This window comes from Sorex araneus, chromosome 1 (assembly GCF_027595985.1).
Source record: "Sorex araneus isolate mSorAra2 chromosome 1, mSorAra2.pri, whole genome shotgun sequence".
Lineage (NCBI taxonomy): Eukaryota > Metazoa > Chordata > Mammalia > Eulipotyphla > Soricidae > Sorex > Sorex araneus.
This window is the reverse complement of record NC_073302.1, coordinates 334,045,644-334,334,001: the sequence shown is the minus strand read 5'-3', so window position 1 is coordinate 334,334,001 and position 288,358 is coordinate 334,045,644. Positions and strand designations below refer to the sequence as shown.

The 288,358-nt window shown below is 40.6% G+C and overlaps 3 protein-coding genes across 13 annotated transcripts; 2 read left to right on the top strand and 1 right to left on the bottom strand.

The window, feature by feature from the left end:
- The first annotated feature begins 10,878 nt into the window (after positions 1-10,878).
- Positions 10,879-36,209, top strand: VDAC3 (voltage dependent anion channel 3). 2 transcript variants are annotated; one of them, XM_055143180.1, is made up of 9 exons: positions 10,879-11,130; positions 12,842-12,910; positions 13,681-13,730; positions 18,024-18,176; positions 18,903-18,955; positions 20,744-20,971; positions 23,488-23,638; positions 35,100-35,157; positions 35,678-36,209. In XM_055143180.1, exons 2-9 carry the CDS (start codon positions 12,844-12,846, stop codon positions 35,767-35,769), a joined length of 852 nt encoding a protein of 283 aa, XP_054999155.1. In that variant the 5' UTR covers positions 10,879-11,130; positions 12,842-12,843; the 3' UTR covers positions 35,770-36,209. The 2 variants fall into 2 exon arrangements, with proteins under 2 accessions (XP_054999155.1, XP_004606893.2); XM_004606836.2 differs by lacking the exons at positions 10,879-11,130; positions 12,842-12,910; positions 13,681-13,730 and adding an exon at positions 15,136-15,153.
- A 10,187-nt stretch (positions 36,210-46,396) lies between these two features.
- SLC20A2 (solute carrier family 20 member 2) lies at positions 46,397-159,536 on the bottom strand. 6 transcript variants are annotated; one of them, XM_055138218.1, is made up of 13 exons: positions 159,397-159,536; positions 155,228-155,597; positions 153,561-153,663; positions 102,584-103,136; positions 98,306-98,446; positions 95,763-95,848; positions 93,560-93,656; positions 85,640-85,756; positions 69,868-70,068; positions 68,315-68,894; positions 61,716-61,913; positions 60,472-60,556; positions 46,397-47,850 (listed from the first exon to the last, which is right to left on the bottom strand). In XM_055138218.1, exons 4-13 carry the CDS (start codon positions 102,870-102,872, stop codon positions 47,686-47,688), a joined length of 1,959 nt encoding a protein of 652 aa, XP_054994193.1. In that variant the 5' UTR covers positions 102,873-103,136; positions 153,561-153,663; positions 155,228-155,597; positions 159,397-159,536; the 3' UTR covers positions 46,397-47,685. The 6 variants fall into 6 exon arrangements, with proteins under 6 accessions (XP_054994193.1, XP_054994454.1, XP_054994329.1 ...); XM_055138479.1 differs by lacking the exon at positions 155,228-155,597 and having other exon boundaries at positions 159,397-159,532; XM_055138354.1 differs by lacking the exon at positions 159,397-159,536 and having other exon boundaries at positions 155,228-155,616.
- SMIM19 (small integral membrane protein 19) lies at positions 159,410-180,962 on the top strand. Of its 5 annotated transcripts, none has more exons than XM_055138922.1 (4): positions 159,410-159,542; positions 162,062-162,199; positions 166,600-166,724; positions 180,826-180,962. In XM_055138922.1, exons 2-4 carry the CDS (start codon positions 162,066-162,068, stop codon positions 180,831-180,833), a joined length of 267 nt encoding a protein of 88 aa, XP_054994897.1. In that variant the 5' UTR covers positions 159,410-159,542; positions 162,062-162,065; the 3' UTR covers positions 180,834-180,962. The 5 variants fall into 5 exon arrangements, with proteins under 5 accessions (XP_054994897.1, XP_054994688.1, XP_054994613.1 ...); XM_055138713.1 differs by lacking the exon at positions 180,826-180,962 and adding an exon at positions 177,174-180,817; XM_055138638.1 differs by lacking the exon at positions 180,826-180,962 and adding an exon at positions 177,117-180,817.
- The last annotated feature ends 107,396 nt before the right edge of the window (positions 180,963-288,358 follow it).

Sequence of the window (288,358 nt, the reverse complement as noted above, 5' to 3'; positions counted from 1 at the left end):
TGGCAGGGCTTGGAAAACTATATGGGGTGCTGGGATTGAACCCAGGTCTGCTCTTCCCTCCGTACTATCTCTCAGACCCCACCAAAAAGCAATTTTCCCAAGATCACCTGGCTAGTGGAGTGTACCTCTTTTTTAATCATAAAAAATTATTTTTATAAAGTTGTTCACAATACATATATATATATTTGCTTTTGGGATCACACCCGGCGATGCACAGGGGTTACTCCTGGCTCATGCACTCAGGAAATACTCCTGGTGGGCCTTGGGGGACCATATGGGATGCTGGGAATTGAACCTGGGCCGACCGCGTGCAAGGCAAACGTCCTACCCGCTGTGCTATCACTCCAGCCCCCACAATATTTGATTACATTTAATATTTGCATATTGATCCCACCATCATTACGCCTTCCCACCACCATATTTTCATCCCAAACCCCAAGCCCTGCCCCCAAAGCAGAACCAAAATAATTTATTTTGGATTGCTTGTTATGAATAATCCACTAAAAATGAGACCAAAAGATTTTTTAGAGGAAAGTGTGTGAAGATGGTTGTATTTCAAGCAGGAGTCTTTGAACCCTTCTATAAGAGCTTAGTAACATATTGTTAAAGGTTGAGTCTTGTATGCTTATATCTATCACTTGTCACTTGTCACTTGTCATCAAGTTGTACATCGATTTGCTCGAGCGGGCTCCAGTAACATCTCCATTGGTCCCTGTCGAGTGCTAGTGTAGCCCACTGGCGTCTGCTCACTCCAGGAACACAAAGAGCATCAAACCATTCGTTCAGGGTCTTGATGAAGAAATCTGACCATCTTGTAGGTGGGCAGCCAGGTGTTCTTTTCCCCCCTAGGATTGGTTGCCTTCCCAATCAAAGGTGGTGCGCTACTCTTGGTATAATGGTGGTGTAAAGTATGAGATGTTGGACGACCGCAAATGCGGCCGTGCAGTCCAGGAATAGATTCACTCCTGGGTGAGGATGGCTGGAGCGTGTGGAGAGAGGCGGTGAGCCTGGCAGCAGTTGGTTCTGGAGGTTTTCGGCTGCCGAGGCTGGCTCTGTTGGGGCGGGGAGGGGTCTCACCCTCCCCGTGGGGTGCATCTTAATAGAGGTTTTTTTGTTCCAAAGTTTATTATTTCGTTTTACTACGCCAGTGGGCTCACTAATTTAAATTTAGTCCTAAGCGTACCAGGTTTCTTGAAACATATGATCTACTTATCAAGAAAGTAGTAAGGGACACAGTCTATTGCTATTTTCAGATTATATACAACAATAGAGGTAAGTGTTCTTTCTTTAATTATCGCACATGTAAATATGATAATTGTACTCTATCAAGTGGTTAAGATGAAATAATTTTCAGACTGTGTCAACCTGGCAGTATGTGAGGTGCGCCATGAAAACCACTTGTAAATATTTGCTGTTCTTTGACATTCCATTTAAGGTTCTGATAATGAAGCCCCCTGATCCAGTGCACAGGATTAATAATGTGTTCGCAATCCTGTCTTGAACTTGGCCTGTCTCCGGAGACGGAGGCAGGGTTGCTTCAGCTTTGGTCCTTGTGCAGAACAGGGCTTGCCCTTTCCCTTGTTTCCTTGCGCCCCCATGTGGTCAATGGTAAAGTTGTCACTCAGAGTTCCCATGTAAGTTCCAGAAGCATATGCTAATTTTTGCTGAAAATTAACCAGGAACAGTCTCTGTGGTGTGAGGTGGTATCTCATAGTTGTTTTGATCTGCATCTCCCTGATGATTAGTGATGAAGAGCATTTTTTCATGTGCCTTTTAGCCATTCGTATTTCTTCCTTGGGCTGGAGTGATAGCACAGCGGTAGGGCGTTCGCCTTTCACGGGGCTGACCGTGTTCGATTCCTCTGCCCCTCTCGGAGAGCCTGGCAAGCTACTGAGAGTATTGCGCCTGCACGGCAGAGCCTGGCAAGCTATCCATGGCGTATTGGATATGCCAAAAACAGTAACAATAAGTCTCACAATGAGAGACATTACTGGTGCCCGCTCGAGCAAATTGATGTGCAACGGGATGACAGTGGCAGTGATTTCTTCCTTGAGAAAGTTTCTGTTCATTTCTTTGCCCCATTTTCTGATGGGGTTGGATGTTTTCTTTTTGTAGAGGTCAACCAATGCCTTGTATACCCTTGATATCAACCCCTTATCGGATCGGTATTGGGTGAATATCCTCTCCCATTCTGTAGATTGCCTTTGTATTCTGGTCACTGTATCTTTTGCAGTGCAGAAGCTTCTTAGTTTAATATAGTCCCACTTGTTTATTTCTGTTTCAACTTGATTGCTTAGTTCCGTGTCATCTTTGAAGATACCTTTGGCTTCAATATCATGGAGGGTATTTCCGACCTTGTCTTCAATGTACCTTATGGATTGTGGTCTGATATTGAGGTCTTTAATCCATTTTGAGCTGACTTTTGTTCATGGTGTTAGGTCAAGGTCTAAGCCCATTTTTTTGCATGTGGTTGTCCAGTTATGCCAGCCACCATTTGTTGAAGAGGCTTTCCTTGCTCCACTTCACATTTCTTACTCCCTTATCAAAGATCAGATGATCATATATTTGTGGTTGCATGTAGGGATATTCCACCCTGTTCCATTGATCAGCGGCTCTGCCTTTGTTCCAGTACCATGCTGTTTTAATTGTTACCGCTTTGTAGTAAAGTTTGAAGTTGGGGAGGGTGATGCCTCCCATCGTCTTTTTCCCAAGAATTGCTTTAGCTATTCGTGGGCGTTTATTGTTCCATATGAATTTCAGGAGTGTTTGATCAATTTCTTTGAAGAATGTCATGGGTATCCTTATAGGGATCGCATTGAATCTGTATAGTGCTTTGGGGAGTGTTGCCATTTTGACAATGTTAACTCTTCCTATCCATGAGCACAAAATGCGTTTCCATTTCCTCGTGTCCTCTTCTATTTCGTTGAGTAGCATTTTGTAGTTTTCCTTGTATAGATCCTTTACTTCCTTAGTAAGGCTGATTCCTAGGTACTTGATCTTCTGGGGCACAATTGTGAATGGGATTTTTTTTTTATTGTCACTTTCCTCTGACTCGCTATTTGTGTATAGGAAGGCCATGGATTTTTGGGTATTGATTTTATTGCCTGCAACTTTGCTGTACAAGTCTATTGTTTCTAGGAGTTTCTTAGTGGAGGTTTTAGGGTTCTCTAGGTATAGAATCATGTCATCTGCAAATAGTGAGAGCTTGATTTCTTCCTTTCCTATCTGAATACCATTAATGTCTTTTTCTTGCCTAATTGCTATTGCAAGTACTTCCAGCACTATGTTGAACAGAAGTGGTGAGAGTGGGCATCCTTGTCTTGTCCCTGATCTTAGAGGGAAGGCCCTTAGTGTTTCTCTATTGAGGATAATGCTTGCCATGTGTTTGTGGTAGATGGCTTCGACTATCTTGAAGAAAGTTCCTTCTAAGCCTATTTTGGTGAGAGTTTTCATCATAAATGTGTGTTGGATCTTGTCAAATGCTTTCTCTGCATCTATTGAAATGATCATATGGTTTTTATTTTTACTTTTGTTGATATGATGGATTATGTTGATTGATTTCGAATGTTAAACCATCCTTGCATCCCCTGGATGAATCCTACTTGATCATGATGTATGATTTTTTTTATGAGTTGTTGGATTCTATTTGCTGGTATTTTGTTGATAATAATCTTCGCATCCATGTTCATCAGGGATATTGGCCTGTAGTTTTCTTTGTTAGTGGTATCTTTGTTTGCTTTTGGTATTAAGGAGATATGAGCTTCATGGAAACTGTTTGGTAGAGTCCCCGTTTCTTCAATTTCCTTGAATAACTTGAAGAGAACTGGCAACAGGTCCTCTTTAAATATTTGGAAGAATTCGCTAGTGAATCCATCCAGGCCTGGGCTTTTGTTTTTGGAAAAATATTTGATAACAGTTTCAATTTCTTTGATATTAATGGGTCTATTCAGGTATTCCAAATCTTCTTGATTCAGTCTTGGGAGATTGTAGGAATCAAGGAATTTGTCCATTTCTTTTAGGTTCTCTTGTTTCATGGCACAGAGATTTTCAAAGTAGTCTCTGATGATCTTTTCACATCCAAAAGAACAAAAGCAACCACTGTTGGCATGGATGTGGGGGAGAAAGGAACCCTCCTACACTGCTGTTTGGAATGCCGACTGGTTCAGCCCTTTTGGAAAACAATATGGTCGCTTCTCAAAAAAATTAGAAATTGATCTCCCATCTGACCCAGCAATACCACTTTTGGGAGTATATCCCAGAGAGGCAAAAAAGTATAGTCAAAATGACATCTGCACCTGTATGTTTATCGCAGCACTGTTTACAATAGCCAGAATCTGGAAAAAACTCGAATGCCCGAGAACAGATGACTGGTTAAAGAAACTTTGGTACATCGACACAATGGAATACTATGCAACTGTCAGAAAGGATGAAGTCATGAACTTTGCATATAAGTGGATCAACATGGAAAGTATCATGCTAAGTAAAATGAATCAGAAAGAAAGAGACAGACACAGAAAAATCGCACTCATTTGCAGAATATAAAATAGAATACTAGCAATAAGTACCAGGAGGCTTGCTCCATGGCTTGGAAGCTGACCTCACATGCTGGGGGAGAGGGCAGCTCAGACAGAAAAGGGAACACAAACAAAAGTGCAGTGGAGGATCCACTCAGGATAGGAGAGGCAGGTTGAAGGCAGACTATAGATTGAACAGGATAGCTACCCAGTATCTCCATTCAAACCATAACACCCAAAAGGAGAGAGATAACACTAAGGAATTCCCTGTCACAGGGGCGGGGTGGGGGGACAGCGGGGGGGGGGAGGTGGGGCGGATATCATGGGGGGGGGAGGGAGGGACCCTGGGTCCATCAATGGAGGAGAATGGGCACTGGTTTAAGGATGGGTACTTGAGTATTGTATGACTGTAACACAGGCATGAAACTCTGTAACTGCACTCTCACAGTGACTCATTAATAAAAAAAATTAAAATTAAAAAAGAGAAAATTTAAAAACTAAAATAAAATATGCTGCAAATTTTCTTCACTTCCCCTTCTTTCACCTCCCACCATTCCAAGGCCTTAGAACCCTAAGTGCTGACTGTGACTTCAATTCAACTCAGACAGAGGGAAATAAAACAAGGACATTTCTACCTAGTGTATTTGAAACACTCTCTAAACAGACTGCTTTGAGTCATCAGTGATTCTTTGTCCTGTTTCTAGGAAAAAGAATGATTGGTCTGAACTCATAGTTGCCCTTTTCAAGGACTCAGGTTTAAAGGTTATGAGTAGCTATTTAAACTCAATTATTTCTAGTTCACCTCTCACTTTCTGTTCCAGTTCTCTATGTGCAATGCAATGTGTTCATAGTCCATATTCATATTCCAGTAAAAGTCATATTAAATACTCTTAAGATTTAAAAAAAAAAGAAAGAAAGTTACCCAGGAACAGCACTTCCCTTCTCATAAATCTAGGTACTTCCCCACCATTTTAAAAGTGTTTTTACCTTTTAGAATTATAACAAAGTTTCCATATTTTAGAAATTTTGGAAAAGCACAGGAAAGTGTGAATATAAAAACCCCATATGCTCTGATCCAGCATAGGTATTGTGAAATTTTGTTAAAAGTTCCAAATTTTTCTCTGCTAATCATGCCTAAAGTATTTTAAAATTATTTTATAATTTTAATCACTAGCTCTAGAACTAGAGGTTACTAGACATACATCTAGTTATCCATGGAAACTTTTCTTCTCAATCCCCCTCTGCCTCTATTGAAGACATATACTGATGTTTAAGACTATCGTTTTGGGGGCCAGAGCGATAGCACAGTGGGGAGGGCATTTGCCTTGCACGTGGCCGACCCGGGTTTGATGCACAGCATCCCATATGGTCCCCGAGCACCGGAATTACAGGAGTAATTCCTGAGTGCAGAAGCAGGAGTAACCTCTGAGCGTCGCTGTGAATAACCCCAAAAGCAAAAGCAAAAACAAAAACAAAACCCCTCAAACCCAACCCTCCAAAGCTCCACTGTCATTCTTGGTGGGGGCGGGGTACAGTATGTAAGACACTTGCCTTGCACATGGCCAACCTGCATTTGAACCCAGGCACCCCATATGACCTCCGAACCTGCCAGGAGTGGGGAAAAAAAAAAGACTACCATTCTTTTGCTGCTGCTTTTTGTTAGTTTGTTTTGGGGCCATACACACTGGTGCTCAGGGATTACTTCTGGCTTTATTATCAGGGATCATTCTTGGCAGGCCTCAGGGACCATATGGGATGGTACTGGAATTTGAACTTGGCTTGGGCAAGGCAAGGAACATATTCACTGTACTCTCTCCAGCATCCGCTTGCTTAAGGTAAAGTTATTGCCCTTCTTTCATTATGGCTTACTTCTGCTTCATCTTTTTTGTGTGGTGTCAAAGATTGAACCCAGGACCCCACACATGTAAGACAAATGCTATATCATCAAGCTATATCTCTAGTCCTCACTTTTTTCCTTTTTCCTTTTTGGTTTTTGAGCCTACCTGGTTGTGCTCAGGTGTTACCCCTGGCTTTGTAGGTCAGGGATCACTCCTGGTGGGCTCTGGGAACCATATGGGATGCATTTCAGGTCTCTGTCTTTCTCTCTGTCTCTCACCTGCAGTCCCGCAGTTTTTATTGAGTGCACCTCCCAGGTCACCAAATATTATCTGACCATACATATGTGCCATAACTCAGCATATGGGTGTATTATGTATATATTTTTTAATGAATTCCTGAAGAGTTGGCCATCTAGGCTTTTTTGTTGTTGCTGCTGCTATTTTAGTACTTGAAGATAAATCTTTGCACAAATCTATGATGATATGAGTCCTCAAACAAGAAATTTTTGAGTAGGAAAGGCTTCACCATTCAGTCTTTCTTCACAGGCAGCTGGTCGACCCTTTTTAAATTTAATTTTTTGACAATAATAGATTGATTTAATATTCAAACATCAATGCCATCACTATTACACCTCTCCACCACCATATTTAGAATATTTCCATCTTGAACCCCAAACTCCACCCCTGAAGCAGGGCCAAAGTAATTTATTTTGTATTGCTTATTGTGAAAAACTTGCTAAAAATAATCCAAAAAAGGTTTCTAGAGGAAAGTGTGTGAAGACTGTTGTATTTAACCCAGGATCCATTAAGCCCTTCTATAACATGTTGTTAAAGGTTAAGCCATGTGTGCTTATATATACACCTATATATCTATATTCATCTATCTATATATTTGTCTATATATATTTCCCCCTATGCTTGGTTGCCTTCTACTTCAAGCCCCATCAAATCTGATGTTTTACTCTTGGTATATCAGTGGTATAAAGTATGGGACGTCGTGGCCCCGCACTCCAGGAATTCTTAGGTTTAAAATACGGTTATACAGCAGATTCACTTATGGGTAAGGCCTGTTCAAACCTGTGGAGAGCAGCTGTGAGCATAGTAGCAATTGAGTACTGGAGATTTTTGACTGCCGGGCTCCGTTGGGGTGAGGAGGGGAACTTATCCACCTCCCCCCTTGCCAGTTGCCCCAGATGAGACAGCCTGATAGGGGGTCTGGAGGCATCTCTAGATGTATTGTTCTGTGTGGTTTTCTTCTGAGCGATTTATTTCTGAGTCTCTGGATCATGATTGTTAATAAGATTACATGGCACCAGAGGCAGTCTGTGGGCGTGACTGCCAGGCTGCTGGAAACACAGGGAGATGGGGGGAGGTCACCTGTTCCTGACTTCGTTGAGCCTGAATCTGCTCTTTTTCACCATAGTCATTCTGAGACATCATTACCTCAAATCTCCAGGCAGTTTTGTGCTTTCTTCTGTAGGTACTTGTGCCCACCCCCTGTAGACATAGCTTGTTTCCTCTTCTTCAGAGCAGCATTCAGCTACCTGAATAGGGAATCCTCTTCCATCATCAGAATTTTGAATTATTTGAAAATGAATAAAAGCCAGGGAAATAAATAATACCTCTGGTTTTAGAATTTTATATTTTTATTACATTTAGATGATATGGTTACAAAGATGTTTAAGTTCATAGTATTGATGAATAAAGTTACTGCATCCATCACCACCAAAGTACCCAAGACCTGCCTATGTCACCTCTGATCACTGGATTGCCAGTGGGCATTCTGTTCTTAGTTGCTTTTTCATTTCCAAAACTATCTTACCCTGAGACTTTCTCCCATAAAAGATAATATAGGGAGTGGACTTATAGTACAGGGGTTAAGGCCCTTCCTTGCATGCAGTCAACCCCAGCTTCATCCCTGGCACCACATCTGGTCCCTTAGCCCTGCCAGGAATGATTCCTCAGCATACAGCCAGGAGTAAGATCTGAGCATAGCCAGCTGTGGCCCAATACCAACCCCATTCTCCAAATAAAAAGGAAACAAGAAAGGGAATGTAGGCAGGTCAGATCAACAGGTTATCTTGTCTAGAGCAGGTGACCTTACAAGGTGACACCCTTTAGTGAATTCTGTACTTATAAGGGTACTTATATTGGAGGTATATCCTCAGACCTCAGCTGTGAGCATGGTATATGTATGTACATAGCAAAGTTCCACAAATGAAGAACGCTCAGTTCCTTTACCTATTATAATATTCTAATTCTAGATTTTATGGAAAAGAATGCTTGTTATTAGGACTTGGACTGAAAAAGTCCTTGCAACATTTTCTTAGAGTTTACATGCAAGTTGAGAATTAAGTGGAATTAAATGAAAATTGGCTGTACTTTCAAGGTGATCAAATCTGGAACCTTGATAAGGACATAAAGCTAACTTAGCTAAGATCCAGATTAACTTCCTTGCTGCTTCAGCTATTTTCCAGGACAATTCTGTCTTAACCTTCTGGCTTCAGTTGCTGGGAGAAAGTATGAAATGGGCGTAGTACGGTACTGCAGTGAAAGTACAGTGGGAAGGGCATTTTCCTTTTACTCAGCCGACCCAGGTTTGATTGCTAGCACCCTATACTGTTCTCCAAGACTGCCAGGAGTGACCCTGTGTGAAGGAACATGAGTAAGTCCTGAGCACCGCCAGGAATGGCACAAATGTCCCTCCCTGCGCCTCCCTTTCCCCCCACCCCCCAAAGAAAAAAGAAATGGTAGTGGTGGTTTCAAATCCTTTCACAACAAAGATTTTGGATAGCAGAAGCCAAAGGAAAATGTCTTTCCAGACTTTCAAAGTGCTCTTAGGATCAGAGATATTGTTAAGGAGCTTGCCTTGCATTAATACTGACCCTGTTTCAATTCCAGCATCAATTCAGTACCAACACTTAATGGTCCCTAAGCACTTGTCAGGAGCAACTGCTGAGCACTGCTGGGTGTGGCCTTACCAAGGGGAGTGGGGAAAAGAAATCAAAAGTGCTCTTCCTATCCTTCTAATGACACTTGACAATGGCTAGGTCTGTGACAAAGTACAGGCTGAAGTTCTAATAGTTATGGTTATGAGAATAGATTTTATACTAAGGGCATATTAAATTTTGCTTCTAATTAACGAACATTTACTAAACCACTGCAACCCTCTGCAGTAGAGTTTATTTTGTCTCAGATATATAAACTGAGGACTAGATAGGTTAGCTTGCTTGCCTAAGAGCAGAATTGGCAAGTCTGAGATATAGATTTAGTTTCTGTTGATTTTAAAGTTCATTTTTATTTAGCCTGCTAAGTATACTGTTTATGATTTACCACATTCTGCTTCATTGGCAGGTATCTGTCCAAGTCTTACATTATGAGTCTTTTGGGAACATTTATTTTACTTATCTCTTATTAGCCTGAAATGCTTTACAAAGAGCAGCCAAACGTTTGCCTATTGATTCAAACAACCTAGCATTGTGGATGAAACATCAGTGTGTGTGTCTGTGTTGGGGGGATGGGGAGTCGGGGAGGCGCACGCTGCGGTGATACTTTTCGATTTATTTTGAACAATTTCAAACTACACTCAGATTTTCTCAACAGTCTCAATATTATTTCTTAAAAGCTTTTTTTGATCTTTGTCTTCTTTAATCTGGTCCAGTTCAATGCTCTCTCTCGCTTTCTCTCTCAATGCAGGAGTACTGCTGCTTATTCAGCCACTGATAAAGGAACTGAAGCAGAATGCTATTGTCTCTTCATCTTTTATATTTCCTTTTTTATATTTTTAGATGTCTAAAAGGAAATTTTATTTATTTTATGGCTTTCATCCGGCGATGCTCAGAAATTACTCTTGGCGGTGCTAGGGGCTGCTGGGGAATGCTGGGAAACGCTGGGAATCAAACCGGGTCGGCTACCTGCAGGGCAAACGCCCTACCTGCTGTGCTATCTCCAGCCCAGATAGTTTCACTTTTAAAGAGACTGGGTGGTTGGCTTGCAGAATGTCTCTGGGTCAGACCGGCTGGATTGTTTTCCTCATAAACAAACTGCACACTTGTGCCAGAATTCTACTATGTCTTCTCTGGGACACCCTGGGGTCCGCCACTTGTGCCACCCCGGTACAGATCACTGGACTAAAGGGGATTTCTGCGACGCGAAGCCATTCTTTCCTCGGTGTCACTCATCTGTGAGGTGGCACTCTGAAACCCTAAGAAAGCCTCAGCTGCCCGGGGTCACTAATAATGTTCACCTACAGCGATGCTCGCTGGGCCCCAGTGACGTGTCTGCGTCGTCAGCTGGTAGTTCTCGCTGGAGAAGCGCTTTCCGCGTCCGTCTGCCTGAGCGCGCGGCCACGCGTGACGCGCTCGGACCTGGGCCGCCTCCTCGCGTCCCGTGACGGAACTCTGCGGAAACCGGAGCCTCTGACGTCAGCGGAAGCGCCCGACCGTCTCCGTCGCTCCGCCCCTGGCAACCGTAATAGTAACCTCGGGCATTCTCGCGAGAGCCGGCCCCGGCGGGACAAAGGTGCGGTGGCCGCGGCCTTTCGGCGTCCGCCGCCCGGGCCCGCCGCGCACGCGCGCACGCCCGCCAGGCAGTTGGGGGCGTCGGCTCGCCTCAGCTGTTCGCCTCGGCGGCGCGACCCCGGCGCGACCCGACGGCGCAGACGCGGGCGGGGGCGCGCAGGCGCCGCGGGGGCACTCAGGCCGCGCAGGCGCGGACGGCGTTCGTGGGAAGACCTTCAGCGTTGCCCCGGCGGTGCGGAGACGGGCCCTCCGGCTGAGGTGAGCGGTCGGCGCCGCCGAGGCCGGGCGGCGCCGGGGGCGGGCGGGGCGGCCGCGGCGGGGCGACGGGGCCGCGGCGCCTCCCGAGCTCCTCCTTCCTACCGTGATGCCGGCCCGGCGGCGCCCGCCAACGCCCGCTGCAGCCGCGGGTGCATGTCCTCGCCGGTGCACGGCCGCCGTGCACGGCCCGCCGCAGCCCGGCGGCTCGGGGAGGGGGCGGCGTGCGCGGCGCTGAGGGCCCGGGGCGCTCCGGAGCCGACACGCCTCGGCGCGGCGCCGCTGCCGCCCCTCCCGCCCGCCACACCTGCCAGGTCGCAGGAGCTGCCAGGAGCCGTTATGGCATGAAGAGGGCGCCCCGCTGGAGGTGGCGATGCCCGGGAGAGTCGGGAACCAGCATCACTCATTTAGCTCCAGAGCATGTTTTTAAAAATTGACATTGGTTTAAGGGTCGTACATTTACCCCGTCTCTTCAGCACGTGTCCTTATCCTCGAGCCTGACTACGTAAGGGCTGTCGAACTTGAAAAGTTTTGTGTCGAGAATGAATTTTAGATGAATTCACTTAAAAATGCTTTATAAATCTTAGGTTCAGGTCTGACGAGATAGGCAGAATCTTAGCAGATCAGGCGAAGACTTAGGCGAAATAGAAAGATTCATTAGTTTATTTTCAGGCAAAGCAATTTTCAGAGGTAGTTTTCTGGGATTTTCTGGTGTAATGATTCAGTTAAGGAAGCTGCTTAAGGTTCTACAGTTTGTTAAGTTTGACTTTTAAGCAAAATCTTTTCCTGTATACAAAGAGGCAAAGGAATGTTTAGCAGTGTTGCTAGAACTTCTAAGAATTTTGATGTGAGGGTCATACTAGCAGTAGGAAAGTTGAATAAATACTAAATAGGCAGGATGAAAATGAGATACCTTTATTTGAGTGCTCTAGAACTTGAGAGTGTTACAAAAAATGGGTATGTTTTGGTAATTTTTGGTAAACTGATCACTGAGTAAGAACTTTGAGTGGGCATATCCTGGGTAAATTCCTTTCACTCTCTAAGTGAGAAATTTTACAGTGGCAGATGTTAGCCCTGAAGAATTTTTTTCATCCTTCAAATGTATAAAATTTTATACTTCAAAGTATAAAATATGCCTTTATTAACATCAGCTCTGAGCTACACTAGATTTCTAGAAGAACAAAAGGAAGAACAAAAGCAAATATGGGGGCTGAAGAGATAGTGCAGGGGTTAGGTTGTTTGCTTTGTACACACTGACAATCCCCAGAACCACATATGATCTGAGCACCACTCGGAATGATTCCCAAGAACCGCCCTGTGGGTTCAGTCCAACCTTCCCCTGCCATAAAGCAATCTAAGGGAAACTGTGCTAGAAGTATCTTTTTGCTCCATGTGGCATTTTTTGTATATAATAGCCCAAGAAAAGTTGCTGTAGTATAAATTTTACATGTATTTCTTATGCAGAATAGTCTAGCAAAGCATGGCCTTCAGGCTCTGAGAAAAAAAAATCTGTTCTTTGAAATGTAATAAGGATGATCTTTGTGAAACTCATGAGAAAGTTTTTTCTTTTAAGGAGCAGAATATCTCAACTTAGCATTAAGAGTGTTAGCATTAATGATGTTAGGAAGAGAAAACTCTCACAGGACTAAACAGTAGGTCTGTGGAGGTATAAATACTAAATGATTATTCCTTTGTGCCTGTTTTTCTTTATAAGATATGTGTAGCACACCGACTTACTGTGACCTAGGGAAGGCTGCCAAGGATGTCTTCAACAAAGGATATGGTAAATATACTATTGTAAATTTCAGATTTTGGTAAAGGTATTCAATATAAGTATTGAAGGATACCTATATTAACATACAGGATATTAGACTTTTTCTTTAGAGTCCCCTTTTTAAATACATCATAAACATGAGCACCTTTGTTATTTTATGTAAGACCCAATAATGTAAATCTGATATTTATGTCTCTTCTGGGTAGTCCTGGGGACAGTTAAGGTGGGAGATTTAGTTTCTCCTCTTCCAAATATTATAACTTGTTTTCATATGCATGTGAAAACATAACTTTTTGATAAATAGGTATTTATCTTCCATTTTTAAAACTTAGTCTTTAAATTTTTCATTTTTTTGTGCTAAATTTTTATTAAGTAGTGACATTGATTGTATGTTTTAAGCTTGTTCAGTCTTATAAGAAATACTATGTAATCGTTTTTAGTAATTTCGGTCCTTGAAAGAGTACATATTCCTTTTATTTGTTCTTTAACTCATAAAAGTCTATTTCTTTTGAGAGGCAGACAACTTATAGGTATTATTTTGTTATAATTCAGTTTCTTATGAAACTCACCTACTGAGAATACTGTGTACTTTTTAATATAGAAGATACTGTGAACTACTTTTCATAATTTATTATTTTTTTTGGTGTGTCCCAGGCATTAGGTCTCATACGCAAGGTTTATTAGCCACATCCCTGACCCTGATTTTCATAATTTTTAAGTTGCAAAACGAGCATGTGTCACATTTTGAAAATTAACTGTATTTTTGTGTCTGTGTCTAGGCTTTGGTATGGTCAAAATCGATCTGAAAACCAAGTCTTGTAGTGGAGTGGTGAGTACCTAACATTTTTAATATGTGTAGTATCATTTAAAATTGCTTAAAAGTTGTTTAGTTCTGTGAAATGACATACTTAGGACACTATTTATTTTTTTTAACCACTTTATTGTGCTCTCAGTTTTCAGTGAGCATCCTCACTCAGCCATTTAAGCCTGAGACTGTAAGGTTGAATTTGGGGGAGGAGACACCCTTTGTCATGATGAGAGTATTTATAGTTTGATAGAAGTGATGAGTATTTATACTCCTACGGAAGCAATAGAAAATAATGAACATACATGCACTCATATATTCTTATTTATTCGATATGAGAGTATATGTGTTTATTTGTAATATATGTATGTGTATATTTGTATGTTTTTTAAACTCATGTCATTTAATACTTCTTGATTTGTAGACATAAACAACTTGTATCAAGTTTTACTGCCTTTTTACAGAAATAGTCATTGTCTATGATTAATTGAAACAAATGTAGAAGTAAGGTGTTGAAGATTAGTTTTGATGTTCATAAATAAATTCTACTGGAATAATATAGTAAAAGGACATATTCTCAGTGTTATTAACTGAAGATTTTATTTGGTGAATATCAGTGTTCATTCAGTGAATCTCAGAGTAACTTTACATTTATATCATTTTCTGATTTTTTTGTTGTTGTTTGGTACTATATATAAGCCACCACAAATTTCATTTCTGGATATAATTTGATTAGAAGACTGGGAGGCATATAGAGGTTTTTTTTTAATTTTCTTTTCCTGTTTTTGCTTTGGAATCACACCTGGTGATGCTCAGGGTTTACTCTTAGCTCTTCACTGAGGAATTACTCCTGGAGGTGCTCAGGGGACCATATATGGGATGCTGGGAATCAAATTGGGGTCGACTGTATGCAAGGCAAATGTGCTACCTCTGAGCTATCACTGTGGCCCCTGGAATTCTTTTTTTGTTTTTTGGGTCTCACAAATAGTGGTCAGAAACTTGGGGGTCACTTCAAGAGGTTCTCTGCTCAGTTATATGGGCTGGACAGTTCAATACTGGGATCTGGCAATGTAGTGCTACCCAGCACACCAGGTTACATTCAGCAGTGGTTGGGATGGCAATTAGTGCTGGGGATCAGATCCAGACCTTCTTCGTACCAGGCATGTGCTTTGCCCCTTTCAGCTATCTCCCTGATACGTGAAATTCTTCAGATACTTTCATACTTGATAAAATCCTGGTTGGTCATCCTTTTCCTAGGATTTCTAGAGGCTGATATGTATGGAACTGCCTTACTGGAATTGACATATGGCTCTTTTAAAATGGAAAAGTTACACTCATTTTGAATTGGGTATCACAATTTTCTTAGTTTAGGATTGTTGCAAAAATCGTCAACTAAAATTGTATCTCCCTTTCTTGCTGCTGTGGTGTGGGAATATTCATTCAGATGGTAAGAAAGAACTGCTTGCTTGTGTGCTTGTTCTTGTGGCTGCATTTGTGTTTGGTATTGTGTAAATCGTCTTGTGCTCTGAGTTTCTTAGAATGAATCTTACATTTGTCATTAATAGCATTTTATTAATAGCATTTTATTGTTAATAGCATTTTATTGTTTTGTTGCTAACTAGTCTTTAATGTAAGCGATAGAAATAATATGCATGTTATAAATGCACTTTGTACTAGTTTGATCTAATTATGAAATTAGACAAAAGCTAATTGTGAGTCTTGCTAGAATTAAACTATGAAAACTTTTTAGGATTTGTACTATGGTATTTTACACTTTGACAAAACTTTAAAGAAAGAAGTGATAATATCAAAGAAGAAATGTAGACTAAAGCTTCTAAGTTTATTTAAATTTGTTATTTATTTTGTTATCCCAGGGATCAAACCCAGGACACATGAAAGACATGTGCTCTATCAGTGAGCCATATCCGTAGTTAGAAACACTTTGGGTCATCCTCATTGCAGTGCTTAAGGGTAATATTCCCAGCTCTACTTGACCCCCCAGGACAGAAGGGCCATTATGTGAGCCTAGCAGTGTGGTGCGGGGGCCCACTATGTAACACCTAGCAGTACTCAGGGAAGGGGCCTTCCAGGCTTCACATAGCCTTGGTGGGAGGTGGGTGACCTCTGTGTATGTGAGGCATGTGCCCTTAGGGGACACATATAGTACTCAGGGGACAATATGTGACTTCCATCACTAATCCTGTCTCCCAGGTACTCCATGTACTCTTTAACCTTAATTTTGTACATTGAGTTTTATTTTTAGCATACTTTCAAATTTATGGAAAATAAATGTAAAAAAAAATGGAACTCTGGTAGTTGGAGCTACTAAATTAAAATGATAGTTAAACTTGATAATTTTGTGCACTATACAGAAAGACTAGCTTTATTACTCTTTACTAATATCTTGCCCAGAATGTACAGCATGATACTCTGTTGGAAACTCTGTGTGGTGTTGATAAACAGATCATAGTTTCCCAGTTGTTTCATCAGCCTGTAGAGTTTGGATGCAAGGTATTTGCTAACGGGTGGATTCATATTGCAGGCAGTGAAACAACTGGTCAAGGTTGGAGGCATTTTATTACTGTTGGCGGTCTTTCAGAAATGTTCTTTAAAAACAGAGCCAATCAGAATGTGGGTCCCCGTCCCCCCCCCTGACAGTTTGTAGACTGTCAGTGGCAGGTGGTAGCTATTTGTGTTCCCTTAGAAGGAGATCTACTTCTAATTGCTCCTGTCATATGACTGGAAGGACACCTAACTAGGGAGGAGGATATAGTTCAAGGCAGAGTAATTATTTGATTGAAAGCACTTTGAACTTTCTTATGCTGAATGGTTTTTGTTTTTGTTTTGGGGCCACACCTGACTCTGTTTAGGGCTTAGTTCTGACTGCTTTCAAGGGGTCATTCCTGATGGTGCTCAAGGGACCATAGATAGTGCCAGGAATCAAACCTGGGTCAGCTGTGTGTGGTACTGCTCTATCCCATCATTCATGTGGTCCATATGTTGGAAGTTTTATGGACAAAAGCAATACATTTTTGTAACAGTATGAATGTACTTATTGTCCTGAATTTTACACTTGTGAAAGGTAAATTTTAGGGGGTTGGAGCAATAGTATAGCAGGTAGGGCATTTGCCTTGCATGTGGTTGACTTGGTTTGGTCCCCAGCATCCTATATGGTCCCCTGAGCCTGCCAGGAGTAATTCCTGAATGCAGGAATTCCTGAGTAACCCCTGAGTATGGCTGGTTGTAGCCCCAAAACCAGGTAACGAAAGGTGAATTTTATGGTAAGTACATTTTACCACAATAAAAAAATTTCATTTTAACTGCATTTAAAATTCAGACTCCACTTAAAGGGAGTGTTTCTTGTGTTTTGAGATACCTTAAAAACTATTTTAAAAATAATAGTTTGAATGATCTCAGAGAGAATTGATTCTTTTTCAGGTTTTCTGTTAAGATCTTTCAGATTCAAAAATTTTGCTTTCAGTAAAGACATTTTTTATCAGAGGTAGTTCTTTTTTAAGGAAAATAATTTAGGTGAATTTTCTGGGGGGAACTGGGCTTGGAATGTTGCCTGCAGATAGGTAATGAGATTTTGGGACATAAAATCTTAGAAATTTCCTAACCATGAAGTAGCCCTAATGCATGAGTTATACATCCCTTTGAGATGCAAATCCTGAGCTTTTTGGAAATGGAAAAACCAAGGCCACCCCAGGAGAGTCGATATCGATATCGTCAGACACCCTCAGAAAAGAAGCTACTGGAGGGTATATATCCTGATAAGAATAGGAAAGGGTTCGTCTAGAGTACTGTACTAATACCCAGATTAATAACTATGTATGCAGAGAACTCCAGGCCAAGACAGTGTGGAGAAATTGCAGGCCTTTCTATAACCTTCCAGAAACCATTTTCTACTCCGGAGAAACTTTTGTTGACTCTTAAACACAAATTTCCCTCTTTCTTCTCGCATTTCTCTTAAGTACATTTCTTTCAATAAGACCATTTTATTTTACAAAAACATAAAAACTAAAGAGAATTAAAAGCACCCGTTTAGTAAAAGAATATATGGAACATGATAAAATGAGAGGTGAAGTAATGGAAAGATCTAAAATAGATAAAAATACTTAGAGATCACGAAGAAAGAATAAAAGTAGAGAATAAGTGACACAAAGTTTTTTGGAAGGGAACACACCCGCTGATGCTGGGATTCCAGGGCTTGCTCTCGGCCCCTTGAACTCTCTCTCTGGCCTTGTGCATTACTTTCTGAAATGAATATTTTCTATTTGATGAACTGATTTTCAAGTATTTTTTCCTGTTTATTAGGAATTTTCTACTTCTGGTCATGCCTACACTGATACAGGGAAAGCGACGGGCAACCTAGAGACCAAATACAAGGTCTGTAACTATGGACTTACCTTTGTCCAAAAATGGAACACAGACAATACACTTGGAACGGAAATCTCTTGGGAGAATAAGGTAAGAAAAAGCATATTTGGGTTAGATTTATTTTGTAGATAAATGATGAATAAATCCTAAACATAATCTGAATGAGATTTTATAACCTTTGTAGTAGTGATACTTTTTCTTTGCATGGAGCTTTTTGGGTATTTTTACATTCATAAAAAGTTACATCTCTGTGAGTATGCAAGTATCACCTTTCATTTTCATTCATCTGATTTTCTACTTATACTGAACTGAGTAGTAGAACAAATGGCATATTGTGGTTTAATTTAATTTCATTTTTTCATTGTTAAAAAATTGAGTCAGGAGAAAAATATTTCTGAAACTCCATGTTTCCAAAGAGAACTCTTTAGGATTTGTCAAGTGCCTGAGGTATGTCTGTAACATTATTTTACACACATAGTTGAATAAATTACTTAATGTTAATTTGTTAGATGTCAGTCAGGTTATGATAATTTCCAGAAAGCACCAAGATTGTATTGTGTTGGCTGTTGTTTCTGTATTATAATTTATGTATTGGCAATAATAGAATTTCATATGCACATTGTAATGAGTTTTTTGATAAGAAAATCATGATGAAGTCTAGAGGGTAAGTGGATGAGAGGTAAGGGGATTAGGAAAAAATGAAGAGATAATTTGTTAAATAACTTGACTTTTGTCCCTGATGACTTAAACTTGAGAATTTGTTTCTTGAGTCAAAAAAGGATTGAGAATTGCTCATTGTCATTTTTTATTTTTCAGTTGGCTGACGGGTTGAAGCTGACTCTTGATACCATATTTGTACCGAACACAGGGTAATTATCCATGTATCGTTTTCTGAAATGTTTTTGTAAGCCTGAAGGGAGAAAGGGATTTAGAATAGGGAGTTTGTGTTGAAAGGTTTAAATGCAGGAAAACTGTAGCAGTTGTTTGGGGCGGGGGGGGGGGGGGGCGGGGGGGGTGGGCAGAAAGACGGGGGAGGAGGAGAGAGGGAGGGGCATGGTGGTGGTAAAGAGGAAAACACTTAATGAGGTAGGGTCATATTTTATTTGAAAATTAAGCAAATATGCAAAAACTTAAAAATCTAGTTGAAAGAGGCAAATAAGTAGAAAAATTCAGGGCCTAGAAAAGTCCAGTAGGACTTATATTTTTAAGCTATTAAAGTTCCTGGATGAGATTTTTTTGTTGTTGTTGAAAAGTCTTTTTAAGTTCTTAAGAGTATAATTTACATTCTAGAGCACTAGAAGAATAATTCTGCTGTTGAGTTGCCTTTGTAACCCTGTAACTTCTTGTCTCAATTTCTTCTTTAAGAAAATGAAGACTTTGTTTCCTATTGACATGCTCAAAAGTACTAGAAAAAGAAAGTAGGTTTTTTTTTGTTTTTTTTTTTTTTATTGAAGCAACAGGTGTCCTTCCTACTACACACTATCTTCAAGACACTTTTTTTTTTTGAGATTTTGGGTCATACATGGTGATGCTTGGGGCTGGAGTGATAGCACAGCCGTTGGGCGTTCGCCTTTCACTTGGCTGACTCGAGTTCGATTCCTCCGCCCTTCTCGGAGAGCCCGGCAAGCTACCGAGAGTATCAAGCCCGCTCGGCAGAGCCTGGCAAGCTATCCGTGTGTATTGCATATGCCAAAAACAGTAATAATAAGTCTATCAATGAGAGACATTACTGGTGCCCACTCGAAAAAATCGATGAGCAGTGGGATGACAGTGACAGTGACAGTGACATGGTGATGCTTAGGGGTTACTCCTGGCTCTGCACACTTCTGGTGGTGCTTTGGGGACTAAAAGAGATGGAATCCGGGTTGGCCACATGTATGGCAGATACCCTTTCTGTATTGTCTCTCTGGCCCCAAGAAATATTTTTGTTAGAAACCTGATGGAATAAGCAGGAGTTTTAGGAACTGATACTATCTTCTTCTTCTGTCTTGACCTTCAAAAAAGCTCTCTTTCCCATCCATCTAACATTGTGTGAAGAGTAAAGATACTGACCTTGGGGTGAGGGAATAGCTCAGAGGACCCCCTGGGAGGGAGGCCCGGTCTGCCGAGCAGCCCGGTCTCCTGAGCAGCCCGGGGCAGTACTCTTGAGCAGCGCCCCAGGAGAAGCCCCAGCGCACCACCAGGCATGCCCCTAAGACATGGAAAATAAATATGCTTACTGAATTGCTGACCCTTTTAAAAGTATGAATCTCTGCATCCATTATAGGTTATTAAGAATTTACCTTTTGTGACAATTGGATGTTTGGAAACATTCAATGAAATTTTGCCTCTTGATGTCTGTATTTATACATATTTAGATGATTGATTTGGTACTGAAATACCTTATTTTTTTTATGCTTTTATTCATGCCTTCATCAAGCACCATATAATTTGAGCTTTCAGTGAGAAATACAATTAAGATAAAGTGAGGTAAAAATAACATATATTTCAGATCTTAACAAATTTCTATTATTGAGCTTAATCATTTGACACATTTTTACTGTAGACATGCCTTCGTCGAAGCAGTATTTATTGGGAGTGAGTGGGGATCTTACTCTAAGATTTCCTGGACAGTAGAAGAAAGTCATGTGCATTGTGTTGTTTTGTTTGTTTTACAGAAAGAAGAGCGGGAAATTGAAGGCCTCCTATAGGCGGGAATGTTTCAGTCTTGGCAGTAGTGTTGACATAGATTTTTCTGGACCAACCATCTATGGCTGGGCTGTGTTGGCCTTTGAAGGTTGGCTTGCTGGTTATCAGATGAGTTTTGATACAGCAAAATCCAAACTGTGTCAGAATAATTTTGCTCTGGGTTACAAGGCTGCAGACTTCCAGCTGCATACTCATGTGTGAGTGTTTTTAATTCATTTCTTTACCTAGTGCCAGTGCAGTTGACCTCAAAGATGGTAGCCCTTAGCATGTTGAGAAGTCTAAAAGTGATGAGTGGCATTTAAATTGCCTTAATGAACACCCATCCTTTCTCCACAGTTTCCAAAGAAGTCAAAATATTGCCAGAGGTTAGACCAGAAGAATTTTGCTGGTATGCCCCCTCTAGGTCCGTACTACAGACTCAGGAGGCTCAAATATCACAGAAAAAGCTCTGTGACAGAGGGGCATGGAGCATGGGTCACCTCCTGACCATGTTGGAGTTTTTCCATACTCCCTGTTGGAGATAATCCTGCTTATTGTGGTGCCCTCCTTTTCTTGGCAGTATTTGGGGGAAAAACCTCTCTGGATAATTAAGAACTGGTAGATGGAGTTAACCAGGGTTCTTCTCATTCCTAGTCTGAGCATCCTGGTATATCCTGTTGTTCAGAGCCCAGCTACCTGTCCCACATTCAGATATAGTAGAAGTCATCAAAACAAATCCTGGATTCATTTATTTATTTGAGGGATTTGGGGTATGCATCAAAAAGTGTACTCTGGCAGCACCAGATGAAAATCTCTAAAACAATTTACCAGTCTTGGCTATGGATGGCTGGAATGATAGCACAGCAGGTAGGGCATCAGGTAGGGCATTTGCCTTGCACGCTGTCGACCCCGGTTCAATTCCTCTGTCCCTCTCAGAGAGCCTGGCAAGCTACTGAGAGTATCCCGCCTGCATGACAGAGCCTGGCAAGCTACCCATTATGTATTCGATATGCCAAAAAACAATGACAAGTCTCACAATGGAGACGTTACTGGTGCCCGCTCAAGCAAATCGATGAACAACAGGACGGCAGTGCATTGTATTGCACTGCAGTGCAGTGCAGTGCAGTGAGGGATTTTGGGCAACCCCTCATTGTGCACAGGCACTATTCCTGACTGTGTTCACACTAACCCCTGTACTATCTCTCTGGTCCCAGCTTTAGGTTTTTAAATTGTATTTTATCTCTTAACCTGTTGGCACTGCTGCTATGTGAGAAAGAAAAAGCCAAGGACAAACTCTTGTTAAGTATTGCAGATTGCTTTCTGCTAGACATTCTAATTAATTTAGGATAATGAAATTTAAGCCATCACAGAAAGAAGCAGTATTTCTATATGAAATAGAAATATGAAATAGATAAAATAGTGCCAACGGGAAGACCATGAAAAATCAGGGACTGGGGCCAGAGAGAGCATAGCAGGCAAGGCAGTTGCTGTGTATGCAGTCAACCTGGGTTCCATCCCTGCCACCAATATGATTCCTGAGCACTGGCAGGAGTGATCCTGGAGCACAGATAATAGGAGTAAGCCCTGAGCACAGCTGGGTATACCCCTCTATCTTCCCCCCCCAAAAAAAAATCAGTGACTAGGCCAGACAGTACAGTGGGTAAGACGCTTGTGTTACATACAGCTGACTTGAATTTGGCCCCAGCTTCACCTATGATCTCCCAAACCATACCAGGAGTCATCTCTGAGCCAGGAGTAAGCCCTGAGCATAGCTGGTATGGCCCCAGAATCCCCTGATAAAAGAAAAGAACAAAAAAATCAGGGACTGACTTTGGGATGTTTTGAAGGAGTTTAAGTACTTCCCTGGAACCATAGGTGTTGTAGTATAGAGCATCCTAATTCTAGGATTGTTTCAAATAAATCCAGAATTGACTTTATGCCTGTTCCTGTACTGTAAATTTTGTTTGCGTTTGCAAAAATTTTGACCTTTAAAATTTCTAAATTTTTTGAACACCTCAGTGAGAATTACAGGTAAATTTTACTTCACCTATCTCTGTTTTTTACATAAATGAATCTTACCTAAGAAAGTTTCATCTGTGGTAACTGAATTAAGTAATTAAGTTTTGTTTGTTTAGGGTTTTTTTGTTGTTGTTCTGTTTTGTTTGGGGGCCACATGCGGTGATGCTCAGGGATTACTTTTGGCTCTGTGCTCAGGTGTCATCATTACTCCTGGCAGTGCTTGGGATGAAACCTAAATTGGCAGGTGGTGTTCAAAGCGAGCACTGTACCCATTGTACCTTGGCAGGTGGTGTGCAAGGTGAGCACCCTACCCATTGTATTATCTCCCAAGCTCTGATGTTTGTTTTGTTTTGTGGCCACACCTAGTAGTGCTCAGGGCTTAGTAGTCCTGGCTCTGCACTGAGGGATCATTCCTTGAGGGGGTTGGGGGACCATTTGTGGTGCTAGAGATTGAACTTGGGTCGGTTGTGTGCAAGATAAATGCTCTGTCCACTGTACTGTCTCCAGCCCTGAACTAAGTTTTAACTGTGTTTTAAATTAGGTAGTTTTAAATGGTCTAACTGGGTTTAATTCCTTATTTAGTAGTCATATGCAAAATTTTCAGTCAGAATCTATAATTTCACAGATCCTTATTTATTTATTATTTATTTCCATATCATAGCAGTGGTGCAAAGCTGTGATATTTATGACTTTTTTTTTAATACCACGAAAACAGGAACGATGGCACTGAATTTGGAGGATCTATCTACCAGAAGGTTACTGACAAGGTTGAAACATCAATAAACCTTGCTTGGACAGCTGGCAGTAACAACACCCGTTTTGGCATCGCTGCTAAATACAGGCTGGATTGTAGAACTTCTCTATCTGTAAGAATGTGCTAACCAGATTGGATCTTCTTTTAGGGGTTACATCTGAATTGTCCTCGGACACTGATACGTTTTTGGTTTGCATGTTCCTTTTTAACTTGAATGAGCATCAGGTACTTGAAGTCAGGATGGATTCATTTAACCTTTTGTGTGTGGGTTTTTGGGTTTTTTTTTTGCACTGTGGTTTAAAGTACTGTTACTGATACACTTTCATCCATAACATTTTACCCACTGTCAGTTCAGTACCTCCTCCTCCTTGTTGAATTCTTCCCTCCACCATAGATGTTGCTCCTCCCTGTCCTAGGCCCTTCAAGTGGCATGTGTGCTGCTGAGTACTAGTTCTTGTGTTCTTTGTTTCCATTGCCTTTAGGTATTCGTTATCCCACCATGGTGTTTCTTTATATCATGCATATGAGAGAGATGGCTATCAGTTTCTCTCCTTGGACTAACTTCACTCAGCATGATACTCTCCAGGACCCTCCATATAGCAACAAATTGCATGACTTTACTTTTTTCAGCCAGAAAAGTAATATTCTCAGAAATGTACTATTTCTTTTTTTTTTTTTTTTTTTTTTTTGCTTTTTGGGTCTCATCTGGCAATGCATAGGCGTTCCTCCTGGCTCTGCACTCTGGAATTACTCCTGATGGTGCTCAGGGGGACCATATGTGATGCTGGGAATTGAACCTGGGTTGGCCGTGTGCAACCCTACCCACTGTGCTATTGTTCCAGTCCCAAGAAATGTACTAGTTTTTTACGTAATATTCCATTGTGTATATGTACCATAGTTTCTTTACCCAGTCATCTATTCTTGGATTGTTTATAGAGATTTTGATGTTGTGGCTAGCAAGGAGCACAGGAGTGCAAATGTCTTTTCTCCATTTTGTTTTTGGGCTATTGGGTTATATTCCAAGAAGTGGAGTTGTTAGGTCAAATGGAGGCTCAATTCCTAGATTTTTTTTTTAAGAATGTTCATATCGTTTTTCAGAAAGGCTGGACCAGTTGACACTCCCACCAGCAGTGAATAAGAGTACTTTTCTTCCTACATCTGCACCAAATCTGGTCGTTCTTTCTGATGTGTGCCAGTCTCTGTGGTTTCGATCTCGTTGTTTTGATTTGGCATTTACCTGTTTAGTTTTACAGAGCATTAGTTTTTTCATGTGCCCGTTGGTCGTTTGTATTTTGAGGAAGTTTCTTTTCATTCTTTCTCCCCATTTTTGATGGAATTAGATTTTTTTCTTGTAAAGTTCTACCAGTGCCTTATATATCTTTGATATTAACTCTTTATCAGATGAATGTTGGGCAGATAATTTCTCTCATTCCATGGGTTTCTTTTGTATCTTGGTCATTTCAACTGAGGTGCTTAGAAGCTCCTTAATGTCCCATATGTTTATCTTTGCTTCTAGTTGCTTAGTGTTTCATCCTTGAAGATGCCTTTAGCTTTACTCTCATGGAGAGTTCCGTCTACATTATCCGCTGTGTATGTTATGGACTGAGATCTGAGATCAAGGTCTTTAATTTGATTTGACTTTTGTGTTTGGCATTATAAGTCTGAGTTCAGGTTTTTTTGGTGTGTACCTGACAAATTTTTCCAGCACCACTTGTTGAAGAGGCTTTCCTTGCTTCACTTCATATATTTTTGCTCCTTGATTAACTGACCATATACCTGAGCATCTGTACCAGTACCATGCTGTTTTTGTTACTACCACTTGGTAGTAGTTTGAAGTTGGGAAAGTGATACCTCCCATTTTATTTTTCTCAAGGATTGCTTTAGCTATTTGGGGTTGGTGGGGTTACTGTTGCATATAAATTTCAGGAGTGTTTGATATATTTCTTTGAAAGATGTCATGGGTTTCCTAGGGACTGCATTAAATCTGTATAATGCTTTGAGGAGTATTGTCATTTTAATTATATTAGTCCTCCCAATCCATGAACAGGGGATGTGTTTCTATTTCCTCCTGTCTTCACTACCTGTGTTTGATAGTTTTCTTTGTATAGATCTTTCACCTCTTTAATTATCCTGATTCCAAGGTTCTTGATTTTTTTTTCTGACGCACTATTATGAAAGGGATATTTTTTTAAATACCTTTCTTTTCTCATTTTTATATAGGAAACCAGTGGACTTTTGCTTATTAATTTTGTAGCCTGCCACTTTATTATTCTAATCTAAAAACAATAGATTTTGTTTTTAGATTCATATAGCTTTCTCAGTCTTTGAGAAAAAGAAGATGGGAGGTATCACTTTCTCCAACTTTAAACTGTACTATAAAGCGGTAGTAATTAAAACAGCATGGTGCTGGAATAAAGACAGACCCTCAGATCAATGGAATGGAGTTGTATATCCTGAGACAAACTCTCGGGTATCTGATCAGTTAATAAAGGAGCAAATAATATGAAGTCGATCAAGAAGTGCCTCTTCAACAAGAGGTGCTGGGAAAACTGGTCAGGTATATGCAAATATATATATATATATTTATTTATTGTTTATATATATTTATTTATTGTTTTTAGATTTGCATAGTTTTTTTGGTAGTTATTAGAATTTTCTAAGTAGAGTATCTGTCATCTGTAAATAGAGTTTATCTTCTTCCTTTCTTATCTGGATACCCTTGATAACTTTTTCCTCTGACTGCTATGCAAGTACTTCCAGTACTATATTGAATAGAGTGGTAAGAGTGGGCAACTTTGTCTTGTGCCTGACCTTGGAGGAAGGATTTTAGATTTTCCCTAATGAGAGTAATATTTACTGTGGCCTTGTGGTAAATGGATTTGACAATGTTGAGGAAAGATGCTTCAGTTCCCATTTCATTGAGGGTTTGTATCATGAATGTATGCTGGATCTTGTCAAATTCTTTCTCTGTATCTATTGATTAGATCATTTGACTTTCTTTTACTGCTATATTATATTATGTTGATAGACTTACTAACCATCCTTGCATCCCTGGATGAATCCCACTTGGTCATGGTGTATGATCATTTTGATAAGTTGATGAATTCTGTTTACTAGTATTTTGTTGAGGATCTTTTCATCTGTATTCATCAGGAATATTGGCCTGTAATTTTCTCTCTCTTTCTCTTTCTCTCTTTCTCTCTCTTTTGTGATGTCTCTCTGCTTTTGGTATCATGGTAATGTTTGCTTCATAGAAAGCTTGGGTGTGTTACTGTTTCTTTTTTTTTTTTTTGGGAAGAGCCTGAAGAAGTTTGGTAGTAGGTCTTCTTCAAAGGTTTCAGAGAATTCACTTGTGGATCCATTTGGGCCTGGGCTTTTGTTTTTGGGAATACTTTGAATTGCCATTTCTTTTTTTTTTCTAATATTTTAAAATAATTTTTTTTGGTGGTCTACATTTATTTATTTTTAATTAGTGAATCACCGTGAGGGTACAGTTACAGATTTATACATTTTTGTGCTCATGTTTCCCTCAAAGTTCGAGAACCCATCCCTTCACCAGTGCCCATTCTCCACCACCAGTAAACCCAGCATCCCTCCCCCCTCCCTAATCCCATCTCCCCCCACTCCACCCTGCCATTGTGGCAGGGTATTCCCTTTTGTTCTCTCTAATTAGGTGTCCTGGTTTGCAATAAAGGTGTTGAGTGGCCATTGTGTTCAGTCTCTAGTCTACACCCTTCCCCTGCATGGCCTCCTGACCATATTTTACTTGGTGTTCCTTTCTCTTAGTTGCCCTCTCCCCAGAATGTGAGGCCAGCCTCCAAGCCATGGAGTCAACCTACTGGTACTTATTTCTACTTTTCTTGGGTGTTAGTCTCCTACTCTGTTATTTGAATTACCATTTCAATTTTCTTAATAATGATAGATTTGTTCGTGTATTCCCAGTCATTTTGCTTCAGCCTTGGGAGGCTATTGGAGCCCAATAATTTATTCATTTCTTCTAGGTTCTCTCATTTCATGGCGTAGATTTTCAAAGTAATCTCTGATAGTCCTTTGAATTTCTGTGGTGTCTGCTGTGATATTCCCCCTTTCATTTCTGATTTTGTTTGCGGATTTTGTATTCACTTTTTTAGTGTGTCTTGCTAGTAGTTTATCGATCTTGTTTATTTTTTCAAAGAACCTTTGTTTTCATTGATCTTTTGGATTGCTTTTTTTATATCTTAGTTCATTAATTTCTGTTCTAAGTTTTATTATTTCCTTCCTCCTGCCTGCTTTGAGTTGGTCATTTTTCATTTTCTTAAGTTGTGCAGTCAAGTTATTTATGTAGACCCCTTTCTTTCTTCCTGATGAGTGCTTGCATAGCTATGAACTTTCCTCGTAACACTGTTTCTGCTGAATGCCACAAGTTCTGGTAGATCATGTCCTAATTTTCATTTGTTTCCAGGGATCCCTCAATTTCCTCTTTGGTTTCCTCTCTGATCTATTAGTTGTTCAGTAATGAACTATTTAATTTCCAAGTGTTTGAGTTGTTACTCCATTTCTGTTTGTGATTAACTTCTACCTTCAGCGTGTCATATTATGAGAAGATAGTTGATATGGTTTCTATCCTCTTGACTTTGTGGAGGTATATTTTGTGTCTCAGCATGTGATCTATCTTGGAAAATGTTCCATATGCATTGGAGAAGAATGTATTTTGCTTTTTGAGGATAAAAAGCCATATATATAATAGTAACAATGATGGGTCTCATTCCCCTGACCCTAAAAGAGCCTCCAATGTGGCATTGTTGGGGAGGACGAGTAAAGAGATGCTTCTAAAATCTCAGGGCTAGGACGAATGAAAACATTAGAGACCGCTCGAGAAATTCGAAGATCAATGGGATGATGATGATAATGATGATGATATACAGTAAACCCCTTTCTTTCATCCCTTCCTTTGAAGTATTTCCTTACTGAGCTTGAATCTAGTTAATCTATTTATCAAGAGGTGACTGCGATGTTGAAATCTCCAGCTACTATTGTGTTGCTATCAGTGTCTTTATTCAAACCTATTAGTTGTTTCACGTATTTTGCTGGTCCCTCGTTAGGTATGTGTACATTTAGGAGTGTGAGTTTTTCTAATGTATATATCCTTTGGCCAGACTGGAATGATAGCACAGCGGGGAGGGTGTTTGCCTTGTATGCTGCCAACCTGGGTTTGATTCCTTTGTTCCTCTCGGAGAGCCCGCAAGCTACTGAGAGTATCCCGCCTGGACAGCAGAGCCTGGCAAGCTACCTGTGGCGTATTTGATATGCCAAAAACAGTAATAAGTCTCACAATGGAGAAGTTACTGGTGTCCGCTTGAGCAAAATCGTTGAACAATGGGACGACAGTGCTACGTACCCTTTGATCATTAAAAAATGGCCTTCTCTGTCTCTTACAACCTTTTTCAGTGAGGGTTTTTAAATTATATCCCAGCATTATCTTTAGTCTGGAGGGTTTTGTTGGTAAATCTGCTATAAATCTTAAAGATGCTCCATTGTATATAATTTTCTTATTTAATCTTGATGTTTTCAGTATCCTATCTCTATCAGTGGATTTTTGTTATTCTGAATAAGATGTATTTTGAAGTAATTTTATTTGGATCTCTTTCACTTTAGTCTTCTTGGATGTGGATGCATGCACTCTCCAGCTCTGGGAATTTCACAGCACTGATGACTTTGACTGCTGCTTCTTCATCAGGGTTGCCTTCCTGGTCCTCTGGGACCCCAATGATTCTTATGATGTTCCTCTTGAATTCATCCCAAAGTTCTCTTGTCAGCTGTTCATTTATTTTGAGGCTTTTTTTCATCTTCTGCTATTGTCTGGAGGGTTTCTGCACCTCATCATGGAGCTCAGTGACTCTGTCCTCAGTAGCTGTTATTCTGCTGTGAGGCCATCATTGTCATTTGTTTGTAGTTTTCTCATTTCTGCTGTCATATCCTCTTGTGTTATCCTCCTGTATTTTATTGGCGGTCCCATCCATTGTTTCTTTGAACTCTTTAAGCATTCTCAACATTTCCTCTCTAAAGTCTTTATCAGTTGATTATATAGCTTATTATTACTGGTTGAGTTGCCAGGGCTACCATATTCCGTCAGTATGCCTGGTGGGGTTCTGTGCTGCTTTCCCATTGTGACCTTTGCAGTTGGAGGAGTTTCTTGTGTCTTTTTGTGCAGCTAGATGATTAGAATTAGAATGTCTGTGTATGATTACGGTGAGATATGAAAATGTGAAGACGTGTGGGCGTTATGTGACTGAGCTCTTTGTTGAGCCTCCTAATTTGGGGGCCAAAATGGCAATACTGAGGAACAGACAGTGCCCTGAAGACACACTGCTTCCGTTTCATGGGACTGGCCTGGTCCTCATATCTTTTGTAGTGCAGAAACTTAAGTTGATGTCGATATATTTTCTTTATTTTTGCTTATTTTACTTGGCCAATAGCATTGAATTATGGAAGATTCCTATAGTTTCGGTGTCATTGAATGCTCTACCTATGATTTCCTCAATATAATTTATGGATTCAGGTCTGATGTTCAATCTGTTTTGTTTTGTTTTGGGATTATTTGGGGGGACCATATGAGATGCCAAACCTTAAACCCTGATAGGCTATGTGCAAGGCCTTACATGATATATTGTCGCTGCTCTGACCCCTTTCAATCTGTTTTTTTTTTTTGTTTGTTTTTGGGTCACACCTGGCGATGCACAGGGGTTACTCCTGGCTCTTCACTCAGGAATTACTCCTGGCGGTGCTCAGGGGACCATATGGGATGCTGGGATTAGAACCCGGGTCGGCCGCGTGCAAGGCAAACGCCCTACCCGCTGTGCTATCGCTCCAGCCCCCCTTTCAATCTGTTTTGATTTGACTTTTGTGCATGGTGTTGGAAAGGTGTCTGCATTCATTGTTTTGCATGTGACCCACCCATTATCCCAGCACCATTTGCTGGACAGGCTTTCTTTGCTCTACTTCATTCTCTTTGCTTCATTCTTGACGATTAACTGTTCCTACATCTGAGGATCTGTCTCTGGCCTCTTAATTCTGTCCATTGGTCTAAGAGTCTGTCCTTATTCCACTACTACCATATTTTGATTATACCACAGTTTTGAAGTTAGGGAAAGAGAAGCTTCCCATCATTTCCCCTCTAGGATTGCTTTGGCTATTGGAGGTGGGGAGGGTGGTGTTTATCACTCCATATTAATTTTAGCAATGTTTGAACTATATCTTTAAAAAGTTATGTTTATTTTTAAAGGGACTGTATTGAATATGTATAATGCTTTGGGCAAGATTGTCATTTTGACACTTGATCATTCCTGTCTGTGAATACGAGATGTATTTCCATTTCCTAGTTTCCTCTCATTTCAGTAGTGATATTTTTTTAACTTTCTTTGTATATCTTTTACCTCTTTTGTTAAGATGATTCCCAAGTACTTGATTTTTCAGTAGTGAATGGAATTTTTTTAATTCCTTTTTTCTGTATTATTATTTGTATATAGAAAAGCCATGGATTTCTTCATGTTGATTTTGGAACCTGCCACATTACTGTACAAATCTATTTTTTCTTCGTAGTCTTTAAGGTTGTCTGTGTAATCTCTTTGCGGCTAGGGAAAGCCCTGGTGGCTCTCTCCCTCACCGCCCGTGTTTGGTGGACTCGGGTCACTTCCTCACCTGGGGCGGCCAATGCCTTGGGCAGACAAAGGAGGAAGTGAGGGCCAGGCTGGTGGATGATCAGTTGCCGTTTATTACATTCTCCCCATGCTCCTGTTCCAGTCTCTCTAAGCGCCCCATTCTAGTCTCACACTGCCCCTTGTTTCTGTCTCCTCCTGTCTCTCCCACTCATCTCACCATGCTCCATCTAGCTGCCGCATCTCTCGTCTCTCCATGCGCCTGCTCCTGCATTCTTTCCCTACATTCTTTTCCCTCTGTCCCCCTTGCTAGCCTCTCTGTGCTCCATCTTGTTGCCCTAGTCGAGTCTCTCCTCTCATCCCTCTCTAGCATTGGGGGTAGCCACATACCCCCTCCAGTAGCAAAATAAGAAAGCCCTTCCTTATCGCCAGTCAGGCTCAAGGGTAGAAATACCACCTAGGGGTGTTTCTTCTCTTCTTGGTCCAATAACTTAACATCTTAATTAATATCTTAATTCTACTTCTTAATATTAGTTGTTTTGTATAGACACAGTAAAAGATACATTGAGCTTGTACGGTGACTCTCCTGGGGACATCTCATCACAGACTCAGACTACAGTGCTCAGACCAGATTAATCCTAGTTATTACTTTTTGGATCATGACAGAATTTGTCCATGATCAAGCTCTTATAGTTAAGCATTAGGGCACTTTGGCCAGACCCCTTTCAATGTCAGGGTAGCTCACAGCTTGCCCTGGGTCTGTCCCTCATCAGGACCCTACTTTTGGAGTGCTAGGAAGTAAGGGCAACTGAGGCTTAAGTCGAGAGAACAGATGTCCAGGATATAATATTATCTGGAATCAATTAACTCCCAAGTTACAAAAGTGTAGCATTAACTGTCTTGGCGGACAAGACAGTTATGTCCATACAAAAAGGATATTGCTCTGAATTAACTATGCAAAGGACTTAAGGAGAAGAGAAAAGCAATATTTACAAGTTAACGGAGCACAAAGAGGTTATAAATAAACACAGGAATGGGAGCACTGTGATGGGAGTAACCCAGTAAACTTAAGCTCCCTGCGGCAAGGCAGAAAGGACAAACCAATGTTATCCTACAGTTCTCTAGAAATACTATCATGTCATCTGTAAATAGTGAGAGTTTAACTTCTTTTATGATCTAGATGCTCTTAATATCTCTTTCTTATATAAGTGCTTTGGCAAGGGCTGACAGTACTCTATTGAATTGTAGTAGTGAGAGTGGGCAGCCTTGTCTTGTGCCTGATCTTAGAGGCAAAGCTTTTAGTTTGTCAACATTGAGTACAGTGTTTGCTGTGGTCTTGTGGTAAATGGCTTTAACTATATTAAAAGTTTCTTTAACTCCCATTTTATTGAGAGTTTTATCATGAATGGAGGTTGAATCTTGTTGCTTTCTCTACATCTATTGATATGACCATATTTTTTATTTCTCTTTGTATTAATACATTGTATTATATTGATTGACTTGTGTATATGAAACCATTCTTGCATCTCCAGGTCATGGTATATGACCTTTTTTTTAAAAAATTTATTCTTTAATTAGTGAATAACCATGAGGGTACAGATACAGATTCACACATTTTCGAGCTTGTTTTTCCCTCATACAATGTGGTATATGACCTTTTGATGTATTGTTGGATTCTGTTTGTTAATAATTTGTTGAACATCTTTGCATCTATATCAGAGATAGGTATAAAGGTTTTTTGTATTTTTCCCCCCCTCTGTGTTGTCTCTGTCTGCTTTTTGTATCAGTTTGCTTTATAGAAACTGTTTGGGCAGATTCCTATTTCTTCAACTTCCTGAAAGAGCCTGGAAAGGATTGGAAGTACATCTCTTTTAAAGTTCTCTTTTGGAGAACTCTAGTAGCAAACCCATCTGGACATAGGCTTCTGTTTGAGGAAAGATTTTTTGACTAGCATTTCAATTTCCTTGGTAGTAATTAGCCTGCTCAGGCATGCTGTTTGTTCTTGGCTCAACCTTGAGAAGTTAAAGAATTCATCGATTTCTTTATGCCATTTTGTGGCATAAAGATTTTAGAAGTAGTCCCTGATGACCCTTTGAATTTTTATGGTATTTGTTGTGACATCTCCCTTTTCATTTCTAATTTAGTTTACTAGGATTCTTTCTCCCTCCCTCCCTTTCTTCTTGCTAATGGTTTGTTGGTCTTATTTTTTCACATAACCAGTTCTTGGGTTTGTTGATCTTTTGAACTATGTTGGTTTTCATTTCATTGTTTTTCTTCCTTCTGCTTGGCTTTGGGTTCCTTTTGTTAGTCCTTTTCTAAGTGTTTAAGCTGCCTTGTTGCTATTTATGTAGGAAGACATCTTCCTTCCTAATGAATGCTTTGCTTTTTATCTATACACTGGTTTTGCTGTGCTTCATGTGTTCAGGTAGTTTGTGCCTTTGTTCTCATTTTTTCCAGGAATCTTTTTTTTTTCCTTTTTGGGTCACAAGTAACCCCTGAAGATACACAGGGGTTACTCCTAGCTCTGCACTCAGGAATTACTCCTGGAGGTGCTCAGGGGGACCATATGGGATGCTGGGATTCGAACCTGGGTGGGCCGTGTGCAAGGCAAACGCCCTGCCCGCTGTGCTATTGCTCCAGCCCCTCCAGGAATTTTTTAATTTCTACTCTGATTTCCTCTTTGACCTATGACTCTTATATAATTTACTCCCAATTTGTTCCAGGAATTGCAACCGGGTGTCACACAGCATGGGCTTTACCATTTATGCACATGCCTGGCCTTTTTCAAAACTTATTTTTTGCAGGGGTGGGCACATCTGGTTATACTCAGGGCTAACTTCTGTCTCTGTACGCTCAGGGGAGATCAGATGCTCTTTGTGGTTGGGACTTAGAGCTAAATGTGTTGCTGGGTATAAACTTAGGCCAGCTACATTTCAGGCAGTTGTCTTAGCTGTCTCAAGAGCCTATCCAAAAACTTCCTTATATGTAAATTCATGGGATTTGATTGCTTCTTCTGTTGCCATTAGTAGTTATTATTAATAAAATTAATAGTTATTGAGCTCTTAAGTTTCAGGTGTGTTTTGCATTGTATTGTCCTCAGGCTCATTTAAAGATGAGGGAAGTGTGACTTAAAAAGGTCAGGTAATTTGCCTATCGTCGGAACATAAGTGGCTGTTTCAGTACTTGAACCCAGATCTGTCTGTTGTCAGGGTTTATGCTCTAACCATTATCAAAGGTTTTAAAGTGACACTTAGTTTACAGAGTTCCATTCTATAATGGAATGTAAGCTTACATTCTTTTTTTCTTTCTTCAGACAGTGACTTCGTTATTTTATTTTTTCTCCTTTTTTTTTATCGAATCACTGTGAGGTACAGTTACAGAGTTGTTCATGATTTGGTTTGTCATATCAAGTTCCAACACCCATTCCTTCACCAACGTACATTTCCCACTACCAGTGCCCCCAGGTTCCCTCCTGCCACCATCCCCCACCCTCCACCTGCTTCTATGGTGGATCTCTGATCTCCCTTCTCCGGCTCTCTCTCCCTCCCTCCCTCTTCTTAGGAATTGTGGTTTGCAGTACAGCTATGGAAAGGTTATCATTATATCATTCACCTCCTCTCAGCACTTATATCATGTCCAGAGCAATCATTTCATTTCCAGCTCATTGTCATATTGATCTCTTTCCTATCCTGATTGCACTCCCCCCTCCCTCCACATGTGGCAATAAGCTTACATTTTTAAGGTCTCTAACATTCCTACCAATCCTATTGACTTCTTAAAATACTTCTTTTTATTAATTTTTTGTTTCAGTGATTTTAAAGTACATTAGGAACTTTACCTTTGGAAACCTGATGTGTGGAGGTTGTGGTTGTATTTTTGAGCTTAAGTATTACCAAATTCATTGTTTTCTAACTGATTTTTTAAATTTCCTTATCTTAGGCTAAAGTAAATAATGCTAGTCTGATTGGACTGGGTTATACTCAGACCCTTCGACCAGGTAAGTAAAGAAATTAACAATGGGGATGGGGTAGAAGGTGATAAGGAATAATAAAAATAACCTACAGAACAACTGATTATTATCAGTTGGTTCAAACCATTTGTAACATTTGGTTGTTCAGATAAAGTGAAATAAGCCAAGTACTTAAGGTATATTTCTAGGGCCAGAGAGACAGTACTATGGGAGTTAAGGTGCTTGCCTTGACAGTGTTCAGTGTTAGTTATGGCCCCTTCAACACCATCAGGTATGGGCCTCCCCCCAGATATTTCTAACTGTAACTTGGTCATTCTGGCTTGTGAGATTGACCACTTAAAATTCTTAAGCTGGGACACCAGATAAAGTGATGTCATATTTATGGTTTGGTCATTGTAGATGAGATGATTATCTAGAGATAATAATCCTGTTTAGTAAGAACTGTGTGTTTCTGAGACTTGTTAATGGGCTGTTTCCATGCCCATTGTTTCTAGAAAATGCAGATCTGATTGTAATACTTGTTACTGTGGTGTTTTCTTTTTCCTAGGAGTCAAACTGACCTTATCAGCTTTAGTTGATGGAAAGAACTTCAATGCAGGTGGTCACAAGGTTGGGCTGGGATTTGAACTAGAAGCTTAATGTGATTTTGAGTGAAGCATCAGATTTTCCCCTGGAGGTGAAGAGAAATGAACCCACTATGTTTTGGCCTTAAAATTCTGTGAAATTTCAAAAGTGTGAACTTTTTATTCTTCCAAAGAATTGTAATCCTCCCCACACTGAAGTCTATAGAGATCGCAGGTCCATTCTAAGGGAGGTGCTTGAAGGCATGCCTGGGAGTTGACATGTTTTGTGCCACATTTCAATTCAGTTCTGCAGTGTTATCTTAACCGTTTTTCCTCAGCAACAATGTAGTGTCATGTTACACGGGAATGACCTGATCCTCCAGTTTGTGCATCACGTCCTGCATGTCCCACATCACTTTTTCATGACCTTTTAATATATTGGTCTCTGTGCTATAGTGAAATCTTTGGTTTTGCATCACAGTAAAATAAAATAAACCCATTACATTTGAAACATAATTGATTATTGACTCTCTACTTGTGGTTCTCTTAAATTTGTGTGGTTTATTTGGTTTGAAAAACTATCTCCATGGGAGGGTTTGTGTTTGAAATGGCATGTCTGTCTGAAAAATCTGTGCTGTTTTCCCTTCCACATTTATTTTGTTTGCTCTTGTTGCTCTTCAGCAGTTAGATCAAGGAGAGAAGAAACTGAGTTTTTGTTCTTTTGGGCAAAAGCACATCTGCTGAAGTTCTTTTAATTGCAGAGTGATTTAGTAGGGTCATATTGATAGTTACATAAAGCTGCTGAGAAAGAGGGTCTTGGTGGGTGAAATGACAGCCAAAGAAAAGACTATGATTTGTTGGAAATCCTGTTGGGAAGGGACTGGTAGTAGCTCACTGCTTCTGAGGTTCCTCCTAGGCCTCAGGAAAATATTTCTGATTAGTAGGGGCCAGGGATGTGGTTTTCTAGGAGAGCACTTTCCTTGCAGTTGTCAGATCCTGGTTTCCATCTCTAGCACCCACAGAAATAACACTCTTAAAAAAGATTATCAAAGAATGGCAATAACAGCTTAGAAAGGGAGTTGAGTGTAATATATTAGGGATAATTGGTAAATTATCCTTTTGAAAATCTAAAAAACCCAACTGAAGGGCTGGAGAGATAGCTCAAATAACTGAGCCTGTAATGCATGCAGGATGTCCTGGTTTTATCCCTGGCACTGAGCAACCCCTAAAAACAAAGCCAGAGTAGCTCCTGAGCACCCCAGATTATGGCTTTCCCCTCCAAAAACTGCAGGTTGTAGTAAATTGGATCAGCTGAGACATAAATAAAAGAGAAGTTTTCAATTCCCCTAGTCCCTTTTATTTTTTTCTACCAACAGTGGGGATACAGATTTTTCCAAGGTACTTTTCATTCTCTTGAGAATACATATTCATTTGTATACTTGCAGTATTGAAACGCACATCTTATTTCATAGCATATTTTAAATGTAACCTATCCTCTTTCTGTTCACATTTTTCATTTGGGGCCACACTCTGCACCATGCTTTGGGCCCCAGGATGCCCACACAGTGCATGTGCGCCAGCCTTTGTACTGTTTTCCTGCCTCATAGATAGGTCATGCTTTTACTAAATTAAAACTGCGATATAAATGTGATAACTGGAGCTATTTCCCTTATTTTATTGCTTTCAGTTTTTTTGTTGTTGTTGTTCCACAGCGCTGCCTTGATTATCTTTGTTCTTTTATATTTATCCACATCTGTGACTACTTACATAGCAGTACTTCTTAGTAGAACTTTGGGATGATGAAAGGAACTGTGTCTATATTGTCATGTATTGTAGCTACAAAAGGCATGAGTACCTGATAAGTAGAACTCATTTCAATTCTTTCATTATAGTTCCAGGCTTGCTCTTCAAGTCTTTGTTGCCCCTTTAATAAGTATTTATCTCACTCACTTTCTTTCTGCTCTTATCTTCTAAATAAGTTTTAATAAAAACAAAAACAAAAAACAATCGTTCCATTTAAATAGCCACATGTAATTAGTAGCTATAATTGTATAGTGGGTTTTTGTTGGATAGGTCTTTGATAAGTATCAAAAATTGCCCTCAGAAATTTTGTACTCATTATTATTTCTAATTGGCTGTTGACGTTCATTTCCCATATCTACAATAATGTTATCAAACTTCAAAATTTTTACCAGTTTTAGTGGTAGAAATCTTGTTTTTATTTGCTTTTCCCTAAGTGCAAATAAGGTAGAACTGTTTTCACATTTACTGCTCATTTTTCTGTTTTGCCTGTTCAGATTTCATTCACAGATTTTAAATGAGTCATAAACAACATAGAATATTGTTGCTCTTTGAAAATTTCCAGTGCCAAGTATTTCCCACTACCACCATGGATTATCTTTAGTATAACCCAAGTTCTATGACTTAATGATAAAAAATTATGGTACCAATCACATGGTATAATTTAAGTTTTTCATTTTTATGGGTTGAAGGGTCATTAGTAGGAAAGGAAAAGGAGTGAGGTAAAGAATAAATGAGTTCTGGGGGGCTGGAGCAATAGCACAGCAGGTAGGGCGTTTGCCTTGCACGTGGCCAACCTGGGTTCGATTCCCAGCATCCCATATGGTCCCCTGAGCACCGCCAAGAGTAATACCTGAGTGCAAAGCCAGGAGGTAACCCCTGTGCATTGCTGGGTGTGACCCAAAAAGAAAAAAAAAACAAGAATAAGTAAGTTCTAACTAGTTAGCAAAATCGTTGTATAAGCAGCTGGGCCAAGGGGATGGGTTGCTCAGGTGGGGTGTCCATGCGGCACATGGAAGCTGCAGACGGAATGGAGTAGGTGGTGTGGGTTAGAAGGTAACTGCTATGTGTTCGAGGTCACTGGGGGATAATTCTGCTGTGTTAAAGATATGGGACAGACTTGAAACAGCGGGACTTCATATCTCCCCATTCTCAGCAATGGAAAACTAATTATCAAATGCTTCCTTGGTAGTAGGGCTGTCTTTCCTGGGGGAAAACTCCAACAATAGTGAGTTTTGTGTTGAAATATGGAATGTAATCAAGGTAAAGAGAAAATGAAGTGAAATTTATCAATTACGCAGGTGGGGATGGGGGGTGGGGGGCGGGGGTTGGGAGGTATACTGGGATTTTTGGGGGTGGAATATGGGCACTGGTGAAGGGATGGGTGTTTGAGTATTGTAAAACTGAGACATTAAGCCTGAGAACTTTGTAACTTTCCACAATTGTGATTCAATAAAATAAATAAATTAAATAATAATAATAATAATCGCAAAAAAAAAGATATGGGACAGAAATAATGGTGGAAGGCATTAGGAGGAATAAGTAAACGGATGGATTATGCCCTTTTACCTTGATGAGGTTGATTATATTTATGACCTGAATTAGTTCTAAGATTGCTATAGGTTTGAGTTTTTTCCTTTTATTTTCATGATCGTTTTCAAGAACCATATCTTGTGTACTAATATAGTAACCCAGCTATGAATATGGATAGTGAAATTCAGCCTTGCTTAGTACTGAGTCTTGGTGGGCTAGACTGTATTCCAGGTACCCTGCTTATAGTGGGTACCATTAGGTTGCAGCAGAAGAGAACAAATGTCTTGAACTTGTGTGCTAGGGTCACCCTATATAATGTAACCTGTTACATCCTCACAACAGATACAGACATCTTAAGGATCCAGTGGATCCTGCAAAAACCCATGAGGATCAGCGCATTGCAGTTTCTTACCAATAGCTACCTCTTTGAATTGCAGTAAAGACCTCTTTTCAACCCTTGTAGCTTTTTTCTCTCATCTGTTCCAGTCCTTATTCCTTCTGTCCCCTGTGTGCCTTACAACTCCTTGGGTTACTTATTTAATTTATAAAGTGGATTCATTCAAGACACTGCTATTGGGGTTTCAGTCTTTTGAATTTTGCTTTAGAGATAATTTTTTAGTATTACATTTTATAAATTTAGCATTTTAAACTTAGCCTATGAGCTTTGTTGTTGGGGCAGAAATTTAATGGTCTAATATGTATGTATTAAAAATCAATTCTTTTTTCTGTGTGGGAGGGATTGGTCTATATGTGGCTATGCTTGGGAGTTACTCCTTGTGGTGCTTCAAGGGACCACCAGCTGTTGCGGATTGAGCCTGGGCTGGCTGTGTACAATGTGAAGTTCCCTACCCTCTGCTATCTGCCCCCTCAATGGATTCAGTGGTCCTTCTCCTAGGAATTTGCCCTCAGAAAATCATCAGAGATGTAAATATTTATGTATAAGTTTCTCTCATAGCAATGTTCTTTCATCATAGTAAAAAATTGATTATTTTGTGGGTTGAATATTCAACAGTGTACATAGTTAAATATAAAAATATTTTATGTATACTCATTAAGTGGAATATTATTCAGTCATTATAGTCATGTTGAGGTGAGGATTGTTTAGAATTTGGCCTAAAAAGCAAAGGTTAAAAAATGAGATATGTACCAGGAGGATTGCTCCACGGCTTGGTAGCCAGCCTCACATGCTGTGGGAAAAGGCAGCTCAGATAGAGAAGGGACCACCAAGCAAAGGGTGCTTGGAGGGCCCGCTCAGGATGGGAGATGCGGGCTGAAAGTGGACTATAGACCATACATGATGGCCACTCAATACCTGTATTGCAAACCACAACACCCAAAAAGAGAGAGCAAAAGGGAATGCTCTGCCAAAGAGGTGGGGTGGGGTGGGGGGAATACTGGGATCATTGGTGGTGGAGAATTGGCACTAGTGGGGGATGGGTATTCGATCATCGTATGACTGAAATGTAAGCACAAAAGTTTGTAAACCTGTAACTGTACCTCACAGTGATTCACTTAAACATTTTTTAAAAATTAAAAAAAAAAAAAGGGTGAGGCCAAAGTAATACAGGGAAGGCAGCTGACCTCAGTCTGATCCCCAGTACCACATAGTCTTTTGAGATTCACCGGGAAAAGATGGGGCCAGGGAGAGGGTTCAGAGGGCTCAAGTAGGGTCTTGAGTCAAGGCCTGAGCTCATCCCAAGCATAATGTGACCTCTTGTGTGGTGGGATGTAGCCCTGGTGGTCCCAGCATCTCAGAGCCTGAGCGCTATTGTGCCCACTCGACAGAGGGCTTTATTGCCAGAAGTGGTCCGCAAGTTCATAAGCACCCCTAAGGGTGCTTTCTTTCTAAAAAGAAGACAAGTGAAAGACTAAGAATATTGTATGAAAATATAGGTGACAGTGTTCTAAAATAACTATTTCAGAAAGATGGAATTGCTTATATTTTACTATACTCTGATTTTCAAAACGGAAAAGTTTTTGTTGTTTTGGGCCACATCCAGTCAAAAAAAGCCTATTCCTAACTCTGCACTCAGGATTTGCCCCTGGCAGTGCTGGGTCATAGGGCACTGGGCCAGCTGGGTGAAAGACAAATCTCTACATGCTGGCTGTACTATCACTCTGGCCCCCTAAAGTGAATTTCTTAGCTGTGTAATTAGGGGAATTTTTTTTTTACAGTTACAAAGCTTTTTGTGTTTGAGCCTCTGTCATACAATGATCAAACACCTATCCCTTCACCAGTGCACATTCTCCAACACCAAAACCCCTATTAAACGCCCCCCCCCCATCCCATCCCTACCCCTACCTGTGTGGCAGATAATTTCCACATTACTTTGATTATATTCAATATTTTGACACCAGTTCTATCACTATTATTTGGAATTTTCTCCTGATGCTCAGACCTGCCAAAAAGGCAACATTAGACAATTTGCTTTCTATTGCTGGTTATTTATGAACAGCATATTTTAAAATTTTGAAATTCTAAAATTTTGATAATTAGGTCTGGAGAGATTTCTGCCAAGAGCCACTCTGTTCTGGTATTTGTTTGTGTGTCCCTGGGGTCATGTCCATTATGAGCTTAGTAAGTAGCGGGGGATGGGAGACAGGGGGCAGGTGTGTTCATGGGCGGCATCTAAGGGCCCCATCGGGGCAGGGGAGGAGAAGGACTGGGAAATTTATATTTGAAAAAGGTAGAGGGCTTCTTGAAGAGTATCACAAGCCACAGCTCTCAATGGATGATTGTGGCTTAGTGGATGATATCCACCCTTTTTTGAGGGCAACTATAGCCCAAAAGTATTAGTCCATACAAAGAATGCTGATTGCTACCTGCCACCCTTAAGAAAGCAACCCAAATAGAAAGACTGATTAAGGTATTGGTGTTGCTTGCGGTAAGAACTAATAGTTATGAGAGTCTAAAGTTCACATACAGTATTTTAAAATCAGTTCTCCAAAAACCGGAAGGACAACACAGTTGCTAGTCAACCACAGTTATACTGTGTATTTCACTGCTCAAGGGAGGGAAGCACAGTCATTATTCCAAAGTTAGACTTAGTTACTAAATGTCTTTCTTTGGAAGTTTACTGCCAAATTGCCAACACAAATTCAGGTTCTAGGACCTTGGACAGATGAACCAAGATAGACCAGAAACTGCTTCTGGATCACCTTGTAATATCATCTACATCTGCTTGAGGACTACTTTTTTTTTTTTTTTTTGCACATGAAAATGACCCTTTTGATTGATGATAGATAGCCTTATGGTGTGTGCTGACACACAGTTTCTGCTGTTCACTTTTTCCTTTTAGAAACAGTCCCATTCTGCCTTCCATCAAAAGCGGACACAGAGGTTCTATCCTCTATCTTCTTTAGTTTGTGGAAAACCTTTTGCTTTTTGGTTTTGGGTCATACCCACAGTGGGTTTTGGTAGTGCTGGTTACTCTGGGCAATGCTTAGGGGGACCAGACTGCCTCTGTACACAAAGTGTGCAAACAGCTCTCTCCGGTCCCTGAGGAGCTTTTTCAATCCTCAGATGGTTGTGTCTTAGGGTGGTGCTTCTTCTTGGGTTTTAACAGATTGTAAATTAGGAGAAGGGGTCTGTGGCTAGAGACCAAAGCAGAGTGGTTGGAGCCTTGGCTCAGGTGAGAATGAGGCACTATTGGGCCACGCTGCCTTCCTTATGCTCAGGCTGAGTAAGGTGGAGGAAAAAGAAGTTCTTATGCACATTAGTCTTCCTTCCCGAGAGGAACCCTGAGCATCTGATTCCCACATGCCCCAATCCGTTCTTCTAAACTGATCAGCTGCACACCTTCCACCTGGCAGAAAGTAAGCGTGGTGGGAGAGTTCAGTCACACGGAAGGAGATACTGAAAATTTTTTCTCCTTAACAGCGTTTATGTTGGTAGACACACTCAGTCTCGCCGTCCAGAGACTGGCTTGCCCTGAGATGCTGGTGTGAGTGGAGCATATGGTTCTCATGTTTCAGTGCTCTGGATCTCTGAACACCATTTCCCCACCTTCCTGCATAGCTTCCTAAAACCACTCTCTTTACTACAAGACTGAGATCTTTCTAACTGAAAAAAAAATCATTATTTCCCAACTGAATAAATGCTTTTACTGTCTGCTTTGCACTTGGGCATCTCAGCCAAGTGTCTCTTCCAAGAAAACTTTTCTGATTTCCAGAACTCTCAGACCATTCCAAGGACTTACCACTAGGAGGCAGCCTCACCCCAGCTCAGTCAGCTGAGATTCTGCCTGCCTGTGACCTGTGAATGTTTAGCCTGTCATGTTTTCCTTCTGCCCTCATTGATCACTTGGCATATGCTCAGTATTCATTAGATGTTTGTGAATGAATGAAAATGAGCCAGCAGGCAGGTGGGCCTGGATTGACTTCCAAAACAGTTTTCCCAGGTAGCTTGTCAACTGCATTTAAATCGAGTTAGGAAAATGAGCATAGTTGTGATTAAACTAGGCCTCACTGGGTGCCGCTGTTGTAGCAGCCAGCAGAGGGTGGCCACTGGGCGTGAGCCCGGCCTTCTGCTGCGGTTCCTGCCTTCTGGCTCTGGGGGCAGGCTGCCAGGGCCCTTCCTGTTGACCCTCTCCTCTTCCATTCAGTTTGGAATTTCTAAGTTCAGGTTTAACCTCTCAGATTGGGGTAAAAGGAAATTCTCCCTCTTGCTGTTCTAAATTCCTGTGCTGGGTTTAAAGTAGGTTTCATTTCACTCTAGACAGTGAACAATCGATCACCCTTATCGAGTTTAAATTTCCTTCAACTCAGATATGGTTTCTATGTCTCTATATAAACAGGCAAAGGAAATCTATCACCCTTTCTCCATCAGCATTCTTGTCTAAGTTTTAAAAATCTGTCTGTGGTGCTGGGATTTGAATGCAGGGACTCACACATGCCAAGCAAGAGCTCTACTGTGAGATGTCCCTGGCACACTCCCAAGTTCATCTATTTGTTCATTTCCGTGGTCTTCCTCCCAGGCCTCAGGCACAGTCTCCTCCTCCTGGAGACCTGAATGGAGACAGTCTGGAAGCACAGGAGCCTAGTTACCATTTGATGCCGGAACTTTCTCTCATTCTGGGCCTTTTTTTCCCCAGTGCCTGGGGAACTCCAGGTGTTTTTAAACCGTGTTTCAAAAAGGATGGTAATGGAGTGATAGGTTATAACAGACTATTTTCTTTTACAGAATAGGTTTCAAGATTATATTTTCAATAACAAAAGATGAAATGCATACAGTATTTAAGAGGGTAACTTTTAGCCCCCAAACAGCTCTACATTTCCTCTTAATGAGAACATCGCATCACTGACCTACTTTCCTGCACAAGTAAGCAGAGAAGCATTCTGAAGTTTTAGGTTGTAGCTGAAGCTCTATTTTTGTCTTTTTCAGCAACTTGTTTTATTTTCCAAGTCTTATTTATCTACCAAGGGAGGACAACACAATAGTGGTGTCCTATTTGGGAGCTAATTCAAGAGCCAAAGATGGTTCCTGTCCTTCCACTGTCTCCTGGGATTATATGCAGCCCTCATGTTCTCTCTCCTGTGCTGAAGACCGGTGCTCCTGCACACGCCGACTACAGGCCATGGGTAATCGGTGCTCCTGTGGTGAGCAGTCTCACTGGAGGACTCAGTAAGCATTGCGTGAGCTCCTGAAGCCCTTTCCTGCCTTGGTGACTGACTACACTAATTTGCTGTCTTACAGTTCACTATTTTCTGAATGATGGATGGGTTTAAGTATTTTTCTGATGCCTATTCCAGGGGGAAGGGAAGACCTTATTTTAGTTTTTGGTTTTGTGGCCACACCTGGCAGTGTTCAGGGCTGACTCTTGGTTCTGTGCTTGGAGATCATTCTTGGTGGGGCTCAGGGGACCATATGCAGTGCTGGGGGGCCTAATCTGGATCAACCAGGTGCAAGACAAGTACCTTAACGCCCAGTAAAATTTCTCCAGCCCCAGAACTTTATTTTTTGCATTTTAACTCCTTTAAAAAAATCTTTTTGAACTGATGCAGTGGTTTACAGTACTTTTAATAATGTTTTTTCATGCACATAATTCAAACCCACACCAGTGAACCCATCTCCCTCCCCCAAGGACCCCAACACCTCTCTCAAACCCTCCGCTCCCCACTCAGTTGTGGGATCAGTTCTGTTCTGTTGCCTTTGGTCCTTGGTTACTACCTTGCTGTGTATCTTTAAGTCCCATCTACAAGAGATCTTTCTGTATCTGCTCAGGATTTATTTTAAAAGTGACCTTGCTAAAAATGAATGTTTATTTATTCAAAAGTCCTTTCCCTCTGGAAAGGCAGAAAGGGAAGTAAAACATGGTATCCAGAGCTGGAACTCCTTATTCCAGCTATGTCCCCTGCAGTCTTGCCCCCCCTTTTTTTCTTTCTTTTTGGGTCACACCCAGCAATGCACAGGGGTTATTCCTGGCTCTGAACTCAGGAATTACCCCTGGCAGTGCTCAGGGGACCATATGGGATACTGGGAATCGAACTTGGTTTAGCCGCGTGCAAGGCAAACGCCCTACCCTCTGTGCTATCGCTCCAGCCCCAGACTTGCCCCTTTGAGAGGAGGCCAGAGGTAGGCATAGAGTGGGCCCAAGGGCTCTCTTGGCTCAGTTCTCTTTACAGAACTAGAGTGGCCTGGTGACATTCAGAGACTCCATGTAGGTGTGACCTTTGTCTGAGTGGACCTGGACCCCTGCCTGGCTGCTGGGCTCTGCCAGAGTTGAGGTGGCAGCTCTTTTCCCAGATGCAGCTTCAAGCTGGCACTGTGTTGTATTGTTATTTTTCTTTAGGAAGATACTGAATTTCTTCTTGAATCAAGAGTAGTGAGATGAAAAGCCCCAAGTGTCATTTTTGAAGCCATCAGTGGGGCCCTGGGCCCCAGTTCGACACCCAGCATTGTCTGTGGCCTTCAGACACACACACACACAACCTAAAGAGGGAAAATCTCTATGTGGAAATGGGCCTCTGAGGAGGTGATTTTCTACTTCATCAGTTTTCCCTGACTCTTGAGAGAAATGAACTCGGGACCCTGTTTCAGGGCAAAGATGCATTCTCCAAAAGTTTCAAGTAGGGTGCTGTTTATTTTGGCTGCTTAAGCCAAGTAATATAGGAAGTGCACTTCCCCCTAGCACCCAGCCCTGAGCCCATGAAGACTGCCCCAACTGCTTCCAGACAGATGAAGTGGAATTGGGTGGGCACAGAGGCTAGCAAAAACCTCTTTTACAAAAACCTAACCCAGGAAAACTCTTTTAGCCCACACTAAAGCACAAGGCTGACAGGCTTCTGACTCCTGCCTGTGCCCATGTTTTCTGCACAAACCACTAAATATAGTAAATGTGGATAAAAAGGTATTTGAGAAACAGAAGCAATCAAGTGATACAGCCTTTATTTTTATGGAAACTCCAAGAGAAAAATATTAGATATTTAGAAAAAGACTTCCGAGGCAGACTTTTGAGGGGCATTTTTATTATAAATTTAATATGGTTGATTAATGAAAAATCACAATGCAGTACCAAGAAAATGTTTGTCAATATAAAAATTTTAGCAGCATTTCCATAGTTTCAGACTCTACCATTAGTCAGACTCCCCGCCCCCCCTTGTATTCTCCCCAGTGGGGCTGCAGCAGGCTATCAGCTTAGGGAAGGCCTCTGAGAAACTCAAGTCCAGTGTGTAGCCTAAGATTCAGACCCCACCCCAAATTCCCCAACCATCGAAGCACTTGCTTTGTCATGGGTTCCATTCTTCAGGCTGCAGGGAACCTGAAGGGTAGAAGTTTAAACTGGGCTGGATATGTAGTGCTTGATCCTGTTGTTTACATACTGACGGGCCCTGTGGGGTGGGCCAGTACCTGGCAGGTGGCAGCCGTGGTGGGCCCCGAGCGGGACGTGCACACGCTCTTCGGTTCTGCAGACGGAGCGTGGAGGGTTTGCCCCTCCAGGGTAAGGGTGTGAGTGATGAGTAGGGGAGACATACAAATGTAAATATAATACTGGCGAATTACCCCCCTGCTTCTTTGGTACTTTCCAAATTTCTCTAATCAAGAAAGTATAAGGGAAGCACAGCATTAAAAAAATTACAGTTTTAAATATTTACAGAAGTAATTATGATATATTACATAATAATCAATACACAGTATATGAACACATTCCTCAGTGAAAGCACTTGTGAACTCCTGTTCCAGTATTACTCAATAGCACACTGATGTTCATACACCTTAAGTCTGTATCATCCATCCTCTCATAGTGTATTAAATGGGAAAAATAGCATTTTCCAATCGGCAATTTCCTTTTAAAAGGTTCTTAAAAAAATTTCCATTAAAATCACTATGTACAAGGATTTGATGAATATCCTAGGTAGTTATCTCCACTCCTATTCTGAATATGAAATAAAGCTACCTACTCTATGTATACAGTATATATTTAGTTTATATGTAACTGCACCACGTTATATCACCACAACATCAGTTAAAAGCACAAGATTATATACAGAATTTAAGTTAGCTCTGAAGGATGGATGACTTTGCAGTCTAGGTGAGCAGTGTGGTATGGAGCCATCTGGAAGGGATATGGAGGTGGCGGGAGACGGCCCATGCATGCAGGAGGCGCCTCCCAGCAAACTGCCTCAGACAACCCCTTCTTGGTACTTGGGAGGAGCCGACTCACACGTAAGGAAGGATCCCGTACATGAGAAGTGCCATGATGGCAGCACTGAATACCCCAGCCACAGGGACAGTCACGAACCAGGCCACAAAGATGTTCCGAAAGAGGCGCCAGTCCACGGCCTTCCGAGAGCGGATCCAGCCCACAGCCACCACAGAGCCCACCTGTTGGAGTGGAAACAAAGGCCTGTAGATTTACCAAATCTGCATCTGCCTGCTCTTTCAGCATAAATTACATTCAAATTTGCATTCTTTTGCCTAAATTCACTAACTTTACAAAGTTTAGATTTTAGACTCTGTGTCTGTAGACAGTTTGGACTCACTTTTTCACTTACTTTCTGCCCTCTAGGTCGAACTTAAACCAATGGAATGTATCTGTTTTCCATGACCCTGACTTGAGACAGCCCCAAAGTAGGATGCTGCGTGCTGAGACATGGACCAACCTTAGTTACACACAAATCTCCACAGGGTCTCCCAAGGTCCCCTTTCCTGAGAGTGTGGGAGCCGGAGGGGACCTTTGCAAATCCCAATCCACTCCACTCACCACCAAGGCTGGACTCTGGCGGGCTGAGGGTAGGGGAGGCAGGCAGAGACCTAGAGCGCAGGGCGTGTATTTCATGCTGATTTTCTCCTCTGAAGATGCCCTGCAGTTTTTGCTCTTTAGCTTTAGTTCAAACAAAATAAATACTATCAGACTGAAATGGTCCACCATGCTTCACAAAGCGACAGTTCAGAGATACTTAAAAATCAGATTATTGATGCTGCTTTAAGTAATACTCTACCCACAATTCATTTTATGGTCTGTTGATATTTTTAAAAGGGAACAAGACCACTTTACATATCCTAAAAGTAGAAATAGTCAAGTCCAAGATCCATAATGTTTCCGGCTCGTCAGGGTTCGGTAGAAGCTCAGAGAGCCACAGGGGGCCTGGCCACCGTCAGCATCCTAGAATTCCCTATTCAGGCTTTGGCTCTACTGACCCTCAACTGCTTCGAGTCAACAGTGGCTAGTGAAGTTCAAATAGGAAAGCTGAGTTCAGCAAGGGCTGGCCATGGGAAAACGCAATGTCATTCATGGAATAACTGTCCTGGGGCACCAGAAGCAGCAGCAGATGAGGAGGCCGTTAACGTGACGTTCACACCCCAGGCAGTGATTAACAAGCATCTCCGTAAGTTACAGACAAGCAGCTAATAACCTGGGTAAGGAATCATCCAAATGATGATTGTACATTCTCTGCCTATAACCAATACCTGCCAGTAGATTAAGATTTTTTGATTGCAGAAGGAGAGTGAGTGCGAAGCCCCAGCAGTATGGCCGGGTCCATGACCTGGGCCCCTGGGGTTCAGGTGCGTTATGGAGGGCTGCCCCTGCAAAAGCACTTTCAGCTGCGTTATATTACACCAGGGCCAGGTGCTCAAGGTTCAATTGCACGCAAGGCCGCCTCCTTCATTTAAGGAAAAAAAGAAAGCACAAAAGTAACATAAAAGATGTTTATGTCATAGAAGAGGTTGACAACTACGTGGAATTCCGCAAATATCAGCTTTCTGTACAAACACTTGCATGTGGCCAACCTGACTGGACCCTTGGCACTGTGCCCACCCCCTAAGCACCCCGGGGAGAAGCTAGTGGTGGTGGCCCCAGGCACTGCTGGGTTTGCGCAAGTCCTTCCCCAGAAGCCCATTACAACACCTTCCTCTCTGGCTTTGTTTGGGCCGCGGAGGGCACCTGGCTCTGTGCTCGGGAGCCCTCTCACTGGTGCTGGACCAGCTGCAGTGCTGGGGCCCGAACCATTGTCCCAGCTGTGGTGCAGCTAAGCAAGTGTCTTAACCTTTTTATTAAAGTCTCAGTCTGATGTTGTTTCCTCTCTGCTTTTACTTGAGCAGTATTGGAGGGGAAATGCCAGGTTCCACACATTGTAGACTACCACTGAGCTACACCAACAGCCCTATAACTTCTTTTCTTAAAAAAAAATTAAAAATCAGTATTATAAATACTTCCTCATAATGCTTATAATAATGCTCACCATAATGCTTCCCCATGAAGCTCACAGTCCTTATGATCACCATGTAGGATGCTACTCATCCTCCTTTAGGTAGATGTACCTTAATTCTACCATTTCCAATTTCCTCCTACTTTTTTCCTATCAGAAATGGTTCTGTGATTAATGATTTATTGATATTGTTTATATTTAGGCTAAAAAACACAATTTTCTCTCAAATGGAGGGTTAAAAGGGACATTTACAAAATGTCTTGAGAGGTAAAGAGAGTACAGGTGTAAGGCACTTTGTCTTTATGCAGTCGACCGTAGTTCCATCCCTGGCACTAGGTATCATCCCGTGAGCACTGCCAGGAATCACTCTTGTGTACAGAACCAGGAAAAGCCCATGAGTACCACTGGTTTTGCCCTAAGCCCCCCTCCCCACAAATTGTGAAATAATTTGAAGCTTACAGAAAAGTTACAAGAACCCTCAATATGCAAATTTGCCAATTTTTAACGCTGTCACAATGAATGAAGCAATATTTTTTTTTCTTTTTGGGTCACACCCAGTGATGCTCAGGAGTTACTCCTGGCTCTACGCTCAGGAATTGCTCCTGGCAGTGCTCGGGGGGCCATATGGGATGCTGGGAATCAAACCCGCGTCTACCGTGTGCAAGACAAACACCCTACCCGTTGTACTATCGCTCCAGCCCTTGAAGCAACATTTTAAATACCATTAAAATACCCTTGTCCTCCCTCAAACTTTCTATCCTGCTAAAGACATGAATTGCCATGGCTGAAAATGGTGATTACTAATTCCAGAATTCTACTGACGAGCCCCTCCCTCTCAATTTATTTTGCCATTTTAATATATTCTACCAAATATTTCTATAAAACGTTGTGAGCTGAAGTGATAGCAGAGGGTAGGATCCTTGCCTTGCGTGCATCCAAGCCGGGTTCCATCCCAGACACCTCACAGTCAGGAGTAAGCCCTTAGCACAGCTGGCATGGTCCCAAAGCAAAACTAAAGTTGAGAATTTATAAGTCATCTATAATTTGTAAATTTCAGTATGCCACAACAACTCTGTAGATTGTTCTTTTTTGCTAACTACCTAAAACATCACTGTTGCTTTAATATACATTTTTAATGACTAAAGTTGAAATTTCTATATTTATCTTTTAAAGTTTTATTCCTTTAAATAGTTACAAAATAAAAAAGGATCTTTTCCTGTATTTTCCCCACTTATACATTAGAACATAACTATGTCTCTTTTGTGATCTTTACTGCATAATAGAAAAATCTCTGATATGCAATATAAATATTTTCTCACTATAATATCTGTTTCACTTTCAGATTTCTCATTTTATATAGTAAGCTATGCTTTTTTCTGTGATTTATCCTATTCTTTAATAGTCATAATATTTATTTGAAATTAAAAATTCTATTTAAAATAAATTTAAAATTGAATGGGACCAGATAGTATCTATAGAACAATGCACACAGTCAACTCAGGGTTGATCTCTGGTACCACATATGACCAGATGTCCCCCAGCACCATCAGAAGTGACCCCTGAGCACAGAGCCAGGAGTAAGCCCTTAGCTCCATTGGGTGTGTCCCCAAAACAACAGAAAAAAAGTTACCAGTAAAGTTGTTCCAAATCAAGGGATAGTGAACATGGGCAGTTTACCAAAACATTCCCACACTTCTGAAAACAGAACTGTGGATGACTCCACTCTGCTTTCTCATCAAAGCGTTCACTTCTCAGGTGTCCCTATTAATAGTGCTCTCCTTGCTATGGTAGGATTTAAGCCACACTGATTAAGGCTCACAGGGGAAAAAGCAATTAAAAAGTTTCTGAGGGGCTGGGGCGATAGCACAGTGGGTAGGGCGTTTGCCTTGCACACGGCCGATCTGGGTTTGATTCTAGCATTCCATATGGTCCCCTGAGCACCGCCAGGAGTAATTTCTGAGTTCAGAGCCAGGAGTTACCCCTGAGTATCGCCAGGTCTGACCCAAAAAGAAAAAAAAAAGTTTCTGAGACATACACTTTTGTTTTTATATTTTAAGACTTCTTTCTATTTTTTTTCTTTGTAATTTTTTTTTTTTTTTAACTTTGGTTACACTCAGTGGTGCTCAGGGGCTACTCACAGCTCTGTGGTTCTATTTCCTTTGTTCTTTTTTCTTTCTTGGGTTTTGGTCACATCGGTGGTGCTCAGGAATTACTAGCAGCTCAGTGCTTAGCTGAGTTCCAGGTCATTCCAGAGGTGCTCTGGGACCGATTGGTTCCATGGACTGAACCTGGGCTTCCTACATGTAAAGCACATGCTCCAGCCCACTGAACTTAAAGCCTTATGGAAAGCAAAAGTTATAAGCCAAGGAGACTGTCATGTCTGCCTTCTGAAGTAAAACATGATAATATTTTTTCTAATTATTCTTCTCCAAAAGCTCATTTTAAACAAATTTCCATCTTCTCTCAGCCAAGGAGCCAACTTCTATTCATCTATGAAGGTGGATCTAAGCAAGAAACTTAACAGATACATTACTTGGAAAAAATCAAATTCTGGGAATGAATTTACTTATAACAGATGGGATTCAGCTATGATCTTATGTGGGTGTCAACATTTCTTGGATATTTTCATATTGAAAGCTTCACTGACATAGGACTCCATTTGTTTTCTTCTGTGTGCTTTTGGCTACACCCATCTGTGCTTAGAGTACCCTACTCACCGTACTCTCTCTGGCTCCAGATTTTATCCTTAATATTTGAAGATTAAAATAAATATACATACATAATTGTAAACTATGTATATATTTCTTTATGTGCATATTTATAAAGAGGTGTGCTACTAAGGAATTTATGTCCAGTTTTACAAGATCTTAGTGAATAAACATGTATGTGTCATTGCCCTAAAATAGCTATACATATCCTAAGATAGGTTTTATTTAGAATTAATTAGAATTAATCTAGCTCTCTGACATTTAAAGCAAGTTTTCTTAATAGGGGGATCCTGATGGAGGATGTCATCTATAAAACTGACTTGAGGCAGACCTCAACTTCAACTCTAGTCTGGTTTTCCAGTGTCACTGGATAAAGCCCAGAACTGGACACTGAAAGCCCAAGGACAGAACCCTGGCTTTCCAGAAAGTGAAGCAGCTGGGGAGAGCAAGTGACTGCCATCAAAGTGAGAAGAGGCCACCATCACTCTGCAAGAGTCTCTTGTAACACATCTGTCCTGCATGCAACATCCCAAGTGGTGAACATGATGATATGAGTATGTGGGGCAGCATCAAGAATGGGACCCCGAGGGGGCCAGAGAGACACCACAGTTTGCCTTGCACCAGCCAATCTGATTTGATCCCAGTTCCTGATAGGGCCCCTGAGCATTCCTGGGGTAACTCCTGAGCAAAGAGCCAGAGTAATCCCTGAGCACCTCTGGATGGAGTGACCTCCCACCCCCCAGCCCAGCTGTCAGCTCAGTCCCAGTCCCAGGGTGGCCAATGGGGCCGTCAGTGCTAACAGATACCTGCCTGGCTTAGCACCCATGGTGGCCGAGTCCCTGTGGCTCAGTCTAGCAGGTGAGGTGCCAGGAGCACAAGGTCTGGTGCCAGAAGACACCTGCCCAGCCTAGCACCAGGTGTGGGTTAACAGAGCACTAGAAACGATGAGAAGACAAAGGAACTCAGCTGTGCCAACAGAGCAGAGCATAAGCCAGGGAGATCCCCAGTGACATCAGTAATCTACATGAAGACATTAAGACAACAACCAACCACATCAATATTCTCAAAAATAACAACTCAATTGAGTATCAAACTTGAAAAGAGCCTGATAGCAAAAATGAAGGAACTTATTAGAAGTGATAGTGAATATGGTAGCAAGTAGAAAGGATGAAGCTGAAAATTTAATCTGAACTCGAAGATTCGGTACAGCATGGGAAATAAGCAGTAGAAAAAGCAATAGAAAACAAAATGAGAAAAAAATGAAGAGAATAAAAGGGATATTATTGACTACGCCAACAGGAATCTTAGAATCATACAAATTCATGAAGGAGAAGAAAGAGGGATGGGAAGGAAGTGTTCATTGGAGAATAGGTAGGAATTCCCCAATCAGAAGAGGGAGTTGGGTGCACTGATCCAGCAGGTCCCAAGAGTGCTTATCAAAGTGAAGCCAAACAGAACCACACCAAAGCGCACTGTAACCAAAATGACAAGAACCAAAGACAGAGACAGACTCCTTAAAGCAACCAGAGAGAAGCAAAAAATCACATAGAAGGGGAAGAACACAAGATTTACAGCAGATTTCACTAATGAAACTTTACAAGCCTGAAGAGAATGAACACATATATATACAAAATATTGAATAAAAAGAACCCCTCTACCCAGCCATTAAAAAAAGAGGAAAAGTTCTAACATTTGGAAACTGAACAAAATTAAAGCACAACTGGATCAAAGAAGAAATTTAAAAAATTAAAAGATTCCTTGAGAATAATAGTGGGCAGGGCACTTGCCTTGCACATGCGAGACCCAGGTCTATTCCTGTCCGTTGGGTCAGGAATATGGTCCCCAGTGTCCTGCCAGGAGTAGCCCTGAGCACTGCCATATGTGGCCCTCAAGTCAGAAAACAAACAAAAATTGAAATGTTTCTTTGAAATGAATGGGAATGAAAACACGAACCCAGCAAAAGCAGAACTAAGGAGGTAGTTCACAGCATCACAGGTTTACATCAGAAAAAAAGAAAAAACTCAAACCAATGATCTAAATTCACAGTATAAGAAACTAGAAATATAACAGTACATGAATCTCAAAGTAAGTTGAAGAAAGGAAATAACAAGAACTACAGAATAACAAGCAGAAATGAGGTTACTATGAAGAACTATGCCACTAAGCTGGAGACCGTAAAAGAAATAAATGAATTCCTAGAATCATAGTCTCTCCAGATTGAATCAAGAGGAAATAGAAAGCCTGAACAGATCTGCTGGATATTAACCCTAAGTGTTTTAGGCTTCTTCAGTGAATTTCTCCTTTTCCTCCTCCCAGAGAAGCTTACTGTGCCCTTGCTAGCATCCCTAATTTAGGTAAATTTTATCTTTAACCTTTCCCTTGTATTTTACCTCGTCCATGTCCCTGCGGGATCTCCCTTTTAGGGTGTTAGGAACTACAGCAACTGAAGCCTGTCAAGTAATTATGACAGATGCCCAGTAGATATATTTCAGAGACAATCAACTCCTGAATATTAGGAGCATAGCATTAATGGTCTTTCTGTGTTTAACCAAAGAACATTGCTCTATAGTAAAATATAAAAAGGCTATGGGGGGGCTGGAGCAATAGCACAGTGGGTAGGGCGTTTGCCTTGCACGCGGCCGACCCGGGTTCGATTCCCAGCATCTCATATGGTCCCCTGAGCACTGCCAGGGGTGATTCCTGAGTGCAGAGCCAGTAGTAACCTCTGTGCATTGCCGGGTGTGACCCAAAAAGAAAAAAAAAAGGCTATAGGGAAATAGAAAAGCAGATACAAATACACAGCACTTCAAATACAAAGCACTACAAATACAAAGTTAAGAATTACCAGAAAGATTTGGCTTTTAAGTAATCAAGAATGACTTGGGGAGCTGTGACAATGAGAGGTAAAGTACAAGGGAAAGGTTAAAGATAAAATTTACCTAAATTAGGGATGCTAGCAAGGGCATGATAAGCTTCTCTGGGAGAGGAAAAGGGGCAATTCACTGATGAAGCCTAAAACACTTGTGATGTGGTTTTCACTTTCTACTGGGAACCATAAAGTTTAGCTTCTGACTGGCAACTAATAAACTCAACATGAAATTGCAACTGAATTTTTTTTTCTCAAGAACAAAAGGTTCTTGGGACCAGAGAGTACAGTGGGTAGGGCATTTTCCTAGCATGTGGCCGACCTGTGTTCAATCCCTGGCTTCCCATTTAGTCCCCTGAGTATCACCAGGAGTGATTCCTGAATTCAGAGCCAGGAGTAATCCCTGAGCATTGCTAGGTGTGATCCCTGAATTGATTCACTGTCACTGTCATCCCATTGCTCATTGATTTGCTTGAGCGGGCACCAGTAATGTCGCCATTGTGAGACTTGTTACTGTTTTTGGCACACTGAATGCACCACGGGTAGCTTGCCAGGCTCTGCTATGCGGGCGAGATAGTCTCGATAGCTTGCCAGGCTCTGAGAGGGGCGGAGGAAATCAAACCTGGGTCAGCTATGTGCAAGGCGAATGCCCTACCTCTGTGCTATTGCTCCAGCCCTTAAATATTTTTTTTTTAAAAAAAGAACAAAAAGTGCTGATCCAGATGAGTTCACTAGCTAGTTCTACCAAAATTTCAAAGAAGACTTAGTGCCTATATTCACAAGCTCTTTCAAAATATTGAAGAAACATGATTTCTTCCTAACAGCTTCTACAAAGCTAACATTATCTTAATAGCAAAGCAGACAGAGCTATTGCTAGAAAGAAAACTATGCTGATGTCCCTGATGAGTATCAATGCAAAGATCGTCAGTAAAATCTTAGAGAACTGAATCTAACAATATGTCAAAAGAATCACACCCCATGATCAAGTAGGTTTCATTCCAGGAACACATCGGTGGGCCAATGTATGCACATCAGTCAATATAATATGCCGTATCAATATAAGCTAAGATAAAGATCATATCAATTGATGTGGAGAGGACTTTTCACAATATTCAATGTCCTTTTATGATAAAAAAAACCTAAAAAAAGTAGGTACAGAAGGAACAAACCTCAAGATATTAACAGACATCTACAATAAGCCCACAGCCAATAGAAGAACTGAAAGCCTTCCCCAGCTATTAGCCACGGCAAGGATGTCCACTTTCTTTCCTTTTCTGATGGCTGTTGGGTCACACCCACTATGCTCGAGGCTTAATCTTGGCTCTGTGTTCAAGGATCACTCCTGGTGGTTCTCAGGGAACCATATGTGATATAGGGATTGAACTGGGTTGGCTGCAAGCAAGGCAAGTGCCTGCTTGTTATACTATCTCTCCTGCCCCATATTCAATATAGTTTTGGAAGTTCTTACCACAGAAATCAGGCAAGAAAATAAATCAAAGTGATCAAATTCAAAAAAGGAGTTAAACTATCCCTATTTGCAAATGACATGGTAACATACAACCTAAAAACTCCACCAAAAAAATCTTAAGGACAATAACTTATGACAGAAAGGTAGTTATAAAATAAACATGTAAAAATTGGTGGCATTTATGTATGAAAATAATGAACTAGAAGCAAAATAAAAATATAATCTCATTTAAAATAGTGTTCCAAAACATCAAATAGCTAGGAATCAAGTTTATAAAGGATGAGAGAGATTTATATAGCAAAAACTATGTCACTACTGAAATAAACAACAGAGAACACCAAGAAATGGGAAAAAAAATTCTATGCTCATAGATGGGAAGGATTAACATTGCTAAAATAACCATGATACCTAAATCATTATACAGGATCAATACAAGCCCCATTAAAATTCCAATGACATTCTTCAAGGACTTAGAACAAATCTACTAAATTTGTATGAAATCATAAAACTTCCAGAATAGCCAAATCAATTCTAAGAAAAAGAAAGATGGGAGATGTTGCAATTCCAGACTTTAATTTGTACTGTAAACTTATAATTACTAATCAAAACTGGGTGGTACTGAAATGAAGACAGAGGGGCTGGAGTGACAGTATAAGTGGGCAAAGTCTGGCCTTGCATACAGCTGACCTGGGTCCAATCACAGTCCCTGACATGGTCCCCTGAGCACCACCAGGAGTGATCCCTGAGCACAGGGCCAGGAGTAAGCCTTGAGCCACTGGGTATGGTCTCAAAACAAAACAAAACAAAACAAAACAAAACAAAAAACAGACTCTCAGGCCAATAGAAGAGGGAAGAGGGAATTGATAGCCCTCAGATTTATGGAAAGTTAATCTATGGCAAAGGAGCTGTGTACATGAAATGGAACAAGGAAATTTCTTCAACAAATGGTATTGGGAAAACTGTACTTGTAGAAAGCTGGAACTGGAACCACAAGCTCACACTACTACCAATGTTTATTCAAAGAGAATTAAAGACTCTCAGATTAGACCAGGATCCATAAAATATACTGAGGGAAACAGGCAGAACACTCCAGAAAATGGACCTCACAAATCTCTTCAATGATTTAACTCCAGAGGTAAAGATACAAACAAGGAAATGAGCGAGATCAAATTAAAATGGTTTCACATAGTCAAGAAGCTCATTGAGCTAAAGCAGGGAGGGAAGACAGGGGTATTGCTAACTGTTTCTTCAGGTATTGCTATCCTTCCCAAGGCGCACTCTGTACAGTCTGACATGCCAGGGAGGCCAAACTCTCACCAGAACATCCTTGAGGGGGTGGGGATTACTGACTGCTGACTAGGCCAGATGACATTAATAGAACAAGAATCTACTGAATATAGATTTAGCAATATGTATTGTGGGTATGGAATTCTTACCCACACCCACCTGCAGGTCAATGTGCAAAGAAGTGAGGGTGAAGGAATGGGAGACACTTTTCACTACATATAGTTCTGTGGTGGTTCAAAGACAGGCATGTGCTTCTTTTATAATTTTTAAATAACTGGAATTAAAAATGTAACATTGAGGGATCTGAGAGATAATACAGCATTGTGCACATGGCTAATGCCGGCTTGATCCCTGGCACCCCATATGGTCCCCAGCCCAGCAGGGAGTGATCCCTGAGCACAATCGGGTGTGGCCCAAAAGCAAAACCAAAAACAGAGAGACAACACTGGGTGAATGATGAATGAGGCTCTGCTGACTTTCACCTTTTCTTTCTCTGCACCCATAGGGTGTAGTGTAGACAGAGGGAAGGGGGGCCTTCCTGCAGACTGGCTATTCCCTCTCTGAGATCTGGGGCAAGCCATTTAGCCTTTCCATGTGTGAGATCCTGGACTGGTAAAACCGGGGGACAAGAGTACTCACTTCCTAATGTTTGTGGGAGGATTAAATGAGTTCTTATTCACAGCATTCTTAGAAGGGTGACAGCCAACATATCTGAGTTGTGGTTGGTTGGTCACCCCATTATGATCTTTATGGCTAAGATGGGAAGGAACCTTGTCTGAAGTGAAGGTCTGAATTCCCTTTTTTTTCCTTTTTGGGTCACACCTGGCGATGCACAGGGGTTACTCCTGGCTCTGCACTCAGGAATTACCCCTGGCCGTGCTCAGGGGACCATATGGGATGCTGGAATTTGAACCCGGGTCGGCCGTGTGCAAGGCAAACACCCTACCCACTGTGCTCTCTCTCCAGCCCCTGAATTCCCTTCTATCATATGTTTCATGTATGGCCTCAGGAAAATGACCTAACAGTAAGCCTCAGCCTTATTATCTGTAAACTGGGAATGATGATACCAATTTCACATGATTGCTATAAGGATTCAATGCAAATTAAAAAGCACCAAGCAGGGCCTGAGCAATAGTACAGCGTGTAGGGGTGTAGGGCATTTGCCTTGGACTTGGCCAACCCAGATTCAATCCTCAGCATCCCATATGGTCTCCAGAGCCCTGCCAGCAGTAATTCCTGAGAGCAGAGCCAGAAGTAACTCCTGAGCATCTCTGGCATGGCCAAAAAGAAAATAAATAGGACCAAGCACAGTAGCACAGTTTTCTGGCACTTTGTAGATACTTTTTTTTTTCAAGACAAGACCCAATTGTGCAGAGGGTTGGTTCTTGTCTTGAAAAAACACTGACTCTGCACCCCATAGGACAATATGGGGTATTTGAAAATAAACCTGGGTCTCCGCATGCAAGGCAAGCACCCTACCTGCTGTACTATTTCTCTAGCCCCAGTATACATATGCAATGATTTCCACAATACAAATTTGTGAGAATCACGATGACTTTTGTGACTTAACCAAATGAACGAATAACCTGGACGTGACATCAGTTCTGCTGAAGTCAGTACGGCATGTTCAAGACACTCCCTATTTTTTTTTTGCCTTATGGGTCACACCCAGTGATGCTCAGGGATCACTCCTGGCTCTGCACTCAGGAATTGCCCCTGGTGGTGCTCAGGGGACCATATGGGATGCTAGGAGTCGAACCCGGGTCGGCCGTGTGCAAGGCAAACACCCTATCCGCTGTGCTACCGCTCCAGCCCCAAGACACTGCCTATGAAGCTTTCTGAACTCTCTGGATACTGGGCAGACATGGCTCCATCCAGGGTGGCTTCTAGTAACCTCCTGAAACTCATATCCTGTTTCTCTTTCCTTCCTTCTTAATGTCTTCATCAACAAAACCTTCCACCTCAGTCAAGGAACACCCCCTCACACAACCCAAGGAAGTACTTGTAATCAATATTAGGAGTTACTTCCCATTGGAACTTAAGGCAATACACAGTTATTCTGCCCACTGCTGTAGAGGAGAAAAATGGAAGGACCGTGTCCTACAATTCCAATGAGCTGATTTCTGCTTATTTCTACTCATGCTGTCAACTCCTAGGCTCCTGCAGTGAGCTGGAACTGAGTGCAAGCCCCCTCTGAGCCTCTGAACATGGCCATGGAACACAGGACTTCAACGCAAACAATGCAAAGTGTGAAGCACACCGAGAGGGAGAGAAGGCTCTTGCACGGAAGCGGCAGGAGAGCTGTGCCGGAGCGGGTCTCAGGACTGCACAGGAAAGGCTGGGAGGCACAGTGTGAGAAAAGCAAAGGCCTACAGGCAGAGTGCTGCCAGCTTTGCTCAGATTCCCTTGGCGCCTGTGAGCTGACCCCAGCAGCCTGATGAAAGGCGGCGCTGGCGGGGGGCCTACCTTGCAGTGGGTGGTGCTGACGGGAAGTCCGATGTTGGAGGCCATCACCACAGTGAAAGCTGAAGCCAGTTCAATGGTGAAGCCGCTGCAGGAGGGAGCAGGAGACACATCACAGGAGCTCTTTGTACTGGTCTCACTGACAGCCCAGGGGGCCAAACGCTCACTAGAACATTCTTGGGGGGATTGCTGATTGCTGACTGAGCCAGATGACATTAACAGAACAAGACTACTGCATAATAGCAACAGTTCACACTAAGGCGGCATTCTACTATTTACAGCCCTAAATAGCCTTGTTTTTCGGATATGTTTTCAAAAACCACTCTCAGTAGTAACTGGGTCAGAAATCCCTGCTGTGTAAAGAATGGTAAATTAGTTATTTTTAAAGCAGCATAGGAAAACTATACTCTCACTTTAAAAAATGCGCATTTATTACACAAAGGGATTCCCCCTTGTCAGATTACTAATTTTTCTTCAAATTAGTTTTATAAAACAATCTTCCACCAAAATGAATTTAAAAGGCGGAAATGTTTCTTATAACAGGCAGTTTTAATTGTATTCTGAAAGTTCTATTGTAATTTTGTTATTTAATGTCATGGATCTAGTGAATCTACGCAGGAGGACCAAGTAGAAAACCAAGTGGAGGAAACTTCTAGACCTCACCAAGGGCCATAGCCTTCACCTGGCTGAGCTAGAGGTGGGATGGCAGAGAACTGGGCCAGGTGAGGGCACCTGTCCGGTGGCCCCTGGGCTGGACAAACCCTGGCAGGGAGGACTGGGCTCAGGGGTCCTTCTCTTTCTCCCTCTGCTCAGTTTCTTACTTCTAATCTCCCCATCGCTCTCATTTTCTCTCCTTCCTCAGTGCCACTGAGGGAGGGTAATGCAGGGTGAGCATAGGGAGGAGGCCTGGCCAGCCCTCAGCCCCTCTCCTCACTGGAACCCAGCTGCAGGTGTGGGTAGGAGGGCAGCGGCTGGAGCAAACTGCCAGCTTGCCTGCTCTGCACTGCTGTGAGCCTGGGGGACAAGCCTGTCCATCCATCTTGCACTTATTTTTTTTTTTTTTAGATTTCCCCTTACGTACTATATAAGCATTGTGGTTTACCAAGTTGTTCATGATGATTTGTTCCAGACCTCTAATATTCCAACACCAATCCCACCACATTATACCTTCCTTCCACCACTGTCTCCAATTTCCCAGCCACCCCAGAGCAGGCCCGCAGTACTTTTCTTGCCTTCTTTCGGCTTACCTTGATGGAGTGATGGGAGTGAGGTCCTTCCCCATGGTCTGGATGACCCTTCTGCCCCAGACCCAGAGACCTGTACAGATCCCAACTCCTCCATAGAAGAGCAGCCAGACGGGAGTGACGGCCTCCTGTAGCACGGCGCCAGGCTGTGATCCATGATCATAGATTAGCCACAGAGCTACCAGGGGACCGATGGCATTGCTGGGAGGGGAAAGAAAGATTGGCGGGTCAAACATGCATGGACAGCTTCCAACTTGGATGGTTTCAACTTTACAATGATGCAACAGCAACAGGCATATAGCAGAAAGTGTATTTTGGCTTTCAAAAAGCCTTTCCCGGCTGTGATGTTCAGTGGATTAAGCCAATCCAGTGTATTTTCAAGATAGGAATATTTCAATTTACAATGGGTTTAGTGTGGGGTAACTCCCCTCTAATCAAAGAAGGTCTATGAACTTTTACACTATATGCCTAGGCATTATTTAATTACTGGGATACCATACTATTTAATGATTGGAATACATTACCAAATATGTAATATTAGAAATATAAATTTTAGAATCAATTTGTTGCAAACTACAAAATAGTTGACTGCCATTATCGCTCAAATTGCATTGAATCTATAGATAAAAATGGGATGAATTGACATTTTAACCTTACTGAGTCAGTGTATCCCCAAACATGGAAAAATTGTTTATCTAATAGTTCTTTATTTAATAGTTCTTTGATTTAACTATAGTTTTGTAGTTTCCGACATATATAGCTTGGGTGTGGGGGGAAGGGCACTTTTAGAGGTGCTGGGGAACCCTGTGGTACCAGGAAGCAAACTGGGATTGGCAGCATGCAAACAAGTGCTTTAATCCCTGAACATCTTTCTGGCTCCTGTATTAGATTTTGAAATTCAATTATACCTGTTCATTACAGGTTCTGTAGGAAAACATTTGCTTTATTTTTTTTTTTAACTTGTATCCTGCAACTATGCTATAATCATTTCTTAATTCTCGGAACTTTCCCCCAATCTTTTGTTTTTATCACTAGCAAGCTAAGTTTGGTTTCTTTTTCCCTCTTCTCTCCTAATATGCATACCTTTTAGTGATGTGGAGATGAGGAAATTATGCATATCAAAACCGTAAGAGTCAGCACTAGTGTAAGCATCTGACCAAATGTATAATAAGTAAATTAAAAAAAAAAGGTTGCTTAGGTGGCAGGGTTGGGAGAGGGAGGACACTGACCCTGGGATGGTTTGGGGAGGGAACACTCAATGAGTGCCTGACACTATTATAAACAACTTCAGAGAGCACAGTGAATAAGTCATCAAATATTCTCTTTTTCATCTTGTGGCATTAGTTAGAACTTCCAGTACAGTGTTGAAGAGAAATGGTGAAATGGGCCACCCTTGCTTTGATCCTCAACCTAAGAGGGGAAATTTTATTTTCTTATCATTAATATCATTTAGTGTTAGGAAAAGATTCTTTATAGTTATTCAAGAAGAGGAAATTCCCCTTCATGTTTAATTATTTTTTTTTAAAGGGAGAGGTTTTGATCTGGACTACACTGGGGGCTACTGAGGGCTACTTCCTGAAGGTGGAAATTTTTTTTTTTAAATAATGAATCTAGGTTGGATTTTTTTTTTGCAATCGATTAATATGATTTTGTGGTTTTTCAGCCTGCTTTAATTTTTTTAATTGAAAAATTTAAATAAGGTAACACTGGTCTATAAGAGGGTAAATGTCTGTACTTTTTAGGGCTACACTATCACACCAGGCAGTGCTACAGTGCCAACACTTCTTCACTGCCCACAGACCTTTCAGAACACTCCTTACTTTCTCCCTTATGGTGTCACTTCTGCAGTCAGAGTCCAGGTGTTAGCTCTCATTAGACACTGTTTCTTTGAAAGACATGGTTGAAGACTCCCTGGGTCTCTGTCTTTGTCCCTGTGTCCCCAGCACTTCCCTTCTACTTGTCACAGTGGCAGTGTCTGAATACTTGACTTAGCTATAGTGCTCCCCGGGATCACACACTTTCAGACGTGGTCCTGACACTCACTTGGCTGTGACAGGACACAGGGGTCACAGGCAGAACTAGTACTGCGATGATCACATTGGTTATACTGGGTGGTGGCACTGTGCAAGGAACAGGATTCTTGGGGTCACCCCTGCAAGGCAGCACTGCTCCAAGCTACCCCTGCACCCACTGACTCACGCTGTCATCTGACACCCAGGATCCCTCTTGCTTCCATTCATTTGGAGCAAAAGGCGAGACAGCATCTGCAATAGCCCAGGCCTGGCTGTGCCTCTGGGCCACCCGTTCACCTGCTGCTGTTCTCTAGGTGTTTCCAGGACTTGGCTGTTATAAATAGCACCACAGTAAGATAGTAAAATACTATCTTTTCAAATTAGTGTTTTCGTATTCTTGGGATACCTAGGGGTAGAACTGCTGGATCATATGGTAGTTCTAATATTTTTCATAAAGGATATTTTAATTAAATACAAGGGGTGTATATGGAGTTCCACAGAAGGAAAGGGGTGGGTGGAGAGAAGCACAAGTCTCTGGGATCTGTTTTTTATTTGGGGGAATCTTCATACTGTTTTCTCAGGCCATTCTCAGATATGAGGTTGCTTAGAAGCCTTGTTTATTTTGATTTCCCCGATAATCAGCAATGATGTGCATTTTTTAAAATGTGCCTGTTGGCCAGCAGATATTTCTTGCAGGTACTTTCTCCTCACCCCCTTTCTGATGAGGCTGGTTTTGTTGTTTTGTGAACATCTATATATTTTAGCTATCAGCTCTGTGGCAGATGGATGGTGCTTGACTACCTCTTTCCATTCAGTAGAATACATTTTCTTAAACTTTCCTTTTTAATGCTAGTCCAAGAGTTCACAATGTGGAATTATAATACAAGTCCACTCTCAAATTACAAGTGCCACTTCACAGGTAGTGTGGATACTTTAAAATTTAACAACAATCCCAATTTCTGCAACCACTATCTTCTGTATCACTGCAGTCACACACACACACACACACATATACACTCTCATGGAATTTAATTCCATTGTGGTCTGAGAACAGGCATTGTACCACTATTTTACACATGCATATACATTTTTAGTATGCATGTAAACACATAATTGAATATTTTGAGTGTTATGTTACAACAATAAAGAATGGTTTGGATGTGGCTCAGTGATAGAGCATTTGTTTTGCATAAGTGAAACATTAGATTTTATTTCTGGCACTGAATTTTATACCGTCACTTAGTCCTTCTTTGATACTTTTTAAAAATCTATGTAGAAATGAATGTCTGTCCTACCTACATTATTTTCATTCTTTGTAAAGAACTTCTTTAAATCTTTCTTGGTAGGCAGGTTTATTGGCAACAAATTTCCTTTATTTTGCTTGTTTCAAAATTGAAAGGGTCTTGTTTCTCTACTTTTGAAGGATAATTTCACAGGTAAAAAGTTTATGTTGGTAAATTTTGCCTCAAGGTTTTAAATATTGCACTACAGTACCCTTTGGATTGCATGGCCTCTAGGATGTTGAATATAATTTTAAATTTGTTTTTCTATAGGTAAAGTGATTCCCCCACCCCTGTCTTCAGGACTTTTCTTTAGATTTGATTTTTGGCAGTTAAAAAGTACTATGCTTCACATCCAAAAGAACAAAAGCAACCGCTGTTGGAGAGGATGTGGGGAGAAAGGAACCCTTCTACACTGCTGGTGGGAATGCCGACTGGTTCAGCCCTTCTGGAAAACAATATGGACGACTCTCAAAAAATTAGAGGTTGAGCTCCCATTTGACCCAGCAATACCACTGCTGGGAATATATCCCAGAGAGGCAAAAAAGTATAATCGAAACAACATCTGCACATGTATGTTCATCGCAGCACTATTTACAATAGCCAGAATCTGGAAAAAACCCGAATGCCCTAGAACGGATGACTGGTTGAGGAAACTTTGGTACATCTATACAATGGAATACTATGCAGCTGTCAGAAAAAAGGAGGTCATGAATTTTGTATTTAAGTGGATGGGCATGAAAAGTTTCATGCTGAGTGAAATGAGTCAGAAAGAGAGAGACAGACATAGAAAGATTGCACTCATCTATGGTATATAGAATAACAGAGTGGGAGACTAACACTCAAGAACTGTAGAAATAAGTACCAGGAGGTTGACTCCATGGCTTTGAGGCTGGCCTCACGTTCCGGGGAAAGGTCAACTCAGAGAAGCGATCACCAACTACATTGTAGTCGAAGGCCATGTGGGGGAAGGGAGTTGCGGGCTGAATGAGGGCTAGAGACTGAGCACAGTGGCCACTCAACACCTTTATTGCAAACCACAACAGCTAATTAGAGAGAGAGAACAGAAGGGAATGCCCTGCCACAGTGGCAGGGCGGGGTGGGGGGAGATGGGATCGGGGAGGGTGGGAGGGATGCTGGGTTTACTGGTGGTGGAGAATGGGCACTGGTGAAGGGATGGGTTCCCGAACTTTGTATGAGGGAAGCATAAGCACAAAAGTGTATAAATCTGTAAATGTGCCCTCATGGTGATTCACGAATTAAAAATAAATAAATTAAAAAAAAGTACTATGCTTACATCCACATTATTTTATGTATGTGTACATGTGTGTGTATTTTATGTGTGTGTGTGTGTGTGTGTGTGTGTGTGTGTGTGTGTGAGGGGAGCAGGAAGTTCTCATACTTGGTATTCCCTAACTCCCTGGATCTGTGGTTAGTAGTCTAATGTTAATCTAGGAACATTCTGTCATTGTTTCAAACATTTCATTTGTTTTCCTTCCTTTATCTCATGTTATTTCCATTATGTGTATGTTATACCTTTTATGATTATGCCACTGTCTTTGAATAGTTTATTATACAGGTTTCCAAGCTGAGTTTTCTTTGTGTTTTCAAGGATTCTATCAAAATATCCTATGGCCTGGCGCGTCTAGTTCACCAGTGAGACAATCAAAGGTATTCTCATTTCTGTTACAATGTTTGCTTATGGTTCTTCCTTAAGATTTCTATCTCTTTGCTTACATTAGTCATCTGTTCTTAAAAACTCTCTATGTTATCCGTTAGGGATAGAAATGAGGAATAAATGGTATATATTTCTTCAATATTCACTATGAAGATATGGTAGAGTTTCAAGAGGTAAAAACTCACAATTCTGTGACACTATCACTAGGTCCTTTAGTCTCGACACTCCTGCTGGCTTCACACAGAGCTTCTGGCACTTGCTAAGGTGGTTAAGTATCTACCTGGCATTGGTTCCCATGGCAGTTTCCACTCCAGAGTAACTTCCTCCTTATCTCTGTGAATCTGTCTCTCTAGTCCTGAGGATGGTAGTGTGACCTGTGTCTTCCTCCCTTACATATCTAAGAGCCATCGACTGGGTCTCTAACGTACTGTTTTTGACCTGCTGAGATGGAATGGGTGCAGAAACACACAGGTTTTCATGGCTCTGTGGCTGGCTGGTCCCCTCCTGCCCACTCTAACCTCTAGACACTGTGCGTGGGTGCAGAGGTACAAAGCGCTGGTCCCCAGGTTACTTTTCTCTAGCTGTGTCATCCTGAGCAAGAAAAGCTTCACTTCTGGCTTCATTTCCCTGTCTTTGAAGGGAGTCCCAATGAGCTCCAAGGGCCGATTGGAGGAAGATTAGAATAACATCTGGGTCAGAAGTGAGGCCTGGTACAAACTTACTAGGCCTTTGTCGACAAGTCCTCTCATCACTGTCACATTATCATTGTTTTTAGAACCTTGTTTTTATCAGACCATGTCCCTGCTCCAAAGCTTCAAAACCAACAAACTACAAACTTCAAGAACCTAAACTTGCAAGTACCTGCTATAAACTTGGCTCACTAGTCCCTGCCTGGACTCTTACTCTGGTCTTGAAATGCTGTTCTGAATGGTTTGCTCCTTTTTCCATGAACATGTTTTTCTTAGCTCTCTAACTAGAATTTAGAAGAGAGACTCAGCTAATAATATTTGCCAATAGTATATAAAGTGAAAAGTTCAATAGTAGGCTTCAATAATAGACTTCAAACAAGAATTCTTAATAAGTAAGTGGGCTAGGGGCATGGTGCTCGACGTTTCGAAAAAGGACTGAACAGGACCAGACCAGAAACAAGGACTCATGCAGGTCCTACTGAGCAGCGCTAAGATGCTCAGGCTCTCATCTAGTGGGCAGGTTTCCCTTCATGTAGACAGACAATGCCTGGAAACTCAGCCATCGGGCAGACAGTCTAGGTACCTGGTGGTACCAAATGCCACAACAACACATTGTCTGGTCTTGGACAGAAACAAGAGGCCTGAAGGTAAAGAAAGGTAACAGCAGTAACTGAAGATCTCTCCACACGAGAAGTCTTATGGACTAGCCCATCTCTCGGCTCAGGCCTTGCCCTCTTCTGGAGATGCTCTCTGGGGCTCTCGCCCAGCCAGCGGGCACTATACAGACCTTTCACATTGGTCACTGACTGCCACACTGCACACCATTCTGCTACTCCCGCCTGCACCTGTTAGCCCTGCCACCCCTATGGGCAGGGCTCTCTGAGCTCCACATAGCACAGGGCTAGGCACACACTGTGCTAGCTGAAGCAATGAACCCGCTTACCTCACATCATTGCCTCCATGAGCGAAGGACCCGAAACAGGCTGTCAGGACTTGTAGGAAATGGAACAGGAGGTGGACCTCGGCAGTGTCTTTCTCCTCCTTCTCCTCCTCCGGGGGGTCCTCCCGTGGCTGCTCAGGGTCTGAGGGCTCAGAGGCCAGCTTCATCTCCACTCCCCCCTCTTCGGCCTCGATCTCAGCCTCAGCCACAGCGTTGCAGTAGCTGGAGTAGCTGTCATAGCGGAGTCTCTTCTTGGAGTAGGAGACAGTGTCGGCCACTAGCTTCTCGCTGTCCTCGGCTGCAGCGTCGGGGCCCCTGCAGGCGCCATGCACCGGGAGCCCGCAGATGGCGGCCGTGTAGCATGTGTAGCTATTGTTGCGCCGCAGCAGCCGGGCGCTGCTCTCAGGAACGGGCTCGGGGCCCCGGTCCGTGTGGATCCTGTGCAGCAGGTCCTTGTAGAGCCCCGAGTCTTTGTGCACGGTGTGATACACGTGCCCGTCACTCCGAGTGTGGCTGTCGAAGCCGAACGTGCCATTGGAGATGGGCGACTTGATGGAGCCATGGGTCATGGAAAGTGCCCTTCCTGGAACGGTCAAAAGGAGCCTTATGCCCAGCTCAGACTGCCAGGGACCCAGCCCCTGCCTACGGCCATCTCTGGAGGTGAGCGTGGGGCCACCAGCTGCCCCCACATGCTCTATGGTCTAAATGGCCTCTAAAGACCATGTGGTACAGCTACTGTTTTAAAAAAGGGAAATGTGCACACAAACGAAAGGGTAAACCAATAATGTGGCCTTCTGAACATATGCTGCGTAAGCTCTCTTTAGGAGTAACTTTCGGAGACTCCTAAAGCACTTTCTACACATCATTCCTTATAGGAATAGGACAGTGACATGAGAGAGAGGTGTAACTGAGTTCCCAGTGTTCCCAGTGAGGCAGACAATCAAAATGCTCCTTAGAAAGGCTGATCATGCTTGTCAGGTCACAGATGCAATATTAATTTGCTTTTGTTGGCCAATTTCTAGACCATGCCTTAGAAAGAGGCTGCCAGGGTATCCCCTTGCAGGGAGAGGAAGTCAGGAAGGTGCCTGAGCACCTGGGCAAAGGCTGATGCTTCCCACACTGCAAACAGTGTGCACAAACTGTGTCCATTTGTACACCACAGACACTGCAACATGCTCTGCGTGTTTCCTGAAGTCTCTGAAGTTCTATAATAGGGCGACTCCTCAGTTACAATTATAGCTTTTACTTTACATGCAGCTGGCATTCTTTGGAGAAACCCACCCCCAGTAGCCAGCTAGCTGCAATATGACATGCAGCACATGGGGACAGCTCGTGCACCCGGCACCAATCACTCAGACTATGATGACAAGCATCAGAGAAAAGCCGCAGAGCAAGAGTAAGCCGTGAGACAATCTAAATTATCTGCTGGGCCTTTTGGTGTCCATATTTTCTTGAATTAAAAGATGAAGGGGGCCACTCTGCATGCACTGAAATCAAGTCCCTGCCCCCAGGCCTGGATGGGCATCCCCTTTCTGTTCAGAGACCCTTGGACTCACCATAGGAGGCCCGAGGGTGGTTTCCTGAAGTGACTTCTGAGGTCCCCGAGGCCTCCCCAGCTGCCCCTGTGAGGGGGACGGAGCTGTCATCGCTCCCCTTGGCACCTGGTAGCTCCTTAAACACGGGGGACTCGACTTCCTGAACTTTATTGAGGCTTTCATCAGAGGCTCTTGATAATGCACCTTCTTTTTGTAATTTACCTAGAGAAAACACAGAAATTACTGAAATTTTGCATAAATGTATATAAACGTGAACATTTTTTATGCACAAGTTCTTATATTACAAGCAAAATAAATTAGAGCTAGGACAAGCATATAAAGTGCAAAGTTCAATGAATGGTTTGAAAAACTCAAGCAGAATTTTCAGGTATTGACGAAAAAAGATTGGTTCTTAAGCCTGAGATCTCATCCAAAATCAACAAAAAAGAGGGTTAAATCTGATCCCCAAGATCTCCTCCTGGGCTGTAGCACTATAGCAGTGTTGTTCCCTTGTTCATCGATTTGCTGGAGCAGGCACCAGTAACATCTCCAGTGTGAGACTTGTTGTTACTGTTTTTGGCATATCGAATACACCACAGGTAGCTTGCCAGGCTCTGCTGTGTGGGCAGGATACTCTTGGTAGCTTGCTGGGCTCTCTGAGAGGGATGGAGGAATCGAACCCAGGTCGGCCACGTACAAGGCAAACGCCCTGCCTGCTGTGCTATTGCTCCAGTCCCCTCCTGGGCTAGTGTTTTTTAAATCTACAGCTATACAACCTATTTACATTTTTTTAAATTAAAAAACACCTAATTATAAAATCATATTAATGTGGATTATAACAGCATTATTGGTTATGGATTATAATAGTGTTATTACGATAACATAGATTATAATAGTTATGCTTATAACCATTATAAACATAACAATCATTTTTTATCATAAAAAAAGTTACGTTTTTTGTGTTCAAGCACATAGACATTTCCAAAGGCTCCACCTTGTCCCTTTCTAGTTGAACTCATCCCTAAACCTCCATCCTCCTCCTCTGTTGCCACCTTTGTAACCTCAGTTCTGTTGTCACAGTCCAAAGGCTCGTTTTTATTGAACACTATTTTCTTTCTTTCTTTCTTTCTTTCTTTCTTTCTTTCTTTCTTTCTTTCTTTCTTTCTTTCTTTCTTTCTTTCTTTCTTTCTTTCTTTCTTTCTTTCTTTCTTTCTTTCTTTCTTTCTTTCTTTCTTTCTTTCTTGTCACACCTGGCGATGCACAGGGGTTACTCCTGGCTCATGCACTCAGAAATTACTCCTGGCGGTGCTCAGGGGACCATATGGGATGCTGGGAATCAAACCCGGGTCGGCTGCGTGCAAGGCAAATGCCCCACCCGCTGTGCTATCACTCCAGCCCACTATTCATTTTCTTGCTGTGCTTCTTTATTTGAGTGATATCATTACTTATTTGTCCTTTTCTTTGACCTGTTTCATTAACTTGACAAGTCATAACAAAAGACAAGACTTCATCTCTTTTAACAATAGAGTGGTATATGTATCACTGTATATGTACAACAAAAACTTTTTAAAAAGCTACTGTGATTCATAATAGTATTAATACTAATGTTTCAGAAATACAGTGTTATTCTATCACACCACCAGCAGCTGCATCCGTCCATCATTCACTCTAGGGAAAGGTTTCTCAGCCTTTTCCTAATCACAGCCCCCTTCAGACTCTGTGTCCTTCCAGTGGTCCCCTTGTTCTATCACTCTTCTGCTTGGGAATTTCCAAATGGCCCTTGGTTGAGAAACATGGCTCATCCCAGCTGGCCCCTACTCAGCAAACTAAGTTCTAATGGCATATTCTCAGGTATTTATCACAATTTCTTTACCCGCTCATCTATTTCTGGGAGCGTGTGTTGTTTCCAGATGCTGCAATGAACATAAGTGTGCATTAATTTTTTTAAATTAACATCTTTGTGTTAGGATAGATGTTAAGGTGTGGAATCTTTAGTTTAGAGGGAGTTCTATTTTTAATTGAGACCTCTCTATACTGTTTTCTACAGAGGCAGATGGGACTGTACCAGATGACAGTCCCATCAACAGTGAAAGGGTTCCTTTTTCACAGCCTCCCAATGTGCATAGTCTTTGGTGCAGGCCATTCTCACTGGTGTGAAGTGATATTGCATAGTCTTTTTGACTTGCAATTCCCTAGTAGCCAGTAATGATGAAAACTTTTTCACAAGTCTGTTGTCCATCTGTACGAGTTCTTTAGATGAGTCTTTTCAGTACTCTCTCCATCTTTCTGATGGGTTCGTTCTTTTGTTTTTGTTTTGTTGGGTTTGCGAATGTTTTCCATATCTTGAATAGCATCCCTTTATCAGATATCCGGTAATATTTTCTCCCATTCTGTAGGGTGTTCTTTAATTTTAGCTGCAATTGTTTCAAAGTGCAGAAATGTTCTATTTTGATGCAGTCTCATTAATTTTGCTTTCGTTTTCTTTGTCAATGTAATCAAGTCATTAAGACACCTTTGAAGTCAGTGTCATGGAGAGCTCTGCCTATACTTTGCTTAATTATTTTAAGGATTTGGGTCTAATACCAAGATATTTAATTCATCTTAAATGAAGTTTTGGGTATGCCGTTTGTTTACTAGTTTTTTAATCACCATTTGTTAAAAAGACTTTTCCCTCACTCAATGCCTCTAGTTCCTTTGCCATAAGTTACCTGTCTTATACACAGTAGGTTTACTTCTGGGCTCTCAATTCTGTTCCATTGAGCAGAGAGTTTGATTTTACCACATGTTTTGACTACTACAGCTTAATAATATAAGTTAAGGACAAGAATTCAATGCTTCTCTTTCTTAGAATTGCCTTGGCTAGTTGGATAGTTTTATAGTTCTGTGCAAATTTTAATATTAGTTGTTGTATGTCTTTGACAAATACCAATGGAACTTTGATAGGGATTACATTGGGACTACTTAATGTTTTGTTAATGTTTAGTGTTCACTTTTAAGAATGTTAATTCTTGCAGCCATAAACACAAAATATTTTTTCATTTCCTTATGTCCTCTTTTATTTCTTAAAATACTTTGTTTCTATTTCTTTCAGTGTATCTTTTTTAACCTTCTTTTGTTACTTCAATTCTTATGGATCTGAAGTTTCTTGGACATAAATGTAAATGGGATTTAAAATTCCTTTCTATTTTAGTTTGCTGTTTGCAGAAATATGTGGGTGTTGCTTTGATTTCATAGTCTGCCACTTTTCTGCATTTGTTTATTGTGAATCTAAACTTTTTTGCTGGTGATGCTCTAGGCTTTCTTTTTTTTTTTCCTTTGGCTTTAAAAAATTTTTTTTTCTTATTAGTGAATCACTGTGAGGTACAGTTACAGACTTACAAACTTCTGTGCTTACATTTCAGTCATACAACGGTCAAGTATCCAACCCTCCACCAGTGCCCATATTCCACCACCAATGGTCCCAACATCCCTCCCACCATTCCCACCCCACCTCTGTGGCAGGGCATTCCCTTTTACTCTCTCTCTCCTTTTGGGTGTTGTGGTTTGCCATAGAGGTATTTAATGGCCATCATGTTCAGTCTATAGTCTGCTTTCAGGGTGCGTTTCCCATCCCGAGCGAATCCTCTTAGCACCATTTACTTGGTGATCCCTTCTCTAACTGAACTGCCTTTTCCCTCAGTATGTGAGGCCAGCTTCTAAGCTGTGGAGTAATCCTCCCAGTACTTATCTTTAATAATTTTGTGTGTTAGTCTCCCACCTGTTACTTTATATTCCACAAATGAGTGCAATTTTTCTGTCGGTCTCTCTCTTTCTGACTCTTTTCGCTTAACATGATACTTTCCATGTTGATCCATCTATATGTGAATTTCATGACTTCATCTTTTCTAACAGCTGCATAGTATTCCATTGTGTAGATGTACCAGAGTTTCTTTAGCCAGTCATCTATTCTCGGGCACTCGGATTTTTTCCAGATTCTGGCTATTGTAAACAGTGCTGCACTGAACATACAGGTGCAGATGTCATTTCTACTATATATATTTGCATCTCCAGGATATATTCCCAGAATAGGTATTGCTGGGAATACCTATGGGTATTCAAATGGGCGCTCAATTTCTAATCTTTTGAGAATCGTCCATATTGTTTTCCAAAATGGCTGAATCAGTCGGCATTCCCACCAGCAGTGAAGGAAAGTCCCTTCCTCCCCACATCCACGCCAACACCGGTTGCTTTTGTTCTTTTGAATGTGGGCCAGTCTCTGTGGTGTGAGGTGATATCTCATTGTTGTTTTGATCTGCATCTCCCTGATGATTAGTGATGAAGAGCATTTTTCTCATGTGCCTTTTGGCTATTCAGATTTCTTCTTTGAGAAAGTTTCTATTCATTTCATCACCCCATTTTTTGATGGGGTTCTGTTTTCTTTTTGTAGAGTTCAACCAGTGACTAGGTTTTCTTTTTATGTGTATGTCATGTAATCTGCAAACAATTAGAGTTCAATTTATTTTCCAATTTGAATCCCTCTAGGTCCCTTTTCTTGCCTAACTACTACACCTAAAGACTTTCAACTCAGTAGGATGTTGAATAATTTTGATGAGAGTGTATGTCTTTGCCTTGTATGCGCAAGAGGAAGGGCCTTCAGTTTTCACCACTGAAGATGTGGGATTTTGTATATGGTTTTTACTATACTGAGGTAAGCTCCCTCTATCCCCACTCTGCTGTTTTTTTAAAAATCATAAATGGGTATGGAATATTGTCAAGAACATTTTCTGATGGGGTTGGAGAGATAGTACAACGGGAAGGGCTCATGCTTCGCATGTGGATGACCCAGGTTCAATCCTTGGCACCCTTGAGCCCAGCCAAGTATGATCCCTGAGTTCAGAGCCAGGAGTAAACCCTGAGAACTGCTGCGTGTGGCCCAAACCCAAAAAAAGATGCACACACAAAAAAGCCAGAACTTTTCTATTCATTTAGTTGTAAGTTGTTAGTATATGCGCTGCTGAAGTGAGCACAACTGTAAGCTTTTAATTTTTTCCTTTTAATTGACAAGATGTATTACATTAATTGATTTGTATGAATTGAACCATTCATGCATCCCTTGGTTGAATCCCACTTGATCATGGTGTATGATCCTCTTAATGTACTGCTGGATATGGCAAAGGTTTTGTTAAGGATCTCTCTATGTTCATCAAGGATACTAATCTGTAATTTTCTGTTTTAGAAATGTTTTTGTCTGCTTTTGCTATTGGGGTAATATTGATCTCACAGAAATGGTTAGAAAAGAATTCACATTTCTTGGATTTTTCTACAAGGGGAAGAAGGACTTCTTCTGTTACCAGAAGGACTGGTAACAGATTCTAGTTGAAGATTTGAGAGAACTCACTAGTAAACTCATTTGGATTCAAGCTTTTATACTGGAGTTCTTTGACTGCTATTTTAATTTTCCTACTAGTCATTTCCCTTTTCAGGTTTTTAAATTTTCTCCTAATTCAGTCTCAGGAGGTGACATGATTCTGAAAATTAATCTATTTCTTCTAGATTCTCCATCTTAATGGCATAAAGTTATTCAAAGTAACAGCTTATATAATTATCTTATTTTATTTTCTGCAATGCCAGGGACTTAACCCAGGGTTTTTCACATGCAAGACATGTGCTCTGTGCTGAATTATATCATTGGCTTCTTTTTTTTTAATTAAAAAATTTAAAAAATTTTTAAAATTTAATTCTTAAATTTTGGAGTCACACCTGGTGATGCTCAGGACTTATTCCAGGGTCTGCAATCAAGAATCATGCCTGGTAGTGCTTGGAGGACCCTATGGGATGCTGGAGATTGAACCCAGGTTGGTGCACATACAAGGCAAACAAACGCCCGACCACTATAGTACCCCTCCAGCCCATCCTTTGTATTGTTTTTGGGACACACCCCATAGTGCTCAGAGCTTATTCCTGGGTGGTGCAGTTTATTCCTCACTCCACATTCAGGAATCACTCCTGGGGATCAGGAGAGACTATATGCAGTGCCTGGGATCTAACTTGGGTCAGCCATGTGCAAGGCAAATGTCCTACCTGCAGCTCTGGCCCCTCTTTTCTATTTTTGAAGTATGTTGCATATTGTCTCCTTTCATTTCTGTTCTAATTTATCAGTTTTATCTTTTGTTATTTGTGAGTCTACCTAAGGGTAGACTCTGTCAATTCTGTTTACTCTTTTGAAAAATTAGTTCTTGTTTCCATTGGTCTTCTCTACTGAATTCTTAAATTTGGTATTATTTTCTCCAAATTTCTGTATCATTTATTTCCATCTTAATTTTAATTACTTCCTTCATTCCATATCTTGGGTTTTATCTATTGTCCTTTTTCTCGTTTCTTCAGCAGCTTAAGATGGTAATTTATTTGAGCTTTGTCTGATTCTTGATATAATTTGTGTTGGTATAAACTTCCTTCTAGTACTGCTTTCTCTGTGTCACACAAACTCTGATAACTTTGGTTTTTGTTCTTGTTTTCATGACAGATTTTCTGTTTGATTTCCTCTTTGAACCAGTGGTTATTTAGTATGATTTTACTCTCCAAGTGTTTGGATTTTCCTGAGGTTTAAATCTATTTTAGTGATTAATATCTACCTTACTAGCATTGTGTTCTGAATAGAAACTTGATATGATTTCTATTGTCATGATTTTACGGGCACTTATTTTGCTTCCCAGTATGTTTTCTCTCCTACAGAATGTTCTATGTCAAGTGGAGAAGACTGTGTGACTGGCTTTTGTGGGGTAGAGGAGAGTCCTGTTGGTGTCTATTGGTACCAGCAATTTCAATTCCTTTGTAGGATTGCTGTTTCCTTTCTGATTTTCTGCTAGCCTGATTCAATGATGAGAATGGTATACTAAAGTGTCTTAGTAGTATTGTGTTGCCATTGATGAATCTCCTCATATCTGTTAATAGTTGCTTTAAGAACTTTGATGCCTCTTCATTTGCTTCATATATATTGATAAAACATAAGTACTCTTGGTATAATGGTTCCTTGTATATAATGTTCACCCCTCTTATTACCTTTTTTTAGTTTGAACTCTATTTGGATTGATACAAGTATGACCATCCCAGCCCTCAAGTTTACCATTCAACTAAGGACTTTGGGTATTATTTAAAGTTTGCTTTTGTTTCTTACTTAAATTTTCCCTTCTTTTCTCTGGATGCACTTTGATACTGATCACTTTGATAGTGATGAACTTCCATTTGCCTCTTCTTACTTCTTCAAAGCATTTTTCTTGTAGTCTCCTTTATTAGTTTCAATACCCCCCATTTATGTTTATGCATCTTACTGGATATAAGTAGAATTTCTTTGCTTCTTATAGATGAACATTAATTTGCTGACTTAGAAGGCATGAATGTTTTTGTTGTTACTTTCTGAAAATGTTTTTATTATTCCTTCAAATAAAAGTGAAAATCTGGACAGTTAGAGGATTCTTGGTTAGAGGTTCTTTTCATTCAAGACTTTGGTTATATCATATGATTTCTTCCTGGCCTATAGTATTTAATTTGGGGAATTTAATGTGAGTTTTATAGACGTTTTATTATATGTGAATATTTGCTTTCCTCTTGTTGCCTTTTGGGGTATATCTCTTCATTTGGTTCTTACCATTTTAATTACACTGTGTCTTGGAATTCTTCTGTTTGGGTTTACTCTGGGACTTTTTAGGCTTCCAGGATCAGGGTGTAAATCTCCCTTTTTTAATTTGGGGAATTCTTGAATATTATTTCTTTCACCAGAATTCTTCCTCTTTCTCTTCCTTATGGATCCCCTAAGATGTGAATGTCATTCCTGTGCTATAAATGCATTGGTTTTCTTCACTTAGAAAAATTATTTTTCTCTTTTGTTTTGATAAATTCCTCTACCTTGTTTGCGGATTCAATTTTCAGTTTCTTCCATTCAGCTGCTGAGTCTTGCTCTTTTTCATCTGTTACTATACTTCTTAGTTCATTCAACTTCACACTTTTTCATTCTTTCTTTCAGAATTTCTCTGCACTTACTGATGGTCTCTTCCACCTATTTCTTCATTTTGTTGGACACTGAGAGGATTGTTGCTTGGAAGTCTTTCTTGGGGACTTTAGAAAGTTCTGACGTATTAAAAAACTTTTGTCTCCATCCAGAAGTCAGTGAACCCCTTCAGTTCTTCATCCTGGTATTACGTGAGGATCAGGAGTGGTAATCTGAGTAAGCACAGCTGGCCTGAGTGATGATGAGAAGATCATGTGCACGTGATCTAGTCCATATCCGTGGTCCAGTTATTGTGTGGGCTTGCTGTCCAGTGGGATTTGTGGTCACCTGCTACAATGGTAGGTTTAGTAGGACTGGGTTCAGATCCAGAGTTGCTGGTGTCTGGCAGTGAATATGAAGTCAAAGCCTGGCCATCCTGAGCAGAGACAAGGAGTCAGGGACATGTGCTTTGGGAGGTGTTAGGCCATAAAGGCTCATGTGCCTGAGCACGGGAGGGCCTTGGTGGGAGCTGGGTCTCTATATCCCCAGAGTCTGGCCGTCTCTCCCTCCTTGAGAGGTGATCCGCATGTGATGTGACTAGGTTTACTAGACAACTGGTGCCGTCCTCACTGTACTTGCCCTTTGGATTTGAATGTTCATGCCTTTATAGCTAACAATGCAAGAAGTCCTGGAGTGCCTGCTAGCAGCCAACAGTGGACTGGACAGGGCTAAGTCTGTTGACTCAACAAAGCAATTAGCATTTAGGGAGCTGACTCTGCATCTGGCCTGTGATGGGTGAGGGGGCGGGGGTGGGGGGTGTTCACCACAGAAATGGCAGGGCCAAACATATCACCAGTGGCAATGAAAATGTCTGCCACTAGATCCAACTCAAGCTTCCAGTTCTCGGTCACTCGCTTCCCATTCAGTGCATGTGAAACAGCCTGTGTGTGAGAAGCATGGGTGCCCACATGCCACCTCCCTGTGTGCCAGAGCCGCAGAGGCTTGCAGTCACCAGTCACAGTCTGTTCCTGCATCTTTGGGTTCCACACAGCCTAGCTTCTTGGTGCTCACATCCAATCTAGTATTTTCTGAAACTAACCTCAGAGTCACCAAAATGCTTATTATCTCTTTATAAACACTATATAAAAACATCTTTATAAACACTGTATTTTGTTTTTTTCTGTTCAATAAATTATTGGTTTCAGATTTCTTTCTTCTTTTTTTTTCTTTTGCTTTTTGGGTCACACCCAGTAATGTTCAGGGGTTACTCCTGGCTCTGCACTCAGGAATTACTCCTGGTGGTGCTTGGGGGACCATATGGGATGCTGGGAATCGAACCCAGATCAGCCGCATGCAAGCCAAATGCCTTTCTTGCTGTACTATCCCTCCAGCCCCAGGTTTCAGATTTCTTTGGATCACCAAGTCTCGGGAAACAAGCCATTTCCTACAAGAGGGAGAGATACTGGGGGCTGGAGCGTAGCACGTAGCACATAGCACACTAACCTTGTGTGCTGGTCCTGGGTTTGACCCCTGCACCCACATCCCATATGGTCCCTGAGAACTACTAGGAATGATCCCTGAGTGTAGAGACAGGAGTAGCCCATGAGCATTGATGGGTGCTGCCCCCTAAAACAATAAAATAAAATAAAGCTCATAGTATTCTTTTTGCTTTGCTTTTGTTTTTAGGCCACACCTGTTTCTGTTCAGGGCTTACTCCTGGCTTTGCACTCAGCAGTCACTCATGGTAGGGTTTGGAGACCATTTGCGGAGCGATGAATTGAACTTAGGACCACACTCTGCAAGGAGAGCTACCTACTGTACTATATTTTTGACCCAAAGTTCATAGCATTCTTTTCAATTGAGTATGATAGGTGATGCTGCATAGTTAATGATTTTGTTGCTTGCAAATTTTTCTGAGGAATGTTCTAAGCTCTTACCTACAGAAATGAAATAAAAACATCCCACTCTGCAGTGAATAACCCTGGCTGGTGGGCACCACGTGCTGGAGAATGCTCTGGACCTCAGACCGAGCCAAAAACACCGGGGTGCCCCAGATGGAGAAGGTGCAGTCTCCCCGGAAGGCACACCCTCAACCTACCCCTGGTGGAACCGGCCCTGCTTCCCGCCCAAACAGGACCCCGAGCAGCCACCCATGAACAGCTCCTCCGCTCCTGAACAGCCATGATCCCAGAGGGACACAAACCAATCTTGGAACACAGCGGCTGCTGGCAGAAATACCTCTGGACTTAATTACTAAAATACCAAAATTCCAAAACCACGCAAAACTACGCTCTTCATTATCAGCAACAGAAAACAAAATGATATAAAGATGCTTTTTAGGCAGGTCTGATTTTTTGGGGGAAACTCCAAATAATAATAGTGGGTTTCTTTTGAAAATTGAATGTAATCAAAGTAAGGAGAGAGTAAAGTGAAAAATCATCTGCCACACAGGCAGGGTGGGTGGTGGGATTGGGGGGTATAGTGGGGTTCTTGGTGGTGGAACATGGTGAAGGGATGGGTGTTTGATCATTGTATGACTGAAACTTAAACCTGAAAGCTTTGTGACTGTTCTCACGGGATTCAATAAAAATAATAGTAATCATAAATAAAATAAAATAAATTTTAAAAAATCCTTATATATTTTGATTGATATATGCATATATAATCTCAATCATCTCTAGATATCTCTCTATATATGCCTAGACAATAAGATATACAGACATAGGGGGCTGGAGCAATAGCACAGCGGGTAGGGCATTTGCCTTGCACGCGGCCGACCCGGGTTCGATTCCCAGCACCCCATATGGTCCCCTGAGCACCGCCAGGGGTAATTCCTGAGTGCAGAGCCAGGAGTAACCCCTGTGCATCGCCGGGTGTGACCCAAAAAGAAAAAAAAGATATACAGACATATTTTTAAAACAAAATTTCTGTTACATAGTATCACTGTATCACTGTCATCTCGTTGCTCATCGATTTGCTTGAGTGGACACCAGTAACATGTCCATTGTGAGACTTCATAGTGTAAGAATCAATAATTACATACACACCTCTGATTTCAAGTTGTTTATAGACAAGATGTGCTAAGACAGTATTTATAAAAATAGTAATTAGAACAAAAATTAATACAGGGATTTGAGAGATAGAACAGCAGGTAGGGCACTTGCCTTGCATATGGCTGACTTGGGTTTGATCTTCAGGACCCCATATGGTACCCTGAGCCCCACCAGGAGTGATCCCTGGGCAAAGAACCAAGAGTAATTCCTGAGCACTACCATGCCCCCAACCCCCCAAATTGTTACTATTCAGACAAGACACATATTATTTTCTATGTTTTAATAATGAGTAAACAGAAGCATAAGAGATTAAGCAATTTGCCTAAGGTTACATGTTGGTAAAGGGACAAGTTGTTTAATTCTGTGATTCCTCACCTAAATTACTAGTCTGTACTTTAAGTAACAGAACAAAACTATATGTTGAAATTTTAGAACACACGGCACTGACAAAAACATCTCTTGAAAAGCCAGAATATGCAGTAGGAGTAGTTTCTGCTATGATATTATGGTATAAGGCTGGAAAGCAAAGTTTTCATGGTTCATCTTGACATTAAGATACAGTTATCAGGAAAAGCCTTGTAAAATCAAGACATTTAAGTACAGTTCACAGCTGCATGGGATTAAGTCAGACAAGCAGCAGGTTTGAAGGAGGCTTGTCAGAGATGTGTTCTTTGAAAAGAATGGTAGTGTGGGCACAGCTGTTGTAAGCCTGAGAATCACTGAGAATCCCTCTCACGCACAATTATGTGGGCTTAAAATTACTCATGGATAATATGAACTTAAATTATATACATTTAAAACTAATTAACTAATGTGGATTTTTTTATTGCTTTATTTATTTATTTATTTACTTACTTATTTATTTATTACTTTTTGGGCCATACCCGGCAGTGCTCAAGGTTTACTCTTCACACTATACTCAGGAATTACTCCTGGTGGTGCCCAGGGGAACATATGGGATACTGGGGATCAAGCCTGGGTCAGCCGCTGTACTACTGCTCCAGCCCCAATGTGGGTTTTTCTAAAGTGGGATTTTTATGATAATGAACAAATCGATATGACATGAATTTACAAAAAATGTGCATACTTTAAAGTTTTAAATTTTATAAAAGTAAACAGAATCTGTTCTTTCACAGTCTTTATTCTCACGTATGTCTATAATGACAGCGCAATCAGAACACAGAAGGGTCCCCGCACCTCTCAGTGCTCCTGAGAGTTAGCTCTGCCCTCTGTCTCTGTAGTCTGCCTCCTAAGATGCCATAAATGGAACCACAAGATGAGTCATTTTGACCATGGCTTCTTTTATTCAGCATACTGTAAATAAACACTAATTCCTTTTATTTTATTTTTCCTCCTCCCCATGTTTTGGCTGCTGCTACTGTGTTTGAGGGTCACACAGCTGGTCATGGTGCACACCAGGGTTTGTGCTAACTAATGGCGGGTGATGCCAGGAATCAAACTCATGGTCCCAGGCCTGCGAGCAATTGCTCTGTCACCAGCCACATACTGTCAACGTTCCTTTGTTTGCAAATATATGTTCAGTTGTTCTGGCACCATTTGTTGTAAGGAGTATTGTTTCTCCACAAACTACAATAGCGGTCTGATGAAAATCAATTTGTCATATTTGTATGGACTTACTTTTGGACTCCATTCTGTTCTATTATTTACCTAGTTGTCGATCTCGTCACAATCTACAATATTATAAAGGTTTACAGGAAGTCTTAAACTCCAGTGTAGGATATCATTGGGTTGTCCTTTCCCCCTTGCCACAAGGAGCTTAGGTTTATCAGGTCACTCCCATCGCAGTGCTCCTGAGTCACTCCCATTCCTTTGTTTATCTGTAAACTTCTCTCCATGCTTTCTTCCCCAACTGGTCTATCACCTTTTCCCTCTAATCAGATTCTGTTAACTTGTAAGGTTAGATTCCTCAGAAATCTATGATTTTATATGTATGAATGAAATATTGTCTTTCTCCTCTCTTTATGTCTTTTGAATAGTTTAGTTTAAAGCAATGTCCTTTGGGGGCTGGAGTAATAGCACAGCGGGTAGGGCATTTGCCTTGCATGCAGCCGACCTGGGTTCGATTCCCAGCATCCCATATGGTCCCCCGGCACCGCCAGGAGTAATTCCTGAGTATAGAGCCAGGAGTAACCCCTGTGCATTGCTGGGTGTGACCCGAAAAGAAAAAAAAAAGCAATGTCCTTTTTGTATGGACAAAGGAAAACATTTAATATTATGCTTTATATCTTGGGATTTAATTGACTGAATATTATTCACTTCCGGGCATCTGCTTTCTCGACTTAAGCCTCAGTTGCCCTTAGTTCCTAGCACCCCAAAAGCAGGGTCCCGACAAGGGACTGAAGGGACCCAAGGCAAGCTGTGAGCTACCCTGGCATCGATATGGACCAGGCCAAAGTGCCACAGTTCTTAACTATAAGTTAAGAGCTTGATCATGGACAAATGCTGTCAAGATCCAAAAGCAACGACAAGACTAGGACCCTGCTAGAAATAGGAAAGACTAAACTGGCCTGAGCACTGTAGTCTGAGATTGAGATGACCCTGGGAGAGCAATTCTATAAGCTTAATGTATCTCTCATTATGTCCATACAAAATGATTAATATTATGAATGCTTATATGTGAGTTGGACAATGAGAAGAGAAACACACCCATGGGATTCTGCCCTTGGGTGGGTTATCATGCTGAAAGAGAACCTGTCCTAGAAGAAGCATCCCCTGAGGGAAAGAACTTTACCCCTATTGATTGTGACCACACTTGTGTGTAAGCCCCAACCCCTCATGCTGGGGGATTTAACTAGGCTGTAAGAGTGGGCTGGGGGTGTGCCAGATCCCAAGAAGCCAGATCGAGATCCAGATCCAGATCAAGAAGGAGAATGAAGTAGCATGGGGGAGGAAGAAGCAGGAGGAGAATCAGAGGAGAATGGAGATGGGAATGGAATAAACTGCAATTGAGACCAACCAGCCTGGCTCCTGTTCCTTCCTTCACCTCCCTGCCCATTGTCATCGGCCTCCCCGGGGTGGGGGAAGTGGCATGAGACTACCGAATGCAGGCGGCAGAGTGACAGAGTGCCGCTGCCCTGTGCCCCTTTTTTGTGATTACACACTCCAGCAATAGAAATCCCCCAGTTTTATTCCTTTTCAATATTGTTCTGGCTATCCTAGTTCCTATGAATTTCCACAGAGACTTAGAAGCAGCTTAACTAAGTCTACAAAACTTTTCTGCTGAGATCTTAATTTAGTTTGTTAAAGCTATAGATTAACTCGAGAAATGACAGCTTAGTTTAATTGAATATTCCAATTCACGAGCATGGTAATTTTCCTCATTTTTATCTTCCTTAAAATAAGGCTTCTGAATATCACCTATGTCTGTATAAAACATGGTAGGATAGAGTTGGAGGTCAGAAGTAAATACTTCTAAAATAAAAAAAGTAAATTATTTTTCTTTGGAGAGTTCTCTAATAGCTCATGGCCTCAAGGTTTGAAATTCAATTATGTTGCCAGTGATCAGAAAATAGACCTAGCAACTTTTTCAGTCATATTCACTTTCTTCAGTTTATACACAATAAAAAATACATTTATTTTGAAATTTTTGTTTATTTACTTAGTTTTGGGGCTACATCTGGAAATACTCAGGGTCTACCCTTAGCTCTGTGCTTGGTGATCACTCCTGGCTATGCTCAGGGGACCATGCCTTGCTGGGCATTGAACTTGGGCCTCCTGCATGCATAACATGCCCTTGGTCCTTTAAGTTATCTCTCAAGACCCAAAGCCAATACATTTTAAATGTGCATGTAGATGACCCGTGACAAAATACCAGTTAGCCACTCCCCAAACAATCACAACAGAATATACTTCCACATCCGTCCATATACTTATTAGCCACTCTCCAGTCATGACAGCATACACTTCTATGTGCCCTATATACCCTTCAGCCATTTCCCAGTTACAACAGAATACACTCCCACTTCCCTGAGAAACCCCCTCAGTCTCTTGCTGCTCTCCCCTGTCTAGGCAAGCACTGATCTCTCCCACTCCAGACTGTCTTTGCCTGCAACCATACAGCATGCCATCCTTTGCACCTGCTTTCTTTTGTTCGGCATTTTGATGACTATGCTATGCTTATGCTTCTACACATAGTATAATTTACTTTTTGCTAAGTAGTTTTCCATTGTGTGAATATGACACAACTTGATTATTCACTCATCTGTTAATGAGCAGTTGACAGTAGGTTTGAGCTATTAAGAATAAATAATTTACAAATATATTCACAGATATATTTCCACTTCCCTTGGATAAGTACCTCAGAGTGGAATTAGTCTGCCATACAGTAAATGTACACTTACCTTTATTGAGAAACTACCATACTAATTTCTAAAGTGGTTGTATTGTGTTACATTTTACCATGGATCTGTGAGAATTCCAATTACCCCACTTTTTAAAAGTCAACATTTGGAATTGCAACTCCTTTAATTTTTAGCCACTCTTTCAGGTGTGAAGTGCTACCTGTATTTCCCCAAAGACCAATATTTTTCCAGTGGAATTGCATAATTAACTTCTAGTTATCTCACTGTTCTGCACATCACAACTTATCAAGAAAAAGCTGAATCAGAAAAGTAGTAAAATACTAAGACAAGAACTAGGTTCATATCTCAGTGTGTACTTGCATTTATCGCCATCCCATTAGCAGTAACAATAATTCTGAGTCTCAAAACCCACACAAGTATGTTAGTGATTCAGAAGGAAAAATGCCCATCCTTACCTGTTATTTTCCTTCGCATCCATGGACACACGAAGAGCCACACAAAAATGGCAAACAGTAGCGCTACTCCAAAGGAGATGAGAGCTATAGCCCACACGGGAAGCACCAGGCCCAGCACTGAGAACAAAGATGGCAGCAGCGTTAGCCTCAGTCTACTTAGAGTGACATACTTCCTGTTCTCCAAACCTGAAACTCATCAATGGGATTTTATATTTAATAAAACTGTTAACCCCCAAATGTACTATTCATACTGGGAGAGAAATCTGTGTGTTTTAGATATACTGTACCTTGTGGATATGTGGTGGAAATGATGAGGAAGGTAATTATTAAACTTTTACCAGTTTGGCATAGATAACATACAAAATTGGAAAGACAAGCATTTACATGTAATTCTCATACCTAAACTCTTGAGAGCTCCTGGTGGCTGGGAAAGGAGTTCTCTACCCTGTATGGGGCAGTCAGTCCATTTCCTTAGGGAATGGAAGGCTGGTCCTAGTCCAGCTAAATGCTGCCTTTTTTGGTTCATCAGTAGCTGCATCCCTGCGTTCAATGGACATAACACTGACCTCATACATATACCATTTGTAAAAATAGCTGAGAAATTAATTATTTTTAAAGGACATTGCTCTCCAAACTGAATCCTTTTTGGAAGTGTCAACTCACGGAATTATGACCCAGAAACCTTTTCATTAAAATCTTCTATGCACATAAAGTAATGATCACATTAGTCAACAAGGGTACCCATGTAGCCTGATGTTTGCTTACCATAGTACAGTGTCTAGAATGCATGACTGAGTTTTGTGCATCTTTAGTGAAAATGGTAGGCATTTCACACTCATTCGCATGTGTAAAACTTAAATACACAGGCTTGCACAGGTACACAAGATATATGTATAAAAATTTTTATCATAATATTCTATGTAATAGTAAGAATTTGCATGATAACATATATGCATTGTTTTGGAAATGATCTAGTTTATGTTTAAAACAGATGGGAGCCAGAGAGACAGTACAGTGGTTAAGGCACTTGCCTTGCATGTCAGTGACCCAGGTTTACTCCCTTGCACTCCATATGTCCCCATTCCCATAAGTCTTGCCAGTAATGATTCGGCGTACAGAACCAGGAGTAAGCCCAGAGTACTGCCAGTGTGGTCCCAAAACAAAAATAAAGAAAGAAGAGAATAGGGGCCAGAGAGAGAATACAACAGGGTGCTTGCCTTGCACGTGGCTGATCTGAATTTGATCCCCTGCACCTCATGTGGTCTCCTGAGCTGGGAGTGATCCCTGAGCAAGCTAGGGGGCATCCCTGAGCACATCTGGGTGCGCCCCTGTGCCCAATAAAAATTTTAAAAAATCCACACTTAAGGGCCTATCTTTTGGGGGTGAGGGGGTTGGGACACTGCCAAATGGTGCTGTCAGGTAGTCAGGGACTCCTCTCAGTGATTCTTGGCCCACTGGGCCTACAGTTCAGTAGTTGGGTCCCAGGCTACAGAGCTGCTTAGGGGGGCCATGAGGCCAAGAGACCATGTGGTGCTAAGGCTCAAACAGGGGTCAGCCACTGCAAGGCATACTGTAACTCTTGTACCATCTTTCTGTCTACCCCCTAACTTCATATCTTTTTAATTTTTTTTTTGGTCACACCTGGTGATGCTCAGGGGTTACTCCTGGTTCTGCACTCAGGACTTATTCCTGGGGGTGCTCAGGGGACCACATGGGATACAGGGAGTCGAACTAGGCTCAGCTGCGCGCAAGGCAAATGCCCTAGCCACTGTACTGTTGTTGATCCAGCCCCTAGATTCATACCTTAAGCACAAAATTTAGAATGTTCTACAAAGACACAATAGCTACTTCTGTGGAAAGATGAGAAATTGGAGGGGGCTTTCACTTCTTATTACATACACTTTTATACTTACCTTATTACTACTTTTTGGCACTACTACCAATATTACTGTTTTATACTTAAATGTGCTGCCCTCAGTGCCCACCACCAGAGAGACAAGATCACTCCACATATTCTAAAGTCTGTTCCCTCTACTTTTATTTTTAAAATACATAATAAGCATGTCACTTTCATAAGTAATTAAGAGTTTTAAAATTGTTAAAGAAGTGAACTTTTAAAACCTTCATTCTTTGGGGTTGGGGTGATAGTACAGTGGGTAGGGTGCTGCCTTCGCACTTTTCCTGGCACCCCAGATAGTCCTGAGCCAGCCAGGAGTCAGCCCTGAGCAGAGCTGGGTGTGGCCCCAAATGAAACAATACCCCCCAATAAAAAACCCAAAACAACTCCCACAGCCCCAAACCCCATCTTTATTCTTGGTCTTCAAATATATATTTCATGTAAGGTCACTTAGGGGCTAGAATGTTCCCTGCACTGTGCTCCAACACTCCTGATCACATGAGAAAGCTGTGAACTTGGGCAGCGCAGGGCTGGGCAGAAGGTGGGTGAGGGAGCTGGCAGGTATGCAGGCAGCCAGACTGCTGCTTTCTCTGCCAGTGCAAGCTTGGAGCTGCTTGTGAAACGGACCAGGCTGACCTTGGTGGGCAGTGGCCATGAGCCCTGGCTCCCTGACTTCTGTATTAGATCTGTGTCAGTCCCTAATATGTGTGATAAACCATTCCAAAGTGGTTTCTTGCCAAACGGACTGGAAACTGTTACTTATCAACATCAAACTGAGCAACTAATATGGGCACAAGTCACTGCTAGTGCCTGAAAGCATTTGGGATTTGAAGAGGTTTCCTCTGTGGTTCCTGGGGCAGCTGATAAAACTGCTGATGGGGCTATTTCTAGCTTCACTGTGTGAACCTGATCTAAGAGAGGTTTCTGGATCCTGCTAGTAGACAATTTGGGAAGAGTGCGCGCGTGCGCGTGCCTGTGTGTGTGTGTGTGTGTGTGTGTGTGTGTGTGTGTGTAAATGAAAGAACACTTTTGCTCTCACATCCGATTTTCTTTCATTCATGCTAGACAAAGCCCACAAGAAAGGCTGAGTAAGGTGGCTTTATGGTCACCAAATCCACACTCCCCACGTGGGATTCCAGAGGGCATTAGGACCTTATTAGAAAGGGAGGAATAAGGTTGGTGACAAAACTTTGGGTCCTTTACTCAGACAATGAGCCACTGTATCACATTCCCTTTACAATTTTACCACCACAATGGTCTTTGCAATTGCTGGGCCTGAGAATCTGAAGTTACAGTCTGAACTCCTCACCAGTAAAACTCTCTGGGCGGAAGGCGCGCCGGGAACACCTCCCCTCCCAGGACCACCTACAGGCTACGTCACTAAAGAGAGTCCTACCTCCTGGTAGAGGGGTCTTAGAGGGTGGCTCTCACCGCGTGGCTGCTGCCGCTGCCGCCATTTTCGCTCAGAAAAATGGGGTGGACATGGCTTCTCGGCTGGCCTCACGTTCCGGGGAAAGGGCAACTCAGAGAAGTGATCACCAACTACATTGTAGTTGAAGGCCATGTGGGGGAAGGGAATTGCGGGCTGAATGAGGGCTAGAGACTGAGCACAGCGGCCACTCAACACCTTTATTGCAAACCACAAGAGCTAATTAGAGAGAGAGAACAGAAGGGAATGCCCTGCCACAGTGGCAGGGTGGGGTGGGGGGGAGATGGGATTGGGGAGGGTGGGAGGGACGCCGGGTTTACGGGTGGTGGAGAATGGGCACTGGTGAAGGGATGGGTTCCCGAACTTTGTATGAGGGAAGTATAAGCACAAAAGTGTATAAATCTGTAACTGTACCCTCACGGTGATTCTCTATTTAAAAATAAATAAATTATTAAAAAAAAAATCCTAGATATATATGGTTAGTTAGTTGAAACTTAAATAATTCCTAAAAAGATTTAGGAAGTATTTTATTTTAATTTATTATAAAATAATATATAATTTTTTAAGGAATTAGTAACTAGTGTGATATAGAAACTTTGAAATCATTCACAAGATTATAAGCAGAAACTGAAAGAAGATCCCAAATTAATTCAATAAAAAGACTGTTTTGTTTGGAAAAAAAAAAAAAGAAAAATGGGGTGGAGAGGGAAAAAAATCCCTCCCCGGGCTGCACGAGGTTGTAGTTCAGTTCACAGTCAAAATGCATGGCTGCAAGAATCTGCTCTGGTGCCAAAATGGGTTAGGAGACTTCAGGAACGGCTGTGACACTTTATACCACACACTCTACCCATACTCCAAGAGTACCGAACCACATTTGATGGGGCTTAAAGTAGGAGGTAACCAACCTTAGAGTGAAATATTATATTATTTCAGTTTTGCTTTGGGGCAGGGTTGGGATTCAGGATGGAAACACCTGAAATACGGTGGTGGGAAGGTGTAATGGTTGGTGGTGGGATTGGTGTTTGAATATTAAATGTAATCAAATTTTGTGAACTACTTTATAAAATAAAAAAAAATTAAAAAAAAAGAAAGCCAAGAAATAGGCTTTCTTTTTTTACATTTAATAATCTGGGATTGGTGTTTGAATATTAAATGTAATCAAATTTTGTGAACTACTTTATAAAATAAAAAAATTACAAAAAAAAGCTGAGATATAGGGAGGTAGTTATTGACAATGCTGAAGAAAGATAAAAGAATGGAATGGGGATAGAATTTGATCCTATAAAATTATTCTAGAAATTTGTAATCTAAAACACAAGATTTTACTCTTAAAGCCTGTGTGCAAGAAATGCATACGGACAGTTATTAATAGTATACTTCTCTAACTTGTACAAATATTTAAAGTAAAGTTTCATCAATAATTTCATACAAAACCTTCAAATATAGAAGCACTGGAATCAATGTAAATTCAAGGACAAAGATTGTTTCTTCTGAAAATTTAAGGCTGACTTGCGACAGAGTTTTCAATAAAAATACTTTGCATTTAGTTCTTTTTCTATGAAAATGTCAAATTGTTTTCAGGAGCTACCGCATAGCAGGGCAGTAAAGCAGGGTGCGGTTCATTGTTCTGTGGACAGGCAAAGTAGGACACGGCTTGAATTGCTCCACTTTCCTTGGCCAAAAGAGGCTGCCAGGACCGAAGGCCGGGGGCTCAGCTCCCAGCCCTCCAGCCCAGTTCTCAGTGGCTTTGCATCTCAAGCTTGAAAACTTTTTGTTTAAAAAAAAAAAAAAGAACTTCTGGCTTATAGCAAAGCCAAGTGATGATTATATTCCGAAAGTAATTTTTGCTTCTTGCAAATTGTGTTTAGGACAAATATACAAAGCAACAACAAAAGAACCCCCTTTGGCCCCCAAACCCTTTCTACTACAGTTCAGTGTATGCCAGACCTGGTATTCCAGGCTGCACAGCACTTCATGTTTTGGGAGAAGTGTGGGGGTGAACACAGTATGGACCTCTTTATCTTGGCTTGGACTTTCTTTTCTATCATAAAAGTTGTCTGTGACTGGACTCTCTGCTGAGGCATAAAAACTGAGGGATGCTTGGTTTGGGAATATGAGTGGAGCGTTTCCACCCTCTAGCTCCATTCCTCGTTCTATGGTGTGTTATGCTTTGCCCATAAACTGAAGTACCATCACAAGTACTCAAGCCTTTAAGATCAATGTTCTGAACGCTGTAGAGGTGCCAAAATTGACTCAGAGGAGTCAGAGAGATAGAGCAGTAAGTAGGCGCTAGCCTTGCACACAGCCAAAATAGGTTCGATTCCCAGCACAACAGATGTTCCAGAGCACCACCAGAGCACCATCTGAGTACAGAGCAAGCAGCAAGCCCTGAACGAACTGGATATCACCCAAAAACCAAGACGCGGAATAAAACAATAACCAAAATAGATGCATATACAATGTTAAAAATCATGCAAAGATAGTTTTTCATTTCCAGTACTGAAATACACATCATATAATTAAATGTGTCTAATAAAATCTGAGAAAAACTGCCTTAGGGAAAATTAATAGTAATTTCCCACATTTGGGAAGCAGGTATTTTGCAACTGTAATATGACACGTCACTTAGTAGAAAAGCCATCTTTTAAACAGAAAGGGATTTTTTTTTTTGTTTTTGTCAGATAGAGCCAAAAACTCAATCTTATTTCAGAGGAGGCATTCACAAGAACGAAGGCACACAGCTAACATATCTGCTGATTCCAGCTGCCTCACAGGAAAGGGCATATAGATTCAGACTCTGGCTGCTGGTGGTTTTCACAGGAGGTATCAAGAGGAATCCTTTTCCCCAAAAATACACAAAGCAACATTTAATTAGAATGTTTCCTATTTATTCACCAACACTAAAATGTGTACAAATAGGAAGACTGTCATATTTCTCTCCACCCATTCAAAATGTAAAGACCTTCATTCTCTTAGAAAAGAACAAAAGCTGGCAGAGATATCTTTGGACACTGCACCAGGCTGAGTCTCATCCGGGGCATTCCAGAGGAAGGCAGGTGGGCCCTCCACCCACCCGAACAGAGCCCTGGCAGCTGAGAACCGCCAGAACCCAATCGCTGCCATGCTCAATGTCAGACTCCAAAAGCTCAGATGAGCCTCATCCATGAATGAATCTGCTGAAAAACTCAGGTATGCAGTTTTCGTGACTGAAATCTCCAGGCTCTCATGGAGTCGGGGAAGAGCTACTTCCTCTCAGCTTCTTGTTCTTCCGGGAGCCTGGTGGTCATATCCACTAACTGCCTCTGGCGCCATATAAGCTCATATAAGCTCTACACTATTGATTGTACCAGGAGTAGCACACCACATTGGATGGGGTGTAAAGTAGAAGGTAATCGATCTCAATCAAAAAATATATATATTAGCACACAATTCTCAACTTGTAACTACATGTTAGTAATCTCTTCTACAAGGGCTTAATGGCTCCAGGGTGAGATACAACAATCTTCTCAAACTATCTTCTTCTTCTTCTTTTTTTTTTTTTGCTTTGTGGGTCACACCTGGCGGCACACGGGGTTTACTCCTGGCTCTGCACTCAGGAATTACTCCTGGCAGTGCTCAGGGGACCATGTGGGATGCCGGGAATCGAACCTGGGTTGGACGCATGCAAGGCAAATGCCCTCCCTGCTGTGCTATCACTCCAGCCCCTTCATACACTATCTTCTAATGAAACCTTTTCTGATCATTTTTAGCAGATTATTCAAACATGCAATACAAAATAAATTATTTAGGGCCTGCTATTGGGGCAGGCTTGTGTGGTGGTTGGGAAAATTCAAAATAATGGTGGTGGGAAAGTGTAATGGTGTTGGAGACTGGTTTAGAATATTGAATGTAATAAATTATTGTGAACAACTTTATAAAAATAAAATTAAATTTAAGAAAAAGAAAATAAGAAAAGCCATTAAAAGGAGAAATTCTCTGGCTGCAGCAATAGTACAGTGGGTAGGGCATTTTTATTAAATGAGGTTTGATCTCTGGCATCCCATATGGTTCCCTGAGCTCTTCAAGGCACATTGAATGCAGAGCCAGGACTAAGATCTGAGCACTGCTTGGTGTGTGATCCCAAGCCCTCCTCCCCCACCCCTAAAAGGGGAGACATTCTGTAAGGAAATCACCATTGGCTTCAGTATCTGCAGGAAATGAAGGTTGGCTTCTATCAGTGGGCTAACTAGTTTAACACCCAGTTGAGAGCCGAGGATTACACCACAGGCCATGTCAGAACTGCACCGCCACCCCCAATCCCAGGCTCCCAGATTCTGCGGGTTTAATTCTGCCAAGGCCACATAGCTCTGCAAAGGGCAGCACCAGGACTTTAATTACCTTTCTTCTCTTTTTTAAACGTGGATGTCTGGACCTGGACATCTGTAGCCTTTATGCCCCACTTATCTCTTGGATATTTAAAACAAAGGAATGCATTCACTTGTCTTTTTACTCCTCTGTGAGGAATACTTCTTACTGCTAACTAGCACTAAATAAATCAAATTAATTGGACAGGATACACCTTGTCTGCTTGATTTAAGCTTCCTGGAATGCTTACCTGGTGCTCCTGTGTACATGATGGAAAAGACATTTATTGCTATTGTAGCAGCGTAGAACACTGGAAGTGCCCGGAGGCCATTGGGAACAGGATCCTCCTACAGGAGTGGGACAAAGCAGAAGGTCAGAGTCAAGGGACATCTGCAGCTGACACAGACCAAAAAAACACCTTTCCAAAGCCAGGCATGGCCAAAATGGCCTCGGTGTCCTGTTGTGCTGTCTGCATCTGATCTGCAGAGGCAGGACCGGCTTGGCTGGACTCCCACACAGACGCTAACTCAAAGAGCTGCTGTTGTGCCCTGAAGACACGTCAAAGCACGAGAGTCACATGAACTGATGTCAGACTTAGAAACAGAGAAGAACTGTTAGGTCAGGGCAGCTCCTGGGGGCCCGAGCCCAGCCTGGAGTATGCTTTAAAACCTGTAGGTTTACTTTACTAGCAAAGGCCAGGTTGGCACTAAAAATCTACTTTCAGAAAGTATTTAAGACTAAACTCTCAGAGAATTCCTCAGAGTACCAAATGACTGAAATGCCAATTATGCATGGGATCTGATACTCTGCAGCAATGCATTTTAGCCCTATTAAAATAGTAGAGAGATATATCTCCAATATGCCATGATTTTTAGAACCTTTTCATATGGTTTAGTACTGAACCTACAATTAAAAGTTAAAAGAAAAAGAGCACTGTGAAGTCCTTGTCTTATAAAAATATTTAGTTACAGAAATTTTAGACCTTTTGCAACAAACCGAATACTTTTAGGAGTGTGCACATGCATTCTGCTGAATAACACCAGAGTATTGGAAATTAAGAGTTTTAAGCAGATAGCAAAGAATTCTGAAGTGAAAATATGAGCTGGGAACTCCTCAATGCAGCTCTGGCATACAAACGTTGCTAAAACAATAAGAAAACAGGACTATTTCCTAATCCCCATGCAAGACAGGGAAAATCAAGCTGAAAGAGGGCCCACGGAAGCAAGGATCAGCAAAGACCATTTCAGAGAGTTTCTTATCATCATGCAGGCATGTCTGGGAACCAAGTGTAAGAGTGGCACAAACTACTATGAAGAGATTCGAGCTGACAGCAGGGAAGCAGGAGGCCGGGGCAGAGCAGGGGACATGATTCCCGTAAGGCTGTCAGGACATAGGAAGAGAGGCATGGGCACGGAAGAGATGCCAGCTGGGACACGGGCATGCACCAAGAAAGTTTGTACAAGGGACTTGGTCCCATGTCGAGAAAGCACAGAGGTGTGGAAATATATAGAGTATATTGGGTGGGAGAGAAGAGGCTTCCTAGTAAGTGCCACGTGGAGCAGGAGCAGGAGCTTACCAAGCCGGCTCAGGTTACCACACAGGCAAGAGAGGGTAAGCTATCGAAGACACAAACATTACTAGTATGGCTGGGCCTGGGAGCAGTGGAACACTAAGTAGTAAGACATGACGCTGGTGATTTTGCACTAGACTAAGAGAAAGTCCTTCGAGAAATGACTAGCACTGCTGCTGTCATTTCATGCTTGTGATCGCCACGCCCCTGCAGTGCTTGGTGCCACTCTGCCTACCCGCAAGTGCCAGTCGGCCGTGCTCTCACTCTAGCCCTACTGCTGTACTCTAAAGTCAGATTTGACTTAAGGAGGAAAAGATAGTCTCAATATGCAAAGTATAAACTACAGCACAATGAGTCGTGTCATGTCTGATGGCTTATACAATACTACAACAACATCCTCCTGAAGGCCAAATAAAAATTACAATCGTTTATTCCCCCTAGAATACTGGTTTCAGTAAGTTTTCATTTTAATTTGCTTGCTTTTTCCATTAAAAAAAAACAGAAAATATCTGGGTAAGGAAAGTCTCCTGCTACTTTTAGTGATAGTCAATCAATATTTTAATACCTTCTCATTCTACTCTGCTTGACATTCAGAAAATAATTACCACTGGTTTTTGAGGTTTGAGGGAAAATCTAAGGACTGCTGACTAATGGATGCCAGAGGGTGGTAAGACACACCAGTGACAATGCTGACTTCAGGGAAGCCTGGGCCTGGCACCTTGGCTCTCAGACTATTTCTATAATCAAGTCTGGTCCTGACTCTGAGCTGCTTGGCCTTAACAATATAAAACTGCCATTATTCTGCTCACTTATCTCACTATAAATTTCAATAAAATAGAATGAAAATTAGTTCTGAAACTTAATTTTTTAAAGGTTCACTTACCTTTTTTAAAATGAAAATTCTGATCAGTACAAACAGCACGCCAGACATGAAACCAGACAATAGCGGAGATATAAACCAAGACGCAACTGAGTAATTAAAAAAAATGAAATGAACGTTAAATCCCAGATTATTAAGTCATGTTTATATAATATAACACTTAAATATAATACAACAGTATAAACATTCTGAAATTACTTACCTGAGTGCCGAGTCTAGCAAGTTCCCCTACACGTCAGACCGGGCCTTCTCCAGACAAACAGAGGCATGGCCCTAGCACTCTCCCTGCACAGCCAGCCTTGCACCCCTTGCCCTGCTCCAGCACAGGTCCTGAACACAGATTCCTGCATCCCATGGAACCCCTCTGTCTGCTAGCCGCAATTCCTGGTGTCTGAGCAGTGTGCACTACAGGAAAGGTAGGGAACTTTCTGGTGTTCGGTTTGTTTGTTCACTAGTTTTTTGTACTAAGACAGTCCTCAGACTTTTGTCTTGGTACCTTTTTTTTTTTTTGCTTTTTGGGTCACACCTGGCGATACACAGGGGTCACTCCTGGCTCTACACTCAGGAATTACCCCTGGCAGTACTCAGGGGACCATATGGGATGCTGGGAATTGAACCCGGGTCGGCCGCATGCAAGGCAAATGCCCTACCTACCACTCTAGCCCCATTATCTTGGTACTTTTAAAATATTCTTTAGTAAATTTATTAGGTTGTGTGTATGTGTATTTGTGTGTGTGTGCGTGTTATTTTTTAGTAAATTTATTAGGTTGTGTGTATGTGTGTGTGTGTGCGTGTTATTTTTTAGTAAATTTATTAGGTTGTGTGTATGTGTGTGTGTGTGCGTGTTATTCTTTAGTAAATTTATTAGGTTGTGTGTATGTGTATGTGGGCTCTGTGTGTGTGTGTGTGTGTGTGTGTGTGTGTGTGTGTGTGTGTCCCAAAAAGTACTCTAGCTGCACTAGCCTGGCTATGAGGGTCAATGCTTAGACTTGGTGGTATGTAGACCAGGACATACTGTGCAGTGCTTGCTGAGCCATGCAGTGCCAGGAATGAAACTCAGGGACTTCCACACACTAGGTATGTGCTCTGGCCTTTGCATTATCTTTCTGACCTCTTCACCCACAAAGGGCCAAGCTCTGGTATGGCCATTCAGAAGCTCGCTGTTGCAGGGGCTGAGGTTCCATGCTGTGCCAGGCATCAAATTCAGGACCTCCCACATACTACCACTTCTATCTACCAGACTACCTCTCTGGCCCCTCACCTCAACACTTTTTTTTTTTTTAATCATCTAGTACAGCAGTTCCAAACTCCAGCTACACAATGAAACCATCTTCTGCAGTTTTCAAAACCAGCTATGGTCTGGTGTCAATCCTAGAATTCTGATACCAAAGGTTAAGACTGGAGTTCTAGAGTTGAGACTGATTGTTCTAAAAGCTGGATACCAAAGGCAAATCTCCTGGTCATCTGTGTTCCTGCTTTGGGGGTCAGAGAGCGCAATTATGCAGAGCTCTGAGGTTGCTGGGCTTCGGAAGTCAGGCAAATCCCCACCATGAGGACTCACCCAGGCCCTGGGGGGAGGGGGCCTCTTCCACATTCGGTGGGCTGGTTCTTAAGAGGTAGATGGGTTTTATTTTAACAAAAAGCAGCACCAGGCAGTAGGCTGTAAGACCTTTCCAGAGCCTGGTGGCAGGCATAAGATGCCAACAGGGCCAGGTGCTTCCTCTCAGGAGAGTCAGTCCTGACAAATGACTCACCTGAAGGCTTCTAAGAACTGTGAACTCAACAGCTAGAAACTGAAGGGATTCTCCTCTGGACCTCACTTTCCTCTGATATACCAACCAACTTCAATCAGAGGACTTCTCTTCTGCTTGGGGACAGCAGATAGCTGTTCATATTAAAAGTTGGATGACAGGGGCCAGAGCAACAGTATAGCTAGTTGGACTCTAGGCTTGCACAAAGCCGACCTGGATTTGATTTCTGCCATCTCATATGGTTCCCTGAGCACCACCAACACTAATTCTTGAGCATCGAAAGGGACGGGCCAAAACCCAAGAAGATAAAAGTTGAATTACAACACAACATTTGAAAAGGTACCTGGAGTTAAAACAACTCTCTAAGACATAGTAGTGCATGATCTTCATTAACAGATTTTTAAGGGACAATATTCACTGTATCACTGTCATCCCATTGCTCATTGATTTGCTGGAGTGGGCACCAGTAACGTCTCCATTGTGAGACTTGTTGTTACTGTTTTTGGCATATCAAATATGCCATGGGTAGCTTGCCAGGCTCTGCAGTGTGGGCAAGATAGTCTCGGTAGCTTGCCGGGCTCTCCGAGAGGGGCAGAGGAATCGAACCCGGGTCAGCCGCATGCAAGGCGAATGCCCTACCCACTGCGCTATCACTCCAGCCCAAGGAAGAATATAATTCATATAAATCTTTAAAACTTTGATATATTAAGGAAGGATACTGTCATAGTTTTAAATACAATTTTCCTTAGAAATGCAAGTTTTCCCCTTTTATAGGTAAAAGAAAAGAGCAATTACCAATCTTGACAAGTTCCATCCACTGCACACCTTTGGTGCCAATGGCAACAAGTGAGAATCCAATGGTGGAACCGACGATGCAGTGAGTTCCTGAGATTGGAAGTCTCAGGAAGGATGCAATCAGCTGCCAAACAGCTGAGCCTAAAGGTTAAAAGATGGAGAAAGAAAGAAAAAGTCATATACAGAATATCTTAAGTACCCACCATAGGAAGAAATCTAAATTACTGATCTCCGTAACAATACTGACCTGTGTATACTATTACCAAACACTAAAGTCCTGATAAAAATCAGTCAGTTTTTTTTTACTCAACTGAACATTCTTCAATACTGAAGGAGTAACAATAATTTGTTTAAAGAAAAGTATTAAAGGGTTTTAGAGAATGCCCGTTTTTCACTGGCCTTTGTCACACTTAGGTAAGTGTGCTGATGATAAAGTTGTTTTTGGGTGAAGTGTAGCCTAGACCAAGCACGATATTAAAGAATGATAAAGCCAAAGAAACAAGAAAGGCTCCACATTAGAAAAGATCCTCTCACTATGTCTCCAAGACCCAGAATGAGGGGATCAAGACACTGGCCATGTCCCGTCAGTCTGTAAGAGAGAGTGACACCGTGTTATGTTCTGATTTCAGTCTTTATTGTGAGAAGTGAGTCTTAACACTAGGTTGGACATCAGTTCTTAGATTGGTTGGAAGCTTTGCTCTCTCAAGCCTTCTACTTTGTTGAACCCCTTAGCTTTGGCCTTGTGTCTTTTTCACTCAATTTCACCATTCTTTTCCAGGCTTAATATTTTTCTAGGCTACAGTTCACTTCAGATATTTTCATAAGCAGATCAAATTTTTCAGTGAGTATTAAAAGCATCAGCTGGGAAAGATCATTTTCAGAAATGGTTGTTGACAAGCTCCTATAGAACTGTAAGGGAACAAAGGGTTTGGCTGAGAAGCAGGCCACATTATTAATCTCAAATGTTAATTCTTGAAATCTGGTTGCCTGGCAGTAGAAAAACTTTTAAAGTAGACCCCTGGCATTTTCCGGAAGACTATCAGAGTTCCAGGGGGTCACTGAAGGCCTCACAGCTCCAGTGTATGAAACCTTGCTGACAGCTGCTCCCTCAGCCCAGCACAAGCTGACCTTTGGGCAGTGACCATGTGTCTATCACTGTGGCATGTGTTGAGAGGAGAAGGGGCCAGTCATGTGCTGCCAAACCAGTGTCAGGCTCCATGGTGGCACCTGGGCTTCCCTAGGGATGATTCCTGAAACCTTCACATCTAAGTCCTGGGCTCCTTGGGGAATAGGTTGTTTTAATAATAAAGTCAGAAGTCAGAGCATGTTTCATGGAGAAGAAAAACAAATGTGACGATGTATATTCTTGTCAAAGTTAAAAAATTGTGTGATGTTTCAAGAATGGTATAAACTCACCCATCTGCATTCAGACCATGAAATTTTCCTTCCTGAAAGCTGCTATCCTTGCTCTGGCTGACTCTAGAGCACAAGTCCTAGAGCAGAAGGGTTTGTCATAAAAGTGGGGAGTCTGTGGAGGGAGGGGAGAAGGGAAGAGAGCAGGCCAGCAGGGAGAGATGAAGGTGTGGCTGCAAGGAGGGGAAAGGAAAAACTTTGCGCCTCACCAGTGAGAGAGGTAAGAGGTCTCAACCTCAGGAATTTCTCCAGGCACATGGGAGTACATTAATATGAAGAAAACTGTAAGGAAAAAAAAGACCTTTCACCTGAGATAATGGCCCCTACAAAGAGAAAAGAAAGTAAGCATGGAATAAGGATATAAGACAAACTGAGGGAAAGTGGGGGGAAAGATGGGTGTCTCTGAGGCAACAGGGTCCTGGGAAGGTGGCACGTGTAAACACAGGCAGGGAACAGGTGTCCAGGCTGGAGGAGTCTGTGCTCTTCCGAGCATGGAAGTTCAAGAAGATGCTTGTTTCAACTACTGAGGACTTTTTTCCATGTGAAAATGCAAATTTTTTAATTCACAGGAGATTTCTGGAACCATTGGTTTTATACTATGAACAATAATACTTCAGGACTGAGCAAGAGTCCCCAAAGATAACTTGTTCAGTAAGTTTAACTGGCACCAACAATCTCTCTACACAACCAACGTGAATGCTACCATATTCTGTCAGAAAGCACAGAGGCCCATGAGCTTGTGGAGAAATTTCAAAAGAAAAAAAGCAAATAGGATAAAAGGATAGGAAAGATGGAAGGGAGAGAAGAAATGAATATTGAGTTTGGAAGAGGAGAATGGGAGAATCCTGGCATCTGAACAGAATCAGCTTGGTTCCAGCCAATAATAATTATCCTAACTTCTTACATTTACAGAGCTCACAGTTGCAAGTAACCCACTTTTTAAAATTTAGGTAACTCTTATAAATACTCAAGAAAACAGGCTTTGAGGTTCATCTAACCACATACTAAAAAGAAGAAAAAAGAAAGAAACCAAAGTAAACAAAATCAAGTTATTCAAGCAAAACTCAAATTGACTTGGTTAACCAAAATTCTAGTTTAGATAAGTATTCTTCCTTCTTTCAGTTAAGAGCCAAAGGCCAGGGGTGAGAAAATTTAAAAACTGGACAAGGTACAATGTATGTGAGAGTTGGCAGTGACCAGCTATCCACTGAAGGGTCCCAGAATTGGCTCACTAACATATCTTTTTGACAAACATTCCTAAAAACTCATCCAGTGAAAAGAGAAATTCTTGTTGAAATTTAATTTAATTAGTATTTTTCTTCATTTCTACCCTACTTCCAACATGTCCTGACCGGAAAAATCTCAACCTCAGCTTAAAAGGGTCAAATCATCTATATCAGTTTATCAAGGGTAAATCTGATAAAGAACTAACTTTCTAAAAGAATTTCACATATGTCTATGATGAGAAATATGTGCCCAATCAGAATAAGTAAATTCATTCCATCTTTAAACACAAGATATTAAGTATCAATTCCTAAGTATATAGTGGTAGTCTATTATGCTTAATTATATTTATTTCATAATATATCATCTACTGAAACTTCCTTTAACAGAAGAAGATGCCATATCTTAAACTTGTCCAATAATCTCTGCATACTGAGTATTTAAGAAACACTAATGACAAAAAATAACTAGGGACCTGTATTCTTGGTATACCAGCATCTTACCTCCTACTGCAGGACTCGTCCTACAAAGGAGATGTCCTGTTGAAAGCAGAAGGTGGTGGAACTCCTCTCTAACCCTCTTCTCCCTAACCAAATACCCGTATAGATCAGCTGTCTGCTGTGACGTCATCTCTCCCTAGAGGCAAGCAGAGAAAGAGTCCTGTCAGCTACACTGAAGGCATTTTTGCCTGCAACTTCCTGTTCAGTTGTAGTAGGGTCAGTAAGTGAAGTCTGCCCCACAGTGCTTCAGCCTAAGGCCCCTTTGGGCAGGAGAGGATTCATGCTGTCCCACCAGTCCATCTGCTTATTAACATAGTTCATGGCCCTTAACACTTCTCTTTCATCTGGACAACTGGAGACTACCAATGAAAGGTCATACTGTAAATAGTTGACACACAAATGATCTGTTGGCTGGAAAACAAAATAAACATTCCAAATGGAGCTCCTAGAGGTAGAATCAGAAACTCAAAACAAAAGCTTACAAAAGATTATAAATAACATAGAGGTCTAGAATTTCTTGAAACATAAGCACTTAAGATTCATTTGGTAACTGCTTTGTCTTAAATGGAGAATACAAAAAGATTTATTAATTAATATGGATTTTTGGCATCTAAATGCTCAAAACACTGCATTCTAAATGATGAAAAATCTACAAAAGTATAAATAAACCCTCCAGGAAATCTCATAAACTTTTCAAATACATTTACCTAGCAGTGTTCTTTCTTCTGTAACTTTCAAATAACTTTGAAATGACAAAGAACTACTCTACTTTTATTTGCTGTATTTTATGAAAAGTCCTCACTTAATCAAAATCTATATTAACAATCAAGTTTCCTAAAAACTTGAGAAAATCAATATTTAAGTTTGCTTTTCTTTGTCTTTTTTTCATGGCCACACCAAGTGGTATTAAGGCTTCTTTCTGAGTGCCTACGTGCTATACTATCTGGCCCAAATGTTTGATTTTCAACACCTACAAAAATTATAATCCAATTAAAAGCACAAGAAAAATCAAAATAGAATCTTAATAAGATCCACAGAAGTGTGAAACACAATTTTTTTATGAGAGGAAATTTCACATTTATGGGTATGGCAAAAGTATAGGAAGTAGGCCAGACATCACATAAAGAACATTGTTACTTACCAACCATTGCACTAACTTCCCCAGCCATTAGTGTTTCTACAGTGTTGTTGTATAGGTTCACATCAATGATACCTTTTCGAATGGTCTCTCCTACTTTGGCTCCCAATAATACAGAGCCAGTGGTTTCAAATATTGAAGCCAAAATGCATGCCTGCCTCAAAGTCACCACACCAGAGCCCACGGCTGTACCGAATGAATTGGCAACATCATTTGCACCCACAGAAAATGCCAAGATAAAAGCTATGATAAAACCTAAAATGACCATCCACAAATATTCATCCATGGCCATTTTGGAAAGTGGGCTCCAGGTACTTGTCTTTTGCAGAAATATTTTAAATAAACAAAGCTTGAGGTTCTAAACGTCGTAAGGCCGAGAGTTCTTGTAAACAGTGCGTTTGCTCTGGGAAGTGCTGGACAATGTTAGAGCCTGAACAAACTGCTAACTGCTGGTTTTCAAACTACTGTCAGTACAGTTCATTTGGTTATGTTCAGTCAGCAGTGAAAGACATTCCATATTTTTCCTCCCACTCTGGGAAAGCTGTGATGTCTTCTCCTGTAACAGAAAGAAACAAAAGGAAATCAATTACCCTAAATAACCTGTAACAGTTTGTTTTTTCAAAAATAAATGTTTTAAGCCTACTAATGAGATTAACTTTGGATTGTGACATAAAACAACTCAAGGAATCTAATAATTGGGCTGACACACTCAATCCCACCCTCTGGCTGACTGCCGGCACCCCGCAACTGAAGCAGCCTGTATACTAAGAGGGAGAGAGTGTCACAGTGTTTGGTTTTCAGCAGTTTGAACAAATATAGGCAGCTGTTATTTCCAGAAAGAATAAAAAAGCCTCAGAAGAGAAAAAGATAAATCAATCAGAAATTCACTTGTACGGTTCTTCAAATACGTGGTCTGCCCAATTTCTGGGAGTACCGATTAACATAAGTGATTGTGTCACACCCTGGGCAATGGTAACTCATCTACCCGTGTTTGGATGCATTAAACAATGATAAATTAGGAGCATATTACACATGTGTCTAAAAGTAAGTTTACAGGTTTGGGAAGAAAGTGACTCATCCAGGGGCAAGAGTGATAGTACAGCAGGTAGGGCATTTGCCTTGCACATGACTGACCTGGGTTCGAACCCGGAGGCTGCCAGGAGTGATCCCTAAGATAAGAGCCAGGAATAAGTCCTGAGCACCACTGGATGTGCCTCCCATGAAACAAAGTAACTCACCTAGAGGGTAACAAAGGTGGGCACGGAGGGCCTGACTGACGGACTGGAGGAGGCTAGATAACAAAAGCAAGCCAGTTCATATCGGATTGGGCCACCTCACTTGTTTACTTACTTCCCCTCTCAGAAGGAAAGCTCATGGTCTCATAAAGACATGGCTTCAGCCCCTCTCCTTTCCTCCAAGGTCCTTGCAATTCCTTGAAAACACCATGTAGGCTCACGTCAGAGCCTTTCTACCTCTGTCTCCATCTGCCAGCAAACATTTCTGGGTCAGCTGCACAGCTCACTCCTCATGCTACCTAAGTCTGGGCGCAAACGTCACCATCAGGACCTTTCATGACCTTTCAAAAATGGAATTGTTCCTCCCCACCCCCAACACACATGCTATGATCCATCACTGTTATCCTTATTTACTTTTCTGCTTATCACACCATTTGTTTTTACATTAATTCACTCATTTACTAGTTTACTCCTCTCATCAGGTTACAGGGACTTTGTGGTTCATAGCTTTATGTCCGGTCTAGACCTCTGCCTTGCATGTGTAAGCCCTAATAAATTTGCTGAATAAATGAAGAAAGAAGCTATTAAGCAAATGAAGGAAAGCCTTGCATATTCTTCCCTCTAGAATGAAGAGGAGATGTCACAAATTAAATATATTCCTAGCGTAAAAATAAGGTATTTTTTTTACCTTTTCAGTACGGTATTTTTTCAAACAATGTTCTGTGATTATAAGTACCCCAAATTCTGTGTCTATCAAAGTACCAAATCTGTACCTAATTTTTTTTTTCTTTTTGGGTCATACCTGGCGATGCACAGGGGTTACTCCTGGCTTTGCACTCAGGAATTACCCCTAGCCGTGCTCAGGGGACCATATGGGTTGCTGGGATTTGAACCCGGGTCGGTCGCGTGCAAGGCAAACGCCCTACCCGCTGTGCTATCTCTCCAGCCCCTGTACCTAATTTTTTAAAATCATTTTGAAATATACAATAGCACCTAGCACAGTGATTCTTTATTTGGGGGTCACATATGCCAGTGCTCAGGGGTTATTCCTAGTGGTGCTCATGGGATCATGTGGTGACCAGGACTGAACCATTTCCAACATGCAGAGCCTCTACTACAGCCCACTCAGCTGTTTCTCCTATGTGACTCAATCAAAAATGACTGAATTGAATAAGTTAGGCTCATATGTTATGTCCTAGGTAATATAATATCAGTCAACACTAAGACTATTTAGCGAGAAAAGAGAACACAAAATTTCAATATTCATTGTGATTCTGGCAATATTAAAAAATCATCAAAAAGCTGGGCAGATAGCCCAAGTGGTAAAGGACAAACTAGCATGGATCCCTTGGCATGCCGCGCCGCAAACCTTCAATGTATAACTCTGGTGACTCTTGAGCACTGCTGGGTGTGCCTTGGGATCTCTGGAGTGCTGCTGGGCATGTTGCCTAATTTAAAAAAATGTTAACTGAAAAGATCAGAAGATAAAACACTAAAATTATAACCGTGCTTGAGTTTGAATGGTAGTATTATAGATGAGTTTTTCATTTCCTTCCCAAAACACATACTAGTATTATAAACTACTTTCAAATTAAAATAACAAGCAATAAATATATATTGAACACCACCTATGTAAATGCTATGGAAACACAACGAAACAGGAAATTGACAGTGTGTGATCTTGTCATTTCCTGAGATGTATAGTCTATGTAACTCTGGAGACTCAGATTTCAAGTGAGACAAATGAAAAGGCTACTTGAAAGGCCAGATCAAACCTTCCACAAAAGCAGTGTTCTTTAAGTATGATGGCACATCAAATTTGTGAAAGAAAACAAAGAATTAAAAAGCATGTATGTGCGCATGAAAGAAGCATGATTGTTTTTATTGAAACTTACTTAGATGTGAGGGGAAAGAAAGTACGTGTTTGGGAGAGAACACAACTCTCCATAATGGAAAAAGCTGGTAAAGAGACCGAGACAAGCAAGCAGGAGGTGTGTTCAAGGGGACATGGGCTTAGAAGTATTGAGGAGCCAGCCTAAGAGTACTCTCAACAATGTGATCTGTCTACACAGTACAAAGGAATCTGGAAGGGATCTTCTCAGGGTAGGCTGCCATCAGGCTAATGAGAACACCCAAAAGGTATTTGAGATTCTCCTCTATGTTGTCCCTAGGAGTCAAGGATGAAGGGTGGCGAGGGGCCAGCACAGGAAGCTTCCGGACCAGTGAGGGAAGGAGGCATGCACCAGGGTCCTAAGAACAGAGCAAGCACGGCAAGTGCTTTCTGAGTACAGGGGAGGCCCGCTGCATTCCCAGGAGGCAGGAGTTCACTCCAGGCACTTTCCTGACCATCCGTGAGGAGGAAGCCTCCATGCAAGTTGGGGGGCACCTCAAAGACAGTAGCCATGGGATCAATAATGGGGTGCCTTGAATGGATTTTAATTTTCAGATAGGACCAGATTTCCCCATTACGAGAGGGGATTCTGGCAGCAGGATAGAAAAGGAGTGGGAAAAAAGAATGAGGGTCTGGAATACAGTCAGTAGGGCACTTGCCTTGCACGCGACCAACCCATGTTTGATTCCCAGCAGCCCATATGGTCCCCTGAGCACCGCAGGAGTAATTCCTGAGTGAAGAGCCAGGAGTAACCCTTGTGCATCGTTGGGTGTGACCCCAAAAAGGAAAAAAAAATAGAAAAAAGAAGGAGTGTAGAGAGTCTACTTTTGAGTCCTGAGGGTGGTTGTGGTACACACCGAGGTGTCCTGGCCAGGAGAGCTGCTAAGCCAAGAGAAGTGACTGAAGGAGGCATTTCAGGGGCTAGTCACTAGGGCTTGGGGAGATATGTACTGGGGAGCCAAGAGCAGAGAGCTGAGGTTAGACAGTTCTCTATTGTCTTGCATTATTTTCAGTTTGCTTCTGATCTTTTCAGGTGGTAGGATGGTTTATATGATAACAGGGAATAGTTGCAGGAGAACAGAAAAGCACCAATGCAGTATGTCCCCTGCTCAGTTTTGCTTGGAGAAGTTTTTCACCTGATCTTTATAGCTTTGGGCCTATTCCAAATCAATACCACTCCCACATATATGATCCAACATAACTTACTTTCACAATCATGTCTATGTTCCTTTTCTACTTCACATTCATTTCCTCAGGTAACTTAAGTGCAATAAGCCTCAGTTAAAGAGAAAAACTTGTCACTTTCTTTGAAACTAAGTGATACTGATCTGGTATTATATCAAGTCTACTTTTAATAAATAACAACTTGATATTCCTCCTTCCCCATTAATTTTCATTTACCACAAGCAAAATAAAACAAAGTACTTGAATAACTACACACTCTATTGTACAGAGCAAGATGCCAGTGCTGTTAAAACCAAACCAGTGGTCTGCAAGATCACAGTACAGAAGGCCAATCTGGTAATTTAGCCAGAATGCAGAAAGCCTCAGTTCCGAGTAGGTGGCATCTGACTATGTTCAACATATCAGAGTGCTGGATGTTTGAAAGTTGTTTTTTTGATGTGGGATCAAACCACTGGGGGAGTGGCACCCTTATTCTAAGTGCTAAATATCTGAAAGAGCCATATTAGGCTCCTGGGCTGAGATGTGGCAAAGGAGTCCATTTGCTTCACATGTGCAAGGCCCTGGGTCCTGTCCTTGACACTACCCAAACCAAAAAATTAGTCCCCTATCTCGTATCAAAATGAAATAACGTGAATGTAAAAATTGAAACAATGAAAAAAATCCTGGCAAATATTTATAATGGAACAGGTAAATTGAGACAAAATATTAAAGGCCATTAATAGAAAAGATCGATACATTGAGTTAATAGAAATCATGTAGCTTGGAAACAGGATTTCCCAAAAGTCTGATAAAAAGCATCAGCAGAAATGCCCATTCTCTTGCAAGTCTTTCTAAGTCTCCTAGAAGGGCCTTTTCAGAACCACCTTGACCCATCGCTGTGTGAGTGCTCCTGTGCACTCTTTGGTGGTGAAGTAAGGTGACTGGATGCCAAGGCAACAAATGTCAAAATCACTGGAAAAGTCTGACCTTAATTATAGTCAATTTAAAACATAAACTTAAAAAGAAAAAAAGTCATGAAGGAGAACTGGAACAAGCTTTGCTTGCTCTCCTTCCTCCTATGTTTCTTGTATGATTGGGATTCAAAGACTGAAGGTCACAAGATATCCTTCAATTTCAAAGCCACCAAACTTTTGGATTTGAGGGAGAGATCAAAGAGTGTTTTGAATTAATTAAGAAGGACAAAGAGGTTTCAGTAGTACGCTTCCTTTTCTTAGTACTTGCAATGACTTTTGAACAAACTTCTAGGCTTTCAGCCTAAGCTGCTACCATGTCTGTTCCCAGACTCTTGCCTGGCTCTCCTCCGCCCGCAGGTGTGCAGGCAGGACTTCTGAGGTAGGTGCCCATGATTCTCTTCCTACACTTTCCTTTCTAAGCCTTTGTTTCAAGTCTACCCAATATTCTTTGATTCCCACTAGAAATCTGAAAGTTTAATAAACAACTGAAAATATTCTCAGAATATTTTAGGCAGCTTTGTATATTGTTTAAACACAGGGGTGTTGTTTAGGACTTTTTTTTTTTTTTTTTTGCTTTTTGGGTCACATCCAGCAATGCACAGGGGTCACTCCTGGCTCATGCACTCAGGAATTACTCCTGGTGGTGCTCAGGGGACCATATGGGATGCTGGGATTTGAACCCGGGTCGGCCGCGTGCAAGGCAAACGCCCTACCCGCTGTGCTCTATCACTCCAGCCCCTGTTCAGGACATTTATGCAGAAAGGGGTGTGGGTGAAAAGTCCCAGCTCTGGAATGTTGCCAGGGTCACACCCAAGATGATCCCTGACCTCCCAGGTACACAGCTGACTTGTTTTGGCCCACCTTGCCCAAAAACACTCCACCTTTCTGCTCAGCCCTTGTCACCCTCTCTTAGTGCTACCCACTGAGCTCCTGATCAGAGGTCAATCTGAGCTTCTGACTCTTCCAGGGTACCTTCAGCTGGAGGCCGATCTATGTCAGCCTCCTTTCTGTGTGTAATTCTGCTTGAGGAGCTGTGCCTAAGATTTCACTAATCTTGGGCTGGAGCGATAGCACAGCGGGTAGGGCGTTTGCCTTGCACGCGGCCGACCCGGGTTCTAATCCCAGCGTCCCATATGGTCCCCTGAGCACTGCCAGGGGTAATTCCTGAGTGAAGAGCCAGGAGTAACCCCTGTGCATCGCCGGGTGTGACCCAAAAACCAAAAAAAAAAAAAAAGATTTCACTAATCAATTTCTCCCCAAAGCAGGTTGAGGGGCCCCGGTATTCTGAAGTGATTTTCCAGTGCCTCCTCTAAGCCACATTCTGTTTCCACCTTCTTTCTTGGAAGCTCGGGTTGAATCTTCAATTCTGAGACTTAGAAATATGAAAAAATTGATCTTCATATCAATGTCCTTTTAATTTTTGATAACATTCATGATGTAGATCTTGTCATAGGGAATCCTTATTAACAATATCATTCATTTTTGTTTGATTGGTTTGATTTGCTTTAAAGGCCATTCCTGGAAGTGCTCAGGGTACTGTGAGATGCCAGAAATGGGACCCAGGACTCCTGATCTTCCTATAGAAATTTTTCATTACTGTATCACTATCATTCTGTTGCTCATCGATTTGCTCAAGCGGGCGCCAGTAATGTCTCCACCGTCCCTGTCGCATTCAGGGGAATGAAGCCCATTATTGTTACTGCTTTTGGTATGTTGAATATGCCATGGGTAGCTTGCCAGGCTCTGCCGTGCGAGATTCTGCATCATTCTCTTCCGGGAGAGCTTTCTTTTATAGTCTCTGGATCTTGGCCATTGAAGAGATTACATGGTGCTGGGGGCAGTTTGTGGGTGTGACTGCCAAGCTACTGGGGATCTGGGTGGAGGAGGCCCAGTCCCAATCTGTGCAGGCTTGGAGATCTCAGCCACGGGTCCAGCAGACCTGGGTTCCTCTGTCAATGAAATTTTTCATCACCAGGAAAAAAATCATTAGTATGGATGGATGTTAAATGTGAACTGGATTTCTGTGGTGATTTCTCTGAACTATCTATGTTGAATGATTATGTTTTACCACAGAAATGAATATATTATCGATGACAGCTACAATCCAATAAAAGAGTAAAAGTATATTCATGAAGATACGATTAAAATTCCTGTTTTCACACTAATGATAAACACTGAAACATTGCCAGAATAGCTCTGAGACTTGCGTTCACTACCTTTAACAATAAGTGCACAGAACAATCTATGGGAACGCAGGAGAAAAGCTGACGAATTCTGACTAGGAAGAAGCAAGGAAGGATGAAGATGAGCAGAGTAGGAAGAGAACATCAGAGGGCAAGGCCAGGCCCAATGTCAGGCCCAGCTGGGCACAGGGACAAAAACAAAAACAAAAAATCATAGGAATAAAGGGAATACAAAGTTGATAGCCTGATAGTAAAGAAGTAAAACCTTCAAGTGAAAAGCTGCAGGTTTAAAATCCAGTGTAGGGCCATGGAGATAACTGAGTACAGCTGGTTCTGGTTTGGGAGTCCTCAACCCCTTCTGGGACTATCACATGGTGAGGCCTGAGCACTGATTGGCTGAGTCTTTCCAGGAGTGGCCTCAAGACACTCTTTGCATTATCTGGGTGCCATTTCCAGTGTACTAGGTACTGCCCAAACTGTGGCCCTCATTTATAATTCTATCAAAAAGGGTATATTTGTCCTCCTACATGGAGAAGATGAAAAAGCACCAATACTCAGAGATCTTAGTCCATTCGAGGCCAGGGAGTATCTGGCTACACAACTCCAGATAAGTCAAATAAATGATTGATCTGAAAATGTGAATAAATGGGACTCAACATGGAATCTGTGCTCAGTGTTGGGAACCAATACATGATGACTGCTATTATTAGAAGACAATGTCCTGAGGCAATGCCAAAGAGCTTGAAGCATAATCTCAGCCTTGCTATTACCTAGAAGTGTTACACTGAACAATTCCGGTGCTAAACATCCATATAACATTGGGGAAGTCAGGTACACCATCTAAACCTCACTTCAACATATGTATAACAGGGGTCAGGGAGATAGTACAGGAGTGAAGGCACATGCCTTGCATACAGTTAAGCCTGATTTGGCCCAGATGTGGTCCTGAGGGTTCCTGAATACCGACAGAGGGGACCAGGTAATTCCCAGCACTGAAGGAGTCCAGGTTGTTTGAGCACTGCTTGGGAGATCAGACCCTCTCTACTGCCCCCACTCCAAAAAAATCTGTACAATGGCAATAGTAACAATGTATGTATTTACATATTTATTTATATATTGCAGAACTACTGTTAAAATAAAATTTACTGCAAACAGAAGTGTCTTTTAAATTGTTTTTAGCCTCCAGCAATTTGAAGGTATTGGTACCACTGGAGCCACAGGAAGAATAACAAACCAAAGTCCCAAATTCTTTCTAGAATGCTCTTTTTCTCTCTGATGCTCCCCACCTCCTCTAGCAGCCAGGCAGAAATCCTCAGTCCACTTTCCTCTAGTTCTGCCAGTCTTCCTTTCAATGCCAACTGTGGCCTTGTCCATGGTTAAAGATCAATATCTATTGTAAGGCACAGGTACTTTTAGGGGTGGAGGGGAGTGAAAAGGTAAGAAAAAAGAAACTCTAAAAGGTTCTATGAGAACACACACACACAGTAGTACACTTTGGAGAACAATGTGAAATTTCTAACAGAGTGAAGCAAAAGTTTACCATCACACCCACAGTTGCTGCAGAATGAATAAACATGTCTACACAGGAACTTTGTTTGAGTAAGGTGGCAGTTACCCTACTGGGTATGTTTCAAAACTCATAAAACTAAATACAATGTAGTGTGTGAGCTTTATTCTATATGTATTATATTCTGAGAGAAATTATTGAAAAACATTAGCATATATGAGGTAATGAATATATTAATTAAAATAGGTGGCAGGAATCCTATCATAACGTATACATAGCACCATGACATATACTGCAAGTATCTTACACTTTCATTTGCCAATTAAACCTCAGTGAAGCTGAAAAGAAAAATCTTGATTATGAATGATAATATTAATTTTCTGCAATTTTCGTTCCCACATTGCTTCCTTCTCACTAATTCTCGAGAGTAAGCTATATAAATTGAAAGAAGAATTATTAAATGAAATAAGAAACATTCTGTCTAAGGACCCAAAACTGGCCAGATCAACCAAATGAGGAAGGGCTTGGAGACAGGTTATCAGACTTTGCATAAAACAATGACCTCAAAATGCAAAGAGCAAATGAAGATCAGTTAAAAGTGATGACTGACTTAGGACTGCAAGTAGAATGCTTCACAGAAAGGGACCAGACATGACCCTCTGGGAGCAGGAGTCCTGTAGCTGGGTCACGTGACTGACCTGTGTTTCCATCATGGCAGAGGCTGACACTCCAATAGAGGAAAGCAAAGAGTGGCCACACTGTGGCCAGAGGTCGAGCTAGAACCACAGAAATAGTCCCCCTGGAAATCACTCTTATGAAGGGCCATAGGTGGAAGATAATCACGACACTTCCTATTCTAAAGGCCAGATGAAATTCACCTTCAAGGAGGGGAGTAGAGTATGAGCCAGCAATTATAAAACTCTCATTGGTTCCACCTGTAAGGACAGGTATAAAGATACATACAGTTCAAAGTAAGTAAGTGTTGATTTTCATATGGGAAATGGAACCTGTGCACCTACCAGGCTGGGTCAGAAGCATGGCCGTCCCAGCAGAACTCTGTCTTGAACAAGAAGCATTCAGGCAGTGGATAGGCATTCTTTAGGCTATTAACCTCAAAGTTCAAAAAGTTAGCCAATATTTTGAGATATGAACAAGTTCTGATGTTTATGGTCAGGAGAAAGAAAATGGTTCTTCTGTCCCTAGAAAAGAGGGTATTACTGTATCACTGTCATCCCGTTCCTCATCGATTTGCTCAAACGGGCACTGGTAACATTTTTGAGATTTGCTGTTACTGTTTTTGGCATATTGAATACACCACGGGTAGCTTGCCAGGCTCTGCCGTGCGGGTGAGATACTCTCGGTAGCTTGCCAGGCTCTCTGAGAGGGGCGGAGGAATCGAACCTGGGTAGGCCATGTACAAGGCAAACACCCTACCTTCTGTGCTATTGCTCCAGCCCAGAAAAGAGGGTGGCTGAGAAAATATCAGTAACTTCTAAATGACTAAAGTAAATGACCATGTAATATAGAGCTGACTGGAGTTCTTCATGACATAACGTAACTAAATGAGTAACAGTGGCATGTACCATATGCCCTCATTATTTACAAATGCCCTACCAGCAAGACATGCAAGGCATGCCAAAATTAAATGCAGCTCTCTCTAGGTCTTCTTTACATTTTATTGGGTATTATTCAATGTTTTCTACCACGAGAAATTACTGCTTTTATCATGGGGAAACCCTTTCTTTCATTCTAGATCAACCTGGAAAGCCCAGGCAGCCTGGAAAATAGGCAGTTCAGCGTGAAGCAAGAGCAACAGGGCTGTCCTGCTCTGGGAGGGGCTGGAATTCTCTGACCCTCTCCTGACTGGGGCAGTCAACAGTCCCGGTGAGTTTATGGAATATAGACAAGCTTATTTTTGTGCTGTCTAAAGTTTCCACTGCAGACAGGGTGGCCGCAGGCCTTCTGTCCTCTCTCCTTCTCCAAGCCCTGTCTTGGGATAGCCACTTGGCCTTCTGCATTTTTGTCATTCTGACATTTAAATTTCTTTCTTTCTGGATCTTAAAACATTTGTGTTAGATGTTTTTCTACACAGCCTCTTGTTCTCTGGAGTAGCAGTCAAATCTATTGAGTAAACATATTTTTCTAAGTATAAAGAAATATAAAGCAAAAATGAGGTGAGATTATTTAATTAGGATAATTTGAATTAAAAGGTTTAGAAGATCCTACATGACTTACAAGAAAAGCCGTTTTTAATTATTTATTAAACAAATTTTTTTTTTGCATTTTAGGTCACACCCAGCAATGCTCGGGGGTTACTCCTGGCTCTGCATTCAGGAATTACTCCTTGGGGTCTTGGGGGACCATAAAGGATGCCGGGGATTGAACCCGGGTCAGCTGCGTGCAAGGCAAACGATTTTAAGAAATTATTGATGCCTCAGAAACTATAAGTACTATTTCCTTGGAGAAGCTGAAGTGGAGTCTGACTTCATTTGGGTTATGGGAAGAAAGTTTGTATTTATTATTTCTTTTTTAGAATTTGTAATTCAGTGATTCCATGAAAAAGTCACTACAGGGAGAAATATATCAGCTACTCTTTATCTAATTTGCAGATGTAGCCAACAGTCTTTCATTGTTACAAAAAGATTACATTCAGGAGAAAAACTGCAAGCGCTCATTGTGATGAACTAAATTAAGCTCCCATCAGAAATGTGGAATTACCTGAGACAGAGACTTTAAAAGCAGATTGTTACCAGCTTGCTGGAAAGTTGGAGGCATAGCCTCTTTCAAAGCAAGGACAAGAACTGCCGAGGTTTCTGCATTTAGTCCCTCTCAGAGACAGAAATGGCCTCCATGCACTTTCCCCTTTCTCTATGCATCACCAAAGGTTACTCCCAGATAGTCTCTGAACTTTATTTCTTATAATCCATGACAAAACAAAACAATTCATTTTCATGGACAAATCACTAACAAATTACTTCTATCAAATGGCAGAGCTAGGAGCACTTGTTCCAATCCTGTGCCCTGAAGTGTTGAACTGTTTGGCTAAGTTCCTGGAGCTATATTAGGGAAATACTTTCCCTTCAGTCACCATCTAAAATGGAACCAAGCATGTAAATAGATATCTTGGTGCTCACATACTTATTTTCTCATTTTGTTCTGATTATAGTGGGAGCTAAATAAAAATATGAATGATACAATAAACAAATTGATTACTATTACATATTCCATTATTAGACATTAATATAAATAGGAGAATTAAGAGCTGGAGATTATTATTATCTTAACTCTTTTCCATGCCTAACTTACAGCCCCATAGCTCTTGCTATCATTCCAGACGTTACTAAGCTAAAGTTTTTAGGCAGCAGTGAAAGCTGGAGAAGAAAAAAGATCATTAAACTGATTTAGTGCAGCTTTTCCTCTTTGCAATGTAGAAAAGCAAATGTGATTCAATTTTATCATTAATGATAATTCAGGAGTAAAAACAGTCTAAGAAAGGCAGTAAGTTCACAAAACTATTCATTCAATTCGCAAGTCAGGTAAAAATTTAGCAAATTTTCATAAATCCCACTGAAATGCAAAATTTTTACTAAGAAACCATAAGCATTTGATTGATAACAACTCCAAAGACTATGGAAAAAGAAGTTAAAAATATATGATGTTTACTGAGAATTATTTCTAAATTCTCAGAGTGCTCCTGACACTTAATTCCATATGCATGACTAGATAACCCTTCTTGGGCAAGTCCATCTACATTTTTTCCTCTCAGAAACTTATCAGGGAGGATACTGTAATGTGAACATGAGGAGCTTTCTCACAATAAACTAGAAACCAACAAGATATAAGCTGTTCTTCAGTAGTCTGAAGTCAATAAAGACAAGAAAAATAAGTGATTATAATTGTATACCATTACCTTTACTTGCACTCACCTATGTGTGCACATATATGAACATTAAACTTACTGTCAAGTGTCACTTCTTCAGTCTAATGAACATTTTCTTTTTTTTGATAAAGCAAGGCTGTTACCCAGGAGTTCTCAGTAGTTAGTTTTTTACTTGGTAATGTGTTTTGTCTCCATTTTTGAAAGCTAGTTTGTAGTATATAGGATCCTTCTAGCACTTTTAATGTGCGTCTTACTGTTTTCTGTATTCCACTGTTTCCCACTTTGAAACACAGTGCCTTTCACACTTGTCTACACATTACCCTGCCCTTCGAAAACCTCACATTTGTTTCTCTTTATTGTGACTTGGAGATTTTTCCTCACCTAAACTGTCAGCAAGCTACTGAGAATATCTCGCCCGCACAGCAGAGCCTGGCAAGCTGGCCGTGGCATATTTGATATGCCCAAAACAGTAACAACAAGTCTCACAATGGAGATGTTACTGGTGCCCGCTCGAGCAAATTGATGAGCAATGGGATGACAGTGACAGTGACTGTTTCCAACTTGAATTTATTTTTGTGGGGAGGGCATACACAGAAGTGCTCAGAAGTTATGCCTTTCTTTGTATTCAGAAATCACTCCTGGTGGGCTGGTGGTGGGGAGACCATATGGGATGCCGGGAATTGAGACCAGGTCAGCCTCATGTAAGGCAAGCACCCTTCCCGCCATACAATCTCTCTGGCCCCTGCCCTCTACTGTTTCTACTAAGTCAGAAGCAAATCTTGTATTTTATGAGTCACTTTCCTTAAACTATTTTCTAGATTTTCTGTCTTTCAAAATTTCGACCATAATGTATCTAGTTGTGGTTCATTTTGTGTTTATTCATTAGGCATTTTACGAATGAAATATTTTTAAAAAATAAATTTTGGGAAACTATCAGCCATCACTTATTTTTCTGCCTCTTTTTCTCTTCTATTTATGGTATTCCACAGTGACATTCAGTGGTATTCTATTTTTTTCCCCAGTTCTGTTCATTTTTTTTTTCATTTAAAAATTGTCTTTGTTTTTTTGATTGCATAGTCATTTGCAATGTCTTCAGGCTCACTAATTCTTTCTGACAACTCAAATTTAATATTGAAGACCTCTGAGGAGTTTTTCATTTTAGTTATTATATCATCAACTTCAGCATTTCCATTCTTTTTGTTTTTAATTGTGATAAAATATAACATGAATTTACCATTTGATTTTATATATATACATATATATATACATATATTTTGGTGTTGGTCCACAACCAGCAGTCTAAGGGTTTGCTCTTAGGTCTGTGCCCAGAAATCTTCCCTTGCGGAACCAGGGGATGTTCGAGGCAAGTTCCTACCCGTTGTATCATCGTCCAGCTGTCACCATTCAGTCACTTTCACTTGCACAGCCCAGTAGCACCAATGTTTGTTCTGTCACACAAACATCACCATCACCCACCTACAGAATACTATTTAATTCATAAAACCAAAATCTGTATTTATTGAATAGTAACTTCCAATTTTCCTTTCCTCAACATTCATCATTTTATGAATTTTACTACTTTAAGTATGTTTCATGAATAAAAGTCACAGTATTTGTCTGTGACAAGCGAATTTAATTTAGCAAATGTCTTCAAAGCTCATTTATATCATCTTTTATAGCACATTTTGTTTACTCAACCATCAATGGGCTGCTTATATCTTTTATCTATCATGAATTTATGTATACAAATAACTCTGAATCCCTGCTTTTGATACCTTTGGGTACATATCCAGAAAGTGGACTTGCCGAGCCAGTTATGTTTTGTTCTTTGAGGAAATATCATACTATCTTGCATAGAAGCTGCGCCATTTACACTTCACCAATAAGGCAGAAGAGTTACAATTTCTCTATATCCTAGTCAACATTGGTATTTTCTATTCTTACTTTTATAGAAGCAATTCTAATGGTGTGAGATTATCAGTTATTATGATTTGACCTGCATTTCCACAATGACTAGTGATAGAATATTTTCGTGTTTTTATCAATCATCTGAAAATCTTCTTCAAAGAAACGTATTTTAAGGCCTTTATCCATTTTAAAGCCAGATCATGTGATTTCTAATGAGCTGTAGTTCTTTACCTATATTTTGGATACCAGCTCCTTAACAAACATGTGATTTGCAGATGTTTTCTTCCATGATGTAGGTTGCTTTTTCACAACATTAAATTCTTTGATGCAAAGAGGTTTTTAATTTTTATGTAATCCAATGTATGTATTTTTATTGCTTTCCTTTTGATATCATATTTGCATGTGGTACTGCATTTTTATTGTCATTTCCTTTTAGAGATAGCATCTATTTGATTAATCACTACCACCATACTTTTCTTGGATGCTTTAAGAACAGGTTTTCTTCAGGTTTTGAATATAATTTATAAGAGCTGTTTCTAACTCTTTATCAGCTAAGCTCAGTGTACAGAGGGAGGCTCCTCGGAAGCAGTCTCCATTGTATGCTTTATTTCTCCCGTGTCACCCTCTCCCCCTTTCCAGTTTCCTCACATACCTCACAGTTATTTGTTGAAAAATAAACATTTTTGAGAATATTATAGTAACTCTGATTACTGACATGGTTACCCCTTAGTGGTTTGTTAAATTTACTTGGTTGTACTGATTCTGAAGTTTTTCTCCTCTAAGGTACAAATGCTTAAAGTACACAGAGGTTTTCCTCCTTTGTATATTTTAGTCAGGCTTACAAAGGATTGGCCAAAAGTTGTGCTTAAGCTCCTGTAGTAAGATTTTCATTCTCTGTCATGAAAATATGTATGGCTTAGAAATCATTTGCGTAGTTCAGAGATAGAAGAAAGATGTGAACACAGGTGGTTTCTCAGAGGAGCAGGAGCTGTTATAAACTCTGCCTCTGTGGGTGGTCATGAAACCCTGTGTATGTGTAAATATCACAAAACTACATATATCACTAGAGAGAGTTAATTTTACTAGACACAATTCTTTTCAGCAACCAGAAATTGCCTACTGCTCTTACACAGGACTCAATTGATCATTTAAGTTTTGAAATTCACTACCTATTATTTAATGGGAAAATAGAAAAGAAGACTTTTCCTATGAAAGATCTGCTCACTGAAGAGAACGCTCAGAATCAATAAAATAAAGATATTATTATTATTATTATTTTGCTTTTTGGGTCACACCCAGCGATGCTCTGGGGTCACTCCTGGCTCTGCACTCAGGAATTACCTCTGACCATGCTCAGAGGACCATATGGGATGCTGGGAATTGAACCCGGGTCAGCCGCGTGCAAGGTAAACACCCTACCCGCTGTGCTATCACTCCAGAACCAACATAAACATTATTTTGATACTGAACAGTATGATAATTTTGAGCCCTTTATATTACTTGATCAAAAGAAATTCCTTCTAAATTAAACTCCAAGTAATTTTTCTTCACGTGTAAGGACTTCTGGGTTTACCTGCTACTAACAAGTCTCCTAGAAGCCTGAAGACATTGTGACATGAAGATCAGAGAGACTCCAAACAAGTTGAAAGAAAAAAGGCAAAACCAGGCAAAAGAGTGACAATATTCTGCTCTACTCACCACCCTGATTCCATGACAATCTAAACCAATCACTATAAAAAATATTTATAATAAAATATGAACTTACTTCAACTACCAACCACTTCAAATGTTGAATATACACATATTTTCTTATTTTGCTTTTAATTGTTGTTAGAGTAAATATGAAACAAATGACCAAAAAGAAAAAAAAAGAAAAAAAGAAAAACAGTTCCAAATCTTTCAATTAAGATTTATTCCTCTTTGATATGCTTTGTGGTGCTTCATACATCAGTGTTCACACTGTGTGTAGTAGTGCAATAGAGCAGAGAAATTACTGAATTATTCCTATCATAACTTCATAGGAGAAAGGGACAAGATGGTAAAGAAAGGAGATGAAAAAAAGAGCCTTGATTTTAGAATAAAAAGATGTTACTAAGAAAAACTGAAAAATCAGGTTTCTTAGTTTCAACTATTCCCAAAAGCATCTTTTTTGAGAAACAAAGGAACTGAAGCAGACAAAGCGAAAATATGTACTCACTGAGACTGGCAAGAAATTAACTTCAGTGTAAATTGAGTTTAATGTACCAATCCTGTTGAAAGTGGATTTTATTCAGTCTTAATCTGAACCTGTTTCCCAAGTAAATACTCACTTTAAGTCAGGCTTAGGAACATACTTCAAAGACAGACCTTTTAAAATAACCATCCCAAGTACTTATCCTCCTGTGTCACCACACAAAGTGGGCAGAAAAGGAGACCTACTGTTCTTGCTCAAGATTTTTGTAAATCAACTGCCACCAATACCAAAACAGTTACCCAAAATAACCTTCTGATTAAGGTCACAAGGACATTCTAGCACCATTTGGCAGTAATCATTGAGGGAGCAATATTCTCTTAAAGTGCTGTCACCTTTAGAAAAAACTAGTGAGACACACTGATACTACAAAGATAAGTGCTCTGGAAATACTCGCCAGCTCACTTGTTCTTTCCATCAGCCCTCCTCACTGTCACTCAAGATATTATTTGAGGTCTCTAACACATAATTCCCTTCATGACCCCAAATTTAAGATCTCTAATGATGGTCTTACAATAAATAAACTTATGTGGATAATAACACAAAAGTTCATGACCTAAAATATACTGATTTTCTCTCCCTTCTTTGTTTTCTAAATCACTATCTAAAAACCTGGTCAATCTGAGGTCAGACTACAGTTGACTGAACATCCAGACCAACAGTAAAAGCAGACCCCTGCTGAATACTGTCCCTATCACAGAATTAGCAAATAACAACTGCTACAAATAAATTTGTGTGGGCCTTTTCCTAAGAAATAAGGTCTCCAGGCTCTGTGTTAAAAACAAAGCCCAAAATTTCCATTGTAAACATATGCCCATGCAAAATTTTAATAAATATAGACAAGTAGCACTGTGGCACTGTCGTCCCATTGTTCATCGATTTGCTCGAGTAGGCACCAGTAACGTCTCCATTGTGAGACTTGTTGTTACTGTTTTTGGCATATCGAATATGCCACGGGTAGCTTGCCAGACTCTGCCGTGCGGGCAGGATACTCTCGGTAGCTTGCCGGGCTATCCAAGAGGACCAGAGGAATTGAACCCGGGTCAGCCTTGTGCAAGGCAAACACCCTACCTGCTGTGCTATTGCTCCAGTCCAGTACCCACAAAATGAAAAAAAAAATTATTTTGTTTTGTTTTGTTTTTGGTAACACCTGGCAATATCCAGGGGTTACTCCTGGCTCTGCACTCAGGAATTACTCCTGGTGGTGCTCAGGGGACTATAAGGGATACTGGGGATTGAACCCAGGTCAGCTATGTGGAAAGCAAGAGATATACCTGCTGTACTATCTCTCCAGCCCCCAAAATGAGTAAGTTTTTTTTTAAGCTCATTATTACACAAGTTACACATGCTTACTTCAGGAAAAAAAAAACTTGGGAAATGAAAAAGAAGGTGGAAAAATATGTTATTAGTCATGTTGCAGACATCAACTGCTTACACCTGGCAAACAACAGTCTGGTTCCAGGCACATGGATGCAGCATGTGGCATCCCTTTTAAGGAAGGAAATAAAGGGCCCTGCGATGGGCTTCAATAGAGCGTGAGGCCTTGGTGCCGGGTCCCCACCCCGGCCCTGGGTGTGGCCCCTGAAAGATGGCTGCCAGCTTCCAGAAGTGGCTTACAGGAACCAAGATGGAGGACAGCTCAGGAATTACGGTGCAAACCGCACAGGTGAGGACACAGGTGTCACCAGTGCCTCTGGGTCCCAGCAGGGAATCATTAGGCCCAGGAGGCTAGAATCCTCAGAAAGGGCCCAACTGGAGGATGGCCTTGGGAGTGGGATCCTTCAGCTGGGTTTTGAAAACTCTTAGCTCTGCTCTGTAGAATCAACTGCACTTTCCATAGATGGTTTTTTTTAATGCATAGTGTTGAAAGTCTGACCACCATAAATTTTTTTTGTATGTGTGTGTTGAGGATTGAACCCAAGGCCTCATCCACACAAGCAAAACATGGGCTCTGCCACCAACCTACAACCCAAGGCCCTAACATAAATTCAACCAGCATCATATTGTTATTTATGGGGATATTAATCAGTAATTCTTATGCACTCTAATAATAAAGGAGTCCCCCTCCTTTCTCTTCATGTTTATTTATTTCTGACTAACCAAAATATAAGAAAATATATTTTATCCAAAACTATAAACTACTCTCATTTTTAATGACATATGTGGCTGAAACATAAGATTGATGTTATAAACACTATTATTTTTGCCAGGGTTAAATGCCAGGAAAGAATTACTATTTTTAATTCTTCTTTATATAGACATGAAGATAGCCTTCTGCTTGAAATTATCAAGAACACAATCAATTAGGAATTTTCACAATTTGATGTATAGCTCTTGAGAGCTTGTGACTTTAAAAAGATAATATTTTATGTCATAAAATACTTTAGTGCGTTAAAAATCAAATCTCTGCCCTCTGGACTGGTGAGACATATTTTTCTTTCTCTCTCTTTCTTTCTTTCTTTCTTTCTTTCTTTCTTTCTTTCTTTCTTTCTTTCTTTCTTTCTTTTCTTTCTTTCTTTCTTTCTCTTTTTTGGGTCACAGGCAGCTATGCTCAGGGTTCCTGGCTCTGTACTCAGGAATTACTACTGGTGGTGCTTGGGGGATCATGTGGGATGCTGGGAATCGAACCCAGGTCGGTCATGTGCAAGGCAAATGCCCTCCCCACTGTGCTGTCACTCCAGCTCCAGAGACATATTTTCTCAGTGTGCAACTACCACATCACTGGGCCTCCTGCACCCTGGAACACACAGATGGCACACTCCTCTCTAACGTGACAGGCTCCTGAGACTATGGCCCTCAGTGCATACACTTGCTACCTTTGTCCCTCCAACTCCCATTACAATTTGAGCCTGACTGCCCTCATTTGTCTTTTCTCACTTCAAGGAATGTTTAATGTCCTGTAAATGTGTAATTAACAACAGCATTCTTCCCATCCCTTTTTTAACTGCTAGACTATCTGCCACAGTGCCTAGATAGGGAGGGTTTTCTCCAGAGATACAGTGTGTCACTCTGGTTCAGCAGCTCAGGCAAGCATGTCCTCAGAGAACCCTTAGGTTCATAAAGATCCTAATTCTTCCTTAGGATCACAAAAAGCCATCATTGTACTATGCTATGCAAAGTATAACAAACAGACACAATCTTAGCAACTCGTGTTTTCAACCCAAGATAAATTCTGTCACACAAAAGTACAAAGGAAACATATAGATAAAGTAAAAAGCATAACTAAATTTACTGATATGTGCAAAATATGTGCAAAAGAGTGAAGCAAGGGGTAGAGGGACTCAGAAGGTACTACCTTGGGAAGGATGAGAATTACCAATTCCTAACACCAAGTGACTAATGACATGGCAGAGGACAGAGCACTGAATAATTAGTCCCTGCTTTGTATCAAGTGCCTGCGATGTGCTGCAAATATAACAATGTCTCTGGTGAAGCTGCTCATATTGGAGTGGAGGGTAGTACACTGGGTAGGTTTCTTGGCTTGCATTTGGTTGACCCAGGTTCAATACCCAGCATCCCATACAGTCCCACAGTCCTGCCAGGAGTTACCCTTGAGGGCAGAACTGGGAGTAAACCCTGAGCACCACGGGTTGTGGCCCAACTAACACCCTCCCCACCAAAAATAAAACCCCAAAGAAATAGGTCCCCATCCCCCACAAAAGCAGAGACCCAACAGTTTTCAAGCACTCCCTGTGCTGTACTCTCTTTGGGGCCTCCCGCTTTGTCCCCTACTTTGGGTGTCAGGTGCAGAGTCTCAGGGCAGGGGTCAGAAAGCATTCACGAGCCACTCCCCACTGCTCCTCCAGTGGATGAGACAAAGTTGGGAAATGGGTAGAGTCACACTTTCCCTGCAATCACCCAGACTTCTGAAAAGGACTTCCTGAAGGGATCAGCTAGTCAGATGTTCACACTAATCAATCTGGCCAGCAGCCTGCAACCTCTAAGGATCATGGGCAAACATGAAAGGGCCCTCATTTTGACCTCTGCCCAAACTTCACTTCAGGTACTTGTGGAAAAGTTACACAAAGGAGGGAATCTCTTTAATAACATGTGGTAATTAATCTAGAGACAATGTGATAACACAGTATGACTATCAAATCTCATCTGATCCTTATTTGAAATGTGCGCTGTCTCCACCATTTAGTTCAGAAAAGTAATTGCAAAATTTTCATGGCTAATTATTAATCTCCCAGTGACAAAAAAGAAAACCAGAGCAAAGTCAGAGCTTAGAAGGGACTTTGAGAGGTCATTTATCTCCTGATTTCAGAGAAAATAGTAAAACACTAGATTTTAGATAACATTAGGAAAAGAAATGTACATTTTTCAGTACCCAAATCCCCCAGTTCATAACACTGCTCAAGTTGATATTGAGTAGATCTATGCTTTAGTATGCACTGGAGCCACGGGGATGAGGATGACTGCTGGGCCCACCAGTTTCTGAAGCAATAGATCATGGACGGCTGCTACTGACGCTGAGACTCAGAGTCTGCACTGACGATGGCTGAAACATAACCCTTATATTCACAATGGAAACAGTTAATAGTTGGTTGTCATTCTTTGATACTGAAACATACATATACTTGAATAACTATTCAGTTCTTTGGTCATTTTCTTCCCTCCAACTAAAATAATAGAACTTCCTTAATGTCTTATTATAGGTATCAGTTTTCAACCCTTTAATTATCTTTTGAGGTTCTCTGCTGAGCCCGCTCCAAAACTTAGTAGGAGAGCCACAAACTAGATATAGAACCTGAGTCAGAGACTGGCTAAAGCGGAGTATAAAGAGAAAAGTGACTCACAGATTCATACAGTATACTCCTCTTTATTCACTGCTAATACCTGAGTTTGCCTTATTAGCTCTTTCTGATTCATTTTCTTCTGTGCTGTCGTTCTTTATGAGTTACAGTAATGCTGTCATAATACCAGTCTTCTGAGAAGCTCAAAGAAGTTCTCTAATTTAACAGTTGACGCAACATCCCAAACCAGCGTAAGGTTAGCTAACTTGTTAAATGGCAAATCTGCTTAAGGAGGAGAGCCAAAGTCTGAAACCCCATTTCAAATTTCTATCATATGAAGAAAGAGTCCCCGTCACGTACAGGCTTTGTATCAAGCACATCTCCTTTCTCTAGCTCTAACAGTTCAGACATGGATGACAGGACTATGAGCTCTTCCTCTGGGAGGGGATTCTGATGGAGAACTAGCAAGGTGGAAGAAGCTCCAGAGCTGGTTTCTCACCCAGCCCCATCTCTTCCCCAAGAGCCCCATGTCTGGCCTAATACTACTTGGCAGCAGCCCAGAGGAACAGAAAGCTAAGCCGAGAGCTACCTACTACCCACCCCACTCCACCCTGTTTTCCTTTCATTCTCCTCTTCCTTTAGCCAGTTGACTTAATGTGCATGTGGGGGCCGGTCTCTGGGTAATTTTAGCATGTGAGTACTTTGAGAGTAGGAACTATGCTTTCTTTGTGCATTGTATGTATTCTGGGGAGTATAAAACCAGCTGAATTCTAACAGCAGGCCAGTATGTCCAAGAGAAATCAGCCTTCCCACAGGCTCAGATCTCTCACTGCTGGGGACTTGTGTGCAAGTTGCGAGGCTGAAGCTTTCCTCTGCTTACTACTCCTGCCACTTTAGATAAAATTGTTCAAACTCAATCTAAAGCAATTATGAAAAGACTTTCTTCTGAAAAGGACCATCCTAAAGATGTGGTCACTGAGCCCCTGCATTCTGGCTCCAAACTGAAAAATGACTCTGTAGATGACTGGCCTGCTAAAAGAAAGACCCAGAGTCTCCTCTGCATCCATAAAACAAGAAAATCACAGCAAAGAAATCTACTGAAACCAAGCGCTGCTTCATCAGAGCCCGTGTCTAGGACTATTTTAAAAGGAAACAAGGACCAGGACTGGCTGGTAGGCTGCCAGTGAAAAGAGCTTAAAGAAGACTAGGGTTCAGATATGCAGAAGTTACCTCAGCCAGAGGTCCTGCATAGTCCCCCAGACCACAGGGCTGCCGGCTGGCCTCAGCATCCCGCCCCACATTTAGATTCTAAGCTGAGCTCATAGTGATTTGTCACAACCAAGGCGAGAACTCACCAAACGGAGCCTCTCCTCACAAGGAAATCATAACCAGTATCTCTTCCTGAGGCTCATAGGACAAGTGAAAAGAATGGCAGGCACAGCAATCAGCAGAAATTCCCATACTGCCACTTGATAACTGAAAGCATCTCCCCTTCACCGCCACATGCTCTCACAGCACATAAAACACCCTGAGAGTTTATAAGCATCTTAGGGACTCCTCCTAAAAAACACACATGCTTCCTAGTAATAAAAACACCTATGGAAACTCCTCATAAATAAAGACAAAAAAGCTTTTTTATTTTTTTCTGGAATAATTATAATTAATTGAATAAACAATATTTATTTGAAAACTATTCTGAAAACTATCTAATATCCATCACCAACACTAGCATACTTTTAAAAACACTACACTAAAATCCTGATGGTTCCTTGTTAACAGTCAAAAGCAAAAATAAGTACATTAATTCCTTTGGATAGAAGTACTAAGAAGCATACAGAACAAAGTCCATTGTACTGCTGAAGAGGACATTAAAGACAGTTCTGTTACAATTAATCTGACCTGCTATTTTCTGCTCAAAACTTTAGGTTTTAAAGATGTTTCTTTCTATAAATACTCCAAGAATTCACTTCTATTTTCCCTTCTTACATTCTTTTCCAACTAAATGCACCACTGAAACATTTCCTTTCATTGTTAACACTTTAGGTCATTTGGATTTTAAATCAGACAATACATAATAATAAAGAAGTCATTAATAAAGCTTTTCAAAAATAGAAAAAGGCATTTCAGGGCATACCTCCCTCCTGCACAAAGATGACAGAGACATGGACGCCTGCCTGGTAAGCAGTTACTATCGTATCTATTAAAACTGCTCCATTAAAAAAATTTTTAGAAGGAATATAATTTACCTGTTAAGTAATAAAGAAATTCCTGCTTGGTCTGTGTTATAAGCAAGCTGTCTGGTATGAAGCCATTACACTTTGAATTAAAATATGCTTCAAATTAAGTGAGGTGATTCAAATTTAATTTAAAATATTCTATGTCACGATCTGTCTCCAAATGTAAGTAGACAATGATTTGCTTAATTTAGAGCAACTGAGATTAGAGTGTCAAGGCCTTTGGCTAACTTACAGGGATGTTTCTTTCAATTACTTTCTTCAACCTTCCTCTTAAATTTGTTTTTAGAGTACTTCTTTTTAGCAATATATAGGATCTATTTTAAGCACAAAATTCTCTTTAAGAAATAAAATCTATTCATTTATGCATTTTACAAAATTACATTTGACACCCCCTTTATTTCTGCAGCATAAACCTGTAGCTCAGAGTAAATAAAACAGGAATCCACATTTTTCCCTAAGAGGTTACCACAGAAATAAAGCTCTGTGATATAATCATTTCTCCATATCCAGTATTTTAACACATAAAATAACTATTTACAGATTACTTTTGATGAGATAAAAATAAGAATCAAACTCTTTCTGCTGGGAAACTTCAATAAGGCAGATTCTTGCAGTAGATCAGATATATTTAATAAAAAAATCTTTTGCCACCAATTCTGAGAATCCACAGATTAAAAGTTACTGTGACAGCAACAATAGGAATATTTAAGGAAAAAAGAACAAAGAGAAATCTTGAAATTTCACCCAGTACTTACAAATACTTTCAAAAGAGATTCTGAACTGCAATTCTTCTTGAGACTGCTCTCCCGATCATAAATACAATCTGCAGTCTAAAATAGTTATCCTATCACACCAGGCCGAGAAGTCACATTTCAGCTAACTTCTACTTGGGTAAACAGTTTTACAACTCATAGAACAAACCCCCGGCTAAAATTAACTGCGCCCGAGCACAGGCAGGAACTCGCTGATTTGCATCATGTGTGCTGGGATTTATTCACTAGGACAACATTGGTGTCCTCTTAATGGGAAATTTGGCCAGGGGGCGTGCTCTGGGGAACAATACATAGCATCACGATTATGCTAATTATTGAATTCGGGCCAATAATACTAACTTCTTTTAAGTTGTTTTCGCAAGTACAGACAAAGAGTAAGCTCTTTTTCACAACAGGCGTTCCCTTGATTTTTAAGCACATTCAAATCCAGACTGAAAAATCTGGCAACAAGGTGGCAGTACTGTATGCTTTTCAGAGGGAAAGCAAAGGAAAAAGGCAGACTCTCAGATGATTTGAACAGGGTATTACAAGTGGGGCTATTGACATAAAACAACATCCAACACAGAGCAGTAGGTCTATCAACATGTACTTTTAAAGAAAAAGGCTCCCTATCTTTCCCCCACCCCCCATAATAAACTAATTCCATTTATTTGCTTTTTTGGCTTCAGTTACACCTCCCAAGGAGCTGCTGTGAGGACACAGGTTCACTAATAAATTACAACTGTGAACAAATATCTCAAATATTTGCATAAGGCATCATCCTGGCAAACAGCATTTTGAAGTACATTCAACTGCCTGGCTAGAACTGCTAAACTGTCCCCTACAGGTGACTGACCTAGAGAGACGGATTAAGCACGGTGGACTCAAGTTAGAGACCCCAAGTATATAGCTACTTTAAAAGAAATTTATAACACGAAACTTCCTTTAATATAACTCCCTTAGCATGTATAACTTATATAAAGACAAACTGCTTAGTATTTATGCAAGACCACTTTTAGATATTTCAATTCTGATGACATACCTGACTTATTATTGAATACTTCCTTTCATAAAAGAGACTGAAGAATATTACAAACATCAATCAAATCTCCAAACACCTCTGGCAGTTGTGATTTCCTGATTTCTTTTTAAAAATGAGTAAACAGAAATTCACTGACTTGTCAAAGGCCTCTCTGAAAAAAACCACAGGCTTCTTAGTTCCTGCCTTGCCTACCTCTGTTCCACGCCCTCCATGTGAACCATGTAGTGATCACCTACACAGCTTTTCAGAGCCATTTGTTTTTTTCCAATTAAAAAATGTCATAATGTCAGTTTAGACTTCAAGAAATTGATTTTACTCAAATTGATTTTACCCAAATCTCAGGTCTGAGCTTCCTGAAGGTTTTTATGACACAGATCCTGGTTCTTATGACATACCCATGTCCTCAGGGAGCACAGTCCACCTGTGCATGGCAAACCAAAGTGGTAAACAGATTGATTTTCACTGGTATGAGCTGGTCACCACTAGCACAATCCCCCCTCCTGTTTGGTTACCCAAATTGTTAGCTGCTGGTTTGGGATTCCACCTCCAATGTCCAAGCAAGCTTTGGCAGATGTAGCATGCACCTGCTCTACCCCAGGGAACTGCAGCTGATGTGCACTCATACCCACCCCACCCCACCCCCAACTCACTAGAGGTAGGCACGCTCAACTTGTGCCTAAAGTAAAGAAGTGACACTTCTTAAAGATGGCTGACTTCTAAGTAACATGAATATTCTCAACGATCCTCAGTAAGTTTATTCTTTTGTTACTTGGTCATACCCGTGGTGCTCAGGGCTTACTCTAAGCCCTGCTCAGGGATCAGTTGGTAGTGCTTGGGGGATGCCGTGTCGAGACAGGGATCAAAACCATGGCTGGCCTTCTGCAAAGCAAGCACTTGACGGCTGTACTATTTCTCGGTTCTACTCTGGAATTCTTAATGCAGAAAGAGAACACTGTGAGGCTATTTTGTACACAATTTTCCTTATCCTATCATAGTAGAATAGAAGAGTTTCTATGTGAAAACATTTCTTTGCTAAATCATAAAAAAGAAGCGAACTGAATGTGTTAATGCTTGAGATTTTGTACTAAAGTTGAATCCTACATCCACAATACTAAAGGCAGAGGATTCTGAGCAGTTTTCTAATTCCTCATATCAAAAATGTTGAAAAGGATTTCACTCTTGATGGCCACACCTACTCCAAAATGCAATAACCCAAGAAACTTTCAAAATAAAACAGTGTATCCTCCAGTTTACATTAGTCATTCTGCCATCTCCCAATTCATCAGTACAATTTAACTGTAATCTTGTTACAGGCAAACCTAAGAGGGGAAAGAACAATTTATATACATTTTAAAAACAAAGTAACTTCTTCTCAACTCTTCTCAAGAGTTTTTGTGGGGTGGGTGTTGGAGGAAGGGTCCCGGCCTCCACCATTTTGGAATGTGATCATCTATGGGCTCTTAAGTCCAAATCTGTGTACTTGGACTAATGTGCATTTGTGTTAATGAATTAACCTTAATATTAAGCAGGTGTGGGGAATGCCTAGAAGATTTAGTACATTTTAGGAATTCTTCAGAGCAACATAAATTTATATTAAGTAAATCAAAATTATGTCTGCTTTTTTGGGTATTTGGTCCATACCAGGAAGTGCTAAGGGGCTACTCCTGGCTTTGTATTTGAGGGACAATGCATGCTGGGGATTGAAGCAGGGTTGGCCACATGCACAGCAAGTACCTTAAATCCAGTACTATGTCTTTGGCTCCAATAAACCATAATTTTTTTTTTTTTTGGTTTTTCTGGGTCACACCTGGCAATGCACAGGGGCCACTCCTGGCTCTGCACTCAGGAATTACCCCTGGCGGTGCTCAGGGGACCATATGGGATGCTGGGAATCGAACCTGGGTCGGCTGCGTGCAAGGCAAACGCCCTACCCGCTGTGCTATCTCTCCAGCCCCAATAAACCATAATTTTTAAGTTGATAATTTTGTATTATCCATGAATGTTGTTTTAAGTATCCAAATGGCTCTTGGCAAAAAAAAAAAAAAAAAAAGGCTCCCCAGCCCTAGCCCTGCACAGCAACTACATCTATACATTCCAACTTTCTATCAGCCACATTAAGAAATTGAAAGTAATCAGGCAAAATTAATTTCAATTTCAATGACAGATTTTATTTAACTCAACAACCCCAAATACTATCATTTTAAATGGATATCAAAGGAAAACTGGAGCAGACTAAAGGAGGAGAAACTGTACGTTAAAAAGGAGAAAGTACTATAAGGGACAAACCAAAATGAAAAAGGAAGAAAAAATTCCTCCCACAGCAAGAAATTCAGTTAGAAAAGCATGTAAGATGCTGGTTCGGGGCACAGCAGGAAGAGCCGGGCCGTGTCCCACAGCCATAGAGGCAAACAAAGTGTGAAGACTGTGAGCTCCAGGGCACAGTTCATGTTTTAAACAATGCTTCTTAAAAAAAATGTAAAAAACATTTTGTCCATATTTGTGTGTGTGTGTGTGGGGGGGGGAGGCACACCCAACTGTGCTCAGGACTGACTCCCGACTCTGCGCTCAGTGGTCACTCCTTGTGCTGCTCCAGAGGGACCATACGCAGTGCCAGCCTCCTGCAAGACAAAAGCACCTTCCTTACCAGTTGCACTGCTGCTAGGACCCAACGATAGTTGTTATTGTGTAACTATTTCTGAAACATCTCAGAATTCTAAATCTTTTCTTTTTTTTTTTTTTTTTTTTGCTCTTTGGGTCACACCCGGCAATGCACAAGGGTTATTCCTGGCTCTGCACTCAGGAATTACCCCTGGCGGTGCTCAGGGGACCTTATGGGATGCTGGGAATCGAACCCGGCTTGGCCGCATGCAAGGCAAACGCCCTACCCGCTATGCTATCACTCCAGCCCCAGAATTCTAAATCTTATTTTGGAAACTTGGGAAAGTCAGGGGAGGTCATTTTTTTTCTAAATTATTTGAAAATTATAACTAGAACCAGCAGTATAGTCTCTGTTTTGTTCAATTATTTGATCCAAATAATATCAATGGTAAGTTTGAAGAGGAATGAAAAGGGGCAAAAAAAAAAAAATTGTATCATTGGGGCTGGAGCGATAGCACAGTGGGTAGAGTGTTTGCCTTGCACGCGGCCGACCCGGGTTCAATTCCCAGCTTCCCATATGGTCCCCTGAGCACCGCTAGGGGTAATTCCTGAGTACAGAGTCAGGAATAACCCCTGTGCATCGCTGAGTGTGACCCAAAAAAAAAAAAGTATCATTCCCAGTGGAGAATAATGTGAAACAGTCAAAGGTTTCATTTTGAAAAGAACCTCATCCATCCTCCAGGGAAGAAAGTCCTCCTGGAAGAGAGCTGTGGAGTTTCAAGGCCTTGGGCTGACAGCACTGCACCCAGCAGCGAGGCCCGAGCACCCTGGTGAGGCGGGGTGAGTTTCCTCTCCAGCACTGCAAGAGGCAAAGCCTACAGGACGAGCCGGAGGTCTGGCATGATGAGCACTTGGGGGCACACTCCTCCGGGCAGTCTCAGCACCAGGGCAACTTGGGATATTTACTAAGAGGGATTAAAGCTCAAAACTGCAATAAATAAATAAATAGCTGGAAGGGGATGCAAATGATTAAACATTTTCGCAAAACCCAAGGTGTGAACTCTGTGAAGATTTCTGTAGTTTTGACAGCCTTCCCAAGTTTTCTTTCCCACCTCTTGTTGCTAGCTAATAGATGAATCAGAACTAGGGTCATAACAGAAATTACCCATTTTGTTTGGGAGTAGTTGGTTCCTGCTTCCCAGGACCAATAATCCACTCTCACTTTTCAAACTGAAGCTGGGCCATGCCAAAAGGACATAGAAAAGAACGAGACAAATACCTTTCACATTCAAAGATTTGAAAAGTGCGGGGTCTTTGGGGCTGTCCTCTCTCGCTGCAGTTTGCCGACCCCCCTGTCCTTTCATCTGAAATGGCCCTGGCTAGCCTGCTGAGGAGCTGACTTGCCCCATGTGATCGAGTGCTGTGCATGGGTGCTGTACTGCTCCAGTCCACAATGCAGGGGCCACCAGGGCCACACTCTGCAGTGCTCAGAAGGTCGTTGGGGCACAGATTCAAACCTGTGAGACTCCTGTCAGAATTACTTTATCTCCTGGCCCCAAGTGAAGTCCTTAAAAATGAATCAGTGACTACCTTATTTTTAGAACTCATAATCCTTACTACCTATCTTCACCATACCAACTAACATGCTTGTCTCTCCAGCTACTAAAATATGTCTTTATATATTAACAAAACTGTAATAGATTCTAAGGATCAAACCTGTTTTCATGCACCCAACATTAGCCTTCACTCAGAATGAAATGTTCTCCTCCACTGTGAAACTGGGGATGTTCTTTCTTTCTCTGGATGTAACAATTCTAAACTTCCTGCTTGAAGGGGCTAGAACTGAAAATGATAGGTGAGACCTGGTTGCCAGAGTCAAGTAACTAATGATGTAACAGGCTAATTAAGAACAATATGGACCTTTATTATGTATTAATATTCACATTAATCTAAGTAAGAAACAAAAGCAATGTAATTTGAGATTTTCAGGGAGAAAAACCATCAGATTTAAAGCCACAGTAATTCAAGGATAGACTGACAAAATCTTACTAGTAACTTACTAGTTACTGTCTAATTTGTCTTAAAATGGTCATATGCTGAAAATACTTTTAAATGTAGTTGTATTACATCGATCTATTAATAAAATATTGAGTTCCTTCTATCTTTAAGATGATCAAACTAAAGATAACATATTATACTTTAAAAATATTGTTGATATTTGACATTCTGCTACACTGAATATCAAGTAGTCTTACACAGTAGCTCCTTAACATCAAAGCACAAGAACATTCAAGAATAATGTCTTCAATCAATGCTTCTGGGATTCTTTTTATCTCATCAATGTTCTAACAAAACACTATCCAATGAAACTATGTTAAAGATCTGCTGTATGCTTATTTGATTAAAAACCTCTCCCATGGATAATGCAAAGGTACTTTTACTCATCATAAATCAAACTTTATTGAAGATCCTCTGTTGGAGGCTAGAATCTGAAGTAACAAGTTGTTTTAACTTGCTACTCATAAATGACAACCTCTGTGTACTTCATTCAATTATAGAACAACTACTAAGAATTACAGTAACACTGAAAACATGGAATCTAAGCCTCGACCACTGAACTTCATAATTTGCCTTTAACAGGTGGCAAGTTTGGGGTGGAGTAATGGGAACACTGGTGGAGGGAACTGATATTGGTGGTGGGACTGATACCAAAATATTGTATGGCTAAAACGATCAATAATTCTGTAAATCACAGTTCTTTAAATAAAAAAGTTATTTTTAAAAACTACCAAGAATCAGGTAATCTAATTAACTTCCCAAATCATTAGTATACTAGCACAAAGTATTTATTTTTGTTAGGTCAATTCACATTACTTCACAACTAACTCTAAGTTAAGAACACCTAGCCCTCTGCTAAGAGTTGGTATAACTTGGCTCAATTGTACAAACAGGCTATCCTCTAGCTCCACTACTTTCTAGCTTTGCAACCTTAGGAAAGTTAGTCCACAGAATTCTCTGCCCGTCTCCAAAATGAGAATAAGAAGCCACTTCTGAAGATAGTTACAAATGAATTCATGTATATAACATATCCCACTCAGAACAGTACTGGGCATGGATTTTTTAGTATATATTTTAGTTATAAAAAGTAGCAATGAAAGAACAATATCTGTGCACCATAGTTAAAACTCTACTTTGGGGTTCTAGGTTTTAGGGCTTTTTCCAGATCATATTTCAGGTGGAAAGGAAATTTGCAAGGTAAAGCTGGCAGCAGAGTAAGAGCTTGAATGGTTGAAGTCACCAGTTTTACTATTAACAATTTCAGCAAGCTCTCATGGTTACTGTCTTTCACCCTTCAAGTTCCCAGCATCTATTTATTTTGTCTGAAGGGTAGACGACCCACACTGTAGTAGAATATAATCCTTTGTACTGATTTATCAAAAAACTTGAGAGATTAATTTACTTTTTCACTTTTTTTTAAACTGTGAGTGGATGTGAACTGCTCTTAAGAATATGCACTGTGAAATGCCTCCTTTCCAGTCAAGCAGTTCAAAATCAAGTTAAAAGATAAAACATTCACAACAGATTCTAATTTCACCTGACTATAAGAATTCAGAGGGTGGCTAATTTCAACAAGAAGGAACGGTTTAGTCTTTCAATGATAAATGTACATGACTGCATTCTTGAGCAGTCACTACTTCATTTAAAACAGATGCTCCAATGACTGTTTTTCTAAGTAGCAGTAATAAGTCACAAACCAAGGATTAACAACTCAGCTCTAACTGTAACAATCCAGTAATTATAATACTCTTAGAAGTCATTCTCAGAAACATCATACTTCTTATTTCACAAAGGTCCTGATTCAATTTTGAGAAGTGTGGACAATATTCCCAGGATGGACTAGAGAGATGAAATAATGGACAGTTAACTACTTTTAAAGTAAGAGTCGATTTCTTGTTTTTCTTCACATTCAAGTCTGTTTCTCCAACAGCCAGGAGAGGGTGCACTTCCCAGTAGCTCTTTGATTCATGGTTTTTTGTTTTTTTTTTTTAAATGAACATTTTTCTTTAAAAACTGATGGAAGAGTTCTTGATAAATTCAGAAGAAGGTCTTTTAAAAAATATTTTAAAAATAACAAAGAATGTAAGTTCAAGGGTGGCATAACAAGTTCTAACTTTTTGATTATGAACAAAAAACTCTTGTCCTTATCACTATAAAGATTATAAATATAAGATTACAAGATAATAAGAAACCAGTTAGAAAAAGGGTATTCTAGTTGCTCATACAGACCGTATCTGAGCAATGTACAACTAAACCACAATATCAGATTAACACTTACTGTTCTTTGTATAAATGTTAAATAACCCATCTTTTTTTTTTTTTTTTTTGGAAGAGTGTGGTGGTGGGCCAGTGTTCAGGGAAAATAATTAAAACAAAAAGCAAATAAGCAACCAAATACATCTCCCAAAAAACATTCAAAGACTCTCTCTGAAGTCATTTAGTAACCTTGATCACAATCATCTTTAACTTGAATTAAACCTGGACACTGAGGAAGCAGGAAGAATACATCATATTTAAGTTACAGTTCTTTAGAATGTGTTGGACAGTTCTGAGGCACACTGTGGGGCGGGAGTAATATTAAAAATAGCTGAGAGGGACTAGGCTGCAGCTAAAACACAAAGGCCAGGGGTGAAATCAAAATTAGAAACATATAATATCTGGAAAAGAGTCCATATAAGGTTATCTGTAAGTCAGTAACTAAGTTAGGAGAACTCACTGGACAAAATAAACATCATCTTAGTAATGGCTGCTTCTCCATGTCTCCCTCAGAAATCTCTAGAGTCTTAGGAGACAGAAGACATGACTTCATGCTATTATGTGCAATAATGTTTCCAGCTGGCCTGGACCGCCTAGTGGGAGATGAGAAATTTTATAATAAAAGTTAAGAAGGCTCTAACAGGCTAAGTTTCTGCAACACAATCCTAACCACATCCAGTACACCGCATCACACTCTCCACGCCCGATGGGCTTTCTGATGATCCCAGCAGGTTGCTGCGTGCTCAATCTCATTTATTTATTCACCAAACTTTCAAGGAGCTTAAGTATAGTGCCACACACCGAAGAAATTATATACATATGGATCCCATTTTCTAGAAGTTCAGTATAATGCAGAAGACTAATGTCCTAATTATTAGAAAACGGTGTAAGGACTCCCTTGAGGAGGCTTGGGGACAGCAACGAGTGAGCAGAGAAAGGTTTAAGCAGAGGGATCTATCAGTAGAGGCAAGAGAACAGGCAGCAAATTCAGACTGCTATTAGGTTACTGTGGTCCTTCTATTCCACATCTAGCAATTATCCTGTATCTGTGAGCATCTCAACTCTGGCTACATTAAAATCTCAAGGAGCTGGAGAAATAGTACAGCAGGTATGCCTTGCACATGGCTGACTTAGATTTAATCCCCGGCATCCCGTATGGTCCTGAGCCTGCCAGGAATGGTTCCTGAGGACAGAGCCAGGAGTAAGCCCTGAGCACAGCTAGGTGGGAACCAAAAACAATAAATGAAATAAAATGTCCTAAGAAGCTTTCAAATTACTATCAATGCCTAGTATATGTATTAAGCAGTTGGTCTAGGCTGGAGCCTGGGATCATGTTTTCAAAAAGCTTACTACACAATTTTCACATGTAGTTGGGGCAAAAACGGAGTCATAAGGTGGTGAAGTAAAAAATTTTTTAAAAAGTTAACTGGACAACACCCCCAGCCAGATGTAGAAATCCAAGGACTTTCCCAGAGAAGGACAGACTCCTCAGAAAAGGAGAAAGTACCAGAAAATGCATGAGATTATGAGACCATCAACAACACAAAGATTTCCTGTGATAACACCCAGATTAACTTTTTTTTTTTGGTTTTTGGGTCACACCCGACGATGCACAGGGGTTACTCCTGGCTCTTCACTCAGGAATTACTCCTGGCGGTGCTCAGGGGACCATATGGGATGCTGGGATTAGAACCCGGGTCGGCCGCGTGCAAGGCAAACGCCCTACCCGCTGTGCTATCGCTCCAGCCCCCAGATTAACTTTTATCTATGCAAACATCCAGAAAAGTTCATCTGAGGCGCTGTATAAAAGATCCTTCTGAAAGCCATTCTTGGCTTCTTCTTCAAGCTGGTGTTCTCCTTGAACACACATCTGGCTTGCTTGTCTGTTTCTAAATGCTCATTTTCACTCAGAAGGCTGTGTTCTCGCTTTACCATGCAATTCTCCCATTCTCTCCCCTCACGTCTTTCTGATAAGCTTCAATAAAAAATTTCTTGCTTCACCAAAGGAAAAAAGCCAACTGGACAGTAAGAGAAGCAGATTAGAGGCATAGAAAATAAGGGAGGAATGTCAGTATATAGGTTGCTAAATACAAGTGAGAGATAAGCTTAATGTGTCCCTGACTTGTATGAAAGTCATGGGTTATACAAATGTATGTATAATATCCTATCTAAATACTTATCATCATCATCATCATCATCATCATCATCAACCCGTTGATTGTTGAATTTCTTGAGCGGTCTCAGTTCGTCCTAGCCCTGGGATTTTAAAAGCCTCTCTTTACTCATCCTTTCCAATTGTGCCACATTGGAGGCTCTTTCAGGGTCAGGGGAATCAGACCCATCATATCATATCATACCCTATATACGTATATACATATATATACTCTATATACATATCATACCCTATCTAAAGGTGGGGCTAAGGAATAAGAAAGACTTCAGAGATACAATCAGTGGCACCAATGACTCTGAGGTGAGGGGAAAGGTGAGGCAGTGAGGATGACACCACCATTTCTAGCCTAAATGGTATGAACAACAACATGGATTATGCATTTACTTATGTGTCAGCAAACATACTAAGTACTTAACAAGTATTTATCTCACTGAATTGTTCCAAATCTATGAGCCAGATCACTTTCATACCTATTTCATAATTGAAGAACTGAGCTTTAGAGACACTGAGGAGCTTGTTCTAGGTCACATGGTGCAATGTGGTAGAGCAGGTATTTAATCCCAGACAGACTGACTCCAAAGCTGGTGCTATTAACTTCTGCCTGTACTACCTTCTGGTTAAACAGGAAGCACTCAAGCAGATGTAGGTTTAGTCTGAGAGGAAGAAGGGATGGCAATACTGAAAGATTTTTATTATGATATGCTCAAGATAAGACACATACATGACAGTATACGTCAAATCAGAAAAAAACAAAGCTTGAGACAAGAGGACTAGTAATATACACCCAAAGTTCTCTCCTTGTGCTGGTGCCCCGAGTGTGCCTTCTCACTGGCCTCCCCTCCTACCCAGGGAGGAGCATATACAGAGGTCAGATTGTCTCAGAGGAGCACCACTCAGAACCCCAATTTCTCCAGGACTATAAACACAAATGCAGGGGCAAGAGTGTATGGAGCTCATGGGACTAGAGCGATAGCACAGTGGGTAGGGCATTTGCCTTGCAGATGGCTGACCTGGGTTTGATTCCCAACATCCCACAGGTCCCCCGAGCCCCACCAGGAGTTATTCCTGAATGTAGAGCCAGGAGTTAACCCCTGTGCATCGCTGGGTGTAACCCAAAAAGCAGAAAAAAAAAAAAAGAGTGTATGGAGCTCAGTGCTAGAGCACAGGCTTTTCCTGTGTGAGATCCTGAATTTGATCCTCAGCAAACTGGGGAAAAAAGGAATACAGGGGGGCAGAGCCACAGGACAGCAGAGAGGGTGTTTGCCTTGCACGTGCCCAACCCAGGCTCGATCCCCAGCATCTCATAGGGTCCCCTGAGCACAAGTAATTCATGAGTGCAGAGCCAGGAATAACCCCCGTGCATCACCAGGTGTGACTCACACGTCACAAAAGAAAAAAAGAGGAATACAAACCATGGTATTCTAAGTATCAGTGGCTCCTCATTTTCTATAAGGCTATAAATATGAGATATAGGGATTATTTTCCTTTTAAAACTTTATATAATTTCTTACAATATTTTTCCATTTCCAAAACCGACTAGATTTTTATATTGTCTTAGAGTATAATATCTTTGTTTCAATGCACTTAATTATGAGAGAGATTTTCATTGCTCAGTATATAAACTTGGGTGCAAATCTATGTTCATGATAAAGCATGACACAAATTTTACTAAATCTGAGTCAGAATAGAACAATTAGTCTAATAGTACATGTGGGTTTCCTGAGGCCACGATGAGGCCAGGAAGTGATGAAACTTCCTTTTTTACTTTCTATAGTTTGAAAAAAATGTGTTTCTTCTTTCTAGAGAAACAAAAATAAAGCACACTCCACAAGTCTACACTAGCTACTTAAGGTTTAACAGCATAAAACCATATGCACTACAATTCAGGTCAAACCCCTATTAAGACTGCAAAGTTCTAGCTCCTCTGAAATATCTGTCCTGACAATCATGTAGTCTTTGAGTCAAAAGCATTCTCTTTTATTAAAATACTTTTAAAGATCCTAAAATATCACCCTAGAATTATTTTCATTTTAGAATTAAAGTACGTGACGGGGGCAGAGAGATAGTACAATGGGAAGGGTGCTTGCCTCACACATGTTCAACTCAGGTTGAATCCCTAGCACCCTATGATTCCTGAGCCCCATCATGAGTGATTCTTGAGTACAGAGCCAGGAGTAAGGCCTGAGTACCAATGGGTAGGACCCAAAGTGCCCCACCCACCAAATAAAAGTGTAGCTAACAGAAAAAATATGAAAATCTAATAAAAAATGCTTTAAAATCCTATTGCACAACTTTTCACTTAACACAGGAATCCCTCCGATAGGCTGTATCCCAGCTACCCAAAGCTATGAAAGGGCTCCACTGACTTCAAAACCCGGGCCCACACCTAAAGAACTTCTCACCAGAGTTTACATCAAGTCAGAATTATTTGCCTTCAAGTTTTCATTTATTTTCTAATATATAATTTTCTAATATATCAGCGGGTAGGGCATTTGACTTGCATGAGGCCAACCCAGGTTCGATTCCTCTGTCCCTCTCAGAGAGCCTGGCAAGCTACCAAGAATATCCCACCCGCACGGCTGAGCCTGGCAAGCTACCCGTGGCATATTCAATATGTCAAAAACAGTGACAACAAGTCTCACAATGGAGATGTTACTGGTGCCCGCTCGAGCAAATCGATGAACAAAGGGACAACAGTGCTACAGTGCTACATATGTGTTTGTGTGTGTGTGTGTGTGCTTATACCAACTGTTACTCTATTGGGCAGCAATTGTCTATTTGAAAATCACATGAAAGCTATAAAATATACATTTACATATAATTTTGCCCTTAATGGTTCATGGACTCTCACAAAGCACATCTCCCTGCCTCTTGATGTAGGTCCTACCATAGGTACCCTGAGGTAGTGTCCTTCTATAGATGTTCTACAACCTTCGAAAAACATTTCCTGTCATCAGAATTCTTTATTATCTATTTCTAAAATAATTGGTTCTCCTATCTAATGCCTTCTAAATACTTGAATGAGCAAATTAATTGAAAGCAATGGACACTAATCATGACTAATAGAGATGAATAAATAACTGTTACAAAACCTGGCTAATACCAAATGATGGATTATGAGGCTTTCTCCTATCTCTATATTCAGGGATCACTCCTGGCAGGCCCAGGGGACCATATGATGTAACAGATAGAAACTGGGTCAGCCATATGCAAGGCAAGTGCTCTACCAGTTCTACTATCACTGTGGGCCCCCTGAAGGGTATTTTAAAAATATCAGTGCCACAGAGATTGTATAGTGTGTATAAGACATTTGCCTTACACATGGCAACTGGAGTTCAATCCCAGGCACCACATGTGATCCCTCAAGTCCCACCAGGAATAATCCCTGAGAGCAGAGCCCAGGGTTAAGTCTGGAGCATCAGTGAGTGTGGCCCTAAAGAAAAAAATTTAAAACATAAATTTTATGTTTTTTATAGTGCTTGGTGAAGGGATTGCTGTAGGAACACTGTATACCTTTGTAATTAGTGGTGATTAAAAAAAAAAGCAATAAAATAAAAAAATACCATGGTCTCAGTCCCACTTCCAGAGATTCTAATTTAGCTGTTACAGGCTTGGGTGCTCACTTCACTTTAAAAGCTAAGTTATATACTACTAGCAAAAAAGTAGTCAGTTTTAAGAACCCATTGCCTTTCACATTTCATCCTTATCTTATCTTTCTTCCAGCTTTTAAAGATCATTTCCTTTATTATTATTTTAGGGTTAGCAGATATATTTGAGAAAGCCCAAAACCAAGCTAATCTGGAGGCTGCAGAGATAGTACAGCAGGTAAAGTGCTTGCCTTGTACACGGCTGGGCCGGGTTCAATCCCTGACACCCCATATGGTTCCCAGAGCACTGCCACGAATAACTTCTGAGGGACGAGCCAGGAGCAACCCCTGAGCATTGCCAGGTGAGATACCCCCACCCCCAAAAAGAAATCTCAACAAATTTCTGTCTGCCATCCATAACTATATTGTTCTTACAATGACTTTTGATGTTCAATGAAGGTACTTAAATCTATGGCTACCAAATTACCAAATCAGGAATCCTCTACAAATCAGTGAATAGCTATAGCTTCACCTTATAATTATTGTTAAACTTGAAACAAAATATCTTGTGACCCCAAATTTTATGCGGAAAACAAAACTGCCAATAACAGTTCCATCAATACTTTGAAATGTCAATTGAACAACAATTAAGACTTCTTGATTAAATGTGCTAATTTTTAAATATTTAAAAAATTCAACATCAACCACACTATAAGAACTGATAAAAAAAAAGCAATTACTTGAAATATCTCCCTCACTGAAATTTAGCATCTGAGAACAGTAAAAAAAATTGTTAATAAAAATAATAGGGTTCATGAGCAAAATTTAGTAAAACATTATAGTATGCAAGAGACAAAGTATATAGTAAGGCAAAAGAGGTTTCTATACCTTAAACTTGATGCAAATGATATAAAACTGTATATTAAACAAAGCACAATGCATGATATTTATAACAGGTGACTTAAGAAATCATTGCCTTCATACATCTACTAGTTAAAAATGTATTTTTAAAAAAACTTATAATGTCCTATTTAAAAAGTTTTATTCCAGGAATTATACTGCTAAAGAAATGAGGCTAGGATCCAGGCGATGGCTCAGAATCACAGCACACTCCCTCGAATGTGCAATGACTAATCCCTGGCGGTGCAACAAAGAAATAAAAAAGCCAGTCCACAGAAAAATACCTGTGCAACAAATGAGTTTATGAGTTTTTATCTGTAACTGCCCAAATTATAAATGATCCAAATGTCCTTCCAGTGCACAAGTGGTTAAACTGGTTCATTCATACCACAAAAACTACTAGCAAAAAAAAAAAAAGTACAAATTACTGATAGATGCAATAACTTAATTAGCTTTCATGGGCATTATGGTAAGCAAAAAAGTCAATCTCTTAAGTGTCACATACCACATGATTCCATTTATATTATAGTCCCCAAATGACAAAGTATAAAACTGGAAAACAGATTAGTTGTTACAGGAGCTGGTGCAGAAGCATAAGGAACTCTGGAATTAATACATCAGTTATATGTCTTGGTTGTGGTATTTACACAAATCTAGATAACAGAGAAATATGATAGTGGTTTTATAATAAAGATACATAAACTATTTTTCTTGTTACTCTAAAGCTATAAACATGTAAAGGAAAAATATTAACAGACGCTTGGAGGGAAAACAGTGGATGGGATATTTATGGAGCACTTTTTTATCAGGAACTAGTTTATCTCAATTAATACAACCAACAATCCAACCAAATTCAAATCCTCACTTTTCAGATGAAACTGAGAGACAGAAAAAAATAAGAAACTCAAGCATGGTCACAGAACTTGACAAATAGTAAATATGTCAAAGTTATGAAAAGGCTATTACAAATTAAAGAGAATTTTAAGAAACAAGTATCATCACTGTATCACGAAGTTTAAAAGAGACTTAATATAGGTATGAGTGAAAGAGAAAAGGTTTATTTTTGGTTTGGGGGCCATACCTAGTGATGATCAGGGCTATTCCTGGCTCTACACTCAGGGATGACTCCTGATTGTGCTTGGGGAACCATATGGAGTGCTGGGGATTGAACCCAGGTTGAACACAAGCAAGGCAAGCGCCCTACTTGCTACACTCTCTCTCCAGTCCAAGAGATAATTCTTTAAGAATCACAGCCTGCCATACTAAATACTGTCATTCAGTATGTTAAAAATCTGCAATACTCATTCACTTACAATCAGTGAATAAACCTGACAAGAACTATATCTAAATTTCTGCTTAGAAAGAACACATAAAAAAAGTATTTTCAAAATGGAAAGAACACATAAAAAAAGTATTTTCAAAATGGAAATATGTGAAAATGGGAATATGTAAATAAAAAATAATACAGAATGCACACAAAATGGGAGAAAAATAAAGCTAACGACAATAAAGCTTTTTCATGACAGAAAAAGAAATGACTTCAATTTCATCAAATGCATGGTAGAAAGTTTAAGTCAGGTTAGATAATTTGTGCCAGCAAAGTATATGTAGATATGTATGTATGTATGTCACTTCTCATGGATTTGTTCGAGTGGGCACCAGTAATGTCTCTCGTTGAGAGACTTATTGTTACTGTTTTGGGCATATCCAATATGCACGGGTAGCTTGCCAGGCTCTGCCGTGCGGGCACCATACTCTCGGTAGCTTGCCAGGCCCTCCGAGAGGGGTGGAGGTATCGAACTCGGGTCGGCTGCCTGAAAGGTGAAAGCCCAACCGCTGTGCTATCGCTCCAGCCCCATGTATGTATGTATATACATATATTTGTTTTTTGGGTCATACCTGGTGATGCACAGGGGTTACGCCTGGCCCTGCACTCAGGAATTACTCTTGGTGGTGCTTAGGGGACCATATGGGATGCTGGGAATCAAACCCTGGTCGGTCTCGTGCAAGGCAAATGCCCTACTTGCTAACTATCGCTCTAGCCCCTCCAGCAAGATATTTATTTGTAATAAATACTGGTTTCAGGTTAGGTTAGAAAAAAAAGGAAACCTTAACATGCCACCTCCATCTTGCAGGACTGCCCTGAAAGGGGTTTGGGGTTTCTTTTTGGTCCACACACAGTCATTACTCTAGGTAACCATGTTAATAACTGGGACTGGACACGGCTCTCCACATGGGAACCACGTGCTCTATCCTTTGATCATCTCCCCATCCCAGATTAACACATATTTTAGCAACATGTCAGAAACAGAGGCAATTCTAGGATAAAATCAAGTAAATGGATATTTAAAAGGAAATTTTAAAATTCTGATTGCAAAGCCTCTAGGGAAGGGCAGTTTTTCTAGAGAAAGGTCTCAATTTTAATTTTAAGGATCTGGTAAAACTACAGGACAAGATAATATATGAAACACTGAGAATATCAATTACTCCTTTAAGTTGGAGACTAAGTTATTGATTTAATGTTTTTTTGATGCAAAGGGAATAACTGTAGTCATTTTTGCTCTTAGGATCATCTGGTATGTAAGCTATTCTCTCAAAATACTTTCTTAAAGAAATGTAATAATGATATCAACATATTGGTTTTCTTTTTTTGCTTTTGGCCATACCCAGCTGTGCTGAGGGCTTACTCCTGGCTCTGAGCTCAGGGATCACATCTATGTGCTGCCAGAAATCAAACCTGGGTGGGTCACAGGCAAGGCAAGAGCCCTACCCTCTGTATTCCAGACCCATGATATCAACGTGCTGTCTTTTTTTCCCAAAGCCTCCTAAGCTCCCAATTCAGGAGATAACCTGAAGTAATTTACCTAGCATTCAAAAATCTCTCAGGAAAATTTGGAATGGAATGATCATTCCACTACAGTCCAGTTCCTATAATCCATGGCTTCAGTTAATATGGTAAAATCTAATTCTAATAGGATTACAGTAATTTGTCCATGGAATTTCTTCACACACAAAGTTAAAATAGACCAAAAACCATATACTTTTAAGAAATGCTATTTTTTTTTCTGCTTATTTTGGGTCACACCTGGCGATGCACAGGGGTTACTCCTGGCTTATGCACTCAGAAATTACTCCTGGCAGTGCTCAGGGGACCATATGGGATGTTGGGAATCGAACCTGGGTCGGTCGAGTGCAAGGCAAACGCCCTACCCGCTGTGCTATCACTCCAGCCCCAGAAATGCTATTTTTTATGATGTTTACTCTGCTGCAAAGAAATATTAAGATCCCCTTCCCTTCTTTTTATTTTTTGGACCACATCCAGCAGTGCTCAGAGCATTATTACGCCTGGCTCTGCTCTCAGGGGCCACTCCTGGTGGGGCTTGGGAGACCATATGGGGTGCTGGGAATTGAATTCAGGTTGGCTGTGTACAAGGCAAGTGCCTTACAGACTGTACTATCTCTCTGACCCCAAGTTATTTCTCTTTTTTGATAAGTACCACAATCTAGAACAATCTGTACGGTGGACAGATGCACCTAAAAAATAATATCTGTCTATAGTCCTGGGGTGGGGAGGATCTTACAGCAAAGGAAGGGATTTATGTTTTCCGAAATCGCAAATTCTAACTAAGGTAAGTAATAAATACCGAACTTTGAAAGTTTTGTCTTTTTTGAATAAGGAACGCTTTTGGGTATGCTCCAGGGCCACCAGGAGTACTACCTGTGGTGTGGGTCAGGGTAACAGCATACGACAGAAAACTGACCTCAGGGCATTGCACATATCAGGCACACGCTCTGTCTACCACTTGAGATTCACCAGCCTAAACACTTGGTCCAACTAACCTTTAATAAGACATGATTTTCAATTGTTAATGGCACTGTGGCTCTTTTTTGAAATAATTTTTCTTCTTGATTATACTGAAACATTTATAATTTTTTTTTTCTTTTTGGGTCACTCCCAGCAATGCACAGGGGTCACTGCTGGCTCTGCACTCAGGAATTACCCCTGGCGGTGATCAGGCGACCATATGGGATGCTGGGAATCAAACCCAGATCGGCCATGTGCAAGGCAAACACCCTACCTGCTGTACTAACACTCCAGCTCCAATAAAATAATTTTATAACTGGGATATTCTTTGAAATAAGATGCTGGGATAAGCAAGTAGCACTGCACTGTAGAAGTTGTCCCATTGTTCATCGATTTGCTTGAGTGGGCACCAGTACTGTCTCCATTGTGAGACTTGTTACTGTTTTTGGCATATTGAATACACCACAGGTAGCTTGCCAGGCTCTGCTGTGCAGGCAGGATACTCTTGGTAGCTTGCCAGGCTCTCCGAGAGGGATGTAGAAATTTTAAATAGGAACTGGGCTACAAATAGATAAAGCTGAGCAACAGAGATATGGCAGTTAATTATATTATTTTGTCTTCATGTTTGAAATTTTCCAACATAAAAAAAGTATTATACCAGTGATTCATTAAAATTAAAAAGAAATTTTTTTTATGTTTAGATAATGCAAAAAAAAAGTGCTACACATTCTTGCACAGGATACAAAATACTGTCACCAAGACAAGAATTTGGGGACTTAAACAGATATTTGAATCCTCAAACGCTTCTGCAACTGCCCGATCTCAGGCAAATCACCTTACCTAATAGTTCACTAGTTTTTTTTTTCTTTTCTTTTTGGGTCACACCCAGCAATGCACAGGGGTTACTCCTGGCTCAGAAATTACTCCTGGCAGTGCTCAGGGGACCATACGGGATGCTGGGAATCAAACCTGGGTCAGCCACAAGCAAGGCAAATGCTCGACCTGCTGTGCTATCACTCCAGCCATCACTACAGTTTCTTATCAAAGATGAAGCATGATTTCTAAGGTCCCTTCCGTTTTTCAAGGTTTTACTCTTGAAGAATGCTGTTTTGTTGTTTCTGAGTGAGTTTAAATTCATCTTGTTATATGCCTAGAGCCTACTTCTTTGATGTGTTCACAATCCTATTTGGGGATATGTAACTTTTTTTAAGTTCTGTTTTATGAGGCAGAAAAGTTAGTAGGCATTACAGTACAAGTTTTAAATGTGGCTTACCTGGTTCTATCCCAGAATTACATGCTTCCCAAGCATTGGCCAGTGTGGCTCTGGGGGCCCCCAGCACACAGGGTCACAGAGTTTTCTGGGAACCACTACCCTCCCAACCTCACCCATTTGTTTCAAATAAAATTCCTGTACAATTTATTACCAGTATACTTTTTTTGTTTCGCTTTTGTTACAGACCCAGTGATGCTCCAGGCTCATTCCCGGCTCTGTTCTCAGGGATCACTTCTGGTGGGGATCAGGGGACCACATAGAGTGGTGGACTTGCCCTCTGTGCTACCTCTCCCATTCTATTTTCTTTCTCTTTTACTAAGGCACAGTGATTATTGGTGAGTATTTGATCAGTAGAGTTATTTTATATGCCAAAATGCCTGTAATTGCAAACAAATTTCTTAGGGAACAGAAGATCATGGAGCATAAGTTAGGAAGCCCTGGTCTTATGTAACTAGTTGTATGCTGAAGGGGCACAAGGTGTGAACTTGAAGATTGCTCTTTTGGATAGCTGGTGTGATCACAGCTCTCATCACATGAAACAAGAAAAAAAGGAGGCAGCTACATGATAAACATACCGTTTTCCTTAGGTAAGATTAAAAAAAAAAAGGCTTGTTCTACAGAAGTCAATAAAGATAGCATTAAGAATCACAGAGCACATAAAATGTAAAATAATAGGCAGTCTTGTTAATATAGCAATTTCTCCTAAAAAAAGTATTCCACCAACATTTTCATAAATATATTTTTTGAGGGCTGCATATCACAGTGACATAAGTGGTTAAATAAAAATGAGGAAGGCTAAAACTACAGTGCACTTCTGGGAATATACCCTGGCGGGTCCAAAAACACACTGCACAAAAGCCATCTGCACTTCTATGTTCATTGCAAGGACTATTCACAACAGCAAGAATCTGAAAGCAACCAGTATCTGAGAACTGATGACTGGATAAAAAAAACTATGGTACATCTATACATTGAAATACAACACAGCCACCAGGAAAAATGAAGTCATGAAATTCATGTATAAATGGATGAACATGAAGAGTATCATGCTGACTGAAATGAGCCAGAGGAAGATGGACAGACATAGATTGCACTCATTTGTGAGATATTATTTTGCCTTCATGTTTGAAGACAAAAATGAGACTGATACCCAAGGACAGTATAAACAAGGGCTGGTAGAAATGGTCCATGATTGCCATGATTGGAAGCTTGCCACAAATGGGGGGGGGGCGGTAGGGGGAAAGCTAGGATAGAGAAGGGACCACTATGCTAAAGATAGTTGGAAATGCTCACTGTGAACAAGAACTGAGTGCTGAAAGTAGAAAGAGGATAAATATGATAACCTCTTAGTACTTGTGTTGCAAACAATAATGCCCAAAGGGGGGAGGGAGAGGGAGAGAGAATAAAAATATTTGCCTTAGAGGTAGGATGGGGGGAGGAGGCGAGAAGAAAACTGGGGACATTGGTGATTGGAAATGTACATGGGTGAAGGGATGGTGATGGACACTGTATGATGAAACCCAATCATGAAAAACTTTGTAACTGTATCCCATTGTGATTCAACTGAAAAGAAAAAGAAAAGAACAAAACTATTGTACAAAACCTCTACCTCTGCCTTCAAAATGCCAAAGCTTCACTTCCAGCTCCACAGGTGGGTTGCTTTCCTTCCTAAGAGCACAAGATGAAAAGGCAAGAAGGGAAGAACAACTACAGCAGAGAAAAAACTGACAGGATATCAAGCTCAACATTAACAGAGTTAACTCAGGCAAATAGCATGCACCCTGGAAATAATATTTACTAAAACAAATAATTATTTAATGAAATAATAATATGCAGTAAATAATATTTTTACCTCTGTGGTCTTCTTCCCCCAAACCTAAAACCTCATGACTCTAGCCATGAGGAAGATATCAGATTGAGGGTATTCTAAAATATCTGTCCAGTACTCCTCAAAAAGGAAGGAAGGAAGGAAGGAAGGAAAGAAGGAAGGAAGGAAGGAAGGAAGGAAGGAAGGAAGGAAGGAAGGAAGGAAGGAAGGAAGGAAGGAAGGAAGGAAGGAAGGAAGGAAGGAAGGAAGGCCTAAGATATAGACCCACCTTTTAGAGACCTATTAAATTAGAAGTCAATCAATCAGACAAAGGCTGGAGAGAGGGAGCAGGGTAAGGCCCTACACTTGGCTGTGGTGCGTTCTGACTCAATCCTGACCCCAGACAGGATCCCTTGAGCAATGCCAGGTGTGATCCCCGAGCACAGAGTGAGGAATAAGCTCTGAGCACCGCAGGATTGGTCTCTAAACAACAAATGAATAAACAAATGAAAATATTAAATCACTGAGCCAAATTTTTCCAAGCTATTAAAAAAATGCTGTTTGTTTCTTTTAAAGGCAGTTAAAACACTTTAAAAATAAATAAAAACAGATATAATTCAGGAACTATACTCATACATACACAGAAACACATACACAAAAATACATATAGAGCACATGTATATGGGATTATAACCATACAGTGAATCTATAACATATTTCATATTAAATGGGATTATATCTAGGATCCCATATGAGATTGTTTTACATATGTATCAATATTACAACCATACAATGATTTTGTAGTATTTCATATAGTAACTTTATAACCTATTTCAATGCTTCTGTAATGATAAATTTTGCCCCAACTCTTCTGAAAGTCACTATGGAGACCTAATACAACGATTATTTTTAGATGGCTCTGGAAATGGAACATCATGCATGGAAAGTAAGGGCTCTACCACTGAGTTCAATCCATAGCTCTAATATTCTCATTATTCCTAAAACTTATGAGTCTGGAGCATATTTCTGTCAAATAAACTTAATTATAGCAAATTTTATATTCTCTGCAGGCAAATTAGATTTTTGGGAAGTTATAAGTCATATTAAGAACATCTGGCATACAGACCAAACTAAATAAAACTTCTGGTTAAAAAAAATAGAAGGCTTACACTTTAAGATCATGAGACTAGCTTTCTTTACAATGATTTTTTAAAAAAAGGGAAAGGGAATTCTGAACATTTTAAATAGGGTATGAGTTTAATATCTTATAGCAAATAAACTATATTTTTATCCCATGATCTGAAAATTTTTTTTGTTTTTGGGCTATGCCCAGCTGTACTCAGGGCTTAACCCCGATCTGTGCTCAGGGATCACTCAGGCAATGTTCAAGAAGCCTTGTATAGTGCTGGAGATTGAACCCAGGTAAGTGCCTTAGAATGTGTACCTTTTCTACAGCCCCTCTACCAATTATTTATCTCTGTAGTTCCAGCACATAGTCCTATACATAACATATATACATCAATTTCTTACAAAGAGCATAACTATGGTTTTGATGTTTGGTTTTATTTTAATCAGCTGCTCATAATGTAGTGGTAGTGAGTCTTTTACAGTATTATTGTCAATCACTCACCATCCTTAACTTTAAGAAACCCAGCAACTGTCATGACAAGGAAGGCTCAAATAGAAAATTCAGTATTTTAACCTTAATTTGTGGAATCATTCTTAACATCTTATTGACATATAATACTGTGTGAATAATACTTATTAACATATAATACTATATCCTGTTTTAAGTTGAATAAAACTGCCTCTGCCTTCATTATGAGACAGCATCCCAAGAGTTGACACACACTTATGAAAAACTAAGATACACAACATGTTGCATCACATAGTACAAAAGAAAATAAAAGAAAAATATCTGGAAATGTAAATCATCAATAGCATCACACTGAATTTTTCCAGGAAGCTACCTTTCCATTCCATGTGTATATGACTACAAAGTCCAAAGAGGCTCATTACGGAGGTCGGATCAATAGCACAGCAGGTAGGGCATTTGCCTTGCATGTGGCTGGCCAGGGTTCTATCCCTGGCATCCCATGTGGTTCCCTGAGCACCACTAGGAGTGATTTCTAGTGAGTGCTCAGTGAGTACAGAGCCAGGAGTAATCCCTGAGCATTGCTGGGTGTGACCCACAAAGATAATCCCTACCCTACCAAAAAAAAAAAAAGGCTCTTGATCATTCAAAATAGATGCATTCCCACACAAGAAGCTAACACAGTTTACTGATAACAGCATTTTGATAATATTAATGTTGACATAGCTTAAGACAATACTTAAGACAAAGTCTCTTAAGAGAAAACATAAAATCAAGCTCCTATTGCGGTAAATATAAGAAGCTAAAGAAAAATGTAAAAATGCAGATGACCTTGTACAACTGTTTAACATATACTAAAATTTTTATTCTTCTGGGTGACTTTTTAATCTAGTAATCATTAAAGCATATGGATCATTTCCATTAATACAAATTGAGTTCCTTTCTAGTATTTCTTTATTTTCTTTACTTTCCACCCATCCACAGCCCTGCTCTGTAGGGCTTTAATTTTTCAAGACAAGGGGGCAAATTCAAACATTATCAAGTTTTAAATTAAGAGTAAAAATGAAAGCACCATCAAGTTTTGACATACAAAAAATAAAAATTTTTAAAAAGCAACAGTAATGAAGAGTTAAAATGAGAGCATCCTCAGGTTTCAGCACCAAAATCCATCAATAAAAAAAAGCTGAGCAGAAAATGTAGGAAGATGTAGAAAAGGTTCAGGGAGCAAATAGCCTATGAATCAAAGCACCAGAAGAAAGCAACATGAGAAGGAAGGTGACACCAGGATGGATTGGTGAACGAGTTATCCAGGCACAGTTCACCATGATAATAAAAGCCCTGATGGAGGGTAAGAGGCAGGTGCCAGTGAAAAAAAACCAAGTGAGGTAGGTAGAGGCCAAGGGTAAAATAGGCAAAAGCAAAAAACAGAATTACCAGAGAGAACAAAAACTAGGAAGAAGGCAGGCCCACAGAGATGCAGGGCCACAGAGAGAACAGAAAGCATTCACAGTGGGAGGCTGAGTCAAAGAAAAGGCAGGAAGTGGCAAAACACAAAAACACTAGACAATTCTGAGATGAGAAAAATGTAAAAATGGGCTCCCTGATAAGCAGAAAAGGCAGACATCTGGGGAGATGTGGGAGCATTAGTACTGCAGGTAGGGTGCTTGGACCCACCCGGTTTGGATCCCCTGCACCTGAACTCCACTGGGAGTGATCCCGAGTGTAGAGCTTGGAGTAAGCCCTGAGCACTGTCAGGTATGGCATTCACCCCTGACCCCCGAGGGGAAAAGAAGAAAATAGGGGGAAAAGGATGAAGTAAACCATACCTAGTGGGGATGAAGACATTAAAAAATAAATTACTTCTGACATTTTACTTTATTCAGTTTTTAAAAAATCTGTTTTTTTAAGATATTAAAAAATAAATTACTTCTGAAATTTTACTTTATTCAATTTAAAAAATCTGTTATTTTGAATATTATGTTGGGTAAAATTTGACTCATAAGAACCAGAGTTTCTCAATTCACAGAGGAGAAAATTATGTATCAACTGACTTAGTCATACATGAAAGAAAGAAAATTTATTTGTCAGTTAATTCTCTTAGCTCATAGTCACAACTAATTTTCATCCTGACAACATGTAGATGATCGGAATGACCAACTGTGTCATTTGTAGAAAAGCTTTCTGTGTGTATCTGTTTCTCTGTGCTCATCAGAATTTGGAGAAATCAAATCCCTGCTTATTACTACTGCCTCTCCCTCAAAAGGAAAGGGTAGTGTCAGATAAGACTTTCATCAGTACTACTACAAAGAAAGTTCATGGAGGCTTAAAAAAAACAAGGATTACAACCATCCATGTTATCGTGGTCTCCTAGATAAATGAAAACAGACCAAAGAGATCATTCATCATTTCCATCTAGAAACAGCAGAGAAAAACAAAACATTGAACAAGAACTTAGTAAAGAAGAGCAACTCTGAAAAAGAATTACTCTATTTTTGATCTCAGAAAAAAATCTAGAGTAGGAGAGCAAACACAAATATCTTTATGAGTTTTTAAAAGGGTTATGTCTGTCTGTATAGACAGCTCACTGACCTAGCATGTGTTTCACCTAGTTAGGATTCCTTCTCCTTTCATTTTATCTTTAGTGCCAAAAAATTATGCAAGAAAAAGCACAGAAATATACAAAGGCTGGGAGCAAAAAAGGGAAGATGAAACCACTGATGTCACGAACATGTGAACAAGCAGCAGCATGTTACTACAAAGAAGCAATCCAGCGACATCACTAATAACCAGCCCAGGAACCAGCCATGCTCGCTTCACCTACTCTCTCTACGATTTCTCTACTTGGACATAATAAAATTCTAGTCATAGATTATCAGCTGTGATAGAAGAAAACAACTCAAATACTATACACACAAGCAGATGGATTAACAGCAAATGTAAGAAACACGTAAAGAAAGATGCTAGAGTCTTGTCACGCATATTTTCAGAACTATCTTCCTCTGCAGCTCGAATATCATAAATACTAGCATTACTTCTTGAAATTTGCCTTTTCTTCTGTTTACTGTTCTTCATAAACATCTTAAAGAGTCACTTGGTCATCAATCCATTCAGAGGCATCTGACACAAGACAATTTATGGTTTGAAATGGTGCTGCTCCACAGGCTTTAGGAGACTTCTTGGAGGAACAAACCTGGTTATTTGGTCTCTTCTGAGCACAAGAAGAAAAGAGGATTTGCTCTCAGACTCAAAGATGGCCTAGAAGTCAGAGTGTGCTATTTCCAAGATAAGATCCCCTGAAAAAAAAAAAAGTGAAAATCAATCAGATTAAAAAAAAAAAAAAGGAAACAAAAACCTCTAATGAAACAGAGCAAGCATTCACAGTATTACATTTTAATTAAGACTGAAATATAGTTTAAATAAATTAAATATTAAAAGTAGCACATGCTTCACAAGACAGACTCTAGCTTTAATCCCTGGCACCAGAAATAAAAGTAATTCAAATTAATATTTAAACATTAGCTTTAATATACTATAGTTTAAAAGGTTAAAAGGCATTACAAAGTATACAACCAAGTATTAAAAATGTGGTAATTCTCAAATTCTCAAAATTAATTTAAAATACCACTTAAAATTACAAGGAAATTATGGGGCTTAATAGTCCAATCTTCATCATTCCTAGAATTTAAAGCATGCACTAAGAAAACACAATTTTCTACATCTAAGTCTTAGAAATGGTATGAACAAGCTCATTCATCTATAAAATGAGCTCCAGAATTGATGATGCGAAAAATTTCTCCCAGTCATAAAATTCTAAAATTTACATATTATCTGGTAGTAAGAGCTAGGTTTCACTAAACCAGCTGTAGGCAAGTTATATGCTTTTGACTTTGTCCTGATTTCCTAATGTATAGCACAGGGCTAATTCTTCTTCCTAATGTATAGCACAGGGCTAATTCTTCTTACGGGAAAGGTAGGCTCTTGAATTACTAGAAGATGGCTTAAAATACAGATACCCAGATCTAAGGAAACCAGTCTTTCAATTAATCTAAGACAACATCTTGCTTTTTTTTATAAAGTAGGGGTCAGTAATGTGGCAAGTGACAGAGCACATGTCTTATATGTCCGAGGCTGAATTTGACTTGACACCACACAGGTGCAGGGTCTCTAACACTGTGGAGTCTGACCCCAGAACAGTAATGATTTATAGTATCTATAATATTATATTAAGCTTTGAGTCATTCTGAAATACATTCCTGAAAGAACCACCATACTAGAGAAATGTGGATACCAAGAAAGAAAGGGAATAAGTGGGGAGGAATGAGCAGATGGACTGGCAATACAATAAAGGCATTTGGGAAGCTGGAGAGATAGAACAGTAAGGCATCTGCCTTGTATGCGACCCACCCTGAGTTTGATCCCTGGCATCCCATGTGGTCACCAATTACCGAGCACCACCACCAGGAGTAACCCCTGAGCATCACCAGGTGCCCCCAATCCCCTCCCCATAAAACCCCCAAAACCCAAAATACAAAAGGGCATTTTTGATCAAGGGTCTTGGACATGTTAGTGCTACAGAGGTAAAGTAACTCACACATTAAAACCATTAAAATGTGCAAGCATGTGACCCAAACTATTACAAGTAAATTAAAAAAAAAAAGAGAGATTTTGCTAAGGAGGCAGGGTTGGGAGAGGAAGAGAATCTCAGGTCACTGGTGGAAGGATGCTGACATTAACGGTGGGCATAATTTTACTGAGTCTACTTATCAAGCGTTCCCCCACCTCGTCGCCCCACCACTCCCAACACAAGTGCCAAGACCTCTGACCCAGGAGAAACAATGAGTAACCAAAAGACTATACCTGCTGCGGGTGTGTCCTCCCCGCTGCTAACCAGGTTTGTGCCAAACGTCAGGCAGGATTCCCGGACAGTGGAGTGGTGATGCATGTATTCCCCTATCTGCGAAGTTACTCTGATTCAGTAATTCTGTGGTTGCCCAAGGCCCCCCAAATAATACTGTCAGCTAACTGGGCCTTTTGTTTTTCTTCAACTTGCTGGAGTTTGTAGGCCCTCATCTAATTCCACACAGCTTCAAGGAGAGTTCATCGGTCCGTGTATGCCAACAAATCAAAGGCACCATCTTACATTTTTCTGTCCACCAAAGAAGTATTACTTGCATTGAAGAAGCCTCTCTATCTCTCAAGACAAGCTGGAAGGATGGTCCGGATTCCACTTAAGGACAGAACAAACAGAGAGCAGTGTAGCAGAAATCTTTAGTGACCCACATTCCGGCAAACTATAACTACAAGGGCTTTTAATCTATAAGTGTTTAGAAAAGAAAAGCAGTAAGATTCAAGTGGCATTCAATAGTATTCTGTTTGGTACTAACATTTTTACAGTGAATTAGTAACTTAAACAGTCATTGTCCCATGTCCTGGTGAATCACTGTCCAAGAATTCAATACTTACAAAAAATATAATCCTCACTCAGCTTTGAAATTCGAAGTTCAGTTTCTTGACCTTTACCTTCTGTCATTTTAAAAAGTGTCCCTGATAGTGAAAAGGCGAATGAAAGGGCTGTGCAAGGAGTCCCAGGTTCGACTCCAAGAACCACATGGATCCCCCAACCAAAACTCTGGGAGTTCCCCCCCAAATCAATAAATAAATAAATATAAACTACTTCTATCTGAAAAATCCATAAATGTTTCTGTAGCTCAGAGTCACTGGAACCTCTTGTGCTACTTTGAGATTTTAAAGATTTGTAAACTAAGAAAATAACACTGTTAAATTTCACTTGTATCCTCCCCTTGTGCCCCCCACCCCTTTTGTGTGGGTCAGCAACTGAATTCAGGACTTCATCCATATAAAGCATACTGTCTACCACACAGCTACACCCAGGCCCCTTCAGCTCTCTCCTGTCTTCCCTAGAGAAACCACACTGAAATGCAGACTGCCTGATTTCATATCCAATCATGCTACTTATAACTTGAAAGGTGATTTGGGACAAATAAATTGTCTTGCTGTGCTTCAGTTTCCTCATTTAAAAATAGGATTACAACTGTACCTACTTCAAAGCATTGTTGTGAAATTAACAGGTCTGGCACTGCACATGTTAGCTATTTTTTATTTACTCTATTCAGCTCCAAATCCTTCAGTTGTTTCATATATATATAATGCAAATCTGAGTCAAATACTGTCTACTTGAGAATGGGACCAATTTTGAATAATTCTGATGCTTCCATTAGATAAGTACCAAAATACTCTGTTTATTATTATAATGGGTGAGCAAAGAAGTTATCACAAGTTGTACTGCATAAATCACATATTCCCTGCCCTCAAGATGCCTATGTTTTGGTTGGGGAAATCAAAACACAGGAAACTCTTTCATAATGATATAATGCTGTAAAAGATTAAATGCCAAAGTGTGCAATGAACAGGTACCATTTAAAGGGCTACAGATTCTGTGGAGAGGATAAGGTGGATGGAACAGTATTGTCCCTAAAGTTAAGTGGAATTGGTACTAGTGGAAAGAGACAAGAGAATTCCAATGTATTTGAGTTCATTCTACAAATATTTACTGAGTACCTCCCATATGCCAGGCTCTGTTCTAGGCTTGGGAGACATCATGATTAATGAAACAAAAAAGACCCCTGTACCCCAGAAGCTTAAAATGTTCTCCATGGGACAGCCAAGTGTTGAAGTAAGAACAAGCAATGCTTGTCTTCTCAGTGAAACAAACGTCACTTAAATGCCTCAGGAAAGGGAGTCAATTGCTAGCATTATATTATGGTCACTTTGGTTTTCCACAATGACAAACACAATAGAAACGACAAGTCACAAAAAATTCAAGAACTTTTCATTTGCTATATTCTAAAAACATTTCACTGCTTACAAAGCACATGAAAATAATATTCTCTGAATTTCCTGACATACATACATGTTAATACAAGAGATTTACAAATATGCATAGGTCATTTTCTTAGAATGCTTTTCATAATAGACTTGTGGAGACCTACACCCTAAAGTTTACCCATTAAGAATATTAGTACTTTGCTTTATACTCATGTGCGACCCCAACCTCCTTCACTTCATCCACTTCCCCATAAAGATGGCTGCCCTTCAGTAATAAGTAACTCCTAGAAAAGTGCTTGAAGATGGGGCAAGAACCATCACCCATTCTTGAGACTACTCCAAAAGCAAACACATACATCCTTTGCTTCTTATATTCTTCCTTAATGACAATTAACCACTTCTCCCCCAAAAGAAGTATCAAAGAAGCCCTCCATAAACTATTGACTGGCAAATAATTCTGTCTTTTTCTATCCAACGATCACACTAGAATCAGAAAACTAACTAGTCCAGTATGCTCCAACCATAAAGCCAAGAGCCAAGCATCTCCCTCATCATCTTCAGTCTATTCAACTTTCAGAGATGCACAGCGTCACTCATCATGAGTCTAATGAAAGCACTAAAGTTAATCTTCAGAATCAAAATAAACTTACTGATTAAGGAAATCAAAAGCAACTTAAAATTCAACTAAAACCTTCTTAATGTACAAAGTACTAAACTCAAAACATGTTTAAAATATTTAAAAGACTGAAAAAAGTAGGCAGACTACCTCCAAAGTGCATACTCTAATGTTCTCAACACTCTTAAGCCCCTGAATGCTAGACTCAGCAACCAAGGAACAGCCAGTCACTGGTTTTTATTTCCTTGGCTTGGTACTGGAAAGTCAGTTTTTCTTTTTCATGTTTGTTAACCTTTGGTTAAGAATGTCACTTAGAAAGCAAATACGGAAAGAGAAGGCCTTTCAGAAGGACCATTAAGGCTTTCCCGACATTTGCTTTTTTCAGTGTTCTGGTATAGGGTGTTCATTGGGTGACATTATGTAATGCGAGTTTGGATACCAGACCTAAGACTTTGGAAACGATAGAATACTCAACTAATGGCAGTTTTACGCACTTTAAAATCCGTATTACAGCTTGAAAGACATTTACTCTCTAAGTCGTTTTATGAGCCAATATCCGTATTTTACAAAAATAGAAACAAGTATTTAACGTACATAATCCACATGGGCCACACTCAAATCAAATTCATGCAATCAAATGTTCTGAGCAACCAATGCTTACGCAAAAGTTATCCGTGAGGATAATGAAAAAAGCGTGTCAACCAATTAGCACCTCGGAAACAACCATCGCTCAAAATGTCCCTTTATTAACGTTAATTCCCTAACTTTCGAGTCAAACTAAATGGTCCAAGAAATACATTGATGTTGAACATAAATATAAAGCCAGTATGTTACTGTGGCAAGAAACGCTCTTGCTCTAGACCAGAAAAATCCACCAGACAGCGGAGTAAACTTGAGAAGGGGCAGTGCCAAATGCCAGCTCTTATCGATTCCGAACACCTCCTGTCGGACCCAGGAGCTACCTGAACGAGCAGTTAGCGGACGCGGAGGGGCGCCTCCAGCACCAGGACGAGGCTGTTTCCCCGCCGGGCTGCCTCAGCCACTGAAATCTCATTCTTTCGCTCAGGTGTTGAAAACCTACACAATTCATTTCCTGTTTCGTACCACAAATATTTCAAGTCCCCACACAATTAAAAAAAAAATACTAAGAAGTCACTGAAATTGACACTACTTGAGCATCCCGGGCTGGCTAGTCTCTGAAATCGCGCACGACCGCGCGGCGGGGGCGTGAGGCGCGCACGGAGGCCGGCGGGGGCGTGAGGCGCGCACGAGAAGGCCGGCGGCGGCGTGAGACACACGAAGGAGGCCGGCGGCGTGAGGCCGGCGGGGGCGTGAGACACCCGGGGGAGGCCGGCGGGGGCGTGAGGCCGCACTGAAGGCCGGCGACGTGAGGCGCGCACGGGGAGGCCGGCGGCAGCTGCGGGGCGCGGGGCAGCGTCCGCGCGGGGGCAGCACCCGCGCCGCCCGGCCGCCCACGCGCGCGCCCAGGTGCCGAGCCCCCGACTGCGTCTCCCGAGCGCGAGCGAAAGCGCGGGGGGCGGGGAGGGGGGGCGGGAGGCCAGACCTGGCGCCTGGTTCCATCCGGAAGCCGCCGCGCCGGCAGGAAGTGACGAAGCAGGGCCCGTCGGGGCCGTGGGGCCGCTTCCCGCGCGCCCGGCCCTGCGTCCGGGGAAGAGCCCCGAACCGAGCCGCCGCCGCCGAGCCCGCAGCGTGAGTGACCCGCGGCCGCGCCGCCCCGCGCCTCGCGCCCCGCCGGGCCGCGTCACCGGCCCCGCCTCGCGCCCCGCCCCGGCCGCGCGGGGGGAGCGCGGGGGCGACGCGGCGGGGGCCGGGGAGGGGGGTGACAGCCCCGCGGGGCCCCGCGCGCCCGGCCGGCCGCCCCCCGCCCTGAGCGCGTCCCACAACGCAGCTGCGCAGTGCCCGGCCCGGAGGGGCTACGGGAGACCGTCGGGGCTGAGTGACCGGCCCCCGCCGGGGATCCCGTGAGGAATCCCAGAGGGGCGGTTCTGACGAGACAAGTGACATTAAAGCACGACGACAACTGACGGCGACGTCAGGGCCAGCTGCGCGGAGCAGGAGACGCCTTTGAGGGTTTAGGGTGCAGCCCCTTGACTCCAGTGAAATGTCATTTTCAGCCCCAAAGTGTGCCGCGCCAACCGAGCCTCCTTATATCCTGGCGACTCACCTCGGGATTCTGAGTTTACCGAGGACCCAATTTTGTGGGTGCACGCATCTCCCCACTGAAATAGCCCAGCGTTGCTTTGCAGGGGAAAAATGCCTGAGGAAAGAGTTTGGCGCTCCAAAGCGCCAAGCTCAAGGGTAGCCACTTTGGTTATATTCCGAAACATGAGCTTGCCTGCAACGAACCGTTCCAGTACCCCTGAGTAGTTTACTTTTAGGAAAGTGATGCTTGGTGTGCAGTACCCGCCAGTGATGGGGAGGTACTGTCGAGCTTAGGCCTCTGTTCTGTACTTTGATTCGAGACAAGATTGTTCCGTATTTCTGCAGTCATACGAAGGCATCCTACTCGTGGTGGTGGACTGAGTAGAAAAGGCCCAAATTCACTGCTTAGTTTTTCACAATTTCCCAGACTAAACTAAGTGCATGTCCCTGGAATAGTAGAACCGTAGTGTCGTTGCTCACCAAGACTGAATAAGTCACATTTAAATTTCACTCTTCTGGATCAGTAATAGAGAATTACTTTTTACATACTTTCTACATACTTTAGTTGCTATCAACTCAACCTAATGCCAGGCACCACAGGTTCCCCCAAAAGTAGGGTGTGGCCCTGGAGGCTTTCAGAGCTCCATAGGCGTGTTGGGCTGAGCAACATCCTGATAACTCACGTTGAACCACAGGCTGCGAATCATGTGTAGAGACTTCCAGGTTCACTCAGCACCATTTGGAGGTCTCCCAAATTCGTATTTTTAACATTTAGGAATTGGGTATGGTTTACTGTTAAAATGGTATTTAGATCTTGCATTTACAAATGTTTATACTTTCAAAGTTCTGTTTTTAGTCTCCTGGCCAATCGTTTACAATTCCAGTCTTTATGGTCATCAGAAACCAATAGATGTCATAGAAATGACTTGCCCTCAGTATATGACAGCAGTATCAGAAAGCATGCCACATGGTTTAGGAGCAGACCCCAGAGAAAGTGTATTTCCACTTTATGCCATGGGAACTAAAAGAAAAGATTGTCCTCCTTAAACATTTGCAAACTTAATGACCCAAAATCTACACGCAGGAATATTTTGGAGGCTTACAGGTCAGTTTATGGTATATTTTGGATGAAAAATTTCTGCAATCCCTTCAATGCTATGTGACATGTAAAAGAAGTTACAAAACAATTGTCTTAGCTTCCCAGTATTCTTTTTATCTTTATAGAAACTAGTATATCACCTATCATTCATCCACTTTTCTACCTTTTTATAGAATTCTAAAACTTCAGTTGTGTTTCTTTTATATTCTACATCATCTTACTTAGAATTGCCATTTATGACCAAGACAGAGAATTTTTAAGGAAACATTAACTTTTCAAATTCTAAAAAATTAAGAGACCATTACTCTTTTACTTGCTGCTTGATGCATTTGTTCTTACCACTCATTTTTCTTGGGAATGTCCAAAGAATGCATTTCCTTGAATAGAAGTCACAGCTGTGTAAATAGCAAAATGTAACTTATCCCATAACTTCTTTCAACCAAATTTGGCCAGCTGGTCAAAACTAGATAAAGCTCTAAACATTTTTTAGTTGCACTGGGAAGCATGTAGATGACTATTGTCATGACTTTTCATCTTTTCTAGCCCGATGTTTATTCTCTTAACATCAAAGTCATTGTTTGGATCTCTGTTTTTAAGAGATTTTCCATTGCTTTCCATCTGGGTGGTAATTATAGTCTCGAAATCAGGCAATGACAATCTTTTTGGTCATATTTTTTCCATTCCAAGTTTTCACCTTTATGGAAAGGAGTCCTAAATGTTTCAAAGATGACAATAAAGAGAAATACATTGCCTGCCTTAGTTACCTAGACAAGTAGTTGACAAGCTAAAAACATCAGATTGTAAGTAGCTTAGGTTTTTGAGGACAGAAATCTAGAATATTATGTAGGTGGTTACAACCATTTAAAATATATCTATTTTAAAATGTAAGAATATTTTTGGCACAGAGCAGACTGGATTTGGTCAGCCCTTATATGCATAAAAAAGAAACCCCTTCTTTCTCTTTTAGCCCCATGCCTGGAAGTTACAGCGTGATGGCAGACGATGGTTCTATGGATTATAGCGTACATGAGGCCTGGAATGAAGCCACCAATGTTTATTTGGTGGTGATCCTTGTTAGCTTTGCTCTCTTCATGTATGCCAAGAGGTAAAGTTTTTGTTGTTATCTCAGAGTTGATAAGAAACTGGGCATTTAAAAGTCTTGTAAAAATTTTTTGTTATATATTGTTACTGAGTTAAATGCACAAAAATGATTTCATTAGCATTTTTGTTCCTGCTATAAAGCCCGATCTACTAGGGTATCCAGTCCTGGGAATTAAGGTTCTAACTTTGAACACTCCTTTGGTTTTGCTTATTTGTTTTGTTTTGAGGCCATACCCAGAGGTGCTAGGGTTGTTCCTGTCAGTGCTAGGGAACATCCAGAGCTGATTTTTAAGTCAGGGACTTATGAGTAGTAAGCTTGCACTCCAGCCCTTTGAACCATTTCACCAGCCTCCATAATGCCATTGATTTAGAAATGAAGATTTAAGTGCAAATATGGACAACTTGACCAGGTGCTGGAAACTCCCATTCTGTTGTTACTAATAGAGCTCAACTTTATCGTCCGTTCTGGAGTCACTGGTGCCCTTGGATGAGCATCATTTTTGATTTACATCCCTGAAATGTAGAAACAGTATTTTCTATAGATGTTCAGCAGTTCTCTCTTTGCAGAGTTAAAGCGTTTTCTTTTATTTCTGTGCATGGCTGTCAAGAGTATTTCTGAAAGAATAATATTGGTGTTACCTGATTATTTATATGTCATTCCCCATTTATATTTCATCCCTTGAGTACACTGACCTTATCCTTTGTGTCCCTGATGTACTAAGATGTGGGGTCAGTCATCAATAAACCTTATTCTCTATGTAGGGAAATGAGCTGTTCTCCATATTATCTGGATCCTTTACCTTAAATAGAGTTTAATATGGGAGAATAAGGGAGGGGAGATTCAGTACTTCAAAGGGATGGAGTATGTACCTTGTATATATTAGCACCTGAGCACATCCAGGTATAGTGCTGGTGGTCCCTGCTGGACTTCAGCAACATTGTGTTTCTGGACTGAGGCACTTAAGGGCTGAATGTCACCGGGAGTGGCTCCTAGCCCCTTGAGCACCACCTTGGAGTTCCCCTACCCTACCCCAAAAAGAATGAGAAGAGGGAGATGCTTTAAAGAGGAAAAACAGTGTTAGTTGGACATAGTTGTTACTCTGCTTATGTCACATACTTTAAGATATCTTCTACCAGGGAAACAAAAAAGTATTAAATAGTTCAAAATACTTAAAAATCCAAAATAATTGATGTTTAGGCTGGGGAATAGTTTCTGGCCCAGATTTGCCCTCATATGTGAGCTCACCCTTCCCACCACAGAACCCCAGAAGCAAGTGAATGTTAGCTGCCTGGACTCTCGCTGGTAGATGAGGGAACAGCGACCTGCTCGATGTCTGTACACATCCATTTATCAACTCTGGTGCACTCATAGCTTTCCTCTCCCAGTAGCCACCTCCTTCGCACTGCACTGTTTGAAAATTAGTAGTACTCAGTTCTTAATCAGAAGTGTAGGATGACATTACTTTGTCCTCTCCCCGCTTGCCACAAGTAGCTTGTCCCGGTTTTCCCCGGAGTTTAGGCTTACCCCAGTAACACCCATCAAGGTGTTCCCGAATCTCTCCCATCCCTTTGTTTAGCTATAATCACTTCTCCATGCTCTCTTCCCCAAAAGAGTTAATCCGCAGCTTTCCCTTAATCTGACTCTTATGGACTCTGCTAATTTGCATCTCTTATTGTGTCCGAAAGGTTGGTGGTTTGTGCCCACCCAGAGACGCCAGCTGTAAAAAATTAAGGCTCGCCGAGGGGCGCACGCACTTGTGGGCTCTCCGGGCAGCTCTGTCTCACTGCCCGCGTTCAGTGCCCTGGAACCGCTGTGTGTGCTGTCGGTCAAGGGCAAGCAACGGAAGGAAGAAGGCCAAACTGGTTGCTCGATCAGTTTATTTTTTTCTTTCTCTCTGCTTCTCTCCCGGCTCTGGATCTCTCTCTGGATCTCTGGATCTCGCCCCCGTGGATCTGGCCCCCCAACCCACTCTTTCAGCCTAGTTAAATCTCCACAGCACAGGGGGTTGGGGCCTACACATAGGTGTGGTCACAATCAATAGGGTAAGGTTTCTTTCCCTTAGGGGATGCTTCTCCTAGGACTTAATTCTCTTTCAGCAGGAGGATCCACCCAAGGGCGGAGTCCCAAGAATGTGTTTCTCTTCTCCTCAGCCAGCAAACATATAAGAATTCATGATATTAATCATTTTGTATGGACACAATAAGAGATGCATTAAAGCTTATGGAATTGCTCTCCTGGGGCCATCTCAATCTCAGACTACAGTGCTCAGGCCAGATCAGTCTTTCCTATCCCTAGCAGGGTCCTAGTCTCATCATTACTTTTGGATCATGACAGCATTTGTCTATGATCAAGCTCTTAACTTATAGTTAAGAATTAGGCACTTTGGCCAGGCCCATCTCGATGCCAGGGTAGCACATAACTCACCGCTTGCCCTGGATCCTTCCCGTGTCCCTCGTTGGGACCCTGCTTTTGGGGTGCTAGGAACTGAGGGCAACTGAGGCTTAAGTGGAGAAAGCAGATGCCCGGGAGGGAATAATATTTGAGGCCAATTAATTCCCAAGTTATAAAAACATAATATTGTCTTCTTGTGTCTATACAAAAGAGACATAGCTTTAAAGTAAATTATTCAAAAGGCAGAAGAAGAGGAGAAAGGCAATATTAACTTATATAATATAAACTCAGTATCCTAGGAAGGTCTGACCTTACAAATTAGCAGAGTCAGATTAAGGGAAAGCCGAGAATTAACTCTTTTGGGGAAGAGAGCATGGAGAAGTGATTATAGCTAAACAAAGGGATGGGAGAGATTCGGGAACACCTTGATGGGTGTTGCTGGGGTAAGCCTAAACTCCGGGGAAAACCGGGACAAGCTACTTGTGGCAAGCGGGGAGAGGACAAAGTAATGTCACCCTACAAGAAGTACATGGTGTTTTGCAGAGAGAGAGAAAAGCAGTACACAGAAGAAGTACATCACTTTGTTAATATTAAGTGGATGTATCTAGCCACTTTCTTATAGAAGTTGATACTCTTTTTTTTCGTTTTTTTCCATAAGGGCCAAAACCCAGTGGTGCTGGGTAACCTGAAGTCTTTGCTGGAGGTGCTCAGTGGCCCTCTTGAACCACACCCAGGAGTTCTTATGGTGCCTAGAATTAAAACCCAGGGATTTGCATGTGCTCTACCACTTGAGGTATCTCGCCAGCCCCTAATAGCTACATACTAGAGGAAATATTCATGGAAGAATACTTGAGCCAAGGAAGCATCTCACAGAACCTGAATAGAAATTTGATTCATTGTCATTTGAGTGCTTTTTTTGTTTGTTTTTGATTTGGGGCCACACCTAGTGGTGCTTAGGGCTTACTCCTAACTCTGTGCTCAGGTATCACTCCTGACAGGCTTGGGGGACCTGTATGGGATGTTGACAATTGTGCCTGGGTTGGCCTCATGCAAGAAAAAACACCCTACCCACTGGAGTACCCACTCTGGCCCCACTTGTTTTTTTAAACTTTTTTATTTAAATAAAATTGCTCACAGTGATTTATTATATTCAATATCCCAACACCAATCCCACCACCATTACACCTTCCCACCACCATTATTTCCTGTTTTCCCAACCACCACCCAAACCTACCCCAATAGCAGGCCCTAAATTATTTGTTGTGTATTGCTAACATGTTGTTACAGGTTAAGCTTTGACTGTTAATATTTTCTTAATTGAGATTGGTTGCCTTCTACTTTACATCTCATCCATTGTGGTGTGCTACTCCTGTTTTATCAGTGATGCAGAGTAGGAGATCTTGCTCCAGGAATTCTAAAATTTTGATGGGGTGATACACATCTGGGGTTGAATTTTTTGTTGTTGTTTTTTGGGTCACACCCAGCGATGCACAGAGGTCACTCCTGGCTTATGCACTCAGGAATTACTCCTGGCAGTGCTCGGGGGACCCTATGGGATGCTGGGAATTGAACCCAGATTGGACATGTGCAAGGCAAACGCCCAACCTGCTGTGCTATTGCTCCAGCCCCTGGGATTGAAGTTCTAACTGTATGGTGTCTTTGGAGTTTGGAAGAATCTGTGCAGCTTTCTGATCTATTTCAGGATTTATTTGTGAGCCTCTAGATCATGATCGTTAATGAACATATATGGCGCCAGTTCATGGATATGACTGCCAGGCTCCCAGAAGAACATGGGTCGGGGGGAGGTCCCCTATCCCCGACTAGTGGGAGCTGGAGATTTCAGTCACAAAATTTGCATACCTGAGTTTTTCAGCAGATTGACTCATGGATGAGATTTATGCAAGACTGTGGAATCTGGCCTTAGGCCCTATTTTTAATGTAGCTTTTTGTTATCTCAGTCATAAAAGTATAGATAGTAATACAAATTTTTTCTGCATTGGTTTTGTTTTTAGGAATAAAAGGAAAATTATGAGGATATTCAGTGTGCCATCTTCAGCAGAAACCTTGTCAGAGCCTAACTTTTATGACACAATGAGCAAAATTCGCTTAAGACAGCAACTGGAGATGTATTCTATTTGTAAGTATATTCTATGTTTAACTGTGTTCATGGGATGAGTAAAATAAGTAGGTCCTCATGAATTGAGTACAGTTAGCAAACTAGCTTATAATAAAAACTTAGTACCCTTTTCAGATGCTCAAAACAGTCTGAACAAAAACATTCAGTTAACGTATCAAAGCTCATTGTATGTGTTCTTTTTGCAACCTGTAGAATACCAGCAATGGTCAAATAATTGTATTTTGTATGTTTTATACAAAGCAAATATTTTAACAATCTCTGTTATAATATCTCCTGCTTTGAACTTACTTTCCTGTAGAATGGCACCAGAGTAGCCAAGGTACAAGAGACCTAGGGACCCCTAGAATAATTCGGGGTGGAAGAAGTTGAGTTGGAGCTACAATAGGTTTGGTTAATGTTTATGGAGTTTGCAGTCACTTCTAATATAATTAAATTACTGTCATTCAAAGCTGTATGTCAAATTTATGGGCATGTCATACCAGTGTATCAATATTACTATTCCCTGCAGTATTAAGTGCTATATGTAGGTAGTGGAGAACAACCAAAGCTTAAAATGTACAGCACCACTATGCATTATATACAGAAGCTATAGCCTTTTGTACTGCCATTTTGAAGAGTGAAGTATGGTTTCAATGGTGTATTAAGAGAAGCAAGAAAGATAATATATTTACTAAGATTCCACTCTTAAAATCAGTTGACCGAACATCCTCCTCCTCACCTTTTTTGAACTTATAGTTTAAATGTTCTGAGTAATTAGGGATGCATGGAGGAAGGCTTAGAAAGAAAAGTACCAGATTAGTAGCATGAATTATCTTAATACAACAATGTTTTAAGGGAAAAAGACTAGGTATTTCCTTAGATTTAAGAGTGTGTGTTTGTGGGGCTGGAGCAATAGCACAGCGGGTAGGGTGTTTGCCTTGCAGGAGGCCGACCCAGGTTCGAATCCCAGCATCCCATATTGTCCCCCGAGCACCACCAGGAGTAATTCCTGAGTGCATGAGCCAGGAGTAACCCCTGTGCATCAACGGGTGTGACCCCCCCCAAAAAAAGTGTGTGTTTGTGTGTTGTGTAAATATTTATAGAAAGAAACTAGAAAGGGTAATCAGGACTGGAGAGATGTAGAGGGGTGTGATGATGGCACATAATGTTGCATGTAGCCAACCCAGATTTGATCCCTAGCATTGCATGGTCTCCTGAGCATTTCTGAGTGCTTCCAGGGAGTGGCCCCAACACTGCAGGGCTTAAGCAGTGTGATCCTGAAGCCTTCCATTGAACCATTGGCTCAACTGACAGAGAATATACATGCATTTATGTTTTAATCTAAGTAGAGACTGTGAAGCGTTCTGCACCAACAACACTTCCTTTTGGAAAAGGAACTATATAAGTACAGCAGTGATAAAGTAGGAGGAAATTAAGCTTTTCTTGATCTCCTCTTTTGTTCCTTTTGGGGTTTGTGGTGGGCTGGAGTGATAGCACAGCGGGTAGGGCGTTCGCCTTGCACGTGGGCAACCTGGGTTCGATTCCTCCGCCCCTCTCGGAGAGCCCAGCAAGCTACTGAGGGTATCTCACCCCCACGGCAGAGCCTGGCAAGCTACCTGTGGTGTATTTGATATGCCGAAAACAGTAACAAGTCTTACAATGGAGACGTAACTGGTGCCCCTCAAGCAAATTGATGAGCAATGGGATGACAGTGACAGTGATACAGTGTGTTTTGTGGCATTGGCTTTGTGGCATTGACATGGTTTACTAGTAAAGTTAACATCGCAGCCATGTTCACAAAGGGTGGAAACTGCCAAAAGGATACACAGAGTGTGGTCGATGAAGCAGTAGAATGTGCTAGCTTTTAAGAGGAAGGGAACTTGACACATAGTACTTCGTGAATGGACCTTAAAGACACTGTGCCTGGGAATCATTCTTATCAGAAACTGAAATAAGCCAGGCATAAAGAACAAATGTTAGAGCATTTTGCTTCTATGAGACTTAACTCAGAGACAGAAAATAGAATAAGGTTGCCAGGCTAGGGGTGGAGAGAATAAGGAGTCATTAATTAGTGGTAAGAGTTCAGTTTGGGATGAGCAAAAGGATTCTGTGGGTAGACGGTGATGATGGTTGTACAAAATGTGAGTATGCTGATCCCAGTTGAAGACGTTCAACCCTTGTTAAGATAACAAATTTTAAGTATTCTACCACTTAAAAATCCCTTATCCGAATAAAGTATTAAAAAAAAAATGCTCTCAGAAGCTCTACATAGAAAATAAGAAGTCATTTTGCATTGAAGTCTAGTCAAAACTGAGAAGTCATCTCCTCAATAACATAGTATACGTAATTTAAACCCAGTATATAGTTTTCCTTTATGGTAAAATGTATAAAATTTGTTAGAATGCTTGTGTTATAATGTGTGTTTGGTTCTTTTGGATTTTTTGTTTTGTGTTTGGGCCACACCCAGAGATGCTCAGGGTTCAGTCCTGGCTCTGCACTCAGGAATTATTCCTCGAAGTGCTCAGGGACCATATGGGATACTCGGGATTAAACTCGGGTAGGTTGCATTAGAGGAAAGTGCCTTACCTGCTGTGCCATCTCTCCAGCCCCAATGTATATTTGTTTTCTTTTGCTGCTGTAACATTGCCATAAAATTAGTGGTCTGAAACAAAACAAATATAACAGTATAACAATATAGTCAAATTTATTTTCTTTTTCTTGGGAGGAAGTGGTGCACACCTAACTTTTATTCACTGGCAAACTCTGCTCAGGAATCACTCCTAGTGGAGCTTGAGCAACCATATATAAGATGCTGGGGATTGAATCGGGTTCAGCTGCATGTAAGGAAAGCACCTTACCTGCTGTACTATCTTTCTGACCCAGTCAAGTTTCTTGTCATGTGAACAAAAACGTCATTACTAACTGATGGTGAAAATGGGAGTAAGAAAAAAAAGAAATTAGGAAATCTTAATTCTTCCTATATTATATTTTAAAGTGTAGAAAATCCTTTTATCCAACAAAATTAAGGCAATTGGATAAAAATAATTTAAAATTGCATTAAACAATGTTAAATAAGAGGATCGTAATGTGTGTTTTCTCTAAAAGAGAGAAGTCCATTTGGTTTTTTTTCCGTTGTTGTTTTTATTGAATCACCATGTGGAAAGTAAAAAAAAAAAAGAAAAGTCCATTTGAAATGAACTTTTTAATTGAGAATCAAGGCTTAAATATGATTCAGTGACGTTAGCTAGTAATTATTTTGCTGTTTTGTTCATTTTATCTCTTTCTTTATTTTCAATAGCAAGAAAGCATGACTATCAGCAACCACAAAACCAAGCTGACAGTGTACAGCTCTCATTGGAATGAACTCTAAAGAAGCAATATAAGTAACTGTTGTAAAACAATCCAGACCAAGTTCCTAATTCTTCCTGCTAAATCATGAACTATATATTTTGTTAGTGTTTTGCTGGTTTGTTTATGGGCCATACCTGGGATGCTCAGAGGTCACTCCTGGCTCTGCACTCAGGAATTACTCCTAGTGTTGCCCAGGGGACCATAAGGGCTGCCAAGTATCAAACTCCAATTGGCCACGTGCAAGGCAAGTGCTCTACCCATTGTACTATTTCTGCAGCCTCTTCAGACTATATTTTTTAAAAAAACTTGAGCATAGAGTCTGTCCATACTTAAGATACAACACAACCAGAGATTTTTATCTAATGAAATCCTTGATTTCTTCAGGATACAATCAACCAGGAATCTTAAACTATATCTTTAGAAGTGAAAATGTATAGCCAGTGATATGAATATTTTTACTAAATTAGAAAATAAAATCTAGTCATTGAAATGCAATCCTTTTATTTATTGTTTGTTTGTGGGCCATACCCAGCAGTGCTTAGGGCTTTCTCCTGGCTCTGTGCTCAGGGGTCACTCTCATGGTGCTTGAGGGACCCTCTGTACTAGGGATCAAAACCGGTTGCCACGTGCAAAGCAAGCATCTTACCTGCTATATTGTCTCCAGCCCTAACTTCCTTCTAGATTATTTTCTGTCAGAAATGTAGTGTGGATGAGGGACTACTTTATAGTCTTCTTACTGGCATCACCACTGTTTAATTGCACTGAGTATTGTAGCTTCTTCAGAACTGTACAGTTGACTGTCTTCTGCTCATGAAGCCATTAACTAATTATAGAAGCTTTTCCTAACTTAGTTTCTTTTTAATCGTCATCCCATAAATTTGGTTTTTGGTTGTTAACTTTTTAACCCCACAGTTCCTTTCCCTTTAGAAGTGTCTTCTTTTGGCTATACACAAGCCATGCTGCTGAAAAAGTGGCTTTTCTATATTAGTGTTAGCAACTGGCTTTTCAGACCAGCAGTATTTAATATGATTGGTTATTTGCAAGTTTTTTTTTTAATTCTTTTATTGATTCACCATGTGGATATTTGCAAGTTTTTAAGGAAAAAAAAAAGAAACTGTGAGAAGCTTCCCTGCAGACCTGTTATATTTTGTATCATTATGTAGTGTACAATAAAATGTTCTAATCAGATTTTTATATTTATTTCAATAAGAGCTGGTTGGAGATATGGCAGGAAGTTGAACTATTTGTTTAACTCATCACAAGTTTGTTTAATTGTAGTCTTAATTTTAAGAATTAGAGCTATATTTTAAGCATTTTTGCCCTTTATAATTGTGAAGACTATAAAGTGAGAGTGGGTAAGTATGGTATTGGGGATCAAATGCAGGATTCACACATGTGGTACATTGCATATACTTTACTGCTGAGTCACATTCCTGGTCCCAGGAATATAAATTTTAAATGGAGAAGTTCAGACAAAAATAATCATTTTTGGAAATTGCTGTTTCACATTAGTTATAATCATTCAAGAGTGTATATCTTATACAAGGGAGTTTATATTGTATACAAGTACATATTGTACAACAGAGATAATTGTGTTTTTTTAAAGGAATTTGAAAGCACTGCTTGTACAGATAGTACAAAACTGAAGCTTTGTAAAGAGTTATAATTAGGGGCTGCAGGTAGCAGAGTGGTAAGAAAATTATTTTAAGTTAAACTTTGCTCTAAGAAGCATAAAGAAGAGAATGTAGTCAGGAGTAGAAGTGCTTTACTTTCTAACATTGATGTAGAAGAATTTGGATAATCACGAAAACTGGCTGTCTCAGTTTATAAAAATAATGTCCATAAATAAAGATAAACCACAATGAGATTGATTTTTTAAAAATTTGCATTTGCTAGAAATGCTCAGAACTAAAAACTGGTGGATTATTCAGTGAGCATCAAACCTTGTCAAGTGAGAGGATGAATTCCTTCTGCTTTTTTTCCTCTAAAGCTGACTGATGGGGCTCACAGGCCTGACAGGAAAAACATCAATCCAGCTTTGAAGTTTGTTCGCTGCTTTCCCATCAGAGCTGGGAATGAGTGGCAGCGTGCAGCCACACTTCAAAGCAATTGCTCGTGTCCTACTTTTACCCACAAATCCACCAAGGAATCAATGGAACCATTTTCTTTGGGAGAAAAGGGAATAACTAATAAACTGGTACCTAACACTTGTGTTCTCCTTTTCCTCCTTTTGCCCTCTCTTTCTAATTCATAAGATACTAAGCAGTACACTGGTCAGCCTCTATAGTTGCACAGCTTGAGTGTGTTAAATTATTGGATGTTAAGCTGACGCCTGCCAGCTGCACTCGGAAGAAGTTAGAAGACACAGATGTTTGCTATTGACCTCACACTGTTTCAGGTGGATTTATTTATATGAGTCATTGAAAAAAATCAAATGCAGTTTATGGTAAAAGAAACGGGTATTGAGTAGAGCAAATAATGCAATAAAAGTAGTTGCAGATGTGTAAGTATAATTTTTAAGATATAAGAAGAGAATATTGTACAAAGCCAAGTAATTGTTAAACAGTTATTTAACTGCTATAATTACTCTTCTGAAGGATCTGGGGTTCCTATTCAAATAACAGTAGAGAAATAGGTACAGAAAACACAATGGGAAAAGGTTATATGGCTTGCCTGCAGCCAGAGTGCGGCACAGGTGAGGACTAAAGTCTGAGCTCCTTGTAGCCTGTTTCCCACTTGAGCTTCTAATGAAGCTAGCACTGACCTTATTTCAAACACCACTGTAAAACAAGAAAACACACCTTTTGTCCCTCTTCAGCGTTTTGTAAGTCCCCCTGGGCTGGATGAGTCTTGAATGAGTTCAAAGGAAAAGAATTAAGCTGAGTGCTAAGGAGTAAACGCTTTAACTCTTTGTAGCTCACTGGGGAATAGCATCTTCCTGCTGCCCTTGCCTGCTCACCCAGAATACATGAGGAACTTTTACCAGAAAGTCTGTACTGATGTATTTGCTACATTTATGCTATTAATAAGGTAAAAAACCCAAACCATTCCAAGTGGGAAGGTGAAAGAGCAGAGGACAGGAGACTCGCAGACCAGGCTGACTAGTATTTCAGTTCCAAATTTGATGCCTAAGGGTGGATCACTTTTTTATTTTGGGTGATTCTAGCTCCAGACTGTTCTTTCCCAATTGTTTCTCTACTGAAATGAAAGCGTGCCTTTGATCCAGGGATTTGGGGGTGGGGAAGGTGGGGAGAGGGGCCTGGGTACCACACTCTCAGTTTATTTCTTGCTCTGAGCTCAGGAATCACCCCTGGTGGGGATCGGTGGGCCATATGTGGTGCTGGGGATCAAACCTGAGTTGTCCGTATTCAAGGCAAGCACTCTACCTGCTTTACTATCTCCCTGGCCTCCATCCCAGGAATTTTTATAAAAAAGCATTTGACAAATTTCAAACTAAACTGCAAATGCTTTTAGCCCCAGAAATCTGGATGCCGTAAAAAAAAAATATAGCAGAAAGTAGAACAAGTTAAAGTATTTCTATTATATTTATGTTTTACAAATATAGGGTAGGTATCTCAATCCCTACATAGCAAGACAAAATTAGCAAAATTAGATTCATTCAAATTGGGAAATTAATTTCTATAATAAATTTATTTTTCTTGGTTTTTGAGCTATACCAGGCAGTACTCAGGGGCTGCTCTGACTTTGCAGTGCCCAAGGGACCATGTGGTGCCGGGAATCAAATCAAGCCCCCTGCATGTGAATTATGTTTTGTGGTCATTGGCACTATCCCCCCGGGCCCCCTGATAAAATTCTTATACTAATAATAGAATTGATCATTCACTTGTAACAGTTTGCATGTTTTCAGAAAGTTTTTACTTTGTTTTGTGTTTTGGATTTGGGTCATAGCCCCTCTGTGCTCAGGGCTTACTCCTGGCTTTGTGTTCAGGGGTCATATGCTATGCGGGATCCAACCCAGGTCAGCAGAGTGTAAGGCAAGCATTTTAATCCACTATACTATCTCCCTGGTCCCTCTTTCATTTTTTCTCTCTCACCCTCCCTCCTTCCCTCCCTCCCTCCCTTCCTTCCTTCCTTCCTTCCTTCCTTCCTTCCTTCCTTCCTTCCTTCCTTCCTTCCTTCCTTCCTTCCTTCCTTCCTCCCTTCCTCTCTTCCTCTCTTCCTCCCTCCCTCCCTCCCCTCCCTCCCTTCCTTCCTTCCTCCCTTCCTCTCTTCCTCCCTCCCTCCCTCCCTCCCTCCTTCCTTTCTTCTTTTCTTTCTTTTCTTTTTAATTGAATCACTGTCAGATAAGAGATCAAAGCTGTTCATGATTGGATTTCAATCATACAGTATTCCAACACCCATTTCTCCACAGTGTACATTTCCCACTACCAGACCACCAGACCAGTGTCCCCGGTTTCCACCCACTATCCCCCATCCTCCTCCCCCTGCCTACCTCTATAGCAGGCGCTTTGCTTCCTCTCTCTCTCTCTCTCTCTCTCTCTCTCTCTCTCTCTCTCTCTCTCTCTCTCTCTCTCTCTCTCTCTCTCTCTCTCTCTCTCTCTCTCTCTCTCTCTCTCTCTCTCTCTCTCTCTCTCTCTCTCTCTCTCTCTCTCTTTCCTCTCTCTCTCTCTCTCCCTCTCACTCTCTCTCTCCCCCCCCTCCTTTTGGGCATTGTGGTTTGCAACATTGATACTGAAAGGTTATCATATCCCTTTATCTCTTTACCTACCTTAAACACTCTGTTCTTGTCCAGCATGATCATTCCCAGGTATTATTGTCATGGCCGTCTCCTATATCTTACCTACACTCATCCCCACTCACAGTTGTGATTAGATCAACCATTGACCAGTCCTCCTAACCCCTGTTTTCCCTGGTCATGGTCTTCATACACACACACACACACACACACACACACACACACACACACACACACACGCACACACACACACACACACTACAAATGAATGGAGTCATTCTATATCTGTCCTCTGGCTCATTTCACTCAGCATGACTCTCTCCATTTATAAGCAAATTTTATGACTTTTGTTTTTTCTAACAACCGTGTATATTCCATCATGTAGATGTGCTGTAGTTTCTTTATCTATTTGTGTCTTTTTGGGCACTCAGGTTGATTCTGGCTATGGTTAATAGTGTTGCAATGAACATAGGAATGTAGATGGTGTTTCTGCTATGTGTTTTTGGGGCCTCAGAGTATATCCCCAGAAGTGGTATTGCTGTGTCAAATGGAAGCTCAATTTTTAGTATTTTGAGAAATGTCCATATTTTCCAAAAAGGCTGAGGTCCCTGTTTCTTAGATTTTTTTTTTAAGTCTTTAGATTATGTTTCTGGTAATGGAAAAGTAGTTGTCAACCAAACTCACAGGGATTATGAATTCAGAACAAAACATTAAGAGTGACTTTTTTTCTTGCTTTTTCCCTTACACTATTATGCATAGGTTTCCTTTTTAAAAATGTATTAAAAAATACTGTGTTCAAAGTTTTGCTTTGAACATAGCCATAAAGCAGACAATCCAGAAGGAAGGTGATGCTTTTACGAAAGGGTCTCAGGGGCAGACAAATTGCTCTTTACAGATTTATCTTTCTGTATTTTCCCCTCAAAGTCCTCCTCCAGTTGAAAGTGGCTGGAACCAAGCACACTGCTGCAGTGCTCTGGGCTCTCGTGGTGCGCCAGAACTCAGGACTTGGTTAGACTCAAATGTTCCCAAGTCAGGTCAGGTTGGCCCATGTTGTACTGGCTCAGAGAGCTGCGACTTTCAGCCACTTTCCTTTTCTCACTGCAACAGGAAGCAACAGTGACTGGCATTCTTGCACTTTTTACTGGCAATCCACTAGACTTGATGAAAATGGTTAAATTCCTATGCTTTTGTTTTTTATTTTTTTTTGTGGGGGGGTTGTGTGTGGGGTGGGAAGGAGGCACCCCTAGCTGTTGATAGGCCTTACTTTTGGTTCTGTTCTCAGTGCTCACTCCTGAAAGGCTTTGGAATCAGATGGGGTGCCAGGGTAAGCCACCTGCATGGCAAGCCTCTTAGGTAGTGTACTCTCTCTTGGGCCCCAGTTTTTTCTTTTTGAGAGGCCTACAACAACCTACTTTCATGCCCCCCCCTTCGAAGAACCTCCCCTATCTCAACCTAACTGAGGTAAGACCTGAGGTACAATACTTCACATCAGTGGGAGGCCTTTCACAATTCTTTATCTCAGTTGCAGATTCAAAAGCAACAGGGCGTTCAGACTGGCCCCTCCTGAGTTTGAGAGCTCATTTTCCTACAATGTGGGCTCTATCGTATTACTCTTCAGAAGCAACAGAAAATGGAGGATAGATATTTCAAAAAATATTTGAGCTATAGTATAGTAATATATTTTGTATTTTCTCTTTTTTTTGTTTCTTGATTTTTTTTTTTTTTTAGGCCATACATGGCAGTGCTCAGGGGTTACTCCTGGCTCTGCACTCAGGAATTACTCCTGGTGGGGGTTTGGGGAACCATATGGGATGCTGCATATAAGGCAGGCACCCTATCTGCTGTACTATTGCTCCAGCCCCATATTTTATATTTAGTGTAATTCTTACCCCTACCCCCCAATTTAAGCAGTTAGATCGCAATTCATCATACCAATGAAAGTGGATGTGTGAAAAAAAATTAAAACAAATTTTAACATTTGGAAGTTAGAACAGAGGTGAGGTGCTTGTCTTGGACGAGGCTGCTTCTTGTGCAATCCAAGTGTCCTAGTTTCTATCAGGAGTGATCCCAGAGCACAGAGCCAGGAGCAAGTCTGGAGCATTGCTGGGTGTGATCCAAAAAAAGTCCCCGGTGTTTTTGTTATACACAAAAAAAGTTTTCAAAGAGCCTTTTCAGTGTAGTTTTGTTATAAGTGTTATTATTGCTTAGATATCTCTTAAACTTATTATACCTAATAGTAAAAACTAGCAAACTCAAAACTATTTGAATTCCAAAGTGAAGGAAGTTGGCCTAAGAATATGAAGGAGTTAACTCAAGAAATAAGACTGTGAAGCAGCCAATTTACAAATTTGCTTGTCGGTTTTCAGATTCTTCTATTTCAGTTTTTGAACCACATTCAGGGCTTACTCCTGATTCTTGCATAGGGATCACTTCTGGTGGGCTCTGGACATCATATGCAGTGCTGGATATTGAACTGGAGTCAGCCAAATGCAAGACAGCCATCTTAAAATGTGGACTATCTCCCTAACCCTGGTTTTCAGATATTCTTGAGTGGACTAAGTCATTTTTTAAAAATAGTAAATGTAGAACGATATGCCATAGAGATGCCTCCAGACCCTTCTCCAGGCTGTCTAATCCAGGGTAACCTAGAAGGGGCTGGGTGAGTTCCCCTTTCCGCCCCAACAGAGCCCAGTGGTTGGAAACCTCTAGAACTCAATCACCTCCATGCTCACAGCCGATCTCCACAGGCTCAGATGAGCTTCACCTATGAGTGAATCTACTGAAAAACCCAGGTATGAAAAACCCAGATTGTGACAAATCTCCAGGCTCAATAGTTAGGAATAGGTGTCCCCCCCCCACTCTCCGTCCTTCTAAGGTAGCCTGGCAGTCATGCCCAGGAACTGCCTCTGGGGCCATCTAAGCTCATTAACGGCCATGATCCAGTGACTTACAAATAAAGCTCTTGGAAGAAAGCAACACGGAACCATAGATATGCCTCCGGACCCCTAAGTCACCCTCCAGTTTTTAAAAAATGTAAATTAACCTCAGCTGTATAACAGAATTTAAAATTTCAGAATTCCTGGAGTGTGTGGTCACATTCACAACTATGTGACATCTCATTCTTTTACAAAGACTTAGTGGTTCCAGGGTGAAATACAATCTTCACATACTTTCCTCTAAAAAAAATTATTTTGGATCATTTTTAATGTGTTATTTATAACAAGACTACAAAAGAAATTATTATTTAGGTCCTGCTTAGGGGCAGGACTTGGGGGTCAGGGTGGAAACATTCAAAATATGGTGGTGGGTAGGTGTAATGGTGGGATTGCTGTTGGAATATTAAATGTAACAATTTACTGTGAAGAACTTTATAAAAATAAAAAATTGAAAAATAAAAATAGCAAATGTGGTGTACCTGTTTTTAAAATTATTTTCTTTGTTGTTCAGCCTTAGCATGACTTTCACAGTGTAACACTTTATTTAATTGCATCACCAGCTCTACTATGCATAGTTCTTAAGAAAAATCTAACGTCATTGCTATTATATCACCAAAAATCTGTCACTAAGATATTGTTCATTGGAAATAACTGAAGAAGTTTTTAATAGTAAGGGTATGGGATGAGGGGCACTGGCCTGCTATTTGCCAACAAATTTTATGCAACTTTTTGAGTTGTCAAGGCTTTTATCAGTAATTCATTTTGGCAAAAAAGTTGCTCCTTTTCTTCCTTGAGCCTTTTGATCATCAAAGTTAACTTTCTCTTTTCATCTAGACCAGTGATTTTTTCCTGCAGAGGATTGAAGATTGAGTTTCAGAACTTCCAGTTTCAAGGATAGATTTTAATTTATCGACAAATTGTAAATGAATAAAAGTGTATGGAAATTTAATTACTCAAAATATGCTAATTTATTTTCATTCTAACTTTACTTAAGGTTCTTGATGTTCTGGACTACTTTTTTAGGTGCCTTCCTTAATGGCCTCTATCCTGTTGCCATGGTGAAATAGCATTAATCACACTTCTTAAGCTAACAATATTTGTAAGCTATACCCTTTTTTTTTGCTTATTTAAGAAAAAGAAAAAGATTCTGGAAAATATAGCCAATTTCAAAGGATTAAATTTCTTTTTAGGAATATTAGTCATTTAAATTGAATATATTTAATTGAATTTTTTAATTGAATATATAAAAAACATGACAATTGTAGATCCTTACAATTCTGTTAGCAGACAGCTTTGACTAAAGCTGATGTTTGCGTTTTCAAGCTGTGTGAAACTACTTGAAACAATTTTGAATGGAGGGAGGTCACCTCATGGTACAAATCATCGTTTTTCTTTTGAACTCTCTTATAACTTGTAATTACTGATCAAACAAAAAGCTTTAGTTCATCTTTCTCCCTTAAAAACTTGACATAAAACTTGAACTTGATTTACTTTGTGTGAAGTCACATTTAATTTACTCAAAAGAGTACTCTAAAGTTCTATACTTTGGGGGACAGCTTTGAAAGCATCAACAAAGAAAATCAATAAGAGTTAGTTAATAGAACATAGAATTAAAAACATTAATTTCAGCATGTTTTTATTACTATTTGTTTGAAATTAGCATACTATTTGCTAGGTCTTATTTGTTCATCTGTTAAATGAGAATAACTTTCTTTTTTCAACCCAGGGATGTTCAAATTTTTAAAAATATAGCCTTCTAGAACCCTTTGGAAGTCAGTGTAATAATCTTCGATGATGCTGTTGTTCAACCTTCTTTCTTCTGTGTAACCAATCTATATACTGAATATTTGGAAAGAGAAAGATTGTTTGAATATTAATGGAGTCCCTAATTCTTGTGAGCATCTAGAGTGGTTCACAGACCAATGGCAGGCTATAGAAATTTCCTGGTTAGCCACCAAAAACTTCCCCCAATCATGTAAAGTTTCCATGATCAAATCAACTGCTTTGTATAGAGGTGAGGTGACACTGCACTTGACCTGTTGTGGTCTGATTATATTAGATGAAGTGCTCAGTCACCCGATGCCTCAAATTGCATCAGATCTCCTATCTACTACACATTGCAAAAATTCTTATTTTATTGCATTTGTTCATATGTTCTAATAAAGTGTTGCAGTATATCAAAAAACAAGTTAATTCTTTTGTAAAAGTTTTTGTAAGAAAAATTCTTACAAAACCGAGACAAAAAAATGTATAAAGCAAAACCTTTTCATCTTTAACAGAGCAAGGGCAGTATTCAGGAAAAAAATAGTGATAGTACCAAAACTCTGCCATCCATGTACTAGCACTTTAAATTCAGAAGAAACAAAGAAAAGAAATATATTAATACTTTAGAATGAGCAATACAAGTCATAAAGAGAAAAGGAAACATAACACATTGCAATAAGGAGTATTTAAAGCTTGGAGTACATAGGCTCTTGATGAGTATTTTTGCTGTAGCTCCTAGCAATTAATTATTATCATGGTCTTTATGTATAGTATGTTCCAAGATTCTGTCAAGAGCCGCTCTGAAACCTTCCAAACTTGTCATTTGCATTCGAGGCATAGAGGTTTTACTAATAAACCGCTGGGCTTTTTTCAAAGATCATATGACCAGATGAAATATCTTAAAAATCAAGAGAAAATGATGACTGGTGACAAATTGTTCCTTTGAGCATACTACATAGCTAAAATGAAAAAAAAATCTGCTAATGGCTAGGAGTTATTAAAGCCTTGCATCTTAGGAGAAATTTTGGGTTCTGAGTCACTAAAACATCAAAATCTGTTTAAATATAGGAAAAAAGAAAGAACACTGGAAGCTATATTACTTTCACACTACCCTTCAGAGAATTATTGATATTTACTAATACTTTAATAATTATTTCCTTGAAAATTAGGGTACTTGTGAAGATAATTCCTTTGTTAAAAGCTTCTTCTTGGAAAATGTGAAATTATGCTCACTTGTTCCTCACGAAAAAGAAGAGCTATTTTTGGTGTTCAAACATAAAATGCAATCATTGTCTTAACTGGATATTCCTTGAAAAAGAATACCTTCTCTGAGTATGTAGCTATTAAATTGCTTATAATTTTTTTTACTCCACAGTTCTGTAAAGACCTTTTCAGCTACATCAGTAATAATAAACAGAAAAAGAATGGATGTTATTAAAGTGCTTCATCTCTCAGAAATAAAACTGCAGCCACATATATCAAATTTTCTAAACTCTAGACAGCAGCATATGTCATACTAGCTAAGAAACGGTAATTTTATAACATTGGATTTAATAAATAAAATACTATCTCCATTGTTTTTTGTTTCTGTCTTAGCTGTCAACTAGTCTGCGAAATATTTCTCATATTTTCTTCTGGATTGCAGGTGTAAAAGGTTGAAGAATGCTGGTCTAGAATATGTAATTTTTAGTTTGCAGTCCCAGAGGAAACATAACTAGCTAATGAGCACTGTAGCATTGTCATCCCATTGCTCATCGATTTGCTTGAGCGGGCACCAGTAATGTCTCCATTGTGAGACTTGTTACTGTTTTTGGCATATCTGACACACCACGGGTAGCTTGCCAGGCTCTCCAAGAGGGACAGACTTAGAAAATACACTAATCAAGTCACCCCAGTCACCCTCTGTGGATACACAGCCAGATGATTACATTCTCTTTGTGTGTGTGTGTGTGTGTGTGTGTGTGTGTGGTGGTGGTGTGGGGGGGTTGTTAGGGGTTACAGTGAGGTGAGCTCTCTAGAATGCTGGATACAGTGGGCTACTCGCTCCTAGGATTTCCGAGGCCTGACAGTTTGGAGTTGAGTGTCTAGTGGGGAACCTTGTGGAGCTGGGACTCAGTGCAGAGCCTCCGAGTGCCGAGCACGCTGCTCCAGCGCTGAGCTATTTCTCCTTCTCTGACTACATTTAAAGATCTTCTGTCCCACTCCTGACTAACTCATAATACTCTCCAGATCCATCTATGTAGCAGCGAATTGCATGATTCCATCTTTATATATAAATATAATTATATATATGTGAATGGAAAGCTAAGCTGCTTGACCATAAAAAAATATACAGTATTATAAATCACAGTGCCCAAAATTAAAATTGAATTTTAAAACTTGGCATTGTCATAATTACTTGAAGGATGATAAAGAAGACTGTGGGTTGTTTTTTTTTAATCATTCAAGTAATGATGATAATACAAAGGAAATATGGGAGAGGCTTAAAGTAAAAAAATCAGATATTATATTGCATATTATATATTACATATATGCAATATATAATCAATATATTGCAGTATATTACTTTACAATCCTCTCCTTGTTTCTAAGATTCGTATTCTCTATATAATATATTCTCTTGAAATCCTCTCCTGGTTTCTAAAATTCTTATTGTAGGCACAATGATTTTCTAAAGTACTGTTCTAACCAATTGTGCAACTGGAACACTTAACAGAATGGTTTTGAGTATTTCTCCCCATTAGAAAATAGTGTAGATGTTATTGCTAGGGGGAAGATTTAGCATGCCAAGCTTATCAGTCTTACTTGAGTTCTTTTGAGATAAAAGTCAAGCAAATAGTAGCAAGTAAATTTTCTTTATAATATCTTAAAAGTATCACTCCCAAGTACTCAACTGTAGAGGATCTTAATTTTTCTCTTGTAGTTATTTGATGTACTGGAGCAATAGCACAGTGGGTAGGGCATTTTGCTTGTAAATGGCCGACCTGGGTTCAATTCCTTCGTCCTACTCGGAGAGCCTGGCAAGCTACTGACAGTATCCCGCTCGCACGGCAGAGCCTGGCAAGCTACCTGTGGCATATTCAATATGCCAAAAACAGAAACAGTAAGTCTCAACACCCAAGAATAGCAGAAATAAGTACCATATTTGCTCCATGGCTTGGGAGCTGGCCTCACATGCTAGGGGAAAGGACAGCTCAGATAGAGAAGGGAACACCAAGTAAAAATGTGCTGGGAGGACCCGCTCGGGATGGGAAAGGCATGCTTAAAGCAGACTATAGATTGAACATGATAGCCACCCAGTACCTCCATTTCTAACCACCATACCTAAAAGGAGAGAAAGAACAAAAGGGAATGCCCTGCCACAGAGGCGGGGTGGGGGGGATGGGGCAGGAGGGGTGGGAGGGATGATGGGATCATCAGGAGAATGGGCACTGGTGGAGGGATGGGTACTCAAGCTGTGTATGACTAAAATACAAGAAGGAGAATATGTAAATCTGTATCTGTACCCCCACGGTGATTCATTAATTTAAAAAAAAATAAAAAGAAAACAGTAACAGTAAGTCTCACAGTGGAGATGTTACTGGTGCCCTCTCGAGCAAATGGATGAACAATGGGACGACAGTGCAACAGTGCAACAGTGCTACAGTTATTTGATTGCCTAATAGTTTATTAACCACAATGTTTCATGCACTTCATATCAGACAAGTCTGTGCATGCTAAAACTGTGAGTTGTTCACAAAAGCTACTTAACATTTTTGGTTGTCATTTTTAAGTTATGACTTTAAATACAAAAGACAGGTCCTTTTACAGGCAAGTTTATATAAATTGTCACACTAAATTAAGAGTTATCTGCTAAAGGAAATTCTTTCATTGACAACCTGTCATAACAGTCTGATAATTAAAAATATATCTCCTTCATAAGTATGGCAGTATAAATTTTTAGTACCTCTTCTTCCATATATCCATCTTGAAAATTATGGAAACTGCTGCTAGCAGGGCTTTCTCCTGATGGCAGGATGAAGTCCAGCTTTCTCTCCAAAGCACTGATCCGGACAACACTGTAAAGCAGAGACAGAAAACCAAGAGACAGCACTTAAAGGAATCTGAATTAGTTCATTTGCTTCATTGATAGTTCTTATTATTGATTTGGTTAAGTAACTCAAAATATCCAACTTAAAAAGAAAGACTCCTTAAGTTAAACAGTTCAAGTACCATTAGTGGTTTCCAGGCCGGGAGATCTGGCAGGTCTATTTGTGACAGCATCAGCTCACAGCTGTCAGTGAGCTGGAGCAGGCACTGGCCTCCACTGTGAGTGCTAAGATAGAGACAATAAACTCCACACAGAGAATTATTTTTAGGATGAAATGAAACTGCCAATGTTATTATTCAGTGTTTGACTAAACAAGCATTCTATAAGAGATGTTACAGTTGTATACTTATTTCGAACCAGTTGCATAATTTATGCTTAAAATAAAGTGAAGCATTATGGGGATGAATCAGAAATGAAAGACATTGTCTGAAGTTGTAGGATAACATTGGTTTGTCCCTCCTCCCTTGCCACAAGGAGTTTAGGTTTAAGTGCTCTGGAGACACTCCCATTCCGTTGTTTATCTGTAAACTCTTCTCTGCATCCTCTGTCCCAACCACTTAATCACCTTTTCCTAATCAGATTCTGTAAGATTAGATTCTTCTAAGGATCCTGAACTTGTAAGTTAGTGCCTTTTGCATAGTTTACCTTAAAGCAATGGCCTTTCTGTATGGACACAACAAGAAGACAATATTATGCTTTGTAACTTGGGATTTAATTGGCTTCTAATATTATTCATTCCCGGGCATCTGCTTTCTTAACTCAGTTGCCCTCAGTTCCTAGCACCCTAAAAGCAGGGTCCCGATGAGGGACAGGACGGATCCAGGGCAAGCGGTGAGTTATATGCTACCTTGGAATTGAGATGAACCTGGCCAAAGTGCCTAATTCTTAACTATAAGTTAAGAACTTGATCATAGACAATGCTGTCATGATCCAAAAGACTAGGACCCTGCTGGGGTTAGGAAGATTAACCTGGCCTGAGGACTGTATAGTGAGATGTCCTCAGGAAGAACCAAACTTTATATCTCTTACTGTGCTCATACAGAATGACATTGCTAGAAATATTAGAAATATTGAAGTAGATTTACTGTAACTGTTTAAGCAGATTACTAGCTCACACCCTGACACACCCTTGTTTGGAATCGCTCCCTTGAGTGGATCTCCTTAGATGAGATTTCCTCAGATGAGATTTTTGTTAATCTCAAGAAATGGTCTTACCCTTCTTTGTTGATTTGTTGATGTTAAACCCACCTTTGTGCCACCGCCCTGTGTAATTTGCTATATAAACTAAGACTGTGGGGCAAAGGGGGCCAGACTCAGGAGAAGCAGAGAGAACGAAATAAACTGATCGAGCAACCAGTTTGGCCTTCTTCCTTCCGCCGCCTGCCCTTGACCGACAGCACACACAGCGGTTCCGGAGCACCGAATGTGGGAGGTGAGACAGAGCCGCTCAGAGAGCCCTGAGTGCACGCGCCCCTCGGCGCGCTTTAGTTTTTTACATGAAGTGAAATATCTGAATCATACAATTAAAAAATTAAGTATCTTGTTAAAAATTGAGGCATAGAGACTGTTCCTCAACCCTGCTCTGCTTGACTCTGCATGGCCTTGGAGAGTGGCTCTCTGTTCCAGCAGGCAGCAGGGCTGAGGAAACACCCGGATTCATTCCTTCATTCCTCAGCCAGAAGCTCCTTCCACACATTATCCCCTTGAGCTCCACCCATCCGGGCACTGTGCGGCCTGGCTCGGAGTCTCAGCAGGTGATGGGACTGAGAAAACACCTGAACCCCTACTGCAGGGGCACAAGAACTGTGAAAACAAAAGATCCAAGCACACCCACTGAGGGAGCCAAGATAGTGGGATCTTCTAGATACCGACACACACCCATCTTCAAAGGGATAAGCTCTGGACACAAGCAGCATCATTGAATCATTAACACCAAATTCATCTAGTCCTCATGAAGCTTAAACATAACAGCCAAAACTATGGGGAAACAACGTAAGAATCCTAAGAAATCAGCAGAAGAGACCAAAACTCAGGTGGATCACTGGGGTCATCAGAGCATTGCAATGTACTTGAAGAAGACTTCAGGACAACAATCATTAGTAAACCATATTTACTAATCTGAAAACAATGTTCTAGCTTGAATCAACAAACTTGAAGAAAGTTTGTTTGAAAAAATAAACTATTTCATCTGAATAGAAGGAATGGAACTTAAAAGTGCAATAGGGTGGAGAAATAGTACAGTGGGTAGGGTGCTTACCCTGCATGTCATCAAACAGGGTTTGATCCTCAGCATCCCATACCAGGAATGATCCCAGGGTGAGAGTCAGGAGTAACCACTGAGCATCACAAGATGTGGCCCTAAAACCAAAAGAAGAAAATAAGTAGGAAGCCTTAGAAGCAATATGGATGAAGCCAAAAATTGAATAGGTGCACTTGAAAATACCATAAATAGGCCTGCCATAGCCACGTCACCAGACCAGGCTGTTTCACTCGGGGTGCCCCAGAGGGGGCGGGTGACAGCCCTCCCTATTCCAAGGGACCCAGCCCCGGCAGCCAAAAACCTCCAGAACCCAACCACCACCATGCTCAAGGCCTCTACCCACACACTCAGGTCACACTTCACACACAAGTGAACCTATTCCTGGACTGCTCCGCTGCATTCGCAGCTGCTCGATGTTAGGACCCACTTAGCCAGAGAACCACCATGACATGCTTTGTGGTCTTCTGAGTGACCTAGGCCTCTTCCAGGGACAAGAAAAGCAGAAAAAACAGATGCTTTTGTCAAAGATTACATATCCCCGGTATAAGATTAGATCTCCAGAATATAACTGTCAGGGAGGTAGGCTGGATGTTTCAGGCCAAAAGAAGAACAACAAAATAGATGTATACTCTGTAGGTAATAGAGATTGCCAAGTAATGCTTACTTGCCAAAATGAAAGTAGAAGAACTTGCTGAACCTAGGGCTGGGGTCCGTGTTGAAGCCCGCTGAGTTAGGTGGACACTTGGACCCCAGCTAGCTGGAACAATAAAATCAGTTGCATTATCGGCTCTGTTCTCTGTCCTTGAGGGGTGGTTGACTCTGCACTCTAACATCGACACATCATAAGACATTCTCTACTCTGTTGCGTGAATATTCGTTCAGTTGGAGGTGCTGAGACAAGGAATGCGAAAGAAATTTATGTCATGGAGGGCTTAGGTTCTCTCAGCCCTGTGACAAAGGTAGAGAGCTCTGAAATCTTTTATTGATCATGGTACCTCTAAAGGGTGCAATACAATGATGTCATCAAAAGAAGTTACAGAAAGAACACTGAGGCAACAAACCATGCATTGTTTCCTTGCATCAGCAGGCCAGTAATTTTGGCCTCCAGAAAGAAGATACAAAACCAGAACTGAAACCTTCCTTCGGCTACAAGCACTTGGATTTACATCCCAAAGACAAGGCTGGGCCTGCACCTGAAATCTACATCCAAAGACAACTGGGCCCTGCACCTGAAATCTACATCCCAAACACTAGGCTGGGCCAGAGCCCAGAATCTACAATGTCAAAGATCAGGTCTGGCTAGCACCTGAAATCTGCATGTCAAAGATCAGCCAGGCTTCTGTGAGAAAAGGAAAACTGCCCCTATCAATATACTGAAATTATTTCTGAAGGCAGTTTGAAGGGGGAAAGTGCTCAGCTTCATCCAAACCAGTCAGAACATGAGAAATCTCGTCCATTTTCATAGGCCCCTATGTTCCTGCCTGTTAGGGCACGGTTCTGGATCTCTGACCACCGACAAGGACCACGCAGGAATGCAATCAGCAAGTGGGTAGTTTATTGAGCTGGCTAGCCAGAGTTGTGCACACGCACACAGCGACACGCAGGACCCAAGTGTGAGGCAAGGCCCCGACCCAGGGTGCAGGGGTTACTTACATAGGCCCATATCAGCCGTTATGGCGAAAGCGCAAAAGCCCGCGCATTCCCTAGCTAATAAGTTCATAATTTGACACGCCTCTCCCTCCAATCCCATTAGGCCCATCTGCTTGTCCAGCCTATAGATTTGTAGGTTACAATTGCATAAGCGCCTGCACGGGTCCAAGGGCTGAGCCCGGGCCCGGGAAGCTATCTGTTTAGATTATACCCTTATATGGTCATAGCTCAGGAGCCCGCACATTACTCTTGTAGCAAGCAGATAGCAGAGGCCTGAGTGGAAAATATGCGGTTTTCATTGTCTTTGGCCCCGCCCAGGGCAGTCCTGCCCTAACACTGCCCGTTGTACAGTATAGTCTACATGGGCTCACCCTGATAGCTCAGTCCAGCCCCAACACTACTCATTCTCCAAGAGTACCACACCGCAGGGGCCTCTCTGCAGCTGCACGAGTGTGAATCCAGACCCAGCTAAACCACTTTCGACATGGGCAGCTCCTTGCAGAATGTCTCCAGCCTGAGAAATAAGCCGTGACCCCATGCCCGCCCAGGAGGGGAAAGGTATTTCTCTCTCTCTCTCTCTCTCTCTCTCTCTCTCTCTCTCTCTCTCTCTCTCTCTCTCTCTCTCTCTCTCTCTCTCTCTCTCTCTCTCTCGCCTCTTCCTTGCCGGGGGGGGGGGTGACCACAGATGGGGTTTACAAGCTTGCAATGATCCAATATCTGGAAGAAATCTCCCTGGACTTAGTTGTTAAAGTACAGAAATCCAAAACCTCATATCTCTTCACAACAGGTCTGACTAGTGGCATACTCCTAACAATTAAGAGTGAGGTTTGTGTTGAAATATTGAATGTAACCATAGTAAATAGAAAGTAAAGTGAAATTTATCAGTTTCATGGCAAGGGGAGTGCGGGGGGGGGGGGAGCGGGATGGGAGGTGTGCTGTTTTTATTTATTTATTTTTTTTGGTGGTGGGATATGGGCACTGGTGAAGGGATGGTTGTTTCAGCATTGTATGACTGAGACTTAAGCCTGAAAGCATTGTAATTTTCCACATGGTGATTCAATAAAATAAAATTCTTAAAAAAAATAAATAGTAGGCAACCATAGAGGGAAATATACACATATACATAAATATATATGCACATATATATATATTTATAGATATATATACAAAAGTTCACAATACTCAACTTTTAACAACATGTTAGTGATATCTGAAAGAAGGTCTTAATGGCCCCTGCCAAAAATAGAACAATCTTCATACTGATTCCTCTATGGATACCTTTTTTTGTAGCATTTTCAGTGTTTTTTTATAACAAACAATCTAGTCACTTGTCACTTGTTATCCCATTGCTCATCAATTTGCTCGAGTGGGCACCAGTAATGTCTCCATTGTGAGACTCGTTGTTACTGTTTTTGGCATATCGAATACACCACGGGTAGCTTGCCAGGCTCTGCCATGCAGGAGAGATACTCTCGGTAGCTTGCCGGGCTCTCTGAGAGGGGTGGAAGAATCGAACCTGGGTCGGCCACATGGAAGGCAAATGCCCTACCCGCTGTGCTATCGCTTAAGAGGAAATAGAAAAAGAGATGGGAACAAAAAAGGGAACATATGGCAAATTCTTGATAATATCAAAAACAATTTCAAAATGATGGGAATCCCAGAAAGAGAAGAAAGAGTAAAAGAGAAGAAAGACTACTGGAAGAGATGATGGAGGGAATTGACTCAACCTGAGAGTGAGAAGGTGGCACAGATATGAGAGGCTCAGAGTATCTGTCAGAGTAAGCCAAATAAAATTATCCCAAGACATTTTGTAATCAAAATGGCAAGAATTAAAGACAGAGACAGACTCTCTAAAGAAACAAAAGACAAAAACAACTTCACATACAAGGATAGCACAGTAGATTAACATCAGATTTCTTTAGCAAAATTCTACAGGCAAGAAAAGAATGGAACAACATATGCAAAGACTTGAATGAAAAGAACTTCCAACAAAGAAACCTCTACAGCAAGATTGGTGCTCAGAATAGAAGGAAGGAGAAAAACATTTTCAAATAAACAGCAGTTGAGGACCTATTTGGAATCAATCCAGCCTTGTCTAGGACAATGAAGGTCACATATAAAATGATAATATTGAATAGAGCAAACAAACATATAAACATGACAGAAAACACTTTGATATAAAAAATTTTCCTAAATGTCAATGAACTGAACTCCTCTTAAAATGATAGAGTAGCAGGATAGATCAGGAAACAAAACTCAAACTTTTGTTGCTTCTAGAAGACACATTTAAACATCCATGATAAACACAGGCTCAGACTCAGTGGTTGGAAGACAATTATACAGGCTAATGGCAGACAAATAAAGCAGAGACAACTGTACTGCTTTATGGGAGAAACCAAACAATGTTAAAACTAAAGAAGAAAAAAGATAAGGAAGGACATTATATAGTGATAAAGGGATCAATAGATCATGAGGACTTAACTGTCATCAATACCTATGCGCCAAATGAAGGGGCAGCAAAATTTATAAAGCAGCTACTAAAAGACCTAAGAAAATACATGAATGGCAGCCCAATAGAGGTGGGCACATTGATCAGGGAAATTTTAATAAAGAAGGAAGATACCTAAATGAGGAACTAGAAGAACTGGGTCTAATAAACATGTTCAGGACTGTTCATCCCCTAAAACATGAATGTGTATTCTTCTCTATGGCATGAGAAGATTTCCTAGGATAGATTGTATGCTGGGACACAGCCCTAATATTCATAAAAATATAAATAATACCAAGCCACACAAAAGTAGAAATCAATGATAAAAAGGATGTGGCAAAAGGACTAAATATCTGGAAATGAAACAACATAGTGCTTGCAATTGAATCAAAGTGGAAATTAATAAAGAAATCAATCAGAAAACATTCTACAAGGACTTAGAATAGTCTGTAATAAAGTTAGCATGGACTCTCAAGAGACACCAAATAAACAAAACCATATTGAAAAACAAGAAACTGGGGGATATCTCATTACCTAACTTGAAACTATAAGACAAAGTGATCAAAACAACATGGTATTGGAATAAGGATAGATTTTGTGACTAATAGGTCAGAATAGAATAACCAAGGACAAATATGGTCAGCTAATATTTGATAAAGGTGATGAGAATATGAAATGGAGTAAAGACAACCTCTTCAACAAATGGTGCTGGCAAAACTGGATAACAACTTGTGAAAAATTAAAACTGAATCCATAACTCACACCTAACCAAAAGTCAATTCAAAGTGAATTAAAGACCTTGAGATCAGACCAGAATCTACAAAATACATTTGAGTAAAACATATACAGATTGGTCCGAGATCTGGACCTCAAAGATGTTTTCAAATAGTGCCACTGACAAAGGTAACAAAATAAAAAATAAACAAAACTACATCAAATTAAAGAAATTTTGCGTGGCAAAAAAACATGGCCTAAAATGAAAAGACAACTAACTGAATGGGAGAAAATATTTGCAGTTAACATATTAGATAAAAGGTTGTTATACAGTACTCAAAAAGTACTCTCAAAAACTCCATCAAAAAAGTGGGACAAAAGTAAACTCAAAGTGGATTAAAGATTTTGAGATTAAAAATCTTAAAAATCCATAAATACATTGAAGAAAACATCCCAGAACTATCCAGGAAATTGACCACAGAGTAATCTTTAAAGAAATGACCACAGTGGCAAAGACAACATAAACAAACAATTGGGATTTTATCAAATTAAAAAAACTCTGCACATTAAAAAAAACCTCAAGGTCCAATAAAAAGTTACCCTACTGAATGAGAGAAAATATTTGCACACTACATCAAACAAAGGGTTGATATTCTATATCTATAAAGCATTCACAAAACTCAGCCACAAAAAATATCCATTAACCCATAAATGGGGCAAAGAGATGAAGCGACACTTCCCCAAAGAAGACATAGGGATGGCCAACATATATATGCAAAGTTCTCATCATAACTCATAACTAGGGAAATGAAAATCAAAACAACAATGAGGAACCGAGAGCCGCGGCACGAGAAGCAGAGCCTCCGCGCCTATTGACTGTGATCCTGAGGTCTCCTAGCCCATTTTGGCACCAGAGCGGATGCTTGAGCCATGCATTTTGACTGTGAACTGAGCTGCAACCTCGTGCAGCCCGGGGAGGGATTTTTTTCCCTCTCCACCCCATTTTTCTGAGCGAAAATGGCGGCAGTGGCAGCAGCCACGCGGTGAGAGCCACCCTGTAAGACCCCTCCACCAGGAGGTAGGACTTTCTTTAGTGACGTAGCCTGTAGGTGGTCCTGGGAGGGGGGGTGTTCCCGGCGCGCCTTCCGCCCAGAGATGAACCGAGAGCCGCGGCACGAGAAGCAGAGCCTCCACGCCTATTGACTGTGATCCTGAGGTCTCCTAGCCCATTTTGGCACCGGAGTGGATTCTTGCAGCCATCCATTTTGACTGTGAACTGAGCTAAAATGTTAGAAACCCAAAACTGCGCGGCCGCTATTGCGGCCGCGCGGACTCAAAGTCTTCACTTTTACCAATGAAGAGAAATTATTAGATGATGCCTATTCAGCAGGCCTGATTGTTGGGGAAAATTTCCAATCAATAATAGTGAGTTCTGTATGGAAATATGAAATGTACTCAATATAAATATAGAATAATGGGAATATCATTAGCTACTTAGATGGGGGGTGGGGTGGGAGGGTGGTGTATTGGGGTTCTTGGTGGTGGAACGGGTGCACTGGTGAAGGGATGGTGGTTTAATCAGTATTTGACTGTGACTTAAACCTGAAAGCTTTGTATTTTTTTTCTTGTTTTCACGGTGGTTCAATAAAATATTTCTTTAAAAAAAAAACAATGAGATATCATCTCATGCCAGTGTGAATGGCACATATCAAAAAGTCTAGAAACAGCCAGTCTTGGCCCGGCTGTGAGAAGAAAGAAATCCTCATCCAATGTTGGTGGGACTATTGTGTTGTTCAGCCAATATGGAAAGCAATATGGAGATTTACCTAAAAAATATGAATAGAACTACCACGCAATCCAGCAATACCACTTCTTGGTTTCTATCCCCAAACTAAAAATCATTAATTCAAAAGGATATATGCATACCCATGTTCATCACCATGCAAAACAACACAAATGCCCAACTACAGATGTATGGGTCAAGAAGTGGGACTTAAAGATACACAGCAAGGTAGCAACAAAGGTCTAAAAGTAGCATGATGAGGAAAACTGATCACACTGAGCTGGGGGTCTTGGGAGGGAAAGGCCTGGGGGTTCTAGAAGTAGGATACACTGATGATGGGAGACTGGTGAGGAGTACACCAGTGATTGGAATCAGATGCATGAGAAACCATCATTAACAGAATTGTAAACCACAGTGTCTCAGTTAAAAAATTTTTTTAATATAATAAAAATTGAGGCATAAGCCAAAACAGTGGCTCGATATAGAGAGCTCGCCATGGTGCAGGACATCCTGGGTTTAATCCTGGCAGAGCAAAACAAAAACCACCGAAGATAAAAAGATATTAGACTTTTTTAGAATTAGAATTAGAATTTTAGTAATTCACACATATAATTATTTTCAGGTGTATAATTATGATTATACATTTTTAATCATATACACAATGATTAAATATTTGTAGAAATTAGAAAACCCTGATGAAGAAGAAACTGTCAAAGACATCATTGCTATGATGTTCCCAGAGCTGAAGAAAATATGTGACCAGATTCAGGAGGCCCGAAGAGTACCAGCTAGAAGAAATCCAAATAAAAATACCCCATCCTGATCAAAATGACCAAAACCTTAGATAGAAACAAAATACTGAAAGCAGCAAGATCAAAGAAATTGCCTACAAAGGAGCATCCTTAAGATTCACAGCCAACTTGTCTGATGAAACCCTCACAGCCCCCAAACTGGTGGGATATAGTGAAAAAACTCAATGAAATAAATGCCTCACCAAAACCACTTTACCCAGCTAGTCTCTCATTCATAACAGAAGGAATAGCACATAGTTTCACAGATAAACTCAGAAACTTCATAAACTCAAAACCATGGTTACAAGAACAACTAAATGAACTACTTTAAGACAAGACAAGTCCCTCAAATACATCAAATTTCAGCAGAAAAATGGGACAAAACCCCATAACAATAATCTTTCTCAACGTCAATGGGTTAAACGCACCAATGAAAAGACACAGAGTGGCAGAATGGATTAAAAAATTGAACCCAACATTCTGTTGCCTAAAAGAAACACATCTCAACAGTCATAGCAAACACAGGCTCAAAGTCAAAGGCTGGAAAACAATCCTACAGGCGAACAATTCCCATGAAAAAGCTGGAGTAGCCATCCTAGTATAAGACCACATTGATTTCAGACTGAAGAAGGTCACAAGAGACAGTGAAGATAATTTCTTATTGATAAAGGGATCTGTACAACAGGAAGAACTAACAATACTAAATATATATGCACTAAATGAGGGACCAGCAAAGTACTTAAAACAACTACTCATAGACTTGAAGAAAGAGATCAATAGCAACACAATACTAGTGGGAAACTTCAACACCGCTTTATTACCTCTTGATAGGTCAACCAGACTCAAGCTTAGCAAGGACATGCTGCATCTGAGGGAAGAAATGAAAAAAGGGATTTAGTAGATATACACAGGATACTTCATCCTCAAAAGGCTGAATATACATTCTTCTGAAGTGTGCATGGAACATTCTCCAAGATAGATCACATGTTGAGCCACAAAACATACCTCCACAAAATTAAGAAGATAGAGATTGTATCAACAATCTTCTCAGGCAACGATGCGCTGAAATTAGAAATAAATCACACACAAACAGAAAACAAAATCTAACACCTGGAAATTAAACAATTCATTATTGGACAATGAGTGGCTTAGAAAGGAAATCAAAGATGAAATCAAAAGATTCCTGGAAGCAAACGACAATAAGGACATGAGTTACCAAAACCTATGGGATACAGCAAAAGCATGTGTTAAAAAGTTCATAGCTCTACAAGCATTCCTTAGGAAGGAGGAGCGAGCCCACATAAGTAACCTAACCTCACAGCTTAAGAGCTTGGAGAATGACCAACAAAAGGAGCCAAATCTGAACAGGAGGAAGGAAATAATAAAACTCAGAGCAGAAATTAACGAGATGGAAACCAAAATAACAATCTGGAAGATCAATGAAACTAAGAGCTGGTTCTTTGAGAAAATAAACAAGATCGATAAACCTCTAGCAAGACTCACAAAAAAAGGGAGAGAGAAAACCCTAATAAACCGAATCAGAAATGAAAAGGGGGACATTACAACAGAAATTACAGAAATACAAAGGATCCTCAGAGATTACTTTGAGAATCTTTATGCCACGAAACACGAAAACCTTGAGGAAATGGATAAATTTCTAGACTCCTAGAGCCTCCCAAGGCTGAACCGAGACGACCTGAATACCTGAACAGACCTATCACCATCAAGGAAATTGAAACAGTAATAAAAAGTCTCCCCAAGCACAAAAGCCCTGGCCCAGATGGATTCACTAGTGAATTCTTCCAAACCTTTAAAGAGGACTTACTCCCAATCCTCTTTAAGCTTTTCCAGGAAATTGAAGTATCAAAAACACTTCCAAACAGTTTCTATGAAGCAAATATCACCCTGATACCAAAAGCAGACAAAAATGCCACAAAGAAAGAAAATTACAGACCGATATCCCTGATGAACACAGATGCAAAGATCCTCAACAAAATATTAGCAAATAGAATCCAACGACTCATCAAAAAGATCACACACAGAGTGCCACACATGTGCGGCCTCTCCGCAGCTGCATGAGAATGATCTCAGAGGCCAACGAAACTACTTTTGGTACCGGCAGCTTCTTGCAGAAATGTCTCCAGACTATGAACTAAGCCTCAGCCCCATGTCTGCCCAGGAAGGGAAAGGTTTTTCCTCTCTCACCTTTTCCTTGCTGGGGGCGGAAGGGCGTGGCGACCGCCAGCTTATAAACCACTAATGAGAGGTACAAGCTTGCAATGATCCAATTTCTGCCACAAATTTCCCTGGACTTAGTAAAATACAAAAATCCAAAACCTGTGGCTGTGATAGCCTCATATCTTTTCAGGTCTGATTCTAGAGGAAAAACTCCAAACAATAATAGTGAGTTTTTTGTTGAAATATTGAATGTAACCAAAGTAAAGAGAAAGTAAAGTGAAATTTATCAGTTACACAGGTGGGGTGGGGGGGCTGGGGGGCTCAGGGGGGGTGGGAGGTATACTGGGGTTTTTTTGGTGGTGGAATATGTGCACTGTGAAGGGATGGCTGTTTGAGCATTGTAAAACTGAGACTTATGCCTGAAAGCTTTGTAATTTTCCACATAGTGACTCAATATAAGTTAAAAAAAAAAAGATCATACACCATGACCAAGTAAGATTCATCCCAGGGATGCAAGGATGGTTTAACATTTGCAAGTCAATCAACATAATTCATCATATCAATAAAAGAAATAATAAAAACCATATGATAATATCAATAGATGCAGATAAAGCATTTGATAAGATTCAGCACCCATTTATGATTAAAACTCTCAGCAGAATGGGCATCGAAGGAACTTTCCTCAATATAGTTAACGCCATCTACCAAAAGCCCAAGGGAAGTATCATTCTCAATGGGGAAAAACTAAAAGCCTTCCCTCTAAGATCTGGCACAAGGCAAGGTTGCCGCTTTCACCACTCCTATTCAATACAGTACTGGAAGTCCTGGCCATAGCAGTTAGACAAGAAAAGATATCCAGGGCATACATATAGGAAAGGAATAGGTCAAGTTATCACTATTTGAAGATGATATAATATTATACTTGGAAAACCCTAAAGACTCTCAGAAAAGCTCCTAGAAACAATAGGTCGATATAATAAAGTGACAGGCTAAAAAAATCAACACCCAAAAGTCCACGGCTTTTTTATATACAAATAATGAAAGAGAAGAAAGAGATATTAAAAAACAATCCCATTCACAATAGTACTTCAGAATATCAAGTACCTTGGAATCAGCTTAACCAAAGAGCTGAAGGACCTATACAGGGAAAGTTACCACTACTTCAAGAAGTAAAAGAGGACACTAGGAAATGGAGACATATCCCCTGCTCATGGATAAGGAGAATTAACATTATCAAAATGGCAATACTGCCCAAAGCACTATACAAATTTAATGCAGTCCCTATCAGGATACCCATGACATTTTTCAAAGAAATAGACAAAGCACTCATGAAATTTATATGGAACAATAACCCCCCACGAAAAGCTAAAGCAATCCTTGGAAAAAAGAAGATGTGTGGCAGCACCTTCCCCAATTTCAAACACTACTACAAAGCAGTAGTAATTAAAACAGTATGGTATTGGGATAAAAACAGACCTGCAGACCAATGGAACAGAGTTGAATATCCTGTCACAGACCCCCAAATAAATGGCCACTTAATCTTTGACAAAGGAGCAAGAAATGCAAAGTGGAACAAGGAAAGCCTCTTCAATAAGTGGTGCTGGGAAAATTGGATAGCTACCTGCAAAAAATGAACTCTGACCTCTGTCTAATGCCAGGTACAAAAGTCAAATCAAAGTGATTTAAGACTTCAACATCAGACATGAATCTATAAGGTTCATAGAAGAAAATGTAGGCAGAACTCTCCATGACATTGAAGCTAAAAGCATCTTTAAGGATGAAACAGCACTGACCATGCAAGTGGAAACAAACATAAACAAATGGACTACATTAAACTAAGAAGCTTCTGCATTTCAAAAGAAACAGTGACCAAAATACAGAAAGAGCCCACAGAATTGGAAAGAATATTTACCCAATACTCATCTGATAAGGATTAATATCCAGGATATACAAGACACTAGTAGAATTGTATAAGAAAAAAACCTCCAAACCTATCAAAAATGGGGAGAAGAAATGAACAGAAGTTTCCTCAAAAAAGAAATACAAATGGCCAAAAGGCACATGAAAAAATGCTCCACATAGCTAGTCATCAGGGAGATTCAAATCAAAACAACAATGAGGTATCATTTCACACCATAGATAGAGACTAGCACACATTTGAAAGAACAAGAGCAACCAGTGCTGGATGTGGGGAAAAAGGGATGTGGAGAAAAAGGAATGCTCCTTCAGTGTTGGTGGGAATGCTGACTGGTCCAGCCTTTCTGGAAAACAATATGGACAGTCCTTCAAAAACTAAAAATTGAGCTTCCATATGACCCTGCAATATCACTTCTGGGAATATATCCCGAGGATGCAAAAAAGCACAGTAGAAATGACATCTGTACCTCTATGTTCATTGCAGCACTGTTCACAATAGCCAAAATATGGAAACAACCTAAGTGCCCTAAAACAGATGACTGGTTAAAGAACCTTTGATACATCTACACAATGGAATACTATGCAGCTGTTAGGAGAGATAAAGTCATGAAATTTGCTTATAAATGGATAGACATGGAGAGTATCGTGCTAAGTAAAATGAGTCAGAAAGAGAGGGACAGACATAGAAGGACTGCACTCATTTGTGGAGTATAGAAGAATATCACATGAGGCTGCCACACATGGACAGTAGATACAAGGTCCAGGGGGATTTCCCCATAGCTGGAAGACTGCTTCATGAGCGGAGGGGAGAAGGCAGATGGAATAGAGACGGGATCACTAAGAAAATGACTGGAGGAACCAGTTAGGTTGGGAGATGCATGCCGAAAATAGTTAATGGACCAAACATGATGACCTCTCAATGTCTATGTTGCAAGCCATGATGCCCAAAAGTAGAGAGAGAGTATGGGGAATATTGTCTGCCATAGAGACAGGGGGAGGATGGGAAAAGGTGGTATACCGGGGATATTGGTGGTGGGGAATGTGCACTGGCGAAGGGATGGGTGTTTGATCATTGTGAGATTGTAACCCAAACATGAAAGCTTGTAACTAACTCATAGTGATTAAAAAAATTATAAAAAATATTTGTAGAAATTGAGAAATGGTAAAAATCTAGAAGATATCCAGCAACATACACAGTTACATACTTTTCATAAGAGAACTTTTTACGATCTCTCTTAGCAACTTTCAAATGGCAACGCAATACTCTCAACTGCAGACACTCCATTGTACACAATACCCCCAAATATTTATTTATTTTGTAGGGGGAAATTTGTAAATTAAAGCTTACTTTTAATAATATACAGTACCACAACTTCTTGCATAGACTATAAGCAAGAACACTAACTGTTGAATGTATTATCATGGGCTAGAGAGATTGTCCAGATGTTCACCTTAGCTCGACCACCTATGCTCCCTTTAACATGGCCAGGAGTTACCCCTGAGAACAGAGCCAGAAGTAAGTTCTGAGCTCATCAGGTGTAGCCCCAAAATCGAATAGAAAAATTATTAATAATAAAAAATTATTGCTATTAGCTGCATAACAGTAACCCTAAGGCCTCACACATGAAAAATACGTGCATTGAGCCACAGATAGTCCTGATTAACTTGATTTTTTTGTTTGCTTGCTTTGGGGCCTCCCAGGTGGTGTTCAAAAGGTCCAGTGACCAATTCTGGAGATTCTCAGTAACAGGGTCAACTCCAGTGCTGCTTAGAGAACCATGTGGTGCCAGGGATCAAACTGGATGGGTCTTCTGTGAATCATGCACATTGACCCCTGTACTATCTCTCCAGCCCTATGAGCACATAAAGAATGGATTAGTTCATTAATGAACAAATAAGAACTATGTAGATTATCATAGCAGGAAATACTAAGAATGGTTATTAGAACTGTTTGATTTCAATTCTATCTTCATTCTTTGAATAGATATCTATGCTTTTTATCATTGACCACTCATCTGTTTGATTAACTGAGGAATAGTAATAATAATGTAACTATATAGACATGTCTTTCTAAATTTTTTTTAAATTTTAGGCTTCATGGCTTACTGCTGTCTTGAAGATTTAATCATTTAACATTGAGACAGACTGCAATTAGTCATCACCTGAAATTGCGGCCCTGAGTACAGAGAAATTTTTTTTAATAGGGACTTTCTGATAATAAAAAGTTGTGGGAAAAAGAGGACAAGGGCAAATGAAGTTTCTCAATTGGTTGCATAGGAACAATGCACTGAGGAGAGGCACTGCTCAGGGCTTAGAAGGGGGCCCTTGTTGTTGAAAAACTTTGTGGTGGATACATTTTATTTTAGGTCCTGTAGATTTTTATTAATTTACTGTTTTAGTGTTTGCACCCTCTCCCTGCCAAGCTAACAGGTGAGTTTGGGTCCTTCTGCTCTGTTCTGTTCTGTTCTGTTCTGTATCATAACTTATGATTTATGACTTATTTGTCTCTGCCTGGTTCCAAGAATGGGATCTTCAGAACTCCTGCCTCTGGCTGCTTCCCTGTGCTTAGTTATCTGTTTGTGTTTCTAACTTTCCCATCACCCTAACAATACATCAAGATAAGGCATTTCTTAATTCAAAGGGCACTGGGAGAGCAAAGTGAAACTGAAATTTAACCCTGGCATACCACATTACAAACTGTTATTAGTAGGATTTCATATATGAATATTCCAGCATCATACCCTTGCCATGTTAGAGATGATTTTGATCTGGGAAAATATATTAAAACCATACATGTATTCTATTTATGTCTATCATATACCTGCAGAGAGCATGCAATAAACTATATGGTGGTGATCATTCTGGTATTATAATACACTTTTACATCATCCATGCACAGAGAGCATACAGTAAACTAATGGTGATTATTATATATTGTAATATTTCTTTGCTGCTAGTAGGATTATAAATAATTTAAAATGCATTGCTTACCAAGTTCTTTTGCCATTAACAGAACCAAAATTAGCCACAAGGAGAACTGTGACTGTGCTGGAGAAAAAGGAATGACTTATGGGATGGGTAGCAAAGCTTAATTTCTTCACCTGGCTAGTAATTCACATGAGTCTGTCCACCTTATTAAGCTATGTATTTGTTTTGTGTAGCTTTGATGTCTGTTTCTAAATTCATTTTTCAATAAAATTGTTTCAGGTTAAAAAAATTCAACCCAGTTACAGTAAGAAGTTTTACAAAGGTTAAATCATAGAGGATTGATTTAGTAAGGTGGTATTTCTGGGGGGTAGGGGTAGGGGAGTGTAGGATAACATTGGGTTTGTCCTTTCAGCCTTGCCGAAGAAAACTTAGTTTACCTTAAAGCAATGTCCTTTCTGTATGGACACAGGAAGACAGTTAATGATATGCTTTGTAACTTGGGAGTTGATTGACTCCTAATAATATTTACTCCTAGGCATCTGCTTTCTCAACTCAGTTGCCCTTAGTTCCTAGCACCCAAAAAGCAGGGTCCCGATGATGGACGGAATGGACCCAGGGCAAACTGTGAGCTACCCTGGCATCGAAATGGGCCAGGCCAAAGTGCCACAATACTCAACTATAAGTTGAGAGCATGGTCATAGACAAATGCTGTCATGATCCAAAAGTAATGACGAGACTAGGACCCTACTGGGCTTAGGAAGACTAACCTGACCTGAGGACTGTGGTCTGGAGTATATAGTGAATGTCCTCAGGAAGAACCAAACTTTAAGTCTGATATATATCTCTCACTGTGCTCATACAGAATGACATTGCTAGAAATATTAGAAGTAAATTTACTATAACTATTTTAGTGGATAGTTATACTAGCTGAGGAAAGAAGAAAGTGACACACCCTGGATGGGATCCCACCCTTGAGCGGATCTCCTAGTAACCTGGAGTAATCGTAATCTTCTTAGATGAGATTTTGTTAATCTCCTGGAGGAGTGGTCTTACCTCTCTTTGTTGATTTGTTAATGTTCAACCCACCTTTGTGTCACCACCCTATGTGATTGCTATATAAACTAAGACTGTAAGAGAAATAGAAGAGAAGACACAGAAGCAGGGAGAAGACACAGAAGTGGGAGAGAAGACACAGAAGCAGAGCACAGAGCGAAAGAGAATAATTGAAGCCAGAAGCAGGGAAAGAGCACAAAGCGAGTGAGAAGTGAGAGCAAGTGGGGCTCCAGAAACTGAAGCAGAAGGGCTCCGGAGAGAGAGATGGGAATAAGAGAGATCAGAAGAGACCAGAGGAGACAAGACAGACAAAGAGAGGTCGGAAGAGACCAGAGAGAAACTACAGAGACAGAGATACAGAGACAGACAGAAGAATGCACAGTGGCACACACAGAAGCAGAGCACAAAGAGGAGTCATCCTGATCCAGTCCATACATAGTGGCTTGAGAGCACCAAATGAGAGCAGAGAGAGAGAGCACTGCCCCGAGAGCCCGCGAACAGCACAACACACATCATCACCCCTTCCACGCCCGCGTTTGTAATTTTTACAGGTTTTGTGCTTGGGGGGTTACTCATAGCTCTATGCTCAGGGTTCCCTCTAATAGTGCCCAGGGGACTGTGCAGTGTTGGGGGTGGAACTTGGGTCTTCACCATGCAAAGCATGTACTCAGCCAATTGAGCCATTGAGTTATCTCTCTGAACCATTAGTGAAGTCTTTTGTTTGGTTGTTTTGGTCCACACCTGGCTTGCACCTGGCTGTGCTCAGGGCTTGCACCTGGCTCTAAGCTCAAGGATCACTTTTAGTGGGATTCACGGGACCATATGTGATGGTTGAGATTGAACCCAGGTGGGCCATGTGCAAGGCAAACCCTTATCCACTGTACTATTGCTCTGGCCCCTTTAGTGAAGTTCTATTATGTTTACAGACACATAGAGTATAACTATTATAGAAATAAATGAGTGATCTCCTTGCCTGACTTTTCATTGGGTCCTTCCTCCAATGCACAAACTATTGTTTGAGTTCTCCATTTTTGTTTGGGAAATTCTGGAAACCAACAGCTATAAACATAAAATAGGATTAGTGCCATATTAGTAACAGAGTTTAGTTTGGAATGTACACAATACTATTAATTCAAAAAGTGAATCAAATCCTAGTGAGAAATTTATAATTTCAGTTGAGGGAGGTATGGTAGTGTCCACTCCAAGAATAAACCTATAGTTAAAAAGAAGTAAGTGGATGAATGGATGTCCAGCTTTGTGTGGCTATTAAAGGGGCAAAAAATGTCTTCTGTATAACAAATAGTTATGAACAAATTATTATCATTAGTAAAAAATGTAAAAATTACATTTACTCTGTTATTGTTTAGAAAGCAAGAGTATCTGTCTTTGGATACTTTTGATTACAAGAAAGAGGAAACTATTCAAGCTAGGTGAAAAAATCTAGGATATCTTAAGAGACTGAAGGCTTCAAGACCAGTTAGAAACAGAAAGTCTGTCAGAAAACAAAGAAAACATGGTTTCTCAGGGGCTAAGTAGATATATACAGGACACTTCATTCTCAAAAAGCTGAATACACGTTCTTCTCAAGTGTGCATGTGACATTCTCCAAGATAGACTACATGCTGAGCCACAAAACATACATTCATAAAATTAAGAAGATAGAGATTGTATCAACAATCTTCTCAGCTCATGATGCACTGAAAATAGAAGTAAATCACACACACAAGGAAAATCAAATAAAACATCTGAAAATTAAATAGCTCACTACTGAACAATGAGTGGCTTAGAAAGGAAATCAAATAGGAAATAAAAAAATTCCTGGAAATGAACGAAAATGAGGGGATGAGTTACCAGAATGTATGGGATATGGCAAAAGCTGTGTTTAGAGGAAAGTTTATAGCTCTACAAGCATTCCTCAGGAAGGAGGAAGAGCAAGCCCACGTAAGTAACCTAACCTCACAGCTTAAGAGCTTGGAGAATGACCAGCAAAAGGAGCCCAACCCAGGAAGGAGGAAGGAAGAAGGAAATAATAAAACTTAGAGCAGATGGGGGCTGGAGCAATAGCACAGCGGGTAGGGCGTTTGCCTTGGACGCGGCCGACCCGGGTTCGATTGCCAGCACCCCATATGGTCCCCTGAGCACAGCCAGGGGTAATTCCTGAGTGCAGAGCCAGGAGTGACCCCTGTGCATTGCCAGGTGTGACCCAAAAAGCAAAAAAAAAAAAAAAAAAAAAAAACTTAGAGCAGAAATTAATGAGATGGAAGCCCCAAAACAATCTGAAAGATCAATGAAACCAAGAACTGGTTCTTTTAGGAAATAAACAAGATCAGTAGACCTCTAGCAAGACTCACAAAGAAAGGGAGAAAGAAAACCCTAATAAACAGAATCAGAAACAAAAAGGGGGACATCACAACAGAAATTTAAAGGATCCTCAGAGATAACTTTGAAAAGCTTTATGCCATTAGACAAGAAAATCTCAAGTAAATGGATAAATTCCTGGATACCTATAGCCTCCTGAGGCTGAACCAAGAAGACCTGGAATACCTGACCAGACCTATCACCATCGGGGAAATTGAAATGGTAATAAAAAGTCTCCCCAAACACAAAAGTCCTGGCCCAGATGGGTTCACTAGTAAATTCTTCCAAATTTTTAAAGAGGACTGACTTTCAATCCTTTTTAAACTTCTTCAGGAAATTGAAGTCAGAAACACTGACAAACAGCTTATATGAAGCAAATATCACGCTGACACCAAAAGCAGACAGAGATACAGAAAGAAAGAGAATTACAGGCCAATATGCCTGATGAACACAGATGCAAAGATCCATAACAAAATCTTAGCAAACAGAATTCAACAACTCATCAAAAAGATCATGCAACCATGACCAAATAGGATTCATCCCGGGGATGCAAGGATGTTTAACATTTGCAAGTCAATCAACATAATCTGTCATATCAATAAAAGAAAAGTTAAAAATCACATGATCATATCAATAGATGCAGAGAAATCATTTGACAAAATCCAGCACCCATTTATGGTGAAAAGTCTCAGCAAAATGGGTATTGAAGGAACTTTCCTAAATATAGTCAAAGCAATCTACTACAAGCCCCCGGCAAGCATCATTCTCAGTGGGAAGAAACTAAAATCCTCCCTCTAAGATGAGGGACAAGACAAAGTTGCCCATTCTCACCACTGCAATTCAATATAGAATTGAAAGTTCTTGCTGTAGCAGGTAGGCAAGAAAAAAAGATCTCAAGGACATACAGATAGGAAAGGAAGAGATCAAGCTATCACTAGTTGCAGGCGATATGATACTATACTTAGAAAATTCTAAAGACTCTAAAAAAAGCTCCTAGAAACAATAGGTTTGTATAGTAAAGCGGCAGGCTACAAAATCAACACCCAAAAGTCCATGGCTTTCCTATATACAAATAATGAAAGAGAAGAAAGATATATTAAAAATACAATTCTGCTCATGACAGTACCTCAGAAAATCAAGTACCTCGGAATCAGCTAAACTAAAGAGGTGTAGGACCTATACAAAGAAAATTACAAAACACTTACTTCAAGAAATGAAAGAGGACCCTAGGAAATGGAGACACATCTCCTGCTCATGGATAGGGAGGATTAACATTATCAAAATGGCAATACTTCCCAAAGTACTATACAGATTTAATGTGGTCCCTATCAGAATACCCATAACATTCTTCAAAGAAATAGAAAAGACACTGCTGAAATTCATATAGAACAATAACCCCCCACGAATAGCTAAAGCAATCCTTGGGAAAAAGAAGATGGGTGGCAGCACCTTCCCCAACTTCAAAATGTACTTCAAATCAGCAGTAATTAAAACAGCATGATATTGGGCTAGAAACAGACCAGTAAACCAATGGAAGAGAGTTGAATATTCTGTCACAGACTCATAAATATATGATCATTTAATCTTTGATAAAGGAGCAAGAAATGTGACGTGGAAGAAGGAAACCCTCTTTAACAAGTGGTGTGGGAAAACTGAACAGCTACCTGCACAAATGAACTATGACCTCTGTCTAACGCCAGGCATAGAAGTCAGATCAAAATGGATTAAAGACCTCAATATCAGAAATGAATCCACAAGGTACATAGAGGAAATTGTAGCAGAACCCTCCATGACATTGAAGCTAAAAGCATCTTTAAGGATGAAACACCACTGACCAAACAAGTGGAAACAAACATAAACAATGGGACTATATTAAACTAAGAAGCTTCTGCATCTTCAAATAAAGTGACCAAAATACAGAGAGAGCCCACGGAATGGGAAAGGATATTTAACCAATACACATCTGATAAAGGGTTAATATCCAGGATATACAAGACACTAGTAGAATTGTACAAGAAAAGAAAACCTCCAACCCCTTCAAAAAATGGGGAGAAGAAATAAAGAGAAGCTTCCTCAAAAAAGAAATACAAATGGCCAAAAGGCACATGAAAAAATGCTCTCCATAGCTAAAAAAGAAAAAAGAAAAGGGACTGGAGCAATAGTACAGAGGGTAGGGCGTTTGCCTTGCACTCGGCTGGCCCGGGTTTCATTCTCAGCATTCCATACGGTCCCCTGAGCACCACCAGAAGTAATTCCTGAGTGCAAAGCCAGGAGTAACCCCTGTGCATTGCCGGGTATGACCCAAAAAGCCAAAAAAATGCTCTCCATCGCTAATCATCAGGGAGATGCAAATCAAAACAACAGTGAGATATCATCTCACACCACAGAGACTGGCACACATCAAAAAGAACAAGAACAGGGGCTGGAGAGATAGCACAGCGGGTAGGGTGTTTGCCTTGCACGCGGCCGACCCGGGTTCAAATCCCAGCATCCCATATGGTCCCCTGAGCACCGCCAGGGGTAATTCCTGAGTGAAGAGCCAGGAGTAACCCCTGTGCATCGCCAGATGTGACCCAAAAAAAGCAAAAAAAAAAAAAGAACAAGAACAAGCAGTGCTTTCACAGAAGCGGGGAGAAAAGGACCCTCTTTTTCTTGTTGGTGGGAATGCCTTTTTGTAAAACAATATGGCCATTCCTCAAAAAACTAGAAATTGAGCTTCCTGTGATACTACTTCTGGGAATATATTCCAAATTTGCAAAAAAGCAGAGTAGAAATGACATCTGCACCTTTATGTTCATTGTAACACTGTTCACAATAGCCAGAATCTGGAAACAACCCAAGTGCCCGAGAACAGACGACTGCTTAAAGAAACTTTGCTATACATACAACAATGGAATATTATGCTGTAAGGAAAGATGAAGTTCTGAAATTTGCTTATAAGTGGATGGTCATGGAGAGTATCATGCTGAGTTAAATGAGTCAGAAATAGAGGGACAGAAATAGAATGACTGCACTCATTTTTTTTTGGTTTTGGGGTTACACCTGGCAATGCATAGGGGTTACTCCTGGCTCATGCACTCAGGAATTACTCCTGGCTGTGCACAGGGGACCATATGGGATGCTGGGAATTGAACCCGGGTCGGCCGCACGCAAGGCAAATGCCCTACCCACTGTTCTATCACTCTAGCCCCTGACTGCACTCATTTGTGGAATATAAAATAACATAAGACTGACACCCAAGGACTGTAGACAAAAAGGCCAGGAATATTGCTCCATAGTTGGAAGCCTGTCTCATGAGCTGTGGGAGAAGGTAGCTAGAATAGAGAGGGATCACTAGGTCGATGATGGTTGGAGGAATCGTTCTGGATGGGAGATGTGTGCTGAAAGTAGATAGAGGACCAAACGTGATATTCTCTCAGTATCTGTATTTCAAACTGTAATGCCCAAAAGTAGAGAGAGTATGGGGGTAAACTGTCTGCCATAGAGGCAGGGGGAGGATTGGAAAGGGAGAGATGTAATACTGGGGACATTGATGGTGGAGAATGTGCACTGGTGGAGGGATGGGTGTTCGGTAATTGTATGATTGAAACTCAAACGTGAAAGTTTTGTAACTGTATCTCATGGTGATTCAATTTTTTAAAAAAAACCATGGTTTCTCTCCTTAGTGTATTTTGTCACCAGGAGTTCTTACTTTTTTCTCTAAAGGCTATCTTTAGTCCTTGATTATTGGCCTACATAAATGCATCTGAATGGTTGTTTGTACTTCAGATTCTCTTGGTGCCTGCATCTGGTGAAGAAGAACTCAGTATAGCTGAGCTCCAGTTCCAAATAACTGTGGGAAAGAGAATCATAGAAATTGAAGTCTTTCTGCTTAGGCACTGAAGGGTTGAGAGAAAATTACTTACTAAGTAGAATTCAGAAGAACACTGACATTCCCACTAAAATAGGTCAGACCACCACCTATCCACCACCACTGAGCCATCACCATGAGTCAGACTGTTCTGGAGATTCAAGGATAAATAAATCCAATCGCTGCCCTTGATAAGGTCAGATTTCAGAAAACAAGACAGACCATCTAAAAGGAATTATTTAAGGACAATTTAAAAATTATCTTCAAAAATTGTTTTCTTAAATCAGAATGATTTACAGTTATTCATAATTGAGTTTCCAAGGCTTCCAAAGTCCCCCCACTCCCACCTACCTCCATCCCAGTCTTCCACCTGACAAGTAGATTTTTAAGTATGGTTGCTGAAGTTTGGATCTCTTTTTTTTCAGTGTTATTGTCTCTGGTTTGATGTACTCGGATTCCCTTGATTCCTGCTCCTCATTGCTTCCTTTCTGTTCACCTGCACCCAATTTCTTTATTTATTATACTTCTGCTCCCTATTCTCTGAGGCCAAAGATAATACAGGCATAACCCCTTTGAAACATTGCATTGTGCGAATTGCATGACTTCATTATTCCCTTTTGACTCTGGTTTGGATATTTTGGGATTTTGTTTCTTTGTTTGTTTGGAGGCCACACCCAGCTGTGCACAGGGGTTACTACTAGCTCTGGACTCAGGAATTGCTCCTGGTGGTGCCAGGGGACCATATGGGATGTCTGGATGAAACCCATGTTGACTGCATGCAAGGCAAACACGATACACATTGTACTATTGCTCCAGGCCCTTTCGTTGATTGGGGGGGGGGGGCGAGTTTTGGGCCACACCTGTCAGTGTTTAGGGTTTCCTCCTGGCTCTGTGCCCAGGCTTCACTCCTGACAGTGCTCAAGGAACCATACAGGATTCTGGGGATCAAACCCTGGTCCACCACGTGCAAGGCAAGCTCCCTATCCACGGTAGAGATCTGCTCTTCGGCTGGATTATTTTTATTACTTTATATGGCCTAGGTATCAAAACTTTATCTGATCTATTGAGTGCAAATATTTTCTCCCATTAAGTTAGCTGTCTTTAGTTTTAGCCCGTGTTTTTTTTTGCCATGTAGAAACTCTTAAATTTGATATAGACCCATTTGTTTATGTTTGACTCTGTTGTCTGCTAGTACAGATACAAAAACATGTATCATTGAAGACACCATTGAAGTCCAGATCTTGGAACATTCTGCCTATATTTTCCTCAATGTACTTTATGGATTCTGGTCTGATATCAAAGTTTTGATATACTTTGAATTTATTTTTGTGTAATGTGTGAGATATGGATACAGCTTTAGTTTGTTACACGTGGTTATCTAGTTTTGCTAGCACTATTTGTTGAAGAGGCTGTCCTTACTCCATTTTATGCTCTCAGCTCCTTTGTCAAAAATTAACTGACATATTATGTGGTGTCCTTGAATACTATATTCTGACCCGCTAGTCAGAAAGTCTATCCTTATTTCAATACCACACTGTTTTGATCACTATGACTCTATAATGTAGTTTCAAGTTAGGTAATGAGGTATCTTCTAGTTTCTTATTTTTCAATATGTTTTTGGCTACTTAAGGTCTTTTATGACTTTATACAAACTTTATGTTTGGTTGTTTTGAAAAAAGTCGCCTTGAAAAAAGTCGCCTGAATTTCAGTTGGGATTGCATTCACTTTATATAGTAGTTTAGGTAAGATAGTTATTTTGACAATATTGATTCTTCTAAGAGCATTGAATATTTTTCCAATTAGTAAGGTCTTCTTCTATTTTTTTAAAAGTATTTTGAAGTAATCATGGCATAGTTCTCCCATCTGTTTTTTAAATTTGATTCCTAAGTGTTTGATGTTTGGGGAAGCTATTTGAATAGAGATGTTTTGATCTCTTTCTCCTCTCATTCATTATTTGTCTATAGGCGTGCAATTGACTTTTGTGTATTGGCTTTGTAATCAGTTACTTTGATACATTGGCTTATTGTTCCTAGAATTTTTTTTGTGAATTCTCTAGAGCTTTTAATTATGTATATTATGTCATTTGCAAACAGGTAATTTTACTTTCTCTTTTCCAGCTGGACCCCTTTGATTTCCATTTCTTGCCTAATTTCTGTTGCTAGGACTTCTAATACAATGTTGAATAAGAGAGGAGACAGTGGGCAAACCTGCCGTGAACCTGATGTGGACTTATAGCTACTATCTTGAGGAAGTTTCCTTCCACCCCTTAGTTTGTTGGAGGTTTTTTTTTTATCATGAATAAATCTTGGATCTGATCAAAATTGTCTTTGCATAGATTGATATAGTCAAGCTTTGCTTTTACTATGTGTTGTATTATGTCAATTGATTTGCATATATTGAACCATTCTTGTATTTCTGGGATGAATCCCACTTGATCATGAAGTATGTTTTCATTTTTATGTACTGATGGATTTGGTTTGCTAAGATTTTGTTGAGAATTTTTCCGTCAATGTTCATCAAGAAGATACATTTGAAGTTTTCTTTTTTCTTTTTTTTTGCTTTTTGGGTCACACCCGGAGATGCACAGGCGTTACTCCTGGCTCTGAACTCAGGAATTACTCCTGGCGGTGTTCGGGGGACCATATGGGATGCTGGGAATCGAACCTGGGTCCACCGTGTGCAAGGCAAAGGCCCTACCCGCTGTGCTATTGCTCCAGCCCCAAAGTTTTCTTTTTTAGAAGAATCTCTTTCTTCTTTGAGTATAAATGCAATGTTAGCTTCGTAGTAGGTTTTAGGAAGTATTCCTAACATTAATTTGATATTTTGGAAGAGCTTAACGAGTAAAGGCATTAAGTCTTGTCTGAAGGTTTGATAAAACTCACCAGTGAACCCATGTAGAACAGGACTTCTGTTCTTGGGGAGCTTGTCAATCACTGTTTCAATTTCCTTGCTTATGATTGGCCTATTCAAGTGTTCTACTTCCTCCTATTTCAGTTTGGAAAGATAGATATGTCTAAGAATCTGTTCTTTTCTTCTAAATGCTCCAGCTTTACATAGCAGGATTGTCCATAGTAAACACTTGTGATGTCTTGGGTTTCTAAGGGTTTTGTTGTAGTTTCTTCCTTTTCATTTCTAACTTGATTTTTTGAGCACTTTCTCTTTTGTTCATTGTGAGTCTAGCCAAAGCTTTGTCTATTTTATTTATTCTTTCAAAGAACAAACTTTTGCTTTCATTGATTCTTTGTAATAGTTTCTTTAACAATTTTTTACTGAATAACAGTGAGATACCCAAGTTGTTCATAATAGGGTTTCAGTCATATAATGTTCCAACACCAGTCCTTCACCAGTGTTCATTTCCCACCAATGTCCCCAGTTTCCTTTCCATCCATGACCCCCCCATGGTGGCAGACACTTTCCTTCTTTCTCTCTCTCTCTCTCTCTATCTATCTATCTCTCTCTCTCTCTTCTTTTGGCATTAAGGTTTGCAATACATATACTGAGAGGTTATAATGTATATCCCTTTATCTACATCCAACACTGAGTTCTTTTTCAGAGTCATCATTTCTAACTATTATTGTCATACTGGTCCCTTCTCTATCCTAACTGCCCTTGGTGCCACCTCCCCCCCACACACATACATGTGGAAAGTTTCCAACCTTTGACTAGTCCTTCTGTCCCCTGTTTTTCCTGATCTTGGATATTAGTCTCATACTATTTTTATTTTATTGGCTGGAGCGATAGCACAGTTGTAGGGTGTTTGCCTTTCACACGGCCAACCCGTGTTCGATTCCTCTGCCCCTCTCGGAGAAACTGGCAAGCTACCGAGAGTATCACGCTCACACGGTAGAGCCTGGCAAGCTACCCGTGGCATATTAGATATGCCAAAAACAGTAACAATAAGTCTCACAATGAAAGACGTTACTGGTGCCCACTTGAATAAGTCGATGAGCAACAGGATGACAGTGACAGTGACAGTGACTATTTTTCTTTTATATCCCACAATGAGTACAGTCATTCCATATCTGTCCTTCTCCTTCTGACTCATTTCAGTCAGCATACTTTCATGTCCACCCATTTATATGCAAATTTTAGGACTTTATTTTTCCTAACAGCTGCATCATATTTCCTTGTGTAGATGTACCATAGTTTCTTTATCCATTCATCTGTTCTCCAGCACTCTGCCTATTGTGAATAGTGCTGCAATGAACATAAGAAGTGTAGATGACATTTCTGCTGTGTGGCATTTTGGGCCTCCAGGGTATATTCCTAGAAGTAGTACTGCTGGGTCAAATGGGAGCTTATTTCTAGTTTTTTGAGGAATGTCCATCTTGTTTTCAAAAAGACTGGACCAGTCAGCAATCCCACCAACAACAAAGGAGAGTTTCTTTTTCCCTGCATCTGCACCAGAACTAGTTATTCTTTTGGGTGTGTTCCAGTCTCTGTGGTGTGAGATGATATCTCATTGGTTTGATTTGCATTTCCCTGATGACTAGTGATGTAGAGCATTTTTTCATGTATCTTAGGACCATTTAAATTTCTTCTTTGAGGAGTTTCTGTTTATTTGTTCTCCCCATTTTTGATAGGGTTAGATCTTTTTATCTTGTAAAGTTCTACCAGTAACTTATATAACTCTTATGTTAAGCCCTTATCCATTGAGTATTCAGTAAATAATTTTTTCCCATTCCATGGGCTCTCTTTGAATCTTGGTCACCATTTCTTTTTAGGTATAGAAACTTCTTAGTTTACTGCAGTCCCGTTTGTTAATTGTTGCTTCCACTTGCTGGTCAGTGGTATTTCATCTTTGAAGATGCCTTTAGCTTCAGTGTCATGGAGGGTTTTTCCCACGTTTTTCTCCATGTACCTATGGATTCAGGTCTGATGTTGAGATATTCAGTCAATTTTGATCTGACATCTGTGCATGGCATTAGATAGAGGTCTGCGTTCATTTTTAAATATGTACTTCCCAGTTTTCCCAGCACCACTTGTTGAAGAGGCTTTCCTTGCTCCACTTTATCTTTATTGCTCTTTATCAAAGATTAATCATATATCTAAGGGTCTGTGTCAGAATATTCAACTCTCTTCCACTGATCTGCAGGTCTGTCTTTATTCCAATACCATGCTATTTTAATTACTACTACTTTGTAGTACAGTTTGAAGTTGGAGATGGTAATGCCTACGACCTTCTTTTTTCATAAGGATTGCTTTAGCTATTCATGGGGACTTATTGTTCCATATGAATTTCAGGAGTGCTTTATCTATTTCTTTGAAAAATGTCATGGGTATCCTTTACAGGGACTGCATTGAATTGTATAATGCTTTGGGGAGTGTTGCCATTTGACAATATTAATCTTCCCAACCCATGAACAGGGGATGTGGTTTCCATTTCCTCATGTCCTCTTTTTTTTCTTTTTTTTTTTTTTTTTTTTTTTTTTTTTTTTTTTTTGCTTTTTGGGTCACACCCAGCGATGCCCAGGGGTTACTCCTGGCTTTGCACTCAAGAATTACTCCTGGCAGTGCTTGGGGGACCATATGGGATGCCGGGGATCGAACCCGGGTCGGCCGCGTGCAAGGCAAACGCCCTCCCCGCTGTGCTATCGCTCCGGCCCCTCCTCTTTTTTTTCTTGAAGTACTGTTTTGTAGTTTTCTTTGTATGGGTCCTTAACCCTTTAGTTAAGATGATTCTGAGATACTTAAATTTTCCTAGGCATAATTGTGAATGGGGTTGTTTTCTTAATATCTCTTTCATTATTTTCATATAGGAAAGCCATGGACTTTGGGGCATTCATTTTGTAACCTGTCACTTTAGTATACAAATCTATTGTTTCTAGGAGCTTTTTTGCAGAAAAAAAGAAAATCTTCAGGATTTTCTCAGTATAGTATCATGTTATTTGCAAATAATGAAGACTCGACTTCTTCCTTTCCTATCTGGAAGCCCTTGATATCTTTTTCTTGCATAATTGTGATGGCAAGGAATATTGAATATGAGTGGGGAGAATGGGCACCCTTGTCTTGTGCCTGATCTTAAGGGAAATCTTTTAGTTCTTTCCCCATTGAAGATAGTGCTTACTGTGGGCTTATGGTAGATGTCTTTGACTATATTGAAAGTCTCAACTTCAACTCCCATTTTGTTGAGACTTTTTATCACGAATAGTTGCTGGGTCTTGTCAAATGTTTTTCTGTATTTAATTATAAGATCATATTGGTTTTAAGTTTTTCTTTTATTGATATGGCAATTGACTTGGGAATATTAATTATTGTATCCCTGGGATGAATCCTACTTGGTCATGTTCTATGATCTTTTTGATGAATTGTACGATTCTATTTGCTAAAATTTTGTTTAGGATCTTTGCATCTGTATTCATCAGAGATATCAGTCTGTAGTACTTTTTTTTAGTGGTATCTCTGTCTATTTTGGGTGTCAGGGTGATACAATGTCTCATACAAATTGCTTGAAGCTTGAAAAAAAGCTTGGCAGTTGGTCCTCTTAAAAGGTTTGAAAGAATTCACTAGTGGATGGTGGTTTCTTCTTTCCCCATATAGGATATGGTGGGGGAAATTAACTGATGGCCACATGGGCTGCTACCTACTCCAAAAAATATGCCCAGATGAAAGCTTGTAACTATTCAATAAAATAAAAAAAAAACAAAAACAAAAAGCAAAACATGCCCACCTGTGGGAGTAGCCAGACATCAGGGCCATGCAGCCTCCATCCATTGCATTAGAGTCTGTGTCTAAACCACCCCCAGCTTGCTTGCCACCAGAAATATCTTCCCACCACCACACCACTGGGCCAATTTCTTGAGTTCTATACTGTTGATTTCTGCCTTTGTTTTTATTATTTTCTTCCTTCTGGTAGTTTTTGGGTTCATTTGTCATTTGTTTTACAGATAATTAGGATGTACATTTAAGTTGTTGACTTTCTCTTTCTCTTCTCTCCTAATGTAGGCCTGTATTACTATGAGTTTCCTACTGAGTTTTTGTTATGTCCCATAAATTTTGATAACTTGTTTCTTCATTACCATTAGTCTCAAGGAATTTATGTAAGTTTTACTTATGCCCTAATGTTCCGTGTGCACCAGGGAAGAATGTAACACATACCTTTATTTAATTCTAGCTACCCTAAAAATAGGTTTTATTATCTTCATATTTGATCAGATGGAGACTTGGTGAGGTTAAGTATTATATTAGTTTTTTGTTTGTTTTTTCCTCCACCCAAAACAAAATTGCCAGGATTGCTCAGGGTTTAATCTTGGATCTATGCTCAGGGCTCAGTTCTGGTGGACTCGGGGAACCATATTGAGTGCCAGGGATTGAGGCTTGATGTGCTGAATGCAAGGCAAATATCTTATTGGCTGTACTATTTCTCTGGCCTCAAATACTATATTCTTATAAGAGGTAGAGCTAGAATTTTAGTCAAGACAATTTCTCTTCTTTCTACTTTCTATGTAGTGAAGGAAGTCAGACTGATGTTTAAAGAGTCATCTCTAACCTCCTGTTCTCAAGTCTAAGTTATTATGCTAGAGTAGAAAATGTCTCAAATTAGAAGGGGAAGATCTTGCACTTTTTTTCTGTGAGGCTAAAGGGCAAACTTTTAAGCTGTATGGCCGTTAGTTTCATATCGAGAAATTTAAAACCTGAAGATAGTGATTAGCTTCTGCAAATTGAGCCTTGGGCTAAGCCTGGTGTAACCCCAGGAACAGGGAAGCCAAGTCTGTTCTGACTCATGGCCCCTTAGAATAAGGGGAGAATTGCCTGGCTTCACCCATGCCTCCTTTCCTTGTTTAGGTTTCAATATGCTCACTGGTGTCCTTTATACAAAGTGGAATAATCCTTATTAAATTCTTTATTATTTCTTCTTTTTTTCTTCTGGAGATAAGGGGGTGAGCACACATCACTTTTGGCAGGAATCACTCCTGACAGACAGTACTTCCAGAACGGTAAGTGGTGCAGGGAATCAAATCACAGTTGGCTGCATTCAAGCCAAGAGATTAACTCCTGTACTATCTTCTTGACCCATAAAACAAATTCAGATTTTAGTTTTGTCTGTTTAACCTTTGTGGATGCTGCCTTGAATCAATCAGCAGATTTTTTTCTGAGCGTAAGTTTCTTTTCTCTATAGAAAACTATGATAAAACTGGTTGTAGCTCACCCATAGGCTGCAGGAGAAGCATATAGCAAGCACACATATATTAAAGTGTCTGATGATTATGACTACAGCTCACACCTGCTTAGTACTCTCTAATTTGCAAAGAGCATAACGTGATGAAATAATTCCTGTTTTACAGATGAAAACTGCGGCTGAGAGTGTTTTTGTATAACAGCTTAGACCAACAGACTCAGAACCGAAATACAGGACTCATAATTCCAAATTTTATTATTTTTTCATTTTATAATACTGCTACCTTATTTACAATGGGATTCTTTAGTTATAAAGTAATGTTACAATAGAATTTCTTCACAAAACTCATTGTTACAAAATTCTTTTTATGCATAATTTTATTACTACTCTTCAAAAACTCACCTATTAAGTAGAGTACTGAAGTTATGTTAATCATATATTGTTTATTACTTTCATATAGGGAAATATATAATTCCCCAAAACTATAAACAATTATTTAAAAGTACTGTAGAGCAGTAAGAAAATTAGGTCAAACAGAATGCTACACATATCATGACCTCCAGTACTAATGAATACCATTTCTGAGAGCTAGATGGCATTTTTCAATAAAATAAAGATCTAGCTAGCATCCTTACATTCTAGTAAGGTGTTGACATGGTTGACTTTAGAACACATCCCTATTGAATAAGTGCAAATCCTCCAACTCATCTCTACGGAGTCCTGTTAGAGACCATATAAACAACCTACCTTTGAAATTCATTTGTTTAATTGTGCCTGGGACTCAGTGAAGCCTTCTCATAGATTAATGAGAAAACAAGCCACTAAGCCTAGAACATGGAGCACAAAGAGAAAGACAACAGACTGGAAGCACAAGAGAGAGAGAGAGAGAGAGAGAGAGAGAGAGAGAGAGAGAGAGAGAGAGAGAGAGAGAGAGAGAGAGAGAGAGAACCAGGGAGAATGGCAGAGAAAGCAGAGTTATAAAACCAGAAGCAAATAAGAAAAAGGACTTTGTGTATTTTCAGCACTGGTGTTGCCCTGGGCTGAGTAGATGTACAGGAAAGAGAAAAGGATATTAATTAACATTCAGGGTACAGAGCCAAAATGAACAGTTTGCAAGAGCAGAGGTAATTAATTCACTGCCCACAGGAATGAGAAACTAAGAAGTACATACTGACAGACTGCTTTGTAGGTCAGAACTTCATGACTTTAAAGCCCCACGTTCTTGTGGGCTTCCTCACTGCCTTGAACTGCATATGACCTACCCTCACTTTCCCATAGTTAGGGTGGTGGCTTTTTTGTCCACTGACTGACAAGTTCTACCAACAAGCCAACCCATTAATTTCACAAGAGAAACTAGGTTTACAATTCCATTGCCCTGCTCTGCCTCAATCTCTTAATTTCATTTAAATAAAAATCAGAATTTAGTTTGCAAAATGGAAAATTTGGAAGCACAACCACATTGTAGAAAACATAAAAATTATAAAACATAGATTAAAATTAAGATTGTCTGAAAATTTACTTCATGAACTCAGAATACTTGCAGTCTTTAAAGAATAATTTGCAAATAACTAGATTCTAAATTTGTATAATAGTCATGCGAAAAGTAATATTTGAAATTGCTAAAATCCACCTACAAGACTGGATCAAGGATTATGACTATTTTAAAATTTCTGTGCACTTTTTTATTATCCCCATTTATTTTATTTTTTTATTATTTAAAAAATTTTTATTAGTGAATCACCATGAGGTACAGTTACAAACTTACAAACTTTCATGCTTGCATTTCAGTCATACAATGCTCAGTACCCATCCCTCCACCAGTGCCCATTCTCCACCACCAATGATCCCAGTGTGCCAGCTACTACAGTTTTTTAAAAAAATTTTATTGACTCACTGTGGGATAGTTACAAACTTTCATATTTGGGTTACAATCACACAATGATCAAACACCCATCCCTCCACCAGTGCACATTCCCCACCACCAATATCCCCAGTATACCCCTCTTTCCCACCCTCCCCCTGCCTCCATGGCAGACAATATTCCCCATACTCTCTACTTTTGGGCATTATGGTTGCATCACAGACACTGATAGGCCATCATGTTTGGTCCATTATCTACTTTCAGCACATTTATGTGCATTTTAAAACAAAAAGTAGCATTTATAATATTTTGACCCCAGATGTCTTTTTTTCTATTTTTGCAAAGCAAGATAGATTTTTTAAAAAGTTTTTTAATGAATCACCATGAGGTACAGTTACAGACTTACAAACTGTTTTGATTATGTTCTCAGAGTGCTTCAGGAGCACTGTGAATGGTGTAACCCAATAAACCTAAGCTCCCTGCAGCAAGGGAGAAAGGACAAACCAATGTTATCCTACACATTATTTTATATCAGAAAAAAAAATCATTAAAAACTGCTTCACAGAAAAGAGAAGCCTATGTGAGTTAAATATGATATATAAATTTCTAGGTTAATCTGTTTTCTGTTTGTTTTATAGGGGAAATGTTGAGGATCATGTCGCACTGGGGATCCACTCAGGATTGCACAAATGCAAGGCATGTATTCTACTACTTGAGTGGTCTCTTGAGCTCCAGATGAAATTTAATCTTTATTAAATATACTCTACTGTTCTTGAACTGGAGCAATAGCACAGCAGGTAGGGCATTTGCCTTGCATGTGGCTGACCCGGGTTTGATTCCTCTGTCCCTCTCGGAGAGCCCAGCAAGCTACCAAGGGTATCACGCCCACATGGCAGAGCCCGGCAAGCTACCTGTTGCATATTCAATATGCCAAAAACAGTAACAAGTCTCACAATGGAGACGTTACTGGTACCTGCTACAGGAAATCGATGAACAACGGGACAACAGTGTTACAGTGCAGTGCTACTCTACTGTTCTTACATAGCCATAGCTCATATCTGCGGACAAATTTAGCACTCTGCTTTATCCAGTGCCTGCCATTATGTATGTATAAACATACCTGTGCTTTGCCTGCAGCTCAGGGAGCTGCTGCTTCCTCAGAGACTCCAGCTCCCCATTTGCCAGGGCCAGGGGGTTCAAGCACTCCTGCTGCAGCTACAATCTGATCTAGGCCCCAGGCTCTCTCCTGGCCCCTCAGCGTGATTCAGGCTCCGGATGGGCTTCAGGAACTGCACGGATTTCTGACTGTCTGACACAGCAACTGAGTTCCTTTGTTTCCTCCTTGTTCTTTGAATGTTATGAGAGCTAATAATGAAGACTTAGATCCCAGTTACTTAAGAACTGGTCTGTTCTGCTGTATATACTAGAGGGCTCCTGGTAATATTCTGTTGTCCAAATTCTTTTCCTTATCAGGTAAGTTATATTTGAGAACAACAAGACGATCTTCAACTAGTTACCCTGTTCAGTTAACTGAAATTTATGAATGTATACTGTCCATGAATTTGGACGTTTGTATCCCATGTGTTCAATATGAGGACTGCGTGGTCTTGGGTAGTAAAGATTAGAATGGACTCAGGTGAATGACTCCCTGGTCTAGGGGCAGAGAAAGCACGTGTGAGAACTCCAGGGTCCTGGGCATGAAACAAGCAGACTATGGGGTCTGGCCAATTTTAATTTACTAATTAAATTATTTATTTATAACTTTTAATTTTATAAGGTAGTTCACAATATTTGATTACATTTAATATTCAAACACCAATCCCACTTCCATACACCTTCCCACCACCATATTTTTGGTGTTTCCATCCTATACCCCAATCCCTGCCCCAAAGCAGAAGTGAAATAATATAATGCTTCCCTCTAAGATTGGTTACCTCCTATTTGAATCCCATCAAAAGTGGTTCATCATTGCATGGCTGCAAATGTGGCCATGTGGTCCAGAAAAAGGTTCACTCAGAGGTGAGCCTCAGCCCAAGCATGTGGACAGCGTCTGTGAGCATCGTGGCAGATGAGTTCTGGAGATTTTTGGCTGCCATGATGGGTCCTTTGGAGAAGAGAGGGGTCTCACCTGACACCCTCCTGGGTATCATGAGTGAAACAGCCTGGCGTGGGGTCTGGCGGCATGGTTATGGCAAGTGTCTTGTTTTTGCTCCCTTCCAGGAGAGAAGTACATGTGATCTGGATGGTGGCTGATGACAAGATTGTCTGGCGCCAGCCGATGGTGGCTTATGGGCATGAGGGCTGAATCACTGAAGATGGGGGGGATACAGGCAGAGAATCTCCATTCCTAGTCTAGTTGAATCCAGAGTTCTCAGTCACAAAGTCCCACATACCTGGGTTTTCTGAGGGTTCACTCATGGGTGAGGCTCGGCCTGAGTGAGTGGAGAATTGCTGTGAGCATGGCAGTGGTTGAGTTCTGGAGGTTTTTGGCTGCTGGGGCTGGGTACCTTAGGGCAGGGAGGGGTCTCACCGCCCCAGGTCTGGCCAATTTTAAAAAGGACTTATGAATAAAATTCCTCAGGATGCCAGAATAAGTTATGTTATGACAAATTTCAAAAATGGATTACAATAGAACAATATTGAAGAAAGAGTATTAAAACTAAAGCACACTCAGGTAAAAATTGTGTTCCATTGCATCAAAATTAGGCAAGTGGCCTTGGTTATTATGAAAAGAAGAAACAGACAGAAAAGAATATCTATGATGTTTAAGTGCATACAGTTCTCAGAGAGGGCCATGTCTATTGAAAACTGATTCTTACCAGTTCATAAACAGTTTCTTAGAAGGTAAAAGTTCAATAAAATGGAGTTTGGGGTTTATCTTAAACATTTTGACTAATACTGTGATAAACATTTTTCTTGAATTTATGTTACTCATTCATTTCTAAGAAGAGACATATGTATTGCCTCACCTCTCGAAAAGCCTGGCAAGCTATAGGGAGTATGCCGCCTGCACAAGCAGAGACTGGCAAGCTACCAGTGGCATATTCAAGATGCCAAAGACAGTAACGATATGTTTCATTCTCCTGACCCCGAAAGAGCCTCCAATCATTGGGAAAGATGAGTAAGAAGAGGCTGCTAAAATCTCAGGGCTGGAAAGAATAGAGATGTTACTGGTGCCCGCTTGAGTAAGTCAATGAACAATGGGATGACAGTGATACAGTGATACAAGGCACTGGTTGAACTCTACAAGAAGAAAATATTCAATACCATCAGAAAATGGGGTGATGAAATGAACAGAAACTTTCTCAAAGAAGAAATCTGAATGGCAAAAGGTACATGAAAAAAATGCTCTTCACAAGTCATTAGGGAGATGCAGATCAAAAACAACAGTGAGATGTCATCTCACACCAAAAGACTGTTAGACTGGCACACATCCAAAAGAACAAAAGCACGTGGTGCTGGCGTGGATCTGGGGAGAAAAGGACTCTCCTTCACTGCTGTTGGGAATGTTGACTGGTTCAGCCCTTTTTGAAAACAATATGGACGTTTCTCAAAAAATTAGAAATTGAGCTCCCATTTGACCCAGCAGTACCACTTCTGGGAATGTATCCCAGAGATGCAAAAATGTACAGTAGAAATGACACCTGCACTTGTATGTTTATTGCAGCACTATTTACAATAGCCAAAATCTGGAAAAAACCCGAGTGCCTGAGAACAGATGACTGGTTAAAGAAACTCTCGTACATCTACACATGAAATACTATGCAGCTGTTAGAAAAGATGAAGTAATGAAATTTGCATATAATTTGATCGACATGAAGAGTATCATGCTAAGTGAAATGAGTCAGAAAGAGAGAGACAGACATAGAAGGACTGCACACATTTGTGGAATATAAAGTAACATAATGGGAGATTAGCACCCAAGGGTAGTAGAGATAAGGTCCAGGAGGATTCCTCCATGGCTTGGAAGCTGGCCTCACATGTTGGGGGAAAAGGCAGCTGAAATAGAGAAGGGACCACCAAGCAAAGGATGCTTAGAGGGCTTGCTTGGGATGGGAGATGTAAAGTAGAGTATAGACTGAGCATGATGGCCATTTAATACCTGTACTGCAAACCATACCACCCAAAAGGAGAGAGAGAGTAAAAGGGAATGTACCTGCCACAGAGGCGGTGGGGGGGAGGGAGGGGGGAGGAGTGGGGGTGAGAAATGGAGGAGTGGCGGGAGGGATACTGGGAACACTGGTGGTGGAGAAAGGGCACTGGTGGAGGGATGGGTACTCGATCATTGTATGGCTGAAATGTAATCACGAAAATTTATAAGTTTGTGACTGTACCTCATGGTGATTCAATTAAAAAAACTTAAGGCATAAATCAATGAACTACACACACAATTTAATAGAAAAAAAGTTCAATAAAACCAAGAACAGGTTTTTCTTAAAGAATAAATAAGATCAACAAAACCACTAGTTAGGTTCACAAAGAAAGAGAAAACTAATAATAAACTGTATCTGAAATAAAAGGGAAGATAGAAAGTAACAATAGAAACTACAGATATTCAGAAAGAGGATCCAAGATTCCCTGAGACTGAGTCAGAAGGAAGCAGAACACCTGAACAGACCAATTACTAATATACAAAAGCAACAACCAAAAGTCTACTCTCAATCAAAAGCCCAGACCCAGATTGGTTTATTAATAAATTCTTTAAAACCTTTAACGACTTACTTCCCATCTTTCTCAGGCTCCTCCAGAAATTGAAGAAAGAGGAATCCTTTCAAACAGTTTCTATGAGGTCAATATTATCTTCTTACTGAAAGAAAACAGACACATCACTAAGAAGTATAATGAGAGGAGTCTCCATCTTTACCTCTGCCAGCCAGCAGGACAGCAAGCCTGGGGCACTGTGCCTTGGCCAGCCAAACCCCTAAGTATTCAACTAGAGCATCAATGCACTGTCTGGCACCCCTCCTCCAGCAGTTACCATCTTTAAATCTGTATCTTTGACAGGGAATGAAAAAAACAATAACCAAGGTTCAAACATTGAATTGGAAAGTTCCCCCCCACCACCACTGCCTGCAACCAGTGCAATGAAAAAGCAGGACAGAACTTGACCATGTTTATTAAGCAAAGAAAATATCTCTTCAGACTCAAACAGTACTAACTGCATATACAATCTTTCAGATAAGGACTCTGGAGAGGAAATATTGAGGATATCTAAGGAACTCAAAGAAACAATAGAATGGACATCCAATTAAACACAGAAGAATATGGGAGCAAAAATTTAGAAACTACAAGCAGAAACAACAGAAATAAAATATTTAGTACGTGAAACGAAAAACTCACTGGAAGGCCTCAAGAGCAGAGTAAAAGCAGCTAAGGACAGAATCAGTGAGATCCAAGATAGGATACAGAAAAGCCTCCAGACAACAATGGACAATGGGAAAAAAAGCCACAGAATAAGTTAACAGTAGACAAGAGAACTCTGAAATGAATTCAAGAGAAATAACATAAGAATCACCAAAGTCCCACAGGCCCAGGAAAACAGTTTTGATGAAGAATTAGTCAAAGAAATCATCATTGAAAAGATTCCAGAGTTGAGAGTATATGCACCCATATTCAAGAGGCCTGAAGGGTACTAGCTAAAAGAGACCCAAATAAAAATGACTCTAAGTCACATCCTAATAAGAATGACGAAAGCCAATGATAGGGAGAAAATACTGAAAGCAGCATGATCAATGAAGGAAATTACATACAACAGAGTGTCTTTGAGATTTGTAGTCAATTAATCAAATGAGACTCTGCAGGCTTGAAGACTATGGTGGGATATAGTAAACCACATGATGAAATGAGCATCTTATCAAGAACACTTTACCCAGCCAGACTTTAATTCAGATTTTTTAGAATTTATTTTATTTTTATAAAGTTGTTCACAATAATTTGTTACATTTAATATTCTAACATCAATCCCAACACCAGTACACTTACCCACCACCATATTTCGGATATTTCCACCCCCATCCCTGCCCCCAAGGCACGACCTAAATAATTTATTTTGTATTACTTGTTATAAATAATCCACTAAAAATGATACAAAAAATTTCCTTAGATGAAAGTATGTGAAGATTGTTGTATTTTGCCCTGGAAATACCCTTGTATTAAACCTTTGTTCAATTAAACTCTTGTATAAGAATGAGATGTTGTGCAGCCAATTTGAAGAAATGATGCAGAACTCACAGATAAACAACAGCACTGGAAATTCATAGACTCAAAACCAACTTTACAAGAACTGTAGGATCACTTAAAGACAAGACAAATCTCACAAATGTGCCAAACTTCTACAGAAAGATGACACAAAACTCCAGGATAATAATCTCAATGTCAACAGGCTAAGTACACCAATTAAGAAACAGAATGGCAAGATGGATTGCTAAATTGAATCCAACCTTTTAGCTTCTACAAGAAACACATTTGAACAGTACAGGAAAACATAAATTCAAAGTCAAAGGTTGGAGACATTACTAGTGCCTGCCCAAGCAAATCGATGAACAACAGGATTACAGTGCTACAGTGCATTATTCAGGGCATGACATATTACATAAGATAACATAATTATATTAAGAAATATTATATTATATATGAGATGTCATATATATGATACATTATATTTAATATGTTGTATTATATAATATGTATACAATGCATGTGACATTATCTATCATATGACATACATAACATATGAGATTTACAGTCAGTTAATCAAATGAGACCCTGCAGGCCTGAAGACAATTGTGGAAAGTAGTAAAATACACAATGAAATGAGTGTCTTATTAAGAATACTTTACCCAGTCAGACTTTAATTCAGATTTTTAAATTTTATTTTATTTTATTTTTATAAAATTGTTCACAGTAATTTGTTACATTTGGGCTGGAGCGATAGCACAGTGGTTGGGCGTTTGCCTGTCATGCGGCCAACCTGTGTTCGATTCCTCCACCCCTCTCGGAGAGCCCGGCAAGCTACCGAGAGTATGAAGCCCACACGGCAGAGCCTGACAAGCTACCCGTGCATATTGGATATGCCAAAAACAGTAACAATAAGTCTCTCAATGAGAGACGTTACTGGTGCCCGCTCGAACAATTTGTTACATTTAATATCCCACCACCATTACAAGTACCTACCACTATCTTACATATCATATAACATATATATATAGCATTTCATGCCCCCAAAGCCAAATACACAATTCTTATCCAATGCAAATGCGACATTCTCCAAGATATGCTGGTACACAAAACATATCCATAAGGTCAAGAGGATAGAAATTATACCAACTCTCTTCTCAGACTATGATCTACTGAAAATAGAAGTTAATAACAAACATAATAATAACAAACATAAATGGATAAATAACTCAAATACCTTTACTCACTACTGAACAACCAGTGGTTCAAATAGGAAATCATAGGGGAAATCAAAAGACTCCTGGAAACAAATGAGAATGAGGATAAAAGTTACCTGGTCTTGTGGGACACAGCAAAGTGGCACTAAGAGTAAAGTTCATAGCAATACAAGTGCATGTTAGGGAAGAAGAAAAGGCCCACATACAAAACCTAACCATAAAGCTTACAAAGCTAGGAAGGAACTAACATAAGGGCTCAAAGCAATAGGAGGAACAAAATATTAAAACTTAGGAAGAAATTAATTAATTTGAATCCAAAAAAGCAATCTAAAAGATTAATGAAGTTAAGAGCTCATTCTTGGGGAAAAAATAAAGATCAACAGATCACTAGCAAGACTCACAAATAAAGAGAGAGGGGAGAGAGACAACCCTAGTAAACAAAATTAGAAATGAAAAGGGAGATCTCATAACAGATACCACATAAATTCACAGGATCATTAGAGATTACTATGAAAATCTCTATACCACAAAATGAGAGAACTTAGAAGAAATGAATAATTTCTAGATTCATAACCTCTCAAGTTTTATTTTGTGGGGACAGGAGTTGTTTTGCTTTGTAGCTACATTCAGAGATACTCAGGGTTACTTCTGACTCTGCACTCAGAAATTACTACTGATGGTGCTCAGGGAACCATATGGGATGCCAAGGATTGAACCCGGGTTGGACATGTGCAAGGAAAATGCCCTAACTGCTGTACTATCTATAACTCTGGCTCTAACCTCTTAATTTTTACCCAAGAAGATAATAGAGCACCTGAATAGACCAATTATGATTGAGGAAATTGAAATGGTGATCAAAAGTCTCCCATAATACAAAAGTCCAGGCCCAGGTGGTTTCACCAGTGAACTCTTCCAAAACTTTAAAGAACTGCTAATCCTTTTTCAGGTTCTTTCAGCAAATCAATGAAATAGTAATGTTACCAAACAGTTACTATGAGGCAAACATCATCTTGATACCAAAAGCAGACAGAAACAACACAGGAAAGGATCCTTGATGAACATACAAGAATCCTCAACAAAATGCTATCAAATAGAATCCAACGGCTCATCAAAAAGATGACACCATGATAAAGAGGGCTTTATCCTGGGATGCGAGGATGGTTTAACATACATAGGTTAATCAACATAATACACCATTTAATACCAGTAAAAAATAACATGACCATATCAATAGATGCAGAAAAACCTTTAACAAGATCCAGTACCCATTCATGATGAAATAAATCACATGATCTTATCAATAGATGTAGTGAAAACCTTTGATAATATCCAGCGCTCATTCAAGGCTCTCAATAAAATGTTAATTGAAGGAATTTTTCTCAAAAGAGTTAAAGCTATTTACCACATCAAAAATTATACTAAATGGTGAAAAATGGAAAGCCTTTCCTCTGAGATAAGATTCAAGAAAAGGATGCCTACTCTTGCCACTACTATTAAATATAGTTTTGAAAGTCCTTGCTTTAGCAATTAGATAAGAAAGAGATATTAAGGGTATACAGAAAGGAAAAGAAGTGTCTTTACAGGTGACATGCTACTATACTTAGATAACCCTAAAGAGGAGAGGGGGCTGGAGCCCATCAGCATGGTGTCAGGGCCTACTTTTGGATACATAGAAGATATTCTGCTTAAATGGGTACCCCCTGAATCTGGCTGCAAAGAACACAGCTCCATGGCCACACATTTCTTCACCACTACATAACTCATCTAAATATACAAAGACAGGCCATTTTGCCACACCAGTCAGCAGCAAGAACCCAGGCCAGTGGCACCGCAAGCCGGAGAGTGCTCCAGACCTCAGACCGGGCCAACAACACCAGGGCGCTGGACGGAGAAGGTGCAGAGTCCTCGCCTTCTCCAGATGGAGTCTCGGCAACACTGAGCTTTACTAACACAGCTCCAGTTTGTGGGACTGGGATATCTCTCCAAACCGCGAGGCCGCATAAGCCTTTCCTGATATCCAAAGAAAACACACAGAAATGACTCCGCCACCCCTGAGCGGCCATTATACCAGAGGCACAGAAACCCAGAGGTTGCTGGCAGCTCCACTCGTGGACTTTGAACTAAACTACGGTCCCATTCAGCCCTGAGAGGGAAAGGGGTTTTGTCCCCATCCTTTTCCCCTCTCGGCAGCATGGCGACCACCACCTTTTAGTGTCAATTGGACAGAGAGGTAGGAGCTTGCAACCATGGGACGCATGGGGAATCTTGCAATGGGGTGTGGCGGGGCAGAACCAGGCCTGCTTCCTGCCCTAATGAGACCCCAGTGGCCTCCCACGAACAGCTCCCCTACTCCTGAACAGCCATGATCCCAGAGGCACACAAACCAATCTCGGAATGCAGTGGCTGCTGGCAAAAATACCTCTGGTCTTAATACCAGAATCCCAAAACTGGGCGGCCAATTTCACAACCATGCAACATCATATGCTCATTGTTATCAAGAATAGGAAACATATGATCTAATGATGCCATTCTGACAGGTCTGTTGGGGGGAAACTCCAAATAATGATAGTGAGTTTTTGGTCAAAAATTGAATGTTATCATAGCAATGAGAGAGTTAATTGAAAACCATCTGCCACATAGGCAGATAGGGAGAGGGACGGAGGGTGTCTGGGGTTATTGGTGGTGGATCATGTGCACTTGTGAAGGGATGGGTGTTTGATCATTGTATGACTGAAACTTGATTCTGAAAGCCCTGTAACTGTTCTCATGGTGTCTCAATTAAAAAGCATAAAATAAAAAATAAATAAATTAAAAAATATATACAAAGACATCCTAACTTAGGCACAAAATATTATTGCAGACTTGAGGCAGTTGCTATAAGAATACATGACATTTTAAAAGAAATAGAACAAACACATTTCAGCATTATTCACAATAGCCAGAATCTGGAAACAACCTGAGTGATCAAGAATAGACAAATGGATAAAGAAACTATGGCACATCTACACAATGGAATACTACACAGCTGTTAGGAAAGATGAAGTCACAAAATTTGCCTTATAAATGAATAGACCTTGAGAGTATCATGCTGAGTGAAATGAGTCAGAAGGAGAGGGTCAGCTATAGAATGACTGCATTTATTTGTGCGATATAATTTAAAAAGTCAGTATGAAACTAATATCCAAGGCCACGGACAATTGGTCAGGAGGACTGGTCAGTAGTTGAAAAGCACCACAAGGGTGTGGGGATGGAGAGTATTTAAGACAGAGGAGGATCCATTATGACAACATTAGTTGGAAATGATCACTCTGGACAGGAAATGAGTATTGAAAGTAGGTAAAGGGATATTCATAACCTCTCTGCATCTGTATTGCAAACCATAATGGCTAAAATGAGAGAAAAAGAGAGAGATAAGAGAGGTAACTGCCTTAGAGGCACGCAGGGGTGAGAGTGGGGGCTTGGAGGAGTAGGAGGGAAACTGGGGGCACTGATGCTGGGAAATTACAATGGTGGAGGGATGGGTGTTGTAAAAATTGTATGACTGAAACCCAATCATAAACAGGTTTGTAAAATAAATAAACAAATGAAAAGAAATAGAACAAACACTTCAGAAATTCATATGGGTTAATAAATCCCCCAGAATAGTCAAAGCAATTCTAAAGAGAAAGAATATCGAGGCATTACCCTCGCCAATTTCAAACTTACTATAATGTCATAGTAATTAAAACAATATGGTACTGGAATAAGAACAGACTTTCATATAAATGGAATAGAATTTAAAAGCCAGAGATAGATCTTCAGGTATATGGGCAGTTAAACTTTGATAAATGGGGAAGTATAACTTCCCTCATGCAGGATATAAAGAAACAGGTGGGTAAGAACAAATGACCGAAGACAATAGAAACAAAGAACCTGAGACCCAGTCTTCAGTAGGAAGTTTGCCACATTGTGTGTGGGTGACAGGATAGGACAGGGAAGAATCTTGTGTGTCGGGGAGGGGATAGGACAGTGAAGAGACCACTATGACAATGGTGGAAGGAGGGGTCATATTAGAGGAGAAGTGCTGAAAGGTGGTAAAGTGTTAAGCATGAAACTCTATCAGTAAAGCAATATAAATGACAGTGCCTGAAACTTATAATTAAAGTGCTTGTCTGTCATAAAGGTAAGCTTTAGCATGGGAGGAGCATTGGGGACATTGGTGAAAGACAGTGGACACTGTGAAGGGATTAGTGCTGGAACATTGCATGCCTGAAACCCAAACACGAAGAACTTCATAATTCATGGTGACTGAAAAATATATATATGCACACATTTAATATGCACACATTAAAAAAGTGACATGCAACATTAGTACAAAAACCAGAATATGAAAAATTCAAATGTCCAACAACAGATGAATGGATAAAGAAGTTGTGGTATATATACATAATGGGATATTGTGCAGTCAAGAAAAGATGGATCTTGTAGGTTTCTGCAACTTGGATGGGATTGGAAGGTATTGTGTTTAAGCAAAATATCTCAGAGGGAAAGGGATAAATACAGAATGATCTCATAGATATAATATTAATATACTTAGTAAGGGAATTAACAGTGGCCAACAGTGGCAAACTCTGACGGTAGACCGATACTGAGTTTGCCAAGAGAATGGGATGGGAGGCCGCAAGGGATCTTGGGACACAGATGGGGGGAGATGTGAAATATGTTGATGGGAGTAGGAATATTGCATGTTTGAACTTTATTATTAACAATATTGTAAATCATGGTGCCTTAATAAAGAATTGAAATAAAAGAGTCCTAAATAGGTACTGGGGTGTAGCTCACCTTAATTCACGTTTTGCATGCAGGAGAACTAGTTTTATTCCCTGACACCATGAGGATGAAAACACCAAGCCCGCCCTCACCCTTTAAAGGGGTCAGGGAAATAGTAAAGGGATTAAAGTTCACGCCCTTGTGTGTGATAGGTTCTGACCCCAGCGCTAAATAGGCCTCTTAGAATCTCTAGGTGTCACCAAGTATGATTGGGTGTGGGCCTGATGGTCCCCAGCACAAGAACTGAACAGCACATCCTTGGGCCCTCAAACTGGACTGCTACCCCAGGTACTCTTCTGCCTCACATGAGGCACATGGACCACATGGACCCAGTACAAGTAGTGTAAAAAATAGAAACACGTGCACGGAAGGGTGATGTGTTGTTCCCGGTGTCTCCAGGCAGCTGTCTCTCGCCGCCCGCATTTGGTGTTCTCGAGCTGCTGTGTATGGACCAGATTGGGATGGCTGTTGGCGATAGGCAGGTGAAAGAAGAACAAGGACCAAGCTGGTTGCTGATTAGTTGTCGTTTATTCAATCTCTCATCTCTCCCATCTCACACACTCTTCCTTCCTAGCCCTTCATTCCTAGATCCCAGATCCTTGGATTCTGAATCTGACTCTCTTTGACTTTCTTGATTGACTCTGGATTCTGACTCTCCTTCTTTCTGTTCTCTGCTTCTTTTCCCGTTCTCTGCTTCTTCTTCCCTGGATCCCGATTCTGACCCTCTGGATTCTAACTCTTACTGCTTCTCATTCTGACTGACTCCCTGACTCTCTTTTTCTGTCTTCTCTGGCTGGCTCTCCTCTCCCTGCTTCCTCCTTTGTGCTCTGCTTCTGTGTGTGCCACTGTGCTCTCTTCTGTGTGTCTCTCTATCTCTGTCTCTATCTATAATCTCTCCTCTGGTCTTTTCCAACCTCTCTCTGTCTCTGTCATCTCTCTTCTCGTCTCTTCCGATCTCTCTACCCATCCCTCTTCCAATCTCTCTTCTTATCTCTCTACTCCCAGATCTCACTCACCCTATATAGCAATCACGTAGGGTGGTGATACAAAGGTGGTGTTGAACATTAACAAATCAACAAAGAGAGATTAATCCTCCACAAGATTAACTCAAAGATAAAATCTTATCTAAAGAGATTACTCCAGATTACTAGGAGATCCGCTTAAGGGCGGGATCCCATCCTGCTTTCTTCTTTCCTCAGCTAGTATTCACTTAAATGGTTATAATAAATTTACTTCTAATATTTATAGCCATGGCATTCTGTATGAGCACAGTAAGAGATATATCAAACTTAAAGTTTGGTTCTTCCTGAGGACTATAGCACTGTCATCTGGTTGTTCATCGATTTGCTCGAGCTGGCACCAGTAACGTCTCCATTGTGAGACTTGTTGTTACTGTTTTTAGCATATGGTATATGCCACGGGGAGCTTGCCAGGCTCTGCCATGTGGGCGTGATACTCTTGATAGCTTGCTGGGCTCTCTGAGAGGGACGAAGAAATCAAACCCAGGTCGGCTGCATACAAAGCAAACGCCCTACCTGCTGTGCCATACTAATACTTATAAAATAGAAAAATAGAAACTGAAATAGAAAACTGAAGATATACAGCCAATTGTGAATATAAAAGGAACCAGAAAGGTACTATTTGCCCTCCAAAGGGAGAAGTGTGGAAGCTGTCTTAGTCAACAATTTTGGCGGGTCCCTGAGAGAGCGCATCCCTCTGGCAATTAGAGTTTCCATGGCCCAGAAGCGAGTGCCCGTGCGCGGCACATACCTGGCCTGGCTCTGCCCCTGCCCTGGTCCTCCAGGAGCCTAGGGACAGCCAGCTGGTAGATGACGGTCTGCACGCGCTCCAGATTGGCCAGGCCCAGCGCGCTTGAGCGGGGAGTGCATGATGGCATGGTGCACTTTGTGCCACATAAGCAGCTGCGGTGCGGCCTGCAGCTCCATGTCCTCGGGCACCCCCAGAGAGCCGATGTAGTCGGCATTGTGGCCACTCTCTCACTATATATTCCAGACCACAATCCTCAGGCCAGGTTAGTCTTCCTAACCCCAGCAGGTCCTAATCTTGTCATTACTTTTGGATCATGACAGCATTTGTCTATGACCATGCTCTCAACTTATAATTGAGTATTGTGGTGCTTTGGCCTGGCCCATTTCGATGCCAGGGAGGTGCACAGCTTGCCCTGGGTCCATTCAGTCCCTCATCGGGACCCTACTTTTGGGGTGCTAGGAACTAAGGGCAACTGAGTCGAGACAGCAGATGCCCAGGAGTAAGTATTATTCAGAGTCAATCAACTCCCAAGTTACAAGAGCATAATATGTCCATATAGAAAGGACATTGCTTTAAGGTAAACTATGCAAAAGACATAACTTACAACACAAGTTCGGTGTCCTTAGAAGAATCTGATCTTACAAGCTAACAGAATTTGATTAGGGAAAAAGTGATTAACTGGTTGGGGAGGAGGGTGCAGAGAAGAGTTACAGATAAACAAAGGAATGGGAGTGACTCAGGAGCACTGTGATGGGTGTAACCTGATAAACCTAAGTTCCCTGTAGCAAGGCTGAAAGAACAAGCCCCAATGTTATCCTACATCTACCCCTTTTCTTTTTACAAAAACACAAAAATTTGAATTAGAGGCACAATTCCAAATCTTAATACAGTCTAATTAGTTGTACTAAGACTTCAGTCCAACCATAGACCCAGAGCAGTGCTTGTAATAAAGTGTACATTGTCCTGTACTGTGCAGGGGTGATGAGAGTCACTCTTCCACATTTTGACAACACCATGCGTCTCCATAAGGTTTGAAGAGCTGTTTGGCAACAGCAATGGTAGTGGTCATAGCATTGAGTCTCTGGAGAACTTTAATCAGAAGTCCAGCAAATTGTCAGACAGTCTTGTAAAGAAGCTAGAAAACCTTTTTTGCAGTTTCTCTTATTCCTGGATGAGATCACACTGACATCAGCTGGGTTTTCAATGGCAACAATGGCACGAGCTGCCAGCAGAAGCTTCTCCCAGGTTCTCTTCAAATTTATGATGTAGATGCCATCACTTTTCCTTTTGTAGATGTACTGTTCCATCTGGAAATCCAGGTTGGTGCCACCTAAGTGGGTGCCTGCTGCAAGGAATTTGAGGACATCCTCCTCCTTCATCTGCAGGACATCGAGCTCTGATGCTGACTCCTCCGATTTCCTTGTGACTTCCAGCTGAAATTGATTTGGCTGACTGGAGTTTAGAGCGTTAAGTAGTTTCTGATGGTTTGAGTGTTGAATTCAGTGAATCAATTCGACTTCTGATGAGACATAGTAGAACCCACATTTTCTCAATGGGGTTATTATCTGTTGAAACAAAAGCATAGCCTTTTCCCCGAATGAGGAAAGCTACCCATTCTTTGTCAACTTTAATCCAAATAGAAGAATTAATAATTTCCTGAGTCTGTGCACTTTCCTGAAAATGCCTCTCAGTTGCTGTATAGGGCTCTCCTTGAAGTAAATTTAAAAAATTTAAAGTAAACAATGCCAAGGACAAGGAATCAAGTGGAGGCATACCTCCTTTTTTGTTGTTTAATAACTGTGATTTGAGGATGGAAACAAGCAAAAATGCTTCCTGCATTCAAATCCAGATGACTTCCCCTCCTGTCTCTGCATGGGGCAAGGTTAGGAAAGGAGATACCAGTCTAATCAGAGCATTGAAGATAGGTAGTTTTGAGGGTTTAAAATTCCCTCTACTCTTACATTTTTATTTTTTAAATACAACAGAGATTTTGATAAAGAGCTGGGTGGAAGTCAAGGGCTGCAGTTGGTGATAACTTTGTGAATTACTTTGTGAATTGCTGACTTAAGCACTTGCTCTTCACCTGCCTCTTGTGCTAAGCAGTAAAAAAAGAAGCATCCCTAGATAGAGATATAATAGCAGTGCTGTTGTTTTCTTTTCCAGCAATGCTCTGAGTAAATGAGGCAGGGACCATTTCTCTCATTATTATCCTGATGCTTTTCTCCAATTCAACTGATGCAAAATATCTAGCTAAAACATGAAGACAAACCCCCAAGTTTCAGGTAAATGTAAAAACAAAGAGGTTAAATTAGGGAGCTCTCTAATTCATAGAATTAAATCAACTATATGATTGTGTCAGTCTTTTGCCCCCACACCTGGCTGTCTTCACCGGGGCCCCTCAGAGGGCGTGGGTTGAGTTTCCCTCCCTGCCCTTAGCAGATCCCTGGCAGCCAAAGATCTCTGGTACCCAGCCACAGCCATGCTCAAGACCCCTCTCCACACATTCAGATGAGCCTCACACATGAAGGAACTGGCAGAGGAACCTAGGTGTGTGGGATCTGGGGCTGAGATCTCCAAGCCTGCTCGGATCGAGACTGGGCCTCTTCCGCCCAGATCCCCCATTTTCCAGTAACTAGGTGGTCACACCCAGAAGTTGCCCCAAGCACCGTGCAATCCCATCAACAGCCAACATCCAGAGACTATAAAACCAAGCTCCTGGAAGCGTGTGGCCCCAAAGCGGCCATCTTATACCCTAGTTCTCCCTCTTGGAGAGCCTGGCAACTACCAAGAGTTTCCTGCCCACATGGGAGAGCCTAGCAAGTTCCCCGTGGTGTATTCATATGCCAAAACCAGTAACAATGATGGCTCTCATTCCCCTGACCCTGAAAGAGCCTTCAATGCGGCACCATTGGGAAGGACGAGTAAAGAGAGGCTTCTAAAATCTCAGGGCTAGGACGAATAGAGATGTTACTGAGACCGCTTGAGAAAATTGATGATCAATGGGATGATGATGATGATGGTGATGATGATGATGATGATGATGATGATGTGTTTTGAGAGTTCTGTGGGCACGCTCAACTGTGGGTTATAAGGAATTCCAGTAATGTGTTTAATTTGCCATTCATCGCAGAAATCTCAAAAAGCTTTATTAGTATAGGCTGGGCCATACTAGTGTCTTAAAATCACCTGGGTGTCTTAAAATCACCCGCATCTAAATGTTGAGCTTCAACTTATGAATAACTTCAGCACAATTACTTTTCCCCAATCAACTGTTCTTGATGAGCCACATAATATAATGCCTTATCCAATTCAATAAATTTTCTTTTTTTATTGTTGTTTGGGCCAGACTTGGCAATGCTCAGGTCTCTTTCTGCACTGAGGAATCACTTCTGAGGAGCTCAGGGGACCATATGGAACTACAGGAATTAAACACATGTCAACCTTGTGCAAAGCAAATGCCCTGTCAGCTCTGCTATTACTCTAGCACCCAAAACATTTTTTTATTTGCAAAAAAAAATCTTTTATAAACAGAAAACAGAGCAATATCTAACAGAATTACTTAAAACTCAGATGTACTTCTGTCTTGATTTTTGGTTTTCTGCCAGAATTCTGCACTTGACAGCTTCTTCCTCTTATTCCAGCAGACAGCTTATTTGATGAAGCAGTGCGTGGTGCCCATTTTGGAGGCTGACTGATAGTGCATCTCTGATTTGAATAACCTATTTTTTCAAATCATGTTCAGGATCTATATTATCCAGGTCTTAAGACCTGATGTTGGCAATGTCTTTTATTAAATCTATCTGAGCTAGGGTTTGAGTTCTGAGGACTTGGACTCTAAGAGAAACATATAAAAACATTTTCCCCAATAGATCTATAAGTCATTTGACAATTACTTTTCTGTGACACTCTTCTGAATTCTTCCGTACTTCAGTTTTTCTCATTATCCCCATCCTATTGACTGACAGCTTATTAAGTAACTAGTCTTCCTTTTTTGTCTGTACTCAAAGTTCTTCAACCTTAAACCTCCACTCCCCAAAAGACAGACCTAGCCTGAATCATGTGAGTTAACATGAGACATCATATGGCAGGAAAAAATTAAAAGTATGTTTCATTGGGAAAACTTACATAGGTCAAGATTAAGTAAGAGAAGAGCAGGCTTAGCCTTCCAGACCTACTTATAGAGTGGAATGAAAGACCTCAGTTCCAGGTGGGGGACTTTCCTCCACAGACCATATTTTTGAGGACAAGCAAGGGAAAACTGCCTTGTTTGAAGGATCTGGGTGACTGATTTTCATAAATCTCTGACAAGCCCAGGTTCCTATCTGGGCAGACTAGGTGCTTCATAAAGAATTGTAATCTCCCTTGCATATGTCCTTGGAGATCCGTCATTTGGGAATCCTATGCATACCCTCCCGTATGCATACCCTTTCCTATGCATACCCTCCCTTCACTCCATCCCACTATTTTGTTGTCCTGACAACTTAGAAAGTGTTCTCGTCACCAGTTTCCAACACTTTTGATCCCTTCACAAGAAACCCCCCTTTTGAGTATCCTAGCTGGAAGCATGAAGTGTTTTTCAACACCTAAAAAGTTAAGCAAAGTGGATGCTCTTCTGCCCTTCACTCTTCATCAGTTTGAGAGTCTTTGATACCATTGACTATTTCCATCCTAAAACTTGAGCTTCTCCTGACGGTTTCAAGATTATTCTCCCTTTTATTCTTCTTCTACTGATCCAGCATTCTCTATCATTCTCACTAAATGTGAGACTTGTAAATACTTAATGGGTCTGTTTAAAATATTAAAGAAGGTCAGAGACCTAATATGGATTTTAAGTCACTTGCCTTGCACTTAGTTTGCCCAGGTTTCATCCCTGGGTTTAAAAATGATTTACCATAAGAATGAGGTCACCCTCATCTACACACACCTTCAAGAGTCAGTGAGCACAGTGTCTGAACACTACTAGATGTACCTCCCAAGAAAAGGGGGGAAAAATCCCACAAAATGCTAATATTTTGTATAGTATTTAGAAATATGAAGAAATTTAGATAAAGTAATAAAAGTTTAATATTAGCCCCTCTAGGATGTTCATCAATTATTTATTTTTTAAAAAAGAATTCATATCTGCTATTTGGTTTTTAAATTAAATACAACTACTTATTTGATAAAAATTAAATATACTTAAATGTCAGTGGATAGGCTAGAAGAGAAATCTCTGTATATGTATTGATATATAGTAATATTTTAGATTTGTTAAAGATAAAAACCACAAAGGGAAAAAATCACAAAGGAAAATAGTATATATGTGCATTTATAATACTCATAAAGGTACAGAATGTCTCTGGAAACAAATAATTTCAAATAAATAATTTCAAATAATATTTCAAAACATTTCAAAGAAACTAACTTCACAGAAGTGATGCATTCTGAGAAGGGAAACTGGACAGTCAGAGGACATAGGTGCAGTTCCACTGCTGCTCAATCGAACCTCCAGTGGAGACAAGGTGAGGTGTCCAGAAGGGGTTTTATTTTTTTTTATTATTTTATTTTATTTATTTTATTTTTTAATAAGTGAGTCACCATGAGGATACAGTTACAAATTTACCCATATTTTGTCATTGTGTTTCCCTCATACAGTGTTCGAGAACCCATCCCTCCACCAGTGTCCATTCTCCACCACCAATGAACCCAGTATCCCTCCCACTCTCCACTCCCGTCCCACATCCCATCCCACCCTGCCTCTGTGGCAGGGCATTCCATTTTGTTCTCTCTCCTTTTGGGTGCTGTGGTTTGCGAAAGGGGTATTGAGCTGCCATCATTTTCAGTCTCTAGTCTACTTTCAGTATACTTCTCTCTTCTCGCACGGGGTCCCCAACCACATTTTACTTGGTGTTCCCTACTCCATCCGGACTGCCTTTTTCCTCAGCATGTGAGGCCAGCTTCCAAGCCATGGAGCCAACATCCTGGTATTATATACTGCTATTCTTGGGTGTTAGTCTCCTATTCTGTTATTTTATATTCCACAGATGAGTGCAATCTTTCTATGTCTGTCCCTCTCTTTCTGACTCATTTCACTTAGCATGATACTTTCCATGTTAATCCACTTATATGCAAAGTTCATGACTTCATCTTTTCTTACAGCTGCATAGAATTCCATTGTATAGATGTACTAAAGTTTCTTTAACCAGTCATCTGTTCTCAGGCACTCAGGTTTTTTCCAGATTCTGGCTATTGTAAACAGTGCCACGATGAACATATAAGTGCAGATGTCATTTCGACTATACCTTTTTGTTTCTCCGGGATATATTCCCAGAAGTGGTATTGCTGGATCAGATGGAAGCTCAACTTCTAATTTTTTGAGAAGCGTCCATATTGTTTTCCAAAAGGGTTGAACCAGTCGGCATTCCCACCAGCACTGTAGAAGGGTCCCTTTCTCCCCACATCCTCTCCAACAGCGGTTGTTTTTGTTCTTTTGGATGTGTGCAATTCTCTGCAGTGTGAGGTGGTATCTCATAGCTGTTTTGATCTGCATCTCCCTGATGATTAGTGATGCAGAGCATTTTTTCATGTGCCTTTTGGCCATTTGTATTTCTTCCTTAGAAAAGTTTCTGTTCATTTCTTTGCCCCATTTTCAGATGGGGTTGGATGTTTTCTTCTTGTAGAGTTCAGCCAGTGCTTTATATACCCTTAATATCAAGCCCTTATCAGATGGGTATTGGGTGAATATCCTTTCCCATTCTGTAGAGTGTCTTTGTATTTTGGTCACTGTATCTTTTGCGGTGCAGAAGCTTCTTAGTTTCATATTGTCCCATTTGTTTATCTGTGTTTCCGCTTGGCTGGTCAGTTGCATGTCATCGTTGAAGATACCTGTAACTTCAATATCATGGAGGGTTTTGCTGACCTTGTCTTCGATGTACCTTATGGATTGTGGTCTGATGTTGAGATCTTTAATCCATTTTGATCTGATTTTTGTGCCTGGTGTCAGGTCGAGGTCTAAGCCCATTTTTTTTGCATGTGGTTGTCCAGTTGTGCCAGCACCATTTGTTAAAGAGTCTTTCCTTGTTCCACTTCACATATTTTGCTCCCTTATCAAAGATTAGATGATCATACATTTGAGGTTGTGTGTAGGGATATTCCACCCTGTTCCACTGGTCTGTGGGTCTGCCTTTTTTCCAATACCATGCTTTTTTAAAAAAAATTTTTTTAATTAGTGAGTCACAGTGAGGGTACAGTTACAGATTCAAACATTTCATGCTTGTTTTTCCCTTATGCAGTGTTCGGGATCCCATCCCTCCACCATTGTCCATTCTCCACCACCAATGAACCCAGTATCCCTCCCACCCCCCAATCCCATACTCTCCACCCCAACCCGCCTCTGTGGCAGGGCATTCCAATTTGTTCTCGCTCTTTCTCCTTTTGGGTGTTGTGGTCTGCAATAGGGGTATTGAGTGGCCATCATGTTTGGTCACTAGTCCACTTTCAGTGCGCATTTCCCTTACCATGCGGGATCTCCAATCACATTTTACTTGGTGTTCCCCAGAAGGGGCTTTATTAACAAGCAGCAGGGGGACAGCAGTGGACTCACTTGCCAGGGCCATTTTGCCTGTGTTGCCACAAGAAACAATTTATATAGGAAAGTAACACAGAAGAGTATTTTTAGGTAGCATATGTTAAAGACTGACGGGTGCCAGGCTGGTCAATGAATTTCCTGTGATCTGTTTCTCTGATGTATTTTTGAAGTGTCTGTTGTATAATTTAAAGAGAGATTTGTGATTAAGGAATGTGCTATTTCCATATATGGGATTTTCAGAGAAGGACAAGATAAAAGAAAACAGAACATTTCACAACACCTCAATCCCAGAGGTGTTTGCTGATTTTAATTTTGAGTCCAGATCTTAATTCCTTTTGGACTATTTCAGACTGGGAGGTTGAGACTTTTAATATAATACCTTATTTATCTTTTGAATTTTGTATCATGTGAAAAGTTTTTTTACTTATTCAAAATAAAATTCTGCCTATCCAAATTTAGATTAAAATAGAGTTTACTTTTGTATGCAGTTTCTTCCAAGATTTTAGCAAAAAATATCTGAAAAAAAAAGAAAAGGTTCACATCAAGTCCAAAACTAAGACTAGTAGGCAATAATAAGATTCTGGAAAGACTTCCTTCCTTCCTTCCTTCCTTCCTTCCTTCCTTCCTTCCTTCCTTCCTTCCTTCCTTCCTTCCTTCCTTCCCTCCCTCCCTCCCTCCCTCCCTCCCTCCCTCCCTCCCTCCCTCCCTTCCTTCCTTCCTTCCTTCCTTCCTTCCTTCCTTCCTTCCTTCCTTCCTTCCTTCCTTCCTTCTTCCTTCCTTCCTTCCTCTCCTCCCTCCCTCCCTCCCTCCCTTCCTCCCTCCCTTCCTTCCTTCCTTCCTCCCTTCCTCCCTCCCTCCCTCCCTCCCTCCCTCCCTCCCTCCCTCCCTCCCTCCCTCCCTTCCTTCCTTCCTTCCTTCCTTCCTTCCTTCCTTCCTTCCTTCCTTCCTTCCTTCCTTCCTTCCTTCCTTCCTTCCTTCCTTCCGTTTCTTCCTTTCCACACAAGTTCAAAAGCCATACCCATTTTCTGGGCTTGAAAGAGCTCTGTGGACCGAGTGCATGCTTTGCATTCAGAAGTCCCAAGTTTGATCCCCAGCAGGTATTGATGATTCTGGCCCCAACCACCACCACCCCGCCCACACATACACTTTCATTTCATAGAATGCACTTTCAGTTTACAGACTAGCTTTAAAATGGTTTGAAATGCTTTAAAAATTACACACACTTGTAACTTTAAGTTACAAATAAGGATATGGTTCATTTACACCTTTGTTCTCAGGTCAAGTTAAGGAGAAGGTACTTGAGTAATGGTGTTGAGGCTAAAACTGTCTGTGGCAATAAAATACCACGTAGTCACCAGAAAAAATGAAATAATGGAATTTGTCTATAAGTGAGTGAACATGGAGAGTGAGTATCATGCTGATGATGAGTCAGAAGGAGAGGAACAGACATAGAAGGTTGCGCTCATTTGTGGTTATAAAAAAATAGTATGAGATTATTACCCAAGGACAGTAGAAACAAGGGCCAGGAGGATTGGCCCATGTTTGGAAGTTTGCCACAGTGTGGGGGAGAGGGCAGTTAGGACAGAGAAGGAACAACTGTGATAATGATAGTTGGAAATGGTCACTCTGTACAAGAATTGAGTGGTTAAAGTAGGTAAAGTTATATACATGATAATCTTCAGTACTGTACTGCAAACCATAATGCCCCAAAAGGGGGGGGAGGAGAGAGAGAGAAAGAGAGAGAGAGAGAGAGAGAGAGAGAGAGAGAGAGAGAGAGAGAGAGAGCCTGCCTGCCATAGAGTCAGACTGGGGTCGAGGAAGGAGGGAAACTGGGGACATGGGGACATTGGTGGTGGGAAATGTACACTGGTGGAGGAATGGGTATGGAACATTATATGACTGAAACTCAATCATAAATAACTTTGTAATTGTGTATCTCACAGTGATTTTAACAAAAATAAATAAATAAAGAAGCTCTGTGTGAGTTACAGAGAAGACATGAGTAAAAACTGGGAAAGCCACCACAATCATCACAATCACACCAAGATTGGTTTTGTGGTCTTACTATTATTACTTTTTAAAGATCTACCAGCACAGCGCCACACAGTTATTATCACCACCTTCTTTGTGTTCAGGAAAACCCCTGGCAGTGCTTGAGAAATCATATTCCTTGTTAGGGATCAAATCAGGGTTTGCAACATTCGGAGCAAGTGAAGTACCCACTGTGCTATCTCTCTGGCTCCCCTAGTGATTTTTAAATTTTAATTTATTTTTAATTTTAAATTTTAAGTTTATTTTTTGTTTTTGTTTTTGTGTCACACCTGGCTGTGTTCAGGGCTTACTCCTGACTCTGTGCTCAGGACTCAGTCCTGGTGAGATCAGGAAACCATATGGGGTGCTGGAGATTTAACCCAGGTTGGCCATGTACAAAACAAGCACCTTACCCACTGTACTCTCTGGCCCCTAACTAAAACTTTTTTGATTGATTTTTTTTAGGTATCATGATTTACATACTGCTAATGGTGGTTTTATTCATGCATCACTTCGATGTCACACCCTTAGTCAGAATGCTCCCTTTCCTCCACCCCTATCCCGAGGACCCCTCCCATCTGTCTCAGCCTCTACCACCCCAAACAAGCAAACTGAGTTCTCTGGACCAACTCTATGGTTTTGCTCCCTTTGGACATTTGTTGCTGCTTTGATTATATCAGGATTTATATTTTTTAGAGATCATATTATATAAAGGTCTCTCTTTTTTAGATCTGTTATTTCTACTTGTATTTTCATTTGCATTTACCTTCTTCCTGCTCTCATATCCTTCTTTGTTTTATCAGCAGTGCATTCCATTGCTTCTTTGAGCTCCTTATGCATCCTTAACAGCTCCATTCTAAATTCCTTACCCGAGAGGTTATATAGCTCATTATTGCTGTTTGATTCATCTGGGCTAGCAACTTCACTCACTAAGCTTTCTGTGTTGTTTTACCAGACCTTTGTTGTGACCTTCGCGTTTTTTAGTTTTGTTCCTGTGTATTGTTGTATGTTTTGGCCCCTGCAGTTGGGCTGCCTTTGTGTGTTATGGAGAGGTAAAGAAATGTGAGGCCTCAGTTAACTAGTAGCTCTAATGCAGGACATAGATGAAGTAACTTCTTCATGCAGACTCGGGAGCATCCACATGGTTTTGGGGTTAGGGATTTTAAAGGTATGCCATGAGGAATGGATCCTGGGGCGAAGCTTCCCTTTGTGTGGGGGAAGATTTCAGGCTGGGGGATGGGAGTAAGCTCACCTCCGAGGTCCACACACCTCTCTCACTCCTGTCTCTCTCTCTCTCTCTCTCTCTCTCTCTCTCTCTCTCTTTATTTTATTTATTTTTTATTTTTTTATTAACTTTTTATTAAATCACCATGTGGAAAGTTACAAAGTTCTCAGGTTTATGTCTCAGTTATACAATATTCAAACACCCATCCCTTCACCAGTGCCCATAGTCCACCACCAAAAAACCCCAGTATACCCCCCGCCCCCACCCCCTACCCCCTATTGTATGACTAATGAATTTCACTTCATTTGCTCTTTACCTTGAATACATTCCATATTTCAACACAAAACTCACTATAGTTGTTGGAGTTTCCACCCAAGAGAGACAGACCTACTACCAAGGAAGCATTTGATAATTAGTTTTCCATTGCTGGGAATGAAGAGATATGGAGCCCCACTGCTACAAGTACATAACTATTCTTCTTCTTTTTTTTTTTTCCTTTTTCCTTTTCCCTTTTTTTTTTCACCCTCATCCCCCATCCCGCACCTCATAGTATGGTGTACGCCACGCGGCAACGGCCGGCGTGGGGCTTTTGCTTAGTTCAGTCCAGAGAGGTGGCTGCTACATTAATTACCTTCAATATTTCAACAAAAACTTACTGTTATTATTTGGAGTTTCGCCCCCCCCACCCAAGTCAGACCTGTTCAAAAGGAACCGTTTCACATAGCTGACAATTATAGATGTTAAGTCTTTTGGATTTCTGTATAAAGTCCAGGGAAAATTCTACCAGAAATTACATATCCCAGTTTGCAGTCCCAGTGCATTGTTATTAGAAGCTGCGCTGGATGCCCGAAAGTGTTAGGTCTCTGGAATCGAAGTCTTTAGGCGCAGAGGGTCCGTTTCCCTCTCAGCAGCTCCGAATTTATCTGGGCCGAGGGCGTGCCAGTTACACCCCCTTCCCATGAGTCCCTGGGAGCCCCAAGTGTAAAAATCGAATACCTCTGGGTTAGGATTCTCAAAGATGGCGCCTGCCATGCAGTTGCTGCCTCTGCTGTTTTGCCGCCGCCATTTTCTGTGCAGGTGGGGAGGAAAAAACTCCACCCCCGGGCAGCACAGGGCTGAAGCCTACTTTGCAGTCCCAGTGCATTGTTATTAGAAGCTGCGCTGGATGCCCGAAAGTGTTAGGTCTCTGGAATCAAAGTCTTTAGGCGCAGAGGGTCCCTCTCTGTCTCTTTTTAAAATTAAAAAAAAATTGTGTTTCTTTATTGTTAAATTTTAAGATATTTTGCTTTTCTTCATCCCTTTCTGTGATTAATTTCCACTTTCAAAGAATTATGGTCTGAGAGGATAATTCAATATCTGTCTTCTTGATTTTATAGTGATATGTCTTGTGACTTAGCATGTGGTCTATCTTGGAGAATGAATTTTGTGTACTGCAGAGGAATATATACTTAAATTTTGGAGCATGAAAAGCCTATAAATGTCTGCTAGGTCCAACTCTTCCGCTTTCTTCTCTCAAGGCCAGTGTTTCCCTGTTGATATTTTTTGTCTAGTTAATCTATCCAGTCATAATACAGGAGTGTTATTTTTGTACTATTGTGTTGTGTCAATATCTTCCTTCATGATCATTCCTTGTTGCTGAGTAAGTTAATTGGGATGAAGGAATTTATTCCCATTATCTTGTGGAAGTTATGCATGTTTGTGCAGTTGGTCTCACCTTTTAAGAAGCTTCTTTAATGCTTCTTGCAAAACTGGTTTCAAGGCTATCAACTTCCTAAGCGCGTGCTTTTTGATCAAACATGGTATTATTCCTTTAAATCTGAAGCTGGGTAAAATTTTCATGGTGATGTGTTTGTTTAATTGAATATTTGTTTTGTTTTGTTTGTATTTACTGTGTCTCATCATTCTCTTCTGGCCCATAGGGTTTTTTGTTCTTCATGTCAAGTTCCAATATCCATTTGAACTTTCTCCATTGGAATATTCATGTGAATATTCACTAGTGTATATTCCCAGTTTTCCTCCCACCCACCTCCTCTGTCTGGCTCTATGGAGACACTTTTCTTCTCTTTCTCTCTCTCTCTCTCTCTCTCTCTCTTGTTCTATTTCTTTGTATCTCTGTCTGTCACTATTTCTGTCTCTGTCTCTCTTCTCTGGCACACAGAGTCTCTTAATTGATAGGATCTTCTGTAAACTTTATGAATCTCCCTTCACAGTAATTTCCTTCTTTGGTCTTCATGCTTTCAATACTCTCTTTATTTGACTTGTCATTCAGATTCAAATGTGTCCAGATTCAGGGGGCCCAAAGTTTCCCACCCAAAATAGACCCAAATAGAAATACTTGGAATTGTTCTTAATATCTGGAAAGTTCTTATCTATGATATATTAGATTAGTGGTTATTCACTAAATATTTGTTCCAAATTATCAGTAACTCAGATGATTTTTATATTGTTCCTTTTGAACTCATCTCATAGTTCTCTGGTGTGCTGTTCATTATTTTCAGACTTTTTTTCACCTTTTGTTCCTAAAATTTTCTTACATCTCATTTTGGAGCTCACTACATTTTTCCCTCAGCTGTTACTACTCTACTGCTTAGGCCTTTCATTTAGTTTTTATTTTACCATACGCTTCAGTCCTGTCATTTCTGACTATAGTTTTCTCATTTCCACTTTAATATTTGCTGTGCTATATTAAACATTCTTACCATGTTGTCTTTTTGGTCATTATCTAAGAAGTTATAGAGCTAGTTGATGCTAGTAGAGACTTCCATGATATTATCTTCATTGATTGTGTATGATTGAGTATGATGTAGAACATCACCATTTCTACTGTACATAATAGGTGAATCTTTATAGTTTAACTTTTTGGGAGTTCTCAGAGAGATTAGACTGAGTGTTTTTATTTTCCTTCTCTGTCAGTCCGCACCTAGAAAAAGGAGTTGTGTGTGTAGTGTGAGGTGTGATAAGTAGAGCTGCTCTGTGGCCAGGTAAGTGGCTCTTCAGTTTAGGGTACAGGAGCAGGGAACAGTGGAAGGGAATATGCTTTAGGCTCCAAAAAGATCCCAGGGATATCATCCAGGAATTACCTTCATCTGGGAATGAGCAAACAGAAGGTCTGAATTATAGATGAGGCATGGTGGTTTTAAAAGTCACTTGAGATGGTGTATCACAAAGTTGTAGCTAGCATTATGAAAAGTTGAAAAGAATGTCCAAATTTGGGGAGCAATATAAAGAGAGAATGTGAGTATAGAAAAAGGAAATCTATAATGGGTGGCTAATATTAATGTAGAAAATGCCAGAAAAAATCAGAAGAAATTATTAAAGTAAAGTAAAAAATTTTCTTGGATGAAAAAATTCTATTGTAACTGACCAAAGACTCATCAAGTCTAATATAAAATATGTTTTATAAGGCTAATACTTAAAACGTAATCCAGAAAATTTTAAATTATATGAATATTTTCTTCTTTTAGTATTGTATATTGATTTTTGAATATTAAGCAGCTTGCATTCCTGGAATAAAACCCACTGTACTATCTTTTTATGTATTTATGTGCTAAATTTGTCCATCTTATTCAGACTTTTTCTATTGTTTGTTCATGAGATATGTTGTTTTGTTGTAATATCTTTAATTTTTGGTATAAAAGTAAAGTTAGTTTCATAAAATGGGTTGTGAACTATTCTGTCCTTTTTTTGCAGTCTCTGAGAGATTATTCAATTGGTATAAATTCTTTCTTCCACGCATGATGGAATCTGATGGTTAAACTGTTTTGGAGGAAATAAGTAGGGAGGGACCAAATAATCAAGTCCTGTGGTTCCTCATTTAGATATGTAACATGATTGGCATCCCATAAACCCTTGTTTGCAAGGGAATAAAATATCTGACTCATCATTCACAGAGAGCACCCTTGATGGGAATGATTAGTCCCCAAATTTGCATTTATAGAGAAGGTAACAAAACACCTAGTAGAAGCAGCTATTTTACAGGAAAATGTAATGCATGTAAGTTCAGGTGACTTTCTAATGGGATTGTTGGACTTGTTTCAGACACGAAGATCACGGCTGCTAGATGCCTGTTGGACTCATTACTGCTGCTGCTGATTATATGGAAGAAGAAGAGTCAGCCTAAAGAAATGTACCCATGTGTTCTGTAAACAACCGTAATACTGCAAATATTTGGTGGCAGACATTTTGCTCTTACTCTCTGTCTACAAAATCCTGAGGTTGGTCAGATCCATCTAGATACTTTGGTGAGCCAGCCAGAAAGTCCAATATAATCCTAATAGTTTGACCTCAGTACTCCCCCTTGTCTGATAACAAAATTTGTCTCCCCCACAATCCAAGAATTTTAGAAGGATCCTGTTCCTTTAGCCACTTTGCCAGCCATTCCCTCTGGACTTGTCAGATTCTGGGATGGTCATCAAGCATGGCCTACTTGACAACCATCCCAGAATCTGATTCCCTCTACTCTCATTCTCTGACAGACAATGAGGAGAAATGTGTTAAGAGAAAACAGCATCCCTAGGGATGTAGCTTTAGAAGATAGACCTTCACCCAATTTAGAGCACCTGGATATTATGGGCTGGGGCGAAAACACAGCAGTAGGGCATTCGCCTTTCACGCAGCCGACCCGTGTTCGATTCCTCCGCCCCTCTTGGAGAGCCCGGCAAGCTACCGAGAGTATTGCGTCCACACAGCAGAGCCTGGCAAGCTACCCGTGGCATATTGGATATGCCAAAAACAGTAACAATAAGTCTCACATTGAGAGACGTTACTGGTGCCTGCTCGAACAAATCGATGAACAACGGGATGACAGTGACAGTGACAGTGGATATTATGGAGAAAGTAAGGAAACATGGTCCTAGAATCAAGACCTGGGAGTAGTCTTTTATTTACATATGATCCAATTGATTGTCCATAAATCCCATTTATGGACATATATCATCTAATTTGTCACTCCACAAATCCTCATTTGCAAGAGCAGACAGCATCTGTTATTTTCATAGGGTATACAAGACCTAACTTTAGTTCCCAAAAAACCCTTCATTATACAGACCTTCACTAATCAGGAGAAAGCACTAAGGAACACACACACACACACACACACACACACACACACACACACACACACAGGGGTTGTTGTCTCAAACATGGAGAGAGCAAGCCCTCATTTTATATAGGGTATAACCAAACAGATATTAGAATAGCTACAGGTCAAGGAGATGTAATACATACTCTTACTAGTTGTCCACAAGAGCCTGAAGCTACAGGGATGGAGAGATAATTTGATTGTTGGATTGCATTCAGCTGACCTGAATCAATACCCAGCACCTAACATGGTCTCTCAAGCCCCACCAGGAGTGATCTCTGACCACCAATGGGTGTGGACCCCTCCCCTCCCCAAAGAATATGAAGTTAGCCAGATATGCTGCAACAAAATCATGGGAGTGTATGAAGTTGTCTTAAAGAAAAAACAAACATTCAGGGCTGTGGAGGGCCACACCTAGTTTGCTGAGGACATTGCTGCAGGCAATGCTCAGGGTGGTGGCAGAGATTAAACCCAAGGGAACTGTGAAAACAAGTACCCTACTGATTATCACGACCTATCAAGTTAGACTCTTTATATGAAACTTTTAATTTTAACTACAAATTCAACATATTCATTATTTTGTGTTTCAAGTCATCTGTTTTTCATTAGTTTTTATTTTTTTCTTTCAAGGAATTGCTTGATTTTATCTGTTATCAAATACATGGGTTTATAATTTTTCATAGATTTTATATTTTAATATCAAGTTTCTGTAGTCATAATTGTAGCTTGTGACTTTTTTTTTGACCAGTGTAACTAGAGGCTTTATAAGTGGATTTATTTTAAAACATATTGAGGAACCAATTTTGGTTTTCTCAACATATTGAGAAGTCAATTTTGGTTTTATTGACTTTTTGGATTGCTTTGTTATAATTGTTATTAATCTCAACTTAATTTTTCTCTTACTTTGCATTTACTTTTAAATTTTAGGCATATTACAATTCTGCTTAATAAGGGCTCCTGCATACACTGTTTCAATAGCATGCCCTCCACCAGAGTGTCCTCAACTTCCTACTCTCTACCCACTAGACACGCTTCTGTCCCCATCACAGGAAGATCAGTTCTGCAGACTAGTTCTCAGGCCCTGTTGCCCTTGGTCATTTGTTGTTCCCTTACTATGTTTCTTTATATCTCACATATGAGAGAGATTATTCTGTATCTGGGAAAATAATCTGGGTTTGGAAAGCCTTTGCCAGTTTTCTGCAGGAGAATCTTGACTAATAACACACACACACACTTCACACACAAATGCTCATTTCTTCAAGAGGGACACCTCCTGTATTTTGACTTCTTACTTATTTTTCTAAATGTGGGTTGCAATTCACACCACACATGTGCCGCCCCCACCCCACTTCTCAGTAGCCAAATAAACACGACCACATTGAGCAATACCAAGATTTTTTTTCTCCCAAGTATTAGAATCAAGGTTCATGATGGTATAGATCTGTGCTAATCATTCCATCTGTGGGGAGCCCACAGCTTTTTGTTTTTCTTACTGTTTGTTTTTTTTTTTGCATTGAGAAATAAAGCTGCAAGACAGGGTCAGAGATAAAATTATTGCCTCTTGGCAGCTTTACAACTTCTTTTTATTTTCTACTTAAAGTCTAGTAGTATTTCCAACATTTGAATTCCAAGAGATAATCCTGGACTCCAGAAACTCCTTTTGTTAGCAGAAGGACGTCTGAGTAGAATTCTATTACCTGTATAAGCAAGGAACAAGGGTTCACACTGTTTTGAGGTAAAACTGAACTCAGTTTTCTTTGGTTATGCTGAAAGTACTTTGTCTAACTCTGGGAAAAAGAAAGCTCCTTTGACGTTTGTTTGTATTCAGGCAAGGGAGATCTGAGAATTGTGTTTTATCACACTGAGCCCTCTTTGTTTACGAAAAAAGAAGACTGCTCATTTTTTTTCTTGACAATCAGGACTTTTCCTAATCTAAAATCAGGAACTGTAAGAGAAAGAATTAAGACTGCTTGTAAGAGAGAACAATAGGACTTGTGGGTATGCAAGGGATCTTTGGCTTCAAAACTGAACGAGGATGAGAAAGTCGGAACTGATGAAGTTTCTGAAATGGTTCTATTTTCCAGAAGGAGCAGCTGACTGGGCAAAAGAAGTCCCTCAGACATAAGTGTTCAGAATTCCTGGAGCCTTGCAATAACCCCTAGGCTTGAAGAATTCTATGTCCTTCTTATGTCCAAAATTCTATGTCCTTTTTGGTTATTGTTGTTTTTGTTTGTTTTTTGTTTTATTTTATTTTTGGAGTCACACCCAGCTGTACCCAGAGCTTACTTCTGGTTCTGTGCTCAAGAGTCATGCCTGGTCGTCCTCAGGGATCCTGGGATTGAACCTAAGTTAGCTGCATGCAAGGAAAGTGCCCTCCCCCTCACTGTGCTATCTCTCTAGCCCCAGAAAATTCTATATTCTCAATGATTTTTCAGCATGAAAATTTTTCCTTTCGATTTTGTTCATATTTTTGTTCTCTTTTTCTTTAACCCCTTTAGTATTCTGCTGAGTTTGAGGTGTTAGTTTATTTGCACTTGTGAGAAGACTGTTGTTTTATATTCATGTATTTTGTTTGTTCTGGGGCCACACCTTTTGTTTGTTTGGTGGTGCTCAGTGCTTACTCCTGGCTTTGTGCTCACGGATCAGCCATGGTGGGCTTGTGGACCACATGGGGTCCCAGGAATTGAATCAGGGTCAGCTTGCAAGGCAAGTGCCCCACCTTCTATTGTTAAGCCTGGGACTATGGGTTCCCAAGGAGTGAGACAAATAGAAACACTAACTCGATAATGCAAAAGCAGTAGGGGCTTTATTCCAGTATACTGGGGTCTACTATCTCACCCACAGAGTGGTCTCTTGATAGCAACCCTGACTTCAGGCAGCAAGCAGTTTATGTAGGGTTTGATACAAAAGCAGTACATGCCTTATTGTTTCAGAAAAAGACCTTACCTAGTTACCAAACAAAGGTGTTTTGGCAAGTGTCTAGGGTAACAGTAGTCAGGTAATAGTTTAACAATAGTTTCCAGTAACAGTTCATGGTTACATGTCTTCTTTTAGGGTTAACAAAAGACAATTTCTGGGGCATTTTGACTGGGGGCATAATGATTGATTGAGCCATTTGCTGAGCCCAGGAACTTTCCCAGGTGGGTTAAGGTTGGCTAATTACGCATTTTTTCATTGCTGGGAAACCAAGACTGTTTCAGTTCTAGGTACTGAACCTGAGGCCTACCTGATTCTGCTGATTTCTGCCACCTGTAATGGCATCAGTTTTGCCCTTACACTATACTATTTCTCTAACCCCAATGCATGTAGTTTCGCTGATATCATATAACATTATGTAGCATATAAAATTCAATGGCCTTTAGTATATTCATTATGTTGTAGTACCATTACCTCTAATATCTTGTATTATATACATAATGATATTGTTCTATAGTGTCATTCTGTATTTTTTTGGTCAACAATTGGTTTTTTTTTATGTTGTGGGGGATGATGAGCCACACCTGGCAGTGCCCAGGGACTACTCCTGGCTCTGTTCTCAGGAATTAATCCTGGCAGTTCTGTGGGACTCTGTGCAGTGCCAGAAAATTCTGTGATCTTAATCATTTATCAGCCCCCAATTTTTTCTTTTGATTTTGCTCTGTTTTTTCCACATTTTTCATTAACTCCATTAGTATTCTGTTGAGTTTGAGATGTTAGGTTTATTTGGATTCTAGTCTAGAAAAAAAAAGGTACTGGGGTTGGAAAGATAGTTCAGCAGGTATGGTGCTTGTCTTCCATACAGCAGACCTCAGTTTGATCTCTGGCATCCTATATGGTCAAAAACAAAAACAAAAATAAAGGAAAGAAAATAAAGGTACTATGGATAAATCAGTGAAAGAAGCCCTAGGGCCTAAAACCATAGGCCTCTGGAGTTGAGGTTCAAGACTCAAAGCTCCATGTGACCAGCAGATTACAGATTTCAGACAAAGGTGGCTTTGTTGTAAACAAAATAACCTCAAAGCCAAAGATCTGAAAATTCTGAGCTTGTCTACTAATAATGCCCAAATCCAATAACTAAATTCTATTCTTTGCTTCTACTTTTATTGCAAGCTTTAACTCCAATGAGTTGGAATCTATCTGCTGCAAGTCAAATCTTAAAACTAGTATATGAATTATAGAATAAGAAATTATTAAGGAAGAAAATTTGAAAGGAAAATCAGGTGGGGGCTTTTCGGAACCATTTTTGGTAATGGGGACAGATACTTGATTTTATTTTGGATATGTCAGTAATTGAGGAACCAGTCTATCAGAGTTAACTGGAAACAGCCACACACATCTAAAACTGGAAGTGACCATAAGGTTAGAGACATATATTAAAGAAAATTCAACATATAGATGATACTTAAATCTGCTAAGTGAATGAGATTACCAGAAACAAAAAATATCCGCAGAAACTTGCAGAACACTAACATTTAAGAAACATGGAGGAAGAAAAATCCATGTAGAATTTTGGTTCCTTCAGAGAAGTAGACAAATTTATTTATCTACACAAATTTATCTCTGTGGCCTAGATTTGGGCTTCTTAAATGTTTTCTTCTTCTTCTTCTTTTTTTTTTTTTTTTTTGCTTTTTGGGTCACACCCAGCGATGCTCAGGGGTTACTCCTGGCTTTGCACTCAGGAATTACTCCTGGCAGTGCTTGGGGGGACCATATGGGATGCCGGAGATCGAACCCGGGTCAGCCGCGTGCAAGGCAAACGCCCTACCCGCTGTGCTATCGCTCCGGCCCCAAACGTTTTCTTCTTGATACTCCTTTTCACCTAAGAAATGAAACAAGGATGAGCACTGCAATGGACATTTGAGGACTCATAAAGAGATCTCGAAATACATCAACGAGCTGCAGAGATGCCTCCAGACCCTGCACCAGACTGAGTCTCACCCAGGGCACCACAAAGAGGGGAAGGTGAGTCCCACCATCCACCCCAACAGAGCCCCAGCAACTGAAAACCTCCAGAACCCAACTGGTGCCACGCCCACGGCTGGACTCCAAAGGCTTGGGGCGAGTCTTATCCAGGAATGAATCTGTGAAAACGTCAGGTACTGGGTTTTGTGAATAAAATCTCCAGGCTCTCATGGAGTTGGGGACTACCTCCCCCCATCTTCCTGTTCTTTTGGGAACCTGGCAGCCACGCCCGTGAACTGCCTCTGGCCCCATATAAGTTCATCACCCAAAAATCTCAGAAGAGATAAACAAGCTGCAGAGATGCTTCCAGACCATAGAGTCATCATCCAGTTAAAAATTTAACTCTAGCTCTATCACCTTGTTTAAAATTTTAGAATTCCTGGAAAGACATCTCAAACTCTACACCACTGATGTACCATGAGTAACACACCACATTGGATAGGATGTGAAGTAAAAAAAAACCAATCTCAATTATGAACATATTAACACATAAGATTTACCCTGGAAGAACCTGTTAGTAATCTTCTGTACAAGGGCTTAATGGCTCCAGGGTCATAAAACAATCTTCACACACTTTTTTTTTTCTTTTTGCTTTTGGGGTCACACCCGGCGTTGCACAGGGGTTACTCCTGACTCATGCACTCAGGAATTACTCCTGGAGGTGTTCAGGGGACCATATAGGATGCTGGGAATCGAACCCGGGTCGGCCGCGTGCAAGGCAAACGCCCTACCGGCTGTGCTATCACTCCAGCCCCTTTTTTTTTCCAAATTTTATTTTAATTAAAAAAAAATTTTTATTAGTGCACACACGTTTTACTAAGAAAATTGTGTCATTTTTATTGAATTTAGGGCGTTCGCCTTGCATGCAGCCGATCTGGGTTTGATTCCTCCGTCCTTCTCAGAGAGCCTGGCAAGCTACCGAGAGTATCCCGCCCACATGGCAGAGCCTGGCAAGCTACCCACGGCATATTCTATGTGCCAAAAACAGTAACAAGTCTCACAATGGAGACATTACTGGTGCTCGCTCGAGCAAATCGATGAGCAATGGAATGACAGTGATACAGTGATATTCAATTATTCAAGCAATGCCAAATAAATTATCTAGGTCCTGCTATTGCGTCAGGCTTGAGTGGTGGTTGGGAAAATTTGAAATAATGACGGTGGGAAGGTATAATGGTGGTGGGATTGGTGTTGGAATATTGAATGTAATAAATCATCGTGAACAACTTTATAAAAATTAAATTAAATTAAATTAAAAAAACACCTTGAATTCTTTATACATTTAATTTGTATTAATTTTTCATTGTACAAAAAGCTTTTATTGCTACCAATTTTTTGTAACACTCCTCTGGCAACATTCAGTTACACAACTCCATCACAGTTCAAGAAGCTAGAGCGTACAGATTATCAAGTACTGTACCAAGCACTTATTAAATATAAAGTACACCCTTTTAATAATTTACTATTATTCAATTTACCTAATTTAAAAATTGATCAGCTTGTATGGTTCAAAATTTAGTAGGTGTCATACTTTCAAAACATACTTTCTTGGTAACCATGCCTCAGAGATTTTTTTCCTCTAAGGAATCCATGGTGCAGATACAGTAAAAACATTTAAGCAAGCAAATAAGAGCATATGTTTTATTTCTCTCTGTTTAAAGCCTATGCTTTCAACTGCTTTTTTCAGTTCACAATATTTCAGAGATTATTTTCCTAGCAGTAAGCACTTACAGAACTTTTGCGAGTCTTCTCATGACTGTATGTATTGACTTAATTTGTTTAATCAGACCCTTTGTGATAATTATATGACATAAACAATATTTTATGGGTAGGGCTGAAATAGAAAATTTTGATTTCATGTCTCTTGATGGTGGTAGTTTTAAAATATGTCGACCTTCTATATAGAATAACAGAGTGGGAGACTAACACCCAAGAACTGTAGAAATAAGTACCAGGAGGTTGACTCCATGGCTTCGAGGCTGGCCTCACGTTCCGGGGAAAGGTCAACTCAGAGAAGCGATCACCAACTACATTGCAGTCGAAGGCCATGTGGGGGAAGGGAGTTGCGGGCTGAATGAGGGCTAGAGACTGAGCACAGCGGCCACTCAACACCTTTATTGCAAACCACAACAGCTAATTAGAGAGAGAAAACAGAAAGGAATGCCTTGCCACAGTGGCAGGGTGGGGTGGGGGGGAGATGGGATTGGGGAGGTTGGGAGGGACACTGGGTTTACGGGTGGTGGAGAATGGGCACTGGTGAAGGGATGGGTTCCCAAACTTTGTATGAGGGAAGTATAAGCACAAAAGTGTATAAATCTGTAACTGTACCCTCACGGTGATTCTCTAATTAAAAATAAATAAATTAAAAAAAAAAAGTTAAAGTGCTAGTCCTGCTCACATCTAAACCTGGCTCTATACCTAGCCACTACATATGTTTCCCTGAACACAGAATCAGGAGAAAGCCCTGGACACTGCTGATTGTGCCCATGTGAATGTTGAATATGGGCACTGTGCACTTCCTAAGCAGTGCTTTACCGCAGAGAGCACTGGTAGGCCTGTTCTGTGAATCACATAAAGTTTCAAAGTGTTAAAATTTGAGACAAATAAGATATGAGCACTTGGAAAACCTATCATTGACATTAAAGATTGTTTTAAGCAGAAAAAAAAAATATGTCGACCTTCACCCAACCACATTGTGTCAGTGGTGTGGCCTCGACAAAGTGGACGTGGCTTCAAAAAAGTGGGCGTGGCCTCCTTTGGAGCGGCCGCTTACGCGGCCACACTTATTTTTTTTTTCAAATACCAAGCATTTATTTGGTACTTCTCAATATTCATCACCTATATCCCTGATTATCATCTCAGTGGGCCTTAAAATACTTCCTAAATAGGTTCCTAGCTAACTCCAAATTTTGAAAACTACCAATGAATATAAGCAGCTATTCAAGCCAAAGCTAAAGGACCCCACTCTCAAAAAGCATTGCTTGAAGTTTCACATAAAGAATAGAGGAACATCAGAGAGGGACATGTTCTAGAGGGGGTACAGAAGAAATTGATCACCACTGACCAAGCCCATTCAGAATCCTTTTTCACAACCAGTGGTGAACTTCAAGGTCCGTCTTCCATACTACGACAACAATATGAAGAAGCAGCGCAAATCCCCGCCACAAGGAGAGGATGAAGAAAAGAGTCTTGATGCCAGAGTCGTGATGCCTCAGTAGACCTTACCTACAAACTGGAACTCTCCGATAAAGAATTCAGAGGTGAAATCCTCAAGATGTTCAATTAACTCAATCGAAAGATTGACAAGGTATTTGTTACATTAAAGGAGGACCTGACAGAAATGATACAACAGACAGCTGAGAAATTACGTGAAGAAATGAGAACAGAAAGAAAAAACCTACAGAAGGAAATGTCACAAATAAAGGATTCGGTAGATGAATTAAAAAACTCAGTGGGTGCCCTCAACAATAGAATGACTGCAGCAGAAGACAGAATCAGTGAGCTTGAAGATCAGCTCCAGGCAGCCTACAGGCAACAACAATCAATGGGGAGAGACCTCAAAATAGCTCTAAGGAGAATTAGAGTCCTAGGGGATGAGTTCAAGAGGAACAACATTAGAATCATTGGAGTACCAGAAGGACAAGGAACCAACCCCAATGAAAAAGCCACAGTCAAAAAAATTATTGCTGAAAAGTTCCCAGAGCTGGAAAATGCAGACATCCAGATTCAAGGAGCCAGAGAGTGCCAGCTAAAAGAGACCCAAACAGAAAAACTCCAAGACATATCATAGTTAGGATGATGGATGTAACAGATAGAGACACATTACTGCAAGCTGCAAGGTTGAAGAAGGATATCACATACAATGGAGCACCCCTTAGGTTCATAGCAGACCTATCGGAGGAAACCCTTCAAGCTCGAAGGAAGTGGTGGGATATGGTGAAAAAAACTCAATGAAATGAATGCTTCACCAAGAATACTTTATCTGGCCAAACTCTCATTCAAACTCGAAGGAATTATGCACTATTTTGTGGATAAACAACAACTCAGGAACTTCATAGACTCTAAACCAAACCTAAAAGAAGGTCTAAAGGGGCTACTATAAGACAAGAAAACCCCTACAAGCACAACAAACTCTTACAGAAAGATGGCACAAAACCCTATGACAATAATCTCTCTCAATGTCAATGGTCTTAATTCACCAATTAAGAGACACAGACTGGCAAAATGGATTCAGAGACTCAACCCAACATTCTGCTGTCTGCAAGAAACACATCTGAATAGCCAGAACAAACACAGGCTCAAAGTCAAAGGATGGAAAACAATTCTGCAAGCAAACAACTCCCTCAAAAAAGCTGGGGTGGCTTTACTAGTATCAGACAACATAGACTTCAGGTTGAAAAAGATTAGAAGGGATAGTGAAGGCCACTTTTTATTAATCAAGGGATATGTACAGCAGGAAGAAATCACACTCCTAAACGTGTATGCACCCAATGAGGGGCCAGCTAACTACCTACAACAGCTCCTAACAGACCTTAACAAGGACATTGTGGGCAACACAATAGTAGTTGGAGACTTCAACACCACCCTATCACCTCTGGACAGATCAAAAAGATTAAAACTCACCAAGGAAATATTGGCTTTGAAGGAAGAAATAGAAGAGAGAGGGCTAATAGATCTATACAGGGCTCTATATCCAAAAAAGGGGGAATACACATTCTATTCCAGTGCACATGGAACATTTTCCAGAACAGACCATGCGCTGGGCCACACAACATACCTCAACAGAATCAACAAAATAGACATTGTACCAGCTATTTTTTCAGACCATGATGCACTGAAAATAGAAGTTAATCATGGACAGATGCAGAAAAATAAATCAAACACCTGGAAATTAAATAGCTCGATGTTGAACAATGAGTGGGTCAGGAAAGAAATCAAGGAGGAAATCAAAAGGTACCTGGAAAGAAATGAGAATGAAGACATGAGCTACCAGAACCTGTGGGATGCAGCTAAAGCCGTTTTAAGGGGAAAATTTATAGCTCTGCAAGCATATCTCAGGAAGGAAGAAAGGGCCCGCATAAATAACTTGATTTCACAGCTCAAAACCTTAGAAAAGGACAAACAAAAGGAGCCCAAACCTGGAAAAAGGAAAGAGATAATAAAACTTAGAGCAGAAATTAACGACGTGGAAACCCAAAAGACAGTTCGAAAGATCAATGAAACCAAGAGCTGATTCTTTGAGAAAATAAATAAGATTGATAAACCACTAGCAAGACTCACAAAGAAAGAGAGAGAGAACACTTATAAGTCGAATCAGAAATGAAAAGGGGGACATCACAACAGAAACCGAATGGCTCAGAGGCACATGAGAAAATGTTCAACATCACTAATCATCAGAGAGATGCAGATCAAAACAACAATGAGATATCATCTCACACCACAGAGACTGGCCCACATCCCAAAAAACAAAAACAACTGGTGTTGCTGTGGATGTGGGGAGAAAGGGACTCTTCTTCACTGCTGGTGGGAATGCCGACTGGTTCAGCCCTTTTGGAAAACAATATGGACGATTCTCAAAAAATTAGAAATTGAGCTTCCATTTGACCCAGCAATACCACTCTTGGGAATATATCCCAGAGAGACAAAAAGGTATAGTAGGGATGGCATCTGCATTTCTATGTTCATTGCAGCACTGTTTACAATAGCCATAATCTGGAATAAAACAGAGTGCCCCCAAACAGATGACTGGTTAAAGAAACTCTGGTACATCTACATAATGGAATACTATGTAGCTGTCAGAAAACATGAAGTCATGAAATTTGCATATAAATGGATCAACATGGAAAGTATCAGGTTGAGTGAAATGAGTCAGAAAGAAAGAGACAGACATAGAAAGATTGCACTCATATATGGAATATAATATAATTGAGAAGTGCAAGTTTGCAGTGATACAATTTCTGGCAGATATTTTTCTGGACTTAGATACTAAAATACTAAAATACAGAAACCCAAAACCATGAGGCCACTAGGTTCGGTCACTTGACCTCATACCTCTTCATTCTCAGCAATGTTGAGGAATAATGTTGATGTGAGTAGACCCTATCCCATTCCATGGTGGAATTGGATGTAGAATTCTTAAGCAGTTATTTTGGTCCACGTATCCTCAAACATCTTTATATTAATTAGCACATGAAATTTTATTTGTCAACATTATATTCCTATAATCAATGAAGAGTATTAAACTTAGAAAATGGATGAGATGTGTTCAAGATTACATGGTTAGTAAATGGGTAACATGGCATAAAAAATAAGAAACTGCATATTTATTAATAAGCCTACTTGTAGCTATTTCATTGGTTTTGATTAAACAATTAAAATATTGCTGCTTTTTAGCTGGCTATAATTAATACATTTTTTCCATTAGGTTTTAGTAGAACAGTGTAAGCTTGTGATGGCTATTCCCTTTTCTTCTCACCAAGTTTCTCATACAGTCTTAAAAGCATTCAATAAGATATTGCATCTCTTGCAAATTTCTCCCTTGGCCACTCAGTTCCAAAATCCCTTAACAAGATCACAATGGTGTGTCACTGCTGGTATTTTACTCAAATCAGGGTTTTTGTTTATGCTTTTTTGTGCAGGCCAAAAAAGGAGAGATATTTTTGATTAAAAATGGGTTTGATCTCATCAAGTCCTCAAACTGCTCACTCAGAATGCTGCCAACAGTGCTGTTATCTGCTCTGAGGAGCCCAAAGATGACAGTAATTCTGCAAGTCTGTGGAAGTCGCTATGGCCATATTTTCGTACCCTCTCAGAATCTTGCAGATCTGAAAATAACAAAATCATTATGTTTTATCCTATTAATTAGAAATGGCTAGGTCAGCAAGAAATTTTGGGAATCACACTTCTGATCTAAGCTTTCATTTTACAGAGAAAGAAGGACACTCTGAAGGAACTGTAAGTTTAAAATGTTGAATTAAAGCTTTAGAAGCAAAGTAAAAAAGTGCAGTAAAAATAGCTTTCAACTCTGAGAAAAATAATGGGGATTACTACAGAAGATATGGAAGAGAAAGTGGAAGGAAGGCGTAGAGGGTTGAGATGTGTTCAAGATTACAGGGTTAGTAAATGGAAAATAAAAAACTGCACATTTATTAATAATTTGTAACTATTGCAATGGTTTTGATTAAACAATAAAAATATTGCTGTCTTTCTAACTTTCTATAATCATCATTCGCAGTGTTAGCTTTGGTGGAGGGTGTGATGAGGCTATAAACATAACAGGATGAAACACTATACTACTCAAAATTAAACCAATGGTAGATCAATACACTTTTATGGAAACATGCAAGTAATCAGTGGTATAATACCTGCCTTGTAGCCATGAGGCTGCAAATTTGATCATTGGCACCACACCACAAGTGTGGTCCTGCTGGTGCTGCCTTCAGGTGCCTGGTGCTACCAAAACAGGAGCAATTCCTGGCAAGTATAACAACATAATGCATGATCCAAGTCAATATCACAACAGCAATAAAGGGGCTAGAAATAAAATAAATAGCTAAGTAGCTAAATAATGCTTAAAATGACTAAAAACAAAATTATTTTTAAAAAGAAATAACTCTTTAAAAAAGAGGTCAGAGTGAGAGTACAGAATTAAGGTACATGCTTTGCCTATGGTCAACCTCAGTTGGCCTTCAGCACCAAGTGACTTCCCAGTACCCTGGACTTGACCCTGGAAGCCCCCAGTGCTGCCACAGAGGCCCAGGTAGTACAGCACTGCAGGACCAGAGCACCCTGCATCCAGGGCCCATGTATTGACCAACTAGTTGGTTGAGAATTTCTCGGAGAGACCCCTGGGTCCTCTTGAAGATCACTTGGGAAATTCTCTCCTCCCAAAAATGAAGATGAAAGAAAAATCTGAAGATTTTATATGTCAACCCTGGTGCTAGTTTTTCTAACCAATCTTTTAACAATGTTTCACCATTTTCAAGGAGACTTCTACCGAAGTCATTGTTTTCCATGGACAGCACCAGAGTGAAACACTTGGTCAACCACAGTTTGTTCCCAACATAATGGGACAACACAGACTCACTGAGAAGTCAGTTGGGTGGTAATTATTAACACATTTATCTCCTGGACATTTTTGCTAGTCCATCTGTTCTTAGAATGAGTCTGGGACTCCTATAAGGTTTCTTAATCGTGAGGCTATTCCCAATGGTACTGGTGAGGGGATATATACAGTGCCTAAGATAAACTTGGGGCTCCACAGGCAAGTCACCTGACCCACTCCTGGAACCACATCTAGCCTTAAAACTACTTTATTGATGTTAAACTTCTTTTGTACTCTCATTTGTTTAGAAATATTTTCTAATACAGTTGGTTTAAGATGAACTAAGTGCATTTTTAGAGATTAAGTTTGTCTCAGTACTTTTGAACGGGGAGACTGGAGAGAGTGGCACACCTTGCAGTGCTCAGGAATTACTTCTGGCTATAGGTTCAGGGGTCATTCCTGATAGTATTGAGGGGGCCACATGCACTGCTGGAGATGGAACTCAGATCAGCTGCCTGCAAGGCAAGCACTCAACCCACCGTAGGATCTCTCTGGCCTCTCTTCATAGTACTTTTGCTGAGTTGTATAATTCAGCAAATTATAAATATATATTTATATAAATAATAATTATATAATATACGAATATATTTATTTATATATAAATAACTATATATGTATTTATATAAATAAAAATATTTAAATAAATCTATTTATATAAATATATAAATAAATATATTTATTTAAATATATAAATAAATGTATATTTATTTATATATTTATATATATAGGACCACTGGAACCTTTCTGCAGCCATGCTGGAGGCCCCTCTCCACACGTTCAGATGGGCTTCATGCATGAAGGTACTGGCAGAGGAACCCAGGTGTGTGTAATCCCATCAACGGCCAACATCCAGAGAGACTTAAAAGCAAGCTCTCAGAAGTGTGTGGCCACAAGCAGCCTGTGATATCTTTTGCCTACTTCTCCCCCTGGGAGAAACTGGCAATCCTCTGAGAGTTTCCTGCCCATATGGGACAGGCTTGCAAGCTTCCCATGGTGTATTCATATTCAAAATCCAGTAACAAGCTGGATCTCATTCCCCTGGCACTGAAGAGCCTCCAGTGCAACATCATTAGGAGGGCCGAGTCAAGATAGACTTCTAAGATCTCAGGGAAAGGACAAAATGAGATGTTACTGAGCCCGCCCGAGAAATCGGTGATTAACGGGATATTGTGATCGTGATCGTGATATATAATATATAAATATATTTATTTGTTATATTTATTATAAAATAAAAATATAAAAATATTTTTTAAACTATAATTGATAAATGGCTGGGGGCTCAGTATGCTCAGTCTGAGAGCTACACACCTGTGGATCCAAAATCACAAGAAAGCCCCACAAATTTGTCGGGTTTTTTCCCCCTCCAAGTGCCCTACCGAGTTCTCACAGTGAACATATTTTTTAATTCAAAATTTTTATTTTTTAATTAGTGAGTCACAGTGAGGGTACAGTTACAGATTTACACATTTTCGTGCTTGTGTTTCCCTCATACAGTGTTCGTGAGCCCATCCCTCCGCCAGTTTTCATTCTCCATCACCAATGAACCCTGTATCTCTCCCACCCCCAATCCCACCCCGCCCACCCCACAATGCCTCTGTGGCAGGGAATTCCATTTTGTTCTCTCTCTCTTTTGGGTGTTGTGGTTTGCAATAGGGGTATTGAGTGGCCATCGTGTTTAGTCTCTAGTCTACTTTCAACACTTATCTCCCTTCCTGCGTGCACTCTCCAATCACATTTTACTTTACCCTTCTCTATCTGGCCTGCCTTTCCCACAGCATGTGAGGCCAGCTTGGAGCAAACCTCCTGTTATTATATTTTACTATTCTTGGGTGTTAGTCTCCTATTCTGTTATTTTATATTCCACAGATGAGTGCAATATTTCTATGTCTATCCCTCTCTTTCTGACTCATTTCACTTAGCATGATACTTTCCATGTTAATCCACTTGTATGCAAAGTTCATGACTTCATCTATTCTTACAGCTGCATAGTATTCCATTGCATAGATGTACCAAAGTTTCTTTAATCAGTCATCTGTTCTCGGGCACTCGGGTTTTTTCCAGATTCTGGCTATTGTAAACAGTGCCGCGATGAACATATAAGTGCAGATGTCATTTCGACTATACTTTTTTGCTTCTCCGGGATATATTCCCAGAAGTGGTATTGCTGGATCAAATGGAAGCTCAATTTCTAATTTTTTGAGGCATGTCCTTATTGTTTTCCAAAAGGGCTGAACCAGACGACATTCCCACCAGCAGTGTAGAAGGGTCTCTTTCTCCCCACATCCTCTCCAACAGCGGTTGTTTTTGCTCTTTTGGATGTGTGCCATTCTCTGTGGTGTAAGATGGTATCTCATAGTTGTTTTGATCTGCATCTCCCTGATGATTAGTGATGCAGAGCATTTTTTTCATGTGCCTTTTGGCCATTCATATCTCTTCCTTAGAAAAGTTTATGTTCATTTCTTTGCCCCATTTTCAGATGGGGTTGGATGTTTTCTTCTTGTAGAGTTCAACCAATGCTTTATATACCCTTAATATCAAGCCCTTATCAGATGGGTATTGGGTGAATATTCTTTCCCATTCTGTAGAATGTCTTTGTATTCTGGTCACTGTATCTTTTGTGGTGCAGAAGCTTCTTAGTTTAATATAATCCTATTTGTTTATTTCTGTTTCCACTTGGCTGGTCAGTTGCATGTCATCTTTGAAGATACCTTTAGCTTCAATATTGTGGCGGGTTTTGTTGACCTTGTCTTCAACACCTTATGGATTGTGGTCTGATGTTGAGGTCTTTAATCCATTTTGATCTGATTTTTGTACATCTCACAGTGAACATTTAAAAAAAAAAAAGTAACTCCTCCAGAGTTGAAGACTTAAGTAAAAAGTTATTTTTAAGACCCTGGCAATTTGATTCAGAGCATCTGCCTTATGGTCATGAGACTGAGTTTGCTCCTAATGGTCTTCTCTCTTTTGTCAGCAGCATGACCAAAAATGTGTGCGTGATCTCTGGTACAAATGTGGAAGCACCTCAAATAAGTGTGCAACCATTGGCAAGCACCATGTTCAAGTCTGCAGGCCTGACAGCCCTGGGCATTGCAGGCCTAACAATGATAATAATAAAGGAAGGTAAGAGAAAACTTAAGACAAACATATCCAAAATGATTTTTAAAATGCAAATGTTGGGAGAGACTCACAAATAAATCTCAGAAGAGAGCCACAAGTTGCAGAGATGCTTCCAGAACCCTTGCCAGGCTGAATCTCATATACAGAGCACCCCGGAGCAGGGTTGGATGAGTTCCCCCACTAGTCCAAATAGAGCCCTGGCAGCATAAAAATTCCAGAACCCAATTGCCACTGTGCTCACAGCTGGACTCCACAGGTGCAGTCAAGTCTCAAACATGAGAATGAATCTGCTGAAATATTCAAGTATGTGGGTTTTGTGACTGAAATCTCCAGGCTCTCATGGAGTCAGGGATGAGCAACCTTCCACCATTCCTTTGTTCTTCCAGGAGCCTGATGGTCACACCCATGAACTACCTCTGGTGCCATGTAAGCTCATTAACTGATCATGATCCAAAGACTCAAAAATAAATGTCAGAAGAGAGCAACAAGCTGCTGAGATGCCTCTGGATCCAGTTACAAACTTAACTGCAGCTGTATCACCTCATTCAAAATTTTAGAATTCCTGAAGTATGCAGCTGCAAATGTGGCCATGCAACATCTCATACTCTATATCACTGATGTACTGGGAATAGTGTACCATATTGGATGTGTTGTAAAGTAGAAGACAACTATTATCAATTAAAAATATTAGTACACAAGGCTCAACCTGTAACAACATGTTAATAATCTCTTACACAACAGCTTAATGGCTCCAGGGTGAGATACAACAATCTTTACACACTTTCCCTTTCAACAATTCATTTAATTGCTAATATAGAATTAAGAGACCCAGACCCAGTCACTGGAACCACTTGTTCCCCTGAGCAACACCTGAGCACAGAGCCAGGAATAGTCCTGAGTATTGCCAGGTGTATCCCCCAAATAAAAACACAATAAAAAATAAAACAAAAAATTACATATTCAATTCACCAGCCAATTGCACATTCTCTTCAAGATTGCGTGGAATACATTCTGGGACATTAAACGTATATTGACAAAATTTTTATGAAAATTAAATAATATGGATATCAGACTACAATTTAATCAATCTAAAAAGCAGCAGCAAACTGAAAATTTCCAAATACATAATGATTAAACTACACACTTCTATTTAAAAAAATTTTATATTAAAAAACCATGATCTACAAAGTTATTGACAGTTGAGTTTTAGGCATGTAATATTTCAACACAAATCCCACCATCAGTTTCAACTTCCTTCCACCTGTGTTCCTATATTCCCTCCCCACCCAAACACTCAATTCATCTCTGCCTATCAACTTGACAGACATATTAAATAGTTTCAGTAGCTGCAGCTTAGATCTCAACTAAACAACACACTTCTAAACAACACATGAATCAAAATAATTAGAAAAAAATTTTAATTTGGGGGGGGCTGGAGCAATAGCACAGCGGGTAGGGTGTTTGCCTTGCACGGGGTTGACCCAGGTTCGATTCCCAGCATCCCATATGGTCCTCTGAGCACCACCAGGGGTGATTCCTAAGTGTAGAGCCAGGAGTAACCCCTGTGCATTGCCAGGTGTGACCCAAAAACCAAAACAAAAATTTAATTTAACCTGTTGAAATTAGTAAATTAGAGAGCCATGCATAAAGGAAAATTAACAGCATTAAACATACATTAAAAGAAAAGAAAGATCTAGAATCAATTATGCAAATAATTGGTAGGAAACTAAATAAAAAAGAGCAAATTAAATTCAAAATAAGTATTCAAAGAGACTAATGAAAATTTAGACAGAAATTAATGAAAATTAATAAAACCAATAAAACTAATAATAAATATTGCACTTTAAATTTCTGAATAAAATCGATAACTTTCACCAGACTAAAGAAAACAGAACATAAATTATTAATATCAAAAATAAAAGAGGGACATTATTACATATCTTATGGTCACTAAAAGGATGATAAAGGAAAACTATTAACACAAATTATTTCTTCTTCTTCTTTTTTTTTTTTGCTTTTCGGGCACACTCATCAATGCTCAAGGGTTACTCCTGGCTCTGCACTCAGGAATCACTCCTGGCGGTGCTCGAGGGGGATCATATGGGATGCTGGGAATCAAACCCAGGTCGACTGCATACAAGGCAAATGCCCTACCTGCTGTGCTATCACTCCAGCCCCTATTAACACAAATTTGGTGACAGGTGAATTGTTTCTTTGAAAAAGGACAATATGTCAAACATCATACAAAAATAGATTATCTGAATAAGCCTATACCCACTAAAGAAATTGAATATATATCTAATAAACTTCTTAAATATGTTCACTGGTGAGACCATATTGTTCTGATAGCCATATGAATTCTACCAGATGCTTAAAACTTCTATTATCTCTATGCAATCACTTTAAGTGGACAAAAACCAAAGTTACTGCAGTTATTTCCAACTTATTCTATGGGATCAATACAACCTTATTACCAAAATTATAATGCACTACAAAAAGAAAGAATAAAAGATCAACATCTCTCATGAACATAGCAGTAAAAATCCTCAAAATTAATTTAGCAAACCCAAAAACACAGAAGAATACAATGATACAACTAGGTGTTCAAGGCTCAACAGATACAGAAAAAATAATTTGGAATTAAATATTGTAATCAACTAGAAATAGAGGGGAACTATTTCCAATTTGATAAAGATTGCATGAAAAAAAACCCTTATAGGTAAAACTATACACATAGAGTCAGGAGCAAACTAAAAAATTGTCTTCTTTCACCACTGCTTCTTACTGTCATACTAGAAATCCTAACTAAATAAGAAGACAGAAAAAGGAAATAAAAGGTATATATTGAGAAGGAAGAAATAAAATGTCTTTGTTCAAAGATGGCATGACTTTCTGTTAAACATTTGAAAGAATCAACAATGAACTTCTGAAACTAATTATAACAAGGTTACAGCATATAGGGTTAATGTACAAAAGTCAACTGTTCTGTGTTTTGGGTGGTAAACTGGGGATTATGCTGGTAGGAAGGTCACATTAGTGGTGGGATTGGTGCTGGAACATTGAATGCCCAAAACAAATGAATTATGAACAACTTTGTGGGCCACAGTGTTTAAATAAAGTTAGAAAAAGTAGTCATCATCATCATCATCATCATCATCATCATCCCGTTGATCATCAAATTTCTCAAGCAGTCTTAGTAACATCTCCATTCGTCCTAGCCCTGAGATTTTTAGTCTCTTTACTCGTCCTTTCCAATGGTGCTGCATTGGAGGCTCTTTCAGGGTCAGGGGAATGAGACCCATCATTATTACTGGTTTTGGCATATGAATATGCCATGGGGAGGTTTCGAGGCTCTCCCATGTGGGCAGGAAACTATTGGTAGCTTGCTAGGTTCTCCTAGAACCTCTCCTCAAGCTTCTGGGAGCTTGATTTCATAGTCTCTGGATGTTGGCCATTGGTGGGATTACACGGCGCCAGGGGGCAGTCCCTAGGTGTATAGTCAGCTGTCTTATTAGGTGCCAGCAATGGCCAATGACCAATCAGAATATTAAATTTATAAAAATCCTCTCGATTTCTAATTTAAAAAATCTTATTGAATCAGTCACAGAGATAGTTCAGTCAGTAAGGTGATTGCTTTGCATGCACTGATGCAAGTTCAATCCTGCCATCCCAAATGGTTCCCTGAGCCCTCAAGGAATGACTCCTGAATGTAGAGCCAGCAGCTACCTCTGACTCCCACCTGAGTGTGGCCCCAGACCCCAAAATTTAAGACTTCTATTAGAAAACTAAAATAACAGTGTGACATTGCTTAAGGCAAAACAAGAGAATAGATCAAGGGCCTGTAACATATAACCCAAAAATAGAATAACCCAAATTTAGTCAATTGATATTTGGCAAAGGATCAAAGGCAAAACAAAAGAAGAAAAGTAATTTTTAGCAAATTAAATACCCACACTTAAAAAAAATAATCTCTAAACAGATTTCACAATATTTGGAAAAATTAATTCAACTTGTTCACAGCCCTATATATATAACAGAAAACTATAAAAATTCCAGTAGATGGCATAGAAAAAACTTGATAACTTGGGTATGGCAATGATTCTTTTTAGAAATAATGCCAAAACAGTCCATGAAAGAAATTATTGACTAGTGGGAATACATCATGGTCACAAACTTCTCTACAAAAGACAATATTAAGAGACAGAATATATGCCACAGACTGAGAAAAAATATCTGCTGAAGAAACATCTGATAAACCATTATCCAAAATGCACAAAGATCTCAAGCTTCAACAATTAGAAAATAAGAAATCTAATTTTTAAAATGAGAAAAGCACTTAACAAGATACCTTTTAAAATAAAATCTACAGATGGAAAGTTGTTCAATTTTGCATTTCTCAAAGAATTGCAAATTAAAACGTACAAAATTTCACTGTATGCTTATTAGAATGGCCCAAATCTAAGGTTGACAAAAATCCGTGTTGACGAGGATGTGGAGCAACAGGAACTCTCATTGTTGATAAAAATACAGCATGGTACTATCACTTTTGACGACAGTTTGGCAGTCTTTTACAAAACTAAGTACAGTCTTACCTCAATCCACGCTGACATTCCTTGGTAGTTATCCTAAGAAACTAAAATCTTACACCCATATAAAACCCCACATGCATAGTTTATAGCAGCTTTATTCATAAGTGCCAAAACTTTGGAGCAACGAAGATATCCTTCAATATAAACAAACTGTGGCACATCCAGACAAAGAAATTTTATGCAGTGCTAAAATAGCAGTCAACAAGGCATTTTAAAGCATGCAGAAAACTTAGATGCATAATACTGAATGAAGTAAGATGCGTAATACTGAATGAAATAAGCCAATATCTAAAGGGAGCATATCATTATAATTCTAACTATGTGATATTCTGAGAAAGGTAAAAATATAGACTATTAAAAGATTAATTATTACTGCGGGTGTAGGGAATAACTATGTGCCCCTTGAACTCTACCAGAAATGATCCCTGAGCACAGAAACCCCAGAAGCCACTCCCACACCCCATGTAAACTTATCAGCCCAATTCTACAGGTCCTGGAGCTTCTGTAGTGCGTGGCCGCATCTGTGGCCATGCAACACCTCAAAATTCCGCAATACTGTCAGACCAGTAGAAACACATCAAACTGGATGTGAAAGTGACATAGAAACTAACTAAGCTCAATTACACAAAAACAATAACAAAGAAGGCTCAACTACAAATAAACAGCTTAGAAAATCCTTTGACCAGAGCTTAATGATACAATGGTGAGGTATTAGAAGTGATCTAAAATAAATTATTATGTGCCTCCTAAAGGGGCAGGTTTAAGAGGTGGTTGGGAAAATGAGAACAATGGTGGAGGAAAGAGCACTCTGGTGATGGGATTGATGCTGGAACATTGAATGCCTAGAACAATTGTTTTATGAACAACTTTGAAAACTCTGGTATTTAAATGAAGAAAAATAAAAGATGGATCTGGCAGTATAGCTCAGTAGTAGAATACCTACTTCATATGATGCTTAATCCCCAAAACCTCCTAGGTGCAGGAAGTTTTACAAAAATATATATTACATATGTATAGACAAAGTGTCACTTGTCACTTGTATCACTTGTCATCCCGTTAATCTGCAATTTGCTTGAGTGGGCTCCAATAACGTCTCCACTCATTTGTCCCTGTTGCATGCTGGTGTAGCCCAATGATATCTGCTCACTCCAGAAACACAAAGAGCCTCAAACCATTCACTTAGCGTTTTGACGAAGAAGTCTGACCATCTCATAGGTGGGTGGCCACACGGTCTTTTGATGTCCCATGGAATCCAGTCAGTAACAGCTCTAGTCCAGCGGTCGTCTCTAAATCACATTACTTGTCCAGCCCATCTGATTTTCGATGCCTTGGCAAACAGCGTCCCTGATTCTTGATCATCAATGGAGGTCAGAACTCCAGATTCCTTCTCTCACTTGAGTAAAATAGAATAGCTCTTTCGATTCCTCTTTGGGAGACCCAAATAGCATTTTCATCCTGTTTTCATAGGGCCCAGGTCTCTGAGATGTATGTTAATGTAGGAAGAACAGTGGAGTCGAAAAGATGTGCTCAGAGCTGGAGTGTCTTCGTCCTCTTGACAACTTCCTTGATGCTCTTGAAGGCGTTCCACGCTGCTATTTTCCTCCTGCGCAGTTCTGGCTCCAAGTCGTTCCTCATGTTGAGTTCTCGACCCAGGTACACATAGCTGCTGCATTCAGAGATGTTTGTTCCATTGAGAGCAAATGGAATGTCAGGGACTAGTTCGTTTTTCATGAACATTGTCTTGGTGAGATTCAGCTGCAGTCCAACCTTTCCACACTCACAGTCAAAGTTGGCCAGCATTTGTGCCACTTGGTTAATGTTTGGTGTTATTAGAACGATGTCATCAGTGAATTGGAGGTGGTATAGTTGCCAAACATCTATCTTCACTTCCATTCCTTCCCATTCCAGTCCTTACTTGACATTCTCTAGAGTGGCACTGAAGAGGTTCACTGAAATGGTGTCACCTGCCGAACCCCTCTCTTTACGTCAATGATCACTTCCTTGTTGAATGGTGAGATCCTGGTGGTGTTCATGGAGGATTTTGATGTACTGAGTTTGAACTCCCTGTTTGGCTAGGGCTTCAATGACTGCTTCAGTCTCAACAAAATCAAAGGCCTTCTTTAAATCAATGAACATTAGACAGAGCAACATCTTGAACTCTCGCGAAACCTCCATGAGCTTGGTCACCATGTGGATATAGTCAATCGTGCTGAATCCTTTTCAGAACCCGGCTTGCTTGCATGGTTGTCCTTTGTATAGTTTTGTTCCTATTCTATTCAGGATGACTCGAGTGAACAACTTGTGCGTGATGGATAACAGGCAGATTGGGTGATAGTTACCAATGTTGTGGATGTCTCCATTCTTGTACAACAGAACGGTCCTGCTGGTTTTCCACTGGAATGGAACCTTGCATTCAGATAGGTAGTGTGTAAAGAGCCGAGCCAGTGTACTGATGAATACTGGTGGCAGATTCTTCAGGTGTTTGGGTCTGACCTTGCTATATGCTTCTTTTTAAAAATTTTTATTATTTTTTTATTGAATCACAATGTGAAAAGTTACAAAGCTTTCAGGTTTAAGTCTCAGTCATACAATGATCAAACACCCATCCCTTCACCAGTGCTCATGTCCCACCACCAAGAACCCCAATATACCTCCCATCCTGCCCCCACTCCCCGCCTGTGTGGCTGATGATTTTCACTTTATTTTCTGTTTACTTTGATTACATTCAATATTTCAACAGAAAACTCACTATTATTATTCAGAATTCCCCCCTCCCCCAACAATCAGACCTGTCGAAAAGGCATCATTTGATAATTTGTTTTCCATTGCTGAGAATGAAGAGCATATGAAGTCATAGATTTCTGGTATTTTAGTAAATAAGTGCAGAGAAATTTCTGCCAGAAGTTGCATCACTGAAAACTTGTACCTCTGTTTAGTGGGCCTTATAAGATGGTGGTTGCTATGCCGCTGGGGAAAGGAAAGGCCGCGAGAGAAAAACCTTTCCCCTCCCGGAGTGGCATGGGGCTGTAGCTTAGTTCACAGTCTAGAGGCATTTCTGCAAGAAAGCGCTGGGTGCTGAAAGTAGTTAGTTGGTTTCTGGGATCATGGGCATTCGAGAACGGAGGAGCCGTTTGTGTGCGGCCGCTTGGGGTCACATCTCTGCTGTATGCTTCTTCACCAACGAAATGCTGTGTAAGATTTCAGAAGGAAGAACATTGGGAACAACATATCCATCCTGTGGAATTTGGTATGTGGGCAGGTGGGCATGGCTATCAAAGATATCTGAGTAGAAGTTGTGAATAATCCTCCCCATTGCCCTTCTGAAAGATGTGATAGATCCATCAGGATATCGGAGGGCAGTCATCTTGGTCTTGTAATTGGCAAAGGACAGGTGAGCATTGCAGATACTTTCCCTGGCTTCTGCTGCATCAGCCATCACTGCTGCTCTTCTTTCTTTGAGGTCTTCCTTTATCGCTTCTCTGCACAGCTTTTTGAGCTCAGACGTTAGCTTGTGATTGCCTGAGGCTCATGCCAAACCATGTTGGCGAATGAGCTTGAGAGTTTCTGAAGACAGGTGTCTGTTTGTGGCTTTCCCACTCTTGGCATTCCTCGCGCAGTCATGGAGGTGCTAAACCAGCCCTCATTGATGTTGGGGTTCAAATATGGTGTGAACCATTGGAACACCTGTAAGGGCGATTAGAGGCCACCCTAAAAACCTCCATCCCACTGAGAGAGCCCGGCAAGCTCCCAAGAGTATCCGGCCCACACAGCAGAGCCTGGAAAGCTACTCATGGTGAATTTGATATGCCAAAAACAGTAACAACAATGGGCCTCATTCCCCTGATACTGAAAGAGCCCCCAGTACAGCAGCGTTAAGAAGGATGAGCAAGGAGAGGTTGATAAAATTTCAGGGATGAACTAGATTGCCAAAATGAAGGACTAAAATGACTGTCTGTACTTTTAACACACGTATGCTGGCATTGGAAGTATCCATTGAGGACCTGATGATACAAGCGCTTAAGAACAAGTACGACATCATTGGTCTGACCGAGACAAGAAGGCATCAATCACATCACGCCACTTTCGACACTGGAGAAACTGTTATCGGAACATGCAACAATAGGGGCATTGGTGGTGTCGGTGTCCTTGTCAACATGTACTTGGCCATGAGCGTTGATTCATTCGAATGCCTAACAATCTGAATCAGATAATTATGCTTGATTAGATGTGGCTCATTATCAGCAGTTTCAATCTTCGTCATCTACGCACCAACATCCAACTATGACGAAGAAGAAATTGAGAAGTTCTACATGGCGCTGGAGAAGTTCTATAAAGAAGACCACACCTTTTACAAGGTCATTGTCGGTGATCTTAATGCCAAGATAGGACTGAGAAGGTCTCCTGAAGAACTCCACATCAGGACCCATGGCCTAGAATGAACAAACACTGTGAGAGAATGTCTGAGTTCATCATGTTGACCAAGACCATCAATAGTAACTTGCAGTTTCAGAAGGCTGAATCTAAACATTGGACATGGGAGTCTCCTGCTGGACAGTTCCACAATGACATTGACCACATCATATTCAATCGACGGTTTTGCCTGACTGATGTTGGTGTTGTCCCCAAATTCCAAACGGGATCGAACCACCATCTTCTTTGTGCAAAATTCTACTTCACAGAGTGGGGAGAAAGGACTGCAGAGTTTAAGTTTAAGTAGAGAACTCCCAGAATGACCACCAACTGGGAGCTCTTTGGCACTATTGCGGCATAAACAAAGTATATAGGAAGTAATTTGAAAATACACTAGTATATATGTGGTATATGGTGTCAATTAAGTGATTTGTTCGAGCGGGCATCAGTAACATCTCCATTGTGAGACTTGTTACTGTTTTTGGCATATCGAATACTCCATGGGTAGCTTGCCAGGCTCTGCTGTTTGGGAGGGATACTCTTGGTAGCTTGCCAGCCTCTCCGAGAGGGACAGAGGAATCGAACCCGGGTCGGCTGTGTGCAAGGCAAACACCCTACCCGCTGTGCTACCACTCCAGTCCAATTAAGTGATAGTAACACTAAATGTAGATGTGATGAACTCTTCAAAAGCTATAATTTATTTGTACTATGTTTTCATATTAGAAATGAAAAAGCCTCCAAAGTAGCTTACAGAATCAGTTGTCTGAGATGTGCACCACAAGGTAAAAGACTTACAAAAGCTATGTTGAATTCCTGCTGGAAGAAAAATCAAAATAGGATGTCCTGGTAGCACCACTTACAAGACACAGTAATTTGCTATATGAAATTTTTCATTACAACTGTGAATCCTGATTTTACATTTCATCTGTGGAAGCTGTCCTTTTGCTTTCCAAATGGTAAAAATCTATAGATGTGTCTGGGCCTTTTTGTTGTACATGTTTGTCATCAGCCCCAGTTAATAATGATGGGGGAATCTTTTATAGATGCACTGGCAGCAAATACAAAGAATTGAATAACTTTCTTGATAACAAACTTGTTGCTTGGCAAGAAATACTAAGTGTTGAATGGCTTTTTGGATCTTCTGGCTTATTTTCGAACAAGCTTGTTGACACTTGCACAGATGACACAAAAGCCAAGTTGAGTAAAACTGCTGGCAACAGCATGAATCTAGTTAAGTGACATGAATGCTAGTAGCCTTTATTCTTCACTTCAGATTATGAAATAACCAGTCTCATTCAAGAAGTTCCTTGATGAAGTTTTAAGAGTTCAGTTTCACAATAATCTTATTTTAATTTCTTCCTTACAATATGCTTCTAATATATTCTCAACAGGCAAAATAAAATAAGGGATATTAAATTATATGAAGTCCAATGAATATACAGAAATTATGTGTAATTGCAATATACATAACAATTATACATAACATCCCAGTGATAATCACTAATTCACAATAAACTGAATATCCAGGCAAGTGTTAGTGTCTCTGATATATTTCCACCAGACCTATCCTTCTTTAAAAATCTATTTTTTAAAAGTTTTATTGAATCACCATGAGATAGTTACAAGTTTCATGTTTGGTTTACAATCACACAATGATCAAACACCTATCCCTCCACCAGTGCACATTCCCCACCACCAATATCCCCCATTTACCCCCCTTTCCTGCCCTCCCCCTGCCTCCGTGACAGACAATATTCCCCATACTCTCTCTATACTTTGGGGCATTATGGCTTGCAGCATAGACACTGACAGATCATCATGTTTGGTCCATTATCTACTTTCGGCATTCATCTCCCATCCCTCTGATTCCTCCAGCCTCATTTTCATAGTGATCCCTTCTCTATTCCACCTGCTTTCTCCCCTCCACTCATGAAGCAGGCTTCCAGCTAGGGGGAAATTCTCCTGGACTTTGTAACTACTGTCCATGTGTGGCAGCCTCCCCATGAATCATGTATGATATTGAGGTCTTTGATCCACTTTGACCTGACTTTTGTGCCTGGCATTAGATAGAGGTCAGAATTTCACAAAAATCTTAACTCTTTGAGTAAACTATCTTTTAAAATATTTCTTCATGACAAAATAGGAATCTCCCATGGTTCAATTTGATGGTTGTAGTCAAACTTCAAAAGAAAAGTGTGGGGTTGGAGAGATTGCACAGTTGGTAAGGTACTTGCCTTGCATGTGTCCCACCCAGGTTTAATCCCAGGCCACCCAAGTTTAATCCCTGGCACCCCATCTGGTTCCCTGAGCTCACAAGGAAGAATTCCTGAGTGCGACCCAAGATAAGCCCGGAGGATCACTAGGTGTGTCCCCAAAACCTAAAAAAAATAGTTAGCTTTTTTTTTTTAAAAAAAAGAAAAGTGCTTGGTGTCAATTAAGTGGTAGTAACTACTTCAGGTATAGCTTTAGCTAGCTTCCTTCATCATGGAATTTCATTTATACTCAAAGGAACAGCTGAAAATTATGAGTATTCAGATTGGTATTTGGCATTGTGTGGAAATGACTAAAATGAACATTTATTTCAAGGAAACCAATGAACAGTTTATCTTACCAATGAAAAAAATTGAACTTCCAGACAAAAATTCGTATATTATAGGGAGAAAATATGAAGTATATGTAATAGAATATATGAAATAACTCTAGTGGTACAGCACATGCCTCACATGACCTGGTGGAAGTCCTGAGCTCAGTCCAGCACTGTCTGGCCCCTGAGTCCGACAGGGTGGCTCTGGTTGGAGCCCATTTAACTAAAAATAAATGAAGAAAAAAGAAAATTAGGACACTGTAAAACTTAAATTCACCTCATTATTCTGAGAGCTTCCCAATATTTTCCTTATTGGATAAGTGGTGATAATAATTTTTGGTATTGTATAAGGTGTGTCAGCATTTAGAATATCTAAATAACTCAATAAACCTGTATTTACTAGATAAAAACTATAGCAAAACATTCATGAACATTCAGTGTCAGATGCAATAGCAGTGAAGAGGCTGAGGAAATGGTAAGTTTGAATAAAGGGGGGAAAAAGTTTGAATAAAGGACGTAATGTATTTGAAATGCAGAGTTGCCCTTAGTCAAATTTTTAAATTTTCTTTGAGAGTCTGAGCCAAGAGTCAGCCATAAACATTGCAGGGTTTGGCCTCAAATACTGCAACTACAAAAGGCAAATAATGAAGAAAACAAGGGTCAGGTGCCCATTTGGGGTGCTTGGGTATTGAACCTGGGTCTATTGTATCACCACATTGGCCCTCAAGGTATAATATTCATTTTTAAAAAGTAGAATTGACCAACGCTCTCCCGTTCCTGAACATCCATGATCCCAGAAGCCAACTAACTACTTTCAGCACCCAGCAGCTTCTTGCAGAAATGCCTCTAGACTGTGAACTAAGCTACGGCCCCAGGCCACCCCGAGAGGGGAAAGGTTTTTCTCTCTCGGCCTTTCCTTTCCCCAGTGACGTGGTCACCGCCATCTTACAAGGCCCACTGAACAGAGGTACGAGCTTGCAATGATTCGACTTCTGGCAAAAATTTCTCTGGACTTAATTACTAAAATACCAGAAATCCATGACCTCATATGCTCTTCATTCTCAGCAATGGAAAACAAATTATCAAATGATGCCTTTTCAGCAGGTCTGATTGTTGGGGGGGAAATTCCAAATAATAATAGTGAGTTTTCTGTTGAAATATTGAATGTAATCAAAGTAAACAGAAAGTAAAGTGAAAATCATCAGCCACACAGGCGGGGAGTGGGGGCAGGATGGGAGATATATTGGGGTTCTTGGTGGTAGAACATGTGCTCTGGTGAAGAGATGGGTGTTTTATTATCGTATGACTGAGACTTAAACCTGTAAGCTTCGAAACTTTTCACATGGTGATTCAATTAAAAAAAATAAGAAAAAAAATAGAATCACTCCAGATGCTACAACTATGAGACACAGTTCACATCCTGGTGTATTAGGATAATTTTCCTATACAGCAGACTTTTTGCACTATTTTCAAACATATTCCTGCACAACAGCAGTGAGTGCTGGATTCAGGCTCATGCAGATGTGTCTGTGGGGTTTAGGGCATTCCGGGGTGAAAACTGTGGTGATCTGGCTGGAAGGAGCCCTGAGGCCAGCGAAAAGAGGTTTATGTGAGGAGAGTTGTGTAAATTCACAAAACAAATAAATGAGCTGGAGTGGACGTGTGAAGGAGGGAACAGGGCTGCCAGGCTGCTTGGTGATCAGTTGCCATTTATCTCATTCTCCACACAGGACTGTTCCAGTCTCATAAGCTTCCCATTCCAGTCTCACCCTGCCCCTCATTCCTATCTCCTCCTGCCCCCCATGCTAGTCTCTCCTCACTCTCTCTTGCAGCCTAGGTCTTTGACCCACCCTGCAAACATTCCTGGTAACAACTACACCCAGATGAGGTAGCACAATCAACATATAAAATCCCTTCCTTCCCAAGGAAGTTCTTCTAAGATAAGAAAAAGACCTCCTACAGCCAGGAGATCTGCTCAAGAGCAGAATACTACCTAGGGGTGTGTTTCTCCTTTCCTTAATCCAACAACAATCTTTCTCATCTGTTTTTATGGATACAGAGTCCATAAGTTTGTAGGGTGGCTCTCCTGGGGACCTCTTGCTATAGATCCCAGACTATAGTGCTCAGGCTAGATTAGGCTTTCCTAACCCTAGCAGGATCCTAACGCCAGTATTACTCCTTGGATTATGACAGAATTTGTCCATGACACTTCTCTTCACTTATAGTTAAGTATTATGGCGCTTGTCCTGTCCCATTTCAATGCCAGAGTAGCTCACAGCTTGCCTTTTCCTTGTCATTAATCTATGCCTGTGTGTGTGTGTGTGTGTGTGTGTGTGTGTGTGTGTGTGATATTCAGGAGCTCTGAGACAGGGAAGGAGAGACATGTGACTTGTGTGCAAATGAGTGTCTGGGGACCCTCCCTGGCATGGACCCTGGACTGGGTGTGGGTGACCTGAGAGCTCATGTGAGTTGTGCTGCTGACTCCTGGACTCCTGGCGCCTTGGGCTCCTGGATCCAGGTGACTGTGTGGCATTCACACTGCCCTACCTTCACCCAAACTGTCCGTCATGAAAACTGCGCTTTGCTTTCTTTGCTTTGCTCCATTATTTTTTTAATCTGTCATGTGTTGGAGAGCCTGGCAAGCTACCGAGAGTATCCTGCCCACATGGCAGAGCCTGGCAAGCTCCCCGTGGAGTACTCGAAAAGCCAAAAGCAGTGACAAGTCTCACAATGAAGATGTTACTGGTGCCCACTCAAGCAAATTGATAAATAATGGGAGGACAGTGCTTTGAGAGTCACTTCTGGTGGTGGGATGAGAACTTGCAGAACCAGGGATGGAAGCCAGGCCCTGGCATATAGGCAAGGTATATGCTCTATCACGAGAGCCACATTTCTGGCCCTCATGCATATACATGAATATAGTATATGCACATGTTGATGTTCAGTGAGGCACGCCTGAAACTTAAAATGTTATACTGCAACACTGCTACAACGTTTAAAAGTATTAAACTAATGGATTGTAAATGTCAAAACCTTACAAAAGTTTTATTATAATGGTTTCTGATTCTACATTGTAATGATTAAATATTGCTACTTGCACTTTTGGTATAGAATCAAAGAATATTCACAATGATATAAAAAAGCAGTTAAAATACATCTCTCTTTTCCAACTATTTGTGTGAAGTTTAATTTTCCTCATGTTTGTCAACTAAAATAATGAATCACAACAGCTTGAATGCAGCAGCAGATGAGAATGTATTTTTAACACAAATATTAAAGGAATTTATAAAACTATAAAACCAGATTCTTCTAAATTTGGTATAAAATACAGTTTAAGAAATGTCACATTAACATGAAATAGGTTGTTGTTATCGCTATTATTATTATTATTTTTGGCTTTGGGCCAGACTCAGGGGTGCTAAGCATTTACTTCTGGCTCTGTGCTCATGAGTCATTCTTGGCAGTGCTTATATTTAGTGTTGAGAATCAAATCAGGGTCTTTTACATGCAAGGCCAGTACCATAACTTCTGTGCTATCTCTCTGGCTCCTATTGTTATTTTTATTTATTTTTAATTTAAATTTTATTTTATTTTTGTAAAGTTGTTTACAATAATTTATTACATTTAATATTCAAACACCAATCCACCACCGTGCACCTTCCCACCACCATAAGAGGAAAGTGTATGAAGATTGTTGTATTTCATCCTGGAGCCAGTGAGCCCTTGTATAAGAGATTACAAACATGTATGTTAAACCCAAACAGATGTGTGCTACTCTTGGTATATCAGTGGGGTAGAGTATGAGAGATCCAGGAATTCTGAAATTTAGAATACGATTATAGAGCAGATTCACTTGTGGGTAAAGCCTATGTCACTCTCTTCCCGAGCTTTATATTTGTGTCTCTGGATCTTAGCTGTTGATGAGATTATATGGTTCCAGGGGTAGTTTGTGGGTGTGACTGCCAAGCTACTGGAAAACTAGGGAGCTGGGGGAAGGAGGCCCGGTCCAGCTCTGAGCGAGCTTGGGGATTTTAGTCATGGGTCCCATATACATGAGTTTTCTGCAGGTGCTCTCATGGGTTCTCGAGGCTCCTATTGCTATTTTTAATTGATTAACCACACACCAAACAGTTGAGAACTACTGCACTTATCTCTTCCTCTTTATATCACTTATTACATACCAATCTCTGTCACTGTCACTGTCATCTTGTTGCTCATCGATTTGTTCGAGCAGACACCAGTAACGTCTCTCATTGAGAGAGTTATTGTTACTGTTTTTGGTATATGCAATACACACGGGTAGCTTGCCAGGCTCTGCCGTGTGGGTTCCATATTCTCGGTAGCTTGCCGGGCTCCCCAAGAGGGGCGGAGGAATCGAACACAGGTCAGCCGCGTGCTAACACCCAACTGCTATGCTATCGCTCCAGCCCCAATAAAATTAGTCAGATATTCAATGTCATCTGAATTGCCCAAATTTTTCTTATCCATTCATAGGAGCTCTCATTCTGACCAACTCCATCCTTTCCATTCCACTTTCTACAACCTAACTGTGAGTTAATCTGTGGAAGTATTATCCACTTTCTAACAGAATCTGCTAACAAAACCCTCGTTTTGTTTCTTCCCCTCAATGGCCTTGAGTTTCGGGACAGTTGCAGGCCCTTTCCAGAATCACAGGGCAGCTTGGTCTAACCTAATCATGGCAAGCCATTTTCTCTGTCAGGTCATTGATTACATAGGTTGCAAGATTTGTGAAATCGAAAAAACCTGTTGAAGAATCTGGGAAAGTTTTTCTCAATCTTAAAATACAAATTTAGACAGAGTTGATTCCCTCTTTCCGCCTGGATATCAATTCCAGAACAACAGCAACCATCTCGGGCCGATGAGAATTATCTTCAAGAACCAGGCAATGTGTAGACTATTAAAGAACATAACAGTAGAGGCAACTTGGACCTTGATCACTACAAAACTAGCTCTGCTGCGCCCCTAGCCATGGTCTTGATTCTCGTTTAGGACACTAATACATTTCCTATGAATTATGTTAATGTACATGGCTTTCCTTTTAGCTGAAAATATCCAAGATAAATACAAGGTTTTTCCTTACCCCCATTTACTCTCATCTGCCTCTGAATTTCCTGGTTTTTCTATGTGAGCACAAGAGGTAGTAGAGTGAAAAGCAAAGGCTGAAGACCCCATGTGAACTGCCCCCTCACCACCACCACATATACATAAACATACACAACAATGGTGTGCTTAGTCACTTTCTAGCAGATGAGGCAAAGAAGAATTAATTATTGAATCTCATAGGGATTTTGTTTTCTTCATTCATAAAAAGTAGCTATAAGAGAATTATGTTTCATGAGACAAGGGAGAGGATTAAGGGAGCAAAGAGACATTTAAAGAATTTGGGAAGATTTCTGCTTTCTCAGAATCTATAAAAAGGAGGGTTAAGGCAAAGCAAATTCTCAGTGAATGGCATCTTTGCTGACAGTTTGTTGAGACTTAAATATTAGGTTGGGCCATACGAATTTACTGATAGTCAAACATTTCTGACTTACAAAACAGCAGTTTCATAAGGTTCCTGCAAACCCCTCTGAAGGGTGTGCTACAGAGCAATGCTGAGAAGAGGGGGCTCTGTAGAGTGTGGGGGTTGGGCACTCAACAGGACTCACTTCTGAACAGACCCACTTATAGGGGGGGCCACAGGGACCAAAATGACAGCAAGCAGCATGCAAATGGAATTATGTGCATTTGACTGGAAAACAACAAAGTACTGTCAAAGCAATATTACAAGCAATATTGTTTGTTTTAGAAGCCATTTTAATTCTTCATTCATGAGAAAGTACATCTCGGTAATTATACATTTGACATTTCAGTTTTCACTTGCAAAGATCAAAATGTAAAGGAATTCATGGAACAACATAGATATTGTCAACTTTATTACTCTTCTTATTCTGAGTTGTGTTTATGGATCAGAACAAAATGTTTGTCTAGGGTTTTAAGAATCTAATATCTCTAGTATAATTTTCAGTAAATTGGTATACATTTACAGGACAATCCCATAGTAGAAAACATGACCCCTCTGAGATCCTTCTTATGGAATACCAACATACCAGTCACCAGTTAAAATGTTCTTGATGTTTTAAGCATCAAGGATTTGGCAAATACTGTGTTGGCCCACCCACCATGGTGCTGTGACAGGCTGGAGATGTCCCCATCACCACTGGGACCACTTCACATGCAATGGTGTCTCCTGTGGAGCTAGACAAAGGGTCCAGGAAAGGACCCGGTGGCCTCACATGCCCTCACAGGACAGACGGTTCCCAGGGACAAGGCCCTCCCCTAAGTTTGACAGGAGAAACCATACCTGGGATGAACAAAGTGGAAGGTGAGGAGGCAGTTAAGGAGAAGCGTGAAGTGTAGGCTGAAGCTGGGGAAAGATGTGAACACTCCAAGTATTATTACCCTCTGTTTAAAATCCGCGTCTGCCTGGGAATTCTGATGGGGCCCTATTCATGACCATGGAAACGGCCAGAGTGTCCGGCTGTGGGGCAATGCCGGGATCCCAGCCAGCTCAGGGGCTCCCTGGTGGTCCAGTCACAACTAAAATATCCCTTTTGTTTTCCAAATGGCTTTTATCCCAAGATTTGGGCAATAATACAAGCAATGTTAAGTGAGAATTGATCATGAGGTCTGGAGGACCCCTGGCTCTGATACAAAGCCTGACCTCAGAACGGGCCCCTGGAGGACAGACTTAGGGACTTGGCTTCTTGATGAGACCTGGCCAGGAAGCCTAGCTTTTTTCATCCTCATGCCTAGTTAGGTCGCTGTCCTCTGTGTCCTCCTAATCTTAAGTGGCCCTTACCTCAGGAAAGTTCTTCTCTCAACAGAGGAAACAAGGAATGAAGGGAAAATATACCTTATGCTTTCCTTTACCATACTTTATTGTCTTAGAAAATAAAGATGTCTGAAATCCTCTAGGACAAGATATTAATGTGATTTCTCGGGGATAATGAGTCTGATTTTCTAAATTTTTAAATTTAACACAGTGCTTCAAATGATAACCACAGTGAAATTAGTAATAATATGTTTTTTTCTCCTCATATATTTCTCACAGTTATACTAACAAGTTTTTATTTCTTATCTGATCAGAACAGACTACAGAATGCTGACTGCTGACCACGTCAAAAATATACACATACGGGGGCTGGAGCAATAGCACAGTGGGTAGGGCATTTGCCTTGCACGTGGCTGACACGGATTCAATTCCCAGCATCCCATATGGTCCCCTGAGCACCGCCAGGAATAATTCCTGAGTGCATGAGCCAGGAGTAACCCCTGTGCATCGCCGGGTGTGACCTAAAAAGAAAAAAATATATACACATACTGGCTGCCACTGAAATCAGTTTGTCCAGTACCCCCAGAGTGCTTATAATACCCACTCCTGAGGTATTAAGGCACTGCAAGCCTTTTCCTCCAAGGGAAAAATCAGAGCAATGATGCTGAACAGGAAGGAGCTATGTCCCAAGACACCTTCCCACAGAGCAGTGAAACCTCCCTAGGACTTCAGGAGATATATTTGCAAATGAGGCCAGAGCAATAGTTTAGCTGGTGTGTGCATGCCTTACATGTGGTCAACCCAGGTTCGATTCCCAGCATCTCATATGGTCCCCTGAGGCAGAGCCAAGAGTAAGCCCTGAGTATCACTGGCTGTGGTCCCCAAACAAACAAATAAACAAACAAGACGTTTTTGCAAATGAAAGTAAGGGTTATGGTAGGAAAAAAAAAGAAAGTCAGACCAGAGCAAAAAATGCTGGGGAGATGGAGCTCTCCAGACAAAGCAGTTGCATGTGGACACCCCTCAGGAAGCTGAGCAACAGATCAAATGGGAACTAGGGCTCTTGGGTTAGTAATCAAGACTGCATCTTCACTCAACAAGGAGCCTGCAGTGTGGGAGCAAAGCTTCATGGCACAGTCTCCGTTTCTTCTGAGAATTCCTGTGCCAGGGAGATGACCCAAAGAGCTAGTGTCTAGGCCTTGCACCCCAGATCTCAGATGACCACACTGAAGAGTTACCTAAGCACCACCAGGAGCAAACATGAAGTAGACTCAGTGTAGCTAGTTGTCGCACACAAAAATTAGAGAAAATATAATTCCCCCCTCCCCGAGAAAATCCATGCTGCTCATTAAAACTGAGTGTGTACACATTCATTCTAAGCAAATACTGTAAGACAATTACAAGTGAAAGAACCTGACCAGATCCTGCTGAAAGTTTTGACAGCTTCTGTCAAAATTCAGCTTCTAAGAATGAATACATGTAGTATAATCTTCCTGCTTTGCAGAATGCTGGCCAGATTAAACTTATTTCTCCCAGTTCTACTATAAGTTATATTTGCATCCTACCATTCAATAGATATAGATTGAACTCCAATTGTGCATACCAGTCCCCGGGTTAGACACTAGTAGGCTATATCATAATAACCCCCTTGTCATGTTGGAAAGTTTCTAAACGGGCAAGGCAGACCTTGCTTATATAAATATTCTACAAGTCTAAGTACTCAGAAGAATCTAGCCATTATTAAAACAATTTTCCAGGTATGGTGCCACCAACAGTTCAACCTGTACCTGTGGAGCGAGTGTATCAGCAGCCTGATGGTGGCTTCAGGCTTCCTGATACCCCAAAATTACCACTGTGTCTTTCACCAGACCCAACCAACTTGGGGCCAAGTTTACCAAGAAACTAAATGGCTGAAAGTTTGGTGGGAGCCATATCCACAAACCACCTCCAGCTCAGTTATATAAGCTCATGGCTTTCTCAGAGTTGGGATGAACTACCTCCCCTCACTTCCCAATAAATATCTAAACACTGGCAGTCACCCCATGAACCAACTTCCGTGCCACCCTGTAAATTCTACTGCTGGCCTTGCTTCAGAGACCCCTAAATAAATCTCGAAAGAGATCAAAAGCCGTAAGCTCGGACCCATGCATGGCTGAACAGACTGAAGTAAACTGGAGGGGGTGGGTTGGTCTGTGGCCGCCCAAGCAGAGTCCCCGGCAGCCACTTGCTTCCATAGTTCAAAATCGCCACCATACCCCCAGCCTGACTCCACCATCTCTAGGATGGATCTCACCAAGATATAATCTGTTGAAAATTTTGTAATATAGATATTAGCTCACCAACAGCCCTGGGTCAGAGACACAGAGGCAAGTCCTGGAAGACACTACAGTGCCAGAGATCTCTCTGGGCCCCATACAGAGCCAATATCACCAGGGCACCCTAGATGGAGCAGGTGCAGTCTCCCCACCTACTCCAGATGGAATCCCAGTGACCAAGAGCTTCCAAAAGCAAGGCCCAGGTAAGCATGTTCAGGACTAATCTACAGGCTGCATGGCAGCAGAGGACCTGGCTGTCCCTCCCTGGTTCCCAGTCCACTCAGAAGACTGGCTGTCTCGCCGACATTTTGCCTCTTGGCGCCATCTTAGCAGACCAACATCCCTGGCCCAGAGACTCCCAATTGAATTCCAAAATGGATTAGTGCCATACAGAGATGTCTCTGGAACCCAATCATTTACAATCTAGAAATTTACATTTACAGTCGTGGCCACGTGAGTCCTCATGATACTCAAAATGCTCAATGGAAAATAAATTATCTAGCATCTGCCACTGGCAGGTAGGCTTGAATGGTGGTGGGAAAATTCAAGCAAAACATAATGACCAAAATTAGAGAGAGAGTATTGGGAAAATTCATAGAGGCAGAGTGAGGACTGGGATGTGTGTTTGGGGGTGGAGATACTGGGGACATCAGTGGTGGAGAATGTGCACTGGTGGAGGAATGGGTGTTCAATTATTGTATGGCTGAGTCTCAAGCATGAAGGCTTTGTAACTCTATCTCATGGTCATACAATAAAATAAAAAAGTATTATGGAGTTTATGCCGAATTCAATCAGTTTAATCAGTGGCTGAACAAATAACAGTACTCCTACATTATTAAAAAATCCAATTTCCCTTTTTTTGTCCATTACAAGTCATTTATAGGAGAAATAAGCAGATATAAGTTGAATGATTAATTTTATGGTACAATTTGATAGGGCCATGGTGCCCCAATATTTGGTTAAGCATTATTCTGGATATTTCTATGAGGGTATTTTTAGGAGAGATTAACATTTAAATCCATGGACTTTGAGTTAAATAGACTAATCTTCATAGTTTGGGTGCAGTGGCTGAAGTGATAATGCAGTTTGCCCTTAGCATCACCAGAATGATCTTGGAGCATAGAGCCTTGAGTATTGCCAAGAGTGGCCAAAAACAAAAACAAAACAAAAAACCAAGCAAATAATATGTAATTTGGGTGGGTCCTATTCAATCAATTGAAGGAAGCAATAGAAAAAAGACTGACTTCTTTTTTGATGTGAAGAATGCCAAGATGTTACCAAGTTAATTTCTGCATATCCCTGCACTTTAAAGCAGTACAGCTTAATGCCAAAGAGAAATAGAAGTGACCCCCAGTCTCTGGGACTGGCAGCAGTTCTTGCTTAAGGTGGGATGCTAAAGGAGACAGATCAACTTAACAAATAATTGGAGAAAAGGTTAATACTTAGTGAGTCTATGTAAAGGTTCTGTGAACACTGTTTTCCCCAATTTTATTAAAGCAAGGTGAGTTACAAAGTTATTTATAGTTGTGTTTGACATCTCTGATGTCAAAATGTCAGTGTTCCATCACCGATTCAGTTACCAGTGTCAAGGTCCCTCCACCAATGTTCCCAGGTTCCCTCTCCTCACCCCATCCCCCACCCAACCTTAGCCTGCCATCTTGATAGACTTTTCTTATGCTTGCTTATTCAAGTCTGGGTCTTGTGATTTTAATGTTGTTGACTCTGTGATTTTGATATCATTCCTTAACACCATTGATGTGCCCCTTGACCCCTGTCCCTATTCTTCTCATCCATCTCCTCTTCCCTTTCCTTTCACTCTATTTCTTTTCTTCTCCTTCCTATACTCTGGGACCAAGGGTGATCTTGGCATCCCCTTTTAAACTATTAAATTTCCTCATTCAGTTACTCTAAATACCACATTTAAGTGATATCATTCCGTGTTTGTCCTTCTTATGGCTTAAGTTCATTTAACATGATATTTTCCATTTCCATCCATGTTGCAGTAAATTGCATTATTTCGTCATTCTTTACAACTGCATAATATTCCATTTCATCACATTATTCCATTCCATTAGACATTTAGGTTGACGCTAAATCTTAGCTATTGTACTGAGTGCTCTGATAAATATGGAATGCATATATCATTTTGAATGAATGTTTTTATGTCCTTGGGATAGATACCCAAAAGTGGAATTGTTCAATTTTAAGTTTACTGAAAACCTGTCATACTGTTTTCCATAGGGATTGGACCAGATAATATTTCCACCAGCAATGTTTGAGGGTTCCTTTTTACCACATCCCCACCAACACAGTTTGTTCCCAGTATTTTTGATATGTGCTGTTCTCTTTGGTGTAGATGGTATCTCATTGTTTTCTTGATCTCTAAACTCTTATTCTTGAGACTTTATGTAGATATGAAGTATTTTTCATTAAATAGTTGAGAAAAAAAGAAATGCTTAGAGAGAATTCACAAATCCCAGAAGCAGGTCTACACCCCCACTATGAGAAAAGGATCAACTTCAACCCTTTATTTCATAGATTGGAAGGCTGAGACTCAGAGAACAGAAGTGATCTATGGGAAGACTCCAGGTTAATTCATGAAGAATCCAGACTAGAGCACCAGTCTCCTTGCACAGCTCCTTCAACCACACTGACTGGAGTCACCATTATATGAACTTTAGAGCTCTCTAACAGGGCAATAGCCTGCTGAAGAACTTGGTGAGCATTTTCTTGATAAACCTGTATTTCCTGAATACTCCTAAGCTGACCTTTGAGGAAATACCTGCTTGTATGAGGCCAACATACATAGAAAGGAGATGAAATTTCACATCGTTAAAAAAAAAAAACATTTCATGAGGCTGCATTTCACAGCTGTACATATTCACAGTGGAATACTACTCGGCTATAAGAAAAGACAAAATCATGCAATTTGCTGTTGTGGATGGATCTGGAAATTATCAAGCTGAGTGAAGTTATCCAGAAGGAGAGTGATCTCAGACAGAGTGATCCCCCTCAGGTGTGGCATATAACAAAACAAGAGTGGGGAAACAGCAACTATCCGAAGGACAGAAACAGAGAAGTGACTTTAGTAGAAAATATATCACTACAGGAGTAATGGGTGGAAGGCAGGGTTCGGGGAGGGACATAGGATGGGTGAGGGACACTGGGATAATGAGGAGGGAAGCTGACACTTTGGTGGAAGTTTGTGTCTTTATGCATGAAACCCTGACATTATCAATATTGTAAAACATGGTGTCTAAGCAATATTTAAAATACATAATAGTTTCCAAAAGAATTTTATTTTTTCTTTTTTTGGGGGGAGACAGGGGTGCACACAGTGATCACTACTGGGAGTTAAGGGAGCCACTCCTGGGAGGGTCAGAGCCATATGTAATGCTGGGTATTGAGCCCAGGTTGGCTGGTACAAGACTAGTGCCCTACCCACTGTTCTATCATTCCAGTCCTACACATCATTCTTTTTTTTTCTCCTTTTTGGGTCACACCCGGCCATGCACAGCAGTTACTTCTGGCTCTGCACTCAGGAATTACTCCTGGTGGTGCTCAGGGGACCATATGGGATGCTGGGATTCAAACCTGGGTCGGTTGCGTGCAAGGCAAACACCCTACCCACTGTGCTATCGCTCCAGCCCCTGCACATCATTCTTAATCAGGAAACTATATCCCTCTTTTACCTAGAATTCTGGTAATTTTTAAATCTTTCTCCAGTCACTAATTCACAAGTCTCAACGGTGTGACCTGGACCCACTCAGCACCTAGGTCTAACTGATGATGCCTTCTAGGCCCCTTCTTGCTAATAATAATCTTTTTTGCGGGGGAGTCACACCCAGCGATGCACAGGGGTCACTCCTGGCTCTGCACTCAGGAATTACTCCTGGTGGTGCTCAGAGGACCATATGGGATGCTGGGAATTGAACCCCCCGTCGGCCGCATGCAAGGCAAACACCTACCAGCTGTGCTGTCGCTCCAGCCCTGTGTAGGACCCTTTTTGCACCTTAATTCCCATACCTTCCCTTTGCTATTGTTACTTTGTTTCTAGTACACATCTTGTTGCAGTGCCAACATACTGGTCGGACTTG

What these genes read in the sequence shown, in the direction of transcription:
- SMIM19 (XM_055138638.1), top strand. Translation starts at nt 162,066, where the DNA reads ATGCCTGGAAGTTACAGCGTGATGGCAGACGATGGTTCTATGGATTAT. An exon ending in CTCTTCATGTATGCCAAGAG is followed by an intron (nt 162,200 to 166,599) that starts GTAAAGTTTTTG and finishes TTTTGTTTTTAG; the next exon opens with GAATAAAAGGAAAATTATGA. An exon ending in ACTGGAGATGTATTCTATTT is followed by an intron (nt 166,725 to 177,116) that starts GTAAGTATATTC and finishes GTCGGTTTTCAG; the next exon opens with ATTCTTCTATTTCAGTTTTT.
- SLC20A2 (XM_055138218.1), bottom strand. Translation starts at nt 102,872, where the DNA reads ATGGCCATGGATGAATATTTGTGGATGGTCATTTTAGGTTTTATCATA. An exon ending in GATGGAACTTGTCAAGATTG is followed by an intron (nt 95,849 to 98,305) that starts GTAATTGCTCTT and finishes TTAATTACTCAG; the next exon opens with TTGCGTCTTGGTTTATATCT. An exon ending in CATGGAGGCAATGATGTGAG is followed by an intron (nt 61,914 to 68,314) that starts GTAAGCGGGTTC and finishes TTCCCCTCCCAG; the next exon opens with CAATGCCATCGGTCCCCTGG.
- VDAC3 (XM_055143180.1), top strand. Translation starts at nt 12,844, where the DNA reads ATGTGTAGCACACCGACTTACTGTGACCTAGGGAAGGCTGCCAAGGAT. An exon ending in AAATCTCTTGGGAGAATAAG is followed by an intron (nt 18,177 to 18,902) that starts GTAAGAAAAAGC and finishes TTTATTTTTCAG; the next exon opens with TTGGCTGACGGGTTGAAGCT. An exon ending in TACTCAGACCCTTCGACCAG is followed by an intron (nt 35,158 to 35,677) that starts GTAAGTAAAGAA and finishes TCTTTTTCCTAG; the next exon opens with GAGTCAAACTGACCTTATCA.